This window comes from Podarcis pityusensis (genome assembly GCF_964106645.2).
Source record: "Podarcis pityusensis genome assembly, chromosome: 14".
Lineage (NCBI taxonomy): Eukaryota > Metazoa > Chordata > Lepidosauria > Squamata > Lacertidae > Podarcis > Podarcis pityusensis.
Genome location: NC_138039.1, coordinates 48420046 through 48651825, shown reverse-complemented (window position 1 = coordinate 48651825; position 231780 = coordinate 48420046). Strand labels below are relative to the sequence as shown.

Here is a 231780-nt window from a genome sequence, read left to right as displayed (position 1 = left end):
ATCAGAACTACCTAAACAGTATAGAAATTTATTTATATATGCAGCTACAGCTGCAAGAATGGAAAGAAGTAGATGTCCCGATGAAAGAAGAATAGATAATAAAACTAATGGATGCAGAAATGGCAAAGCTTACCAGAAGAATAAGAAACTAAAGAATAAGAATAAGACACAAAACTTTTTATAATGGAATGGAAATGGTTTATTGAATATTTACAAATAAACTGTAAATGGATTAAAACGTTGGCGGGATTATTGCAAAAACCTGCAGTTTCAAAAATATATGTGAGAACAGATGATTAAAAGAATGAGTTAAGATAATTTGGAGTATGCAGAAAATGTGAAAATAAATATAAGGAACCACAGAAAGAGCAGGAAGGAAGTCAAGGTTCGAAATGTTAGAATTATAGTTGAACTATTGTTGTAATATAAATTAAAATTATAAAAAAAATTAAAAAACCTAACTCTGTGCCAAGTCACAACAACCTTTTAAACAGACAAAAGGCACTGCCAGTTACGGTACTTCTTATTTTGCAAAGAGTGCAGAGCTGATCCCCAGGGCTGCTCTCCTGCAGATGACTAACAAGGTCCTCTGATCCACTTTCCACATTGGACAGCAAGTGGCTGATTCTGGCTACTCCTGATCAGAGTCAGGATAAACCCCTGGCCCAGTGTTATGATGCTAAATTACCCTGATGTTTTCTCCATCAAGCCTCCCCAAACCTGGTTCCCTCCAGATGTTGCAACGGGACTCCAACTGTTGCAATTTGGATGGTGACAAAAAAGGAAACTCAGAGAATTCATCAGAAAACTCCCTGGGAAAATTGCTGGCTCGCTTAACACAGCATGGGAGTTAGAAAGGTCAAATAACCAAGGAGCATCTTTAAAAACTAGGCATGTGGGGGGGGGGGCACAAATCTTCAGGATGCCTCCCCCCTTTCCCATGACTTTACCTTCTACCATCAGGCACGTTATGCAAAACATCTTCCGAACCAGAAAGACCACAAAAGGCTTTCAAGACCACAAAAGAAGGATCACTGCTTTATGGGCTGCTAACTGATCCAACTGGCTTTCAACTGACCCAGGGATCCTTTTAAACAACTCACCTGGCCTCCTAGGAAACAAAACATTCTGCAGGATTCCCCAGCGGGTTGTGAGGTCAGAGCCTGGCCAAGGACTGGAGCCAGTGGGCTCTGGGCTCCAGGAACGCTCTCTCTGCCAGGCCCATGGCACCACTGGGCAACTTCAGGAAGCTGCCAAGTGTCTGGCCCAGCCCTGCATTTACCCCCAGGCAGAAGGCTCAGACAGCTGGATCTAGGCTCTCCTTAAGAGTTTCCCCAAATCCTCCCAGTTTTGCATCCCTCTGGATAATCAAGAAAATAAGGCAGGCCAGGACTGTGGTCCAGTTTCTGGCACCTCCTTAAAACTCACCTGTTTGCCCAGATGTTGTTGGCTGGCTAGTGGTCCATCATTTAGTCATGGTGTATTAGATCTTTAAAAAAAATTTTTTTTTGGGGGGGGGGGGCTTCATTGTATTATGGAGCCACCTTCTCTCTCTGCCTGTGTGCTCACCCACATTCGCCACCTCCAGGCATCTTTTTAAAACATGTTTGTGCACCTAGAGGCCTTTCTTGGTGCTTTTTTTAATTATTACATGAAAACTCCATCTTTTCTCCGAGGAACTCAAAGTGGTGTACAAGATGCAATGCCTCTCTCCAAATTATCCTCACAATCACCCTGTGAGGTAGGCTAGGCTGAGAGCCTGAAACCTGGTCCAAGGTCACCCAGGGGGCTTGATAGCCAAGAGGGGACTTGAACCCTGGACACCTGGGTCCTAGTCTGGTCTGGACACCGCAGTGTATTAACAACTTGGATGGGTTTAAAGGCGGATCAGACAATGAAGGAGAAGGCAAACAGTGACTACTAGCCATGGTTGCAAAGTTTTGCCTTCACAATCGCAATCAGTAACGCTTTGGAAGAGGTCCAAATTATTCAGGAGTGTTACCTATGGCAGAACCAATCAACAGTGTGGGGAAATACAGTGGTACCTCAGGTTACAGAGGCTTCAGGTTACAGACTCCGCTAACCCAGAAATAGTGTTTCAGGTTAAGAACTTTGCTTCAGGATGAGAACAGAAATCGTGCTCCGGCGGTGCAGGGGCAGCAGGAGGCCCCATTAGCTAAAGTTGTCTTCAGGTTAAGAACAGTTTTGGGTTAAGTACGGACCTCCAGAACGAATTAAGTACTTAACCCGAGGTACCACTGTATTTCAAGCGAGAGGGCTTTATATTAAGGAACACTTTTATTTGTGGCCGGGGAGGGGGGACTTTTCTATCACTCTGTAAGTTGTCTTAAAACTTTTAGCTTGGGGGGGGGGAGGTTCCTTTCCTTGCGCAACAGCACCTTCCTGGAAGCAATGCTGGCTTAGAAGATGGAGAGTGGGAGGACCTGGCCCCCCGCCTACCTCACAGGGTCGTTGTGAGGAAAACGTAACGAAACAATACCAGCCATCCAAAACCTGCCCCAAAGCAGCTCATCTGAGAGAGGGAGGGCAGGACTGTAATGCGCGGACTGGGCAGTAGGCTCCCGCCTAGCGCTCGTGGAGCGCGGAGCCGTCTCCCTCAGCGGAGCCGCCCGCCTGCCCGCGCTGGCTCCACGCCGGGCTCCCCCTCAGGAAAGGGCGCGCAGGCTGGGCGGGCCGGCGCCGGTTCGGCCTTGTATGGGAAACGAGGCGCGGCCGGCGGGCCCGCGGGAGGAGCCCGGAGGGGAGGCGCCGCCCAGCTCCACTCGCGCCGGCTCCAAAGTTCCCTCAGGACTCGGCGGCGGCTGGCTGTGTGATGGCGCGGGCGCCCCGCCGGCCTCCCCAGCGCCGCGCTCGGGCCGGAGCGCCTTGAGCCCAGCCTGCCAGTGAGCGAGACAGGAGCCGGAGCCGGAGCCGGAGCGCAGCCGGCCAGCCAGCGAGCCATGGTGAGTGAGGCGTCCCGAGAGCGCCGGCGCCGGCCTCCGTGGGCCTCGGCCGCGGGGTACCAGGGGCGCTCGGCTCGTAGCGCACGCGGCCTCTTCGCGCCGGAGCCGGGCGGAGGACCCGAGCCTCCCCTGCCGCCTTCGCCGCCCGGTTTGGCGGCCAAAGCGGAAAGTCGCGGGCGGTGAAGTTCGCTTGGTTCTGCAAGAGCGGGGAAGCTCTGTTTGTAGCCAGGGCGGAGGGAAAGCCAGAGAAATATAGGCATCACACGCCCACCGAATATATTCTTGTGTCTTTTGCACTTTGCAATTAACCCCCCCAAAAAACAACAACAACAACAACAACAACAACAACAACAACAACAACAACAACAACGGGGCAGTTAGTTATTCAGGAAAAAGCCTCCTCGGATTTGCGCACATTTGTTTTGTTTCTCTCCCTCTTGGTTGGAGTGGATTCTGGCCCATGGAAGCTTTTGTGCCGCGGTGTAGTTTTGTGTCTGTAACGTCATTGGCGTATATCGTGCTGTTCTGAGCTCCGCGAGCCGGAGTGAAGGTTGGACAGGCCCTTCTCGCGAGGAGCTGACCGTGTAAAATCAGACGGGGGCGAAGGAGCTGCTGGCTACCCCTCGGCGGTGGTGCACTTGGGCCAAGCTAAGCAGGGTTCTGTATGTATGGTTTCAAACTGGACGGAGGATCGCATGTTGAGATGGCAGGGGGTTGGACTAGATGATGCTTGGGGTCCCTTCCAACTACAGTGGTGCCCCGCAAGACGAATGCCTCGCAAGACGGAAAACCCGCTAGACGAAAGGGTTTTCCGTTTTTGAGTTGCTTCGCAGGACGAATTTCCCTATGGGCTTGCTTCGCAAGACGAAAATGTCTTGCGAGTCTTGAGATTTTTTTCCCGCTTCCCCCCCCCTTTATCTAAGCCGCTAAGCCTTTAATAGCCTTTTAGCAGCTAATCCGCTAAGCCTTTAAGCCTTTAATAGCCGCTAAACCGCTAATAGCGCTAATCCGTTAAGCCGCTAATAGGGTTGCTTCGCAAGACGAAAAAACCGCTAGACGAAGACACTCGCGGAACGGATTAATTTCGTCTTGCGAGGCACCACTGTATACAGTTCTATGATTGTCTCTTGAGAATCAGTGTCCGCCTTAGGAAGCAGGCCCTTGGTCTTGTGCTCTGGCTTTCCAACACTCACATCAGTTCCTGGCAGCATGGCCTGGGGCTGGAGTTAGCGCTGCTGTGCTGGCTGGGCTGAGGCAAGTTTAGTCCAACAACACCTTTTCTTCCTTGTGACCTGATCCATCATATACCCTCCAAAATTTCTCCAGTGAAAATAGGGACATCCCATTCCATAATGATAATTTTACTATTTATATCCCACACATCTTATTGGGTTGCCCCAGCACTCTGGGAAGCTTCCAACATATATTAAAAACATAAAACAGTTAATATTTATTTTAAAAAACTTCCATATACAGGGCAGGATTGCCTTCAGATGGCTCACAGGTTGGATAACTCTTTACTCCAATATTTCTCCAATGAAAATAGGGACATCCTGAGAAAAAGCGAGACATTCTGGGATCAAATCAGAAACAGGAACGGCTTCTCTAATTCAGGGACGTTCCTGGAAAATAGGGACACTTGGAGGGTTTGCCATCAGATTTATTTTGTTGACTCTGGTCAGTCCCCCCTGCAGCCTGGTGCCCTGGTTTGTGAAGACTGGACTAGGAATTGCTGGAGCTACTTTTGTGCTTTTTTTTAAGGAGGAGGGGTGTCAGTGTGTGGGAGGGTGCTGGGGAACATCTGCTCTGAATTTCCATGGGGGGTGGTTAGCCTGGCATGAGAAGGAAGCAGAGAGAAGCTTTACCACCCAAATTACTCATGCTACAACTTATTCAGCAGATGTGTGGGGCTCTGCTGCCATCCTCCTTCAATGCCTTGCTGGATCCTTGCCAGAAAGGAGATCCTTGTTCACATGCTGTGCTTTCTCGGTTTGCTTCTGCTTCGTTACTGCCTACCATGAGGATTTTGGCCATATGTAAGTGTCTCAGAATGGGAGAGATGCGTAAGATCCAGTCTTACTATGGAAAGTTCTCCTGCACAAGTTCCATTGTGCTGCAACTCTGATTCATTTCAATGGGGCTTGTGCAGGAGAATTTCCTGCAGGATTGCGTCTAGTGTTTCTGAGGGGCGGTGATGGAGAAGTGCCCCTTGGATTTCTCACCTCTTGGCATCAAAATGTTTGGGGCAGGGCCATGAGCTCCGGAACATGCTCTCCTGGCTCTTGGCTTCCTCTTTGGTGTTCTCTTGCATTACTTCTCTCTATCCTCTGCTCAATACTTCTGGAAGGATGTCCCCAAATTTTCTTTGGTTTTTGCAGTCTGACTCTGTTCTGGGTGTTCTGCTGATTTGCAAGGCTTTTTAAACTGTTGGGTCTTCCCAGCGACTTCTGGGTTTCTGATGACCACCCACTAGTGGAATGGATACCTCTGCCTGCCTTTTCATTGTCCTTTAGAAATTGATGATGGTGCCTTTTTCAGAGCTGTCCTTTCTATTTCCTCTCCTTTCTCTGAGCCAGTGGTTTGCTTGCAGCTTCTCCTCCTTATAGCACAAGGTGGGTGGAAAGGAGGAAGGAAGCACAATTCACTAGTTGGATGGGTTACCTAGAGAGCTCTTTGTTTACCACATGAAAGCAAAAGTCAGAGAGCCTGGAGGTGGAGCTGGCAGGATTCCTGCATATGTAAGAAGGTGCTTGGTGTCCTCAAGGCTCAAATGAATGCCTTTCTTGAATGCTGGGCGTTGGCATAGTTACAAGGTTAGCTGGACTGTCTTGGCTTGAGGTGGAGGGTGCATGACGTGAAGGCATAGAAGCTGTTCTGTCCATATGCTCATTCAGGAATTTGGTCCCCCCTCCTACCCTTTGCTGGCATATGAGGAAAAGTAAACACCTACCTCACAAGACCCGTTGAGTCTTCTAGGAGATCAAGAAGCCACTAAAGCCTGTCTGCCTTTTCAAAGCTGAAGCAAACACTTGTGACCGACCCAACTGAGCAAGGAAGTCAAGTGGTTGCTTGACTTGGATTTTAAGGGGTGAAGCAGCATGTTACCCAAGAGGTGCAGCCGACAATACTTTGCAGTGGATTCTGGGGTGCGGCTCCTGTTTTACACAGTGCAGCTGGTCTGAAAAAGGCACCTGACAATGTCTTTGAGGCTTCAAACAATGTCTCTTAGGCAGGGGTCAGCAACCTTTTTCAGCCGTGGGCCGGTCCATCGTCGCTCAGACCATGTGGTGGGCCGGACTATGTTTTGGAAAAAAATATGAACAAATTCCTAGGCCACACAAATGCCCCAGAGATGCATTTTAAATAAAAGGACACATTCTACTCATGTAAAAACATGCTGATTCCTGGACCATCTGCTGGCCAGATTGAGAAGGCGATTGGGCCACATCCAGCCCCTGGGCCTTAGGTTGCCTGCCCCTGTTCTTAGGCATCACATTTCTTACTAAAGCCCATCCCTCAAGTACAGTGCGTGGCCCGATGCCAAGTTAAGCCCACTGTGCCAGCAGATCACTAGAGGCTTGATGACCATCTTGTCATTGCTGGCTTCTGTGAAACAGTCAGGCCTGCCACCTGGGCCTCATTTGTTGGGCAGTAGTGGTGAGGTGGCAGTGTGTTTTGGAACTTAGGGACTTCTGTGGCCTTATGTAGGGGCAAAGCTAGGCTTTATTTCACATGGGTCAAAGACCCAGTTTGGCACCATGTGCATTTGCACACACATGCACAGACACAGGCTGGGAGCTTCAATGGTGCCCTTCTGGAAGCCTCACCCGGGACAAAAACACTGGCTAGCCCTCCTCTCCCCACTCCCCTACCCCCGTAGCTAGGGCTCTGCCTTACACAAAGGGTTATGTTTCAGTTCCCTCACCTATGCAGTGTAGATAGGAGCACTGGACTGCCTTGTCAGATGGTTGTAAGGACAGCCAGAACAATATATTTGCCATTCTTTTACTGTACTTGGGCTTCCCCCCAACTCTTTAAAAACTGGGGATTAGACAGATCAATGGCGGTGGAGATCTCTCCTCTTCACAGGCTAAATAGAGGCAGATGCTGGGGGCAAATAACGGGGGGGGGGGGGAGAGAAGACTCCTGAGTTGGTGCCCTGCTCATGGGATTCCCAGAGGCACCTGGTAGGAAACCAGGATGCTGGGAAAAGATGGAACTTTCTGTGCTGCTCCAGCAGATTCCTCTAATTGACTATGGCTGCCTGTTTTATCTGTTGAAGAGACTGGAAGCTTTTCTCTTGTTTTCTTTGGCCAGCCATCACTGGTGACTTTTTCCTAACCTTGAGGCTTGACTTAGGAGTGCTTTTGGAGTCTGCTCTGACACCATAATGATGCCCCGCACTAGTGTTTCCCAAAGTGTGGTAGGCATACCTCCAGGGGTATGTGAAAGGATTTCAAAGGATATAGGGCAGACTTTTATTTTTATTTTTTAAAATACCGCGTGTATAGTATTTGCTCTAGTCTGGATAAAATATTATTATTAAAAATGCCCCCCAAATGTCTTTGCCTGGGAAGGGGTAAGACTAAACTCTCAAAAGGGGTATGCAATTATTATAAGTTTTGGGAACATTGCCCTGCATGAACCTTCTCTCCTCACAAGGTGACCCATTGGGAATGCTTTGCACCCATGCCCCACGTGTGCTGCTTCTTGAGCCTTCAAGGATGGTTTAGCCCCCACACAGAGGCCAGTCGCTTGCTTTGAGAGTAAACAGCTTCCAGGTGGTTAGATTGTCAGACAAGCTTAACTTTTAGGTGTCTGCAGGAGGGCTGGTTTGAAAATAGTACTGTAGGCTGATAACCTCTATCTTTTTTAAACACTTGAAGACAGAGAGAACATGGTATTCTGAAAAAAAGAGAGAAAATACAACACATCTATTGCGAAAACTTGTAGACCCTTTTCTGATCCCTCCTTGCTTATGAGTTGAGTTGAGTTGATCCACCTGATGAGTTGATCCATCTGATGAGTTGATCCATCAGATTTCTTTTGCTTATCGAAGACAGCCATCTTTAATCTAGTGTCCTCCAGATGTTTTTGACCATGATTCCCATCACCTCCAGCCCAGGTTGTATGATGGTTGATGGGAAAATAGCTGTACTAGCTGGTCCAAAACATCTGGAGGGCACAACATTGGCACAGTTGACTTGTGGAGGCTTGTATTGGATTACTGTTTTAAAGCATACAGTCCTGTAATGGTGGTGTCTAATAGCTGAGTCAGTAATTAACCCTTATCCACCATGGCATGTGGTTGCTTCCACACCTCCAGCTGTCACATGCCCCCACCTCTGACTTGGTGGTGCCATGGGCAGGTGATGCAAGAGGCCAGTGGGGGTTTACAGGCCTCTGTGAAGCCATAGCCTCTGAACATAAGAAAAAAAGATGAATCTGCTGGATCAGGCCAATGGTCCATCTAGTCCAGGATTCTGTTCTCACTGTGGGAAGCCTGCAAGCTGCACATGAGTGCAACCACACTCTGCCCGCTTGCAATTCCCAGCAGCTAGTCATAGTGGCTAGTAGCCATTGGTAGCCTTGTCCTCTACATTCAACTCGCGAACAATTCGACTTGCGATCACGGCAAACCTGGAAGTAAATACTGGGTTTGCTGCGGTTTGTGCATGCGCAGAAGCAGCTTCTGCCATCTGCACATGCGCAGAATGACGCTGCCGCCGAATGCGTACGAGCAGAACGGCACTTCTACCAGCAACTCGGATCAACTCATGAACGGACCTCTGGAACGGATTCTGTATGTGAGAATAATCCGCCTGTCTGGATGGAGGGCTCCTTAGTTTGAGCCATGAAGCACAAGATGCTACCAGACTGCCCTGGGTGAGATGCTTGTGCTCCATCCTCCACTTGGATCAGTGTCCATGGCTGCTTCTCAGTCCACCTCAAGTCCCAATAGAGCCTGGATCTCGCTGGGCACACTGGTTACTGGTGTTTGTGGGATTTTACCAGCCCCACTAAACAAGCTCCTCTGAAGTCAGTAAGAGGCAAAGCCATGTTCAGGACACACAGGTGTGATTGCTTTTAGTTGTTTTGGCCCTGGGGCTGTTGGCAGGCAGGCAGGGGGGTCAGGTGGAAGCCTTGAATGCATCTTATTTCAACCATAGGACTGATAGAGAAAAATGTTGTGCTGCAGGTTAAACTGGTAATCCAGGTTGACCCAAGACATTTTGACACTTGAGGTAGAAAATCTGAATCTCTCACGCTTTCTTTTTCCTTTCCCTTGCTCCTAAATTAAGATTAGTACTGTGGGTTAAACCACAGAATCTAGGACTTGCTGATCAGAAGGTCGGCGGTTCGAATCCCTGCGACGGGGTGAGCTCCCGTTGCTCGGTCCCAGCTCCTGCCAACCTAGCAGTTCGAAAGCACGTCAAAGTGCAAGTAGATAAATAGGTAGCGCTCCGGCGGGAAGGTAAATGACGTTTCCGTGCGCTTCTCTGGTTTGCCAGAAGTGGCTTAGTCCTGCTGGCCACATGACCTGGAAGCTGTACGCCGGCTCCCTCGGCCAATAATGCAAAATGAGCGCCGCAACCCCACAGTCAGTCACGACTGGACCTAATGGTCAGGGGTCCCTTTACCTTTACCTTAGGCTTTAATTAATAACGTTATTATATGGGGGTGGGTTATAGGTTTATTTATTTTTTGTTCTTACTCGTCATGTATGCATTTTTATGTCGTTGACACTCTGTGATCTGTGGATTAAGGGCAGTATATACCTTTAGTAAATACATTTAATAACTTCCACAAGGTGTGTGTCTCTGCTTTGCACCCTGCTGTTTGATGGAGATGAGCGCCGCAACCCTAGAGTCAGTCACGACTGGACCTAATGGTCAGGGGTCCCTTTACCTTTACCTTTTTACTGCAAAATTTGTTATTGTGATTATGTCACTCTCAACCATGGGTAGGCAAACTAAGGCCCGGGGGCCAGATCTGGCCCAATCGCCTGGTGACATCAAGGGGAGCTTTCTGTTGTAGTTGCATCAACAGGCTCCTCCCACTGGTGGTTAACCCTTGTTAGACTCACCCCTTCCTGAGGGGGTGGAGTCATGCTCTGTTGTTTTATCCAATGCCTAAGCCAATACCTCTCACATGCTGTAATCAATAAAGTTGTGGCCTCTTTTAGCCCATTAACCTAATATACTGTGTCCATGTGTGTTTCTTATCCCTAAGCAGGTGGCGGGTCGTTGAATCACAAAGCCTCTCCTCCTTATAGAGGGGAGGAGTTGTGAGCAGGAGCCGTTTCCCATGTTGGCAGGGGGCGTTCCGGCCCCTGCCCAGCTGGCCTGACTACCGTGCCACAACCCAGGTAGCCAACCAATCAGGTGGAGGCTTGGGGGCGGGGTTTAGTCGCTCAAATGCGGCCGCGGCAGCACTTCCCTTTCATTCTGCTGCTGGTTTTCGTCGGATCACCCACCCACCCTCCCTTTTGTTCATTGCTTGGATGGTCCAGGAATCAGCGTGTTTTTACATGAGTAGAATGTGTCCTTTTATTTAAAATGCATCTCTGGGTTATTTGTGGGGCATAGGAATTCATTCACGCCCCCTCCAAATATAGTCCGGCCCCCCACAAGGTCTGAGGGACAGTGGACCGGCCCCCTGCTGAAAAGGTTTGTTGACCCCTGGTTTAGAGCCTATGTTTTCATAATAGCATGTGAAAGTGCTGCAGAGTGTGGCTGACCCCTGAACCATCCCTTCATAGATAGCTCAATGATGGAGCCTGCTTTGCATGGAAAATGTTTCCCGGTTCAGGAGGCTCTGGCATCTCCAGTTAGGGCTGGGTAAGACTCTTGTCTGAAATAGTAGAGAGCCTGACAAATATCTGAACTTCTGAAGACATTTTTTATTATTCTGTACCTAGATATTATTAATAAAAATAGGCCAAAAACATAGAATCAGAAGAACCTTTATTATCACCAGCCACTAGTCATAGCAATAAAATAAAATACAGTGTACTGAAAATAGAGGTAAAAACCTAACTTTACAAAATACATTCTGGAGGTTTACATCAATAATCAAATAATAGGTCTTATTCTAATTTTCCCAGCTAAAATTTTTACAGTTTTTGCTGTCACCTGATTACCTTGATTTGCTAGAAGAAAGGACACAGTAGCAATGGTTGGGCGACCTGGTATGGATAGTAGTAGAGGGGTAATAACCTCACTCCTCAAATCTTTATAAAGAGTGGAAGCCAGAAGCATGTGTCAATACTGTCATCTCCTCATGGACATAACTGTTTTTCCAGCGGATTTTTTTTAAAATTGACTTTCAAGTGCAGCTGAGGACAGTATATTTAATCTTGTGTAAGTCAAAGCGCATCTGTATTTTGGAATTGTTAAATTTTGCAAATAGGGTGCCAATGTATCAAAATGACAAGGTGGAAAATAATCATACCATGGACAAAATTTCCTTATCGTGGAGAAATTATTCTGTCACTAAATTATTTGCTTTACTGAAGCCCAGTGTTAATAACTGTTGTGGTGATAAAGCAGAAAAGTAAAGCTTTAGGTTGACAATTTTAGTCCAAGTGCTCTCATGACAATCTTGTTATACTAAGGGTAGTAGACTGGTGAGGTTTAAATTTAGCTGAAGCCAATAATTAAATGTCCTGCACCAAATCTGTAATTCAGCGGAGGGGAGATTAGCCTCCAAGCGCAATGAAGCATTTGGAACACAGAATGGAACAGAAAAAAATTGCCTTAGGAACTTCGACTGAACAGCTTCTGTAGATCCAAGGTGAGCGCCTGTCCAAATCTGAGCCCTATCTAATAAAGCATAGTGGATAGCCACTGCTGACATAAATTGGCCAATGGTTTGACTTGTAGGCTTCTTATTCTGATTCTGTATTGGTGATAGTTGCCTTGAGGAATTATACTCCAGGGGGCCAGATGTATTCATCTCCCAGTCTGCCACTGTGAAAAACACCCCCAAAATGAGACAATTACCTCTATTGGTAATCTTTTCCCACAATCTGTCAAATCTTCCAAAGTAGTTTTGTATGGCTAAAGAAATCTTGAGCTGATGGGTCTGGTGTAACATGTGGTTGAAGCAGATCTGGTCTGTGTGCAGCATATGAGATTGTTGGCACTGGTCCCGTTTTGCACTTCTGAAAAGTGCACTGGCCCACTCTGGTCCTAAACCAACCTAAAACTGGAAACCGACGATTCTCTTTTGGGCTGCTGTGTCTTCTCTAAGTGTTTGTGCTCTCATTGCATCCTGCACAGTGGTGCCCCAACACAGCAGTCTGAGTACCTCAGCACCACTTTTAATTTGCTGATGCCACAGATCTGTCCGTGTTTTTTATCCACTGCAATAGATCTTCCACCGCAGAATAAAATGTGAAGTGCTTGCTTTTCTTTTCCAACACAGTGCCCTTTCAGGGTGAAACCACCTGGCAAGCTAGCAGTTACCTGTGGAGTGGGATGATGATGATAATAATAATAATAATAATAATAATAATAATAATAATAATAATACTCTGCCCATCCGGCTGGGACTCCCCAGTCACTCTGAGTGGCTTACAACATATATAAAAACATAGTAAAAATCAAACATTAAAAATTTCTCGATACAGATACCTACAGGTGTCTTCTAAAAGTTATATACAGTACCTTGGTTCCCGAACAAATCGGTTCCTGAACGTCACAAACCCGGAAGTAAGTGTTCCGGTTTGTGAACTTTTTTGGAAGCTGAACATCCATTTAAGCTGTCAACATTGTTTCTGGGGCCAATCAGCCAATCAGAAGCCGTGCCTTGGTTTGTGAACATTTTGGAATTCGAATAGACTTCCAAAACAGATTGAGTTCAGGAACCAAGGTACCATTGTAGTTCTTTATCTTCTTGACATCTGAAAGGAGGGTGTTCCACAGGGCGCCACCACCAAGAAGGATGCAAGGAGGTTCCCTGGCAGAGCTGTTAAAGGCAGGAAGTGGAAAAGGAATCCACACACGGGGCAGATCAAGACAATGTATGGAGCCTTCCAATGCCAAGGGTTCAGCTCCACATTGTGCTTAATGCATACTGTGCAGCTCTGGCTCTTGTTTTTCATTAATTAATTGCAGGCATATCTCCCTCCAAATTACTGTCAGGAACACAGCACAGAGGGAGGGAGGAGAGATTTACCCCCTTCCCTCCCTAGTCACCACCCCATGCTAAAAAAACACACAAAAAAGCTGACCAACTGTGCAGCTACAAGGCTTAGAGAGAGAAAAATCCTGTTGGAAACAATGGGAATATTTCTAAGCCTGTGGAGGGGAAGTATAAACCTCCCATTTCTCTGTGTACTGTGATCCCAATTCCTGCCCCCTGTGCATGCAATTAATTGAAGAAAAACAGGAGACAGTTAGCAAAATGTGTAGTTAGCCCCAGAGGTGTTGTAATATTAGCTTTACAGCAGTGACTTGCAAATTGTGTTTTCAGTAGCCCTGGGCTACCTTGGGAGCTAATTGGTGGATTTTGAACTAGACCAGTGATGGCCAAACTTGGCCCTCCAGCTATTTTGGGACTACAACTCCCATCATCCCTAGCTAACAGGACCAGAGGTCAGGGATGATGGGAACTGTAGTCCCAAAACAGCTGGAGGGCCAAGTTTGGCTATCACTGAACTAGACAATCAGAATGGTAACGGTGGACATGTTTCTGCTGTACTTGAACTCATGTTTGCAGATGTTCCTGAGTTCAGACCCCACCATCCCCAGTAAAAATAAGAAAAATTGATTGTAGACCTGGGAAAAGCCTAGAGAGCTTCTACGAGTCAGATGAACAGGACTGGGCTAGATGGATACTGGTGTTTCTTATGGCAGCTGTATTGGATGTCTTAAGAGCTCCTCATGTCAATTGGACTGATGCCTCTTGCAGCTTTGACTCTGATGGTGGTTTCTGGCTGGCCATTTGTGAACTAGGTATATGGAATGTTCCAGGCTCCACGTCCAAGATGTAGCTGTTCCGCAGCAGATGGATTGATCAGTGAAAGGTTCCCCAGAGCCAGAAATTGTGAAAACATCTCCTTTGCAATACTGATCCTACAGAACCGTTGCATTAAAAAAAGCAAACCTTGATATGTTTGTGTGAAATACATCTGTTTCATAAAGCTGCAGTTCTGTGCACATAAATGTGTAGCCTGGTCTCTTCTTTTTAAAACTCTTGCCACACTGATCCTATCTCCTGCACACTTCCTGGGGTCTCACTTTTCGTAGTACACAAGATAAAACAGGGTCCCAGGAGCTACTGCTGCTGTCTCTTCTGACCCAGCTCTGCATTTGAAGCTTACAGGAGGAATCTCTGGATTGCCAGCTGGAAAGCTCTATGGAGTTTGGAATTGGATCCTGGGACCTATTTCTGACAATCCATCAGCAGAGCTTTGGGTTCCATGCCCCCTATAGACATGCAGGACAGTTAGGTTGGATCTTGCAGTCTTTGTGGAGTTAACTTGGCTGGGGCTGTTTGGGTGGGTGGATTGCTCAGCACTGAGACTCCCTTTGCAAATGAAGCATGAATTACTGCTCAACAGTACATTGGAAGCTTCATGTAAATAAGCTTGCATAAGGGTCTTTTCTTTCTCTCCCCCCACCCCCCGATCATGGTGGGTGCCAAGCCACAGCCACAAATGCCTTTGCTGTGCTACAGTTATGAAACTGATGCCCTTAAATGCAAGTCTGTGAACTTTGCCCCTTTAATGCCTTGATGTCTGGATCAGGTGGGGTGTTGTATAAACATATTCAACTTTAGCTCATTTCCTTTTAGGTCAGAGGCCAAACTAGATGATGTAATTAGCAAAGTGTGGAGTGATTATTTAATGTATAAATTGCAGGCTCAGAGAACCCAACATGGATCAGAACTCTGGTGGGGTGGGGGATTTAACTATCTGTCCACACAGTGGTCCTGATCTGGATTGGGGGTCCCTGCGCCTGCTGTTTGCATGAAGAAGAAAGCTCCCCTTGGCACCAATGGGATTTTCCCTCCCTAGTTCAAATCACAGGTGCAGTGGAAAAAGGTTAATGTCCCTTACCTTCATGGAGCACAATCTATAACAGTCCCTTTGCATCTGTTTCCAAACTTGCAGCATTTACTATTGAGGTATCAAGCACTTGCAGCCCACTGCATTTAAGCAACAATTTTTTGAATACTTTCTGGTGGTGTAGTGGTTAGAAAGTTGAACTAGGACCTGGGAGACTAGGGTTCAAATCCCCACTCAGCCATGAAGCTCACTGGGTGATCTTGGGCCAGTCATTGTACCTCAGCCTTAACTACGTCACAGGATTGTTTGGGGGATTAAATTAGAGGGGGAGAATCATGTACGCCAGCTTGAGCCCTTTGGGAGAAAAAGATGGGATATAAATGCATTAAACAAATAAATAATGTTCAGATTCTAGTATAATATAGTGGTACCTCAAGTTCCAAATGCCTCTGGTTCCAAACGCTTCAGGTTACAAACTCTGCTAACCTGGAAGTGTTACCTAGAGTTGAGAACTTTGCCCCAGGATGAGAACGGAAATGGTGTGCCGGCAGTGCAGCGGCAGCGAGAGGCCCCATTAGCAAAAGCATGCCTCTAGTTAAGAACAGTTTCAGGTTAAGAACGGACCTCCGGAACGAATTAAGTTCGTAACTAGAGGTACCGCTGTAATCTCCTACAGTAACTTTTCTAGCAGAAACTCTTTGACATTCCAGGGTTGCAGCCTCTTCAGTGCAGTGTCCATGTAACACACATTTTAGAGCATGGGTAGGCAAACTAAGGCCTGGGGGCCAGATCTGGCCCAATTGCCTTCTAAATCCAGCCTGCGGACGGTCCAGGAATCAGTGTGTTTTTACATGAGTAGAATGTGTGCTTTTATTTAAAATGCATCTCTGGGTTATTTGTGGGGCATAGGAATTTGTTCATTCCCCCCCCCCCCAAAAAATATATATAGTCTGGCCCCCCACAATGTCTGAGGGACCGTGGACTGGCCCCCTGCTGAAAAGGTTTGTTGACCCCTGGTTTAGAGCCTATGTTTTCATAATAGCATGTGAAAGTGCTGCAGAGTGTGGCTCTTGGGAGAGCACTATGCCTGTGTGCATATGTACACATCGTAAAGGGTTTTCTCATCTCTCTGCCATCCATTTTGGTACCTATTAATGCTTCCTTTGTCAGGGTTACCTTTTCAGATGTTGTTTCTCTTGCCTTATTGATTTTGATGACAGGTGTGACATTTCAGCAACTCAGCTGTGGCAGCTCATGAAGGTTAGACTGCCTTTCTGGAAACAGAGGAATATTCTTTGTTTGTCAGCCACTGAATAGTTTAGGAAGGCAACAATTTAGGCTATGCTGGGGACACCATTCCCACCCTCGGAGAGCTGTGTTGTGGACATTGCAGTTACTGAGCAAACATGGACACTTCAGGCCTTGATGTCCACAGAAGTTCATCCCAAGAATGCAAGGGGAGAACGCTTCCTGCAGCCAATCATAAGCCGCGCTTTGATTTCTGAATGTTTTGGAAGTTGAATGGACATCCGGAATGGATTCTGTTTGACTTCCAAGGTATGACTGTACACCTGTTTGGAAGCCACTGCAACCCGATGTTTATTTTCCCAGAGACTCCAGAAAGTTCTTCCTGCAGCACATAGCTAAACTTTGGAACTCACTCCCACTGGATGCAGTGATGGCCAGCAACTTGGAGGGCTTTAAAAGAGGATTAGACATTCATGGAGGAGAAGACCATGAGTGACTACTAGCGATTATAGCTATGCTCTGCCCCCATAGTTGAAGGCCATAATGCATCTGAATACCTAGTTGCTGAAAGCCATGGGACGGGAGAGTGTTCTTGAGCTCTGGTCCTGCATGCTGGTTTCCCAGAGGCATCTGGTTGGCCAGTATGAGAAGGGGCTCTTCCCCTGCTATTCTTATTTGTCTGCAGTCCATCAATCAAAGTGGGACAACTTGTACTGCTTTTTTTAATCTGAGGCTTCATGTCAACTTTTAATTTAGATGATCCAAGAATGCAGGTGGCTGAACAGTTAAATGCTTCCTATTACATACCTGCTTGAATGTGGTGCTATGCTGGCCACAGTCTTAAAACCACAGAATTGTAAATGCAATAAGATGAGTTTGAATGTTGGTGGCTTTGTGGTTGTAGGCTTTGGTTAAAACCCTGAATGCAGAGCTTTGGTTTGCAGTCCCCAGAGACTTAGTCCCCAGAGACACATACCTATGGGGAAGATCACAACCGATAGGGGCACCACCACTCTCCTTCTTTCCATGGACTAATCCTTAACTTTATCCTCTCCTCCAATAAAGTCATCTTGTTAAAATAAAACTAGAGTATCTTTTTGCTGTAGAAATATCTTCAAGACCCTGTAAGCATTGATGTGTAAGTAAATGGAAAATAGGAAGGGCAGAGAAGGGGCACCTAATCCTTTTCCCTTTGGTATTCTATAGATATATTTGCTCCAATTGTCCTGGAAGTTACTTCACTTTCCTCTGCATACCATGGAGGTTTCAAATGCTGTGTAGAGGTGGGTATGAAGGAAGCAGCTGGAATGGTAATTGGTAGAAGAAAAGTAGGCAGTCTTTCCTCTCCACCCCCACTCTGTTCCTGGATTGCATCTACTGTATGTTCAATGGTAGTTTTCCTTAAGGGTGCCTAACTTTTCCCTTTGCCTTGCATAAGGTAATCTATGCACATAACTGTCTTGGAACCATGGTGGAAATATAGCCCAGTGCACACAGACGGAGATTTCTAGTGAGGGGTAAAAGGAGAAAAAAGTGATTTGTGTATGCAGCAATAACTGGAGTTTAACTAAAGAGTGTTGACAGATTGTATTATCCATTTGATGTGTCTTCATGGGAGAGAAGATTGCACCTCACCGATGCAGCTTGTTTCTCCCTCTGTCAGTATGAGGGCAGAGTGGGATGGTGGCTTCACTCAGTGGTATATTGCTGGTGGAACCGCCACTGCTCCTGGGTCCCTTTGCTACCAACGCCAGCTGGAGGGAGCCAAGAGTGGTGGTGGTTTCACCTGTGATATACTGCAGAGTGAAGCTGTCATTGCGGTCTGCCCCTCATCCCAGTCCTGGGTGATGTATCAATACATCATCCAGGTCTATTTAGTGTAAAAGGCAGCCTGCATGAATGTTGTTTTCTTGTTTTCTGTGGGAAGCTATGTGGCTACATTTCATAAAGCTGCAGTTCTGTGCACATAAATGTGTAGCCTGGTCTCTTCTTTTTAAAACTCTTGCCACACTGATCCTATCTCCTGCACACTCCCTGGGGTCTCACCTTTCGTAGTACACAAGATAAAACAGGGTCCCAGGAGCTACCGCTGCTGTCTCTTCTGATCCAGCTCTGCATTTGAAGCTTACAGGAGGAAAGAGATGTATGGCAGAATCCTAATAAATTAAAAAGCTGGTTGTTCCTATTGGGTAATCAGCAAGAATAAAAACCTCACTCCAAATAAGTACCGTATATAACTAATTAATCTCTTTAAGCCAGGGGATGAAACTTGGGCACAGGAGGACTAAATAATAATAATAAAAAATACTACTACAAAATTTTAGCTGTTTTCTACTCAGCCTTCACCAATACTTTATCAAGCCCCGACCAAGCCTTCACCTACGTCTTGAATGTGCAAGTTAGCAGGACCAGATACTGCAAAATTTTGCTAAGATGTACCACCTCAGGTTACAAGTAAGGAATAGCATATTTGAATACTTTCTCATATAAAAAGCATTTTGTATATAGAACACTTGCAAGTTAGGGACACAAATTATTCAGTTGCAGTGGAGCAATGGAGACAAATTTTTCCTACTGTGGGGATAGGCAATTTGTGGTAATATCACAAATTTTGTGGTCTGTTTTTTAGTATACCTAAAATCCTTTGCTTATTAGGGGCTATCCCACGTTTTCTTCAAAAAATTGCTTTGCACAGGTAGCTATCATAGAGTTATCTAAATTTTCAAATGTAGGGGGTCTGTGGCTTGACTTTTGAAAAATAGGGGGTCCTCAGTAAATAGCCAATTGGAAACCACTGCCCTAGAGATCTGATGTGGGAGCAGTGGACTTTGGTGGTCTCTTTGAGCACTTGAGCTATGTGTCTCCCTCTACGTTCAACGTGTGTGTGTGTGTGTGTGTGTGTGTGTGTGTGTGTGTAAATCAAGTCACATGTTTCACTAAGCCTCTAGTGACTTCCTTCCAAAGGGATCCTGACCTCAGAGAAGTCAGATGAGTACAACAATATTGATTGCATTTTAAAATGCTTGGCTATCATGGTATACAGTGGTACCTCTGGTTACATACGCTTCAGGTTACATACGCTTCAGGTTACAGACTCCGCTAATCCAGAAATAGTACCTTGGGTTAAGAACATTGCTTCAGGATGAGAATATAAATTTTGCTCTGGCAGCGTGGAAGCAGCAGGAGGCCCCATTAGCTAAAGTGGTGCTTCAGGTTAAGAACAGTTTCAGGTTGAGTACGGACCTCCGGAATGAATTTAAGTACTTAACCCGAGGTACCACTGTATGACAAAGCAGACTCTTCAGCCCTTCATCCTCACTTCCTGTCTACAAAGTTATATCTTGTTAGCACAGGGGTAAGGAACCTCTGGGCCTTCAGGTGCTGCTGAACGCAGCTCCCACTACCTGTGGCCAGTGACCATGCTTGCTGGGGCTGATGGGAGCTGTAGTTCAGCAACATCTGGAGGGCCAAAGGTTCTTCATCCCAATGTGAACAGTTTCTCTAACTCCATTAAACCAGGGACCTGAACTTCTTGGTCTGCTTGTATTATTTTTTGGCAGCCTCAGCAATTGAGAACGACTGTGAGGCATTGCTGCTCCACTTTGTTCCACCTCTGTCAAATTAGAGCCAGAGGCTTAATTTCTAGCAGATTCTGTTGTGTTGGCTCGTGGTGGAGAGCTTACCGTCGACCTACATTGATGTGTTTCTTTAACCTAGTTTTTGCAGACAGAATTGGCTGAATCAAAGGGGAAAAAAACCCAGTCCTTGTTCCTCCAGAAGTTAATTTGGAACTTAGATCAGCCACCTTCTTCCTCAGCTATGAGACGTTTTGGCACCCCAGGCATTGGCCTGAGAGGCCTCCTTGCAACTGGCTGCGAGCATCTCCACACAGGAAGCCAGAGGCGGCTCTCAGAGCCCTCTTGCACTCGTCAGCTGAATCACCTGGTTTGCTGAGCCCAACATCTATAAATTGTTTGCTGCTGTCACCCTTGTGACTAATCTGTCTGTCTGAGGCTGGTTGCCGTCTGGAGGCTGCAGCCTTGATTTATGGCTCTTACAAAGCAGGGCCTCAGTTTTGGCAAATGCTTTGTTGCACTTGGGTGGAGTTGCAGCCTCAGTAGTGCTAAAAGAGGCGGGGGAACTCTTTAGAAAATGAGTGGTATGTGCTAGCATGAGAGAGCAAGAGAGCTCTTTTTATTGAGTGACATCTGTTGTCATGTAAAAGATTCTGGTTGTTGAGCTGTACCAGGCTTGGGAATAAATTTACAAGCGCTACTAGCACACCTAACTTTTTATTTGCTTGCCTGTTCACAGGTCACAGTCCAGTGATTTAATAGCAGAAAACCTTACCTTTTTGGTGCAAACTTTTAAGTTTGGCCCTTATATTTTTATTTAACAGATGGTTGAGATGTTGCTACCTTAAATTTTATACAGTGGTACCTCGCAAGACGAATGCCTCGCAAGACAAAAAACTCGCTAGACGAAAGTGTTTTTTGTTTTTTGAGCTGCTTCGCAAGACGATTTTCCCTATGGGCTTGCTTCGCAAGACGGAAACGTCTTGCAAGTTTGTTTCCTTTTTCTTAACACCGTTAATACAGTTGCGACTTGACTTCGAGGAGCAACTCATAGAACGCGGTGTGGTAGCCTTTTTTGAGGTTTTTAAAGACTTTGGTGATTTTTGAAGCTTTTCCAAAACTTTCCCGACACCGTGCTTCGCAAGACGAAAAAAATCGCAAGACGACAAAACTCGCGGAACGAATTAATTTCGTCTTGCGAGGCACCACTGTATTGTTGTCTTAAATGTCGTATTTATACGTGTAACCTGCTCTGGGGTCTTAGGAAGAAGTATGGAGTATAAATCTGAGAGTAAACAGATCAGTCACTTGTGGCAGTGCAGCAGCCTGAAGAACAAGGAATTGGTGTTTTTTCCCCAGTTTACAAAAATGTCTGTAATTGTTCATCTTTTAAAAATATGTGACCAATGACTGGCTGTCTTCAAGCCTGGGCTACAAGAGCATAGGAAGCTTTTAGTGACTACCCCTGGGTCAGTAGTCTGTGCCACCCTTCCCCAGATGATGTCCTCCAATGATCAGGGATGATTGGAGTTGTAGTACAGCAACATCTGGAGGGCACCAGTTTGAAGAATGCTGCTGTTTGTTGCAGCTCTCCAGGATTTTGGACAACAGGGGGATATCAGTGGGGACTGAACCTGGGACCCTTTGTATGCAAAGAAGAAACTCCAGCATAGAACTGCAGCCTTTCCATCTCTGGATCTGCTCTCCTTGACCTGAGAGGGTTTGTGGGGGCTTATCTTGCAAGGTGACGGAAGAACCATAGCAAAAGGCAGAAGATCTGAGTAGAAAACCCATACAGTGGTACCTCGGGTTACAGACGCTTGAGGTTACAGAAGCTTCAGATTACAGACTCCGCTAACCCAGAAATAGTACCTCAGGTTAAGAAATTTGCTTCAGGATGAGAACAGAAATCGCACGGCAGTGCAGCAGCAGCAGCGGGAGGCCCCATTAGCTAAAGTGGTACCTTAGGTTAAGAACAGTTTCAGGTTAAGAACGGACCTCCAGAACGAATTAAGTTCTTAACCCAAAGTACCACTGTATTAGAAAGTGTCTTGCTCTGCTCTCCTGGCAGAGTGTGGAATCAAAGTAACATGGCTTCTGCTAATTGCCACTGAAAACCCTTAACTGGCTATGGAGATACTTATAAACAGGGACTTGCCTGCCAGGTTGATGCAGTAGCATAACCTGCTTTAGGGATGGTTGTCAGGTTTAGGCTGTTAGGCAGGAGTACAACAAAGCCAAAGCCAATGGCAAGGCAGCTGCCAGATTTCCTGAATCTAAACCTGCTACATTCTTAATTCTCTTTGTCAATTCCCCATGTTGAGTTAACTTGAGATGTTATGGTTTCATCTTTGTAAGGGATGTGTCATTGAGCCATATTGGTGTCAGGCAAGAGAAGACCAACTGCATTCTGGGTTATTTCTTGTTAGGGACTGCCAGGAGTCTTTGATGTGGTGCTTTGTTCCTTCCCTGAGTTGGATCCTGCTAATAAAACAACCATGAAAGTCAGCGCAGAGTGTAGACTTGGGAGGGGAAGGGAGAATAATCCAAATGAGCACATTCATAGCCCCTCCCTCATTTCCAAATGTAACCAAGCTTTAAGTATGTGTTATTGAAAATGACCACATTTCCACCTCCCCCTGTTTCCTCCTGTCTATTTTAGTTTGTAAGCGCTAGGGCAGCATAGAGCTTCCTAGGTTTTCTGGGTAACCCTGTAAGGTGTTGCATTATATACCAGCTTTCCCAAATGCTCTCCAAATGCTTTGGACTAAAATGCCCATCAGCCCAGTTAGTTCAGCCTGGCGCAGGGATCAGGGTTGACTGGAGTTGCAGCCAAAATATCTGGATGGCAGCAGGTTGGGGAAAGACAATATGGATATGCCCCAATGGAACTAATTTGTACATTATATAATGCGCTTTGTGGTTGATGTGGTGGAAGATGCACAAGCATTCACAATCCCTTCATGTGAGTATGGCAACCCTAAATGTGTGAAGTGACTCAGAGAGGCAGTGGCTCACTGGGAAACAGACGTTCATATGTTCCGCTTTTCTTTCCTCCATTTAATTCTAGAAAGGAACAATGTCCTGAATCCAGGGAATGTGAAAAATGGTCTGGTGTTGCCTCCCTTTCTAAAACTTGACCCATGGAAAGGGCCATAGGGCAGAGGTAGAGCAATTGCTTTGCATGCAGGAAGCCTCATGTTTAATCTCCACAAAGGGCTGGGGATGTCCCCTGCCACCAGCCATGTGATATTGGGACTGTAGTTCAAAATATCTGGAGGTCACCAGGTTGGCAATGGCTGATGGCTAGCTGTCCACAGCTGAGCTAGGATTTGACTGTGAAGCTATGCCTTCCTGCCCTAGCTGTTGTTTCCATTGGCTTGCCATCAATGGCCTTGGTTTTGCTTCTCTGCAAGAAAAACAGCATGCCTATGCTAGCTATTTTTTTTAAAAAAAAAAAGCCTCCGGGCTTCAAAGATAACTAGTGTTGTGGACAGAGCTAATTGTATTTATTCTTGGATTTCTTGACTTGTTCATTTTTACAAGGTACATATCTGAGTGCCCCAGACTTAACAGCTGCAGTCAGTGTGAGCCACTGCCACATTCTTTCTTCCCCTATTGCTGTTCCAGAGGCAGGAACTGACCTATAAATGTGTTTATCCTCTGTTGTCCCAGAGTATTTTTCCTAGGGTTGCATTCCATTAGTTTTGAAGCCAGTGAGGTGGGCAGATTTGAGGCTTCAGCATCTCTATGTAATGAGCCAATTCAATAGTATTGATCAAAGCAGTGGAGGGGAAATACTTAGTCTGGGCTGATGGGAATAGTCTGAAGACCAGAATGCATATTTCTCAAAACACACTCGAGGAATTTTGTCCTTCTCTTCCCTTTCGCTAAAACTAAGCTGAGGTTTTCCTGTTGGTTCATAGTTTTAGTCTCATGTGTTACGTATTTAGGTGTATTCTTGTTCAGCCAGGGTAACTTTGGGTCACTTTCTACTTCTTGGATAATCTACCTCACAGGGTTGTTGTGAAGAGAGAGGTCAGTGATTGCTGCCCTGAGTTGAGCTCCTTGGGAGGAAGGGTGCAGTAAAAATGAAATGTTGTATCTAATAGTATTTACTTTCCCATATTAAGCTGTAATTCATTTGCTTGTGAAATACATGTTCCCTTCCAACTCACTATTCTATATTTTTTTAAACGGCCCTAAATGGCCTTGGCCCAGAAGGAGTGTCTCCACCCCCATCATTCTGCCTGGACACTGAGGTCCAGCGCCGAGGGCCTTCTGGCAGTTCCCTCCTTGCGAGAAATGAAGCTACAGGGAACCAGGCAGAGGGCCTTCTTGGTAGTGGCGCCCGCCCTGTGGAACGCCCACCCATCAGATGTCAAAGAGAAAAATAACTACCTGAAATTTAGAAGACATCTGAAGGCAGCTCTGTTTAGGGAAGTTTTTAATGTGTGACATTTTAATGTATTTTTAATCTTTATTGGAAGCCACCCAGAGTGGTTAGGGAAACCCGGCCAGATGGGTGGAGTACAAATAATAAATTATTATTATTATTATTATTTGTCAAGGCTGCCTCAAGTCTCAGCTCACAAAAGACCAACGCCTATCTCTTCTTATATACAAAAGTGTTTATTGCAGTTCATTGTTTGCTTCACATCCGAGGCGCGCAGCCCTACGTCTGCTAGGCTTAGACCGCTGAAGTCCCCTCTGAATCCGTCCCTCCCCTGCACCAGTTTAAGAGGCTTGCGCTGCTCCACCTCTTTCTCTCTTTCCTTTTCCGCAGGGTCTTTCTGCCCGCTGGGGTTTCGCCCCTCCTGGATTCCTCTGACGCGGAATCAGACTGCTCTTGCCCCCTCCTGCGGGCTTTGGGACCTGGCCCCTCCTCCGGGCTCCCTGTACTTCCGCGCGCCTCTACATTTGAACTTGGCGCGCGCGCCCAACCTCTAACCTTCCTTTTAACAGCTACACTACTCCCTTCACTACTCCCCTCCCCTTCCGGGAGGGTGGCTTGCTCCGACCTCCCTCCTTTCTCTGCTGCCGGAGCCGCTTCCCCTGATACACTGAAACCTCCACCCCCTTCGCTGCACTCTGGCGGGGAGGCTGGTCCTGACGCCCAGCTGCCACTTTGGGATCCCCCGCTGGCCCCCTGCTCCTGACACGTCCCCCCTGGGGCTCCCCTGGCCTTGACCACCGGCGCCCCCTTCTGGGAATCCTCTGATTCGCTGGAAAGACTCATGGAATCTCTTGAGTCATTGTCATCCTCTTCCTCGCTGTCCTGGGATTCATCCCCATCGCTCTCCATCTCCTGCCTACCCTGTGCCTCTGTCCCTGAACCCCTGACATTATTATTATTATTATTATTATTATTATTATTATTATTATTTTATTTATTAAGAGCGGGAATTCCAAAACCAATTGTCATTCTTCATTTTTGCTTCTTTTCAATGCACACAGTACAGTCTCTCTTTTTCATACTGGACTGAATACTCTTGAGATCCGTATCATGATACAGTTTAAACATGACTTGTATGTTCCTTGTGGGTTTATTTCTCAGAAGAATGTTTGTGATTCAGTTTTTCCTCTAGATAAATGTTCTGGCTTCTGTTGCTTATTCACCCTCTTTGCATCTGGCTCTGCAGCAGACAGAAATGAATAGTATTTCAGATCCCTTTTAAATTTCAGGACTGAAATTCATCCTGAAAATATGTGGTTGAGTTGCAAGAGCTTATTTAATGTGCAAAAGCTGGGTGGGATCCTCCTCCTCCATGCAGATCAGTTCTTCAATTCATGTGTTTAAAAATGAGCCAATTCTTTGGGAACCTACCATGAAATAAAAATTACCACCCTAAAATATGCTGGTAATAGTAGTTGGATTTCTGTAGCCATTATGAAAGAAAATGGCTTAGTTCTGTGAGGAAGAGTTGGGGCATACTGAGCCTGGAGAAGAGGATTGATTGATTTTTAAAGTATGGATATTGTCCTAAGGAAGGGGCAAAACTAGGCTTTATTTCACTCAGGTCAAATACCTAGTTTGGCACCCTGCCATGCGCATTTGTGTACACACACACACACACACACACACACACACACACACACACAGAGTCTGGGAGCCTCAATGGCACCCTTTTGGAAGCTTCACCTGGAGCAAAAAACCTGGCTGGCACCCCCATAGCTATAGCTCTGCCTAAGGCAGGGTGGGATTCTCTTTTCCAGACCTTAAAAGTTCACATGTTTTACATCTGTCCCTTTTGCCAGTACCAAATGGATAATTTTTGTGTGTGGCATCACTGGGTTAGGTATGTATCACAGTAATAAATATAGACACTAATTGCAAGATCGTCTCTATGCTGTGGTCTACTAATGTAACTGAGTATTTACTGCTCTGGAGTCCAGATTGGCCAGTTCATGCTTCACTGCAGGATCCATGCTTAGCAAAGAGCCACAGTGATATTTTTTTATGTTGTTAAAAGCAGCAGAGAAGGATCCTGGGTTGGCTCGAAACTTACTGACTGGATGGGCAGCTGTTGAATCCTAATTCAACAGTGTGAATGAGGCTGTGTCCTGCACTAGAAGGAAACAGGCTAGTTTACTGGGGTTGAGGTGGGGAGGGGAGTGCAAGCAGTTGATTCTTCATCTCTGGAATTACAAAATGCAGCTTTTCCTCTGGTCTGTATCTTTGGGCGAAACACACAGAGATTCCCTGATAAGTGTAAAACAGGAATAAGGGGAAGCTAGGCAGTTTTCATATGATCAAATAAGGTTTTATATAAATGTAAAAAGGTAAAGGACCCCTGGACAGTTAATCCCAGTCAGAGGTGACTATGGGGTGTAGCGCTCATCTCGCTTTTCAGGCTGAGGGTGCCGGCGTTTGTCCACAGACAGCTTTCTGCATCATGTGGCCAGCATGACTAAACTGCTACTGGTTCACGGAAGACCTTGATGAGTGCAAGAGTGCACAGAAACACTGTTTACCTTCCCGCCGCAGCAGTACCTATTTGTCTACAGTGGTACCTCTGGCTACGAACTTAATTCATTCCGTTCTTAAGCTGAAACTGTTCTTATCCTGAGGCATGCTTTCACTAATGGGGCCTCCCCCTGCGCGCACGCCTCTGGCACGCAATTTCCGTTCGCATCCTGGGGCAAAGTTTGCAACCAGAAGCAGCTACTTCTGGGTTAGCGGAGCTCGTAACCAAAAGTGTTCGTAACCAGAGCTACCACTGTACTTGCATTGGTATGCTTTTGAACTGCTAGGTGGCAGAAGCTGGGACAGCAATGGGAGCTCACCTTGTCGCTCAGATTCGAACCGCTGACCTTCCGATTGGCAAGCCCAAGAGGCTCAGTGGTTTAGACTACAGCGCCACCCGCGTCCCATAGGAATCTGTATATAGCAAGGGGTAGGGAACCTTTTTGCCCCGTGGGCCAAATCATGATGACATCAGATGACTGACAGGTGGGCAGGCCCACATGCCTTCTTTGCCAGCACATTCCTCCAGCGCCAAACAGCTGATGACTGGAGGGTCTGCTTTCCTTCAGGGAGCATGCTGGCAAAGCAGCACCCAGTAGGATTGAGCCCCACCTATCAGCTAACAGCAACAACAGCCATGATAATAGAGTGCTGCCATATGTCTGGGAGTTCAACAGCTTTCAGTGTGTCCTTGTTTTTACTTTTTGAAATATGGCAACCCGAAATAATAATGGTGGTGATGATATTATAATTTATACCCCACCCATCTGGCTGGGTTGCCAACTGGAGATGTCAGCTGATTGACAGGTAGGCATCACTTGGGGGATAAAGGGTAGTATATCCAGGGTACATATCTAGTACAAGTCTTCAAAGGATCTGGTGCTGGAAATCCTTACAGTGGACTTTGCCAATCTGGTGCCTTCCAGATGTTTTTTACTCCAGTTTCCCATCAGCCCCAGCAGCCTTGTAAGGCAAATTGGCATTATTCTCATAATATAGACCTGTAGGTGAGGCTGTGGTATGAGACTTGCTTAACGTCACCTCAGTGCTTCCCCCCCACCCCTAAAAAAATGTTTAGGGGTACTTTCATTTTTCTACTCATACTGAAATACTGCCCCTCAATGAGGCCAAACTTAGATTCACAAAATATTTAGGGGTATGCATACCCCTGCGTACCCCCAGAAAAAAACAGTTTGTCACCCAATTAGTCGGTTGCAGAAGGAGAGGTTTGTGACTTTTATCCCCTTAAGAGATTCTCTCCTAGGGATGCATGCCTGGCACCTACATACAAATTTCTTCTTGGTTCACCGGGAAGCCTTAAGCAAGCGTTTGAGCTGGAGAGTTCTGTACCAGCATCCATTGCCAGGGATTTCTGAGCTGTGCGTCTCCCATTATGCATGGCATCCTCTGTGCCCCTTCATATTTCCTTTCCAAACCGCTGCTTGGGTTACTTATTCAGTCCAGCCAGCTCTGGGTGTAGCCTAACTATTGTGTTTGTTATGCAGGAACAGTTAAGTCACTTGGGAAGGCAATACCAAAGATGGTCCTCTGCCAAAACACCATTAGTAACTTCCTTCTTTTCATATGGTCTGAACCTTCTTCACCAATTCCTTCTGTTCCTTTAGAAGAAATGCTGAAGATGAATTTAATTAGTACCAGCAGGAAAGTTTCAACATTAGTAAAACTGATTCTGACGACCTCTGTGATCTGTGAAAAGCATACATTGTTTGGTTTTTTTTTAAAAAAAGTTGTGACACCAGGTGAAACTGAATAAAAAATAGGAAGCTGTTGTTTTGATGGGGCTACTTGAGGGGTCTCTCCTCAACACACACTTAACCAGAGTCCCAGAGAAGGGTTTGCATTATTATTATTATTATTGTTGTTGTTGTTGTTGTTGTTGTTATTAGTATTAGTAGTAAAATTACACAACTTTTAGGAGACATCTGAAGGCAGCCCTGTATTGGGAGGTTCTTAATGCTTGATGTTTTTAGTTATGCTGGAAGCTACCCAGAGTGGCTGGGGCAACCCAGCCAGATGGATGGGGTATAAATGATAAAATTATTGCTATTAGTAGTAGTAGTAGTAGGATCCTGCCTATCTGACCGGGATGCCCCGGCCACTCTGGGTAGCTTCCAACAAAATATAAAAACACAGTAAAACATGCATCAAACATAACTCATCTCTGCAGTAACCGGAAAGTTTTTTAAAAAACAATAATTGATTTACAATTTTGTTAGCCGACACTCATTTGTTTTGTTATTATTATTCTAATTGTTTTGTTTTACATTTATGTACATTATATATGATGTAAAAACTTAATAAAGCCTTTTTTTTTAAAAAAAGCAATAAACTTTTACACAAGTCTCCCTCCACATTTGTAAACGTGTTTTGCATGCTATATTATTATTATTATTATTATTATTATTATTATTATTCACTGTAGTTCTATTTTATGAAACCACATAATCCAAATGTGCAGAAATTATTCCAAATGTTAACAAATTGAACAAAAAGAGTGCTTGTGCCCTTTGTTAGAAAAGCCCTTGCTTGACTCCTCCTCTACACCTGCTCTTGCTATCCCAGGGAGGAAACAAACCAGAGGCTGGCTTCGTCTTACCTTTGAACCAGTGCTTGAGGTTTGTTTCCTGCAAACAAACTATGGATAAGCCAAGAACAAATATTTGCTTCAATCTGTACTTTGGAGAGAAGCAAACCTTGAGCTCCAGCTCATGCACAATGGTTTGGGCCTCCAACAGCCTCTGCACAGCCTCTGGTTTGGGACTGCAGCGGGCGTCAGCACACTAGTGCTTGTTCGTGTTAAACCATCGCTTATTTTTAACTGCTATGTCCAAGTCAGACCAATATGTTGTAAATAAAGTTTTCCCCTGGAACAACTTAAAATCAGTGCTGTGTGTAGTGGTTTGAGTGTTGGACCAGGACCGGGGGTCAGCTCCCCACTCAGGCATTCAGCTCGCTGGTTGTGACCTTGGGCCAGTCACTGCTTCTCAGCCTCAATCTTCCTCACAGGGTTGACGTGGAGATTAAATGAAGAGGGGGTGAATGATGTGTGCCACCTTGAGCTGTTTAGTGGGAAAGTGGGCTATAAATGCAATAAATAAAAAAGAAAGCGTATAGAAAATATAGTTTCCCTCAAGTACTAATCTATATTGTCCTTGAAGGGAGGCACTGAGGGACAGAGAACTAATGTGGTATGTTTCTCTATCGATGTTGGGGTGTGTGTGTGAAGAAGAGTGAGATATTGCTATGTTCACATTTGTGCCAGTGTTTTTTTTAAAAAAATAATAGCTTGACTTCCGATACTCAAAGAAACGGACAAGACTCACAAATATTTTTGCTGTTACTTAAAAAGCAACAAAAAGAACAGAAGCTTTTTCAGGCAGCAGAGCAACTCATCTGATTATGGAACTTTGCATAAAGTTCCATGTATGTTGATGGCGTTATATGTACCGGTATATTTTCAGGTGGATTTGCTGAATGCTGGGAAAATAAATTCAGCTGTAGTGGCCCTTTGCTCTCCTTTGCCAAATGCTTTAAAAGTACTTCCTTTTAAGCAGGTTTGCTGGATTTCCTTCTAGCAGGTGAAGTCATGGAATGAAAAAGTATCCCCAGAGCTTTGTTGCTATTGCTGTGAAAATGCAGGTGTGCAAACAAGGAAGAAAACAAAAGGCAAGCTGGCCTCTCTGTTTGCCAGAGCAGCAGGCAGGCTGCCTACACACCACTCACTGTGGGGTGCAGTCCCTGCAGCAACTGCAACAGGACATGGCAACAATGCCTTTCTGGTCAAATCCAGTGGTAGCATGTATGCCCTTTTAAGGGTCTCCTTGCACACTCTCATGGGTCAGTTGCATTGTGCTGGGAGGAAAAGGGAAGTTCTCTCTTGCTATATTTGGATATTGGACTTTTATGGGCATAGAGATGAGCCTGTCCCTCAGGAGCAGCGAGTCATGGCTGCACTTGGGGTAGATGCCAACCAGGAGGTCCAGCACCTCCATACTCCGGATGTTCTTACTGGGCCATGGCCCACCCAGCAGGCATAATTTGGACAGGTTACAGGATTTGGATTCTTTGGAGCCTGATGAGCAGTGTGAATATGCCATACTAATGCAGTACAGTCTTCATAGTCTTTGGAGAAGGCAGCATGGGAAACTGCCTTAGACAGAGCCACACCATTACTTGCATCTGACCCAGTATTGCTTCAGGCCATGGAAATACCAGGGAGCAAATGAAGAGGACTCCTATATGATAAGACTAGGAGTGGATTGGTAGGACCATGCACCACAGGGCAGCCTTCACCGACATGATGCCCTGCAGATGCTTTGGTCTACAACTGCCATCAGTCTCACCATCATACATCCATGAGGTCTGCGGCTGATGGGAATTGTAGTCCAAAACATGGAAGTCTGCATGGGATGGGGGTGGGGTTATCATGGTGCCTTCTTGTTTGTGCAGCTCCTTCCTGCCATTCAGTGTAGTGCTATGCGACATAGAAGAGGGCGTTGAATGAAGGCACATGCTCTAAAAACAAATAATTAATCCAGACTTGGTGCTGAAAGGGAAAAGAGAGAGAAAGAGAAGGCAATGTTTGGTTGGGCACGTTAGCTTGGAAGAAGATAATTGCATAGCTGGTTTTTCAGTCAGCACTATGGGTTTAAGGGATCCTGCAGAATTTTGCACACGACTCTGCATTTAACCACATCTGGGCTCTTCCCTGTTGTGTCACCTCTGAAAAAGTGACACTGCCAGCACTTAATGCCACCTGAACTCTCAAGTGGAGCCACTGGCTCAGCAATGACTCAGTGGACAGAGCCATAATTACTACATTGCCACCCTTTCTTTCTAAGTTACCACCCGGAGTGCTTCTTGGTCTTGCTCCAGGCCAAGGGCAAGACCCCCAAAGGAAAAGCTGCTGCTGTCATTCAGACAGGGAAGGAACTTGAGGTTCTAGCGTGTGTGTGTGTGTGTGTGTGTGTGTTGCTGAGCCTGTCTGAGGCCCTGACAAGATGCCCGAGTTTGTTTTCGCAGTTTACGTGCTGAACTCTTTCTCTTCTCTTGTGTTCAGAAATAAAAGTCTTCAAGTTGGCAGAAGCAGTGAAAACAAGAGGGTGTTTTTTTTAAGCACTGCTTTTGTGGGTCTGCCTTTTTTCTTTTCCTTTTTTCAAGAAGAGCAGGTGGAGTGGAGCATACTCCCTAAAAGCTGAAATTCTTAACGAGTTCCTTTTATGATGTAGAAACAAAGGCACAAGTCAACCCATAGCTTGGTATTGTCTACATTGACTGACAGCAAGATTTTCATACAGCTCTCCCTAGAGATGCTGAAGACTGTACCTGGAACCTTCTGCATATAAAGCAGGTGTTCTGCTATGGAACTGCAGCCCTTCCCCATGGAGGAAGAGCCTTGTCATCAAACTGTAGAATTGGAAGGGACCACAAGGGTCATCTAGTCCAACTCCCTGCAATGCAGGAATCTTTTTGCCCAACGCAGGGCTTGAACCGATGACCCTGAAATTAAGAGCCTTTTGCTCTCCCAACTGAGCTATCCCAGGTTGTTGCCTCCCACCACATGGGACCAATTCCCTGGACTGGGTGCAAACGATTTTAAAATGCATTGGATCCATGTCCAAACCCTGCCTTTCTCTGGAGATCCCTGGTGAAAGTGAGCAAACATTTTCATCCCAACCTACTTGACATGATAGTTGTGTGGAGACCTTCCCAGTGTGCCTTGTGCTCTGTTCATGTAACGGAAAGACGGGGGTGGGCTAGGAGAGCCTGCTTATGCTCTTCCTTGCACAACTATATTGCAAGGTAGGACAGTCAAGTCCCAGTGCTATCCAGCAATCACTGCCACTACCGCCTCTCAACACATACAGCTCCCAGGTAATTATTGTGTTGCTTGAGGAAATATTTTGAAAAGGCTCTTGCTGTGAGGAGTCACTCAGCAATGGGCAGTGCACCACCCCTCCACATCTGGTAGAGAATAGCTTTCGGGAAACAGTTGCCTATATTCCAAAGCATAGGCAAAATATTTATGGAATGTTTCCTACTGCAAATTAACTCTCCCCTCCCCGCAATGAATCACTTTTGTAAGAGTGATCTTAAGTGCTGATTATTTTTCCAGCTGACACAATATGAAGAGTGTCTGTTTATTTTGGCCTCTTTAGGGAATTTCTTTGGAATACAAAATCTCACAAGGGATTTGCTTGATATCCCACCCAGCAGACTTTTCTGGGACTCTGTGCTGTTTATCCTTGTTCTATGTGTGGTTTTTTCTTTGCCTCGGAATAGGATGGCTGGTTAGCAGCTGCGTATATGACGAATGCACCTAATGAGTGTGGAAATGCAACTTTTGGCAATTGCTTTTGAAAACCTCACCTGTAGATACCCTGTCCTGGCTACAGCTTTCTGCAGGCAAACATCACTCTGAGACTTGACCTTCATCCAGCGGTAGACCTACATTTGGGGGGCCCTGAAGCTTGAACTGTTATGGAGGCCCTTCACAACCAGCAATGAGGTCTGGATAACCACTATTCTCTTCTTCAATGGGGTTGTTCCATGAAAGATCACCACAAATTTTCTGTCAGTTTGCGTTTTTGGTATCCACTAAAGTACGTTTGTGAACTCACTGTTATTCCCCTAGTGCAGGGGTAGGCAACCTAAGGCCCGTTGGCCGGATGCGGCCCAATCGCCTTCTCAATCCGGCCCGCGGATGGTCCGGGAATCAGTGTGTTTTTACATGAGTAGAATGTGTGCTTTTATTTAAAATGCATCTCTGGGTTATTTGTGGGCATAGGAATTTGTTCAGTTTTTTCTTCAAAATATAGTCTGGCCCACCACATGGTCTGAGGGATGGTGGACCGGCCCATGGCTAAAAAAGGTTGCTGACCCCTGCCCTAGTTTCTTGACCTCTGTTAAAAGGAGGGGGCACGTGATTAAATTAGCCACAGCAGAACAGCCAACTTACCGCAACACTCCACCATTACAACATTTGTGCTACTGACTCTCAAGCCAGAAACCAGGACAGCCAGCGGGATCGCAGCGCAGCGGGATCCCGCTGGCTGTCCTGGCTTATGGGATAGCTGCATGCAGCCTCTCCTGCGCTCCCTTTAAAGAGACGCACACACGCTCCACGCGGCTCTTTAAAGGGAGCGCTGAGCAGAGCCTCCCGCCTGCATTCGCTCCATAAGACACACACACATTTCCCCTTACTTTTTAGGAGGGGAAAGGTGTGTCTTATAGAGTGAAAAATACGGTATACAACAATAAAATTTATCGGTTTGAGTCATGTGACTCAAATTGGGTCTAGACCCCAAAATTTTAAGCAATGTGAACTAAAGTTGCCTTTGGGGCCCCTCCAGGATTAGGAGCCCTGAAGCTTAAGCTTCATTAGTTTCATAGTAGATCCACCCCTGCCTCCATCTTGTTTGTGTCCTCAGTTGTTCCATTCAGTTCCTTGAGGGAGCCCTTCTTATCTTGTGACCTGTTTATCTAGGAATTTGCTCTGTCCTGTTAGGGGTCTCTGTAGGCCTTTGTGGCTGTTGTGTCATCATCTGTTGCATCAAATGCACTATATATTTAATGCAGGATCATACCACTTTAAACAACCATAGCTTCCCCCAAAGAATCCTGGGATGTGTAGTTTGTTTAGAGTGCTGAGAGTTGTTAGGAGACTCCTATTCCCTCTCAGAGAGCAGCAATTCCTAGAGTGGTTTATCGATAAGTCCCTCTTTCCAGGGGACTCTGGGAATCGTAACTCTGTGAGGGGAATAGGGGTCTCCTCCTAACAATGCTCAGTACCTTTAACAAACTGCAGTGCCCAGGATTCTTTGTGGGAAGCCATGACTGCTTAAAGTGGTATGATACCGCTTTAAACATAGTGCAGATGAGGCCTCCATCTCTGATGTCAAATTCTATTTAAAGAGCTGCTGGTGACTGTGAGGAGATGAGCCCCAGAAACACGGTGACTTCATTTTCTTTGAAGGTGAGCAAGCTCCTTGTGCCTGATGAGGATGCTATTCATCCTGAAGGGCTTCTTTTTGTCCTCAGGAGACCAGCTCAGACAAGGAGACTTGAATGGAACTTCTGCCCAACAAAAGGAAGTCACTCCATCAACTTCAAAGAGGATAAGATCAACTACTGAATACCACAACATCTTCAGATCACTTTCTTTTTGTTCTAAAGTTGTGTTTAGACAAAATATTTGTTTTCCTGACTTAAAAAGACTGCTATGGCTTGCCTTAGCAGGATCCAAACTCCCCTTTGTAGCATAAAATATTGGGGAGGAAAATGGGCACCAGCCATCTGAGGCCACCAGTACAGGATGTCAGCAATGTCTAGGTAACCCGGTGACCATTGTGTTGCCTAGACATTGCTGACGTTCTCTTTGCAGCACAGGGGTTTGTTTGGTTACAGCAGTACAGGATGGCTGCTTTTGGTTTGGCTTTGGTGGTAGTATGAGAAGATTTTGTTCAAACAACCAAAGGTGTTCTTGGTGTAGAAGAGATTTCATGTTGGCTCTTCTTATTCATCTGCCAATCAACTTTCCATCTACACAACTTATTTTTATTGGATATTCCTCTTCTGCAGCAATTCACAGAGCGTTATCTATCTCAAATGAAGCTTCATGCAAATAGAAAAAAAAAAAGGAGGTAGCCATGTTGGCCCATAAAAAAAACCCTAAAGCCACATTGTGTCACCACACCTTTATTAGGACCAACTAAAATGTCACCATCGTGAACAAGCTTTTGAGTTTTGCAGAGCAGAAGCCACTCCTTGGGATGGGGAGATGGTATTTTACATGCAGTGTGCAATCACTGAGAAGGTTCTACCCCGAATCACATAAGAACGTAAGAAAAGGCTGATGAATCAGGGCAAAGGCACATCTAGTCCAACATCCTGTTCTCACAGTGGCCAACCAGATGCCTCTGACCATGGAGGCAGAGCATAGCCACTGATAAGACTTATCCTCCATGAATTTATCCAGTCCTCTTTTCAAGCCATCCATAGCTTAACTAAGCATAGTGTGAATAATTCTGCCTGAGCCTTATAATGCCCCTGAGTTCTAATATTGTGAGAGGAGCAAAGCTTTTACTCTACCCACTTTCCTGCACCATGCACAATTTTATACACCTCTATCATGTCCAATACAAGGAAAGGTCTTCTTTGAATAACTGGGTCCAGTTGAATTGTTCAGGGCTTTGTATGTGTAGAATTGTGTGTAAAATTGGACTCAGTATCACATAGCCCAGCCTCATCCACTCTGGTGCCCTCCAGATGTTTTGAACTACAACAACCACAGAGAAGTAGTCCAAAATACGTGGAAGATACTAGGGGGGCCAACACCGAGACGTGTAGCCAGTGCAAACATTTGCCGCTAAAATATCTGGGTCCTGTAACTAGGAACTGAAGCCTGATTCTGCATGTCTTATGCACTGCTGAAATTTGCTCTGGGCTCTCTGCTCTGCTGCCACAGTTTAAGCTGTACTTTCCTCAGACAGCTGCAGATCCAGGAAGAATGTGTCTTAATTCCAGCATTATCTTCTAGTTTTAAACACGTTTCTTGCAGCAACTGAAAGCCAGAAGGAACTTTGGTGGATGCAAATTGGCTTCCGTTTATGGAAATATAGGCTTGAGAAGAAACAATACTGCAAAAGAAACAGAGGGGATCAAATATTCTCTGGAGCCAAAGTTCAGAGAAGCATGTCAAATGGGTTGGGTGGAGGAAGCAGGAATCAAGGGTGTGCACTGCGATTGTCAGCTCAATCTCTCTCTCTCTCTCTCTCTCTCTCTCTCTCTCCCTCTCCCTCCCTCCCTCCCTCCCTCTCTCTCTCTCTTGTTCTGGTTGCTTGGAGGCTTATGATCTGACCCACTTTACCCTCTGACCAAAATAATATTTGTGGGTCACAGATGGCTTCCTGTGAGGCAAAGACCTAGCTGAACTGTTTGTATCTCATTGCGGCAGTAATTATATCCTTCTGGTTTTGAGTCATAGCATGAGAGAGGGAAATTTTTAAACTGTAAAGAAGCAAAAGAACTCAGGGGAAATGTACAAATACAGCTGGTGCCTGCTGCCCTCTTTGCTACCAGCTCTCCATGACTGTGAAAACTGACGTAGGCTGAACTATAGATGAGAGACTGGATTTCATGTTGGATTTCAGCTTAGCTATGAATGCAGTTGTCAGCTGTAAGCAACTCCCTGCCCTTCTGATTTTCCTTCCTACTCCCAAATATACAGTATTGTGGGGACATTATACTTTATATCAGCCTTCTCCAACATGGCAACCTCTAGATGTTGCTGGACTCAAATTCCCATCGCCCCAGCCAGCATGTGGTCAGGGATGGTGGGAGTTGTCGCCTAAAAAATCTGGAGAGCAATAGGTTGGGGAAGACAGTTCTAAATGTCTGTGTTGACATAATCCTAACATTAGCACTTCTATTTTTTTTTTATAAGAGATTTATTAGGATTTTTTTTTTAATATTACAATACAAAATGAAAAAGAAAAAGGACTTCCGGAGGCGGCGCAAAACGGCAATGGCGGTCCTCTTTGCGCTGTGAAGAGGGGCTCCGCGGAAAAGGGTCATCCGCTGCGGCAGAGCGGAGACCCGTTAAGAAAACCCACAGGCAGAGTGAGCCTGTGGTCGTGGGACTCGGCGGGCACCAAGAGCGACCCTGGAAACGAAGAAGGAACCCCGTAAGGGGCTCCGGAACGTGAAAGGGGGAGCGGTGCTGTGAGTTCATCGCTCTTTCCGCGGAAGTGAAGCCGCGCGGCTGCTGCTGATGAGCGCCGACCTTTCTTCTTTGAACATCCGATTTTAAACAACATACTCGTGAGTAAGAACCACAAGATTTGGGGAACTAAATTATTGAATTCGGCTGAAAACGGGAGACGTCAAAAGGAAGTCCGTCTTCCGATGCTGCTTAAAGTTCAAAGCAAAGACCCCGATAAGCGGGAAGCGCTGAAAGGGGGATTTTAAAGGAAGTTGGTTTTTACTGTGCAAATTCTGAACTCGTTATTTAGAAGTAAAAAAGACTATTCTCGTGTAAATTGACTGGACTTGGACTGGGATTGTTCCTTTTCTTGGTGGATTACAAAAATCTTGAGAGACCAGTCTGCGGACTGTCAGGATACAAAAGAACTGTCAATTTGCGGAAACTGTATTTAAAGCTGAATGTGCTACATTTGAGCCTCACTGTGGGATACAAATAAGGAACTGTTGCTTGCACCATTATTGAGACTTTGTTTTTAACTTGGGTAAAGCTCTGCAAGTTTAAAAGGATATTGAAGGTGTTTCCCCCCTTTTTCCTCTTTTTTTTGGTCCACTGGGAATTCAATGGCGGAAAGTTTTTCCCTTTCTCTAACTACTGGGGAGCTCCCCCTATAGGACTGTGGAATATTTAGTCTCTGAGAACTGCATATTGTTTTGTTCATCTTCTGCCTGGATGTTTATATTCTGGACTGTTTTTCCCATGGGATTTACAAATTGACCTTGATACATAGACAGCTGTGGAATGAGTGGCGCAGGAAAAACAAGGGCTGCCAAATCAAGAGCAAAACAATCTGAACTGTTGCAAACAACTTTGACTGTGCAGCCACGTAGATCATCTGTCCCTACTGTTTTAAGCTTGCAAGAAGGAGAAGTTAAACAGCCAGCCCCAGGGGATATGGCTTCAGGAGGGCTTGACCCAGTCTCTAAAGAAATTTTGGAACAACTGGCAACTTTAAACAAAAAAGCTGATGAACAGGCGTCAAAATTTGACCAAGTGACAGCCACTATTAACAAATTGACTGAGCAAGTCTCTCAAAATACACAAGTAATTGGGAATATTCAAACAACAACTGCAGAGAATCGTAAACTGGCTGAAGAAGCAAATCAAAAAGCAGAACAAGCCAATAAGAAGGTCGAGGAAGTAAGAAGGGAAGTAAGGCCACTGTGCAGGCAAATCAACGAACAGCAGGCCTATCTGTCTATGGTGGAATTGAAAAATCGGGAAAGCAATCTCAGATTGAGAGCAATACCAGAACTTGAAAAAGAAGATTTGATTGGCTTTTTGACAGCAGAATTATCAAAGTTCTGGGGCATAGAAGAAGATAAGGACTTTAAAATTATCACCGCTTTTAGACTGGGAAGAGTGGTGAGGAAGGATAGATCTAGAGATTGCCTGGTCATTTTGAGATCTAGGCAAGAAAGAGATAATATACTAGGCCTACATTTTAAAAATTCACTGGTGATTCAAGGCAAAAAAGCAGAGATCTACAGAGATATACCGAAACAACTTTTGGATCTAAGAACTACATATAAAGATCTAGCAGGATTATTGAGAAACAACACAATTCCCTACAGGTGGGAGTTCCCCCAAGGACTATCTTTTAACTTCAAAGGGAAAAAAGTAAAAATCAGAACAGCAGAGGACCAAGAGAAGTTTTTGAACGACCACGGGGAGGACCTTTGGAAAGGAGTGGCAGGAGCCTGGCCACCACCTTCGCCGGAATCAACACCTGGGCCACCTCCGGGTCTGGACGAAAAGGAAGACGCATCTCTATAGGACTTACAAATTGATTCAGGATGTCTCTGCAGCTACTTAGTTGGAACATTCATGGCGCAAATTCCCCGGAGAAAAGAAGAAGGATCTTTCATATATTGAAAAAAGAACAATTGGACATTATTTGTTTGCAGGAAACACATGTGACTAGGCTCCATAGGAAAGTGTTAATCAACAAAAGACTAGGCCAAGAATTTATTTCATCAGACAAAGTTAAGAAAAGAGGTGTAGTGATTTATGCAAAGGAGAACCTGTCACCGAAATTTCTCTTTAAAGATGAGCAAGGAAGAATCTTGGCAATTGAAACACAAATACAAGGAGAAAATTTTTTGATAGTAGGAATCTATGCACCAAATGAGGGGAAATCAGAATTTTACAAGAAGCTGCATGAGACAATGCTGGACTATTTAGACTATACCAACATCATCATGATGGGAGATATGAATGGGGTGGTCTCCACCTACATGGACAAGTCACAAAGCCAAAATCTAACTAAAGATGGCAGACTACCTAAAACCTTTTTTGAACTAACTGACAGTATGGACTTGATTGACATTTGGAGGACAAAGAACCCCCTAGGTAAAGAAGGAACATTCTTTTCTGAGGCCCACCTGTCATGGACAAGAATCGACCAAATATGGACAACTAGAGGGCTGGCACCTAAGACTAAAAAAGTGGAAATCTGCCCAAAAACCTGCTCCGACCATAACGCTCTGAAAATGGAATTGAGACTTACTCCAGTCGGTTCCTTCAGATGGAAAATGAATGACACCCTGTTAAGAGATCAGGAGACTGTGAAGAAGGCCCAAAAAACTTTGAAAGACTACTTTGAAATAAATTTGAACACTTCGGTGGAAAAGAGAACAATCTGGGACACAAGTAAAGCGGTTATGAGAGGGTTTCTGATACAACAGAATACGATTAAGAAAAAACTCTGGAATGGAAAAAAGGATAAGATACTAGAGAAGATAAGAGACGGAGAGAAAAAATTGAGACTAAAACCAAAATCAAAAGAAGTTTTAAGAGAAATTAAATTCCATCAAGCACAATATGCGAAATTGATAAATCAAGAAGTTGAATGGAAAATCAAACAAATGAAACAAAGATCATTTGAATCGGCGAATAAATGTGGAAAGCTGCTAGCATGGCAGTTGAAAAAGAGACAAAAATTGAACTTTGTTACCAATCTGGAGGTGGAAGGGAGAAATATTCAGAAACCAGAAGAAATTAGAAAGTGTTTCCAGAGATATTTCAAAAAACTGTTCACGCAAGGGCCTCAGGAAGAGACTGAGATAGACCAATTTCTAAAAATTAATGGATTACAAAAACTATCTCAAGAGAAGAGAACAATCCTGAATTACAGAATAACACAACAGGAAATTGAGGGCGCCATTCAGAATATGCAACTAGGTAAATCTCCAGGCCCAGATGGACTTACCTCCAAGTATTATAAGATATTAAAAGACTTTCTGATTCAACCATTAATGGAGGTATGTAACCAGATCATGGAGGGGAAAAAGGCACCAGAATCGTGGAAAGAAGCTTTCATCACATTGATACCCAAACTGGAATCTGATAAGACCCAACTTAAGAACTACCGTCCCATCTCACTCCTTAATGTGGATTATAAAATTTTTGCTGACATTTTGGCAAACAGACTTAAAAAAGTGTTAAACGAAGTAATTCATAAAGACCAGGCAGGCTTTCTCCCAGGTAGACACTTGTTTGATAATACCAGGAATATTATTGACATTTTGGAATTATTGCAGACCAATATCAACACGAAAGCAGTTTTAATTTTTATAGACGCAGAGAAGGCCTTTGACAACATTTCTTGGAAGTTCATGAAGAAAAATTTGGAAGGGATGGGAGTGGGACGGGCGTTTCAAAATAGTATAGAAGCAATCTATTCAGAGCAAAAGGCCAAACTGATAGTGAACAATGTGGTGACAGAAGAGTTCAAAATTGAAAAAGGGACACGACAGGGGTGTCCTCTGTCCCCTCTGTTATTTATTTCAGTCCTGGAGGTGTTTCTGAATTTGATTAGGGAGGACCGGTTGGTGCAAGGAATACAGGTCGGAGTGAAACAATACAAACTGAAAGCTTTTGCAGATGACTTGGTTTTAACATTACAGGAGCCAGAATCTAGTACAAAAAGAGCTTTAGAACTAATTCATGAGTTTGGTTGGGTGGCGGGATTTAAGTTGAATAAGCAAAAAACCAAGGTTTTGGGGAAAAATCTGACACCTTCAGAAATAGATGGGTTTCAGAAGGAGACAGAGTTAAATGTGGTTAAAAAAGTGAAATACCTAGGGGTCAATTTGTCTACTAAAAATTTGAACTTATTTAAAGATAATTATGAAAAATGTTGGTCAGAAATCAAAAAGGACTTAGAAACCTGGTTAAGACTAAAACTTTCCTTGTTGGGACGAATTGCAGCTGTAAAGATGAATGTACTGCCAAAGATGTTGTTTCTGTTTCAAACCCTACAGATCGTGGACAGAGTGGAATGTTTTGGAAAGTGGCAGAAAGATATCTCGAAGTTTGTCTGGCAGGGCAAAAAGCCCAGGATAAAATTTAAAATATTAACTGATGCAAAAGAAAGAGGGGGATTTGCCCTGCCGGACTTAAGGTTATATTATGAAGCTGCATCTTTCTGCTGGATGAAAGATTGGTTTTTACTAGAAAACGCTGATGTCCTAGATCTGGAAGGGTTCAACAATGCTTTTGGATGGCATGCATACTTGTGGTACGACAAGGCAAAAGTTCACAAAATGTTTAAAAACCATATTGTCAGAAAAGCTTTATTTACTGTCTGGACTAAATACAAGGACTTGTTAGAAAACAAGACCCCGAGGTGGTTATCACCAATAGAGGCTAAGGCCCGAAAAAGACTTAATATGGAGGTTGGTTGGCCAAAATACTGGGAGATAATAGATAAAATTGGAGATAATTGGAGGCTGCAGAGCCTAGATAAATTAAAAAACAAGGTGCAAGACTGGTTACATTATGCTCAAATTCAAGAGGTCTTTAAAATGGATAAAAAAATAGGTTTCCAGGTGGAAAAATCGAAGTTAGAGACAGAATTACTTGAACCAAAGACCAAGGTTCTCTCAAGAATGTATAACTTGCTGCTCAAATGGAATACCCAGGATGAGACAGTTAAATCAGCCATGATAAAATGGGCGCAGGATATCGGGTATAACATCATGTTTGAAGACTGGGAAAGGTTATGGACCACGGTATGAAATTCACGGCATGTAATGCCCTGAAAGAAAATATTATGAAAATGATATATAGGTGGTACATGACCCCAGTCAAGCTTGCAAAGATATATCACCTGTCTGATAACAAATGTTGGAAATGTAAGGAGGCTGAAGGGACATTCTTTCACCTCTGGTGGACTTGCCCGAAAGTGAAGGCCTTCTGGGAAATGATTTACAATGAGCTAAAAAAAGTATTTAAGTATACCTTTCCCAAGAAACCAGAGGCCTTTCTTCTGGGCATTGTTGGCCAGAAAGTGTTAAAGAAGGATAGAACTTTCTTTATGTATGCAACTACAGCAGCAAGAATTCTTATCGCCAAACATTGGAAGACACAAGATTTACCCACGCTGGAAGAGTGGCAGATGCAATTGATGGACTATATGGAACTGGCTGAAATGACTGGCAGAATCCGAGATCTGGGAGAAGAAACAATGGAGGAGGACTGGAAAAAATTTAAGGACTATCTACAAAAACATCATAAGCTATATGAATGTTAAGAATTTGCATGGCTGGGAAAGTCTAGCTTCAGCAATAAAATTTGATGATTTGGGAAACTAAGTTATAACTACGAAAGGACCAAAATCTAAAGTAATTTTTATGCCTATTTTAGGATAAAAGTAATTTGATAATAAGTATTTTAAATTTAAAGTATAATTATTTGAAATTACAAAAAACGCATGAAACAAGGTAACAATTTGCTGATATCTTTATTGTAAAGAATGCAGGGTGAGGGAGATGTGGGGAAGTCCGGTTGGTTATGAAAAAATGTTCTGGAAAGATGAATTTTTTTTAATTTTTTTTTTCCTTTTTTTGTTCTGTTGCTTCTGTTATTTAGCTGACTATATATTTGTACCTGGAAAAAAGCAATAAAAAATATTATTTAAAAAAAAAAAACAAAATGAAAAAGAAAAAAAAATACAAAACAAAAATGATTAAAAACACTCAGATTTTCCATTGCTTATTTTTCTTTAGCTTGTTTCCCGGACCTCCCTTTTTTGTATTCCAGTTCAGTTTGTTGGTTCAGCAAATCCTTACCCTCTTTATTTATCCTATTCTTTGGTCTTAAAATAGTAACGTTAGATTTTTACCTCTTAACAACCTCTTTTTCATATTCCCTTAAAGCATTACAGCTAGAAACCACTTAATTTCTATCCAACATCGTTCTAACATTCATTAATTTTACAATATTTCTGTAGATAATCTTTGAACTTCTTCCAATCTTCTTCCACCGACTCTTCTCCCTGGTCTCGGATTCTGCCAGTCATTTCTACCAGTTCCATATAGTCCATCAGCTTCATCTGCCATTCTTCCAGAGTGGGTAGATCTTGTGTCTTCCAATACTTTGCAGTGAGTATTCTTGCTGCTGTTGTAGCATACATAAAAAAGGTTCTATCCTTCTTTGGCACCAATTGATCGACTATGCCCAGGAGAAAGGCCTCTGGTTTCTTCAAGAAGGTATATTTAAATACCTTTTTCAGTTCATTATATATCATTTCCCAGAAAGCCTTAATCCTTGGGCACGTCCACCAAAGGTGAAAGAATGTACCTTCAGCTTCTTTACATTTCCAACATTTATTATCGGGCAAATGATAAATTTTTGCAAGCTTGACTGGGGTCATGTACCACCTGTAAATCATTTTCATAATATTCTCTCTTAAGGCATTACATGCCGTAAACTTCATACCTGTGGTCCATAACTGTTCCCAGTCAGCCATCATTATGTTATGACCAACATCTTGTGCCCATTTAATCATAGCAGATTTCACCGTTTCATCCTGAGTATTCCATTTCAACAGCAAGTTATTCATCTTTGACAAAATCTTAGTTTTGGGTTCTAACTAACACTAGCACTTCTAATAGGTGTTTCTTGAAGTCCTTCAAGGATGGAAATCCTGCCGCATCCTTGAGGAGTGCATATAGGTGGTGCCTGACTTTTTAGTTTGTTGCTTTAGATCCTGCCCTCAAGGCATTTGGTAAGCCATTATCTTGGTATTGCCCCCTATGTCCATGGCCACATCTTAAGCAGTGGTTAAAGCTGTCCATTGTTAAGGTTACCAGTTTAGCTTCCAAGGTTTGAACTTCTCCTCCCTTCAGTTCTCCTGCTCCAAGTTAGCTAATGTGGTGCCCTTCAGTGATTGCTGGACTACAACTCCCATAATCCTTGATTGCTAGTGAAGTTGGAAGGAGATGAAATGCCCAAATTAGTCTGTCCCTTTGTGGTACCAGATGGGACATATTCGCCAATGGTGGAGGGTGCCATCAGTTGACCTTGGCAGTTTTCCACAGCATATGATTGGCCACTGTGAGAACAAGATGCTGGACTAGATGGGCCATTGGCTTGAATTAGGTTTTTATATTGAGACATGCCTTTTCCATCATAGTTTTTCACCCCTCCTTTTCACCCACTCTATTCTGAGGAAACTCCCATTAGACCATGAAGTTTCTAGCTCTCTCCATCTCCTGCTTAGGCTGCAGGTTGAGTTTGGAATTCAAATGGGAAAGACTATTACTGGCAGGATAGTGCAAGCTCCTTTGCTAAGTTCTTGTACTACCCAAAAGTGATTTCTAACACTAAGCATCCTGTTTATGTGTTCGTACAGTTAATAACAGCGTGAAGGTGCCTTTACCAATCCAGTGCCCTCCAGATGTTCTGGGCTCCATCTGAAGGGCATCAGGTTGACAAAGGCTGGCATGAGGTTTTTTAGGGACTTACAGCTGTAAACTTTTCCCGTTTTCTTTTAAAAAAATTAAGAATCTTCTTGTTTAGTCTTGCCCATGCAAAAGTCAGATTTCCCAGGCTTGAATTTGTCTGGGACACATCCTTTCCAAGCCAGCTCTTCTCATTTGACTTCTGTCTCTCAATGTTTATTGGGAAACAATCTTCCATGGAGTTATGTAATTCTTCTTCAGGTTAATTGCCTTTTATCATGGGGTGGTGGTGGTTCTGATCAGCATTTACCTACTCTGATAACTTTCCTGTTTCTATTCCAGGCAGTGTTTTGATTCCTGGTTTGTATTGTGGGGAGCGGGGAGTGTGTTGGTTCTTTCTTTAAGGATCAAAGGGCCTGGCAATGGTGTGCTTTATAAACTAGCTCTGAGTTTTGTGCTTCCCGAAAACAGCAGTTGCGCCTCTGTTTCTCTACAGGTAATAACACTGTTCTAAGAAGATCACCATTGGCTTCTCATGCGTTTCTGGGTTCAATTCAAGGTACAGTGGTACCTCGGGTTAAGAACTTAATTCGTTCTGGAGATCTGTTCTTAACCTGAAACTGCTCTTAACCTGAAGCACCACTTTAGCTAATGGGGCCTCCCGCTTCCACCCCGCCGCCGCCGCACGATTTCTGTTCTCATCCCGAAGCAAAGTTCTTAACCTGATGTAATATTTCTGGGTTAGTGGAGTCTGTAATCTGAAGCGTATGTGTCAGCGCTGCCTCAGGTCCTAGCTCACAGAGGACCAACGCCAGTTGCTCTTTATAAACAAAAGTCTTTATTGTGGTTCATTGTTGGTTTGACATCCGTGGCGCGCAGCGCTACGTCTGAGTCCTTAGACCGGCGAAGCTCCGTCTGACTCCTCCCCTCCCCTACACCAGTTCAAGACCCGAGCTTTGCTCCACCTCTTCCTCTCCTCCTTCTTCTCCTTTCTCCTCCGGGTCCTCCTGTCCTCTGGGGTTACCTCCTTCCTACTTTCTTCGGAGGCGGATTCTTCTGACTCCTCCCCACCCTTCCGGCGGGCTTTAGGACCTGGCTCCCAATCCGGGTTTTCTGCTGGCCCGCGCGCCTCCACATTTGAACTTGGCGCGCGCGCCCAGCCGCCTACTTTCCTCCTAACGGCTACACTGCTCCCCTCACTGCTTTCTCCTTCAGGGAGGCTGGCCGGACCTGCTCTTCCCTCCGCCCCCCCACTCTCTGACGGAGGCGTGGTCAGTCCAGCCTCACTCTCTCCTCCTGCAGGAGGCTCTTGTTTTAATCCTTGGGATTCTTCCCCCCCGCTACGCTCTGGTGGGGAAGCTACCCCTGATTTCCAGCTGCCGCTTGGAGACTCCCCACTGGCCCCCCTTGCCCTGCCTCTGGGGGCCCCCTTCTGGGAATCCTCTGATTCGCTGGAGAGACTCATGGAATCTCTCTGATCACTGGCATACCCTCCTGAGCTCCCCTCAGATTGTTCCCCTTCGCTCTCCATCTCCTCCTTCCCCTGTGGCTCAGCCCCTGAGCCCATGACAGTATGTAACCTGAAGCGTATGTAACCCGAGGTACCACTGTACTTGTTTTAACATTTAAACATCATACAGATCATTTGTCTACCTACCTCAGTCAGTGCTGACTTGCAACAACTCTGAAGGGTTCAGGTGGAGGACATTCCCAGCCCTACTTAGAGGTTCTGCTGGGAACTGAACCTGTGGCCTTTTGCATGCAAGACAGCTGCTATGCACACAGCTAGGGACATCTCCTGAAGCAAAGGTGAGGAAGCTGTGGGTGTTGCTGCACTCCAAGCCCCCCCCCCCGCATCCTTAACCATGGGCCATGCTGGCTGGGACTGATGCAAGTTAGGGTCTGAAAACACATGGAGGGCTGTAGGCTCCCTATGCAGGCTTTTTTTTTTGGACTTTAAACAACCTCCCATGCAAACCTGCACCAGATGCCCTTGGCTGGGGTGGGGGGTTTAGGGCAGTAGTGACTGAGGAGAGGGAGTTGAAGGAGGGCATGTCCCATTTGAGAAATGTCCTTCCCTAGTATGTAAAGAAGATAGCAGCCCATTTATTATGCAGGAGGCAAGTTGAAACCTTTCTGCTAGCTGATGCTTTTAGTGGTTTCTATCATTTTACAGCATGTTTTAATTCCTTGATTTATTACAACCGTGGGACCAGTGGCAAAATGCTGCTGCCTCAAGCCCTGCCCATATGTGAGCAGGGCTTGGAGAGCATAAACATCAGCCAGAAAATCCTGGAAGCCACAATGCAGCTCACATGCCCTCCTCCCACAGCCCCTTCTGGGTAACCTTCATTCCTCAGACTTGTGTGGTATTTGGATTTCAGTGACTGTTTGATGGGCTTGTATGAGCCTTCCTCCTCCTCCTCCTCCTCCTCCTCAGTGCAAAGACTCTGCATGTGTAACTTTTCTCCTCTTACCTTTTGGTCACAAATGTTGGAAGAACTTTTTTATGTGTTTATGGCAAAACCTTTATGGGAGACATATACATAATAAATCAAACATTAAATCCAGAAAACATAGTCTGCGCGTTTTACTGTTGTGCACATTATTCAGAGCCATATTTATTAAAACCTGACCTTCAGGACTGGGTACAATGATCAAAGGCAAGTGGGAAAGCCCCCCCCCCCCCCCGCTCTCAAAAAAAGGTCCCTGGGGATCAGAAGTTGAATATCACCATGATGAGTTAACACATGCAAGAATATGCAAGGACAAATCTTTAGATATCTCTTCCAGCCAACCTACATTGCTGCATTTATTAGGGGAGAGCTGTTTGACAAATCCTGTGATAACATTGTTGAGTAGAAAAGCCGTCTTTGCATTTCCAGAACTTGTGATTGAATAGTGGCAAGCATGTCAGGAGCAGAGCTCACACCTTTGGTACACATTTCCTAATGTACACTCCTGACTGGGAGCAGAACGCTGGGCTAGGCGTATCATTTATCTCATGTAGCAGGCTCTTTTTTATTATTCATTTCATAAAATTTATGTACTGCATGGTTGTAAAAAACAAAGTTCCCAAAACTCTTCTTGACTAAACCAGCACCTCCTGTTTTATGCTGGGAACTGCCTTAAGATCTACAGAGAAAGGGCTTTATACAAATTTAATAAATAATGATAAAATCAAATAATAATTTTCTTCCTGCAGGGGAGCAAGGGGCATTATCGGTATCACTGGCAGAGCCACAATGTCAAGCACAGCGGGGTGGATGACATGGTCCTTCTCTCCAAGATCTCAGAAGATTCCATTGTGGAGAACCTCAAGAAGAGATACATGGATGATTACATATTTGTATCCTTTATTGCAGGGCCTGGGGGACATTTATCAGCTCAAAGGTGGCATTTCCTCATAGGCATAATTCTGCGGTCATTTGTGCATGCTTGGATGTGACCAGAGATGGAAGTAGAGCAATGGATGTGATTCTTACCCTTTTGTGTACAGGAGGCTGTATTCTAGCCAGGCAAAAGTTAGGTTTCTATGGGCACGCCCCCTTTACCTCCACCCAGACAATTAAGAGGCTCTGTCACAGTTCAGGGACACATTCCAACCAGACAAAAACCATCAGGGAGGATGTCCAGTGGGGTATGTGGTCCCAGGTTCAATCCCCTTGAATTGTCTCTTCTTCTCTGCACATGGAAAGCTAGCACACCTGGGGCTGATTGGTAGTGACCCTACACAGCAGGATAGGGACTGTTTTTAGCAACAGTTTTCCCCATGCCAAGTAAAGTAGAATAAAGATGTCAAATGACCAGGACCAGTCTTCTCTCCCATCGTTGCCAGTCTGCCAAGGGAAACTGCAGCCGTTAGATTTTGTTCTGTCATGTTTTGCTGGGGTTGGGGAGAAAAATGTAGTTCTGTGCCTACTGCTGTGCCAGGTGTGGGGCACACGCTAGCCCTCGTTGGCTTGTAAACGTTAGCCGTGTGTTTGAGGATGACAGGTCTGCGGGCTCTGAAGGGGCCTTGAAATGAAGATGGAAGCAGCAGGGATGTTGTGGAGGAGAAAGTGAATGCTCATAAGAGCATCATCCCACCCCAGCCCATGCCTGCTGCCAAACCTGCTTTCGTGCTTGAAATATCAGGGACTTATGAAAGGATTCCATTGACGTGAGACACAATGGCTTGCTATTCTGCTCCCCGCTTTCACACTCTCAGGCATAATCTCTGCAGGCATAAAATCCAGTTTTGAGCTACTCAGCAGAACGTAGAGTTTCGGAAGAGGAGAGGCTATCCTTCTCTCTCTCTCTCTCTCCCTCCCCAATAGTTGAGTCCTTGCATTCCCCTTGTGCCTTTGAGGGCAGAGCTATATAAGTTACACATGTGATTTGGGTTAGAGCAAAGCAGCTGGGAGGGGGCTGCTATGGAGTGGGAAAGCAGGGGGAAGTGATTAACCCTTCACCACCCTTTCCTCACTCAGGTGCGTGTTGAACCTCACAAATGTGTGAAACCCCCCTTCTCCCTTTGAAGGTGATAAAGTACTATGTCTGCATCAATTGCCATAGAATACTGGCTGGTGGGAAAAGAGTTGACAACTTCCCACTTACTTCTTCTCCGCAGCCCAGCCATTGCACTCCTTCCCTTGAAGATGCTATGTCTCTATTGCTAGAGGATCCCCTTGCAGAGGATTACCATATTGGCCTGAATATAAGCCTCACTTTTTACCCAAATTCCAACCGTGAAAAGTTGAAGTGCGGCCTATATATGCGACCTTACGGTATGCAGCCAGGAGTGCAGCAAACTGGCAGCTGTCCCGTGCATAGTCCCCTGTCCTCTCCCCTAAGGCTGGGAAGGGAGAGAGCGAGGAAGGGGAAAGCTCCAACCCCACCCCCGATACAGCCAGAAGCAGCAAGGAATGGAGCAGCTTATATTCGGGGGGGGGGGTTCTGTTTTTTTTCTTCCTCCCTAATCAGTTTTAAAGGTGTGGCTTATATTCAGATGCGGCTTATATTCGGGCCAATACGGTAGTTCATATGCTGCTTTTCCACGCTGGACTGTGCTAGTAAAGCTCAGATATCAAAATAAATATCAAATAAATATCAAAATACAACACATGTGCTTTGTTACGCAGTTATATGTGTCACTTACAGTTCTCCCTTGTGAGAAGGTGTTCTTAAGGACTGTAATCTTGTTCTGGAGTCAAACAGGCTTGAGCAACCAGGCTGGAGTTTGTGTGTTGTCTCAAGCTGCTTTTCTCACAGGTGGCAAGCTTCAGTTCTGAGGAGAGATCCTTCAGTCTCTTAGTCTGAGTGGGTTCTGCCACCATGACTGTCCTGTCAGTTCAGATTGTTGCAGAATTCCAGCACCAGTCTGGCCTCCCCTCGTAAGCTTACTGGGCTTCTAACTTGCACAGGGATGACCCTTTTTCTGCTGCTCTCCTAGTCTGTAACAGGCGTCTTCTCCTCAAGGCTTGGCATCCCATAATCTCACTCAGGCCTAAAAAGCTTTGCAAGATCTGGTGCTATTCTCCTGATAGCTAAGAGCAACACTCACTGCTTTCTTTTTTCCACTTCCCAAATTCCAAAAAGGGAGGCCTTTTAGTTTTCATTTGGGCATTGGCTCCTGAATGGCTCAGCTGTCACCGCCATCAATCATAGGTATTTTTTTTTTTTACATATTGGAGAAGGTTATTGAATCATTCCATAAATTATTAACACTGAATCAACAAGTTGCTTCAATATATTTTATGTTCACACAAACAGTTCTGGATTTCCCATAGAGCTGTCCCCATAGAGTGGTGCCACAGTTCCATGGATATCCTCCAAATGTAGCAATTTCGCACAATATGGAAGTTATGTTTGTTTGCCTTAGTTGCTTTTTTTATTATTTGCAGCATGACATCATCTTGCAGTTATTATCCCAAGACAATGGGCTGCTGTGTGCACACTGAGTGCTGATTGTGCCTGTGTTGGGTGTGTGTCTGTGTGTTGAATAGCAAAGCGTTAAACGTTGCTATCACTCGTGCAGCACCAGTCATCCAAACACAATATGCATATCCTGATACTAATGTATAGGGCTGCAATGCTGAATTGCTTACATGAGTCAGTAGAAAAGCATATTGATCAACTAAGGAAGTCGACTTTGAGAGTTGGAGAAACTGCAGATGGCAAGTGTCATCCCGAAAGAGACACTTCATCTTCTGGCTTGCACAGGAGGAGATGCCTCTTCCAAAATGGCAGCTGTTGTGACATATCACATGGGCATCATCTTAAAAACAAAGGAAGTGTGTATTTTCTGCCTGAACTGTTCTGCTCCTATGCAAATTCGGGCATATTTTATTATTTCACTAATTGACTATAATTTCATCTAAAAGAACTGGAGGAAGGGGAAGCATTGTACACAGAAGGCCCCAGGATGAAACCCAAATAGCATCACCAACTGAAAGGGTAGGGAAGCAGCAGATGATGGAAGAGAATCTCCACAGCCCTGAGACCCCCCTTCCCCCCGAGAAATGCAGCTGGTCAGGGCAGAGGGTGGTGGGGACTGGAGGGATAAAGGGTTTGATCTGGTTTAGGGCAGCTTCCACATGTACTTCTCTAATGTTCCTGTATAATTAAACAATTAAGATTTATTTTTCTTGGTAACCACTCTACTGTACTATCTATGTTTTGAGCCTGCAAGCTGAAATGTATGCACATTCACACATGGGCTGCAATATAGAAAAGCAGAGGGTGGGCTAATTGGGTGAAGAGGGAGTTTGCATCATAAACTGATTTTTTTTTTAAGCATTGTGAACCTTGACTGATCCAAACACAGACATATATTGGATCAGTGCTGATCTCTGTGAACCCGTTCAAGCAGATGCCATATTTTGGAGAGAAAGAAATTGAAATGTATCAAGGAGCCGTAAGTAATGATTTCTCTCTTAGCTTATTTCATTCTCAAAAAACGTTTAAAGGTTTGCTGAGGCCAGTTGTCTCTTCCCTTTTTTCTCTTTAATTTTGTTTTTCTAATCAACAAAAACAGACAATTCACATGAAAAGAAAATGGATGTTAACAAAATAATATTAATACAAAAAATGACCTTTTGAGGATAAAGTCCCAAAGGGAAAAAAAAAAGGAGTAAATGAACAGGGTACAAATGTGGAAATTATTATTGGCTTCTGTGCACATCTGGGGGTGAAGCCAGACCGCTGCATTAGCAGCACTGAAGTGACCTCCTGGGGCATAAGCCTGGGCTGACCAGATGACAAGACCTCCCTCTTGGCCTCATTGAAGTAGTCCAAAGGAAAGCAGAGCAATACAGTGGTGCCTCGCAAGACGAAATTAAACCGTTCCGCGAGTCTCTTCGTCTTGCGGTTTTTTCATCTTGCGAAGCACGGCTATTAGCGGCTTAGCAGCCATTAACGGCTTAGCGGCTTTAAGAAAAAGGAAACAAACTCGCAAGAACTCGCAAGACGTTTCGTCTTGCGAAGCAAACCCATAGGGAAATTCGTCTTGCAGAACGACTCAAAAACCGGAAAACTCTTTCGTCTTGCGCGTTTTTCGTCTTGCGAGGCATTCGTCTTGCGGGGCACCACTGTATGTCTGGCTGCAGGAGTTGCCGGAAGGAGGCATACAAGACACCACCCAACCGTCTTAGGGCTGTGTTCTGGATTTGTGTAGGGTTTACTCCTTAGCCTTTCTTCTCCTGAAGATATCCCACAAGGTGGCAGAGGTTTTGGACCAGAGTTTTCCTTCTCTTAGATGGACTACCTTCCATCGAGCCCCATCTGCCCCTCACTCCCCCCTCTACAGCATGTGCAAAAGCCACCTTCTTGACCATTGGACCCACTACTGGCCTCGTCTGCTCAACCCACCTCAGTATCTCATTGCACCAAATTATCTGTTTCTAGAAGTTGGAAGCTGTCTGTCAGTTTCTGGATGCCCTTTGGGGGGGAAGGTGAATGCTGTACTGTTTAAATGACTGAGAAGTTATCTTTTTGTTGTTGATACGACCTTTCTTAGTAACAGTTTCATTTATTGCCTGGTGCTTCACATGTATTTCCCTCCCCGTAGGCTCAGTATGAAAATCCACCACATATCTATGCTCTAGCGGACAATATGTACCGAAACATGATAATTGACAGAGAGAACCAATGTGTCATCATCAGGTAAGGACTTGCTCTTTAACCTCATGATTTGCATTTATGCCCTGGTTTGGATAAGGGGCACTGGACACAGTCTAGAAGCCCATCTTGCTTCTATTGCAAATAACTGTTAATGCCATGCTTGAGCAGACTTGCTTCAAAGTGTTGTATCTGACTCAGTGTAGGCCCACTGAATTAAATGGATATAAGGCAGTCACAGTTAACTTAGTCATGTGTGAGAGGGCGAGTGTGAGTCCCTTTGTGTGTGACAGTGAGTGAGCACTGTGGCTGATGAATAAAGAACATGAGTTTGCCCCCCAGAAAGCATCTGGCTTTTTGTGTTCCAAGCCTCCAGGTCTGTTCCACGGTCCAGGGCCCACTTCTCCCTTCCCTTGAGCCTCTCTGGTTGTAGTGTCCATCCTGTTAAATACATCTTGCTCAAGTGTCCACCATTCATTCTCATGTGGCCTTTCCACGTACCCAGTTCCTTTACATCCAGCCTCACTTCTGGGTGACAGTGCTAATCTACAAATCTTTGTCAGGGCCCCTTTTCTATTAGCTGGCTGATCTCTGTCAAAGACCCTTTGGATTATTGGGAACAAGTCATTTTCATTTGTTTTTTGGAAGGCTAATGTGATGCAAGACGTACTGGCTGATATGTCATAAACTCCCAAGTACCTTCCTGGCCTTGAGCCACTAGTGGCCGACTCTGCATTTCAGAAATCTTTTTGTGCTGATTTCTGTATCGGGTGGATATGTTGCTGTGGCAATAAATGAAATGTGGTCATCTTCAGGGTCCTTTTCCCTGCCATGCTTGATTATGCCCCACACATCCTTGGCCTGGGAGCAACCAGCCGTCTTTTATTTCCCAATGTATCATCATTGTGGCTTTTTGAGTCTATTTCTGGAATCTGAAGCTTAAAAATAAATGTACTCTTTACTGCTTACAGGAATTCTCCTTGAGTGCGGCTAGGGGTAAAGAAAAGAAACAGTGACGTGGTTAGAAATGCAGCTTCTTGTTTTATGCTGTGCAACACACACGTGGCAGCGCTGTGGCCAAAGTGTTCTCCTCCATATCAACTTTATCACAGTCACCACTTAGGTCCCAGAATGACCGTGCTTGAAATAAAATTTTACCTCGAGTCATTGGATTGGTGGTTAGAAGCATGGTCCCTACAGCAGATGATATTACATTGCATATTAATTTGATAATATCTAAATTTATTATTATTAATAATACTAGCCCCTTCGTCATAACGTCCCATAACCTGACAGTACCAAACTATCGAAGGCTTTTCACCAAAGCCAGACTAAATGTCTTTCCTTCTGCAGTGTTGGATGGCAGGTTGAGAGGAGTTCCATACCAGGACAGACTTTGCTTGTGTGCTCAAGACATTGATTCCATAAAACATATTTTGTTGCATTGTGCAAAATATGAGCAAGCCAGGGCTGAACTGATACTACCCTTGCTGGTACCTTTCCTGGGAAAATCAGAGGCTCACTATATCAGGTTCCTATTGGAAGACCGGACAAATGCTAGAACATTAGCGGTGGCAAAGTTTTTATCGGTGGTTGCAAGAACAAATAATCCTTTTATTCTGAACAAAATGCTTGTCTAACCTGGAGGTAGGCTGTATGAATTGTGTATTGCTTTGTAATGATTTGTTGGGTCTCTGGACCGTAATAAAGATTGATGATGATGAAATTTATTATTATTAATAATACTAGCCCCTTCATCATAACGTCCCAGGGTAGGCTGCAACAATTAAAAGGCAAGCAGCTCATCCACAGGAGTTGAAGGGGGCAACTGCAGCTATTTATAAGATGCTACTGGGCACTCAGGACCCGGATGGAGGAGGACTGTGAACCATTTGGGAAGCAGATCCCATTGTCTGATTTATTGGTTCAGAATGGGTGTGTGGAATAAACCTCAATTAAAGTCCACCTCTGCAAAGATGAGAAAGGCAGGCTTAAAACTAATACACAAGTGGCACTGAAACCCTGTTAGACACAGTTACACAAATCTAGACCTCTCTCCACTTTGCTGGAGGGGCTGTCCAACCAAAGTCTTGTGGTGGCCATGTGGAAAAGTACAGAACTTGTGGGGCACCAACAGCAGCTGCCCAGTGCAGCATTAGGAACACAGAAAGCTGCCTTATATCTAGATCAGTATTGTCTATGATGATTAGCAGCAGCCCTCCAGTGTTTCAGGTAGGGACATTCTCTCAGCCCCACCTGGAGATGCCAAGGACTGAAACTGGGACATTCTAGCTTTTCTAGGAAGTAGCAGGCACCAGGCCCTTTGCCTTCTCAGCATTGTCTTGGGGGGCTGTTTTGCAAATCAAGAGCTCAAAGGTCTTCCTAGATCCAAAGGTCAGTTCATGTGATAACTGGCTCTACCTTTGTGGATAATGGAGGAGTTCTGAGCCTGGGGAACACAGGTAGTGAACCTGTGGCCCCCCCAGATGTTGTTTCTCCACCTCCCATCAGATCCAGCCAGTGTGGCCAATGGCCAGGGATGATGGCAGGTATAGTCCAGAAAAATCTGGAGTGCCATAGTTCCCCAGCTCTGTTGTAGAGAATAACAGAGGCCCAGACAATCAGGTGTGCTTGCCCTGTTAACCCCTGGAGCTGTGCAAGCCTCATTACAACAAAGAGGGTGTTGCACTTCATTGAATAACCCTTTAAAAATTAAACATCCAGTTGCTCAGATTTCATTATGGAAACGCTTAATTTTACCTAGAAATCAGGGTGCTTGATACTGCATGATTCCTTGGGTTCAGTTTTCAGCTTTATATTTCAGCATTTAAATGCATCCTCCTCCTTCAGGGATTTTGTAATCCATCTCTTTGTGTGTTTGTAGTTTATTTGTCATGGCATTATTTTTTCTAACTTATTCTGCTTTTGCTCTTCCAATGAATATGGTGTTGCATCTTCTAGAACTTATGCATGGTTTGCGTGAATGTAAACAGCAGACTCAGTGACGCGGGTGGCGCTGTGGATAAAACCTCAGTGCCTAGGACTTGCCGATCGCATGGTCGGCGGTTCGAATCCCCGCGGCGGGGTGAGCTCCCGTTGTTCGGTCCCAGCTCCTGCCCACCTAGTAGTTCGAAAGCACCCTTAAGTGCAAGTAGATAAATAGGTACCGCTTTATAGCGGGAAGGTAAACGGCGTTTCCGTGTGTTGCTCTGGTGCTGGTTCGCCAGAGCAGCTTCGTCACGCTGGCCACGTGACCCGGAAGTGTCTGCAGACAGCGCTGGCTCCCGGCCTCTAGAGTGAGATGAGCGCACAACCCTAGAGTCTGTCAAGACTGGCCCGCACGGGCAGGGGTACCTTTACCTTTACCTTTAAACAGCAGACTCAATACAATGGGGTGGGGTTTTTTTTTGCAGACCTCTCCACCCTATACAGTGGTACCTCGGGTTAAGAACTTAATTCGTTCCAGAGGTCCATACTTATCCTGAAACTGTTCTTAACCTGAAGCACCACTTTAGCTAATGGGGCCTCCTGCTGCTGCCGTGCCGCTGGAGCACGATTTCTGTTCTCATCCTGAAGCAAAGTTCTTAACCTGAAGCACTATTTCTGGGTTAGCGGAGTCTGTAACCTGAAGCGTATGTAGCCTGAAGTGTATGTAACCTGAGGTACCACTGTACATGTGTCTGATGGTGGCATTGGAACAGGGCACAGTGGGCTGAGCCTGTTCAATGCAGCCTCCACCAGCTAAACTCCTACTTTGTTCTGGCACCAAATCCTGCTTTGATTTTTCATTTAATTGTAATAGTACTAATGCATGGACTTCGTAATTTATTTAAGCATATAGTTGAGTCTGACTTCTCAGAGGCTGCTGAGCTGCCTGTGGCTGTTTCTCTTCTCCCTGCAAACCTCTCCAAATGGAATGCAGAGTAATAAGATTGAATTGCAGAGTTGGAAGGGACCCCAAGGATCACCTAGTCCAACCCCCTGCATTGCAGGAATCTCAACTAGGTCATAATATGACAAGTGAGTCCAATTCAGCTCAATGGGACTTGTGTCTGAGTAAACATGACTACTGCCAGTCAGCTTTTGTTTTAACTATTTCACACAAGAATTGTTGCCATCCTCAGTGGCCACCTTTCCCCCTTCCATACCACAGACTCTTTGAATTTGGCACTGCATGTAGGCATTATGCCACCTTTGATAGCTCAAATATCCCCTCCCCCTGCTCTCTTGGGATAGAGTCGTTTCTGTTAGAAGGCAGGTTTTAAATCTTCTTTGTTGAGAATATGGCCGTGTGTTCTTTGAGTCCCCAAATCCTTAATTCTGTAATCGGACTATTTATGCACTTCCTAACAAAAGCCATGTTTTTAAACATCTTGGAACTTCCTGTCAGCTGGTTGGTTGTTAAGTAACGTGTGTGAGCAGCTGTACTGGTCCCCCCAGAATGATAAAAGCAAGCCAAATGAGTATTTAGAAACAGGATTTACAGAATGCTTTTTGAATTTTCAAAATGGTTTCACAGACACTGGGAAGGCTTAGATGTAGCACTGAAGTTTAATCCTAAGGAAGCCTGCTTTGCAGCTTCTATAACTGCTGGGGTTTCAGTGTTGTATTTTTAGCTGTTCCTATTGTTCACATTGATTTATAGTTTCAATTGCTTTCAGTTGATTTTATGTGAGCTGTGCATTGTAATTTATGCATTATACTCCACCCTGGGATCTATTATGATGAAGGGCAGGCTTCAAATAATAGGCTTGTGGGCTCTCGCCTGCTCAGGAACAGCCACAAACAGAGGTTTAGAAGCATTACTTTCTGTTTTCAACTAACTGTGGCTTCAATACCTCAAGAGCACCTGCTCTGCATGCAGAAGGACCCCCGGATTCAATGACTGACCTCTCCAATGAAAAGGGCCAGGCAACAGAAGGACTGTTTCCCACCAATAATCTTTCTCACCACTGATGGGGCCCTTTCAGTCATAGTACATGCCTGATTATCATCTTCCAGAGCAACTACTGTATTCCCAACTTAAGAATGGAAAGCGTAATGTCGGTGGACAGCAAAAGAGGTTTAAGGCAAATCTTTAAAAATGTAATACAGTCATACCTCATGTTACATCCGCTTCATGTTACATTCTTTCAGGTTACGTCCCGCGGCGACCGGGAAGTACCGGAAAGGGTTACTTCCGGGTTTCGCTGCTCACACATGCGCAGAAGCGGCGAATCGCAACCCGCGTGTGTGCCGCTGCGCCGCTGCGGGTTGCGCTCTTTTCATGTTGCGAATGGGCCTCCAGAACGGATCCTGTTTGCAACCAGAGGTGCCACTGTATAAACACTGGCAACTGGGAAACACTGGCCTGCTAGCACTACAGTTGGAGAACACCCTTCACTAAAAGTGTCATGGACTTTGAAGAAGCACAAACTCAGGACGAAAGGGAGAAATGAGCTAAGAGGAAGGCACATTTGGCAAATCCTCACCAAGATCAACTCCTGCCCATAAACCTTTGTCCCCATTATGGAAGGATGTGCGGATCCAGAATTGCCCTCCATAGTCACATATGGACACACTGTTAAGATCATATTCATAGAAGACAATCTTAACTCGGCTATGAGTGATCACCAAAGAAGAAGGGGTGGCCTGGCTCATAGCTCCTGTTCTGAGCCACCTCAGCACACCATCTCTTAAAAATAATGTTTTTTACTTAGGCCAATCAGTTTTTAAGAGTGCTGGAGAAAGCTTTTGTATTGCTTGGGGCTTGGGGCAGTATGCAGTTGAATACCAGTTCCACAGGATCATGAGCAGGGGGAGAGATGTTGTGCCTATGCCCTGCTTGGGGGCTTCCCTTAATGGACATGGGCATCCTATGAGGACTAAGTAAGCCTTTGATCTGATCCAACAGCCAGGCTATTCTTCTGTGAATCAAAATGTATATTATTAACCTATTTATTATTTGTTTCTCCATTATAATTTTTTGAAAATGTCCACTGAAATGAGGTAGTGCAGAAAACAAAGGCTCTCTGTAAAACTTAGTCATCACTCTTGAGTGCTATACAGGATGCTTTTATTGCCCAAGTTTTTCTCTTTATGGTTTTTTTTTTAATGTTCGACACACATTGCAGTTTTTGGTAACTGTACATGGGAACACTTAATAGAGGCATCAAAATTCCCTGAAATGGATATGGGATGCATTATGTTTCTCTCTCTCTCTTGTGTTCTTTTACCCCCAACTTTTAGTGGCTTTGAGTCACTTATAACTGCTTTGTTTTTTAAATTTAAGATACATGTTTTTGCAGAATGCTTCTGGTGAGAGATCCCTAAAGGGGGATGAATTAGAAAGGAGAGTGCACATTTTTATATGCTTATTGGAAAAGCAATAGAAGAGAGAGGAACTGGTGCACAACCACTCTAGAAAAATCCTTTTGCTGGAATGACCACAGTTCCCTGGAGGGATTTCACTGATATTTAAGAAGGGCTCGGAAAGAGTCAGGCCAGCAGGAATAGGACTCGCTTCTGGTTATTGCAGTTCATAAATATTGTACTGATGTCTTGCTTAGTTTTACAGTTTTTATATTGAACAAATTTATCAGCCTCTTGATCAATACAACTAGAATAAAAAACATTGTGTGCAGATGTAAAGGAGATCAGATATAATGTGGGCTTACATGCTTCCTTGTTCCATCACGTGCAGAGATTAGAAGCCTCATTTTCTGGTTTCATGCAACCTGTTGTTTGTCTTTGCATCCAAATCTTGAAACTATGGGTTGCCTGCAAATCAGGATTATACATTCACTTTGAACTGTAGTTTTCAATCCAAGAAGGTGGGCGTACTATGCACAAGCCATAGTTCACCGGATGTGAATGAAATGACAAGTTAGAAGGGCTGCTGCAAAGGAAGAATGGAAGGGAAGAACGCATGAGGTTGAGGCTCGAGTCCGCTTGTACTTGTAATGCTAAGCCATGTATTTGGGGTCTCTGCCTTTGGATGGCTTCAAATATATCCTACTTCTATTCCCCCCCCCAGTGGTGAAAGTGGTGCTGGGAAGACTGTGGCAGCTAAGTACATCATGAGTTACATCTCCAAAATATCAGGAGGAGGTCCAAAAGTGCAGGTAAGTGGATACTGCTGGGAGAAGTATTTGTACCATTGACTTGGGGATGTATTTGTACCATTGATTGTCATCAGATGACATTTGTACTCCTGTGTAGCTTGTTCATAGGCTCAGTGGGTTAATCTGAGGCTGAAACAAGTTGAAACTTATTGAAAGGAGCCTTGGGTTAGTTAGGGGCATCTATTCTTGCTTGTTCATCTAATGGTATCATTAATCCCATCAGTATCTTAGTTCTACAGGGACTGGTGGGGGCTAAGTCCTTCAGTGCTTCCTGATGCTCTTTTGACATAGACCTGTTCAGCTGTGTCACTGTTGCCTCCCAGTCCTCACCCTCCACTCTGTAATGGATGAAGGCCCCTTCTCCATTGCTAACTTACTCCCACTTGCCTTCCCTTGGCTCCACCCATTCAAAGCTGCTGCTTCCTGCTTAACTCATGGAAGCCCTATCCCGCCAGTATGGTTGGCTCAACAGAGCCTCCATGTTTGGGGGCAGTATAGCTCTGTGTTGCAATGCTGAGAACAAGCAATGGGTTTTGAGGATGAGGTTTTTTAAAAAAATTATGTGTCCTTTTCAGTAGAGGGCTGTGCTGGAACAGCACCAGTGGACCGCTTCTACTGCCAATCAGTTTGACTTTACCTAAAACATTCAAATGCATTCATGTTTGCCCTTCAAAAAATTATTTGTTCTCATTTCTGCCTCTGTTCCCCCACGCTCCCACTAAAAGAAAGGAAATCCCAGTTTCCACCACTTCTGTTTGATCACAACCAGGCACCCCAGCATAGCGGGATGTGGCAGTCAATGGCAACTAATCATGATGGCTATATCACCTTCAGCATCAATGGCAGTATGCTTGAGAGGGAGAGTGCTATTGCTGGGCTTCCTAGGGGCATTGCATTGGGGACTGTAGGAAAAGAATGTTGGGGCTGGTCTGATCCAGCAGGGCTCTTCTTACTTACAACAGCTCTCCCCTCCCCTCCCTAATTCTTTCTACTTACTGTATCTTGCTCTCCACTTCCAGCGTAAAGAGGCAATGGGTGTGTATGTGACGTTTCTAGAACACTGAAATCTGGTGGCCAGCTACCCACCCTCTAGCCCTCCCATTCTCTATAATCCACACAGGCTCTCCTCTGTAGGAGGAATTGGACAGGGAGTCTCCTGAAATCCTGTTGTGTACCTGTACAGGTACAGCAGTGCCAGTTCTGGAGGCTCAGAGCCTTCTCCGTCCTGAATGCCATCTTAAGTCAGAAAAAGGAACAGCCTGAAAATCAACCGCTTTGACCCTTGCTGCGTGTGCACTTACTTTTCATCCAGAGGTGTAGAGGAGTTGCAGCAACTGAAGGGTAAGGCAGTGAGCTAGCTGTGGCATCTGGCTGACAGGTGTCCATGAGATCACCAGCGGATGGGTAAATGGGCTATTTTAAGAGAACTGGTAGCTGCTTCCTCCTACCAAGCAGCTGCTGTCATTGCCCCTCAGCTCCCTGCTGTTTATTTGCTTTACTGTACTCACGTTGATTATGCCCTTCCTGTTTTCTTTCCATGGGAAACAATGATAACTGTCTGCATGGTTTAGTCTCTGTTAGTAGTCAAAGAAACAGTGACTGGACGGAAATATGCACTGTGTTGTTTCTGGAATTGGTTTAATTGCGCACTATAAATAGCCTTTTCCGTTATTTTTGGGGAAAATTCTAGCATTTTCTGCAAAAGCCAAAATGAAAACTGTACTCTTGCCAGAAAACAGGTGATGAAATTGGTACATTTGTCTTTTGATTACTGGATTGGGTGCATGTATCTGTCTGTCTGTGAATATTAAAAGTCCACCTGCAACCTCGTTGGAGGCCCTGTGCACCCATTTGAGGCTGGTGTCTGAAGGTGGATTTAATACATGAATAAGGTGCCTGAGACGGTCAAGTCACTTGTCCCTCTGCCTCATAACTTTCTCCTCTAAGAATGATCTCTGGTCCAGGCAGAGGCCTCATTCCATCTCTGTTCCACAAGATCCTTCTAATGTTCAGGTGCTTGGGAGCAAACCAGGGGCTTATGCCCCCCATCAGTTTTTCTTATCTTCAAACCTCATTTTGACCAAGGGAGCAGGAATCGAACCTACAAGCACATTGGAGCTAAAACTACTGGGAGTGCCAGATCTAGACCATAGCTTTTGTTTACGCTGGATCCCCTCTGCCCAGAGTACGAGTCTAAAGAGCCCACTTGGATCCCTGGAAGTGGCCTCCTGAGACTGCATTGGGAGTGGGTCTCCTTTTTGCTTTCCCAGCTCCTGGTGAAATCAGGTCACTCCTTCACAGAATCGAGAGTAATTTGGGGGGGCACTGTAGCGTCCTATCCTCTTTCTCCCTGCACCCCACAAATACAACAGGATTCCCTAATAATTGGGGCAGGTGAGTATACATGGTTCTTTTGCCAAAACAATCCAGAAGAAGACTCTGCAGCTCCCTGTGGGAACCTGTTCCTTGAAGATCATAAGGATTGCCTTGCCGGGACACATGTAAAGGCCCAACTAGCCCAGCACTGTTTAATGAAAACTTTTGGAAGGTTATTTTTTTAACTAAGGTATTTTTTCTTATATGCAATTAACCCCATTTATTCTTTTGACTCTAGCATGTGAAGGACATAATTCTGCAGTCTAATCCCCTCTTGGAAGCCTTTGGGAATGCCAAAACAGTTCGGAACAACAACTCCAGTAGATTTGTAAGTCCTCCATGGAAACTTGCAAAAGGGCCACCGCAATGAGAAAGAGGACACATTGCTTTGGGGGTGGAAAAGGGGCATTCTCTCAGTACTTGGAATGAACTAATTTGGTTTAACTAGTTCAAAGAATTAATTAGAAAATCTCTTAATTGCATCTGAAAGCAGTTCCTATAATTTCCAGGCAAACTGAACATAAGTTCTTTTTGTGCTGGGACTTTGGGGCATTTTTAATTCATTTCCATTTTAATTTAAATTCCATTGTTTATCTTCTAAAACGTTGCCATGCTCTGCAGCTGGTGTGAAAGCCTGTTAGGAATGCCAGCCCAGTGAGAAATGCCAGCCCAGGCAAGCTGTTTGGAGAAGCACCTGCCCTCCCTCTGTTAAACTCATCGGCAGTAGGGTTTAACAGAGGGGTGGGGATATGCTTCACACAGCCTGCAGGAGGGAGAAGGGAAAAGTGCTTCTTGACCCCACTCCATTAAGCCTTGCTTCAGGCAGTGTTGGCTAGCTGATGGGAGGATGGGAGCTCGCATCCACCCCATGACATGGGTGTGTGTGTGGTTGGCAAGTGGAGCGAGCAGAGACAGAGTCCCTAGGGTAGGTGTTGCATTACACTCTGTGTGTGCACATTTTGATGTTTTCTTAGTCTTAAATATATATATTTTACTTTAGCAGAGCAGCCTGTGCAATTTTGTAGGCTTAAAAAAATGCGCAGGGTCACACAAATGAATTGTGAATTGAACTGCAAATTAATCTTTCATAATCCAAATTCATTTTTGGAGTGGGTGAACTGGAACTGGAGCAAATTCATTTGCAAAATGAACTTCCCAAGTACTTTTTCCTCCTTGTGTGAGTGGGAGGGATATTCAAAGAGAAGAAGGCCTGGAGATTCTGTGCAACCTTTTTTTGGAGGGGATTCCCTTCACTCTCTGTGATTCAGATCAGCTTGCTTTTCTAAACTGCTGACTCAGGACTGCTTTCTCTGTGCTTCACATCAACTAAGAAATGGAGTAACAGAATCCCCCCCCCCCATGTGTTGAGGATATTGGTAGAACAGTGTGCAAAGAACAAATTTGTGCTTCCTTTCCTGCACTCATGCCCAGGAGAGAGAGAGAGAGAGAGAGAGAGAGAGAGAGAGTTTGAAGGGGGAAGAGGTGCAAATGTTTGTGCCTTCTTTGTTCTGGAAGCATGAAGGAATATTTCTTCTTTGGGTTAGGACAGACAGAGTAGGGTTTCCCACCCTCTGCAATGTTGAAGGTGATATGATAAGTGTCATTGTACATTGTATGTACAGTGGTACCTCGCAAGACGAATGCCTCGCAAGACGAAAAACGCACAAGACGAAAGAGTTTTTCGTTTTTTGAGTTGCTTCGCAAGACGATTTCCCTATGGGCTTGCTTCGCAAGACGAAAAACGAAAACGTCTTGCAAGTTTGTTTCCTTTTTCTTAAAACCGTTAATACCCTATGGGAAACCGTGCTTCGCAAGACGAAAAATTCGCAAGACGAAAAAACTCGCAGAACGAATTAATTTCGTCTTGCGAGGCACCACTGTACACTCATTTCGCCCCCCCCCCCCACCTCATTCTTGTCTCTGGTCTAATAGGTTTTATTTGTTTTGTCAAGGAAGTTGCAGAAATAAAACAATTACATACTCAATAACATAACACAATAAAATCATGCAGCACAGTTAACTAAAAAGTTGCCCGGGCAGAAGGCCTTCTCCGTAGTGGTACCCGTCCAGTGGACTGCCCTCCCATCAGATGTCAAGGAGATATAACTCTGAGGTCTTCTAAATCTGAAGGCAGCCCTGTATAGGGAAGTTTTTATGTTTGATGTATGACTGTATTTTTATATTTTGTTGAAAGCTGCCAGCATGGTTGGGGCAACCCAGTCAGATAGGTGGGGTACAAAGATGATGATGATGATGATGATGATGATGATAACATACAGGCAAAATCTTTGCATTCAAAGGCCTGCTGAAAGAGGCAAGCCTTTAGCTTTTTAGCACCTTTAACCATCTTAAATGTTTAGGAAACCTGGAAACCTGTTTGACCACAGTCAGAAAAGCAGTTTCTTTGGGTTCCTCCAGTTAATGAAATAAGGCAGGAGACTACAAGGGAGAGAGACTTTTTGCTGGTGGCCCAAGTTTCTCCTTAGCTGACTGTACATTGGTTTTAAATCATTTTAGCTGTTGTGTCTTAGCCTGATCCTAGTTGCTTGTTTCCTACTACAGTATTGTGATATATTTTATTTTAGTTTCTGCGTGCTTATTGTGAATCGAGTTGTGTATTTATTGTTTATGTAAACCACACAGAGAACTTGGTTGGACGGGCGGCATACAGATGAAGTAAATAAATAAGGAGAGAGGGTCTCAAGGGTGTGGAAGAATAAAGGTTTAATGATGCATTTTGAGGGGAATATATATATTGGGGGACCTCAACTGTGCTGGGTAAGCAGATGAATCCGGTCTCTCCCTCTATCCCTGTTACTTGTGATTTCCCTGTCCACTGTCATGCCACCTTTAATCTAAAACAAAAAAACAAACAAACCCCAGTTCTAGTCCCCCCTCCATTCTAGCCCAAGACCTCACATGGAAAACTCTTGGGAGAATGCATACCATGCATAAAATTATTATCAGTGCTTTTTTTCTAGAAAAATAGGTGCCAGTACTCACCATGAAGTTGTTACAGTAAGTACCACACTTTTTAACAACAACAACAACAACAACAACAACAACAAGAAGTTGCCGATACTATGTACCCTTGAGTACTCCCTGAAAAAAACCCCTGCACTGATTGTTATTATTATGCAACTTAAACCTTGCCTGCAACCAGTTGGCAAGGCCTAGTGTCATTGAGGCTAATGTTTACTTCATCCATTTCCAGCAGTCTGCATCCTTTATGTCTTGCAGGGAAAATATTTTGAAATCCAGTTTAGTCCAGGTGGGGAACCAGATGGAGGCAAAATATCCAACTTCCTGCTGGAGAAGTCACGGGTGGTCATGAGGAATCCTGGGGAAAGGAGCTTCCACATTTTCTATCAGGTTAGCTACCTTTCGAGGAGGTCTGCGTTAGGCCTTTGGTTTTCTGTTGGAGTTTCTTTTGGGGGGCGGAGATGGGGTCCCTCTTTGGAATGTTGGGCACAATCCATGTCACAAGAATCTTCTTTTGAGTAAGCCCCTTTGTAATGAGCAGACCCTGTTTGTTTCCATATGTTAGGGGCCGGGAACCTTTCTTCAGTCTGAAAGCTGTTCAGCATCTCCTGGGGCAGTGATGTGGAGCCTCCAGCAGAAGTCCTAATTTGGCTGAAGAGGCCAGTTTTCCCCAAGCCACATCCACCTGCCCTACTGGTAAAAGTAGTCACAGGCAGATAAAGATACGGCTCCCAGCTGAAAGTGGGGTTTGCAGGTGCCCCTGACCAGCCCTGCCCACCTGTAAAAAATGGCCTGCAGGAGTTGGAGGATCCACTTCTCCATCTTCCTTCTAAGGGGCTACATGATTGTGGTGGGTGGGGCCAGAGATAAAGTGGGTGGAGCAATAGATGTGATTCTAACCTTTGTACAATCAGCTTCATTCCAGCCACACAAAGGTCAGAAGCTTCTCTACTGACTTGGGACTATTTTCTGCTCTTTGTCCTGCAGATGATTGAAGGTGCCTCCACTGAGCAGAAGTCCAGCCTCGGCATCACCAGCATGGACTATTACCACTACTTAAGCCTCTCAGGATCCTACAAAGTGGAGGATATTAATGACAAATCTGATTTCCAAGAAACTTTGGTAAATTCTTCACCATCTTACTACCTCTCCCCTCAATAACTTTTTGGTTTAAGTAAAAACAATAACATTTCTGCTTGTACAGCAACTACAATGCATGTGAGATTGAAAACTATTTTGCACATTTTTTCCATATAAAACCTTAGAGCCCCCAAACAGATTATGGGCTATTGACAAGCAGTAACTGAAGATCAAGGGGAGTGGGGGCACCAGCACCCTTGGGGAGTTGTGAAGGCTGGAGGAGCCCCATTCCTCAGCCACTGGAAACCCTTTTTCAGCCTCTTCAGCCAAGGATAGTAGCAATTTGCTTTTTTATTTAAAAAGCAGGGGAAAGAGGTGTGCATTCCTTTATTATGTGCAGTGGTCTGTTTGACTCTCACTGTTTCTTCATGTGAAGAAGGCACCAGAATCTCCCCTGTGGGTTGCCCATGGCAGGCAAAGATTGGTAATGGTAGAGAAACTGCAGTTTCATGGAAGGTAGTTTTTGGGGTCTTCCCATTGACTGGATACACACTGAGGAATTCCCCCTGAAGCACAGCCCCCAAATTATCTGACATATGGCACACAAAAGGAATATGCCACTGGCAGGAAATTGCAATATAAACCTGGTTTTAACTATAACAAAACAGACAAGCTTTTGCCAAGAGGCAGTAAAAAATATTGGCCTGTAAAGTTTACAGTTAGTGGGACTCTTGAGTAGGGGAGGCAGGACAGCGGCTTTATTATTCCAGTTTCAAGGGCGATCCAGAATTGACTCAGATGCAAGGAAAAGCACACAAGTGAGCTGTGGTTTACCTTTCTCCATTTTAGATATAATATGGGGAGGAGGGATGGGGGCATGGATTTTGGCTTGCTGTGAGATCCCTGAGCCCCAGATGATTTCCAGAGTTCATGGATCTTGCAAGAGGCAAATCCAGCAGATTCTGCTTTATAAGAGATGTATGAGTTGATGTTTGTACTGTGCTGTGCATGTACATTTTGACACTTGAGACATACAATTTTAGGACCCACCTTATTTCTGTGATTGTAAGTTGTTTCAAACTGTTTTTATTACTGTGTTTTAATGCTGTAGCTTGCCTTGGCATCTTAGAGTGATACTGCCCTTCATCTGCAGATTTCAGGGTAGTTTACAACATGAAAATACAGTATAAAAATACAAATACATGATAAAAACGAGAACAAAACAAAGCAATAGCCCTCCCTCAACCGCCCTCCCCCCTCCCCCAAACACATTTAAAGGGGGCATAGGATGCTAATTCTCATCCTAGGCTTTTCTAGCTGAATCCTGCTCCCCTTCCTACCCTATTCTCTGGACTGCCATTGCTCCTACAAATTTCTGTGCTGTTTGCAAAGCCTGCACTGTTTCCTCCTCCTGGTAGTCTACGTGGACTGATGTGCATTGTTGCACTATGACAACCTTTGCTAATAATAATAGTAATTGATAATACATTATGCTTTCTAGTGGCCAAGGTTATTTTGGCAAACAAAGCAGGTCTCTCCTCCAAGGGGCTTATAAGAGCCCAGGAGGCAGTGGCACCTGTAGAGGAGAGAAAGCAAAGACAGAAGGGTTCTTCCTTTGTCCTATCCCACTCTAGAAGAGAGGGCTGTTGGGAGCTCCTTACCAGGGGCCCTATTAAACTGAGGGTAGCAAATCGTCATTACATGTGAACTTGGGCTGTGTTTCAATTGGGATAGGAGACTGAGGATTTAACATGAAGGGTTTATGGGAAAGGTGAGTTCTGAGGAGGGATTTGAAGGCTAAAAGTGTGGTACCATTCCATTAGTTGCTATAGCATGGTTGTTAATGGAAGGCAGTTCAAATGTCACCTCTGTGAAGAGGTGCAAGCTCACCTCTCCATCAGCCTCTGCTAGGATAATGATACCAGGCTACCTCACAGGGCTGTTGCAAGGATTGCTGAAAGATAACATTTTAAATGCTATAAAAGTGATGCAGAAATACTACTAGAATTTTGCACAAAAGGCACTTGGTTATTATGGTGGGCTTTTAATTCATCCATTGCTTTTTTTAAAAAAAGAAAAACCTTAATTTTTGCAGCATGCCATGAATGTGATTGGGATCTTTGCTGAGGAGCAGGCTTTGGTGCTGCAGATCGTGGCTGGAGTCCTTCACCTGGGCAACATCAGCTTCAAAGAAGTCGGCAACTATGCAGCTGTGGAGAGCGAGGAGTGTAGGTGGTCCCTGTGGATTCCCAGAGCATTGAGATTTGAATGTGAGGCAGAGATGGCAAGGGGGGAAAGCTAGTTGGGTCAGGTGCTTTGATATAAGGGTCATGGTGGCACATCCCATTTCGCTGCTTGAGGCAAAGTGGGAAGTGCCGCCCTGCCTCTGCAGTGCCCCGTTGCCCCTGCCAAAGCATCCCTTACCTAGGTTGCATGGCACTGCTGAAAAGTAATGATGGCGACAGCTGGTTGCAGCAAGATCTCACGAGATTTTGCTGATACTGGGGCCACTTCTCCACCACCAATGGAAGCAGAGGTTCAGGCAGGGTCCCATGGGGGGGGGGTGCCGCCCAAAGTGGCTGCTTCACCCCACCTCATGGGTGGACTGGCCCTGGTAAGGATGGACCAAGGAGACATTATGGGCTTTTAATTTGGGGAAATAAATTAAGGTGTCTTTATTTAGGGATGATTTAGGGATTAATGAATGGGGGAATTGGATTGATATGGAAGAGGATCTGTTGGAAATTAATGGGGGTAAATGAATAGAAGGTGTGGTGCAAATTAACTGAAGGAATTACTCAGGGCAATTTGGATAGGAAATTAGTTCCGCTGCTGCCTGTGACACTAAATTTGCATCTGTACATATAAACTAGCATCTGCAAATCTGTGCCTGTTTTCCTTTTCCAGATCAGGTGTGTAGGCTGTGATCTAGAGGTGCCTCCATGTTCACAGGAGACTGATGAACACTTAGTGATTTTCCCATTCTCCTACCCTGACCCCCAAAGCATTGTGCCCAGAATAAGTGGAAAGCCTGATGCATGGGCTGCAAATACTGGAGAGTTTTCATATGCAAGCCCCAGTGATGGTCCTGGGGTTTGGATTTGAGGGCGTCCTTGGGCAAGGTGTTGCCAGTGGACTCCCTCCTTTGTGCCACATGACAGTTTGCTGACCTCTCCCTCTGGGCCCTATCCGTACCGTCTCCCAGAGGGAAAGGACTGCTTCTGGCCTTGCGTTGGCTTGCTCTCTTCGACAGGCCAGGTGAACTGCCAGGAACACTTCAGAATAAGGGATAGTAAAGCCAGGAGGCTGCAGGGGTTCAGCTGTGGGGCCCCAACAATGCTACTAGCTGATGCCTGCCCTGCCCAGTGAAACAGCTCCACTCTTGTGCAGCACCCTATCTTTTCCCATGCAGCTTGTGTAGGAAGATTCCCACCTCTTTTGTTAAACCATGTACGAAGGTTTTGCAAGAGGATTCTCCACCTTGCCTGATGAGCCACTGCCACCACCTCTATTGTTTCTTGGGAAACCTGATAAGAACAAGCTCACTAGTTCAGGAATGGAAGAGGAGCAGAGACCCTGCAAGACTGTAAAGCCTATTTTCTCAGCTCTCCAAAACTTTAGAGAATCGGTTGATAAGCATGTTTTACTACTACACTTCTGTGGGCTGCTTTGTTGGATGCAGCATCACTTATTTCGATTCTGCTTTGGGGTTGCCGTCAGCTTGGCTAACCTTGCCATCGCTGTAAATGTTCTATTTATGTGTTTGTTATTTCTTGCAGTCTTGGCGTTCCCGGCTTTCCTCCTGGGAATTAACCAGGGCCGACTCAAGGAGAAGCTGACCAGCAGGCAGATGGACAGCAAGTGGGGGGGCAAATCAGAATCCATCAACGTGACCCTCAATGTAGAGCAAGCCTGCTACACCAGGGATGCCTTAGCCAAAGCCCTTCATGCCAGAGTGTTTGATTACTTGGTGGATGTAGGTGTGACAATTCAAGTTTTTTTTTGGGGGGGGGGTTGTTGTTTTTGGTTTTGGTACCATACTCAGGTGGTTGACTTGAATCAAAAATGGTGGTCTTTATCATAAACATAGGCACCAACTCATTGGGGTGGCGGCGTCTTCCACCCCCTCAATAATTGTTGGCAGGGGGCTGAGCTCCCCCAATGTTGAGCGGGCATAGGAGGCCAAGTGTGGAGCATGTGCAACACAGCATCAGTGCCCAGCTCCTGAGCATCAGAGAGGAGCTGCCAGCAATTGAGGCTGTGATGTGCTGGGTTTTGGGCTCCTAGCCTCCTCCTGGTGCAAACGCATGCATGATGTAAGAGGAGCGCTGTCACAGAGCCGACAGGCAGAGCAGGTCATTCACAGGTCAGAGAGAAATGAGGCGAACTTGCAGTTAGTTTCTTTATTAAGGAAATAAAAAAATACAATGAGGCTCATAAAGGCAAAATCCTCTAATGAAGCAGTTGTGTGAACTGGCATGCAGCCCCTGCTTCGCTCTCTAGCCTTCTGAGTCAGGGCTCCTCCTTCTGTGGTCCAGAAGTCTCTCTCTCTGTGCCTGCCTGGCTTGTTGCTCGGCAACATGTAACATTTGTCGCATTCTAGGAGTAAGGGGCTGGAGAGCCGCTAACAGAAGCTGTCAGGATGGATCACCCTTCGATCACCTCTGTCAAAGTCTGCATCCAAACTGGAAGCCTCATCACCTTGCCCTGTGCTGGGCCACCTGCCTCTTCGGCCTCTTCATTATCCCTCAAGCTTCCTGCTTCTAGTACCTCCCGGTTTGTCCCCTCCTCTGAGGTGTGACAGGTACCCCCCACCAGGATCCCCCACCAGGATCTTATTCATCATCTTCTGTGCCTTCCTCGGGGGGGGGGGGAGTTCTTTTGGTGTGTGTCTTCTACCAGTCTTCCTCATCCAGCCAGTCCCTGGCACACACGTGTGATGTCGCACATTGGGCCCCCTCAGTCTTTGGCCCAAGTCAGTGCCTCTGATCCTTTGTTTTGCAACAAATCCTTTGTTGCAAAACTTCCCCAAATCTGAAAATACTGTTCAGGACTGCAGCCTGTTCCACATACTACTAGAAGTGGCTAACCTGGGGTCCTCCAGATGTTGTTGGACTCCAACTCCTTCCTGAAAATTAAAAAAATATTTTAACATTGGCAGCTCCTGTCAGCCCCAGCCAGCATGGCTGATGATCAGCAATGATAGGGCCACAGTCCATATTGAAAGCCATAGGTTAGCTGCTCATGATGAACACACACAGACACTTGAAAAACAATACAAAAAAAGTTTGCCTCATAGAATAATAGAATCATAGAGTTGGGAGGGACCCCGGGGTCATCTAGTCCAACCCCCTGCAATGCAGGAATCTTAGGTAAAGCATCCATGACAGATGGCCATCTAACCTCTGCTTATAAACCTCCAAGGAAGGAGAGTTCACAACCTCCCAAGGGAGATCATTCCACTGCCAAACAGCTCTTACTGTCAGAAAGTTTTTCCAAATGTTTAGTCTAAATCGCCTTTCTTGTAACTTGAAGCCATTGGTTCGAGTTCTCCCCTCCAGAGCAGGAGAAAACAAGCATGTTCCCTCTTCCACGTGACAGCCCTTGAGATATTTGAAGATGGTTAACATATCTCCTCTCAGTCTCCTCTTTTCCAGGCTAAACATACCCAGCTCCTTCAAGTGCTCCTCATAAGGCTTTGTTTCCAGAACTTGATCATCTTGGTTGCCCTCTTGTGCACACTTTCCAGCTTGTCAATATCCTTCTTAAACTGTGGTGCCCAGAACTGGACGCAGTATTCCAGGTGTGCATCTTATATTTGTGCATCTGTTTCTTCCTGCCTAAGTGCAGAACCTTACAATTGTCCCTATTGGAATTAATTTTGTTAGTTTGGGAAAACTCCAGTCTGTTAAAGTCATCTCCTCAATTCCTTCATCCATTTATAAAGACGTTGAACAGCAGGCCCAGGACAGAGCCCTGTGGCACCCCACCTACCACTTTTTCCCAGGATGACGATGAACCATTAATGATAACTCTTTGGGTTTGGTCAATCAACCAGCTACAAATTCACCTAGCTCAGCCCACATTTTGCCAGCTTCCTCGCAAAAATATCATGGGGGGCTTTGTCAAAAGCCTTACAGAAATAAAGGTACGCTATGTCCACAGCATCCCCCCGACCTGAAAAGCTTGTAATTCAGTCAGAAAAAGAAATCAGCTTCGTCTGACATGACTTGTTTTTGAGAAACCCATCTTAGTAATCACAGTGATCACAGGCCAACTTTTGAATTGTCTGTTCTAGGACTTTCTTGGTATCAGTGTCAAGCTCACCAGCTGGTAATTACCTGGGTCTTCCTTTCCCCCCTTTTTGAATATGGAGACATTTGCCTGTCTCCAGTATGTAGGGACCTCACCTGTTCTCCATGAATACTCAAAGATCATAGATAGGATCTGTGAGATTACATCCACAAGCTCCTTTAGTACCCTTGGATGCAGTTTGTCAGGCCCTGGAGATTGTAATTCATTTAAAGTAGCTAGGTGTTTCCTTACTACCTCTTTTCCTCTCTTGGGCTGCAGCTCCCTCCTTACATCATTTATTCTGTTATCACTAGGTTGGGCATCACTTTCCTTTAGGATGAAGACAGAGGCAAAGTAGGTGTTGCGTAGTTCTGCCTTCTCTCTGTCACCCAATAGCATTTGTCTGTCTTCTGCATGCAGAGAACCTCCCACTTGCTTGTTCTTCCTCTTTCTTCGGACATAGCCAAAGAAACATCATTATTATTATTATTATTATTATTATTATTATTAACCTCTCTTGCAAGCCTGAACTCATTCTGAAACAGAAGTGGGGAACATTTTTCAGTCCAAGGGCCACATTTCCTTTTGGGTAGCTTTCCAGATGCCACACGTTAGTGAGGGGAGTGGGCAGAGGCAACTAGGCAAAGCAGCAGATGTGATTTTTTTCTTTGTACACTTGACTACATTCCAGCCACATAAAAGCCAAAGGTTTACACAGGCAACACATGTACACACCTCCATCCAGGCAAGCGGCAGGCATCACCCCAAATCAAAGACACATTTCAGCCAAGGGAAAGGCCTTGGGGAGGATGGGTGAGTTGGGGTGTGGCTTGGGGAGAGTCCCAAGGGGAGGACAGAGAGCTGCATTCAGCTCTGAAGGCTGAACTGCTCTAGCCCTGTGCTAAAACCTTAAAGCTGGCATGAGGTGTGTGTGCAAAGCAGGAGAAGCTGAAAGAAAAACATTAAAAAGAGCAGAACTGCAGGAGATGATTATGCCAGCATCTGTCTTTTAAAGGGCCAAAATGTTCTGCTGAATCCCATGTGGAAGGATTTCTAATGAGCGTGGCTCACTGCTGCTATCATGTGGCTTTTCTGTAATGCGTGTTTTGAAGCTGGTAATTTTCTCCCTTCTGCCTCTGCTTCCCTGTCTATTTGTGGATCTCTATTCCTCTTCTTGTCTTGGGGAAGCTCCCTGAGTCAGAGAGTCTGCCCACTCATGTGTGTGTGTGTGTGCGGCGAGGCCCTCACTGTATGGCAGGTGCTACTTTGCATGCTGATGGATGATCCAGGTTCAGTCCTGGTACCTCCAGTTTCAAAAAGCTCCTCAGGTCACAAGTGACCACCTCCTGAGACCTAGGAGATTTATAACATATGAAAAATCCAAATTTGTTTATTTGGTACATTTACTGTTGTTGTTTAGTCGTGTCCGACTCTTCGTGACCCCCTGGACCAAAGCACGCCAGGCACTCCTATCTTCCACTGCTTCCCGCAGTTTGGTCAGACTCAATTTTGTAGCTTCGAGAACGCTGTCTAACCATCTTGTCCTTCGTCGTCCCCTTCTTCTTGTGCCCTCAATCTTTCCCAACATCAGGGTCTTTCCCAGGGAGTCTTCTCTTCTCATGAGGTGGCCAAAGTCTTGGAGCCTCAGCTTCAGGATCTGTCCTTCCAGTGAGCACTCAGGGCTGATTTCCTTAAGAATGGATAGGTTTGATCTTCTTGCAGTCCATGGGACTCTCAAGAGTCTCCTCCAGCACCATAATTCAAAAGCATAAATTCTTCGGCGATCAGCCTTCTTTATGGTCCAGCTTTCACTTCCATACATCACTACTGGGAAAATCATGGCTTTTACTATACGGACCTTTGTTGGCAAGGTACATTTATATCTGGCCTTTATTCTGAGCAGCTCAAGAAGTCATGCATCAATTCTCCCACTGACCCATGCATTTTATCTTCACAACAGCCCTGTTGGGTAAGTCAGACTCAGAGACAGTGACTGAGTTTGTTCCTGTGTGAGGATTTGAACCCAAGTCTGCTCAGTCCTAGTCTGATGTTCTTGTTGTCACTTGTTAATGCACATACAGAAGTACTTCCTTCCAATCTGGCCTGTAGTGGGTGGCCTTCCTATTGTATGGTGGTGTCAAAAATAACAATAATCCTAACACACCAAGAAGCAACACAATGACTGTAGGATTGCCTCTGTTTTCACTTTTTGCTTTACCAGATTGTTTCCTGGGCCTTTTTTTTATAGCAGCTTGGTTTACAAGCATCACTGGGTGATAATAGCCATCTCAGTGCCATGAAATCCTCATCTGCTGACCCATAGATGAAGTTGTTGTTCAAAGTTGAAGAACAGGCTAGGCTGCTTTTTTCCTCTTCCCTTTTTCTGGTTGCTTGGCAACCATTAATATACTGTGTCCAGGATGTGGGTTTCTGCAGTTGCTTTTCACGAATCTGTTCAATGAATTTATCTATTACTTGCTTTAATGCAAAAGGCTAAAATCATGTTCTAAAGAAAGGAGAGCCACATTTTTGCCACAGGGCAAAAGCATCACATCTCCCATATTCTGTAGTGGCTGCAGTGGCCATTTCAGGCAGCCATACGGCTCTAGCCCTGTGACCTTCCAGATGTTGTTGATTTCATCATCCTTGAATCATTGACCAGGCTGACTGGGATTAATGGGAACTGGAGTATATGGAGAGCCCTCGACTCTCCAGCCCTGGTCCACAGGGTCCTCCTTCCAACCACCTTCTTGTTCCATCATCCAGAGTAAGAGACAGCTGCTGCTTACCTGCAGTGCCTTTACTGTTTAGGCCAGAGAGGTAACTTTCTCTCTTTTCCTTCCTTGTTCCTTCTGGTGTTTAATTTATTAGAGAAAGAGAAAGACGGATTCCTACTCTCCAGTAACAGAGTTAACACAATGGTGATTGCTCCAAGCACATTCAAACTTGCTTAGATTTACATCTGCCCTCATCCACCTTTAGACAAATGTTCACCACAAAAGTGCTTAGACTAGAAAAAATTGCAGACACTTAGCTTTGCAAATAAGTGAATATTTTACTCACAACTCTCCATCCCCGTCAATAAAACAAAGAAGGAAAAAGTTCCACACAACTTTTAAAAAGATCATGCAATCTTTGGGTTAGCAAAGATGCTGGCTATAAAATATCATTTTAGATTCAGTTCATTTGTTGCATTTGTGAGCCAAGCCGTATGGCTCCTTCTTGCTTGTTTTAGGAAGCACAAAGAGAAAGATACAAGAAGGTAGAGAGCAGAGACATTGAAGAAATCTTTTTTAAAAATTAAATCTCTCTTTCTCATTCTGAGTTTTAGCCAGCCTGACTCCTCTCCCCCCCCCCCCCCCGCAACTGTTGGCTACTCGTGTATACTCATCCTTTCTTCCATTTCCCCTTTCTTCCATTTCTTATACATGCCCTTCTGAACTCTCAGCTCATCTGTAAGCTCCTTATGATGGCACACCAGTTTCCTTAGATTCCTCCCACTTTTCTTTCTTGTTGGAATTGTCTGCATTTGGACCTTCAATATTTTTCCTTTTAAAATCTCCCATCCTTGGATTCGGTTCTCTTTGAGTATTTCTGACCATGGGATCACACCCAGTAGCTCCTTAAGCTTTTTGAAATTGGCCTTCTTAGAGTCCAGAGTGCATGTCCACCATGCTCAGTTTTCCCTTGCCTCTATATCCTGAAACCCAGGAGAACATGATCACTTCCTCCCACATTTCCTAGTACCCCCACTATTGGTCAGTTCCTTCCTAATGGTGACGACCAGGTCCAAGATAGATGATCCCCTTCTGGGGATAGATGATCCCCTTCTGAGGATAGACGATTCCACCTTCTGGGAAATGAAATTGTCAGCTTGGCAACGGAGGAATTTGTCAGACCTTACATTCTTGCTAGTGTTTGAATCCCAGCAGATATCAGGGAAGTTGAAATCCCCCATGATTACTATATTTCTTCTTTTTCAGTGTTTGGTTATCTGCTCTAGTAAGGCATCATCCAAGTCTTTAGTCTGGCTTGGCGGTCTATAGCAGACACCCACAATGAGGTCACTGTTGTTTGTCTCTCCTACAATTTCCCCCCATATACTCTCAATCGCCTTTCCATGCTCCAGGTCATGGATTTCTTCACAAGTATATACATCCTTTACATATAATGCCACTCCTCCTCCCTTCCTGTTTGGTCTATTCCTTTTGAACAAGTTATACCCCTCAGTTCCTACATTTCAGTCATGAGTCTCATCCCACCAAGTTTCAGCAATGCCTAGCAGGTCATATTTGCCATCCTGTACTAAAAGCTCCAATTCTTCTTGCTTGTTTCCCATACTCTGTGCATTTGTGTGGAGACAACTGAAACCATGAGCTGTCCCCTCCAGCTGCTTCCTTCCTGTAGTTTTTTGCCCTTTAGCAGGTTTCTAAAGCACCACCTCAGTTTCCTGTGCATCAATGAAGCTATTATCTCCAGTGCCAGGTGCTCTTCTGTTATCTGTAATGTTGTCTCCCTTTCCTTCGAGATCTAGTTTAAAGCTCTCCTGATCAGGTTCTTGAGACTTTTAGCAAACACAGTCTTGCCAACCGCTGTGACATGCAGCCTATCTTTCGCTAGAAGTCAGAAGAGACCGTGATCCAAGAAGCCAAATCCTTCCTGATGACACCACCTGCGCAGTCAGTGGTTCATCTCAAGTATTTTCCTCTCCCTGGACCACGACCTTCAGCAGGAAGGAATGATGAAAAGACTACCTGTGCCCCAGTTATCTTCAGCTCCCTTCCCAGTGTCTCATAGTTCATTGCTATGTGTTGCAGGCTGTGTGGCAGTATTATTTGTACCCATATGAATCAGAAGGAAGGGGTAGTGGTCAGTGGTTACTCTGATAACTTGAGGCCAGGGCTTAGGTTAACCCTTTCATGCATGCAAGTGTAAGTCAGTATTACAACATATTTTTTTCTCTCCTGCTGTCCAGCAAAGAATAATCCTGATGCCAGAGAAAGGGAGGGAGGGGGCTGGGGCAGAGGTTTCTTTGTTTCTTCTGGTGAGACAACCAGCTGCATGCTGTTTGTGCTGCTGAGAGACTGGACAAGGGGAGATGCCCCAGAGAGTCCCCTTCTTGCCTTTCAGTGCAATATCACAGAAGAAGATGAAGCAGATGGGGTTCAGATACTAGCCTTCCCCAATCGGTTGCACGCCTGGGGTTTGGCACTGCAGCTGCCATCAACTCCAGCATGATATGGCTGTGGTGGTTGGGACAGGTGGAAGTTGTCATTCAAAACATCTGGAGGGGACCAGGCTGGGGAAGGCTGCGTTAAATGTTTTTTAATTTATGCAACTCATTCATTCATTCATTAAATTCTTAGTCCTTTTTTCATCAAATACTTAGTCCTTTACACAAGTCTGTATTTTTCTGTTTTTGTTTTATTAGTCAATTAATAAGGCTATGGAGAAGGATCACGAAGAATATAATATTGGTGTCTTGGACATCTACGGCTTTGAAATATTTCAGGTAATGACTTAAAGCATTATTTCAGTGGCAGCAAAAATACCCCTGTTTTTCTTCCTGGTTTGGGCAACCTGTGGTGCTCCAGATGTTGCTGGACTCCTAGCATCCAACATGGCCAGTGGCCAGAAGTTGATGTGAGTTGCAGTCCAGCAGCATCTGGAGAGCCATGGCTTCCCAGCCACTGTACTAAGGAGAAGGAAATTCACCTCCTTTGGCAATGTGGCTTTGCCATTTTCTACATGACAATGACGATAATATGGCACAAATTAAATTCTACTGCATACTGCCCTGAAATCCATTTTTGGATGAAAGGGGGGGGGGGGGGGAGGGAGAGAGAGAGAGAGAGAGAGAGAGAGAGAGAGAGAGAGAGATATTAAATTAAATCAGTTTTATCTCATTCTCGCTCCCAGAGTGACTTACAGGTGGAATTAATTAGAGGGCCCCTTGTTCTCAGCCTTACAATTTAAAGTCTGTGACACAAAAGGAAATAATTTGGAGGGAAGAGGAAAGAGGCAAACTCAGGCATTATTTCTCAGTTACAGAGTTCTGAAATGGGAAGAGTTCAGGAAGTGGAGCCAAAATTTGCTGGTTTTTAGCAGAGTGGAAAGAGTGGTCACACAGTCCCATTTCTCTCTCTCCTATAGTTTGGTGGAAAGGCTGTCACAATTTTTAAATTTAGTTTAATTTTCATAAAGTTGCAAAATTTATGCCCTGCACCCAGAGTACATGAATGGAAACCTTTGGGGATAAAGTTGGGACATACATATTACTTCCTATAATTGGAAACATATATAATGTAAAACAAAAATGCTTCGTATAATGCAGGGTTTGAATGAACTTGTGTAAGTTGTTCTAGGAACAATAACTGTCTTCTCTGCTGAGGTTTGCAGTACAAATGTAAAAACCAGCTGTTAAACTTACTGAAAATATATTGCAAAAATAATCAGGATTGACCTAATTGGTAAAAGGGGTGTTTTTATGAAGCTAATGTTTTGATTGCTTGTTTTCTCTCCCAGAAAAACGGGTTCGAACAGTTTTGCATCAATTTTGTTAATGAAAAGCTGCAGCAGATCTTCATTGAATTGACACTGAAGGCAGAGCAGGTAAAAAAAATACGAGTTTGTGTTGTTTTTTGTACAGATATCCACAAAACTGCCTTCCCCTTGTCAAATGTGGCCTGGCTTTTTGGGTGATGACTATTTAAAATTTGTCTGGCAAGTATATTTGAGAGAAAACAGATGTGGGTTTGCTAGTACAATTTTGGAAAGTAATGCAACCACAGTTGTAAGCAGATTTTATCATCTGACATGGTGACCCAAGAGTGAGTCTCAGCAGAGAGAACAACCATCCTGTCAGCTGACTGCCTCGTGGATGCTGACTTGCTGCCACAGATGGCTGGCTGACATTTGTGTTGGATAGGGCTGTCAAGTGAAAATGGGGGAATATCTGCTTTCTCAATTTCCTACCAACCTGTCTCTTTGAAAGAGAAGGGGAAGGGGTTTTCCCTGCTACCAGCCAGTCTGAAGAGCCGGTATATTTGTTGATTTGTTGGTTTGTTTTGTTTTGATTTATTATATTTCTATGCCACTTTTCATTCAAATGAATCCCAAAGTGGCGTACAAACAATAAATAAGAATAACATGATCGACAATAATAGAACATCACAAATACAACATAAATTATATAGAATAATTAACAAATAATCAGTGAAACAATTACAATTTGAAAAACACTATTAACAAAGCAACAACAAAAATAAGCTAAACATCACAATTAAAGCAAAAGTCATACTATATGAATAACAAATCAATACATTTATAATCTATAAAACAGTACTGTATTAACAATATTAACAAAATAGGAGTCAAAAAATAAACCAAGCACTGTTATGTTCTTGCACACACTCCCATGACTCATAATCTTTCAATCTATTTAGCTCATACTATTTCAATCTATTTAGCTTGGAATACACATGTGACCTGTGGCAGCAACTCCCTTCTGAAGGTTCCTTGGGCAGGAGCTGGGGCAGCACAGGTGAAACCAGCCACCCCCTGATGGCAAACAGAGTATTTTGCCCCCTAAGTGCTACAGGGAAGCAACAGAGCTCATTTATCCCTTCGAATATTTGGACTGTAATACTGAGTGGGGCAACTGAACTTAGACCTCAGAGTATGTGGTCAGCTTGGTTACTTGGAACAACTTTGTCAAGTAGTTTTCTAAAGTGGGGGTGACTAACCCAAGAGCCTTCATCACACACAGGAAATTTATCTCCCTTGCTCCTGGACCCCACCAATTTTGATGTTGGTGAAAAGAAACGTTTTTTAAAAGCAGACAGGAATGGAATGATTTTAAAAAAGCCACGTCCAGTGTCTAAATGGGGGGGGGGGGAGAGAAGTCACTCCCTCCCCGATCACCAGATTTATCAGTTGATGATAACCTCAGCTGGTCTGTATGTAAGTGCAAAGGTGGACTCACCCACTTTTGGCCACACACACTCCTGGCAAGCAGCCCCTGGATGGTTGGCCAAGGGTGAACGTGGCCTTTGAGCCAAAGAGAAAGGCTCGCCACCCCTGAATTAAAGGAACTTTGAGTAAGAACCCTATGAAATGTGTAATTTACCACCCTCCACATAAAATTAGTAATTGTTGAATCAGGGCTTAGACTCGTAGGCTGTTTCCAGCGTCAGTGGTGACTCAGCCTGGTTTTCCTTCCTCTGAATAGCACCCAGGATGTATGATTTATGGAAAGGTCTCTAGGACAAGCAAGCTCCAGCCCTTCGTATTTTAGAAATTAAGCTCTGTCATACAAACACACACCAGCATCTTCACCTTCCTTGTTTTGAAACACTTGGAGTGACAACTGCTTTGGTATCAAAATCCGCAACAACTAGGCAGGACCCCGGTGTCTTATCTCACACAGATCATAATTTTAATTACAGTAGGCCGAAAACATATGTGGGAGTTACTTCCCCCCTCCCAATGCAACCATCGCTACCTGTCTGAAGCCGGCACACTGAGCAGGCGAGATCTCAGGAGCCTTGCAGGGCCTTCCAGAGTCCTCGTGCAACCTTCACAGAGTCTGGAAAAGACTTAAAAACACTTTCTGCAGCTGAAAACCTGGCACTGAAAGAGCTTTTTAAGCCCTCTGGGCTCTGGGAAGGTTATATGAGGGCAGTCTCCCACCCTCTTTCCATTCATTCATTCATTCATCTGTTGATGATGCACGCAAAGCTGTGATCACGTAGGTTTGGGGCCTAGTCCTCAAAGCCACCACAGTGTCATGGGCTGGCCAAATCAGGACAATACAGATGAAGGGTTTGTCAAGGACCTGGGGGAGGGCTCGAATTTGTTGTGGAGGTCTTTGCTGGAATTGGGGCAGCCTGATAGTAAGGATCCAGTTGGGGACATTCCTTCAACCTGCTCTCTTGCCTTACTCAGTTCTGCAATGAGAGCTGAGCCCCACCTTTCTCTCCATCTCCGTCTCCATCTCCATCTCCACAGTTGTCAGAGCCCTTCTCTGGCACTTCCACAGTGCTTGCCTCACCACCTACCCAGGCGCCGTCAGACACTGAAAGGAGCCCTGCCTCTCCAGAGGGGGATGTTCTGCTGGTGCTGTCTGCCTCTCAAGGGGCAGAGACACTTCCCCCATCACCTAGATCCAGGAGGCGCCAGAGGAGGAGAGAACAGATGGCTCCGCCAACTAGGCTTACTGAGAGATTTCAGAAATGCTCGCTGTACTAAGCTGAGCCCACCCTGTTCCTATATATAGGATAGCAAGGGGGTGTATCCGTGTCAGATCAGCATCCAAAGCTTTGGGAGTTACTTTGCCTGACTTTGTTGTAGCTGAATCTACGATTAATTATGTGGCTTAAGACAGCAATTTGTTTATGTACCACAGAAATCTAAGCATTAAATCCTTTGGAGAGTATTCTTCAAGTCCTCATTCTTGATGAGTAGGAATCAGGACAGACAGCAGTTGCCACCGTTTGTAGATACTGGGCAGACCCAGGGCAAAAAGTCTAAGCCCAAAGGCTGTTCTTGAGTGTTGGGGTATCCAGAGTGGAACTGCCTGATGCCCCTTCCTATTTCATGCATCCTTTTGGCTCAGGTCCAAGAACTCACTCCTGATATATGTACATAACAACTCAGTTGGTCACGTGTGGCAAGTAAGATACTCCCCACCTGCCCCACACCAAACTCTGTAAAGATTGTGGCTTTACCTATTTGGCCACAAATGGAAGCATGACTGGGGAAACATGTTAATCATTTGTGTGCCCTTCTCACAGCAGATTAAAATGGTTCCACTTTTCCCTCCTGAAACAATTCCTCAAAGAAATTCCAGTGACTTTTGTGTTACACAAACACCACTCAACACTGTGGGAGGAACTCAGTCTCGAGCTAAAACAAATGGTCTGTCAGCACCTGCATTTCTGCTTGCTCAACAGAATGTCCTCCCCTTTCCTCCCTCTGTGGCTGCTCTGGGGTTTCCTACGACCTCCCAGAGTGGGTGGGAAGAAGAGGGGGAAGCCCCATTGCATTAGTGCAGAAGCCTTTGCACTGGCTTCTGCTAGTGGAAATCCTTAGCTCAATCTGGCCCTGTATATTCAAAACTGGGTGTTTCCCATAGGGGACAGCTTTATGACACCTGTCACTTTGGGAGTTTTGTAAATGAGATAGTTTCTACAGGTGCTGCTTCTACAGCACAAAAATGTGACAAGCTGCTGTCAGTGAAATCAATAAATTCTCTTACCTCTGTAGCTATCTCAGGAGCAGAAGCCCTAATGCAGTGTTTCCCAACCTTTTTCCAGCCGTGGCCCCCTTCCAACCTTGTTTCCTTCCTCTGGCCCCCCCATGGGCGTAGCCAAGGGGGGGCAGCTGCCCCCCAAATAAGTAAAAATCAATACAAATGTGAGGTTCTGCCCCCCCAAGCCTCCCCCCTAACAAATCTCCTGGCTATGCCCCCCCCTTCTTAGAAAGGTAGCTATTTAAATGTTTTGTTTGTAAAGAGAACAGGTTTTATTCATAATTTTTATAATTACATAATTTTTATAATTACATAAAATGATAGGAACATAATGAAATATTGTTGAAGCAGAAAAGCATAGAATCACCTTTCTAGTGCAACCCCCTGCAATGTAGGAAACTCAGCTAAACCATCCCTGACTTGTGGCCATCCAACCTCTGCTTAGAAACCTCCAAGGAGGGAGAGTCCACCACCTCCAGAGGGCGATCCATCTTCCATCAAAACTATCCAACTAAAGTCTCTGAAATTCCTTGAATAAGTCAGGGTTCCGTACTTTACCCAGCGGAGATGAAGCTCATAAAGCTTTGTATAATCGGCAAATGCCCAACTCTCAACTTCCGTTTGATAGTTTTGATGTTTTGCATTACTCCATAAAGTTTTCTATACTGTAATTGTTTCTGGCCATCGTGTTGCTTTCGATATTGCTAATGTCAAAAGCTGGCTGGACATTCGTTGCTTTAGATGCTACTTGCTATTGGATCTGTTTCACAGACGTTTTGATACTGGAGAGTTTTGTGTCCAAAATGTCCAAAATATGCACCTGAATCTCTGTATGTCTCTTTCTGAGCTCTTTTTTCTGTACTGCAGGAGGAATATGTGCAAGAAGGAATACGCTGGACACCCATAGATTACTTCAACAATAAAATTGTGTGTGACCTCATAGAAAATAAAGTGGTATGTGTCCTGAGGGCCTCCCAGGTCTCATGCAGAGAGAAGGGACACCTGTCTCTGTTGGGGATTGAACCTGGGACGTTATGCATGCAAAGCGGGTGCTCCCTCAGTCTACTGTGGCCTGTCTCTGCACATTCAGCAGCTTCTGGTTGGATAGCTCCCAGGGGGCCACAATGATAGTCCTATGACACATGGAGAAAACTGAAAAAAATCCATGCTAATTCCACTTTTGAGAACTAAACATGAATGGATGCTAGGAGGAGCAACCACACCTCCTGCAGAAAGCAGCCAACCCCACAGGCTTCACTGGTAGCTGATTGGCTTAGTCTCTGACCAGTTGAAAACAATCCTTTTCTTTAAAATTCTACAAAGAAAAATGGAAAGAGAGGCCCTAATTTATGGCACCTCAGGGTATCTGAACAAGCAGCAGCTTGTCTTAATTGTACCCAAATCTGCTTCTGTTTTGTGCAAGTTTCACAGGGGGGCATTCTGGTAAACATGGCTGGATCAAAGAAGGGCCAATAAGTGTGAATAAACAGAAGTTTTCTGAAGTGCAATGGCAGTGTGTGTGCTCATCACTGCCCTGAGCCTTTGATCTATAGGTGTTTGGGGAGGGTACTAAAAGCTGAGATGACATTTATTCATAGTATATATAGATATCCTTTCTGTCAAAAGGCACCCAGTGACCTTATTTGTTTAAAAATGACTAAAATCCAATTAAGCACCTTGAGTGCCTGGCCTAGAGATAGGGGCAAGAAGCCTCGAAGGTTTTACTGGAGAGAGGTTTGTACACCACCTGTTTCTTCTTGGTACACCAGAATCCTCCAGGCATCATGAGCATCCTGGATGATGTATGTGCCACGATGCACGCTGTGGGTGAAGGGGCCGACCAGACCCTGCTGCAAAAACTCCAGATGCAGATTGGGACTCACGAGCACTTCAACAGCTGGAACCAGGGATTCATCATACACCATTATGCTGGAAAGGTGACACTCAAAACGCCTTGGAGAAGGGGGGGGGGGGACTGATTCAATTTTTGACTGATCTGAGACTTGATTTGGCTAGCATATACCATGCAAGGCTGTGGGGAGCAGCCAGGGTGGGGGACTCCTTGGCATGGTGCTGTGTCAGTAAACAGGCTTCCACTGGCCCATTTTAAAGACTTGTTTACATTTTTATTGAGAGGTAACATTTGTTTTAACCCTGCATGGGGAAAGGTTCCTGGGTAAGAATGTGTAGGGTTTGGAGCAGGGAAACAGAACAGGAAAATATCCAGCCTCTCCCTGGATCTTCTGTGCTGTCAATCTCTCCCTTTCCAAAGCAAGCAGCATCAGCTGATTTTAAGAGAGAGCATGCATTTAGCCCCCTAATTTCTCCAGATTGTGCCTTAACAGATTGCATTATTTTCCAAAACTGCACTGGGAATTACAAGAACTATTTTCTGCATGTGAAGTGCATTTCACTGCCATATCTCTTGCAAATGGAATAAAAGCTCACTCCTTTCCCCAGGTGTCCTACGACATGGATGGATTCTGTGAGAGGAACCGGGATGTTCTTTTCATGGACCTGATTGAACTCATGCAAAGCAGTGAACAGTACGTAAGACATGTTTCCCCCCACTTAGGGTGGGCATTGCACATGTGTCCCAGATGTAACAGTTCGTATTTCTCCCCTCTCCCCCAATCTCTCCCCATTTGTGCTTTTGGGTACAGTTTCTGCTTGCCTGCTCTAAATTTAATAACATAACCCAGGCAGCAGCTCAGATACCAGCCTTCACCAACCTGGTCCCCTCCAGGTGCTCTGGGTTGTACTGCCCATGAGCCTCAGCATCATGACCATGCTTGCTGGTGCTGATGGAAGTTGTAGCAGAACACATATGGAGGGCCCCAGGTTAGCGAAGGCTGAGATAACCTTACACTGCACTCTTCTGGCTAGACAGGAGGAGAATTAATTGGTTCCATATAACAGTCCATGAATTCCAAAATAGGGAAAGTGACCACTTGGAACTAACTTTTGATGGTATAAGCCAGGGGTCAGCAAACTTTTTCAGCAGGGGGCCGGCCCACTGTCCCTCAGACCTTGTGGGGGGCCGGACTATATTTTGGGGGGAAAAGATGAACAAATTCCTGTGCCCCACAAATAACCCAGAGATGCATTTTAAATAAAAGCACACATTCTACTCATGTAAAAACATGCTGATTCCCGGACCGTCCGCAGGCGATTGGGCCGGATCTGGCCCCTGGGCCTTAGTTTGCCTACCCATGGTATAAGCAGTGCTTAATTTCTAACATTTAATAAAGATCTGGGCTTTTTCTTAAATATGAAAAATGCTGTTTGGAATAATGTCATCTTTAATCAGGATTCAGAAATACTCAATTTCTCTTCAATGAAAGAAGGTTCAATCTGGAACTTGAGGAACATCTGCAGCATCCCTTGGTTCCTGTCAGGGCATTACTCTGTTGGACATTAAAGCCATAATCAGAGGACTGCTTTTGTTTTTAAAATAATAATAGCACCTAATATAATATTATTAAGAGGAGTGAGACCTTGTCACCGAATATCACCTGTGTTGGAGATCTCCAGTGGTTGCCCCTTTGCTATTGGGCCAGGTTCATGGTGTTACTATTAGTATATAAAGCTCTTAACAACTTGGGACCAGTTTACCTGTGAGATCGCCTTACCCAATATGCCCCCTTCTGACCACTTTGATCTGCAGAACTGGCACTGTTGCAGGTGCCACATGGTATTTGTTCTGAGTTTGTAAGAAATTGGTCTTCTAGTATGGCAGCACCAACACTTAGGAACTCCCTCCCTGTGGAGCTGTTCTCCTTTCAGTGCCTACTAAAAACATTTTTGTTTAGACTAGTCTACCTAGACACGTAGAATGCTGGTGTATGTTTTAATCTGTTTTTATTTTATTTGTTTTGAATAGTTCCATTTTTCCCTGATAATTTTATTGTTTTATTCTTTTTGAAAACCACTTTGAAGTTTGTTTATTTTTATAATCAAGTGGTGTATAATTTTTATGAAACAAACAGGTCAGGAAGGCCCAACTGACTGATGGAGGAAATGATCATATATTCACCTGCTTCTCCATCAGCCTCTTGGTCTTTTGTATTATCACTATGTGCTGACCTGTGTCTTATTTTTCCTCTCCTAGGCCTTTTATAAAGGCTCTGTTTCCTGAGAATCTCCAAGCTGACAAGAAAGGCCGACCCACAACAGCTGGTAGCAAAATCAAGGTGTGCTCCAGTTTATTGAGAGTCCTGTCCTACAATTGCACACTTGGAAGTGTTATGTGGAAGTTGTGGATAGGTACTGGAAAGTTTCAGGGCATGGGCTCCATAGACACAGATTTGCCTATGCTCATTTATATGTGCAGATACCCATTTGAAAGTCAAATAAGGCAATTGAACTAATTTCCCATCCAAATAATAAATTTGTCTGTTAATTTGTCCCCCAAAAATGTTCCTCTCCAGTTCATTTTCTTCCACATAGATCCTTCTCCAAATCAATTCATTTCCCCTTCAGTTCTTTCCATTCACCCCTCCCAATCATCTCTAGATAAAGTCATCTTGAATTAATTCATTTCCCCCAATTAACATCCTGCCAAGTAACCCAGAATCCCCCACCCTCATTCAATTCCCCCATAGTTCATTATTTCCTCCAAAGCACTTGGGCACCTAGGAAAAGATTTTGAGCCCACTCCTATCAGCACTCCTGACACATGCATTGGATGGTGGAGGGGAAACCAGTCAGCATTGCCACCCGTCTTCATCTGTGTGGGAGGAGGGCTCTTACTGTGGCTTCCCCCTCAAACACCCTCTCCCTGCTGGTCCCTGACCCTCAGCCATGCCAGGCAAACTGTATACCAGTGTGAAGGGAGTCTTGGAACCTGTTGATTTTGGCGGGAAGATTGCTCAGGCAACAATAGTTCTTCTGAAGGGCAATTTCAGGAGAGACTGCTGTTACAAATAAGACATCTTTCTTTTCTCAGAGACCAGGGTCAGTAACATTATCGCTTACACTGCATTAGTTTTCTGGCTTCAGTAAATTCTCTTGGGATCCTGTTTCTAATATAGTGAAATTACCATCTAATTAAAAAATAAAAAGGAGCAAAATTATTATCAGTAGCAGTTCTAAGCAGCAGCTAGTATCTAAATAGGCTATTATTATTATTATTATTATTATTATTATTTGCAGAAACAAGCCAATGACCTTGTTGGCACCCTGATGAAATGCACGCCCCACTACATCCGTTGCATCAAGCCGAATGAAACAAAAAAGCCTCGAGACTGGGAGGAAAGCAGGTACAGAGGAGACTGTTCCCACTGCTAATGCATATTAGATTGTTCCCTGCATTATGCCCAAGATGGCGAAAGAGTCGCTTTCGTGGCATGTAGTATACTTGATGTGTGGCTTCATGAGCAAGAGTAGAATCATCTACAGATGTAGGTTGCCTGTTAATTGAGACCACCCATGGAGAAACAGCAGGCAGGCAAGACAAATGTAAATACGTTTTGTTCTGGCGCCTTCCCCCATGACTCGTTCCCTTTACACCTCACCTACCTCCTCCACTATCCCCCACTGCTGTGCCCACCCCTCTCCCCAAAGCTTGCCCCAAGCCCCTTCACTCACAGCTCAGCCCAAACCCTTTTAAAGGGGGAGGGAGATGCTTCAGACAGGTGCCTCCCCCTCCTCCTCGGTTAAGCAGCTCATCTGGGCTGCCTGCCACTTAAACTCCTTGCTCTCTGTCCTACCTGCCATTCTGTCATCTACATTTTTATGTATATAGGAAGAAATTATAAATACAGTGGTACCTCAGTTCTCGAATGTCTCCATTGATGAACATTTCGGAACCTGAATGCAGGAAACCCGGAAGTAAATGCTTCCATTTTCAAAAGAGCCTCGGAGGTTGAATGTCTTCCGCTGCGTGTTTTGCAATTTCCTCGACTGAATTTGCAGACAGCCCTTTGCACCTCCGTTTTTGAACGTTTCGGAACTCAAACGGTCTTCCGGAATGGATTACGTTCGAGAATCGTGGTACCACTGTACATTATTTTGAATGCACTTTTGCAGCCAAGTGTTAATGGTGGTTAGGGTGGGCAGGAGTAACATAAATGTTCTGGTCAGTCTAAAGGAGGGCTGTGCATTTCCGTGTAGGCAATACTGTCATAGGCCTCTGAATACCAGTTGCTGGAAACTGCAGGAGGGGAGAGTGCTCTTGTGCTCAACTCCTGCTCATGGGTTTCCCCCAAGCATCTGGTTGGCCACTGTAAGGTACAGATGCTGGATGGGCCATTGGCAGGATCCAGCTGGGCTCTTCTTATGGCCTTAGCCTTCTGAGTTGGGCCAGAAGCAACAGTGGATGGGATCAAAGGGGAAAGTGGGTGGAGCAGTAGATGTGACTCTTACCTTTGTAGACTAAACTCCAACCATACAGTAGTCAGGAGGAGTATGTGTGTGTGTAGATAGGTACATAAACATGTGCATGCGCACACACAAACAAACAGGGTATTCTATCCTCCTTCCATCCAGTCAGGCAAGCACTGAGGATTGTCACAGTTCAAGGACACATTCCAGGCAAGCAAAAGTCCTTGAGGCATTTCTGGAGCAGGGCTGATGTGAGGAGTAGCCTGGGGAAGGGGCATGACCTAGGGCCACTTAAAGAAGCACATTTGATCCACAAACATGTATCTTTAAATGGCATGCAAAGCAAAACTCAGAACACTTTTTCAGCAAGCTTGTCAAATCCTTATTTTTTCCAATTAATATTTAAGAAATTGGTTATCCTCAAACCTAATATATTTTTCCTAATTTTATTCCCATACTGTATTTTGCTATTTTTCCAGACTGCAGTGTTACCAACTTGGAGAATTCTTTTCAAAGCTGAACTTTTAAAAAAGCCGTCTAAGTACAAGATGCGTTGCCAGTTAGGGTGTGTAGCTTTTTTTCTAAAATCAAGACATTCCTTTTGCATTTTTCACTGCACAAAACCAGTGAAAAATGTAGTTGGGGTGATGTAGAAAGTGATTAAATCTCTAAAACCAATTCTAAATCTCCATGTTGCAACTGGCACTGCCCTCTAGTTCTTTCAAATTTTGAAAAATGCCTTCCATTACAGTTGTTCTGCCCCCATCCCATCCCATCATACAAGTTTTCTGTTCCTCCACCAGTTGGGAGTGGGGAGGGGAGAGAGGAGGAAAATCAAATTGTTCACTTTACTGTTATGTTTGGAGAATTGGAGTCCAGAATCTTGTTCCCCTTCCAAAGCCTTCTGATGGAGTAGCCATAAAAAGAGCTGATCAGCCAAAGTATATTTTCCTGTTTATAGATTCCCGCCTGCTGACATATGGAATAATGCAATTGGGGGGGGGGGGGCAAAGTTAGTCCTTGTTTCTTGCTGCTTCACCAATGCCAGTCAAGCTACAAAGAATTTTAAGTCTCAAGCTACAAAGAATTTTAAGTCTCAAGCTACAAATAATTTTAAGACTGTTAAAAAAGGTTTTGGGAAAAGGCAGTTCTGAAGAATTCGCTCTCTCAGAGCCAAAGCCTTTCAGGTCAGTGTCTGGGTATCAAGCTAATGAGAAGCATTATTGTAATTCTGGGGAAAACTGTTATTTTTAAAGCACACACACCATTTTCATATTTTTACGAGGTAGACTAGCAAAATTATAGGTCTGGCTTGGTTCAAAACTAAAGAACTTAATTGTTCTTACGATATCCTGAAACAAAAGTTTGCTTACTGCTGACCTGGGATGGAAAGTTCTTTATTTTTTGTTAATATTCAAATGTTCGTATTCTTGAAATGTGGAATTTGTTAACTTAAAATCAAGGAAATAATGCTGCCACACAAATTTGTTCTCCTATAAATGCTGTTCCTGAAGCTACTTAACATTAGAAGATATTGCTTTCCAAAAGTGGATTCAATATGACTCAGAGGGCTGTAGCCAGTGCTATTCACTGTGGAAGGATGTACAGATCCAGAATTGGCCTCCACAGTCACTTATGGACACACTGTTAAGACAATATTCATGGAAGACAATCTTACTCGGCTACGAGTGATCGCCAAAGAAGAAGAAGACGATGCATTGATTTCTATGGGTCTTCTCTGAGTAGGACTAGTGTTGAATGCAACTCCAATGACCAAGCTGCTTTGCATGGTCCAATTCTCCAGTGGGATCCCCAAGTGGTGCCAGGAGAGATCCCTGTCTGCAACCCTGGAGGACTGCTGCCAGTCAGTGTAGACAATACTGAGCTACATGGACCAGTGATCTGACTAACTCCGAAAACTGCCATGGATATAATTCCAACTGGCCGATTTGTGCCTTTCTTGCACATGCAAACATTGCAACATGTTATGTCACAAGAGTTTCCTTCAGCATAATCCTCCACTGTTGTAATCCAAAGTGTTGTTCGGGGGGTATGTGTCCCCTGCATCTTTTTCCCAGCGCAAACATAGCAACATAGCCAGATTTTATCTTGACAGCTGTGTATACTAACTCAGGCCAACATTAGTTGGATTCCCCCTGACTTAAATCATACCCACAGACACACATGGGGGGGGGGGTCCTCTTGCTATTTACACATTTTACTGAGTTTCTTCAGATTACTACATAATGAAAGAGGCAATGCTTTAACCCTCCTCCATTTCCCATATCCATGCATGTTACGTTCTCCTGGCTGCCAGGGCTGTTGGAAGTTGATGTCTGGCAATGTCTGGAGGTCACCGTGTTTATCTTTTATCATCTTTATTTTGGAGGACCAGATAACTGGGGTCAAGACTGAACAGGGAGTTTTGCAGTGCTTGTTAGGAACATCCAGAGACAAGAGCTATCTGGTGGCACTTGTTTTCAGTGTCTAGGAAAGATAAGAAGGTCCCAATATCTGTTTTGAACATTACAAACGAGTGCAGCAAGCTATCCACATGAGAAAAACCACCCCTAACCTGGGTAACGGCAGCCTTTCCTGTTACCCAGGCTAGGTGTGCTTTGCTGTCACTTGAAACTGCTGCTTCTTTCCCTTCAATCCGTGACTGTAAGGGCCGTGAGTTCTCCTTGTAGACCTTCTGTAGAGACACTTGAAAGCTGATTCCCACCTACCTCTTCAGCTAATCATGCTTCTTTTCTGACCCTTTCCCTGCAGGGTAAAGCACCAAGTGGAATATCTTGGGCTCAAAGAAAACATCCGAGTGCGGCGAGCGGGTTATGCCTATAGGCGAGTGTTCCAGAAATTCTTACAGAGGTACGGTATTCCTCTGTGTTGCTTTCTTTTCTTCAGGGAGATTTTGAAATGGGAGGGAAGATCATATTCCAAAAAAAAAATTCCCAAGTTTTCCTCTCCATTACTGCATAGAGTAGATAGGAGCCTAAAGAAGCCCAGGTGTGTTAAATTTGGGCTCTTGTTTGCTTGTCAACATATCTAAAAATAATGTTTCTCTTAAAGTGAAGGCAGACCTAAGATTTGAGGAGAAGCTGAAATGTTCTTGCACCAGATCCCCCATCTTACTCCTGCCCTTGTGTGTCAAGGCTGCCTGCCTTTTAAAAAGTATTATTATTACTAACATGGCACAAATACTTAAAAATGCACCACCTTATAAATAGAGAGTTGCAAAAGCTGCCCTGGCAACTGCTTTGTTGGTGACACTTCCCAGTCAATGTCTTCCTTCTGTGTTTGTCCTCTCCCACCCAGCGCCTCATTCAAACTGACCGTGCTTGAAACTTGCTACTGTATTTTGTGTTATGGTGGAATAAGGAAGCCTTCCCCAACCTGGTGCCCACTAGATAAAACTCATGGGAGCTGTAGTCTAAAACGTCTGGAGGACCCCAGGTTGGGTAAGGCTGGAATAAGGTATGTCATTTTTTCAAACGAGCCATACTGCTTTAAGGAACAACAGCTTTGTCTTCTCCACCTTTACTCTCTGTACTGTTTTCGCTGTGATGGAGTAGCAAAAATGACAGCTGCTGCCTGATGAAAGGAATCTTAGTTGATTAATCATACAAGTTTACATTAGTTAATCAGTTGATTGTTCAGGGACCTTCTGCATTGCGTTTTCGAGTTGTATGTCACTTTGCAGTGTGTTATATGAAAGTGTGGTTTATACATATTTAAATAAATATATGTAAATGTGTAATTTAAATTCACACTTTAGGGAAATTGTTCTAAAGAAAATAAAGCATATTTTCTTTTGATTTTAGATTATACAAACATTCATCCTAGATCATACACAGAGCATTCTCCTTCTCTCTCTCTCTCTCTCTCTCTCTCTCACACACACACACACACACTCCTTCACCTTCTAAGATGTCCCTCTGCCATCTGTAGTTTTTATCACTATAAAGAAATAAATTATAACCAGGAGCACCCTTTATCAAAGTGTTTTAAAGTCATCCAGGCATTGCAGCCCTAGCTGCTAAAACTCCTCCTGGGCTCTTCTTCCTTCCTCCCTCCCTTGCTCTGCTTTCTTGTAACAATGGCTTGCTTTTGCTTCTGTTTTGATTTTGTGTGTGCTGCAAATTCTTTCAAGCTGGAAATGCCCCACATTTCTGCTATGTCTAAGGGAGGATGGAAGCTGATGCGGTTTAATAAAGAAGCGTCAGGCAGTTGTTAGGGAGGGAGAGAGGAAGTGGGGAAAGGATCCCACACCAGAACTGCAAGATTGGCTCCCCTGAGTCAGCGGGCAATGCTCTTTGTGCACTGCCAGAGAGACAACTGAATGACAACATCTTGCTGTCTAAAGTGTTTGGTCAGCCCTTGTTTTGTTTTGATGATTACATGACCCTCCTGTCTTTGCTCACATATTAATTATGATTTCCAAGGTTGTTTTCCTGTTGTAACTGAGCCTTGTGGTGGTGTAGCGGAGAGGTCGGGGGAACACAAATCTTAGTCCAGCAGTGAAGCTCCCCGGTGACCTTCGGCTTCTCTCTCCTCTGTCTCTCTTTGCCTGACATGCACCACAAGGCTTAGGATACAATAAGGGAAACCCCAGGTAAACAACCTTGATCATACTGGTGGAATGGTTAGGGTACAAGACAGAAAATATGTTAGACTACACAGCTGTGATTATCCAAACTCTAAGTTGACTTTTATGTATTATCTTTCTTCAGCTAGATATGATACCTTGGGAAGAAATTTAAAAAGCTAGAAAATACCTTATACCAAGTCAGTCCAATGTTGTCTCTGATCAATTACAGTTCTCCATGGTTTTGGGGCCTGTTCCAACTCTTGACTCCAGTGGGATAGTTCTGAGTTAGAGGCCAGATTTTAATTTCTCGTGCTTCAATAGCTTCATTATCCCAGAATCCTTGGTGTAGAGCATTTCTGTAGCACCTGGGAGGGAGAGGCTGACCTCCATCTTGGAATTTCCAAGTTCTGTACTTCTTTGCTTTTTGTTTTTCCTCCCCTGACCCCCCCCCCCGACAACCCCCTCCCCCCTTTGTGTAAGATCTTGCCTGAGGAACAGTTCTGGAGAACTTGAAAACTTACCTCACTTTTATGACATTTTGGTCAGTCTCAAGTGTGGATTTTGGAACAACAATAATACTCTTCTATTCCTTGAACTGCATTAATCCATTCTTGAACAAACTGAAGTGTGGGTGGCTTTGGATGGTGCTTATATTAGAGCAGGAATTTCAGTTGGTGTATCCCAACAACTGATTTTTAATTTGTCCTGGAATTGCCCATAGATGAAATTTATCACTGAGTGGAATGGCAGAATCTCACCATCATCTGATGATGATGATGATGATTAAAATTTAAATACCACCCTTTATCTGAAGATCACAGGACAGTTTACAATATAAAAACAAACATAACATAGTAACACAAAAAAACAATAACTGCCCCCAACAGTTTAAAAGCCCATAGATGGTTTAATAAGCCAAAGGCCTGGGAGAAGCGGGATGTTTTTCCTGGCACCTAAAGATATGTAACAAAGGCGCCAGGCAAGCCTTTCTGGAGAGCACATTCCACAAGCAGGAAGCCACCACAGAAAAGACCCGTCCTCATGTTGCCACACCCCCCCCCCAGGCCTCTTGTGGATGAGGCACATGAAGAAGGATCTCAGGTGATGATTTCAGGGTCTGGGTCAGTTCATATAGGAAGAGGTGGACCTTGAGGTATTTTATTTGTGTTTGTCTTTTATTTTTAACCATGGGGCAACCCAGCCAGATAGGGTGTTAGTGATGATTATGATGATGGTGATGGTGATTATGCTTTTCTGCAGGTACGCCATCCTGACCAAAGCAACCTGGCCCTCCTGGAAAGGGGACGAAAAACAGGGGGTTCTCCACCTCCTCCATTCTGTCAATGTGGATCCTGACCAATATCAGCTTGGGAGAACAAAAATCTTCATCAAGGCACCAGAGTCTGTGAGTAGAAGGGCAAAGTCTTGACTCCAAAGAGTGAGACAACCGGCTAGAACTGAACTGTAGAATTGGGGAGGGGAAAAGGGGAGGTCACTTGTCAGTTCTGCAATGTGTTGTGTAGACCAAATGGATAGAATCTGCACTTGTTCCTGGACTGCAAGTCTTTATCAAGCCATCCTCTTCTCCTTTGTTTTCCATTTTGTGACACAGCAGTGCTGGGGGGAGGTTACCTGCTCTCCAGAAGAGGATTCACCAGAAGAAAGGAAAGCAGGTGGTGTTTCTCTCTACTGTGGCACTGGACTAGGCTGAGAGGTTTAAACCTCTTCTCCCAGGCTAGTGTCACAACGAGGAGAGAAATGTCTCACTCTTCTGATGATCTGCACAGGTCGGCTAAAAAATGGTGGGCAGGGGCTCAGCATGTCTACTTGTGTGTGGTATGTCTGTGCTTTGGTGGGTGGGTGGGAGTAAGTGTACAGTGCATCACCTGGTAACACAGGCAGCCTTTCCTAGATGTTGTTGGGACTCCAACTCCCATCAGCCCCTGCCAACATAGCCAGTGTCAAGGATGAAGGGAGTTGCAGTTCTGTTATAGCTGGAGGTCCCTTGCAGTTTCCTCTGCCCTGCCCTAAAGAATCCTAAGAATTGTAGTTCAGTGATGGGGACGATTCACCCCAGCCCTATAGAGCTAGATTTGATAGAGTTCCCTGGCAATAGGTAATGACTGTTAATTAAACCAGTTTAAATTGGTGGTGTAGACATCCATTGAAATATCTGATTCAGGTCAAGTGTAGATGTCTCATGAGCCATGTTCTTGCAACGTAACTGGGGTGAGTAAACTGTCCCTGTGGGGCTCTCTCCACACAGTTAGGAAGCCTGGAAGGAATGTACAGTTTCCAATCAGAAGTGGAGAGCCCACTGCTGAGACAGTTGGGTGCATATAGACACCATGCAGTCATTCACCTGAACGCGCATAGAATGGTGGTGAATCCCACTGCTGCTGTGATCTTGCTTCCTCTTGGGTGTGTGTTGAGAGGACTGGACTTCTGCTCCCCTGTGAACTGCAGCTACCTGACTCAGCAGTGTAGGCCTTCTTCTTGAGTGAAAGAGTGCATATTTTCTGGAGGTGGTTCCCAGTTTGCCACCAGGGTTTAAAGGCAACTGGGTTAAGTATGGATCAGACCTAGGCCTTCTGTAGTACTAATTGCATCTCTCTCTTGGGTGCACCAAGATAAAGTGTTTTTAAGAAGGAACAGTGAAGGAAATAGAAGATCATTCTTTATAAAACTTCTCTAATATGTTTTTGTTGAAAATCTCTTGCAAGTCATTAAGGTGTGTTTTTTTAAAAGAGGGATGCTGGTTTTTCTTTCTGGGCACAGGAAGTGTGTCTGATGCAAACTTTAATTACATCTGATGGGTTGCTCTGCTTTGATAGATGTGCTGCAATTAGTACAACTTTCTGGGAGTCAGCCATGCAAGTAAAGTTGCTATGAGCAGCTTGTTCTGCCAGCTCCCTTTTCCAGTTTTTTTTAAAAATAAGGCAGAGAGGCATGCTAATTATTTCAGGAGAGAAAGGTTGGCCACAGCATGCTGAAAACTGTAAGCTGTTTTCATATGTGTGAGGACACATGTAGAAACTCGACAACAGACTTTGCTACCATCACAGCAGACGAGAGTTGTAGTCCAAAATATCTGAAGGGCTCCAAGCTGGTGAAGGCTGCTGTTTTTGGAGGCAGAAGGATCAGACCCAGAGGGTGCAAATGACACAGGGGAGTTCCTCTACGCAAGCTGTTCCACAACTCCTGTTCACTTCCATGGAGCTTGTGGAGGAAAACATCCCAGTGGATTATGCTAATTAGTGGGAAGGCAATGGGCACCATCTCACTCCAGACACCAGAATAACTTGGTGGAGTTGTGGCCACCATCCTTTGCTTTGTCAGCTATGTTGTCATGTAAGCAGAAAGAATGGATAGTCACAGACTCTGGGATGTCAATCCTGGAAGATCTGCTTCCTTACCTTGCAGGCCTTTTCCCACCTGCCTTGGGAGGGTTGGGCCTGACTGACTCCAGCTACAAAAGCTGAGGCTGCTGAATAGAGAGTTTTTGTTGGGGTGCTTGCTCTTGTTGGCTTTTTGTATATTTATTATAGATCTCCTTGTGATTTATGTGGAAATGGTTCAGTTTGGTTGTACATTTTAAAATGTTTTATTTATTGTACCTTTTTTACCTTGTAGTTACGTATTTTTTCATGTTGTTAAGTAAGCCACCTTGAGAATGGCTTGAACTATGGAAAGGCAGCATACAAATAAAATTATCTATGCATGTGGATGCTGGGGTTGTCCCTTCCTGCTCTGCTGAGCTACTGCAGTCCTGGAGTGGCAGGATTGAACCCTGGTGGAATCTTGCCAGCTAGACAAGGAGGACTAGGGAGGCTGTCAATTTAAAAGTCCCACTGCACCTGCTCTGTGTGCAGGTTTGTGTTCAACCTCAGGAACCTCCACTTCAAGAGAGTCAGGTTCCAGGTGATGAGAAAGTCCTGTTCTCTGCCTGAGGCTCTGGAGAGCTGCCTGCTCACCAGAGCAGGATAGATGGGCCAGAAGTCTGACTTGGCATGAACCAGTTTCATATATCGCTCCCACCCCAGCAAAAAATCTGGCCAGACTGGAGGATCGTGCCGCACACCTTGGAAGCCAGAGGCTCTTGGCAACAACCCAGGGAGCTGAGGAGTGTGCAGGGTTAGGAGTGCATTTATGATGGGTTGCAGGACTCAGCCCTGTCCAGGGCACCCTGAAAGATGTCAGCATTGTATCTCTGCATTGCTTTCCTCTCTGTGAGCATCGCACTGTGTGCAGGAACTCTGTGCCAAGACTCCAGCAATCAGAACGTGAAGCAGATGCTGCTAAATCCCTTGTCGGCAGCCATCATGTGCTGCTGTCTACCTCCCGTCGTCTGCCTGAAAGCAGATGTGAAATTTGTGAGATAGGCCAGATCCCCTTTTGACTTTAAGATGAACTGTTCCTTGTTTCCAAAAATATCCTCCTTTCATCCGCTGCTGGTTGATTGGAGACATGCATGTCTTGAAGGTGAATCTCTGCATTGTCTGTCTGCAGGACTTCCTGAATCATTTCACATTTCCCACACCTGGGCTTTTCTTGCAGTGCTGGAATTTCTACTTTTAAAGCAGGGGAAACTGACCCACACTGACCTATTTGTGCCAGTGGCATATTTGTGGCACACTCCACATCTTTTTGGAGGTTCTGTCTGTTGATCCAAGTGGGTGGCACCCACTGAAAGTCAACTTCAGTATGCAATTTGTTAATGAGGCGTTTGCAATACCCAAATGCCTCATTAACAATAGCGGACGATTTTAATGCTAGGGTGGGAATTGACAATGAACAATTAAGTAGTGCTTTAAATTGGAATACCACCGATGATATCGCACATTCAGTGAAAATGATTCTCTAGAGACAAGGTTATAAACAGGGAAGGTATATGCTTGCTCAAGCTGTGTAATAATTTTAATTTACTAATTGTGAATGGCTCAATAGATGGGGATAGAAATGGGGAATTTACATACTTCCCCTTCAATGTAGTGTCACTGATTATAGTGTCTCTTGTGACACTGTAAATCTGATAGTGAACTTTAGAATTGGGACGCGCACAGAAAGCGATCACCAACCATTGTTGATGTCTATAAATTTAAACTTTGATTTAGAAATAACCAACCGTAACAACACAAAATTTTGTCAATATGAGCAAATGACCCAACTAAAATGGTCCCAGGAAATGAGTGTAGTAGTGGGGCAAAAACTCACAGCTGATTTTAGAAACCAGGTTCTCTCTATCAATTCTCATAGTGACATTCTGGAAGTATATAGTGAAATCTTCAAAACATTTGAAGAGCTTAACACTCCACCAAAAGTCGGGGCACTTAAAAACAGAACTGGTCCCTGGTTCAACGATGAATGTCTTCAACTTAAAAGAAAATGGCGCCAAATTTCAAAGATAACCATACCACACTAGAACCCCCTACAGGTGGTTAACCCTTGTAAGACTTACTGCATGGTGGGCAGGAGTCAGGTATAGTCATTTCAGGTCCAATGCCTAAAGCCAATACCACTCACATTCTGTAACCAATAAAGTTGTGGCCTTTTTTCGCCCATTAACCGAAAATACTGGTGTCCACGTGTTTTGTTCATCAAATGAGGGAGTGTGGGATGTTGACGCGCAAGACCTTTTACTTAGATTAGTTACCAGGATGAAAAATCTAAACTTGCCAGGGAAAGAACAAATAGGTTTTTCCAAAGGCTACTCTATTTTAGACCATTGTCTCACACATTTGGTTGAAAAATATAGACTTCAAAATCATTCCAAAATTTATGCAGCTTTCATAGATTTTTGTGGTGCCTTTGATTCAGTTGATTGTGTGATATTGTGGAGGAAGCTTGTAGAGTTAGGAGTTGATTAACACTTGCTGATCCTAATACAGAATTTATATGCTTTTAGCATCTGCCAAATCAAACTCAATGCCAAAGGTCCCCTCTCTTCCAACATCCCTAATATGAAAGGTGTAAAACACGGGTGTATTCTTGCCCCTTTTCTTTTTAATTTATTTTTTATCAGATCTCCCAGAGCACTTTAAAAAAACAGAATCACATGCTCCCCAAATAAATCAAAACCCAGTTGCACTGCTACTGTATGCGGGTGATACAGCCTTATTATCACTGACGAGGGTAGATCTGGAACGTCTTTTACTCTCCCTGATTCCCTATTGTGAAACCAATAAATTTTCAATAAAATATGAGAAGAGAACAATTCTGGGAAAATTAGAGAAATGGAAAATAAGAGGACAAGGAATCCAGCTAGTAAAGATCCACAGAGATCTCAGAATTTTATTCCAGATGGTTGGTCAAACCATCACACAAGTGCTATAAAACAGGCAAAGTGTACCTCCTCAGCAGTAGCTCGGTTTTCTTTTGAGAAAGGTAACCAATTTATATAGTTGCTATTCAGATTTATCAAGCTAAAGTGTCATCCCAGCTGCTTTTTGGGATCCCAGTATGGATACAAGCATGTAATAGTGATTTAGATAAGATACACTCAGGTTTCTTGAGATGTATCCTGGGGCTCCCAAGTTCAATCAAGTATGAGACGATGTGTGCAGAACTAGGTAAACACACGATGGAATACTGGGCGATTGGGCGTGGTCCAGCACTATAAAATACTGGTTGCGTTGCCATTTTCCTTGCCAACCTTCGAGTCTGCTTTCTGACTTACTTAAGGACTCTTATGAATCCAGTTGGTTCCAACTCTTACATAGCAAAATCAGATCTATTGGTACAGTGGTACCTTGGGTTTCCAGACAGCTTGGCTCCTGAACGCCGGAAACCCAGAAGTAAGTGTTCCGGTTTGTGAACGTTTTTCGGAAGCCGAACATCCGACACGGCTTCCGCTTGAGTGCAGGAAGCTTCTGCAGCCAATCAGAAGCTGCACCTTGGTTTCCAAACAGTTTCGGGAGTCAAACGGACTCCCGGAATGGATTAAGTTTGAGAACCAAGGTTCCCCTATATTGACACTGGATATTGGAACTCTTGTAAAATTCAAGTGAGCAATTATTTATCACAATATGCAAACCAGATTAAGGGACATTGAAAAACAAAATATTGAGTCAACTGTAAATAAAATTTGCTCCCTTAGGTTCTGTGGTTTAAATACAGATAACAGGGTCACTTATATGTCAAAATCAATAATTCCAGTCCAACACAGGGCCTTTATGTTAACCCGACTAAATGTTTTCCCCTCAGCTTTTGTCAATGGCAGATATTTAAACTTCTCCACAAATGATAAACATTGCAGTTGTTCTTTGAATGTGCCAGATACTGTAGAACATATTCTTTTCTACTGTCCATTATACAACCAGCTATGCAAACTCATGCTATCCCCATTTTTTGGTAGTCTTAACATCGCGACACAATAAAAATATCAGATTCTGTCTGTCTGACATTAACCTGGAAGTAACTGCAAGGGAGGCTGAGTTTTTGTCAATAGTATCTCTTAGAGTGATGAATGTCTCTATTTACCGGGAAGAAATCCCAGTGAAAATCCTTGTCAATATATATTTTACATGCTGTTTATTTGTATATATTTTAAAATTTTACATATGGATGTTTTATGACGGCCTATACTTGGAATGCCTTACAAAGGTTTGGCAAAGTAAGTAAGCAATTTGTTGCCCAACGCGGTGTGCCTGTTTGGCTTCTGCTTCTCATCCTTTCCTCTCTCACTTGCTGAGCTGGTGGGTTTTCTTTTTATTGCAGCTGTTTTTGCTGGAAGAGATGCGGGAGCGGAAGTACGATGGCTATGCCCGGGCCATCCAGAAGGCGTGGCGGAAATACGTGGCCAGGAAGAAATATGTACAGATGAGAGAAGAAGGTATGTCTCAGCTGCTAATAATGCAGTAACTCAGGACTTTGCCCCTGGCTGCTCCCACCTGTCAGTATTTTTAGCTAATGGTTGAAGTCAGCACTATGATTGACAAGCGAGTTGTTTGGACACTAGGCAGTAGGAATTCCTGGATTCCTGAAGTGATTCTCTTTCTGCCCCCCATTTTGTGCATATTCCTTGCTTCCTGCTCCTAGAAGTTATTTTCTGCAAGTAGTACTACAAAATAAGGGTGTATGTGTGTGTTACCCAATCGCCTCCCCAAATGGCAAATGCAGATTGTGAAAACTCTGCAAAGTGGCTTAGGCATGTCTGCTGCTGTGCAGGAACTGATATCCAGGCGCTCAGTAGGAATTTGCTGCATTGTTAACTTTCCAGAATAATGGTATATGTGTCTACTTAAGATGTAAGGCTCTTTGTGTTTAATGGAGCCTACTCCCAGGTTCAGGGTCTCAGCCTGTGCATTGGTTTAAGGTTGGCATTGTGAAAAACAGGGGTATTGTGCCTTTAACAGCTCTGTTTCCACAATCAGAACCTGTAGGACATAGCTTATTTCCCATAGTAAACATGAGGTTCTCTGAGGGCAAGGAGTAGAAAATCAGTAATCAATGTAATTTTATGTTATGCACTTCCCTTCTGCCCCCCCCTCTAGAAAAATGTAAATGGAATGGCATCTCCTTGTTTCTCAGAACTGTGAAACTCATCTTTATAATTGGGGCTGCAAAGTAACACGTCTTCCTCTCTCCCCATTTTAAAGCCTCTGACCTGCTGCTGAACAAGAAGGAGAGAAGGAAAAATAGCATCAATAGGAACTTTGTGGGTGACTACATAGGCATGGAGGACCGCCCAGAGCTGCGGCAATTTGTGGGAAAGCGGGAAAAGATCGATTTTGCTGACACTGTCACCAAATACGACAGGAGGTTTAAGGTAGGAATGGGTTGGGGCAAAAGAACTACACAGTGAATTCTGCCTGGGCTGGCCGGGTCTCTGCGCCATCTTACATTTTTCCCTGTGGGCATCAGAATATATTAGGCTGTCCGCTGGAAGCAAGTTCCATCTCACCCAGGTGTCTCCTTATTTATTTCCAGATGATGGAACTTGAGGCCTAAAGCTAAATCAATCCTTATTCCTCATCTTAAAAAATTCTATTTAAATCGTAGGGGCGTAAACACAGATCTGCTCTTATTTCCAGGGCATCAAGCGAGACCTCATCCTATCCCCAAAGTGTGTGTACCTGGTTGGGCGTGAAAAGGTGAAGCAAGGCCCAGAGAAAGGCCTGGTGAAAGAGGTGCTCAAGCGACGGATCGAGGTGGAAAGGATTCTCTCAGTTTCGCTAAGGTCAGTACCACCTCCTCTTTTTTTCACAGGAATAGGCCAGTGGGGAAAGGGAGAGAGGAGGGGAGCTAAGTTGGGTGGGAGGCAGGGTCAGTGGGCAGTCACAAGCTTTAAAGTCCCAGAGCAGGGCCTATGGAGCCCCTCAGGTGTTGCTGGCTTCCAGCTCCTATCAGGCCCAGCCAGCATGGCCAGTGGTCAGAGGTGATGGGTATTGCAGTCCAGCAATGCCTTGAGGAGGGCCACAGGTTCCTCCTGTTCTGCTTCATGACATTTATTAAATTTGCCCATTTCCTGGAGGTATCTGCTTGGCCAGTGTGGAAGGAAGCTGGATCCAGGGACTGGATCTGATCTGATTTAGCAAGGAGGTCCTTCCCACTGATATTAGCGATAATAGCTCAGTAGTATACCACTGAATACGAAATTCTGGAGATGGCAGTTTACCTTCCTGCCCAGCTTGTGGGCTTCCCTTTGTGGGCTTCCCTGGTTGTCTATTGTGGGAAACAGGATGCTGAACTAGAGAGAGAGAGATCTCTTTTGACCATCATCTAATAACTAATCTGCATTAAGTGATCCTGAGTCCCGGCTCTTGCTCAACAATTTGAGAAGTGCCTTGCAGGATCAGACTGAAGTCTCCCTCATCCAACATCCTTGTCCAGAATCTAGTCAAGAAACAAACCACTCAGTCACAGTTGGGGAACCTCAGTCTCTCCAGATCTTGCCAGATTACAGCTCCCATCCTCTCTGACCACTGGCCATGTTGACTGCTGGGAGTTGGGAGCCCAACAGCATTTGGAGGGGCTCCCACAGTCTCCCCTCCCCTGACTGGCTGGGGCTGATGGAAGTTGGCAGAGGCAGCAAACATGATGCTCCCCATTTCAAAAATTCCACTGTTCTAACGCTGATCCTGTAACTATCACAGTACTACTTCCTTTAAAAAAAATTTCCCCCCAAATTATTACAAATCAAACCAAATTACTTTAATTTAATACAGTTTCTTAAAATCAGGTTTCCCACTCTTGTTGCAATCATATGTCCAAGATTTCCCCCCATAGCGGCTTCATTTCTTATTTATATCCAGTTGACATCCTTCACTTGCCATTAAACCATTCTTCCAGCTGTCTGCTTTTTCACCTTACAAAACAGCGCCTCAGTTTCATCTTGTAAATATATAATCCATTTCACGTGTGTAGCTCTTTATGTACATTTTTGTTCCAGACCTGGAGTGCTGGAAGCGTTCAGTTCTTTTTTCGTTGTTCAGTTCTTCTCACTGTTATCAAGCTGACTTGTGAACCACAGCCATAAAAAAATCTCACAGAGTGAACTTTCCAGATATCCACCATTAGGTTCCCCTCTGGAGTTCTTTCTCGGCACAGGATACACAGCAAAATCTTTTCTAAGATTCATCCTCACTTCAACAACTATCTGGCTGTGGGCCATTCCTCCAACAACAGCCCCATCCAGTGGTATTCATAAATAAAATCCATTCAGCCTTGGTCAAGGGGGCACATAGCAAAACCTTGTTAAATTCCTTGCAGAGCATAAATCAGAAGGCCCCACCCTTTCGGAGTATCAAACAGAGTAGCAACTACAGTTGTACCTTGTAAGTCGGACAGAATCCGTTCGACTTCCAAAACATTCAGAAACCAAAGCGTGGCTTCTGATTGGCTGCAGGAAGCTCCTGCAGCCAATCAGAAGACGCAGAAACCTCGTTGGACTTTCGGCTTCCAAAAATAGTTCACAAACCGGAACAGTCACTTCTGGGTTTGCGGCGTTCAGGAGCCAAAACATTCGAGGACTAAGCTGTTCAAAAACCAAGGTACGACTGTACATATGTCTCTTTATTATAGGGGAGGACAAGAGAAAGAAAGACCATTACAAAACCATAAGAAAGCACAAAGCTCCTTGTCCTCCCCCTTTCCTTTCAGGCTTTGTAAAGATTCTCAAACTTCAGAAAATCATTCAAATACCTTCAGAAAACCAGTCCCGTTTTTTTGGCAGCTGATTGATTGCAGCCCATTAGCATATGATGCTTCAAGAGCCCCTCTTGATTGATGCCAATTACCCAGATTGAGGAGAAACCTTCCACAAATCATGCCAGTAATGGAGGCTCGTCCATGGCAGGGGCACACTCCCAGATCGCTCCCCTTCTGCCTTTCAAGTTGGCAGACACGGGGTGGCGCGACATTGCGGGATGCAGTGAACTCCCCAGGCCCCACTGAGGAACATCGGCCTCATATCTGTCCCTTGCCTGAATTTCTTTGCAACCCCCAGAGGGCTAAGAAGAACAACTGCCACTGACTTGTAGGCGTGGCCGGAAACCACTACTTCCTGTTCTTGAAATACAAATATATTCATATCCTTCTGGCTGACTGCTGATTCCCATTTAGATTGATCAGGCGCCTGTGTCTGATAGAATGAGCTGAACAGCAGGCGGAATGTAATTCATTCATTCACCTTCAGAACAGCTTGTGTGCTTCTCTCATTCAACCAAGATACAGAGCAGGCAACCTCTTTTCCTCTAGGAGAGGGAGCTGCTTCTACTTCTCCAGCAGAGGACACTGTCAGCTCATTTCTGTCCGAAAGGGGGTTAGAGGAGAGGCCAGTTTTGAATTTCTTGTGACCCTGGCTTTTATTTCTGCAGCATGATGCAAGATGACCTCTTCGTCATTCATGAGCAAGAATATGACAGTCTCCTTGAGTCAGTCTTCAAGACGGAGTTTCTCAGCCTTTTGTCGAAGCGCTACGAGGAGAAGACACAAAGGAGGCTACCTCTCAAGTTTAGCAATACGTGAGTGACAGGCTTAACAGCAGCACTTTGCTCCTGTCAGGCTGAATCACACGAGTGGCCACAGCTGTGCCTTTAGGGGCGTCAGCAAAGGCAGTTGGAAGTCTGGCCCTGAGACAACTCATGATAATCACAGAGCACATGGTCGTTATCATTTATTTATTAAATTTATATACCACCTTTCATCTGAGGATCACAGGGTGGTTTACAATATAAAAATACAAATATACATAATGTAAAAAGGTAAAGGACCCCTGACAGTTAAGTCCAGTTGCGAACGACTCTGGGGTTGCAGCGCTCATCTCGCTTTACTGGCCAAGGGAGCCAACGTTTGTCCGCAGACAGTTTTTCCGGGTCATGTGGCCAGCATGATTAAACCGCTTCTGGTGAACCAGAGCAGCACACGGAACGCCGTTTACCTTCCCGCCGGAGCGGTACCTATTTATCTGCTTGCACTTTGACGTGCTTTCGAACTGCTAGGTTGGCAGAAGCAGGGACGGAGCAACAGGAGCTCACCCCGTCGCGGGGATTCAAACTGCCGACCTTCTGATTGGCAAGTCCTAGGCTCTGTGGTTTAACCCACAGTGCCACCCGCATCCCGAGAAAGAGACCAACCCTGCAGTAAAGATGAACATCAGTGTGAGGAGGGTGTCAGCAGTTTCCTTACGGCATGCCTGAAATGACCTCCCCGGCTGGCCTTTGGGCCCAGTCATACAGCCCAGCCCTTTCACCAGGCTGTTGAGGGAGGCGGGGTGTAGTGAGCTCACTTCCATTTGGTAGGAAGCACCAGAGTATGGCTTTCAGTTGAGAATTCTGGTTTCTGAATGAGGTCAAGGCCCTGCTTGAGCCTGGGAGAAGGAGGGCCAACCCGTTTCTCACCTGGGCTGTGCCCTTGGGGTGGCGTCTCTTTCCAGGGCTCGTTTTTCCAAGGTAGGCCCCTTCCCTCCAGGCTACTGAAGTCCTCAGTTCTGTGGGAAGGAGAGACCACAGCCAGGTCCTTCTGGTTGCAGGAATCGCCCCTCTCCCCACGGTTTCATCCCAGTCCAGCCCCAGGCCTTTTCCAGAAGCATGAGAAGGGATAGCTTTTTCCACAACTGGGCTTGCAAGAAAATGGCAACCCCATTTATTTTCCTTTGTGGTGATGAGGAGGAGGGGGAACTTGCTCTGCTCTGTAAGAAGGAAGAGGGAGAAATAAATGCTCCGTAAGGAGGAAAAATAAATTCTGACGCAAAGCCCACCATCCGAGAATGTTTGCTTTTTTAGGCAAGTCATTTCCCAGCTTGTGTAGGAGTCTCAAAAAAAAAAAAGCAAGAAAAAAGGATAGTGAGTGCATTTTGCTGGTGTCATTTCCTGGCTGAGGCAGGGGGCTACGAATAGCTTTTTTGTAGCTCAGGGCTCGCTCTCTGTGTATCAGCTTGTTTGCTTTTTGTGCATGTCATTAAACGCATAATGCAAGGGTGGGCAAGTCTGCCGTCCGAAACACCCTGCAACCACATGACAGCAGCCCTGATGGGAGAGGCATATTCTTGTGCGGTGGGCATTCATTTCAGTGGAGCCTGACTTTAAATTTCACCTCCCACAGCAGCAGAGATTTTTCAGAATGTCAACAACTCTGCTCCTCAGAGATGAGACCAAACTTTAGGAAACAGACCCCACCTTTTGGGGTCAAGTGGGAATTCGTTTTCTGTGCCCCCAAATTATACGACGGTGGTGTCAGACCCTAGAGCCGCTTTCCTCAACCTGATGCCCCCCAAATATTTTGGACTACAACTGAAGCTGTGATGCTGAAGCTGATGGGCTGCAGTGGCTGCTCTCGCGCATGTGGGTGGTATCCTTAGAATCATAGAATCATAGAGTTGGAAGAGACCACAAGGGCCATCGAGTCCAACCCCCTGCCAAGCCTTCTCATGCACCTAACTGAGTTTTCCTGCCCACTTTGTTTCAGGCTTGAAGTGAAGCTAAAAAAGGAGAACTGGGGGCCCTGGAAGGCTGGTGGGTCCCGCCAGGTGCAGTTCAGCCAAGGCCAGGGAGACGTGGCCATTCTCAAGCCAAGTAATAAAGTGCTGCAGGTCAGCATCGGGCCTGGACTCCCAAAGAACTCCCGTACGTATGAAGTCCCCTGAGGTGGCAAGCAGGGAGGGGGAGGAGGGCCAGCAACCATGGCCACCTGGCCCCTGCTGCGCAGCTGCCTGAACAGGTGTTGCAACTTGCCTTGCAGGCCCCACCAGAAGGAATGTAACCCAAGGCAGGAGCTGTTCCAACAGGACCACACAGGGCCAGCACTACCCCATGAGGGCCGCACCGCCTCCCCCTGGTTTGTATTTTGAAGCAGATGTTGGCAAATGATGCTCTGGTTAAGGGAACAGACATGGCTAATCATGGAAGACTTCCGAACTCCTTGACTGGGGTGGAGGTGGGGAGGGCACCTTTGATGGTAGTCTTTTGCCCTCTTCTGGAGAGCTTCCCATTTTAGGAAGAGCTTCCCTTTTCCTGGCAGCTGTTTGGGCCCATCAGACTTACGTGGCAAATTGACTCCTTTGGAAATGAGGTTTGGCAGTCACACTTCTGTAGTGTGTGTGTGTGTGTGTGTGTGTGTGTGTGTGTGTGTGTAAAACACATCAGGCCAAGTTCAAGGTGGGACTAATTTGCTTGCGTGATTGCCTTACTCCCCATGTGCCCCCTCAACTGCTTCATGCCGATTAATACTTCTTCCACAGTTGTGAGAAATAAACTTTTTTAATGTGGCAGCTCCTACACTTTGAAGCTCCCTGCCTATAAGCATCACGCAGGCATCTTTGCCGCACTCTTTTCGGTGCCTGCTTGAAACACCTTTGGTTAAGCAAGTCTGTCCAGACATGTAGATATTAAGGCATTTTAATCAATTTTGATTGCTTTAGAAAGAATTAATTATCTTTAACTGTTCTTAATGATAATTTTAATATTGGTTGTATCATACTTAGAGGTTTTACTACAATTCAGTGGTATATAGATTTTGTAAAATAAAGTAAAAATAAAATAAGGGCATAAGACCCCTGCTGGATGAAGCCAATGGCCCGTCTAGTCCAGCATCCTGTGTTCACAGTGGCCAACCAGATGCCCATTATGGGATGCCCACAAGCAAGAGCCTAGTGCAAGAGCAGCCTCCCCATTTGTGCTTCCAAGCAACTCGTATTCAGAGGCATATCGCCTCATGACAGTAGAGGCAGAATATAGCCACTGTGTCTAGCAGCCATTGATAGCCTTGCCTTCCATGCATTTGCCTAATCAACTGCATCTTGTAGTAGCAAATTCCATCATTTAACAATGCGCTGTATCCATGGTTTCACTATGTGCCATATGAATAAGGACATTCTTTTGTATGTCCTGAATCTCCCAGCATTCAGCTTGATTGGATAACCCTGTTGGATTCTAGTGTTAGGAAAGAGGGAGACCAGCCACTTTTCCCATGCCACACGTAATTTTGCACATTTTTGTATGTCTCCCACTTATTCAGCTTTTTTTCATGTTTAAAAACCTCTACCAATTTGCAGCCTTTTTTCATCTTCCCTGTTTGATACCTCTTCAGTATGTTTTTCAGATGTAGCAATGATAACCAGGTGTAGTATTGACTTCTTCTTTTATGATCAGCTTCCTCAAGCCATTTCTGTTCTTATTTCTAAAGGAAAGGCAGGGTATATATATTTTTAACAAATGAAGTCCCAAAGTTTGCCACACTGGTGTTTCTTTTTTAAAGCAACTACCGTCGCCTATGAATGTTTGGTGAGGGTGTTATACACTAGCCATGAAAGCTAAGAGAGGCAAAATTTCAAAGCTAAAGGAAGGTAGAGCTGGAAAAGCGATTTAAAAAATGCAACCAGAATTACCAAGAGATTGGAATACAGTGAGTTGCCTTATCAAGAGTCGAATCCTTGATCTATCTTTCTCATTCTTGTTGACGCTTAACTGGCAGCCTCTGCTCCCAGGGTTTCAGGCCACAGTCCTTTCCCCCTCGTGCCTGGAGATGCTGCCTCAGGGATTAAACCTGGGCGCTTCTGCATGTCAAGGCTGTGCTGTGCTATGGAGCCACTTTCTTCTTACATAGGAAGAAGGGCTAAAACATTTAGGGACTGAGCTGCTGTTGCTTTGAAAGACAGCTGGGGGAGGAGAACACAATAGAGGATTATACAACAGTGCCTGGAGAGAATTTTTTCTCCCTTTCTCTTACATTGCTAGAACTCAAGGCCACCTGCTGAAGTTGGCAGTAGATGCAAAAGGCTTGCACCGTACATAGTTAACAAAAGGAGCTGCCTGCTGCGGCTGCAAAATGTGGTGTGATGGTCACTGGCTTACATGGCTTTAAAAGAGGATTAGGCATTGCAATGGAGGAAGAGGTCTGTCAGCAGTTATTGGCCATATTGGTTAAGTTTCCATGTTCAGAGGCGGCGGCAGCGTGACATTTAATACCAGTTAATGGGAGGAGCAGCAGCAGGAGTTGGCTTCCCAAAAACATCTGGTTGTCCACCACAGGAAGCAAGGTGTTGGGTGAGAGGGTTCTGTGCTGGCTTAAAGGGGCAAGGCTTGCTTTGGATGGCTTTATGAAGACTGGGCAGAATTTAACTGGGAGAATTTTCAAATGGGTAGCCCTTGTGCTAGTCTCTTGAAGCAAAAGCAACAAAGAGTCCTGTGGCACCTTAAAGACTAACAAAGAACCATCAGTAGATATGCCATAATCCACAAGTCTTGTGCCACAAGACTCTTTGTTGTAACTGGGACAGAAGTTATCCAGACTTAGAAAGGTATTCTGAGGGGGTTCCCTGTGAATGGAGGGTGTGGGCTCCCCCAGGCTCACGTCTTGAACTATTTCTAGGTCTTCATCAGAATGGGGTGATAAAAATCCCACAACACACACCCCACCCTCAAGGCCTCGCGAGCCAGCGAGCCAGCCAGAGAAGCCTGTACACCAGTATGGCGCAGCCCCCATTGCCTCAGGTCTTGGGTGGATCAGATCGAATTTCCCAGCAGCCAGACAGCTTGGACTTCCTCAAGGTCCCAGACCAAGGGGCAGCCGGGTAAGTGCACCGTCCAATACATTTCCAATACATTTAAGTGGCTAGCTTGCTTGTCTAAAGTCAGGCAGCAGATTGGCTGAAGGGTTGTTCCTGCGTTCATGAAGTAGGTCTTCTGTGCCTGGCAGTTTCTATGAACTGCAGTGGAGAATCTGGTGTCCTGCCAGTTCTGTGTTCTGTAGAGTGCTTCATAGAGGCATCTTTTGACAGGTGGGCCCTTGATAGAGGCCGGTCATGATCCAGAGAAGCACACGTGTCAGGCCTACTCCCCAGCTCTCTGTACCTGTTCGGGCAGCAACAGAAACCTGATCCATGCATTACTCCTATGTAGGGTATCCTTGAGGGTTTTTTTTAACAACAACTGTTTGTTGAGTCTAGTTGCCTATGTAGGAAGGCCAGCACACAGGTGCCTCTTCACATGTAGGGGCTCCATGACTAGAAAACCATGTGTTTCTTTAAAAAGTCTATGCCAGGGCAAAGCTAAAATGCAGGCCCCTGCCCTGGGTCTCTAGGTGGCCGTGCCTTACACACAGATAACACATCCATAGGGCTAGAATCTCTCTTTATATAGAGGTTTCAAGATGTATGAGAAATCTGGCTTAGAGTAGATAACTTCATCTCATTTCGCTGTAAAATGGAACATGGGAAGCTGCCTTTATAACAAGTCAGACCACTGGTGCGCCTGCACTGAGCATTATTACTTGGCAATGACTCTTGATGGTTTCAGAGAGGGGTCTTTGCCAGCCACACCTGGGAATGTGGGAGATTGAACCAGGGACCTTCTGCATGAATAGCATGTTCCCTATCACTGAGCTATGATTCACTCCTAAATATTAACATGCACAGGTTTCCTAGCAATGTTCCCTGCCATCCTTTTCCCCCCAAAGTGAACATGGGTCCTTTTCCCCGCAAAGCATGTGCTGTCAGGGAGCTACGACTCATTCTCTCGTACATGTGTATTTTTCTGTCTTTGATTTTTAAAAAAATCATTTGCAGGGAAATAATTTCAGTGTACAGAACTGTACAGTGTACAGTAGGTTGGAGATGAATGTGATTTGAGGTGGCGCAGGTCCCTGCAGCCATTCTTCCTGGCTCAGATGATCAATATGTCTCTTATCTGATTTACAGATGTGGAAGGCACAAGTACTGTTTTGAAACCATCTATTGGGAGAGCAGCAGGAGATGCAGTTTATGCTGTGGAGGGGTTAACTTTGTACAGTGGCCAGCAGTGCCACCTGCTGTTTATTCAGAATGACTGCATGCTTTCTGATGGCAATCCACTCATTATACCTTTAATTCATGGGTTCACATTTAATAAATTAGTAGATTGTATATTTTTATAAGAAGATGTGGAGTTCAAAGAGTCCTATTAGATGAGACCAAAAGTTCTTAGTCCAGAACAGGCATAGGCAAACTCAGCCCTCCAGATGTTTTGGGACTGTAACTCCCATCATCCATGGCCACTTGTCCTGTTACCTAGGGATGATGGTAGTTGTAGTCCCAAAACATCTGGAGGGCCAAGTTTGCCTATGCCCGGTCCAGAATCTTCTTCCTCACCCCTTGGGTGCCTCTTATTCTAAGTGCCCAGGTGTGGCAATGAATTGTGGCTGCCAAGCCTAATGACTTTCCTGTGCGTCTCTGCAGCGTTCGCAGGCAGACTACAAACCGGCCGCCACCTGCAGGGGGCAGACCCAAGCCACAGCCGAAACCAAAGCCTCAGGTACCCCAGTGCAGGGCGCTGTATGCCTACGATGCTCAGGACACAGATGAACTCAGCTTTAATGCCAATGATGTTATTGATATCATCAAAGAAGGTAAGACCTCTTTGTTTTTACATTTTCTATTACCACTGGTGAGAATACTGAAAATATGTTCCATCTTCCATCACAGGCATAGGCAAACTCGGCCCTCCAGATGTTTTCGGACTACAACTCCCATCATCCCTGACCACTGGTCCTGTTGGCTAGGGATGATGGGAGTTGTAGTCCCAAAACATCTGGAGGGCTGAGTTTGCCTATGACTGTTCTAGAAGGACCCTCCCCGCACCTCCGCTCCAGAGAAGCATCTGGAAGCTTTGTGCCTCTGCTTCTAGTTAAGCAGTTTGGTTAACCATTCAAACAGGGAAATGTGATTTAACCTTAACCATGGTTAGTTGTGGGGCTGTTTTATAGCCAACTTCATAAACCATGGTTTAAAGCAGACCTAGTATCCAGCCAGTTAATATTAAACTACAATCCTAGTTGGACTACATGGGAAATGGTTTAACTAAAATCTAAAGCTTTCAAACTCTTCTTTGGCTCTGTGGGAGAAGGGAAGAGACCAGGAAGACTCATTCACATGCATAGTGCAAGGGTGGGGAACCTTTGGCCCTCCAGATGTTGCTGAACTATAACTCCCATTATCCCTAACCATTGGTCATACTTGCTGAAGCTGGTGGGAGTTATAGTTTAGCAACACCTGTTTTATTTATCTGATAAGTTCATTCTCACAAAGGTTAATGGCAGCATTTGCTCCCACCCCTTTTAAACCAAGTCACTCCTGACATAGACGTTTCCACAGCGGCAAGTTTGGAGAAGTGTACGTTGGGACAACCCACAGATTTGCTTCTAAACTCACTCCCTTTCTTTTCCAGATCCCTCAGGCTGGTGGACAGGCAGGTTAAGAGGGAAAAAAGGACTCTTCCCAAACAATTATGTGACCAAAGTATAATCCTGCAGCCCCCTCAAGAGGCCCTTGCGACCGTAAAGGTGCTGCCGGTTGTGCTTTTCCAGCTGCTGTGGTCTCCTTGTAAAGCTACAGTTCTGTGCAGCATTGATAACAGACAGCAGTCGCTCCATCAGTGAAATTGAAAGGCAAAAGATGGAAGAGGGGGAGTCCCCATGTTTACTCTCCAAAAAGCCAAAGCCGATGTGTCAGCTGCCCGCAATACCAAACCAAGGAATTATTTATTTTATTGAATGCTTTTTTCTCATGAAGGAAGAAGAATGTGTTTAAATTCCATTCTTTTTTAAAAACGCCTGAAAATAGCAAGGTGCTCTGTGAGGACTTTGGAAGAGTTACATACACACTTTTTACAAGTGCCTTTAGTTGCTCTGGTGACTTTCTTCTAAATTATGTAACAAAATAATGGCATTATTATGCACATTTCCTCTGTTGATGACTTTGCGGAGGATCACAGTAATAAGTTATGCTGCTACCTGCCTTAGAATAGTAGGATTCTATTTCTTCTTGGACTCTTGTCATTCTCTTCCCCCAAGCATGTATTTTAAAAGGCCTCACAGCAAGCTTGACCAGGTTTACTTGGGAGCTACAATGATTCTGCAACGGCACTGCGACCAAAGAAAGGCAGCCTTGTATGCTGTAAATGGTTTGTGTTTATGTTGACTTGTTAATGTGGCTGGCCCATGTTGGTTTTTATTATTGATGCATCTGGTTGGGGGACGGGACCTTCCCAAGGAAGCTTTGTGCATTTAATGAATAGAACTTATGAAATATACATTTTAAAAAATCAAATAACAGGCAAACCTGTATGAATGTACACAGCAGTAACCCACTGTACTTAATGATAAAGGTAGCTCAGTTAGGATTTTGGGGCCAGGTACTTCTACCTATGCACTATTCTTTAAGGATAAAGTCAGTGTTACAAAACCTTGATTAAGCCCAGCTGCCTTTCCCATCAGCCACAAAAGCTGTTGCTTACCCAATGCATGTTAATTTATCCATTCTCTTCTCAACCATCATCAATAAAAACATAGGAACTACCACAGCAGTGTGGGGGGCTTTTATCGCAAGTAGGAATTATGCTCTGTTAGTGGGAAGTACTGTTTAACAGTACACATTGCAGCTGAAGCATAAACGGTGTTCCAAGAAAGGGACCGCAGCGTAGTGGCAGAGTAGCTGCTTTGTACACAGGGGGACCAAGACATATTCAAATCCCTGGAGGTCTCATCAAGGTGGTCGGTAGGATGTGGCGGGTTCCGCTTGCTCTGCATCTTATGGCTGCTGGCCCATCCTCCATGGCCAAGATCCTGCCAGACTCTGCACCAACCTTGCCTTGTCCTGAGGGGTCTGCAGATGGAGCCAGCTCCAGCCACCCTTCTCTCTGTACAGCATTAGGTCCTTCCACCATGACAGATGCCTTGAGAATAAAAACATTCATGCTGCTTTCATGCATATTTAGCTGCTTCTGCTCCAGAACAAATCTAAGCAACATCAGGAAGTTCTGTGTCATAGGACCTCTGCTCTGTCAAATGTAGTAGAAGAATGGAGCTCAGAAGCACGTAATCTCAAATCTAGCTGCAGCAAAGCACTGGAGCAGGAAGACAGAAGTGTTTTCAAGTGGCTTCCAGAAACGCTAAATTTTTAAAAGTAGCTGCTACCACCAGAAGTTCAACACACTCTGCCACAATACAAGATTTAAATGCTACAGTCAGAAATACTAAGGATGGTACCAACAAGCTTACAGAGAAAGAACAGCAACCCCCCGCTCCCCGCATGTCTATCCCCTTCCCACAGCACCCTACAATCAAGGCTCAGGCTGTATTCAGACACCAAGGGTGGGAGGACTAGGAGTGATTGGGCACCTTGTTCGTGAGGCTTTGTTAATCTCCAATTGTCCCATTTTACCTAAACCTGCACACACGGAACAATCCCCCCCCCCAACCAGGATTTCAGGCCATGGGTTTGACAAGATTGAAAATGATGGCTTAACCAGCCTCCGGCCTCAGCAGTAAGGCTGCTTAAACTTATTTGTAAATGGTAAAGCTAAGGCTTTGCCCAGAGCTTCTCATTTTCAAGAAGCAAAATATTTCAAATACTATCCTTTAGTAAGGTACAGTGGAATTCTTATTGATGCACAAACACAAAACCAGCCGTAACTTACAGGTATTTTAACACCGTCAGTTTTAGATCTCCTAAACTGTATAGAAGGCAAATTGTAACAAGGTGTGATTTATTCCAGATGTTTAAATTTGGTTACAAAAAATGCTGAAAATGACCAAAAACATTTTCTCTTGGCCTGTGAATGCCATTCTGGCTCAGTGCATCATTTTCATTTGGGGGGGGGGGCAGCAGAAGGTTGCTTCACCCTGAAGTCTTAATCAGTGTCTGGCCAAGAACAGCAAATCATTGTTGGCCAAGAAAACACACTGCAGTGAGGGGACCACTTCTGGCTCCTGTGCATAAGGAGATGCGCAACATTTTCAAGGCATTGAAATGCTGTGGAGCAGAAACAAGAAAGGAAGCTGCCTCCTGGCCCTCTTGGGCTTTCACTTACCCTGGTAAGCCCAAGCAGCACAGTGAGAAGGACTGCTAGAAAGAATGGATGGACTTGCAAGACTGCCAGACTAGCAAAGTAATGCAAAGTAATGGCCTTGGTAATGCCATTATGACTCCTGCTTTTTGTTTTTGTAAAAGGACATTTTTTTTTACAATATCTTTATTATGTACAAGAATATGGAATATTTGTAAGAGCAACTCTAAAGCATTCACCTTAAAAAGACCTCCAGAAGGCCACATCCAAAAACGGCATATTTTCTTCCATGTAATGATTGGGCAGTGCTCACATCAGCTGCCTGGCTTCACCCAGCAAAGGCGCTGCAAAGTCTTTAATGCTGCTGGAGTTCAGCTGAGGGATAGTGCTGATCCTCAGGAATTTGCTGCTAGAATATTTGTTCTTGACAGCCTGTCAGAGGTGTGAGGCGGGAGAAGGTTAGGTTGCAGAGAATATGTTTACCTTGCTGCAGGAATTAAGCTGCTGGTTTTGTTCCTGAGAAAGTCATCACTTACACTTGACTACTTGTAGGAGAATGTCAAATTCTCTCAACATCTATTGGTTTTACTTTTACTTTTGATGGCAAAGAAACCAAGATCTCCCAGCACCCTGCTGCTCTACTTTCTTTGGCCTAAGGGAAAAAGTTTGTGCTCATCTCATTCCAGCATCCCAAAACAGAGCAACCAGAAAGGCAGCCTTTGCAAACATGGTGCGCTCCAGGTGTGTTGGCTCGGGCTCATTGGACCTTTAGCCTAAAACATCTGGAGGCCAACAGCTTGGTGCAGTAAGATATTGGTGCAAGTGCTCCTTGCTTGTGTTATCGAAAAGAGGCAATCAGAAAAGGAAAGAACAGTAACATTCAGACTATATAGGCTCGAGTGTCAGATGTTTCAAGCTAAAAGGGGCTTCCAGCAAAGGAAGCACACCAATACCCAGGAGTAGGAGGTGTGTAAATTTTTGCCCTTGTTTTCTATGTTCATCTTGTGAGCATGCAGAACAGCTTTCCCAGAGAGCTGCTGCCAGTCAGTGTAGACAATAATGAACTAGGCGGGCTAATTTGGTCTAAATATATAAAGCAGCTCCTTGGGACTTCAGCTGTCCCCCCATGATCACTGATGGTGGGGTGGTAGAGGGGTTCTAACCCCCAATATTGAAGGCAAATAGAGCCAGGACCCAAATCTCAAAGCGTCTGAATTTGCCTTATTTTAAGAGAGTGGCAGTTTCCATTCCAGGCTCCCTCCCTCTTGCCCTGTTCTCTTTCCTGGGGTGAACACACCCACCCATGCCCCACAGTAGTTGCCTGTAACAGGAACATTAAGCCTAATAGCAGCCAAGGCTGCTAAAATAGGAGCAGATACTTACAAGGTGTTTTGTTAGATTCCTGTTGACTCTGACAACATTCTTGGCCATGTGCTCCATAACAGGGGTAAGACCCTCCTCTTCATATCCAGTATAATAGCACAGCTTGGGGTTCTACAAAGGAGAGGCGGCGGCGGCTGTCAAAGCCTGTCCCAAGAGCACTGTAAACCCCCACCTGCCAGGGCCACCCGTAGCAGCTAGGCAGGACCCAGCAAATCCTTTTGAGCTGTCAGTGGACCTCACAAGCAGACTTGCTCAAACATTTGTGAGTCAGTAACTTGTCTGTAGGTTTGCAGGACTGCTTTAAAAGCATCTTAGAGCAAATCGGTTTCTGACTAGGTTATGATGCCGGTAAGGCCTGAAAGCACCTGTGGCCAGCACCTTGCTCATGCTAAGAAGGTCCGGGTCAGTGCCTGGAGGAGGCAAGGAATGCCAGGTATTCTCTTCACAGACTCTCCGCAGGGGCCTCTAGTCCAGTTACTTGGGGGGAGAATGTGGACTCTGCCCCCTTCCATACCACTTTCACTCAACCAAGACTCACCCACTGGCCTTCTGAGAAGACCTTCCGAGACAAGCAAAGCGCTGCAGCTGCAACCTCTGAAGGATTATAATGCACCATATTGTAGTCCAAAAGGGTCAGCTCCATCAGGTACTTTGCTAGCAGGTACGATTCAGCAGATGCCTAGCAAAACAGGAAGAGCACTTGCATGAATGCAGCCGGCCTCTAGTTTTAATGCCTACCCAGAGAAGCTTGTGTATCTTTGATTTTACTGGAACTTGTAACTAGATCTAGAGCAACCCCCACAACCCTGATACTCTCCAGGGTTCTGGACTACAATTCCCATCAATTGTGGTCCAAAATATCTGGAGGACGCCAGGTTGGCAGGGTGGTGGCTTAAGTCAAAGGAGAGTTCTTAGCTCCCTTCCTAGCTGCTGTGCCCCTTTTCATGACTAGGTGCACTTGCCTTCTCTAAGAGCCCATGCTTCAGTCCAGGATCATCATAGGCACAAGTACAGTCAGCTCTTATTCATCCTGTGGTCCCTTTTCTTTCATCTAGCCTCTCCCTTAATAGCTGCTTTGTCTATGCTCATTTAGCCACTTGCCAGAGGCCTTGAACCCGTGTTCCTCCCCAGCCCCTTGCACATTTGTGTACTAAAAGGGCAGAAACAAAAAATGGCTTTCATGGGAGCAGAGGGCTTGCACAAATTAGTGCATTCACCTCTGGAATCTACACATAGCACCAGGAGACTCTTATTTGGCTTGCACATGCCCCCTACCCTCATTACCAAATACTGTAGTGCCCAAATCAAGTGATGCCATGGTTGGGTCCCAGACCTCCTTCCCGCTCACTCCAACACACAGGTGGACACTCCTTTCAGAAGAGGCTGGTCAGCACCCCCACCCCTCAACCATACTCAACATCCTATTACCAGACTACCCAAGCTCAAGGTACTGGCAGATGGACCTACATCAGAAACTTTGGCTATTCGTCTCAGGAAGTGGAGTGGTAGCGGTCTTCCTAAGGCAAAGTTAAGCTCCTTAAGGATCTTCTGCTCCGTTGCCCGGATCTGAGTCGGTGTGTATGCTCGGTCGGTCATGTAGACAAAATCCAAAATACTTGGTGGATAGATCTCTTCATATTTTGCAGCCAGAAGCATCGCAGTAACACCGACCAACTGGAGTTCCTTGCGGGAGACAGGCTGAGCCTAGTTTGACACACACAATACTGGTTGTATTACACAAATGTTGAGATATTGAGACCCTACCTTGCTCCTCACTTTTGCACAGGGACAGCTCTCAGGAACTGACAAAGAGGTTACTTAATAGGACCTTCTTTATAGTTCTCAATAGTTTGGGTTTCAAGTGTGATGGTGTTTTGGAATCAAGATAGACAGAGGCCACCCTGCCCTCTGCAAAAGCAGCTGCACCGTGGTCTCAGAGGGTGTTCTGCTACCTACAGCTTCCCAGAGATACAACTCCTAGGAGAACTTTGGAGAAGCAAACACCTCACGTTTTAAAATGGGGATGCTTCCAGAGTATGTCCACCACCTAGTTGAAGCTAAGTTGGTTTGAGTCTGATCAGTGCCTAGAGGGTCGTCATGCACACGCATGACACTTTGGGTCTCATGTAGGAAGTGGGGGGGGGGTATAAGCATAAGGAAACCAAAGTTTGGCTGACTGGAATGTAGTGAGTGCCAACAACAAATTCCCAGTATACCTTAATTCAAAGCATGGGAAAGATTCCAGTCACTGCTTTTACATCCCAGTGTGAGAGATTAAGCCCATGCTTAAACCTCCCTAGTTGACAGTGTCCACTGTTTCAATATCAATCTCCCACCCCCAGTGTGATGATGCCTTCCGTGCCCTGATAGGAGTTGTGGTCCGAAACATCTGGAAAACACCACACTGCAGAAGGCTACTCCACAGCTCAGTCTATGCAACTAGGAACCCCACATCCATCCACCAAGCCCCCACCCAGCAAAAGCGGCATCTCAGAGCTCAAAACAGGAGTTTCATGCACAGCTCCACCGTTCAAGCTTCATATGTGCTATAAATGCCAAGCTTACTTGCAAGAAGCGATCTATGATAGCCACACACATGTAGAGAGTGTCCTGCATAAGTTGGAACCTTGCATGGAGCTGGATCAGCCAGTCAACAAGAATGGCCCGCATCCGCCCACTGATCTCTGTGCCATCAAGATAGAAGGGAAAGACACGCTGCTGGACCTGTTGGAGAGGGTCAACTAGATCAGAGGCTTGTCCCATGTTTAGATAGCTGGCAAGGGGGGAGCAGCTAGAAGGGAGTCAGACCCAAAATGCATTTGTCAGGGTTCAGGTCCAAGGACTCCAGGGGCATGCCTGCTCATTTGTTAGCAGAATGGCAGCTCCAAGTAGGTGTGTGGTTCTAGGAAGAACTCGTGATGCAGTTGATTCATTAGTAAAAATTTACTAAGGCAAAAATAAGCTTGACAGTTCAATACCAGATCCCTGGAATGGCAATCTCTTTACAATCCAGTTGCAGCAAAATATAACAGTAAAAAACTTAAACATACTATATACACTAAGCAAGTAAAAAACAATTCAGAAAGAGAGTGAAAGAACAGCAGAGAGAGTGAAAGGAAGAATAACATGAGATCCTGTTGGACTGCATTCATAGGCAGACCTTGAAACACAACGAGCTCATTCCAGCTGCATGTCTGTTCCCTTGGAAATCTTCCAGACACTCTGGAAAATGCTAGAACATTTCTGTTAGCTTCTACAAGCTTCCATGAGTTCTGTACCTCAGAAAAGCCATCATAGCTGACAGGATTCCCCATCCAACAGCAGCAGCCCAAACACCACACACCAAGTGGGAAGGAGGATGTTTCGCTGCCAGGCATAAATACCTCCAGTTGCCTCAGGTACCGGTAAATATCCTTCACGTAGTCACTGCACATCTGGGGGTCCTCCCTGTCACCAGCATCAATATCTTCTATATTGCCCCGCAGCATCTCAGAAAAGGCTTGGCACAATTCCACTTCCATAGAGAATGAATTGGGATCCTAGTTTAAGAAGCAACCCCCCCCCCGACACACCCCAGTTGAAATTATTTTTAACTGGTACTTTGTTTGATTTTCTTGATATTTCACCCTGCCCCTTTTTGTATTAATATTGTTAACCACCTGGTGACCATTTGGTAGAAAGGCAGGATGCAAGTTTAATAAATAACGTCTAAGAAAAAGGGATAGCAGAAGTGAAGCCACAACACCAAATGGGAGATTTTGGAGGCCCACCAATGCTCTTGTAATAAGCTACAGAAAGAGAGGGTGGGAGAGGGTGTTCTGATCACTTCCTGCTCAAGGTTCCTTGCACGCTTGCACTCGCTCACCATTTGCCAAGCACCTGGCCTTTGCTTTCTTCCAAATAATTATCTGGAAAGGTAGGTTATACTTGCTCAAGGGCACACAGGTCAACATCAAGTCTCAAGAGGAGACTGAACCCACATGTGCCTTTCACCAAATGAGGATAGAAAAACTTGCATATCACTTGCAACAGCCACATTCCAAGAGAAGTGGTATAACTTGAATCTCACTTAGGAAGAATAAGCCTCCCCCATGCCCTCTTCATCCCCTGTCCTGCAAAGCAATGCTGGTGAAACCAAGGTACTTGAAACTTTAGGGATGAAGAAAGCAACTGGATCCATTCGCCTGTAGCACCAGACACCTGCCTGAAAAGGTCGAAGGATTAAACTAGGACCAAGCAGATTCCAGCAGCACCAGTAGAGCCGGCTAGTCCTCCTCCACTTTGGTCCAAACATGCTTGTAAAAAATAGTAATTATTAATTGGGTTGGGAGAGCCAAGTTAGATGAACTGTAGCAGCACAGTTGGCCGTGAGAACATGGGAAAATGTTTGGGTATCAGACACTGAATTTGTTGTACTGAAGACAATGAATTAATTAATTAACAGGCCTCTTTACTAAACATCTGTAAACTACACTGCAACTTGTGGAGGTAGGAAGCAGAAAAGGGGAGAACATTTAGAGAGGTAGCCAGTGCTGTGGTGGAAAGAGTCAGGAAGAGAAATTTTTTTGGCTTCTAAAAATCCCCAGGCAGCACCAGTCACTCCCCGCTAGACAAAACAAAATAAAAGCAGTACGCCACCAATATGTGGTCTTTGCCATGGGACCACATCCAATCAGTGCTATATCACCTGCACTGGCTCCCAGTTGAGTACAGGGTCAGGTTCACGGTGCTGGTTCTAACCTTTAAAGCCCTCTACGACCTGGGACCCTCATAACTATGGGACTGCCTCTCCTGGTACGCCCTGCGGAGGACCTTATGGTCCGCAAACAATAACATCTTGGAGGTCCCGGGCCTCAAGGAGATTAGACTGGCCTCGACCAGAGCCAGGGCCTTTTCGGCCCTGGCCCCAGTCTGGTAGAATGCTCTGTCGCAAGAGACCAGGGCCCTGCAGGACTTGACATCTTTCTGCAGGGCCTGCAAGACGGAACTGTTCCACCAGGCCTTTGGTTGAGGCTCAGTCTGACCCAGTGGCGGAGCTTCATGCTCTGGCACCGGGGGGCGGAGCAGGCGGGGGTGGGACTGGCACATGTCCCGGGGGTGTGGCAAAGGCAGAAATGCAAGAGGCAACGCCCCCCACAGCTAAAGGGCTAAAGTTACCTTGAATCCTTTGGGTCTTTGCGTCACCATCCTGTTGCTGATTTCTTGCAAAGGTCCCCGTGGACCATTCAACAGGCTGCGGGTCTTGCCATGATCTACTGTCATGTCTTTCTTCAGATGGTTTAGCATCTAGAAAGTGAGGACCAGGCATTACTTCTTCAATGGGCTGTGCCCACTCCCAGAACCCACTGATTAAGACTTAGCCACTATGTGGGCCAGCATACTAGATTCTAAAAAAGGCCCAGAACATTCTGCAAGGTCATCCACTCTCAAGACTCTGCAAGCTAAATTATATAGTTGTAGGCACTGCATGTCTTATTGCTTAAGCAACACTACCAAAATACTGTGAAGATTTCTGCAAGTTCAGCCATAGAAAAGGTGGGACATCAGACAGGATGACGAATAAGCCCACAGTTTACATGCCGGTTACACTCCAGGGGCCACACCTAAAGCCAAAATCACATATAGTCAAAACCCATTCAGTTCAATGGTGGGTGAGATTGCCAAAGTCATTTTTTCACAGTACCCCACCCCCTTTCCTCCTGTTTATATTATTACTGTATTTAAGTATCACACACACAAAACTGAAGTTAAACGTGTGTAAATTGTGGGATTACTGTACGCACACACATGGATTTTGATTGTCATTTCCCACACACTTCCAAGAATATATGTGTAGCCTTAGAGTTTTGATGCCAATAGGAATGAATTCTGTACCAGCTAGTAAAGCTTCTGTTTTATCCACTCCTGGGATGGAATAAGAGAATTGTACAGTTTGAAGGCGTCAAAGATCATCTATGGGCCAATAAATCATGGCATATGCCCCCTATGCTCAGTACCACACTTCTACAAGATAAAGAAGCTATTGCACTGCACTGAAAAGAACGTTAGCAGCATCTTCTTAACCACAACTCCCCCATCCTCTCACAAATCCCACAAAAACAAATTAAAGATGAACTTGCAGTACCTCCAAATCTGAGAGAGTTGTGTACAGCTATTAACCAAATGAAAAACAACAAAGCCAGAAGACCTAATGTAAACCTGCTGAAGTCTTCAAAGTGGGTGGAATCGAACTTACACAACTTCACAAGTTCATCGGAAAAATCTGGGAGAGAAAGGAGATCCCAGCAAACTTTAGGGATGCCAAAATTATCAATCTCTTTTAAAAAAGACAACAGAACAGATTGCAGAAACTATCGAGGTAACTTTTTATTAGCTGCAGCCAGCAAAATTCTTGCAAGGATCTTAGCAAACCGTCTCTTAACAATATCCAAGGCTACCCTTCCTAAATCCCAAAATGTTTTTAGACCTTCTAGGGGGACAGTGGACATGATTTTCACTGCTTGACAGCTTCAAGAAAAATGCAGAGAGCAAAACCAACCCCTGTATATGGCATTTATTGACCTTACTAAGGACTTTGACACTGTAAATCGTAATGTCCTGTGGACTGTCCTTCTGAAAATTGGATGCCCAGATAAATTTGTGAACATCGTTCTGCTCCTAGAATCATAGAGTTGGAAGAGACCACAAGGGCCATCGAGTCCAACCCCCTGCCAAGCAGGAAACACCATCAGAGCACTCCTGACATATTGTTGTCAAGCCTCTGCTTAAAGACCTCCAAAGAAGGAGACTCCACCACACTCCTTGGCAGCAAATTCCACTGTCAAACAGCTCTTACTGTCAGGAAGTTCTTCCTAATGTTTAGGTGGAATCTTCTTTCTTGTAGTTTGGATCCATTGCTCTGTGTCCGCTTCTCTGGAGCAGCAGAAAACAACCTTTCTGCATGACACTATGACAGCAACAATCTCAGATAACAATGGTTCTCAAAGTGAACCATTCATAGTGGGATCAGATGTTAAACAGGGTTGTGTTATCGCCCCAACTCTATTCATTATTTTCATTGCCATGATCCTACACTTAGTCAAAGGGAAACTCCCCACCAGAGTAGAAATCATATATCAAACAGATGGAAAGCTCTTTAATCTGAGTAGGCTGAAAGCAAAGAGTAAAGTTACCGTAACTTCCACCTTAGAGCTTCAGTATGATGACAATGTAGTGTGTGCACACTCAGAGGATGACCTCCAAGCCATCCTAAATATCTTCACAGAAGCTTACGAAAAGCTTGGCCTATGGCTCAACATCCAAAAAACCAAAGTGCTGCACCAACAAGTACAAAATAACCCCTCTGCAGCACCACAAATCCAACTCAGTGCTGTAACATTGGAAAGTGTTGATCACTTTTCCTACCTGGGCAGTTATCTTTCCACAAGGGCTGACACTGATGCCAAAATCCAGCATTGCCTGAGCTCTGTGAGTGCAGCTTTCTCCCAACTGAAGTGCAGAGTGTACGAGAACTGGGATATTTGCAGGGAAACCAAAATGCTTGTTTACAAAGCTATTGTACTACCAACTTTACTGTACACTTGTGAAACATGGACCACTTAAAAATGCCATCTCCAACTCCTTGAAAGATTTCATAAATGGTGTCTGAAAAATTTACACTTCACTTGGGAAAAGTGATGAACTAATGCCAGTGTACTGGAAGAAGCAAAGATCACCAGTGTTGAAGCAATGATTCTTCAACATCAACTTCTTTGGATTAGTCATGTTGTTCAGATGCCTGATTATTGCCTTCCAAAGCAACTACTCTATTCCGAACTTAGAAATGGAAAGCGTAATGCTGGTAGTCAACAAAAGAGCATTAAAGATTCTCTCAAGGCAAATCTTTAAAAATGCAGTATAAGCACAGGTGACTGATAAACACTGGCCTGAGAGCACTTCAGTTGGAGAACAGGCTTTATCAAAGGCGTCATGGACTAGAACTCTGGATGAAAGGGAGAAACAAGCTCAGAGGAAGGCAAACCCTCACTGTGATCAACTCCTGCCCAGAAACCTATTGCCCCCCCCCCCCCCCCCCGTGGAAAGATGTCTGGGTCCAGAATTGGCCTCCACAGTCACTTACGGTCTCACTGTTAAAACCGTGTTCATGGAAGACAATCTTACTTGGCTACAAAGGATCTCCAAAGAAGGAGAGGAGAGAGAGAAGAACAGTGGAAACCAAGTTTTACTCAGAGTAGACCCACTTAAATTTATGAGCATGACTATGCTGGGTCCTCTAATTTTAATGTCTCTGTTTTGAGAAAGACTTTGCAGCAGAGCACCACATTCACCCCCTTGGAATATTTATAAGCAGCCAGATATTACAGAAGGCCCCAGGGGTTTACAACGAAAATGCCACTAGCGGGCACAGAGAAAGTGGAGCCAGTCCTGGAGGGAAACTCGACCTTCTGCGAAAGTCTGTCAAATGGAAATTTCTCTACACCCAGCAACAATACGTGACCAGCGCCGGTCGCTCTTCAAGGGGCAGCGCGTTCCGCAGGCACAAAAACGACAGTCAGGCCAAGGGCTGCTTCTTGGCCCAGCAGGGGAGGCGGCCAGGGGCGGCACTCTGCACAAGCGCCGGAACCACCCCTCGCTCCGGCCTTTAAACCCCAACGAAGCTTTCCCCCTAGACCCCAGACCTGGCCGTGGGGGGGGGGGGGGCAACAAGAAGCCCCGCCCTCCGCGGCGGATCAATCTCGGAGCACCCAAGCGGACCAAGATACGCGTCACGGACCTCATGCACACGTGCAGTTGGAGCCGCGCACAAGGGGAGCACAAGCCCAAGAAGAAGGAAAGCCGGTTCGTCACACGTTGCCACTAAGCCAGTGGCGGGGAGTTTCACAGGCCACGACTCAACAGACCCCTTCGTAGCTGCGCCGCCATGGCCAGCGCCGCCGCCTCCTCGCGCTTTTTCAAGGCCGCCGCCGCCGCCTCGCCCTTCTGAGGGGATCCTAGCGGCGTCGCCATTGGCTCTTCGCGTCGAGCCCGCCTCGCACAATTGGCTGCCACTCTCTTGCGCCCGCCCCTTATGCTTGTGTTGCCAAGGCGACTGCGGCCTTCAGCTGCGGGCTCCGACGCCCGAGAAGGGCGAGAGGCGACACATTCTCTCAGGGGCCGCTAAAAGCGCGCAAGGCGACATGGGAGTTGTAGTCCTGCCTAGGAAGAGGGCAGCATCTTTAGCAGTTCTTGCAAGTCGTCGGTTCGAAACCTGCCGTTTCCTTTGCTTGGAAAATAAACAATGGCTGCTTACAAAGATCAGTAATGAGACAGCCCCCGTCTTCAGCTTTCGAGACGCAAAGACAAAACACAAAAGAAACGGGGACTGAGAGGGAGGAGGGGAAAAGTAAACCTGGGCATTTGCTACAAAGTTCTTCTAACGATCAGCTGGAATGGAAACGGTTTAAAGGAGAGAAGCCCACAGTTGCTGGTCTCTCAGATGAGTTGATGGAGAGGCCCTGCATCCCCATCTCAGGCCCTTTACAGTAACCTCATGCACATTGGAATGACCCACGAGAATTGCCCTGCTGGGTTCCTCTTTTACTCGCTTGCAAGTGATGCTTGGTCTGCCCCACTAGCGATATTTAAGAAAAATAGTTTTATGTGACCTGGTATTTGGGCCATGAATAATTATTTTAGGGTGTGGTGTGGTCCTATGGATAAAATTGCTGTTACTTTTTACATTCTATTTGATTCTGAGATTTTTCCGTTCTTCTGACATATGGCTATCTTCTTACTGCTGTTTGCTGGAAGAGCGGGGTACAAAATATTGAATGAATGTCCAGTCCAATGTGGGATTACTTTTAATGGGTTATGAAACAGATTCCTCTTATGAGATATGTCTACTAATGACTGAATTTATTTCTGGGTGCAGTTAGAATCTTCTCAAGTGCAGCTACCTGACAAAATGCAAACTGGTTTGTAAGGCCATCTGCTAGGAAAAGCTGTGCTTCTAACAGTTTCAAACCATCTGATATTCTAATAATTTAGAAAGTTGTGATACAGTAGAAACCCTCAACTACTCCCTTCATGCAGCCGTTCTGCTTTTATTCTTAAATAGCCCATGTAAAGATTGACATCTTTTGTCAGATTATTTGTTTAAACAGAAAGGAATTATATTCACAGAAGGCAAAAACAAAACACATTTTTATCACTCTTGTTATTTTTATTGCATACAAAAAATAATTTTGAGCAAGTTTTTAAAAAGGCATTCAATGTAGACTATTGAGTGTTATGTTCCAGCTCAGTGATTATACTTTGATATGTATGGTGATGGATCCAGGCTAGTTAACTCTGTGTTTTGATTCTTACTGCATGCCTAGCTGTAACTTTCAAAACACAACTGCTCCTGCACACCCACTTTTGACAATACTATGCCAGGAAATGCAACCAGCTTCTCTACTGCTCCTTTACCCACCCATGGGAGACAGGGGTGCCCAGGATATTGGTGCTGGCAGGTAAGGGAGCCTAGAAGACAAAGGCAAGGGTCCTTGAAGGACAATGTGCCAGACCTGCCTTCAGGCTTACACCCCAAAGACAAAACCTTCAGCTGATCTCCCTCAACCCCGCATTATGACCTCACAGGTTAGTAATGTCAGCCTTTCATCTTTTATGTCTACCATTTTAGTGTAAGGATTGCGACATCCCTCTAGGATGAAGAGCTGGTTGACACTGGAACAGACTTCTTCAAAAGGTGGTGCACTCTCCTTCATTGGAGACAGTGGAGTGAAGTAAAATTTATGGGAGTATCGGGCCTCCCTAAGCCAGTCAAGAGCTTCCCAGGCTTTGGGAAGGAGGTGCCAGGGAACATTTAAGGAACTAATTTAGTCCCCTAGTCCACTAACTGGACGTTATTAAAGAGCAGTTGGATGGCCATCTGTCAGGGATTCTTTAGCTGTAATTCCTGAATTGCAGGAAGTTGATGACCTTTGGGGTCCCTTTCAATTCTATGCGTCTGTGAGGAAAGCCTGGATATCACTGTCCCTTAGCAAAAAAACCCAACCCAAGTTATATGAATCTCTAGACCATGGGTAGGCAAACTAAGGCCCGGGGCCCAGATCCGGCCCAATTGCCTTCTAAATCCAGCCCGCGGATGGTCCAGGAATCAGTGTGTTTTTATATGAGTCGAATGTGTTCTTTGATTTAAAATGCATCTCTGGGTTATTTGTGGGGCATAGGAATTCGTTCATTTCCCCCCCAAAATATAGTCCGGCCCCCCACAAAGTCTGAGGGACAGTGGACCGGCCCCCTGCTGAAAAAGTTTGCTGACCCCTGCTCTAGACCTTCCAAAAAGGAATTATTCATGTCTTTCAAACAATGCAGGAATTGCATTCAGAAGTTTCAAAAAACGCCCACACCAAACCCAAAAGGTGTTCTTCATCACCTCAAGAATCCTTAATGTGCTCTCTCTCTGAATCCTAAATAGCTGCAGTGAATTTTGCTGGAATCATCTCTTCATTACATTGCATTGTGTTCCTTTTGTGATGCTACTATAGGCCTTGAAAAAAATTAGCTTTCTGTTGCCAGCTTCCTAACATACTGTACTAGAAAAAATCAGTCCTCATTAGAACTTGATTAAGAAAGCACAGTATGCCCACAGTAATTAACAGCTTGAAGATATCTTGATTGAGGCATAATGAATGTACACAATAGCACTCCCTTGTTCACCTCAATTGGAGAGTGATATTGAAACTATAACCAGGATTGGGGGTGGGGTGGGGGATGCTTTTGCTAGCCTTAGTCCAGTAGCATTTTCTCTTTTCCTGTACTTCTCTATTCTGTCCCCCACCAGTGGGCACAGACATGTGAGTCTCCAGGTTCAGAGGTAGCTTGCCATGCATCATTGGTGGGTAGGAAGTGCTGTTCAAGGATAATAAAGTTCAAAGCCCAGCCTTTTGGGCTAGTTTTATCCTAATTTGGACCGGGGCTTAATTTTGCAGCCAACATCACTGTATATAATAAAAGATTTATAACCTGTGTCTTTATGGATGTTATTGGACTCCAACTCCCCTCAGGCCCAGCCATCATGGCCTGCGGTCAGGCACAATGGGAATTATGTCATTCATCCCTTCTTGTACCTGGGGTGGCTGCCTGATCTTAGCGCAGTCGGTACAAAGCTAGCAACAGCATTAACAGTCTGATTCCTAACCCACCTCCCAAATTATGCAAATTGATCCTTAGAAACAACACAGGAGACAGGTGGATTCAGCTAACTTTATTAACTGTAAAACTAAATAAAAAAAAAAACAAAAAACACCACCCAGTTCCCATGACAGGGCAAGGGACCTTTCAAAGTTCTATGAAGTCATGGATATTTATTTGCCTTAGGAAGTTAAATTCAAAGTCTTGGTTTAATCTTTGTGGCTGTTACCCCAACCCCCAACCCCAATTTTTGTATTTTTTTATTTTTTATTACAAAACCAGCTTGTGCAGATCTTTAGATGAATTTAGCATTAAGACTGAGGAGCAAACAAACAAATAAAAACAGCCTGTCTTTCCCCCCTGTTTTCCTGCAAACTTATTTTATTCAATCTGCATGTATCTACAACCCAGCTAGTTGAAATCAAATATTTAGTGTTCATTAGAGCTGTTTCACAGCAGCAAAATATTACGTTAGAGAAATTCAAATTGCTAGACATAAGAAAATGGTACATACAATCGGACAGCAGTCTAAATGTTTTTAATATTGACATTCAAATATATCTGCATTGTGCTGAAGGTTTAAGAACATGAACATTTGATCTGAAAAGGATGATCCAATAATGGGTTATGCCATTTGAAATCAAAGGATCTGAAGGTTATGTTCCCAGTTATTTATTATGGATGGTGCAACTTGGAACGAACAGCGCCTGCAGAGCTCTCACAAGGCTCCCATTCACTTTCAGGAGGCTTGTGCAGGAGAAGTGCTTGGCGTCTCTCCCCAACACAAGTATACAGCAGCTTTTTCCCCTAATTAAGGAATGTCTTAAAAACACAATAATATCCTTTTTGATCTTTATACATTTAGAACTAAAATACATGATTAAATTAAGGACTCTGAGGTTAGTATTGAGTGAAATCATACTCTGAATAAGCCTGACTCTATGTAAAAAAAAACCAAAACAAAAAAACCACACAATTCTACTTTCTAAAGCAGATAATCTTGCCTGCAAGTTTGGAGAGGTCACTAAGCCCATAACATGTGCAAAGAAATGCAATACAAGGAACCATGCAAAATGTACAGGAAAATGTGTTAAGAGTAGGGAAAACTGTACGGTCTAAACAAACAAAAGAAAAGCTTTATAAATACACTGAACTGTAGGTTTAGCATTAGGTATACCATAGAGCAGACAAACAGCACTCTAGCAGGTTCAAATGCTTCCAACATCTGCACAGGTAAGTCATGCCATCTTTGGTTGACTGCAGTACCAGGAAGGATGAGCGTGAAGGAAGAGAGCAAAAGGTTTTAGGCAAAAGGGTGTCAACTTTCGCTTGGCAGCTGAGCCTCAATGTCCACTCTGCAAATGGGGCACTTCTTGTTTGTGATCAACCACTGATCTACACACACTTGATGGAAGAGATGCATACATGGAAGACGCCTATGAACAAGAAAAATGGAAGGAGTGAGGTCAGCACTTTACAGGCAAGAATGGCTACCTGAAAACATACATCATAAAAAAGGTCCTCCATTAAAAACAACAACCCTACTTTATTTTATATCACATTTTAACATACTGATTAGGAGATCTGACTGTCAGCAAGGTTGTGGCATTTCTTTCCAACATGATGGGCCTTGTGTCATAGGGCACCTACATTTTGTAAAAGGATCCTTAGTGCACCATCTAGTTTCTGAGTCTCTACTTGGCTTTGCAAGCTTCTCTCTGCAACCATGAAAGTCAGAACTTCCCCCCCCCCCAAAAGGTTTGCAATTCCCTGGGTATTATATGGTGATCTGAGGATGTACTAAAAGCACACGGCCACAATAACGCTAGCACCCCAAACACACTAAATTAGATGGTTCAAGATGCTGAACTGAAGCAGTACAGCAGAGCTTGTCCTAAGGTCTGTCAGTGCAGAAGAGTTGACACTGTCTGTGGCAAGGAAAGACTGTCACTGACAAAAGGGGACATAGGGGATTTTCTTCTTATCAATAGCAGAAGTATGCAGAAGTATGCAGTCTTGAAGATGGTCAAAGGCATGGGTGAGCCATGCCCACTCCTTCCTACTAAGCACTGCTCCAATCACATGCAGTGCACGCACCCTAGTTCTGACATAATCCTGGCAGCAGCAGTGCAGGCATGCATTGGCTTCCAAGCATGGTAAAAGCACAAAGGAAGTTGCCTTAAACCAAGTCAAACCACTGGTCCGTCTAGCTCAGTATTGCCTACACTGTCTGGCAGCAGCTGTCCAGGGTTTCAGGCAGGGGTCTCTCCCAGCTTTACCACCTGGGACCTTTTGCAAGGTGCTCTACCGCTGAGTTATGGCCTGTCCATATCATGTTTAAGAAGTGTTTAAACATTTATGATTCCAGGTGAAGCACTACAGCAAGGAAGAGCTTTTCAACAACACTCAATGTGAAGGTGGCTACATGAAACTCAGCCTTTTCTCAGTTTTGGGACTACTATTGTGTTAAATGTTATTTTTCTGTTTTAAGTATGTTTTGATGATATGTTCCTTCGTATTGAAACATTATAAATATTTCAGTTTTTTTCACTTCAGGCCCTATAAATGTCAAAAGGGCAATACACTACAGTCCTGTTAACTGATGACCTCTAAAAATCCTGTTAACAGGATTTTCTGATGACAGTTCATTATGGCACTGCCAATGTACTGATGACAACTAACTGGGACTGGAACAGACTGAATTCCCAAATGCATCTAGAAACCCTCAATTTTGAGAAACAACATTTCTAAAATGGTTTTTAGAACGCCAGGGATTTGGTCCTGGCTTGGGGTTTTGTTTTGTTTTTAGTTATTTACCTGACATCTTCACCTTCCTCTAATATAGATAAACAAATGGTACATTTTTCCTCTGTATCTTCCTCAGTTCCTTCCTCCCCATCTTGTTTGCAGTGCAGTTTCCTCTGTGAGAACCAATCAGTTGTTACCTTATTAGCAGAGATGACATTATTGGCAAACTGAGTAAGATCTGTTTTATGCACATTTATCAGTTCTGTTATGACTGCATTGGAAGTACACACATGAAGGTTTTAACAAAATGCAACAAGCAGGCTAAGCAACCCATCCATTTCTAGCCTCCCCACAATCATTTTAACAACATATTAAACTTCAGTGATTAAATTGGCATAGACATTTGCAACAACCTTAACAAGTTAAGAAAGCTAAAGAATCTAAAATTAAAGGGAAACCAGTCCTGGACAACATTACATTAGAAAACTAAACCAATAGTGATGATGAAGTATGGGGCTCCAATCCTAAAATATGCATTGGCGTATAATCCTGGAAAAATAGTGCAACAAGCTGGCCAAACTCATGTGGTGCAATAGGCAGGCCTGATAATTGGGCTGAAAAGCTCAGATTTCAGGTCAGCTGACGCTGGTGGCTTTAGGCAACTCTTATTCCCCAACTCAATTTCAGCACTATAATATAAACTAAAACTCCACTGATAGGATTGCTAGGATTGAAATTACTACAAATCACTTTTGCATGCTACACTATCAGCAGACTTGTATTACATGCCTGTTTTTGTGGCTCTACCTTTTGGGTGATCAAATGTCCCTACAAATACAAAGTGCACATCAGGGGAAAGGAGAGGTTGGACTCTCCTGACATGCCAGTTTGTATGTGCTGACATTTGATGGAACTTGTCCCTCTCACCTATTTATTAACAATTCTGAACTTTTAAAGATAAAACAATGTAAGGCTCCAGAACTGTGGATTGAGTAAGAACTGCGTTTTCAGCTCCTTAAGGAAAAGCATCCAGTAGCAGTCCTAGGCCAGCTGCACTTACAAAACATGTCATTTGTTACTTTCTATAAAAGAGCAATCTAGTCACGATCTGAGGAGTACATTCTTAAAGGGATGTGTGTTCTATTTTCTATTATTTACAGATAGGTAAGTAAGAATTTGTGGAACTAATATTTGCAAGTTTAGTTGTCCAAAATGTATTCCCACCCCTCCATATGGCCCTGAAACAGCCCCTAAGACATGCTCACCTTTTTGTATTTGTGTGGATATGTGCACCTTTCAATTGTCCCTTGCGAAGCTCCACGATTCACATTTCCTAAACGTTCTTCCAGATGAATTAATTCCTGGAATCAAGGAGGAACCGAGAGAATTCAATATCTTGGTCTTCTCACTTAATCATTTATTCATTCTTCAAATGGCAAAACAGTTGTCTCAACTACTTAATTTACATGCATGTTATTTGAAAAGTAGTATGTGAGCAGTTTTCTATTTCTGATCTCCACTAATACCACAGGGGTCCTGTCAATCATCAGCCCCTCTTGCTGCGAATGGCTTACCTGCTCTGATGTCATAAAGAGGCTCAGCATGAGGTGGTTTAGTGCTTAAGGGGGTTCTTGAGTCCCTATATGGATAGGGAACCTGTAACTCTCCAGATGTTGTTGGACTTCAGCTCCTCTCAGCCCCAGCCAGCATGGCCAATGGTCAGGTATGCTGGGAGTTGTAGTCCAGCAATATCTGTGGAGGGCACAGGTTCCCCATCATTGCCTTAAGACTCTGCAATCCAAGGTCTGCAAATAATCTTCATGAAACAGACCCCCTCAATCCCCTTGTCAGGGCTCCACAGGCTTTTGGAAGATACCTAGTTGGTTCAAATAATGTCAGCTCAGCTTGCTGGTGAGCAGTCAGCTTAACTCTTGTGCTTATGCACAGGATGGTTTGTTGCATGTTTAATAATGATGGTAGGATGATAATAAAATGCACTGAAAAGGCTGCACTTCCTGATTCTACAACAAGAAGAGCACCAAGGCTTTTGGCTGAAACACAGTAATCAGTTTTTGGCCCCAAGAACACAACTTAAATTGAAAGCACTTCCTGAACATGTTTCCAATGTACTAGAACAGTCTCCCCCAACCTGGCGCCCACAGGATGTTTTGGACTGCAACTCCCATCAGCCCCAGAATCATACAGCCGTGCTAGCGGGGGCTGATGGGAGTTGTAGCCCACAACATCCAGAGGGCACGAGGCTGGGAAAGACTGAACTAGAACATTAAGAGTTCATTAACTCTCTGCATCCGATGTCTTAATTTCTCTGATGTGCATAACAAACTTCAACTGCAAACGTGGCCCAGCTTCACTTAAGCAAGAGGATTGACAGTTTAACACCAACTGTCTTCCCCTTCAGCAAGCCACCTCTAGCAGTACCGCATCCTCTCAACATAAACATTTATTGCAGTACATAGTCCATTAACTGCCACCTACTGCTGCATAATAATAATAAAAAGTATTCTATGCTTTTTAAACACCAGCTTTGTTCCCAAGGCATAATTAAAAGGCCAGAGGTCATTAAAAAAATATAATCTAAAACCAGATTAGTTTACATTTAACTCTGCAATGTACCCCTCCCCCGTGTTCCCTCAAGCAAAAATCCTGCCACATAGCCAGGTTTATTCTATTACAAACCTCAAAATTGCCCCTGAAAGGGCCTCTGAATGAAGTTCCATCCAATCCCGATGAAATGTAACGAATGTGAGGGTAGCCCGCCATGTCAGGAACCTATTCAAATAGCAGAATGGAGTTAAATCTAATTGCAGAACAGTTTCGAGTATTTTACTGTCCATGTTGCAAAAATACAGAACCCTGCTGCTTTGATTCTCATCAGCAATTGACAGAATCCTGGAAGGTGGTGACCCTGCCATCCCTTCTCTTTTTGCAAGGGCTCCTAGAATCAAACTCTTTCAAAGAAGGAAACTATTCTGAACCTGGTCCAGAGGATGACTTGTTCTCACCCAACCAAGGCTTAAGGTGTGAGTATTTCAGAAACATTTTGGCAAATTATGTGCCTCAAACATAGTAGACATGAAATCTAACATGATGGTGGTTATTATAATGAAGCTTGAAAATTATCTAAGAACAAGTCAAGGTAGTTCCTTAGCTAGCCAGCTTCATGCATTGTTCGCATATAAGTCAAACAGGCATATACCTTATGGTCTTAAAAGGGTAGGGACTCCGTCCAACAATGATACAACACTTAGAATAAACTGCAGTTTGAATTGACTGTTGGTGCGTGCCTCCACATACGCAACCTCACCAGGTTATTTCAGAACCTACACACACACACACACACACACACACACACACACACCCCGTTAGAAATTCCAACACTTTTTTATGGAAAGGTGAGAACAAAAAACAAACCCCAAAGGGAACACAGCAAGTCCCTTCAACAGAGAAATCCCAATGCACACTGTAAAGTCAGTAAGAATGCAGCAAGCAACCCCACTTCCAAGAATGCTGGCCTAACATTTGTGGAGCAGTATTCACCAGCCTGGTACTTTCCGGATGTTTTGGGCATACTGGCTGGGCTGATAAAAGATATAGTCCAAAACATATTGAGCGGCAGCAGGCTGCTGATGGTGAAGGCTGCTTCTGCAACATTGCTGGCTCCAGAATATCATGTCCCCTAAAAGGCCACAGAGATCTCGAGTTAAAGTCATCCCACCAAGCAAAGCAAAAATGAAACAACAGACATTCCAGTATCCCTTCATGCCTAAAGAAAGGAAGTAGTCAAAAGAACTACAGGTTCAGAGTTTTCACCACAGCTAGATGCCTATCAGATGGATTCCACATTCTGCACTTCCTCACAAGTTCAAGCAAACCCCAGTTCCTCAGATCCTTTAATTCTTGAATTAAGATGCAATAGAGGTCACTGGATAGGAAAGTGGAGACTAAATCTTTAAAACAGTAAATGCTCAAATCAGGATGATTTTCTGTCCTTCCAATGACCTGGAACTAACCTTAGCAGATATGATGCCTTCCCACCTGGCTGACTAACTAGAGCACTTCTAGCCTACTCTTATGCATAGTAAAGAAAGCCATCAACTCACAAATCCAGAAATTTCCTGGAGACCAGCCATAACTGGTGCAACTCTACTTACACAGACCATCCTTCAGGACTTTGTAAGAAAGGCACAAATAAAAGCTTTAATTCCTTTGTCAACCATCATCTGATCGCACCTCTTTTGCTTTTCCAACAGAAATTTTCTAACGATTTCGTTTAGGTAAGACGTTTAGGTAAGTGGTAGTCTCTGACATTGACAAGCTGCACAGGGTCAAAGATAGTGATGCATAAGCCACTTGCACAGTTACGCTAAGTGCTGTACGACATTCACAACATTCTCTGTAAACCGGGATGAAGAACCTGTGGCCCTCTAGATGTTACTACATTACAACTCCCATCATCCCTGATCACTGGTCAAGCTAGCTGGGTTGAGGGATGTTGGGAGTCCAACAACATGGGGCCATAAGCTCCTGTTGTAAGAGAACCTGACAATCCAGGTGCTATCATTTTAACTAGCATTTCATCTAGCACATGAAGAAGAAAAGCCAGCGACATGTGTCATCTTGTGAACCAGAATTGCAGAACGTGGATTGTGGTACTACAAGCAAAATTTTCCTTTCTAATTCAGGAGCCTAAGCAGTCAAGTAATGCCATTGGAAAAAGTTATTCAGGTACAAAGCTAGGCAAGAACTGCCAGAATTCATCAAAAGTGGTCTCTTCCTTTTGCATAAGCTGTCTTTTTATTCTGGAGTCTGTGATCAATCTCAGATTCTGCCAAATTGCACATAAAAAGTGCGTGCAGACCAGCAGCAAATAACCACCCTTGCTTCCAATATGCCCTTCTTGTAATCTCAAACCCCAATATTTGTATTAAAATAGAGGGGGTGCTAGAATTCAAAACTACTTCCACCAACCACATCAAATGTGAAATTAAACAGTAGCAAAAGTAACTAGAAGATAATCCTCTTAGCACTTTCCAGTTAATCAAGGAGTACTGTAACTTAGCCTTGCAAAGTGAGTTATAAACTAAGCAACAGCAACAACAAAATCAGATGCAGAGTGTCAATGTACTACTGGCTAATTTAATTTGGGTTATATTCTGATTTCCAAGTGAGAAATGTGGGCGAATTAAACCCAATACAAGTCCCTGCCAGTTAGGGCAGAGAAGCAGAACAGATGCTGTGGGACTAGAACTCCTGCCATCCCATGCTGGCTGGGGTCGATAGGAGTTGGGAGTCCAACAACATATGGAGAACAACAGGTTTCCCAGCCCTGGGCTAGGAAGTCCATCTTTTTCTTTTTTCACAAAAAACTTTGTATATGTCAGTGTTCCCAAGAACAAAATTTCAAATGAAATGGAAGCAGGGACAACCTGCCATGGACGCTGTGACACAATCCTCACTCTTTTCAGAAGGGAGGAGCTGCGCCCAGTGGCTGTTGTGCAGCAGCGAATGTCAAATACTGGCAGTGGCTTCAGAGCTGTTCTCCTTACCATTAAAGGAAGAGCACCTATTTGCAAGTGGTGAAGTCGAGGAGGTGCGTGGTAGTGAGCCAAGTGAGGATGCAGCGGGCCTGGTGGGTAGGTAGCTGCAGTCACTCCTGCTTCGATTCCCAGCTCCCTATTGGGGGAAGGAGAGAGTTCACTTTTAGTCAGGCTAGCTCCTGTCTTCTAGGCAGTGAAGGCAGCAACACCTTCCTTATTCAGGGAATGAAATTATTTCACAGCAGCAATAACCTTGACTCATGCAGTTTTCTGGAGATACTGTACATAAACATTGGAACTAAGAGTTCTGTGTTGATTATCTGATATTTCTAGGCCCGGATCAAAATGCCTGTTTTCATTCAGGCTTGTTAGATGCTTTCTAAAGCAAAGCCTTCTCAAGGAGGCTTTCATAAAACGTAAAAGGAAACATACCAGCCTTTCCGTACTTGGTGCTGTTGGAAGCTGTTGTCCAAAACACGTGGAGGGGCTGAGAAAGGCTGCAATATGCAATATGCCTACTCATAAAATACGATTACTAATTTACTAAACAACCATCGTGTAATGCAATATAACCCCTGCACAGACAAAAATAATTAAACAAAAAGAAAATTAGTAGCACAAGACCGGTTCACACTTGTGAGGATAAAATGAGAAATCTCTCACAGTTGCTTGGAGAAAAAATAGGACACAGATGCAATAGATTAAAAACAAAGCCTATTTAAGGAGGAACTCAAAAACAACTCAAAGAAGCATTTGCAGCCTTTACAAAAAGAACTGATCTACAATAAACTAAGAATTTATTCTTGATCAGTTGTCTTTGCAAGTATGATGAACAGGGATGCTTTGCTATAACTTCTAAAACCAAAGGTTGCTATGACATGTTTTGCTGATGTAAATCAAGAGAAAGTAAGAGCTTACTAACCAGGCAGATCTCTCTGGTGCTTGACGTGGGTGGGAAGACATTGTCTGTGGTACATGAATGTGATGTCCATGGCCATAGTTGGGATGCATCCGGTGAGGATGTGGTGGTGGTCGTTCATGCGCTCTCCTGGGGTGGGGGGAAGCAGGAGTATTGAAACCTTAGGAATGCAAAGCTTTTCTCCTTTGTATATTACCTCACACTGCAGCCTAAGGGAGATAGGTTTCTCAGCTTCCATTTCTGAGCAGCCTGCTTCATTCACAACCTCCCCACCCTGTCTCAACCAAAGTTCAATCTGGTGAAGGCGAGATTCCTCACTGAGAAGTACATGGCTAGTGGGGGGGGGGGGGGAGATGCTTGTGGACAAATAGTCCATTGATGTTTGGTTGTTGTTTTTTTCTCTTTTAACAAGTTTTTAACTTTCTATAATTTTATTGTCTGGTTTTATGTTTATATTGCTGTAAACTGCTGAAATATATTTTATTATACAGTGATATATAATAGTATGAATGAATAAATAAATAAATGTGAGAAAGGCTGTATACAGTGGCACCTTGGGTTAAGTACTTAATTCGTTCCAGAGGTCTGTTCTTAACCTGAAACTGTTTTTAACCTGAAGCACCACTTTAGCTAATGGGGCCTCCCACTGCCGCTGTGCCGCCAGAGCACAATTTCTGTTCTCATCCTGAAGCAAAGTTCTTTTTTTTTTTTTTAAATCATATTTATTAAAGTTTCCAAAAATATAGAAATACAAAGAAAAAAGAAAAAGAAAAAAAGATATTTAAAAACCTTACTTTCATTACCTACTTTCTGGGACTCCCCCCCTCCCCCCCCGACTGTATTCCCCTTTCCTTAATTTGGTTCTACAAGCTCTCACTCCCAATTTGAAGCTTAATTTGTTTAACCCACTATCCAAATTGAATTGTACAAATCTTACCACCGTCCCACATCATTAACAAGAAAAGAAAAAAGATTTTCCCCAAGATCCACCCCAGTTCCTTCCACGAATTCCCTTTTTTTAAACACGTCCAATCAAAATAAAATGACATGTGTAAGTTATGTAAAGAAATAGAAAATAAGAGATATAGAAAAATTCAAAAGATGGTTACACAGCCTTTGGATTCCAAATCTCCCCCCCCCCCTTCCCCGGTTTGAATTCCCCATGTCCATCAGTCTATACATTATCAGCTTGGAAGTCTCAATTCATGACCAGATTTCTCCCCGATTCCATCTTGCCGGTTTTCTTTTAATTTATTAATTTTAATAATATTTAACTTCAAGTGTCCAATCTAACAAAGGCCTTTAATTTCCTTGATCTTTGCCACTCCTCCCGTTGTTCTTTCCGTGTCGTAATCAGTCCTTTGTTCTTCTTATTCCTCACTTTCTCAGGTTTCTTGTCCTGTTCAGCTGCTAAAACTTTCTAATTCAGAAATCTGGTATCTCTACAGAGGTTTGTTATTCAGGAACAAAAACTTACGTCCAGTCCCTTCCTTTCTTCAATAGAAAATTCTATTGTCTCCTTTAATGTAAATACCTCTGTAGACAAAATACTATTTCAGTTTTGCAGCTTTCCCAGAAGATAACAAGTCCTGTGCGAATCCCAGAGTATTTTTCCACTTACGACCGTTCTTGTAATGTCCCGAAACCCCTCTAGGGGGATTGTAATAACTTTGTATCCTCTAATCCAAAAGTCAAATTGTTGCTTATTTTCCAACAGTTTATATCCATATTATAGCAAATTGTAACAAAATTAACCAGCAAAGACCTCATAACAAAGTCCTCTTTATATTCTCCAGCTTTGACAGCTACTTTGACAGCTGTCAAAGTCTCCGTCTCTCTTCACCAGGCTCCGCGAATCGCCCCGGTTCCCAGGGGGGGGTTGCATTTTTCTTCTCACCCTCCACTCTTCTCCTCCAGCACAGTTCTTATAATTTCCCATCGTGAAATTAATGATTTTTATCAGGAGTATACTTCCCTTTGGACCTTGGTTACCCAGTCCTTGTTTTGGAATGCTTACAGTAGGGGGGGGGGGATTGACTTCCTTTTTAAATCGCCCCCGCTCGTGCCAAATCCGAAATTTTGAACCCGGTTTCCCAATTACTCACGGGTTGTTGTTAATAGTCCAAATTTTCAATGGAAGAAGTCAGCGCTCTCCGTCGAATGGCATGCGGCTGCGCTCGGCAGGGAAAGCAGAAGACTCAAAGCACCACGCCGCTCCCCGGCACCCGATCCGAAGCCTTTAAAAAGGCTCCTTCACGAGTCGGGAGGGCGCTAATGGTGCAAGCCGAGTCACCCATGTCCACGGACTCCGTGCCCGTGGTTTTTAAGGGTCCCCGCGTCGCCGGCGCGGTAGGACCCAGCCCCTGCCGAGCAGACTCCCTCCGGAGCTCGGATGGCGCCAACCCGGAAGTCCCTGAAGCAAAGTTCTTAACCCGAGGTACTATTTCTGGGTTAGTGGAGTCTGTAACCTGAAGCGTACCTAACCCGAGGTACCACTGTACATGCTTGACACAGGATATTTTAAGTACTATATAAAAATGGCATATTTCTAAAATGATTCACAGATGTATTGAAGTTCTAGACTTGAGGTGGCCTTTGCCTGTTTCCCATTTCCTAATATCTAAGCCTCAGTTACTCGAGCTTTTTAATGAATATCAAGTGAAAAAGCCCTATCTCAATTAGCATTCCTTTCTAAAATCCAGAAACTGGATGGAGTTGCTGTGATGTAATTATTCAAAATGACAGAGGCTGACATTTCAATTAATAGCAGTTCCATTAAAGCTAAACATTTGAGTGCAGATGATAGGTTCCTGTTCTTAATGAGATTTGCTCCCAAGTAGAAGTGAGTCAACTATTTACATCCATTCATGTCTTTAGCTTTCTGCTCAAATTAGAGCCCAGGGAGAAGGAGAAGGGTGGTGCAGCTTTTAGACCTTGCTGTCCTTACATCACAGCAAATACCAGTTAACCTCCCCCACTCCCCAATCCTTTCTTCTGAGTTTCCTAAGAGTCAGTGTAGTGTCCTGATTATAGCACTGGCCTAAGGTTGAGGAGACAATGGTCCAACTTGCCGCTCAGCCATAAATCTCACTAGATGACCCTGGGCCAATCAACCACTAGCTGCACAGTCTCTTTCACAGGTTGTCATGAGGAAAAAATGGGTGGGGAGAGAAGCAGGTCTACCAACCTGAGATCATAGGAAGAAAGATGGCATTAAAAGAAAAAGGTAACTAGTTTACTTTCAGCTGCTGTTCAGAGGCAGACTTATAGCTCCTTAGTTACCTCTTGGCAATTGCAACTAAGTGGGTGAACAGTCTTCCCCAACCTGGTGCCCCCCAGAAGCTTTGGACGACAGCGTGGGGAATCTTTGGCCTGCCAGATGTTGCTGAACTACAAATCCAATCAGCCCCAGCAAGCATAGCCAATGACCAAGGATGATGTGAGTTGCAGTTCAGTAAAATCTGGAGGGCTCAAGCTTTCCCTGATGTCAGCCCCTAACCAGCACAGCTGATGAGAGCTGCTGCAGTCCCAAGCATCTGGTGGGTGCCAGGCTGGGAACGCAGCAAAAAAAGATCAGGTGATCTGCCTGTATTCTAAAGGATTCAGAAAGAACCCTCATCGAAGCTGTTCTGGGTATAAGCTTTCCTATATCTGAAGAAGTGTGCATGCACACGAAAAGCTTATACCCAAAACAAACTTAGTTGGTCTCCAAGGTGCTACTGGACATTTTTTTTATTTATTTCCTCATTGAAGCTGACACTCTTCTATGCCACTATGCACCCCTTGGTGGCAGCAGCCACTGCCTGTTCCTCCTCCAGGCTAAAACCTGACTTACGTTGGATGCTGCATCATTCTTCTCCTTTGGACCTCCATCCTCTGGATCACCTCGTGAGGGTGCAGCCTTTGGGCTGGAGATGCCGTGGCAGGGATGTGATGGGAAATAGACTGGTGGGTGGCTGGGAGGGGCTGTGGGATTGGGGCAGCAGCGTTGGCCAACGGGTGTGGGGGCGGCGGAGGTGGGACAGGGTGGGAAGAGGCATGCGAGGATATGGAAGGGTGGAAGGGGTGGACGGGGTGAGGAATGACATAGTCCACTTGCGAAGTGGGTTGTGGCGGCTGAGGGGGGACAGGGGGAGGGGGGTTTCCATGGGAATGGGGACATGCAGCAGCTTGATGATGAAGCGGCCGAGTCAAAGAGGCATCTGAAAAGGGGTAGCAGAGAACAACAAACCCAGTTAGTTCATTACAACTGTCTGCTAAACTAAGATCATCTACTGCTCTTGACAGCACCCCCCCAACAAAAAAATCAGATGCCCATGGCAGACGCTTCGCTTTACCCTGCCACAAGGGAAGGCGGCACCACTCATAGAATAGAATCATAGAGTTGGAAGAGACCACAAGGGCCATCAAGTCCAACCCCCTGCCAAGCAGGAAACACCATCAGAGCACTCCTGACATATGGTTGTCAAGCCTCTGCTTAAAGACCTCCAAAGAAGGAGACTCCACCACACTCCTTGGCAGCAAATTCCACTGTCGAACAGCTCTTACTGTCAGGAAGTTCTTCCTAATGTTTAGGTGGAATCTTCTTTCTTGTAGTTTGGATCCATTGCTCTGTGTCCGCTTCTCTGGAGCAGCAGAAAACAAGCTTTCTCCCTCCTCTATGTGACATCCTTTTATATATTTGAACATGGCTATCATATCACCCCTTAACCTCCTCTTCTCCAGGCTAAACATGCCCAGCTCCCTTAGCCGTTCCTCATAAGGCATCGTTTCCAGGCCTCTGACCATTTTGGTTGCCCTCCTCTGGACACTCAAGTAGGGTGAGCATCCTGCCAACTGCACCACTTTGCAGAGATCCTGCCAGCTGCCAATATGAAGCAGGGCATCCTTGGGGGGCCTCCCCTGCCCAACACATACACAGACTGCAGTCATTCTTACATGACATATAATGCCGGCAGGATGCCAGAGAAGCCTGGGGTGGTGGCTGAGGCTGGGGCTGGGCAACCATGTTCGCACTGTATCCATCTATGGCAATGGGCTGGCTGGGCGTAGCACCCGCCTGGTGCCCGTATATGGCTGTTCGGGAAGAGGCTCCTGGACAGCAGGGGTCAAAGGCTGATGCTCCGTGGAAAGAGCTGCTTCCGTGGTTCCTTATGCCATTGTTGCTTAAGTCCACTGGGAGTGCCTGCTGCAAGGAGGAGAGCAAAACAAAAGATTATTTGAATATTGGAACTGTGATCAAAAGGCTGCTATAGGACAAGTCACACAAAAACACATATGCACAATGCTGTCCAATAGCAAAAGACTAAAAAAGCTTTTGTCTCTGAGTGGTATGATTAACGGTTGCTATTAGTAAATTTAACAAGAGGGCAGCAACTAGTTTTTCACCATGAAATTGGCATCTTCCTTGTAAACCTGCTAGTCAGCAGATATAAGGAAACCCATTTGATCTCCACAAAGAGAGGAACCCAAAGAGCTACTTTAGGATTCAGAAATAAGAAGTTCCTCCTTGGGTCCAACCAAGGGCTATATTGGCCAACATTCCAGTTCAAGTCAGGGCACACAAGTAGTGCTTGGGAAAAGCCATGACTGAGGCCTGCCAGCAGCAAGAGGCATGGGGGAAATCTGAGTTTCCCTAGCCAGATACCCTAACTCCAAACTCTCCCTAATCCCACTTTTATCTCCACCAGCCTTTGCCCTCCGGATGTTTTGGCGGTAACAGGTTGACTGCATACATTTACATTTAAAGCCTGGGGCCCAAATATCTGAGAGAATGTCTGCCCTCATATAGACCTTTCCTTGCCTTGAGACCTGCAGAGGATGCCCTGAGTAGCAGCCCTGAGGCAGCATGTAGTGCATTAGTATGTCAGAACATCAGAAAAGCCTGCCCACTAGCTCAGGCCAAAGGCCCAACTAGTCCAGCACCCAGTTCTCACAGTGGCCTCCCAGGTGCCTGCAAGAAGCACACAAGCACACAAGCAGAACATCAGCGCAGCATCACACTCTTCAATTGTGATTCCCAGCAACTGCTATTCAGAGGCATACTGCTTCTGACAGTTGAGGCTAGCGGCCTAGTACCCTAGAAAAAGCACTCTGCACAGCACATGGAGAAACTATTATCCGTAACTCTTCACCATCACCACAGTGAAGCATTCTCAACCAAACCTGCCTGCTCATGGTACGTGGTGCCAGAACTGCTACTTGATCCTGCAGGTGCCGGCACTGGGGGAGGCCTTTCAACAGGGCAGCTGGATTCGCTGAACGATGGTGAGAGAGGGACGCTTGCGTGGGGGTTGTGGTGATGGTGATGGTGGAAATGATGGCTGTGCTGTTGGAAACAGCTGGCGTGAGGGTGCCCCAGGATGTGGTGGTTCTGCGAGGAGCCGCCGCATGGAGAATGCTGGGGGCAGCATGATGGCAGCCTTGGCATTGCAGGAGGGCCAGATTCCAGTGTTGTACTTGAGGTATTTCCTCTTGAGTCATCTTAAATTGGGGGTGAAAGAAACATGTGAGCTCAGCTGGTAACACAGGTACAGTAAAAGCCAAACCTGAAAACTCTGCAGGGTGTACAACTGGATTAGTCATTTGCTTATTAAAGTGAGACCAGTGTGACCTGCAACAAAATGTTGCCGTGTGAAACGCTCCTGTTCATGGTACCAGTTCGTCATGCCCTGCTCCATGATACTCCCCTCCTCCACCCCTCTTGTTTTGCATGCAGAAGGTCCTAGATTCGAATTCTCAGCACCTGCAAGTAGCAGATGATGGGGAGGACCCAGAGAGCCAGTGCAAGAAGAGTAGCCAGTCTTTGGCTAGACTTAGGCCAAGGTTTCAAGCTCCCTGGTGTGGGATTCCTCTGCACAAGCTGCATTACAGGGCATTCTGAGGCACTCTGCACTGGGCACCAGAGAAAAATTTTAAGACTCACCAGCAGCCCCTACAAACTGGATGCCCTGGAATGTGCTTCAAACTTTCCTGGGGCTGCACACTGTGAGTTTAGGTACAAGTAGTCACTCAAATGTTTGCCATTACAACGTTTTCAGTAAGAAACCCCAGCATTTCCAGGAACACATGCTCCCCCACTAGGATTACAACACAGTCAAGCTGACCTCAAGAGCCTGTGGAGTCTACATTTGCTATCCCAGTACAACAAATTGACCCCAAACTGGGTAACCCTCGGATAAAAAAATTTCAATGCAGCTCCCTGTACTAGACTCTCATGTCGTCAATTAAAAAAATACACAGGAAGGAAACACTGGCCCCAGAAATTCTTTGCCTCTCCAGCAAAAGCATGCACTACCAAGCCAGCATTTTCACCTACTGCAGAACAGTAAAAAAAATAAAAATTAATACCTCCTGCCGGATTCCCTGCAGTCCCACTATTGGTGAGGACAACCAAAGGCTCTGGGGCCAAGGAGGACTGGCTGTTGGAGATGCTAGAAATTACGTCAGAGACCTGCTCTGAGGTCGTGACACTAGGGCCGCCATCGGACGTGGAATTTGCAGTCTGAGATTCCACTCTAGATGAAGTTGTTGGCACAACAGTGGGCTCTGTATAAAAATGACAAACAACATAAAGAAATTTAAGCACCTGCAGCCTGTTTAAGTGGGTTATGACTAAGAACTCATTTGACACACATCTTGGGCAAACACAAGACAGACAATGTGGGGTTACTATGTGGCTGGCTGTGCCCAAACAGTACCCTTTGGTGCATAGAACCAGTGTAACAGTGATATATTTACAGCACCAACCTCAATAGTTCCACAGTTATTCATATCAGGATCAGTTTCACATTGTTGTGTCAAATGTGCCCATGGGCTGAAAAAAGGCTGGCAACCCCTGATTTATTCTGATCGCATCTGTGTTGGGGGGCAGACCTGCAAAAGTTCAGGGTGCCAACAGTAACATCTGAGGATGCATGTATGCAAACAGAGGAGCGATCCAGAGAGAGTTTTTCATGTCTGAAACATCATGAAAGGCAGCCCTGAGCCTGGCCAGACCACAAAGTATCATGTCTGCACTCCCTTATGTGATGCAAGCAGCTTTTAACATGGCAATCCAAAAGTCAGGAGTTTCAACGGCCAGCTAACACACCTTGTTTCTTTTCAGAACATTAATCGGCTTCTCACTGATGGGAGGGTCAAGGCTCTGTCACTGCTGCAACCTACCGTCCTCATCCACTGTGAGGTCCACTACTTCTGCTGCATTCTGTCTCAGGGGCTGAATGACTGTGGAGATTCTACTACGGTTCCGCTGCTCCTGTGGCCGTGAAGCATGCGAGTTTGAACTGTGGCCCCAGTGGGATCGAGAATGCCCAAGTGACGATCGAGACCTGGAAGCATAAAGTACAAATGCCTGAAAACTCAAAACAAAGGTTCTCTTTTTTTACCATGACAGGTCTGGTAAGATGATCACTTCTCCAATCTGTACCACCAACAGCTTCAGATAATTCAATTCAAAACTGAGTTTTGTTTTAAGTGGTATTTTGTTTTCCAGATCAATTGTGGGCCACCTTCAGTAACATGTGCTCTATTTAGGGTCCAAGGTTCAATCCCTGGCATCCCCAGGTAGGTCTGGGGGCAGGGGCAGGCGGAGGAGACTCTTGTTTGAAGCCAAACTTAATGACTGGCTGGTGTACAGCCTTGGCTACCTGTTACACCTGAAGCAGAGGTCATGGTTTACTGCTCCACAACAAGTCACAAACCCTGGCTTGGACATAATGGGAAATCAGGACACCCTAGGTTGTTTATCCCACTCATGCCGGGGAACAGTGAAACCAGAGTGATTAGGCAATGTACACCTACATGCTACTTGTTCACATTAGAAAGTCTGGCTCCTCAAGAGAAATGTGTAACAAATTTGAAGTTTGAAATTAATTAAATAACAATAACAATAAAAAAAACTTACTAATAATAAAAAAGAAAGCCCGGCTTCTCATTACATGTGACCGCTTTAGTGTGGAGACAGTTCTTAGCTAGATAGCTCAGCCAGGGCCAGCTGACCCAGGATGCATGGTGAGACAACTGCCTCAGGTGGCAGGATCCACAGGGTCAGCAGAGCTGGCCTCCAAGGGGCACGCGGTTTACTGCCGCTGCAGCAATGGCTGAGGTGCACTCCTTGGAGGATGGATCTGCCTCCACTCCACAACCCACCCCCACGCCACAGCAGCCTCTTGGCCCTGGAGTGGTGTGTGTGTGTGGTCGCCATTTTGTGGTTCGCATCAGGTGCCAAAATGTCTGGCACGAGCCCTGTGGATCAACGGTCTGAATAGAAAGCTAAGGCAGCTTTCTATGTCCACAAGACTCTCAACGATAGTGGCACTAACTAGTCTGTGTCAACTAATATTGAGTTTGCATTCTCTTAAGAACATACCGTGCAACAGCACATGGGCTATCTTTGCAAAATTCTAGCCCCAAGTAGGTATAGGTTGGTCCACCACATACTGGCTAGTGGTCCATGATGACCTGTCACAATCCAGTCTCATTGTCCCAAGAATATGTAAACAGATTTTCTACTGCAGTGTGGCTTTGGAGAGTATTGAATTACAGAGTGGGAGAGATTCAAAAGGACAAGGCTTAGACTGGACCTAGCTTAACTGTTAAACTGCAGGTGTGAATGCACATTAAAATAAGAGTAAAAAATGGCACATATGCTACCTTTTACATCACTAATGTACAGATCTAATGAGCAAATGTAGTGTCATTATATGCAAGAGCCTCAAATCTAAATTCATACTTTTATTATGTTTATATATCCTTTGCTATATATGAATGCTTTTTTAACCTCATTACACAAAAACAGGAAGCCACTGTAACAAAACTGAATACTACATAGCCTATTCAGAAAAAGCATGATGTGAACCTCAGGTTTGCCAGAGCATCTTCACTACCCTTCATCCAATCAAAGATCAAATTATAGGTACCCATTTTAACAGTAATGTTAGACTGTTAAATTGAGTATTCATAACTGCATCCCTGATTGGATCAAGAGTTTTGCCAACACAGAATTAAAATTACAAAATCTGTATTAGGAAAATTAAGAAGCCAAAAGATCAGGAAACCAAAATAACTCTGACAAGGCATAGACTGCATGGCTTTAACAACAGTCAAAATACCTTCCCCCCCTCTCTCCTCACTATCTAGCCTGATGGTGTGTGCTAGAAAATTCCAAAGCGTACACACTATTTTGTGATATTTTGATTGGCCTAATAAAGGTATTGCCCTATTACATATTTGCAACTTTTCTTAGAGGCCAACATAAGCTACCTTTACTTTTTGAATTAAAATTAGAGCATTCTGCAAAAGATCCCAAGTACAGTGGTACCTCAGGTTACAGACTTCGCTATCCCAGAAACAGTACCTCGGGTTAAGAACTTCGCTTCAGGATGAGAACAGAAATCGTGTGGTGGCAGCAGGAGGCCGCATTAGCTAAAGTGGTACCTCAGGTTAAGAACAGTTTCAGGTTAAGAACGGACCTCCGGAACGAATTAAGTACTTAACCCGAGGTACCACTGTATACAGTCATGGGGAAAAGAAGACACCCTCTTTGAATTTTGGGGGGTTTTTAACATATGAGGACATAATAACATTCACTTGTTCTTTAGCAGGTTTTAAATTAGGTAAATACAATCTCAAATGAACAGCACATGACATATTACACCATGTCATGATTTATTTAACAGAAATGAAGCAAAAATGGAGAAGGCATGTGTGAAAAACTAAGTACAGTGGTACCTCGGGTTATATTCGCTTCAGGTTACATACGCTTCAGGTTACACACTCCGCTAACCCAAAAATAGTGCTTCAGGTTAAGAACTTTGCTTCAGGATAAGAACAGAAATCGTGCTCCAGCGGTACGGTGACAGCAGGAGGCCCCATTAGCTAAAGTGGTCTTCAGGTTAAAAACAGTTTCAGGTTAAGAACAGACCTCCGGAACGAATTAAGTACTTAACCCGAGGTACCACTGTACACCTTATGATTCAATAGCTTGTAGAACCACCTTTAGCAGCAATAACTTGAAGTAAACATTTTCTGTATGACTTTTAGTCTCTCACATCGTTGTGGAGGAATTTTGTCCCCCTTTTCTTTACATTATTGCTTCAGTTCATTGCGGTTTACTGGCACAGCACATTTAAGATCCCACCACAGCATTTCAATTAGGTTGAACTGGGCCATTGCAACACCATGATTCTTTTCTTTTTCAGCCATTCTGTTGTATTTTTGCTGGTGTGCTTGGGATCATTGTCTTGTTGCATGACCCAATTTTGCCCAAGCTTCAATTGTTGGGCAGATGGCCTCACATTTTACTCTAGAATACTTTGGTATACTGAGGAGTTCATGGTCGACTCAATGACTGCAAGGTTTCCAGGTACTGTGGCTGCAAAACAAGCCCAAATCATCACCCCTCCACCACCGTGCCTGACAGTTGGTATGAGGTGTTTGTGCTGACATGCTGTGTTGGGTTTTTGCCAAACATGGTGCTGTGCATTATGGTCAAACATCTCCACTCATCTGTCGAAAGGACACTGTTCCAGAAGTCTTGTGGTCTGTTCAGATGCAACTTTGCAAACCTAAGTCATGCTGTCATGTTCTTCTTAGAGAGAAGAGGCTTTCTCCTTGGCAATCCTTCCAAATAAACCATACTTGTTCAGTCTTTTTCTAATTGTACTGTCATGAACATTAACATGTAACATGCTAACTGAGGCCTGTAGAGCCTGAGATGTCTCTTTTGGGGTTTTTGCAATTTCTCTGAGCATTGCACGGTCTGCCCTTAGGGTGAATTTGCTGGGACGTCCACACCTGCGAAGATTGGCAACTGTCTTGAATGTTTTCCACTTTTGAATAACCCTTCTTACTGTAAAATGATGGACTTAAAATTGGTTGGAGATAGCCTTATAATGCTTCCCAGTTTCAGGGGCAGCAACAATTGCTTCTCTAAGAGCATTGTGTCATTTTTCCTCCTTGGCATTGTGTTAAAACATACCTGAATGCTCCAAACCAGCAAACTGCTAAATTTTCAGCTCTTATAGAAGTGGACACACTTGTAGATGATCAAATTAAGCAAGGGCATTTGCTTAGCAGCACCTGTCTGCTACTTAGTCCCTTAATTCCTAGGAAAGCAGTAAGGGTGTACTTAATTTTTCACACATGGCCACTCCATTTTGGCTTTGTTTTTGTTAAATACATCATGACGGTGTAATATGTAATGTGATGTTGTTCATCTGAGGTTGTATTTACCTAATTTTAAGACCTGCTAAGGAACAGGTGATTGTTATTATGTCCTGATATGCAAAACCACAGAATTCAAAGAGGGTGTACTTTCTTTTTTCCATGACTGTATATCAGTATTTTACAACAATGTCAATAAAGTAACCAGGTACACATTAAAGTTGCTGTTTCAGCATTTCCAAGTCTTTAGTTCATTCAATGCCTAGGTCAGAGCTTTCCAAACTTTTCATGTTTGTGACACACTTTTTAGACATGCGTCGTTTCGCGACACAGTAATTCAGTTTAACTAGCAAACCGAAGGTTAAACTAACCCCTTTCCGGCCCTGGGAGGAGCGTGGGGAGCGTTCACATGACACATACTGCAGCCGACACACTAATGTGTCGTGCAGGGTGGATTTGATTTAAATCAAATCGATTTAAATCACAATTTAAATCACTAGTCAGTAAGATTTGATTTAAATCATTTTTTCACAGAAAGACTCATTCTTGCTGGTATAATCTTAATATTGACAACCAGATGAAGCTTTCATTTTTGGAATAATAAATTATCTGAGTAGTTTTCATAGTTATATCAAAAATTACTGATTTGGTTAAACTATCAGGAATACATAGATAACTATGAAATTATGGTGAGGTTTAATAAGTTAACTGTTTATGGAAGACACAAGATCTACCCACTCTGGAAGAATGGCAGATGAAGGTGATGGACTACATGGAACTGGCGGAAATGACTGGCAGAATCCGAGACCAGGGAGAAGAGTCGGTGGAAGAAGATTGGAAGAAATTTAAAGACTATTTACAGAAATATTGCAAAATTAATGATTGTTAGAATGATATCAGAATGAAGTTAAGTGGCCTTAGCAGCAATGTTATAAAGGAGTATGTAAAAATGGATTGTTAACAGGTGAGAATCTAAAGTTATAATATATTAAGTTAAAGGATTAAGATAAAAACAAAGAGGGAAAGGACTTGCTGAATGGACTAACTGAACTGGAATACAAAAAAGGGAGGTGTGAGGAGGTCAGGGTAACAAGTAAATGAAAGACAAGACATGGAAAGATTGATTTGTTTTTAAGTGTTCTTATTTTTCTGTATTTTGTTTTTTTTTTCCTCTTCTTTTTTTCTTGTTTTTGTAACTTTTTCTGAAACATTAATAAATATTATTTAAAAAAAAATAAGTTAACTGTTTATATTTGGACAACTTTTCTGCTGCACTTTTATTGGAAGGAGAAAAATAATCACTTCCTTAATAACAATTTGAACAATTTATTTAACTGAAACAATAACATTATAGCACATGTATCCATGTTTGTTAACTGATGTGGTTAAACGGTTTAAAAAAAAAAAACTTAGACTGAGTTTTAGCACACATGAAAATCTTAAAACAAATCCTTATTTCCTGATGAATAGCCTTTGGACTATAATGTAACTTAAATAAAAAACTATCTTTAGAAAGATTTTTCCTCCAAAAGCATTTTATTTTAAAAATCTGATTTAAATCAAAAAAATCTGATTTAAATTTTTAAAAATCCGATTTAAATTAAAAATAAAATAGAAATCATTGATTTTTATCCACCCTGGTGTTGTGACACACAGTTTGGAAAGCTCTGGCCTAGGCTGACCATGGCCTCATGCAAGTTTCTTTTGATTTCTCTCTCCTATTTTAAAACTGATTCCAACTGACTGAACCAGTAGGAAATCGGACTCCTTGATGAATCCAGTGCTTGATGAATCCATGGACAAATGAGTGAGACTCATGCTGGGCATAAAACTGGGGTGAAAACTACAGTTAAAATAATCTTTAATAACAAACGTGATCCCATGATTTAGACAGGCAATAAGCTGGATATTATCAGCTGTGATCAGGAATCTCTGCATGCTGAGGGAAGGGGCTTAGGGTGGCAGAATAATTTTAGACTAGGAAGGGATTGGGTTTTGTTTTTTTTAATGTACGTATTGTTAGAACTAACGGCAAAGCTCCCATCAGTTCTACTGGGTGAGGGATCCATACATTTTGAGAGTCTGAAAAGGGAGGAGACAAGACTTTGCTTGGGTCTCTTCTCATTTGCTGAGGAGACTGAATTCAGAAGGTTTATTCATTTATCTTTGATCAAGGCATCACGGCATCTATTAGCAGAGTTTCATCCAGGATGACACTTTAAAGCACTGCTGCAAGATGAAAGACCAAAATAATTGACAGCTTGAGAACTATATGCATATCTCTCCCTAGTACAACTACAGATTATTCCTGCAGTTAGATGGAAAGAGGCTTTCATGTGCAGCACAAATAAAATAATAATATATGGTTTAATGAAGCAGGAGCAAGGAAGATGGTGAGGCCTAGAGTAAAATGAGAGAGAAAAGAAAAAAGGAACCATGTATTAAAAGTAAACTCACATTTGTTGACTTACTTTACATTCCTATACAATGGCAGGACCAACTTTTCATATGCCTGAGGCACAGGAAGGACTCACACTGGAAAGCTATGAAGTAATCCTATTAAATGAATTGTGTGGTAACTGGTTGTCTGTGTTGAGGCAGATATATTATGAGGTAGCTGTAAATATATTTGAGAGTAACCATAGAGCAAATAAATCGTGTTTTCAGCCTGAAGTCATGTACTGCCTTGTTTAGTAAAGCTCCGTTTTGAACCCAGGATGGCAGCTAGAGAAACTCAAGACCCGGAGACAGAGCAGCCGAAATTAACAAAATATTGAGGTAAATAACCGAAAGGACAAACTTCTGCTGCTTTGCCAGTAGAAAGCAATGTTCTAGTTTAAAGGTAGCCGACATAAGCAGCTGCTATAAACCATGTTAGGCCACTGGCCCTGCTTGCTCAGTGGGATTTAAACGGACTGGCTGCATCAGATAGGAGTCCTTTCCAGCCTTATCTAGAGATGCCAGGAATTAAACTTTGGGTCTTGCAAAGCAGCTGGTTCTCTGTGGAGAAACAGCCCTCCCTCCCAAATTCTTTTTTTTAAAAAATGTTTTTTATTATGTTTTTCACAAACAAAAATAAAACAATCTTTTATAGTCATCATTTTATGTCATCTTATTTACACTGCGTATATTCACGCCCTGACTTCCTTCCCTGCTTCAGTTTTCTTAATATATATCTTCTCTTGCAGATTCTTATTCACCTTCTATAAACATCACAGGATTTATGTTAACCCTGCTAGTTTTTAAACTTCTACAGTTAATTCTTATGTGTGCAACCCACTCTTCTTCAAACTTTGTCCCTTTTTGGTCTCGAATTTTATAAGTCATTTTAAATATAAGTCATAATTCTGTATACTCAAAAAAATTATCCTGCCATTCCATTACCGTTGGGATCTCCTGTAATTTCCACTTTTGAGCCTCCCAAATTCTATTTCTAAGGCAAAGCCTTGTTTTAACAGAATGCGTAACAGCATTCACACTACTGAACGTAAAGCGAAATCTGTACAGTATATAAATGGTCCTCACTTTCATATACAAGGTATACAAGGGCGGCTGGCTGTTTAACACTGCATTGACTCAAAATAGCAGTGACTCTGGGAGAAGGTACACGAGGGAATGAAAACTGGTCAAATCTGATTTGTCAAGTTATTGGACATTGCATCTCATCCCACTGAACAAGAGTGGGATGAGCACCGTCGACTCCATGCAAATCTTACTAGTTGGGAAGATACCCTGGTCGGAAAGAAAAGGGGTGTCTCAAAGAGGCAGTTAATGGCTGGGCGGGGTATAAATAATAAAATTATTATTATTATTATTATTATTATTATTATTATTATTATTAGGTAGATCTGTTAGAAGAAGTCAGTTGGGGGGAGTGGTCAGCCAGTAATCAAGATGGCTGCAAAACTCACGAGTTCCTGCCCTCAAGTATATAATTCCTCTTCAAAACAGCCAACTAACTGGGAAAACTTGAAAACTTTTACCCGAATTCAAGAAATATGCTGAGATAAAAACAAGGGGGTATAAATAACTTTCTCATGCCACGGGAACACCAAGAAGAAGCCAGGGCAATGAGCCAGCAAAGAGTGAACATGGCGCCCGAACCAGTTAAGACGGCAGAAGCTGCGGCAGAAAAGGGTGCAAATGCAGACCTGAGAGGGGACAACATGAAGAAAAGCTTTGAAAACTGCTTCACGAGAATATGGATATAAAATCAAAGAATTTTCAAAACAGACTTAAAGGGTTAATCTTAGCAGGGGCTTTGTAGAAGGGGCAGAAAGTGACAAGATAGTGGTTTAAATTGCAAATACCTGCCTTGGAACTATCCCTAGGGGATACAGTGGTGCCTCGCAAGACGAAATTAATCCGTTCCGCGAGTCTCTTCGTCTTGCGGTTTTTTCGTCTTGCGAAGCACGGCTATTAGCGGCTTAGTGGCTATTAGCGGCTTAGCGGCTTTAAGAAAAAGGAAACAAACTCGCAAGAACTCGCAAGACGCTTCGTCTTGCGAAGCAAGCCCATAGGGAAATTCGTCTTGCGGAACGACTCAAAAAACGCAAAACCCTTTCGTCTAGCGAGTTTTTCGTCTTGCGGGGCACCACTGCACTGAGTGAGCCCACAGAGCCCTATCAACTCGTTCATGTGTTTCAGCCCCTCCAAGAGACATTATTATATATAATATATTTACATAGATTTTAGGAAAAAAGATATGGAGAACGCTTAGGAATGTGGAAAATATAACTTCTGAAAATCAACCAATTATGGTTCTCCAGGATCTATCTCAGGACACCTTGAAAAAAGGTGAGAATTTCACCTAGTAACATCTAGATCAGGGGTAGTCAACCTTTTTATACCTACTGCCCACTAATGCATCTTTCTTGATGGTAAAAGTTCCTTACCGCCCACCAGTGCTCAATGGAAAGAGGAACCCCCTACCACCCACCTAGAATCCTGAAACACCCACTAGTGGACGGTAGGGACCAGGCTGACAACCCCCGATCTTGATTATCAGAAGTGGGAATCAGATTATCACTGAGCATTCACTTTCTGTCTAATATTCAACAGAGGAAATTAAGTTTTTTTGGCTGCAAACCTCTGGGAAGTAGCAGAGCTTTTGCAACTTCTGGAGTTGGAATGACTCTCTGAATTGCTAAGCTTTTTGCAACAAGAAGGCACTGACTCAGGAGAAGAGAACCCAGTGGAGTCTACCTATAGTAGATCTTGTAGCACAAAGATAGCACAAGGAAAAGCAGGCCAGACTTCTCTACTCTCAAGCAACTAGAAAATGAACAATTAAGACCCTTCTCTGAGGTGTTAAAAATAATTTATTCAAGATGAAGCCATACAATTGGCTAGACAAAGCAGTAATTATAGCACATGTACCCCTTGAAGTTAAGATCTAAGCTAATATTTAAAATGTACTCATCATGTGTACTTATGGTATGTTCTATACCCCAATGGTGCAGGAGTGCCCTCTAGTGTCTATAGAGGACACATACAGAGTTGTATTTTACTGTTTTAAGTTGAATGTTGAATTGTTTTTTAGTTGTGGGGAAGGGAGGGTGTATTTACAAATAAGAAAGCAAGATGGCATCAAATAAGAAGAGTGGAAGTATAACTATGATTACCTTGAATTTAAAAGAGATGGGAGATCCAATAAAACATGTTCAACTGGCAAAATATCTTTATAATAGGTAACCAAATATAGTTTGTTTACAGGAAATACATGTGGATCAGAAAAACACCTTATTTACCGTATTTTTCGCTCTATAAGACGCACCAGACCACAAGACGCACCTAGTTTTTGGAGGAGGAAAACAAGAAAAAAAATATTCTGAGTCTCAGAAGCCAGAACAGCAAGAGGGATCGCTGCGCAGTGAAAACAGCAATCCCTCTTGCTGTTCTGGCTTGTGGGATAGCTGCGCAGCCTGCATTCGCTCCATAAGACGCACACACATTTCCCCTTACTTTTTAGGAGGGAAAAAGTGAGTCTTATAGAGCAAAAAATACGGAAATTAATCTTGGGTAGGACGATTCATAGCAATAGGGTCAAATAAAAGAAGACGAGTTGTGATCTTAGTTCATTCTCAACTTAATTTTCAGGTCATTAAAGTACTAAGAGATCCAAATGGTAGATCTATTGTTATAGAAGGAACCCTCAGTGGGACATGTTAGGTAACTCTGAATTCAGTTTATGTGCTGAATACTGGCCAAATGCCATTTTTACAAAAACCTGTGTCACGCCTCAATGAATTTTTCTTCTTATGATTCAATAATTGGAGGAAGATTTAAATTGGAGTGCAAGTAGCCTTTCACATAAAGACCTAACTGATTCTGCATGGAAAAAGCAATGCAAAACAACAGTGGAGTTTAAAAAGGGCAAGGAACAACTGAAATTGTTGAGAACATTGTAAGAGTGGGGTCTATGGGATATATGGAGTGAGTGGAATCCAGTGGCTACAACTCACGTTTGTCTCCCCTGTTCATAGCTCACAATCTTTAGACTTTAGACTAACCTCTGCCCAGTGTCAGAATCTCAAATATAAAAGCTAGGTGCCAAATGGCTCCTTAAACCAAGGTTACAGTTGCCAAAACAGAATGTCTAGTTGCCATTTTAGGGCAACATGGCTCTAAAGTCTTAATTTTTCAAATGAAGGACTGACTGTGATTGATTGTTAAACATCTGGCTAGTTCAGATGACAACCCTGAGCTAGGTTAAGATTGAGGACAGTCCACATATATATAGACTTATTCCTACCTCTTTTTCTTAATGGTGACAAGGGCCATTGATATCATAATATTCTTCACAGCTGAGAGCAGGACAGTAAAGACAAGCTACAACAATTAACTATAATGTTGTTCATCGCTCCTTCTCAGGCTGCACAGAAAAAGCATTTTGGTTCCTGAAATCCATTCTGATTGTGCAGTTAAAATACAAATGATTGAATTATCCAGTCCAGATCCAATGATCCCCAGACATGCACCTCCAGATGGTGGAGATGTCAGGCACCATCCTGGGGCCCAGGCAACTTCACTTGGTCACAAGTAGCCAATTAGTGCAAAATGCGCCTGGCACCTGGCTAATTTCGAACTCTGCCTCCTTTTTAAAGGAAGTGCAGACAGCTCATATTGGTGAAATTAACATAACAGAACACACTCGAGTGAGCGCACACTTCCTATTAATTCTGTCAGAAAATGTGACCTGTATTTGGTCTTTTAGTCCTGTCCTTGTAACCAATCAAATGGTAAAAGAAAAACTTAATGCATCATTGGAACAAAAACTAAGAAAAATAATAGAAGGATTGCTGTGAGAAACAATAAAGGCAGTGTTTAGAGGAGTATGTTTCAAGAAAAATCAGGACTGAATAAAATCTACAGGACACAAAAGATGCAATTGGAACAGGAAGTCTCTTCCCTAGAACAAAAGCATAGGACAAGAACTTCAAAACAAGTTTACTAACTATTGCAAATTAAGCAAAAATAACTAGAAGCAACAGAAATAGATAAAACAATGGTACAATTATTGTATTTAAAGCAAAAATATTATTACTATTTTTGCTGCCAAGTTGCAAAAAGAGAAACAAAGCAATAACTACAGGTATAAAAATAAAGGCAGGAGAAAGGGTTTATAGTACAAAATTAATATGTGCAGAGTTTTTCTCCTTTCTGTACACCTCCACCTCTCTCTAGAAGAAATTAAGAAATTTTTAGACACTACAGCAGGGGTAGGCAACCTAAGGCCCGTGGGCCAGATCCGGCCCAATTGCCTTCTCAATCCGGGCCGCAGACAGTCCAGGAATCAGCGTGTTTTTACATGAGTAGAATGTATCCTTTTATTTAAAATGCATATCTGGCTATTTGTGGGGCACAGGAATTCGTTCTTTTTTATTTCTTAGAAAATATAGTCCAGCCCCCCACATTAGCTGAGGGACGGTGGACTGGCCAACGGCTGAAAAAGGTTGCTGACCCCTGCACTATAGCGATACCTATAACTAAAGGAGGAGGACAGTAAATGTATGGGAAAAGAGGAGATAAAGGAAGTAATTAACAATGATATTGTAATGATATTTTAGCTGATAACAGACTTCCTGCAACCTGGAGACATTCAAAAATAGTAGTTATTCCCAAGCCTCGCAGGGACCATCCAATTTTGAGTCACACAGACCAATCTCTTTATTCAATGTTGACCAATCTCTGGCCAACCTTTCTTGACAATTATAAATACCCAGACTCCTAAGAAGAGGGGAGAGGAGAGGAGGCTGAGGGAACCCTCCACAAGGGAGGGTGTTTGAAAAAGGGTGGGGGGCTGCCAGCTCTGCGGGCAAGGGGTGCCATAACTGGGCTCCTGAGCCCCACAGGGGTGTCGCAGAAAGAATGTATTTGGTCAAGGGAGCAATGGACTCAAAAAGGTTGAAAACCTGTGCTGTATGTAATTAAATGCATACATCTGAAGAGAAGGGTTCTCTTGCTCTAAATTTAGAATCAGCATCCAACTGTTGCAGAGGCAGAAGGACAGGGACTAGAGAATATCTGTACCATCAGATGGTGAAAAGGAAAGAGCACAACTAGGCAGAAGATTTAACACACGACAAAAATGGCAATGATCTGGCCCATACCAGGGGCTGCCTATAGCTAACTTGGAAGTTCCAACTACGATAGGGTGAGAGAAATCAATACAATGAAGTTTAAGCAGTGTTAGAAATTGGGATAGAAAAGCTAGGGCCAAACGGCTTCTGGAATCTGGGTTATAGGCACAAAATCAGAATGGCTAGTTGCCATTTTCCCCCAGTGCAGCAGCACATTCCATTTATTTTTGCGAAATAGGTCTATGACATCAAAATTCTTGGAAGAACAGGTCCAACAGCATAATCATAGCCATTTCTACACAGAAACAGATCCTACTGAATGAATTCAAAAGGGTTTACACCAAGGCAAATGGGAATGAGATTCTACATGTGAAGAATTCTTCTGAATTCCTGGCAAACTGAGATCAACATTTGCAATCACCTAGAAAACTTTCCTTATCCATCAATTTTCATTAGACAAATCTCTATTTCACAATATGGAATTCTGTACAGAACAATTCACCCCATGAGAAAAATGCATGCATTTAGAATGCATTTTACATTAAGTCTTTAACAAAATGTTACATGGGGGAAAATATAATAATTATTTCTTTTTTAAAAAAACAGATATTCTACTAACACTATAGGTTTTCTGTTTTAAAAACCAAATTTCGGCAAAAAACTAATTCAGGCGTGTTTAATAACATGAAATAAATGACAGTTTAGAAGAAATTTTTAATACAACTATGTGAACGTCATAGCTTTCTGGCAAGAACAACACAAGGGCGGGGGAATCCCATAATGAAGGCTCTGCTAATTCCAACTGCAAACAGTCTATCCACCAATTTCCCTAGAGGAAATTGGTTCCTGAAACCAATTTCCAACCAACAAAGACAGCCTGCCAGGGGAAGTTCACCTGGAACCTTCACCTTTAGGTGCCAGGCAAAAAATGGTTCCTCTTTAACCAGGCCTTAGGCTGATTGACATCCAATGCCCTTTTAAAATGTGTTGGGTTGTTTCTATTTTTAATTTGTTTGAGTATTAGCATACTTGAGCATTGCTGTCTATGGCTTCTTTAAAGTGCTGAATACAGAAAACAAAAGTGTGGTTTTTAAAAAGGCGGGTGCATATGTAGCCCGGAGAAAACATGTTGGAGTTGTAGCCAGGGGTTGAAGTCAGGCCAATTAAGAAAGGTGATTGTTTTAAACTTTTATCTTTTTATTTAAAATAAACAAAAATTATCCAGGAGCAGCAAAAATGTAATGTGTTTTTTAAATCAACTGTGATGTCTTAGCATTCTAAGATCAGCAGTTAATAATGTTTTATATAAATTGGTATAAATTAGGGAGAAATGAACATGTGAAAAAGCCCTAACTTACAATGAACACAGGAATTCTGAAGCTCATCATCAGTAATAATATTTCCCCCATTGAAAACATAAGCTCTCTTTCTCATTACGTCATATATAATACACAGCTCTTAATACAAAAAGAAACATAAAAGGGAGCTTATGTAGTAACTTGGTTATATTTTGAAGTTCGAATTAAGTGCATTGTAAAAAATATTCTCCTTCTAATCATTTCAACAAAAAATATAGCACCCAAAGTAGAAAGCCACAGTTATACATCTCTGAATTATTTCAAAAGCAAAATACCAAGCCTATGGAAGTACACATATACCTTGGGCAGGAATTTTTTTAAAGGTGAACATACTGTGTGTGCTATTACTTAATCTAAAACAGAAGGACTCAATGTTTATACCAAATTATATAAAGAAACTAACGTGTAGTAATTTTGTCTCTTGATCACACTCCACATTTATCAACATGATTTGCCCTGAAAAGAAATAACTGACTAACTCTCCAGACATTCATTAGACCTCATACTGTTTTGAAGAGACTTCAAACATTAAACTCTAACCTGCCTGCTACTATGTGGGAAGGGCAGGGAGCCATCTAAGTTATGTTTATCCTGGATGGCTCCCACATCCCTTTGCATTTGAAAAAAGCTTTATAACCAAGACTTTTGAGTACTCTGACTTGTTGCCACTGTCCTGTGTCCTCCACTGATAACAGCACCAGCTTACCTGTGTGGGGAGAAGGTGACAGTCCTAAGTCACCTTCCAGTCCCTCCCAGCAGCAACAAAGTCAGATCACTAATGTGTTGATTAGAATGCTCTTTTCAAATGCAAAGGGCTGTGAGATCCCTAGTTGTGTTTCTGTTGTGCTATTGGCTGGGAGGCATTTTTCCTCCTGTGCTCTCAGTGGTCAGTTGCACCATTTGAATGGTTCAGCAGCCGAATACTAGAACTATGCATCAGGACGTGATCTCATTCAGGGAATTCTTAGTTGCAAAATGCACTCCGCACCCGCTTATTATGAACCCTGACTTTAAGGAACAGCTGTTCAATAAAGTCCAACCCTTATTCACAAAGTTATTATCATATTCCAAAAGAAAAGAACATTGGCCTTACCGGTAACTTTCTCCAACTGTTACAATCTCTACTTCACTGTCTGTTGAGGTAACATTGATTTCTTCATTGGCAGTGACTTGGGGGGTGGAGGATGCTTCGATCACCACCACATCTTCATCAATACTCCCTGAAAGGCAGAACGCAAAGGAAACAGAAGACTGAAATAAGTTGCATTAGATTTGAATTCCACAAGGTATTAACTATATATGGTGCAAAATGGAGGCAATCAGTAAGTGTTGCAGAAGATGTAACTTACAAAAAGTAATAATACACCTCTTCTGCGCCAGTTACATTTAGTTTTAGTAAGACTGCAGCCACTTTCAGTGGTGCCTGGAAGCAGCTTTGGCCCAAAATAGACCAGGAGCTATTTGATTGGTCAGGAGCAGATTAGAGCTACCAAATTGTTGTTGTCAGATCAGAGTAACTCAGCATTGTTTAATTTATATCCCGCTTTTCTGTGAAGTTCAAGGAAAGACACATGGGAGATTGGAGCACAACCTCTCATCCAGGCACCAACTGACTCAGTGTCAGCAAAATGCTTGCCTCACGTGCCTTCATACACAGGGAATCTGCAGCCCTTCAGATGATGCTGGACTTTCTCACTGGATCCAGACATAAGAAGATAAGATGATCCCTGCTTGACCAAGCCAAAGGCACATCTAGTACAGCTTCCTGTACTCACAGTAGCCAACCAGATGAGCCAAATGAGCAAGAGCAGGAGCACAACAGCATCTTGTTGACCTGCAATTTCCAGCAAGTGGTATTTAGAGGCATTATGCCTCTGACAGTGAAGGCAAAGCTGGTAGCATGGTCAGCGGTCATTAACATCATGGTCAATGGTCAGGAGTTGGAAGTCTAGAAATATCTGAATGGCTGCACATTCCCTGCCATACAGTTTCAATGGAAAGCAGATAATTGAGAATGAATTTGTAACCTCGGAAACTGTATTTTATTTTCAAAGCTGTGACTAAGCATGCCCTGAAAAACATTTCTAATTCCTAAGCATGCCCCAACACAGTAGGCTTTTACAGACTTTCCTGGATTGTGTCGTATTTCAGTTTAAACTCAAGAGTCACTGAACACGTAAAATAAAGCTTTGTCTTACAAGTGAAGTCAGGTCCTACGACTGTCTAATTTCTGCATGTACAAAGAGAGAAGCCATACAGTGCAAATGAATGGTCAGCAATACACACAACACATAGTTAAGATATGGAATTTGCTATCTCAAGATGTAGCAACATAGATAGCTTTAAAGGGGATCAGACAATTTCAGTGGCTGCTAGTCATGAGAATTGTGTATTACCTCCAGGATCAGACACACCATACCAATATCTGTCACAAAGAAACATTGGGCTTCCCATTAGGCCATTTGGTTGGGTCCCAGAGGAAACAATATGCCAGCCTATGCCTCTGAACTGATCAAGCAGAGAACTCTTCTTATGCTGAGGCATCCAAAAGATGAAACGCTATAGTAAGGTGCCTTTTACTACCCTCACATAGACTGAGTGCAAGTGCGTAGCAGTCATGACAAAAAAGTACCATTTCTAAATGCCTGCCCTCTAGAACAACAATCATGGAACCAACCGGAGGGGCAGCAGGAACTCTGGATTTAATCTTAAGCAATGTAGAGGTGTTAGATACAAATGTTATTGAACTGACTGGAAACTGTGGCTATAGTGCTATCCAATTCAATATATATGTAAATGGAACAATTTCCAAACAAAAACAAAACAATCACATTTGACTTCAAAAGAGGTAACTGCTTTTCAGCTTCCTTTTCAGCAAACTCAAGAGGATCAAAACTCTCCAAAAAAGATTGGGAGTTGTTTAGAATCACAACATGAGAAGCTCAGCTGGAACATACACCAGATAAAGAAAGGTGTACACACACACACACACACACACACACACACGTGTGTGTGTGTGTGTGTGTGTAAATATAAGATATAGAGGAAAAACAGAGGTGGAATTGAGAAAGAAACAGTTTATTAAGTATAGAAACGGACCTGCGTTGAGGGGGAAGGAAGTCAAATACAAATGAATAAGAACTGAAATAGGGATGTATGTGCATTATTTGTTGTGTGTGTGTAGTTGTATCTTTTTGTAAGTTTGTCTTGTGAGTGACATCTGTGTTGGTGTTGGTATAATAACCTAAGAAAAGCATTTTAAAAATTAAAAAAGAAAGAAAAGAAAAACAGATAAAGAAAGGCACCACCAAAGCCTAGAGGATGCTAGTGTCCTTAACAAGCAAAGAAACTATTAGAGACATGAGGGCTTCCTTTAGAAAATGGAAGTCTTGTCCAAACGAGGCGAACAAAAAGGAACACAAACTTTGGAAAAATAAATGCAAGCAGACAATATAGGATGCTGAAAAAGAATTTGAGGATCACACTGCTAAAAACATTAAGACCAGCAACAACAACAAAATTTTAAATAGTTGCAGGGAACCAGGGAGGAAGGTGGACACTTTCAACGCCAATGGAGTCAAAAGTCTGATCTAGCAGTCTCTCTTTGTGCTCTTAAGCCAAGACTGGCTGAAAAGCCTATACTGTACAGAAATCACTCCCATGAAAGAGTTTGGTCATTTGTGGTCCCTTGTGGATGGGTTACCACTGTGAGTTTTGAAAGAGGGAACACCAGCCATGAGTGGGAGAGTTAATGTCTGCATCCCAATTGCTGATTCATACAGTTTTCATGTCTCTGTTTCATAGTAACAACTTCTTGCATCTTAAAGACTAACAGATCTACTGTTAAAATGAAGTTTTAATGTAACGGACCAGGAGGTGGAAGGGCTATTCAGAACATGCAACTAGGTAAATCTCCAGGACCAGATGGTTTGACTTCAAGATATTACAGATCTTTGAAAGAATGGTTAATACAACCACTGAAGGAAGTCTGTAATGAAATATTGGAAGGGAAAAAGGCACCAGTGTTGTGGAAGGAAGCTTACATTACACTTATACCGAAAACAGAGACTGAAAAGACACAGCTCAAGAACTACCGCCCCATATCGTTGCTAAATGTGGATTATAAAATTTTTGCAGATATTTTGGCTAAAAGATTAAAAAAAGTGTTAGTAGAAGAAATTAATAAAGACCAAGCGGGCTTTCTCCCGGGCAGACATTTGTCTGACAATATGAGGAATATAATTAATATTCCAGAAAAACTTCAAGTGAATATTAATACTAAGGCTGTCTTGATATTTGTGGACGCGGAGAAAGCCTTTGACAATATCTCCTGGAGCTTTATGAAGAAGAATCTACAGGGGATGGGGGTAGGTCAAGGTTTTGAAAATGGTATAGGTGCAATTTATTCAGAACAAAAGGCAAAATTAATTGTGAATAATGTAGTGACAGAAGAGTTTAAGATTGAGAAAGGGACACGACAAGGTTGCCCAATTTCTCCACTGCTTTTTATTTCGGTCCTTGAGGTTTTGTTAAACATGATAAGAAAGGACCAAGAGGTTAAAGGTATACAAGTGGGAGCTAAACAGTATAAACTGAAAGCATTTGCTGATGACTTAGTACTGACCTTACAGGAGCCAGAATCCAGTACAAAAAGGGTATTGGAACTGATTCAAGAATTTGGACAAGTAGCAGGTTTTAAGTTGAATAAGACAAAAACTAAGGTTTTAGAGAAAAATTTAACTGTGAATGTAAATATTATTTAAAAAAATAAAATAAAATGAAGTTTTAATGGACTAGAGTCCATTTCATCAGGTGCATCAAGAGTTATCCTCAGTGGACAGCTATATACAGGAGCAGAGATATATATATACACGTACGCAATGCTTTTTTGATTAGAAAAAAATGTGCTGGTACTCATCATGAGTTGTTACAGTAAGTGCCACATTTTTAACCTTGGGGTGGGGAGGCACTGGTACTGTATACCCTTGGGTATCCCCAGGGGGAAAAGCACTGCACATACCTGCCAAATGAAAGTAAACCTTTGTGCATCTGATGAAGTAGACTCTATTCCACAAAAGTTTAGGTACAATACAAAGAGATCTAAGATACTATGAATTCTTTGGTGTGTGCATTGAATTCATATCCTATTATTCAGATTTTACAGAAAACCTCCATGGGATCTTCCTGCTGATATGAAAAAGCATATTTACAATGATTGTCCACCCAAAGATGAGAAATATCAAAAACAAATGGGCTCACTAGATACATGCATCAACTTTTGTTCTAGTCACGTGGAGCTGTTTCACATCTTTGTCGGCAAGAGGCAAAGAGAGACACCTAAACGAAGGCAACAGGAGTGTGCAGGTAGAACACAACAACTCATGGAGCAACGTCTTATGGAAGGGGCAGAACCTCTACCCCATCAACTCAGGAGTCTTTTGCAGGCAGTGTTCACACACTTTCAAAACCACAGGTGAACTGGTACTGTTACAGGTGCCACACAATATTCGTTCTGAACTTGTAAGTATTTTACTTTTTCTTATAAACTACTTAGAAGTTATGTTACAATCAAATGGTATATAAATTTTGTTAAATAAAATTTAACAAAAAAATTTAAAATTTATTGTTAAATAAAAATAATAAATAAATAGCAACAAGAAACATACTTTAAAATTAAAATGATGGTTTTGATTAATACTCCTATTCATAAAGATGTGAGTGGTACACCAGTTTCGAGACAGAGCCACTGAAAAGTTGAAATAAGGGGACCTCAGAACACTGATGAAGTAGGGAACAAATATTGCTGAAATGGCCAATGTATATGCTAGTATGGGCCAGCCTACTTCAACAAAGTTAGGTAAAAGGCAAAGGTAAAAGACCCCTGGATGGTTAAGTCCAGCTGAATTTGACTAAGGGGTACGGCACTCATCTCTGCTTTCAGGCCGAGGGGGCCAGTGTTTGTCCAGACACCTTCTCTGAGTTATGTGGCCAACATAACTAAACCACTTATGGTGTATAGAACACCATGACAAGTGCCAGATCGCACAGAAAGACCATCTATTTCCCGCTGCAGCGGTACCTATTTATTTACTTGCACTGGTATGCTTTAGAACTGCTAGGTCGGCAGGAGCTGGGACAGGAGCTCACCCTGTTGTGTGGATTCGAACCGCCGACTTTACAATCGGCAAGCCCAAGAGGCTCAGTGGTCTAGACCACAGCGCCACATGCGTCCCTAAACAAAGTTAATGGAAAATTGGTGTATTACATCCATACATCATGGGCTCATTTTACTCTCATTCATGGAATGTCTCTACAGACTATAGTACAGCAAAGGCTAGTAGAAAGTGGGCAGTCACAAGAGTAACCTATGCTGAATTTTTAGAAACAATACTGCATGGGCTTAGCAAGTTGTGTGAACCAGGCCATTGTGGTTCTGATTATACTGGAGATCAGGGATGGACACAGGAGATTATGTTCTTTTGGCTACTTGCAACCCTGTGACATTCTGTCTATGCTGACTATGTGACACTTCTAGGGTTATCAGAAGTTTGAAACAAGACGGTTAGAAGTGTGTCTCTTTGCCTGTGCTTCTGCATGGCCAGATATAATCCAGGATCTCTCATACCTAATTCATGGTACATGCAAGAGATGTTCTACAAGAGGTACATAACTGTTTGAAGACCCTATAGATTAAGGGAAATGAACCGGACCCAGGCCAACGCTCACCCTTCTGAGATGGGTTTGTGTGTGTGTGTGTGTGTGTGTAGTGGGAGGTTGACTGCTGTAGTAATGGGACTTGTTGGCAGGCCACTTTGGGCAACTAAAAATTTGGCACACCAACTCGCACTCCCTTCTCATAGAAGCCTTTGGCTGAAATTCTCTCCCAAGACTGAGTCACTTTGCCCAGCCGTGGAAAAAGAACTCAAGAATCTGGGCTGTAGCCTCCTCTCCAATCATCTCCAAAATCCCAGCACCCCAATAAATGGATGGCTGGATCCCACATAGAAACATATGAACCACCTTCTACTGAATCAGAGTTCTGGTCCATCTGGCCAACATTGCCTCCCTGACCAGCAGTGGCTCTCCAAAGTCTCTTGCCCCACAGCCCTGAGAGCCTTTAGCTGAAATCCCTGCAGCCTGAACTGAGAATCCTCCACTCACAAAGTGCATGTGCACTATGTCTTAGCTATGGGCCCTCCAGCTAAGCGACCAGAGCTGCAGATAAACTATTTGAAAAACTCTATGAAGAGGAGCAGCAGAACACAGTTATTTGACAGCAAGGTGGTTTTACCTGAAGGAACAGCAGTACTGTTTGGGTGGTTATCGCCAGTTGACACAAAGATATCTTCCTCTCCTTCAGTGGATGAGCTGGAAGAGGAATCACTACTGATGTCATTCTCACTAGAACTGCTGGAGCTGGGCAGCAGAGCATACTTCCGCCGAGCCAATACCTCCCTTTTCTTCCGCTGCATTAAAATCCGCTCTTTTTGGTTTTGCGTCCGCTGGGAGGAGCTGGTTTTCACAAACCGCTTCCTATAAGGGAGCCTCCTCAGAGTACTGCTGCTATGGAAACAGGGCCTTTTCATCAAGAGCCCTGGAACAGACTCTGTCTCTGTCCGGGGCCACTTTTGGGGCCGAGTACCATGAGTTCTGCTTGAAGCATTCAACACCGGCCGAGCATGCCTCACGGGGGCCGCCTCCTTGTCCTCCTCCTCAGACGTTACCGTGTCAGAGTCTCCAAAATGCAAACTAGATGAAGGTGAAGAGACACAGTCACTAAAAGATGAGTCATTGTCTTCGCTTTGCGTATCGAGGCGCTGCCTTAACCCTAAAACCCGGGGGTTCTCTTTTCCGCCACAGTTCTGAGCATAGGAAGGACCAGCCTGCTGGTTTTTACGCTTCTTGCGCATGACTATGGTTTCTTGCTCCGGGCGATTTCCGTTGAGGTCCTTCTGCTTCTGAGAGTCACCACAAAGGTGAGAGAATTCATCCCCAACTTTGTTGGCAATCATCTCAACTTCTTCAGGGAAGCTTTTGGCTGCCTCAATGGGCTGAGGAGGGTTCAAAAGGATCCCTTTCAGGCTCTCCTGGCTCTTTGGTGCACCAGAAGAAACGTCACTCTTCATATCCGCTTCGAGGGTATAGACTGTATTACATTTAGGAGTCCATTGAGACATGGGAAAACGGCAGGGAGGGCCTGGCAGAAATAAAAACAGAAATATTAGAATAATGAACAATGCAAACACCAACTGTCAGAAGAACTTCCCAATAACTAAATAATTCATTTCTTCCCCTCCGTAAGTTGCAGGAAAGTCTGTGGAAATCCAGTGTTTGGCATCTACCCTCACAGGAAGTCATGCTGTGTTTTAAAACTCTATATTTCACAAGCTTTTGAAACTAACCGGGCGCCAGCAGCGCCCCCTAGCAACCAAGTGGAGATTTCTGGTCGCAGGAAATGCAACTTGAAATCTCCACCACTCACAAAAGCTGAAAAGCTGTTAGCAGTTATTGAGCTTCTGGCATTCCCTTGTTACTCCTCCTCAAGCCTTTTGCATAAGTAAACAAGTAAGCTCCTCTTTCACCATCCCAGAAACAATGCCATTTGGAAGGCTGTAGCAGCTACTTTTTCAGCCCCACCCAGCCCCACCTCGCCTCCAGAGCAGCCTGTTTTTAAGCCTTTGCCTGTTTTTAATACAGGTTTCAGCTTTGCTTTAGGTTTCTGATGAATAGGAGAGGGATGGATTGGTACTACCGGAGTGATACTGCTCAAAAGTAACAAATTAGGTTGCAATCCCATTTGCCTGTGTGGGTTAAAACACAGAGCCTAGAACTTGCCAAAGGTCGGCGGTTTGAATCCCCGCGACGGGGTGAGCTCCTGTTGCTCGGTCCCTGCTCCTGCCCACCTAGCAGTTCGAAAGCACGTCAAAGTGCAAGTAGATAAATAGGTACCACTCCAGCGGGTAGGTAAATGGCATTTTTGTGCACTGCTCTGGTTTGCCAGAAGCGGCTTAGTCATGCTGGCCACATGACCCAGAAGCTGTACGCCGGCTCCCTCAGCCAATAAAGCGAGATGAGCGCCGCAACCCCAGAGTCGGCCACGACTGGACCTAGTGGTCAGGGGTCCCTTTACCTTTAAGCCCTTTTGAATTCAGTAGGAACTATTTCTGTGTAGAAATGGTTAGGATTGTGTCTCTCTTTCAAGAATTTTGATATAATAGAATAGACAGTTTCTTGCTTTTTAGTATTTTTCTTATTCACTGTTTGTTAGTGGCTTGGCAAAGGGGGCTTTATGGTGGGGAGTAGATATGTAAATCTCATTGATTTCAATGGGAGCATTTCAGCCTGATTCAGTACATGTTTTCAGTACATATTTTCTCTGAAGTAATTTCCTGTTTATTAAATAGAATTTACTCTCAAGAAATCCTGTGATAAGGATTACAGCCCTAAGCATGTCCTTGACTCTTGCCCACTGAAAACAGCACAACCAAAAAGTACTTAACTTTAGCTGGATGGTGCCCAGGAACTAGAATGTTCTCTTATCCTATATAGTATCATAGTTCATTTAGCATTTACCGGTAATTGCTGTGTTATTGTAAATGAGATCACCACATTCTGTGAGAATGAGCATTAGTACACCTGTTCTGTTGGAAAAACTGAAATACCTTGCAGCTAGTTGTTTTCTTTCTCAAGAAAATGGTGTGGAAGATGTAGTTTTGATTTTTAAATACTGTAATTAATTTCCAGGTCCGTAATTTTCTATGCCATTGTAATCTTTGGTTTCTCGATGCATAATTCTGGGCATGAACGAAGCCCAAAAAAGATGCTTGCATTTCTCTTTATTTTAAAATGATTTTTTTAAGTACATAAAAAAAAATCTGTAAAAAAAATTGTATCAACATTCTACACAATGCGTCTCAATAGATATATCATTGGTTTACCTGCACAATTTCATTTTGTGACATTTCCTGAAGGCTCCAAGATGTAATAAATATTATAAGAGGACAATTGGGTGTGGTGGCCTTTTTAAAATCCCATGTCATTTTCCAAACAAGGAGCTTCTGAATGAAGCACTGGAAATCACTATTTCATTGTGAAATGTCTCAAAGAATATGAAATGACGACAGCTGATCCTGAGCACCCTAAGATGTAGTGTGAAGCTTTTTAGTATAAATAGTTCATATTTTAAGATGCATTGTTTATACTGGGATAGCCTTAGACTATACTTATCATCTTCCTACCTGTTTGCCTTGCCAGTGTAAAAATAACAAAATAAACATATGAATGTGGGTTGCAGGAAAGGCTTTCATGTATTCGATATAATACCAGTTTTCATATTTATTTTATAAAATCTCAAGTATAAAACTGGACTTCTCTAATCCCAGCTTTCATTGCAGTTTGAAGAAATCTAGCTAGTCATAGAATCATAGTTGGAAGGGACACAAAGGGTCATGTAGTCCAAACCCCTTGCAATGTCAGACACGTGTGTGTGTGTGTGTGTGTGTGTGTGTGTGAAGCTGGTACAATTGAATGACTGCAATTTATGAAGAACTGCAATGTGGTGGGGGTTATTTCTTTAACCCAGTAGTGTAGCTCCAGTGGTTCAAGGAAGAGGTGTGGGTGTAACTTAACAGCCTTTGAGTGTGTTCAGAAAGCAGTACAAAAATCAAACTGAACAAAAAATGGCAACTAGCCGTTGTGTTTTTGCACCTGCAACCTAGGTTTCCAGGAGCCATGTGGCGAATAGCTTTTCTAACCCAGTTTCTAATACTGCCTGCAACAACCCACAAATTGCCGTGTCTCAAATAAAATGAAGCAGAAGTAGAAGACATACCCAGGGAGATGACTGGATCAGAAAAGGTTTAACAAGAATTTAAGTTACCTCGTTGGAAGATATTAATGATTAGAAAGGCAAAATAATAAAATCCAAGCTATATTAAAATGTTATTTGTTAGAAAAGCAGCAGTATTCCCTTTCACATAGTTCTAAAATCTTACAGACAAGGACTAGCGTCTGATGAGCTTTAAAGGATACCAGGACTACTTTCTCAACCGAGTGCAGATAATCTGTGGAACTTCCTGCAACCACAGGAAACAATAACCCACAGAGTGCAACTAAGTTGTGCATTTTTTGAGAGAGAATTTGGACTTGCTTGTTTGAAAACAAAATATATGCAGGGAGAGGGATGAAGATTTAAGAGAGCTGCGGTTTGCTATCAAGTGCTCACCTCCCTCTCACCCTCAGTTTTGAAAAACACAGATGCACACTTCACTGCTTTGCCATTTAATAGCATTTGTACACACATTTCCAAGTTTTAGAAATAATCATGTGACCTGGAAGCTTGCTATTTATTTTTATCTATTTTGAATGCTCAGAATCTTGAGAATTCTGACTTAACCATTCTATATTGTCATCAAAAGGGAACCAGCTAAGGTCAAGAAGCTATGCAGGGTCTGTCTAGGATGCTGTGCTTTAAACACCCTTGCTCTCAAGATAACAAATGCTTCTGCTGTTGCTCATCACTTTTCCAATTAGTAGTTGATAGTTTAATAGCCTCTCAGAACCTGGGCAACAGCAGAGAGAACTGGAGAGCAAGAAGTAGCAAATTTGCACGTTGCAACTGCTGTGAAAACTGGGAGGGCTAGCAAACTCTAATTCACTAAGCAATTAGGTTCTGAATATGTTAACAAGTTACCTTCATTTCTTATGCCCTTGTTGGGATTTTGTCAGCTTGAATAAAAGTTTCCCTGCAACCAAAAACACCCCACTCCTGTGATACATATTCTCTTCTTGCAGCTATACAACAAGGAAGCCTTTGCCAACCTGGTGCTCTCCTGGGCTTCATAGGGTTCTACTGGTTAGGCCTGATGGCAGTGTTAGAAACTGGGATAGGACTACTAAGAGCCATGTGGCTCCTGGGACCTAGGTTGTGGGCGCCAAAACAAAATGTCTAGGTTTGTGTGTTGCTGCCCTGTTACCAGTCCAGGCAGCCTCACAGCAAAATATAGATTTATTTTTTTTTAATGCTGCCAGGTGAATCGGGGTCTGCAGGGTATCTTTTGCTGCCGCTCTACCCCACCAAACACCTGATTCACCCGGCAGCGCGGCAGCAAAAAAAAAGGTCACATCTTTTGCTGCAGGGCAAATCAAGTGCTGGACGGGATAGTAAAAGACGCAGCCAAGCAGGTGGAGATGCTATGTACCAAGGGTATCTCCTGGACATCTCCATCCAGTTGAAAAGGCTGATTGCCAGTCGCAAAATGCGCCTGGCGCCTGACTAATTTCGGACCCTGCCTGGTAGGGAGTTGCAGTTCAAAATATCTGAAGGGCACCAGGTTGCAGAAGGCTGTCATGAGGGATCTGGTGTATTTGTCTTGGCTGTAAAAAAAAAAAGAGGGGGTGAAAGTACAGATGTAGCTCCATGTACATGTCCTTTCACATAAATGGCTCAATAAAGCTATGCGAACAGCTTCTTTATGGCCAGGCATTTTCACATTCGAAAACTAAAGAGGGAGTGCAGAGAACTGTGTATTAACTAACAACACAATTGAAACTGGCCTCCAAGCAAACACAGTTCTAGGAGGCCCATGTTTAGAAGCATGCTTATCAACAGGACAATGCTCCATGTTCCCCTAACATGCAGAAAACTGGCAGGGATGGCTGTGGTTATTGCACTGCTTGACACAACCAGGAAAACTGCATGATGCTGGCTGTTTACAGACAAGCAAGGAAGGAGGAGCATTTTGAGAAAGAGCAGCACTAAAGGAACTAGGGAAATGCTGAGGCAGAGGCATAGCTGGAGGGTGGGTGGGTGGGACTGGGCGGCACTTACCACACCCGAGCCCGTGTCTCTCCTGGGAGTGACATGGTGGCTTGGGCGCCTGCAGGCTCTGCATGTGGCACTGCTGTGCTCAGGGACAAACTCCTACATAGGGGGACTTCTTCCTTTCTTTGTCAACGAATAGTAGGATAATCACGATCAACCTTGGTGTTGCTATGTTTTATTTTGTACATTTCTACTTTACCTTGTCAACAGATTATTTCTAAGGTGGCTCACAAAATTGCAATACTTAAAAAAATACAAATATTAAATACATCATCACCATAAATGTTTTAGCAGCAGGGATGTAAAAATTACTTATTATTGCATAATTTATAATTTATTATCCATCTTTCCACAAAGGAGGTAAAGGCATCATTGTATATGGCTCTCCCACTCCACATTTTACCCTCACAACAACCCTGTGAGGTAGCCTTGATCTGGTGAGATGAAAGACGGTGACTGGCCAGGTCAAAATCACCCAGTAAGCATCATGACTGAATGGGGATTCAAACACTGATATTTCAAGTCCTAGTCTACCACCCCAAGCACTGTAAAAAGGTAAAGGGGCTCCTGACCATTAGGTCCAGTCGCGGATGACTCTGGGGTTGCGGTGCTCATCTCGCTTTATTGGCCGAGGGAGCCAGGGTACAGCTTCCAGGTCATGTGGCCAGCATGACTAAGCTGCTTCTGGTGAACTACAGCAGCACCATTTACCTTCCTGCCGGAGCGGTACCTATTTATCTACTTGCACTTTGACATGCTTTCGAACTGCTAGGTTGGCAGGAGACCACTGTACTAGATATCAAAGCAACACAACGAGTAGGCAGAACTAAGAACACTACAATTGTGGGCAGATGTGCAAGTAGCACTATTATTACCTGGCACTAGCGAATTCTGAGGACCTAAACCTCAGAAGCATTGAAAAACAGTCACCACACCCTTGACCACAGTAGGTAGGGATTTCCAAAGGGTCACCCCTGACCAAAGGGAGGAAGGTTCATGTGGGACTAGGTGGCCCTCAAGACATTCTGGTCCTGAGCTGTGGGGCTTTTGTAAGTTAATGCCAACAGTCTTGACTTGATCCCAAAACCATTGAAGGAGCCAGTGAACCTTTTCCAATACCCCCACCCCAATCTTCTAAACATCAGGAGCTGACTGAGCATGGCACTCCAGAGAACATCCTACATCATGTATGACAACTCTCCTAAGCAGACATAGAAACATACTCCACTCTGCAGCCAAGGCTCAGATTCTCTTCTCTCTATCATACCCCCTCCTATCAGCAGGGGTGGGAGACCTATTTCAGCCCCAAGGCCACATTCTCTCATGCATAACCTTCTGGAAGGCTGCTGCATATGAATGGTGGGCAGGGCACAAAAGCGGGTGTGGGCAGAACAATGGACATGGCTCTTCCCTTTATACCAGGGATGGGCAACTGATGGTCCTGCTTGCTGATCTACAACTCCCATTATCCCTGGCTGGGCTGATGGGAGTTGGGAGTCCAACCACATATGGCTCCCAATCTCCTCTGCTTTATTCATTATGCTATATTCCAGGCAAGCAAAAGTCAGAGGTTTCTACACCTACCCTCATTTCTCCATCCAGATAAGCAAGAGGTGTCATTACAGTTCAAAGACACATTTCAGCCAGGCAAAAGCACTCAAAGACACAGAGCAAGGGCCGGTGAGAGGTATGGTCTGGGTAGGCCACTCAATTTAAAGTACTGGTATGAAAATCTTAGAGGACCAAATTGTATGAGGAAACCTACCTGAGCCCCAAGATCAGCTTTGGAGTTTAAGATCTGACTGGCAGATAATAGGGAAAGGGCCTTTACTGGGGGCAGTACAGATGCATAACTCCCTCCCTAGTGATATCTGTCAAACCCCTCTCTTGCCCACTTATTGTAAAGACCTTTCTGTTCAACAATGTATGACCCACCCCTTCCCAAACTGGGCAGCAGAGGTCCAGAGACTCATTCAATGATGTGAGGTGGCTGAGGCCCAGGAGAGTCTTGGATGCCAAACCATGCACATTGGCAGTGATACTGGGTGGTATCTGAGCTTTACTCAGAATAGACCCAATAAAATTAATGAACATGAAGTCAGTGCCATTAATTTCAGGTCTACTTTGAATAAAATGCTTTGGATGCCAAAGAAGAGTAAAAACACTGTGAAGTTAAATAACTAACACTGGAGACTACAAGAGGTATTGCATAAGCCATACTTGTAAGCCAGTTGTTAGCAAGGGTTCTTTATAGGCCTTTCCATGGGCAATGCCTCCATAGAGATTCATTCCACAGAACAGCTGCAACCTCTAGAGCAGTACCATCCCCTAGTAGGACATGGGATTACCTGGGGGGCAGTAAGAGGCAAGGGGGTGTCAGGGGAGTGCTGGAGGTAACTGAGGCCAAATCTGTCATCTCTCTATTTTACTTCAGAGTTAACTCTATTCAAGTGCAATGTAAGGTGTTGCACGCTGTACCAATTTCCAAACCTGTCTGAGCTAGAAGAGAAAAGTGGGATGTTGTTGACAGACAATGGAGTGCGCCTCTGGGGGTGAAGTCAAACTGCTGTAAGCACTGAAGTGACCTCTCTGGGATGCAAGCCTGGGCAGTATGTATGCAGGTCCTGGGCTGCCCAAACAACAAGACCCCCCCCCTTGGCCTCACTGATGTGGTTCAAAGGAAAGCAGAGCAATATGTTTACAAGCTTTTTGTCACCATTTGGATATGCTGTGTAAGATATGTCTAAGTGATTTGGGGGATCTTCCTTTGATAGAAATTCCGTATTAGAAATCCATTTTCAGATATATTGAAGAAGTTGCAGTAGTGGAGAAAGAACTACCTGAGCTACAAAATGACTGAGCTGAAGCCAAAGTTTAAGAAATCATACAAGTTTTGGTTACAAAAGGAAATTTCTGATTGCTCTCTACGCTATAGACAGAGGTTAAACTCCTTGCTGAATTTCCAACATGAACCTTGATGGAACACAGTTTAGTGCTGTTGTCCAACTTCTCCCCAAGCAAAGAAATGGACTTCCAGATTACTAAATGTAGTGATTTAAGAAGACTCCTTGTATGTGACTTTAGACCAGAGAGTGGGACACTGGTCTAACTTCATCAAGCCCATCCATTGCATTCAGAATTTATGGAACAGTGAAAGAGTTACTAAATGTGATAGCTAAGAAATGACTCTCAGACTTTGAAAAGCTGGTAGCACTGGATCAAGATGATAAATTTTGTTGAATTAATTAAACTAGTTCTAACTGGATTTTGAATAAATGTGCAATTAATTGTTACTGCGTTGAATTTTATTGTGTTTTCATCTTCCTTAGGGGTCATGCACACTGCTATTCTGAATAATGCTGTTTATATGGTAGGGAACACTGAGTTTATGGAACCAAGAGGGTGGTGGCTCCAAAACCACTGATCTATAAAGTTGCAAGGACATGTGTGGGAAAGTCTCCTGCAATCAGCCTTGGCCAATGGCCATTCAATTCCAAGCCTTCAAGTATTACAGCTGTGCTGTGGAATGAACCCACAGAAAAGCAGTGTAAAATACGTTAGGAAGGCCCCGCATATTCATGCCACTGTGTGACGGGGACTACCTCTGAAAATTGATTATGAACACGGATTTTCCATTTTTAAAAAAGCTTATTTTAAAGGGCACCAATAACCAGAAATGAAAGGAAAATTTTACCGTGAATTTCTATTCCCAGAGGCTCCTGAAGGACAGCCCTTCCATCTGGGATAACTCTTCTCTCTCACTGGTAGGCCAGTGAGAGGGAAGAGTCATCCCAGATGGAAGGGCTGTCCTTCAGGAGCCTCTGGGGAACATAGCTTTCTACTGGTATGGAAGAAATCAGCATACAACAAAAGTTAAAGATAAGGAAGAATTGGCAGCATCTACCAGGGTTTCCATTTGAACTCAGACTTTTATAGTTTGTATTGCAACAATTCAGAGTATTGGCCTAGAGCAGGGATGGGGAATACGTGATCCTCCACATGTTGCTGAACTATAACTCACATTATCCCTGACCAATGGTCACATACCGGCTGGGACTGATGGGAGTTTGGAGTCAAGCATGTGGAGTGGCACAGGTTGCTCACATTACTGGTGCTAACGTCACAGATGAGGTTGATGCTCCCACTTCCTACACCCTCAATGGGCATATTGAAGAGGAAGGGAAGTGGACTAATTGTTACTGACTAGCACCACAGTAATTGGTGCTTCTATTGTGCTATACAGTAGCTTGTTGCTGGGTAAGAGACATTATGATCAGGGTGGTGGAGATGCACAATTGCTGCAAACTCTGTAGTGGGCAAGTCACAATCCCTGTGCTTGGGACTTCTGGCAGCATTCCTATGATTGCATGGCTGGCTAAGTTCAGGATATTGAATGCAGGACACAACAATATCAGAGGCTCCATGTTACCCATCTTGGCTGCTCATTCAGACATAAAAACAGTTTTAATGGTTTGCTATCCCCCTACACTTCCTATTGCCTTCTTTCTGTTTCAGGTTGGTGTGTTGGCTGCTATCCAACTGATGCTTTTATTAGTATTCATGGATAATCTGTTTTGCTCTGCTGTGTTATGTTTATATTATACTGCTGTTTTTAGAAGACTTGCCATGTCAACTCTGGTAGAAATGTGGCATGCACAATTTTGATTTTTTTTTCTTCAATTTAAGGACAGCCCAATTTTCTGATCTTACTGATACCCCAGTTGTTTTCCCCCTACTGCCATTCTAATAGTAGCAGTATTCAGAGTGGTATATTAACAAGTACTTTCATTAATGTACTGAAGACCAAGCACCACAGCAATCCTCATCAGTTCACATTGGAGAGAGCTGCTCATATATCACCAGGATTAGTTAGTAGCACTGCAACAATAAATTCTGATTGATAGATAGATACCACCAAATGGCACCTTAAACCTGGGTTATGGTTGCCACAATGGAATGGCTAGGTGCCATTTTTGTTCATTTGTTTTTGTTTTGCAGTGGACTTCATTATCATCATCATCATTCCTTTCATTTCTATACCACTTTATATTTTAAAGAACAAATCTCATCAAAACATCAAATAAAACAATCCAGAATAGAACAAAGTGAAGCTTCATTGACATATTTCAGATCCTTCTCTAAGTGACTTTTTGCTTTCCCCAGCCACCATCCAGAGATTTCCACCTGGTTGCAATTGGACCTGTGCCAGTCGCAAAACATACCTGGTACCTGGCTAAGTTTGAACACTCCTATACAAACTATACCAGCCTTCCCCAAATGTTTTGGGCTACAGGGGAAAAGGTGGGATATAAAAAAATATATTACAACAACAGCTTCACTCAGCCCCAACAAAATCCAGATGAGCCAAAGCATCTAGATAGTGGAAGGCTGGTCTATAGTCCTATATCTCCTGCTATGGACCCCTTAGGATCCTGGGGTGGTAGCGGGGGGGGGGGGGGAGAGAAGATCGCCACCAGCCGTTCCAGTTAGCATCAGGGGATCTCTTACTATCATGTGCAAGATACAACTAGACTATCATGTCACCCGGGGAGGGGGGAGCTTACCACTTGGGAGATTCATTCACATGAATGACACCCCACTCAACTCTGTAAAGAGAGACACGATACATTAAGTCCTTGTTAACATGATTTCCTCACCACTGTGACCCACCATTTCAGGACAGACCAGTTGGCATATAGCCAAAGTGTGTTTAACTAACAGCAGATCCACAACCAGACACTAGTTCTCTCATTCCACTCTATGCATATACGGCATATGTTGTGTATATAAACACAATGCTAGCTCTTGTAATTTTGCCCTTCATAATCTTCTCACCACCTTCACTCCCCCAATCGCATGTAAAAATTGAACCTCAATTTACATTAAATTTACCTCAACCTGCCTGGTAAACAGATTTCACAGTACAGTTAACAAGTGATTCCACAAAATATATACCCTGGGAGGACAACAAAGCTTGCCAAGGTTCAGAGTTGCCACTTACTCCAACTTGCTACATGGCCTTTGACAATGTACAAAGATACCACCAGATATTTTATTTTGAGAGGGGAGGAGTTAAGATTGAAATGTTCTCATCCTCTTCCTGTCCTACTACATTTAGATTTCTGATTCCTGCCCTGTTCCCATGCTGAAGTTGAGGCTTTCCATGTAGTCCAGGCACTGACCCACCCCAGACCAGCTCAGATTCAGCAGGGTAGGTCCATTGCCATTTGTTCAAATCAAATTTCAAGCATTAATAGAAGGGCTACACATTTATAAAATAAGGACTCCACTTCACAAGAGTACTTCACTCCTCTCCAACCTGCAGACAAATTGTGAACAACATTTGGTTTGTTAATTTAGTACAGTATACCAACCATAGCACAAAAAACCTTAAAACAAATTGCGGAGCAATCTTCAACCACTGCAAATATGGTCTTCCATCTTAGTCCTACTAGAACCCCATACAACCTCCCCAAGTCACAAATCCTGTTCTCCTTTTCTTCAGGCTCTCTTCACATCAGGGCCATATACTTAAGCTTTTACTGTCCATTCATCTGAAGTCCAATGCCACATCCCTATTCTGTTTCAGGATCCATACTCCATTCACAAGCAAACACTTAAGTAGGGGGAGAGTGTCCACTCTGAGCATGAGACAGAAATAAAAGGGGCTGTGTTGAAAGTGTGTTAAGAGATAATGAGTCCACATTAAGGCACCTTGGGCATATTTTCTCTAGGGATAGCATACAGCAAGTGATCACCCTAAGTCTTGCCCTTGGGTCATTCCATATCAAGTGATGCATTTTTTCCCCTCATGTCATCCAATTTTTGTCATATTTTGTACACTTGTTGAATGATCAAAACTAAGTTTTTGTGTGTTTTTTTAAATCTCATCCTGTTTTTGAATTATGAGGGTTTGAAATTTCAAAAGATGGCAATTTTGGCCTTGTGGGACTACACAAAAACCTTTAAAATTTCTTCAAAACTTCATGGGCTTATCACATTAAAGCCCATGAAGTTTTGAAGAAATTTTAAAAGTTTTTGTGTATGTCGCATGATAGGCTTACTTTAAATTTTAAAGTTAAGTTACAAAATTGAAAATTTTAAAAATTGTATTTAATATTTCTAAGAGCTACCTGCACATTTTCTTATTGGTATCTCAATGGGATCACACTAAAAGAATGTTTTGTACATACATGTCTGCCGTATGGGGTTCTATTTAGGCTAAATGTGTCTTCTTGGAGTAAAATATAACAGAATAAACAAGATTTCAAACGATAATATAATATAACTATAATATAATGCCTACTTCAGGCATTTCTTTAGAAAGTTATTCAGTTAAAAGGTATCTGAAAACTAATCAAGTTTTTCTTTTAAAAATGCGTTCCAAAGCGGAGTGATAGCTTGTTGTTGCATGATAGAATTAACACTTTAAAAGAATTATTCTAAGTGCTTCATTTCATGAACGTTACAACAAAATACATGGAGGGGATATATCCAATGTAAATGCTGTATCGAAACTTTTGAATAAATGTTTTTTATTAAATAAAAAATAAATGCTTCTGATCAAGCAGAAATGTCAAATGAAGAGAGGCATTTATCCTGCTAAACACACTCATTCGTTTGAATGAATGAAAGACTAACAGCCATATGTAGTGATCCCATACACACTCAGAAACAAGCACTTCCAACAGGTATTTTCACAAGTAAACCTGCACAGAATTGAGCTGCATGCATGTTTTGTTTGCTTCAGCCACTTTCAAGCAGATTCCCTCTTGCCACCTTTTTATGCCATCATATTCTGTTACCTTTGCAACTCATCTCCCCACTCCAACCACATTCTAGATGTAAGTTTCTAAAAGCAGAGGACTGCCTTTTGTTTGGGTTCCCGTATAAAGGTGCCATGTGCACCGATGGTGCTGTATTATCAATCAATCAATCAATCATCACACGTCATTATCGAAATGACATAAAAGACAACAATCCAGGACACATTTCTAAAGCTCTATTTCGTTTCTTCACCCTCCACTTCAAGCTTCCACCCCCTTAAGGGGCTGGAAGGGGAGGGGCTGCTGTGGCCCTTACAAATCCCCCTCTTTCCACGCCCCTCCAACACATGCAGTAAAAGAGTCTAAATTTAGATTATTAACTTCTCAATGCAGGCACTTGCAGTTTTTTTACTCATATCGCCGGCGTTCACCAGACCCTCGAGGGTGCTAGACCAGGGCATAGTGATCACCACTAATTCCATTTCTTTATCCCAGATCGCACAGGCCCAGCGCGGGGAGGAGGAAAGCGAGGCGCAAGAGGCCGGCCAAGCCCGAGCTGCCCCTATTTTGCCTTCCCTCCTACCCCACAAGCTCTCACGCTGCGTGGAGCTGCCACCCTTCCGTCTCCCCCAACCCAACCCAAACTGTACGCCTCTCGGGACAGAGATCTGCCGGGAAGGCGGGCGGCGCTGCACCAGTCGGGGCCCTCAGCCCACCGCCGCCTATTCCTCTGCGGTCTCGCACCTTCCCTTCCGCCGTGAAGCGGGAGGAAGCGAGCGGCGGAGGCGGCGGGCAGCCCCGGCCCAGGGGAGCCCCACACGCAGGGCGGCCTCTCGCCCTCCTCCCACTCCCGGGGCCCACGGAAGCCTCCAGCGCGTACCTGAGGGCGCTGAGGGGGGCGAGGGCGAAGCGGCCTAGCCCGGCCCAGCTGGCGCCGGACCCTCCTCACGGCTCCGCTCGGCGCGACGTCCTTCCTCTCGCCCGGTCCCCTCCTTCCCTCCCCGGTTCGGGGCCGAGGGCGCAGCCCCGAGCGGGGGCAGTTGCCTTTGCTGCGCGGCCCCCGCCCCCCGGTCCTGCTTCTCCTGCCGCCGCCGCCACCTCCCTCGTCTCCTTCTTCTGCTTCTTCTTCTCCTCTGCCAGCCGCTCCCTCCCTCTCCCTTTCCCCCTCTCTCTCCCTCCGCGGACGCAAAAGCGCGACACTCGGCGACGCTTTACGGCCAAGCCGCCAAGCGCCACCGGGCAGCTGCCTAAAGAGGGTGCGGGGCTCTCCTCGCAGCGCGCACTTCGGGAGTGCGATGGGCGACTCCACGTGCGGGTGCAGGGCGGGGAAAGACAGGGAGGGGTGGTTGGTGGGGGGGGTTTGTTTAGTTTTAAATAAGCCTAGTTAAAGGATGGTGGTCTTGTTTATTTTAATGAGTTAAAACAAAAGGGAACCCTGACAAGATCCTTATTTCATCAGACTACCTGCGCCCACAGGCGGAAGGCCACGCTCTCCTCGAGCAAACATCGAAGCCGCGGAATGAATGCACACCTTGGTTTTTGCGTGCGCGTTTTTAAAACGACTGAATAAACGCAAAACGTATTTGCCACCCCTTTCTACGCCCCGCACATGGAGTCCAGCCGAGGCATATTAGCGAGCCGGAAGTGTTTGTAGGGAAAGCCGTTAAGATTGCAGCCGCTTTGTCATCACCAGAGAGACTCACTAACGTCCCTCCCCATCCCCCCCCCCGCTGCCGCTCCTATCACCGCTGTTCCTCACTATGGGCGGCGCGCCACCTACTGGCCGGAGGACTACGCAGCGCCTTGCTGCAGAGGATCAGCCTTCAGGAAGGGATCCTGTTTGCGCCTCGTTGCTGCTGCAGGACTGCGAAATGGGTGGCGATGGGCCATTGTAGCGTCACTCTGGCCGCCCCCCACGCTTCTCAGAGCCGGCTTCCCAGCAGCGAGCTGCCTTGCGTCCATGAATGGGTCTTGCTGGTAGCCCCCCGACCAAAGCAGCCTCGGCTTTCCTCCAGATGCGGGGCGGAGTAATGCTACCTAACCCACCTCGCGGGGTTGTTGTGACGCTCCCAAACGATCCAAGAATTGTAGAGTTGGAAGGGGCCACCAGGGTCATCTAGTCCAACCCCCTGCAATGCAGGAACCTTCTGCGCAGGCTGAGGAAGCCATTTGCAGACCCAACATGAACCCCTGAAATAAGTCGAGTCGACAGGTTCTGACAGCTGGATGCTAGAAGGAAACCCGTGGGTGTGTTCAGTGGGACTCCCAAGTCAACAAAGCGTCCGCCACAATGGAAATGTTCTTTTCTAAGACGCCTCAAAACCCTCCGGGGATTTGGATCGAGAGGGCTGCAGCCCTGCGCTGCCTCTGGGGGGCAAAGAAAAATGAAAGTATCCCCAAGTTTCAAAACTAAGGAATTAAAATAATCGAAAGTGGGCCCGTAGAGGGGAAAAGAGGGACGTGTAGAAACTACTTATTTCTATTTTAAATTTTAACTATTAATTTCGGAACTAGCGAACTTAATAACCTGCACTTCCATTATCCCCACGTACCAAAGCTTTCCCCCCGACTGCGTAGCCTTTTCGCACAAGGCTCCATGGAGTTGGGCGCAGCTAAGCCTGCAGAGAGGAGGCAGAAATCCGCGTCGGTTTGCGCCACTTCAACTGCCCCCTTTCCCCCGAAGAATCCTGGGCGTTGTAGTTCGTTGCATGTCCGGGGAACCGAGTTCTTCCAACCCCCGCACAGAACAAACCATGACAACAGCTCATCCAACTGTGCATACTGAGAAAAATGCGCAGCCTTCCTTAACAACCCTAATTCCCACCCCACGTCTGCTCTGAAGCACTAGTGAATTTAGAGGGGGTTACTCTCAGGAACTGGAGTTAGGATTTCCACTTTAGGGTTTTTTGTTTTTTTAAAAAATGCTTTCTTGGTAGTTGTTTTTTAAACAAAAACAAACCCATAACAAAACAGAAAACCAGATCAAACAGTATATAACAATCAACAAAAAAATCCAAAATTAACACTCCTCGCATACCAAAAAGAAAGACACAAAATTAAGTTCATCCTTTACTAATTCTAATGTGACTTCTGGTCCCCCCATTGTGGTTCCTAAGTTCCCTTTCAATGCACACTTAATTTTGTCTCTCCTAGATTCTCTATCACTCATATTCTTTGACAATCTCTTGTTTTTAAGGATTTCCACTTCAGGAGTAAACAAAAGGGGGTTGTTTTTGGCAATGTAGTTCACATTTCTTTGGAAGATTGTTAAAACATATGTAGTATTTGTGTGTGCATTTGTGTGTACACACACACACTTATATTTATTACAGTGCCTAACAAAACAGAGATTTTCAATTCTTACAGCAAAAGGTTTTGGCTGCTGCCTCCTTCAGGTGCTCTGAAATGAACCCAAGGGTTCTTTAGCCAAGGTGGCAGTTCAAGGAATATTTGCAAGTGCACCCTTTGCTGTAGCTTAGCAGTGCTGAGCTGGGGCGGTTTTCCTCGTAGGGCCATCAGTAAGGGAAGGTGCAAGGAGCCATCTCCCAGAGTGACCCATCTCACCTGTAGCACCCCAGTTATGGAACACCACACCCTTCAAGTGTCCCTATTTCCCAGGGACAGTCCTGGAATTTCAGAAGCCATCCCGGTTTCTGATTTGATCCCAAAATGTCCCACTTTTCTTAAGATATCCCTATTTTCATCGGAGAAATGTTGAAGGGTATGGAGTCATGCGACCCCTGAGCCAAGGAAGTAACTATACAACTTTAAGAAGACATCTGAATGCAGCCCTGTATAGGGAAGTTTTTACATGTTTAATGTTTTGTTATGTCTATATAGATGTTGGAAGCCGCCCAGAATGATGGCATAAATGTTGTTGTTGTTGTTGTTGTCGTTATTATGGTTGTTGAATAAGACATCCCTATTTTCATTGGAGAAATATTGGAGCGTATTGAACACACACCTCCCCTCCTTAGAAATTCAGTTGACACAAACTTTGCTTTGTTTTAGGTCCCAACTGAAAAAGTGTCTTTTTGCCTGTCCACAGAATGCAGTGATTTGACAGTTAAACTGATTTTAATATTAATTGTTGTCATTGTTTTCCCTTTGTGCAATTCCACCCTAAGGTCTACAAACCAAACCAGGTTGTTGAAAAGTTGTTTAGATTTACTAAACTGAAGGGAGAGTAGAGAAGAGGGGGAAGGTAAAAACTCCATCGTGCTTTAGCTAGCTCCAGCTAACAATTGTCTTAGCTATGCAAGATAGCTCTGCGGGCAGGCAGTGGGTTTCCTGTCTGGCCTCCTACTTAGCTGAAGCAAAAGAAGCTCAGCTCGGCAGGCCGGTAGTGGTTTTCCTGTCTGCTTCAGTTGTGGTGAGCTAGCTTCTCACCTCAGCTGTGCAAAATGCAAACATTTATAAAGCGAAGCAAACAATATGCAAAGGTGGGGGAGGAGGGCTTAGCTAGCCCAATAAGGTAATAAAGTGTATCTCTGCCTGTTGATTGGGGAGCAACTGAGGGCAAGCTTGCAGCTTCAGTATAAGAATGCTTGGAAGACAATAGGCGGCGGCCAGTCTTTGGAAGCTATTCCACTGGCTAACTCTGCACAGATTTTGCAATAAACCTTTTTCTCTGTGGAACCCACCCTGGTGTATGTTTGACTCCTTCATGCTAACAGCAAGGGCACGAGGTGACTGGATCCGGACCCCTTAGGATCAGATATCCTAACATATCTGGTGCGTTGGCCGGGAACCCACCTCTCCTGCTGTTTGAGCTTGAAGGCCAGGCTCGACTGGACGAACAGCTTGGATTGGCGTAGACGGCTCCAGCGCGCACCCGCCAGTTGCGGGAGGAACCAATCACTCCGTTCCTGAGTGGAGACGTCCGGTCGTGGGAGAAAAAGGATCGGCCGAGGGAGGACACAGGGTGTGTCTCAGGACATAGAGGTAAGCTCTTGGGGAAAGAGAAGAGCTGGAGATCTGATCAATCTCACCTGGAGTGTGGCAATAAAGTGCCCCCAGGAAGGGTTGGCCGGGACAGTGGGGTCCCGCTGCCAGTGTGTGGAAAGGAAAAGGGTAAAGGGGGGGGGTCCCTCTGCCAGTCTGTGGAAAGGAAAAGGGTGGTGGGTGTGAAGGTGGACTGTGTGTTGTATGACCAAATACTCCAGTGAAAGGATGAATGTGTGAGAGGTCGGGGCTTAGCGTCTCCGTGGCCAAGCGTGTCTAGGGCTGTGTGGTTCTTGGCAGCGCGAGCTCGTCCAAGCCACAGTCTGTAGCGTGTGAAGTGGGCAAGGTGCTGATTTTGGCTAGGAGCGGAGTATTCTGGTAAACATGGGTTCAGGAAGCAGTAAATGTACCCCTTTGGAATGCTTCCTGAACAACTGGAAATTGGCCACCAAGGATGATGACTGGGGGTTCAAGTTGAAGAAGGAGAGGCTTAGGCCCCTTTGTGAAGTGGACTGGCCGACGCAGGGCACTGGCTGGCCGTCCGAGGGCAGTTTTGATGGACGGTTGATCAATCCCTTGTGGCAGAGAATAATTGAAATCCATCCAGACCAAATTCCCTATATTTCCACGTGGAAAACCAATGTGGATAAAAACCCCCCTTGGCTGCAGGCTTGCCGAACTGCTCCACCACGGGCAAGGATCTGTGCCGTCCGGCAGCAGAAATTACCTCTTGTGGTCCAAGACACAGAGGAAGATGAGTTAATTATGAGGCCACCTCCTTATAGACCCCCAACACCGGCACCAGCACCACAGAATGATCCACCCCTGCAGAATAATCCCCAGGATAACCCCCCCAACCCAGTTGGTGGCAGCCCTATCAACCCAACCCCTGAGGATAAAAACCCCACCAAATCAGAGACAGATGAGGAGGATGAAAGTGATGATGATGAGGGGGATGAGGAAACACTGTTAAAGATGTTGGAAGAGAAGGTACAGAAGGGGGAGAAGTGGAGTAAGAAGTAAGACAAATGGATAAAGGACTATGTAGACCCCTATAAAGACCAAGTGGATGTTAGTCCCCACCTCTTAGAAGTGGCACGTTGTGAGGATGGGCGCTGGAAGAAGAAACAAAAGAGGTGGCTGGAGGCAGCACGTAGAGCTGCCACCCACCATGAGAGAGAGAGAGGGAAGAAAGATCAGGCTACAGCCTTGATGCCCCTCCGGGTAGTTTATGACCCCCCGGGACCGCCAGGGGAGAATGGGGCAGCAGCACCACGCACCTACACAATCCAACATGTGCCTTTTTCAACTGCTGATATTTGCAATTGGCGCAATCAAAACCCCTCCTTTGAGGAGAACCCAGCCAAAATCATCAAACTTTTTGAAGGGATCTTTAAAACTTATGACCCTACCTATGATGATGTTCAATATCTTTTGGACTCTCTGTTAACAACGGAAGAAGTCCGGAGGGTCCATAGTGAGGCAAGGGCGCATCTGAGGCAGTTACAATTAAATGATAACCAAATGAATGATGCCTACCCCCGAGCCACTCCTAATTGGGACTATCAGGATCAGAATGCTCGGACCGCCCTGGCAACATACAGGAACCATGTACTGGCGGGAATGAGGAGGGCAGCTAGGAAGCCCACTAATTTGGCTAAGGTGGCTGAGGTAGTCCAGAAATCAGATGAGTCGCCAGGGGTTTATTTGGAGCACCTGAAGGAAGCCTACCGGCAGTTTACCCCTCTGGACCCGGACGATCCTGCCAATGCTCCGGTCGTTAAGGGAGGCCTGGCCCACCAAAACTGAGCGGTCATCTGAGGTTGCTAGGTGTCTGCTCCGGGAAATCATTCCCCGCTATGGCTTGCCCCGCTCCATAGGGTCAGACAATGGTCCATCTTTTGTGCACAAAGTTTTGCAGGAGATAGCTAAGCTCTTGCAGATAAATTGGAAGTTACATAGTGCATACCGACCCCAGAGTTCTGGAAAAGTAGAGAGGATGAACAGGACTTTGAAAAATCAACTGTCCAAATTGACACAAGAGACAGGGTCCAATTGGGTAGCGATATTGCCCCTCGCCCTGCTCCGGGTTCGAAGTCTCCCATCCAAGCGAACCCATCTCTCTCCCTTTGAACTGATGTTTGGGAGACCTGTTCCCTATGTACGCATGATTTCCCCCACCCCGGTCCAGGATGTTGAAACAGATCATTATGTGCAGTCACTCTCCCGCACTCTTCTTTCTCTCAACAGGTGGACCCAGGCTCGTACCCCGTGTGTGCTGGTCGAGCCCCTACACCGTTTCGAGCCAGGCAATGATGTGTGGGTGAAAGACTGGGCCCAAACTCCGCTACAGCCTTGCTGGAAGGGTCCCTACACTGTGCTTCTCTCTACACCCACTGCTGTCAAGGTTGCTGGCATCGCCCCTTGGGTCCACCATACTCGTGTGAAGGCGGCATCATCAGACTGGACTGTGTCTCCTAACCCGCAAGATCCTCTTCGGCTGACCATCTCCAGGCGCCCGACGGACGACTGCCCTGCTGCTGTCACTCCAGGAAGCTGATAGCTCTACGCACGGCTGAAGAGAGAGGATGGGAGGGGTACCCAATGCCAGTACCCCCAACGTTCCTGATAGCCAAGCCCTTCCCCACGCCCCTATCATGCCTGATATGTGGTGGGAGGAGCCCTGGACTCCCGGGGCTTGGTGGGCTTGGGTTCTGTGTATGCCCCTGATTTTCTTGATGCTTTTGTATTTCTGCTGGCACGAACGCCCCCGGATGGATGGGGAGGATATTCACTATGGTTGCAGGCCCCTTGGTGCTTTTATTGCTCCTTTGCTTCTGTATTCCCTGCTTGATGCAATGCATGCAGAATATGATGGAGAAAATGATGTCTCGCATGATGGGCCCCCGTGTGATAGCTTACCTGAGGGAGTATCGCCCTGTCCCTGTTGATGCACCTGACGGTGATCAAGAAGAAGAGGAGGGAGTGAAGGGAGAGTAGAGAAGAGAAGAGGGGGAAGGTAAAAACTCCATCGTGCTTTAGCTAGCTCCAGCTAACAATTGTCTTAGCTATGCAAGATAGCTCTGCGGGCAGGCAGTGGGTTTCCTGTCTGGCCTCCTACTTAGCTGAAGCAAAAGAAGCTCAGCTCGGCAGGCCGGTAGTGGTTTTCCTGTCTGCTTCAGTTGTGGTGAGCTAGCTTCTCACCTCAGCTGTGCAAAATGCAAACATTTATAAAGCGAAGCAAACAATATGCAAAGGTGGGGGAGGAGGGCTTAGCTAGCCCAATAAGGTAATAAAGTGTATCTCTGCCTGTTGATTGGGGAGCAACTGAGGGCAAGCTTGCAGCTTCAGTATAAGAATGCTTGGAAGACAATAGGCGGCGGCCAGTCTTTGGAAGCTATTCCACTGGCTAACTCTGCGCAGATTTTGCAATAAACCTTTTTCTCTGTGGAACCCACCCTGGTGTATGTTTGACTCCTTCATGCTAACAGCAAGGGCACGAGGTGACTGGATCCGGACCCCTTAGGATCAGATATCCTAACAAAACAAGTATTAATTCACTTACACAATGCAGAATGTATTAGTACATCATCATATAGCATCATAACACTGATTATATTTTAATTGCAAACCTTGTCACCATTATGGTTTATAGAAATAATTATCACCTATGAAAATTACAATGGCTCAGCCAATCTGCTATCATGCAAGCAGGGGATTTTTCATAAAGAAAACACTATACAGTGGTACCTCAGGTTAAGTACTTAATTCGTTCCAGAGGTCCGTACTTAACCTGAAACTGTTCTTAACCTGAAGCACCATTTTAGCTAATGGGGCCTCCTGCTGCTGCCGCCGCATCGCCGGAGCACAATTTCTGTTCTCATCCTGAAGCAAAGTTCTTAACCTGAAGCACTATTTCTGGGTTAGCTGAAGCGTATGTAACCTGAAGCGTATGTAACCCGAGGTACCACTGTATACATATCAACAATTGGCCCTTTTTAAATCCTCCTATAATAATAAGGTGCAGTATATTCCTAATCAAAATCGCCTCTCTTTCATGTTGTCTTGATTACAATCGATATAAAAAATGCAAGCTTCATGATCAGAACCCCCCGAACGAAGTCCGCCCAAAAATTTATAATTTGGTAAAAAATGCAAGCTTCATCAAAATTATCTTCAAAGCGAAAAGAATATTGTTAACAAATAATTGGGATTAAATTACTTGGTTTTCAAATGTGGATTAAGGCCTACTAGTGGGTCATGGCCTGTTCTAAGGTGAGTCATAACAGCAGTTCTACCACCATACAAACATATGATAAAAAATTAAGAAATGGGTCCCCACTTTAAAGTTGTATATCAGCTGGAGATCAAATACAAATAATTGCCATTAAAAACATATCTGGATAGGAATTATTTGGATACCTATTAAAATCTACATGATAATGTAGAAGAATAAATAATATATACTTTCTGGTGTGTGGTTTTTATAATAGTGAGGTTTTCATTTATTTTTGCTTTTAAAAAAAGGAGTTAAAATGTATATGGCTCACTTAGGATTTAAGCTGTGCAAGGCTTTATCGTGTATGCTTAAGTACATTCTCACTAAATTTGAAAGTGGTGTCATAGTGCTTTAAAAATGCGGTGAGACTGTGGCCTTGCTCCACACCTTATTTGAGTGCTTTAGTTTGGCAGGAATGTGGCCTTAGTCTGTGATAATGTCTCTTCCTTGCCTTGAAGGATGAGGAGAAATAAGGGAGTGATACAGAGATCCTACCCCCAGGGCTGAAAAAGATCCCCCAGGCAGAGGATCTCAGGGTTCTTGTAGATCCCACAATCCTGAAGTCTGCCCATGCTTGGTGTAATGAGTGCGTGCCTGCTTGTATCTATGGATTCACACATTACATACCTGCATATATTATTTGTTCTACCATTTGTGTTCTGCTTCTAGCCAAAAAAGGCTTCCAGCTTACACACAGTTTGATCAATTTAAACAATAGATTGATCATCCTTACCTCCAGGGTTTATAATCCTACAAGCCTACTGAAATCATGCACTGTACTCTTTTCGGCACCTGCTGAAAACAATATTCTTTAGACAAGCCTACCCGGATGCTTAGAAAGTTGAGGTAATTTAAATCTGCTTTAGTATTTTATTTTTTGTATGTTTTAAAGTATGGTTGTGAATTTTTCTCATTTTTATTGCTCTCTCTTTTCATCAGCCGCATTGAGGTTTGTTTTTGCAATCAAGCAGTGTATAAATTTTATGAAATAAATGAGCAATAAATGATAAAAGTCAGGGCACAAAAGGGGGGAAGCACAAAGAAGGATAAAAACAAAAGCAAACTCAAGTCTTAAAGTTATGTAGTAATAGTTCTTATAATACGCTGCTGAAATGGAAGCAGCCTGATAGAATCAGCCGAGGTGGGAGACCTGGGCGGCACTCATGATGCAGAACTACAACTCCCAGCACTCCATGCGGCCTGGGTCTAATGGGAACATTTTTGAACGCTCAAACGCCCCCCCCCACCTCCACAAGCCCCGCTTCCTTTCTCTCTCTTCCAATAAAGTTCAAGCTCCTGCCTTCCGGCAATCCAACTAGCCAATCCGCATGCTTGGAAGACGAAAAAGAGGCGGAGCCGAGGGCCCCTCGCGGCGTGCGAGAGAAAAGGCGCAGCGGAAGACAAGGCTCCCTCCAGTTACACGCATGCGCTCAGACTCGTGCACGGCCCGCCCGCCCCGCATGTCCGCCCGCTACGCAGCCTCGGCGTCTCTTGCATCCGGGTCCTTCCTGAGCGCGACTCGCCAATAGGCGAGGAGGCGAGAGGCTTGCGCGCGCGCGCTGGAGGGCCGGCCTGGCTGGTTCCGAGGCTGAGGGGGAAGGGCGCTGCATTGTGCGAGCTGCAGAAGCGGCAGCAAAATGGCCGCTGCGCCGTCTGGGGCCGCCGCCGCCGCCTTCGCCTCCCCCGCCGCCTCGGCTACCGCTGCCTCGTCTTCCTCCTCCTCTTCTTCGGCCAGCGGCGCCCCGGGCCCCAACCAGACGCCGACGGAAAGCAAGAAAATCACGGAGCTGCGGGTTATCGACCTCAAGTCCGAGCTGAAGCGCCGCAACCTGGACGTGGCCGGCGTCAAGACCGTCCTCATCGCTCGCCTCAAGCAGGTGAGGAGGAGGAGGAGGAGGAGCGGGGTAGGCCGCGGACCCCGCAGCCAAGCGCCGGCCTGGCCTCGGGAGGGAGCGAGGAGGAGGGCGCGGGGCCTTCGTGAGCGCCCGGCTCACCTTGCCTCCGCGGCCTCTCCCTCTCTCCGCCGCTCGGCGTCCTTCCTCTTAACCGCCTTCCAACGGAGAAGCGCGGCGGGCGGAAGGCTTTCCTGCGCCCCGTGAAGGCTTTTCTTCTTCCTTTGCCCCCGCAATTTGCAGGCTGGTAGCGCATTTCTCGCTCCGGAGACGCCGTGGGGTTTGATAGGGCTTAAAAAACAGAAAACTATTTCGAGAGAACTCTTTGTAGGCGGTTCTGTGGCAATGGCTGCTCTGTATCCTGCCCTGAGGTCTGCTATAGGGCAGCCGATACAAAATGTGCTTAATAAAACAAATGGGCGAGATTGAAAGTGAGGGAAGGAGGCGGGAAACCCTCAGCAGTCAGCGAAGGAGGGCATGTGTGGAGTTGAGCTTGTGCTCAGCTAAGTCACGATGCATCTTCGTTTTTATTCTTTCCTCCAAGGAGCTCCGGGTGGTCTGCATAGTGGTTGTCTCTCTCTCACACACCCCTCCAAAAAAAAAATTTGCTCCGCACAGCAACCCTGTGAGGTGAATCAGACCAGCAGTTAATGGCTGGCTCAAGCTCTTCCAGTGAACTTCATGGCTAAGTGAGGATTTGAACCCAGTGGCGTAGCGTGGGGGGTGCAGGGGGGACCGGGCGCAACATCTGGGGGTTAGGGTTAGGGGGCGCAAATCCACGGGTTAGGGGGCGCAAATTACTTGCCTTGCCCCAGGTGCTGACAACCCACGCTACGCCACTGTTTGAACCTGGCTAGTCTGACTGCTCAAACCATTATTCCATCTTGTCTCCTGATAACAATTGCATATGGCTGTGCATTTATCATTCAGTAAATGTTTAGGCATTGTGAAGTTGTCTTGGATCTCGGCTTTAGAGGCGGGGGTTGTTCATACTACACTTATTTTGAAAGTTCTGCATTGGCTGCCTTATCACTTCTGGGTTTAGCTTAAGGTGTTCGTGGTGTTTAACTTTTAAAACTTGAAAAGATATGGGGCGCAAATTCATGAAGCAGCATCTTTTGCCATACCAACCTACCCATATCTTAAGATCTTCTGAAGAGGCCTGCTCCAAGTTTCTGCTTTTATACTATGCTTCTGCAAATGAGATTCACAAACGAGAGTGATGTTTTCTCTGGTGGTATCCCAGATTTGTAATGCTCTTCCTATGGTGCCAACGTTACAGGTTTTTAGACACCATGTGAAAACATTTCTGTATGCTTGGGCATTTTAGATTAGATTAGATTTTTTAAAAATCATGTCCAGGTTTGTTTTGGGCTATTTTGTTTTGTTTTATTGAATATTATTAGGTTTCCTTTTAGTTTTAAAATGAATTTTTATATTGAATGAAATTTATTTACTCTTTCTACACCACTATGGAATCTTTTAATGAAGGGTTGCTAAATATTTTAAAGAAAGTAAAATCTTGTTTGTTAGGTTTTCAAAGGCCTATTGTAGTTTAATGTTTGTACAGCACTTATAAATGTTGGGGGCTTCCTAAATAACCAGATTATATCTGGAACCCTTGGCATATTTAAGAAAATCACAGGTTTGTACTGAGATCCATGACAGTTATCCTGCTATAAGTTGTTTCTGGTACCTGCAGGCATACATAGTGAAAGTTCTGTTAATCACCAATTGCTGTTAATGTGTTTGTGACAGACTTTTAATTTGCAATCTGTTGAATCCTGTACTGCTGCACCCCCATTTCTTCATGGTTGTTACCGTATTTGCAGATGTCATAATTCCTGAGTCTCCGTTCTTTTGCCCAAGGCACAGAACAAGGGCAGCTCCATAGGTTGTTAGATTTGTTGATTTATTTAAGAACACTTTTAACCCATTCTTCATTGATAGGCAAACTCAGAGTGGTGTACAGTAAAACAAATTAAAATTGCAGATAAACAGCTTAGACTAATCACAGGGTAGGTAACTCTCCTACTTAACAAAACCTGTGTAAACAAATAATACTTTAAGCTGGCAATGAAAATGAATTGGTGCCAGCCATAACCATGGATTCCACAACCATGGCACCACTACAGAAAAGGTCCTTGTATGCTGTCTGTATGGCATAATCAACATGTGACAGAAGTGAGCTGAAACTCAGTGGCTTGCCCCTCACCTTTGAACACAGATCATATATTGCTTTCAAGATGAACATGAATAAACTGTGATTAAAATGCCAGATTAAATGTGTTGGGTATGGCCAGGAGATTTAGTCCCCCTCCCCCCTGCTCCTCCCATGCATTTATTGTTTTCTGCCCAGGACTACAATTGTTTCAAGTACATACTAGATTGGTTTAACTTTGTGGGCACAGGTGTCTAATGATGCATATGTTGTTTGTATGTCATCATTTAGTATGGAGGACTGCTGCATGACGTGTGCAGCTATCCTGTACCTGTGGAATTGCTGGACTGTACCTGGGTCTCATATCCATGCATAACAGACTCTCAGAACAATTATATTAGGTAGTCGGTCTGCTCAGTCTTGTTCATGTCCATTCAGAAGTCTCACTTCTAAGCAGTGATGTGGGTGGAACATTTTCTCAAAGGAGTAATTTCCAGAGCTTTATTTTTCCACGGTAAAAAAATACTTAATAAGTTCTTTGGTAGCAATGAATGGTTGCCATTTGCAAATAAATTTTAGGCAACCTTGGCAATTCCAAAGTTTTTAGTTTGAGTACAAAATGCAAGTAAAATATCCAAATACTACCGGGGGGTGGGTGGGGGAGGCTATGACCATCGTTCTTGATGATTGGCCATGCAGACTGGGGCTTTAAGGGGAAACATGCTGTGCTTGTATTATTTAATTATCATAATTATTGTCATTCTGTGCTACTTTTCCTCTCATAGGAGGAAGTGCAGTATAGGGTAGTTTACAGCATAATAAAATTTGATCTTAAGAAATCATGTTAGATATTAAAGCTACATAACTAAACAAAAAAACCTAACTCATCCCAGGGACATTTAAATTTCTTGTGATGATGCTGGTATGATCCTGTTTGATTAAAATTTCTGTGGCAGTCAATCAGTGAGGTCTCTCAATTATCCCTCTATATATTTTCACTGGAATGAAATCCAAGGATACTTTGCAGGAGAAACTGGAGAAGGAGAGAAACTTGCACATGGTTAGGCAGCTTAAGTCACATTGAACTCAGTGACAAAGGTGTATCTAGGGTCCTTTGCGCCCTTGCCAAGGAGTGATATCTGCACCCCCCCAAAAAAAAATAACTTCACCCATGTTTGATCTCACCACTTATTGAACATACATTTAACCTATAATTATCACTGACTGGGGAAGGGACACCAAGGGTCATTTAGTCCAACCCCCTGCAATGCAGGATTTCTTATTTTTGTGTATCATTACCATTCAACTCCCATTTTATAATTTTCTCCTTTGTATGCCTGTTGGAGGGGTGTGAGGAGATGATGAATATTTCCACCCATACTGTCTGAAATTGTGATATTCAAAAGTAAGGACAGCAGGGTTGAGGTTTTATGACCTTAGTTTAAAAAAATCAGCATTATGATATTCTTTAAGATATGTGATGACAATAATTATACACAATATTCCAGGAGCATCTACAGAATAGACTTGTATAAGGCCATTACGATATTTCCATTTTTTCCCAATCCATTTCCTAATGGTCACCCATTTTACTGCTGCCACAAACGGGATCAACTTCTTGAGCTTTCCACTATAAACCTAAGATCTCATTCTTGGTCAGTCACCGCAAGCTCAGACCTCAGTAGCATATATGTAATGTTAGAATATTTTGCCCCAGCATGCATCACTTTACATTTGTTAACACTGGACCAGATTAAACCATTCACCCAGTTTGAAGAGATCCTTTTGGAGTGCCTTTTAGTTTAAACTACCCCAAACAACTTGGTGTCATCTCCAAGAAGGGTTAGAAAGATGTTCTGTCTCATCCTGCAGACTTAGGTTCAAAAAGCAGGCGACAACACATCCGGTAAATCTCACTGTCACAAATGGGCAGGACCGGAACAAAGAATTAGACCAGAATGGGTTTCTTACCTATTTCAAAATAGAAGCACTTACACTGCTCCCTCCATACCAGATACACAAAATCACACTTCAGAATGAGTAGGTACACAGGAAGGATGCCCCCCCCCCGCAAAAAGCCTCCTTTTTGTCATAATTTCCAGTTTGCTCTCCCCACCCCCATGCTCAACCTGCATTCCTAGAAAAAAAAGATGTAGCAGAATCCAAATAAAGGGATCAAACCTTTGTTTTTCCAGGCAAGCCAGCAAAAATAATACTATGAGAAGAAATGAAAGGCAAAGTGAGAAAAGCGGCATTGATTTACTGCAAGGTGGATTTGATTTAAATCAAATCGATTTAAATTATGATTTAAAACTAGTCAGTAAGGCTTGATTTAAATCACTGGTCAGTAAAACTAGATTTAAATCATTTTTTTACAGAGAGACTCATTCTTGTTGGTATAATCTTAATATTTACAAGCATATGAAGGTTCAATTTTTAGAGTAGTTTTTAGAGTTATATCAAAAATTACTGATTTGGTTATACTATTAGAAATACATAGACAGATAATTATGAAATTATGGTGCGGTTTAGTAAGTTACCTGTTTATATTTGGACAACTTTTCTGCTGTACTTTATTGGAAGGAGAAAAATGATCATTTACTTAATAACCATTAAAACATTTTTTTAAACTAAAACAAGAACATTATAGCATATGTATCCATGTTTGTTAACTGATGTGGTTAAACCTTAGACTGAGTTTCAGGAAACATGAAAAACTTAGTTTTAGCACACATGGAAGACTACATTTAGAAATATTTTTCCTGCAAAAGCATTTTATTTTAAAAATCCAATTTAAATAAAAAAAAGATTTAATTTTTTTAAAAAAATGATTTTTAAATTATTATTTTTTTAAAAAGCATTGATTTTTATCCACCCAGCTTTACAGCTAGATAGGGCTGGGCCACGTCAGCTTTTCAACGTTGCAATGTATCACCAGCCAAACATCATGATATGGCAATACATCACAGTGTTGAGATGAAGGGGATGCAACACCCCCCCCCCAAGTTAGGAGAGGGGAGGAATGAGCGCCATCTTCCTGCTTTGCGTTGCTCGCTAGCCTCCCCAGCACCACAATCCCTTCCCCTAGGATAGCTGCTTTCCCAAGGAGCCAAATTCTCCTTTGGGTTCCGCTGTGCTCCTGCCTGATTTCAAGCATCCTTCACCGCACACCCAGTCCTATGTGTTCCATCACCCATCCACCCCCCAGATTTCAAACATCCTTCACCACACTCCTGATTCTCCATGCCCCACAGAGGCCTAGGAAGAGGAGGCCCCCAGCCTTAGTGGCCCAATGGAGACTGGCCAAACGTGAGGCCAGTACCTTACCTTGGGCATTGCTGGGCCTGCATGGCAGAAAGGCTCCCCTTCACCAGGCACTTGGCTTCCAGGCAGGCATTGCACTCAGCAGGCACAAGAAAGGCCAGAGCAGTGCTGGCCTGCATGCCCGGCTTCCTACTTGTCTGTCCGTTCCCAACAGCAGGGGCTGGTGGACTGGCTGGCTAGGTAGGCTCCCTCACCCAGGTGTTTGCTTACTTCGAGGCTGCCTCTGTTGCTGGCAATCATCACCCACTGGCTAGCCCCAGAGGCACCATTCGCCTGCGGAGCTTGTAGCGAGGGCTGCTACAACATACAGCTACACAAGCTTTTGGGAGGCAGAGAGATGAGAGGTCATCAGAGGGAAGAAAAGAGGGACTGAGGCTGGTGTTGCCCACGACAACCCTGACCACCATTCAAGGCACCCAAGGGGTGCCCTCTCATTATTATAAAGTGTTATTAGGATCTTCCTCAAGCACCTCACCAGAACTATGCAATATGAATTACACTTTGTCCTTTGCAAAATGCCCTTAACTTGAGGTTTATTGTATCAGTGCAAAAACTAAATTGTACTTCATGTTTGTATAACCCAGTCCTGTGTTTCATTTTGTTAGGCTATTGAAGAAGAAGGAGGGGACCCAGATAATATTGAAATAGCTGTCTCAGCTGATACTCCAAACAAGAAACCAACCAAAGGAAAAGGTCAGAACTTCTGTGAAAGTAAACTTTATGAAAATGGTGGTGTTAGTTAAAGAATCTGCTATTGAATTTTAAAACACTTTTCTGCAAGTAGAAGGTATCCTGGTATTTATTGAGATACTAATTAACTGGTATCCTTATCTTGATCACACCAGTTTGTTTGAAGCCTTCGACTACCCTGCCCTTTGTTCCTTTATAGTACAAATGTCTAATTTGCTAATCTCCAGATGTTACCAGACTACAACTCCAGTTTTTGCCATCCTAGTCGTAATTGGGGCTTCTGGGAGTTCAAGTCCAGCAACATATGGTAGCCACTCTTGCTTTCTTGGCTCAGTCAACATTTAAAATTTATGCCTTGTTTTTCTTAACTTAAAAAGCACAGCTATCAGAATAGTTAGTGGTTCAACTGAAAATTTTGACTGAAATTATTCTTCTAAATGCATTTGATTCGTCATCATAAGTTTATTGTTCTAGCCAAAGGCCATGACAAACTTGTAAAATCATACAGAACATAAATCTATAATATAAGAGAGAAAATATACCAGAGGCACAAACAAGCTTAAATCTAATTTAATTTCAGATTACACCTCTGAATCACCAAAACAACTTATAGCAATTTTATCTAAAACACATTTTTCCTGGACTTTTTAGCTGCCAGTGTGTAAGGGCCCCTCCATTATTGTCATTCAAAAGAAACTCAACCATTTCTGCCAGAGTGTAACTGCTTGCTTGTGAGAACAAAAGTTTCCAAAAGTGATCTCCTGGATCTCTATATAAAGAGCAGTCTAACAGATAATGAGTGATGTCTTCCACCACAAAGTATTTCTGCATACAGGACCTTGTTATGGTAATGGCCATCCAAGGTTGCAGTTGGCATCACTTGGAAACACAGCTCAATAAAGGCATTTGGTCAGCTAACTAGCTCTGAAATGCTTTGTTGTCAGGAGTGGGTACGAAGGAAGAATTATGGTGTTCCTAATTAGTTTCAAGTCCTTTCTGGACTCTAGCCAGAAGAGCCAATCTCTTAATTGACACCAGTGTTCGAAATTAACCAGTCGCTAGTCTTTTTCTTTATTTTTTATCTTTGACTGAATTTGCTCTGTGGACTGCTAGGAAGCTCCATTACAAAAAAAAAACCGGCCGCCAAGCCAGTCAGCCTTCCTCCAGGTCCTAGAGAAGGCTGCTGCATGCTTATAGCAGGCGGCACAGAGGAGAACAAGTGCTGCTCCTTGTTGCAAAAGGAAGCATCTTTTACCTCAATAAGCCAATGCCTGCTCCCACAAGCCAAAGACCACAAGGGTCTCTCTACCCAAGAGAAGAAAGTCACCCACTAATGTTTCCCATTTTTTTTATGTCAGAAGACAACCCTCCCGATACCACAAATTGCAAAAAGAACCAAATATTTTTTTTACAAAAAAATAAACAGAAAGTGCTGTTGCATTGGGGGCGGGGAAATGGTGACTAACCATTCTGTTTTTGTGCCCATAACCCAGGTTCTAGGAGACATTTGGTGAATAGTTTTTGCATCTCAGTTTCTAACACTGATTGACAGTTATTCAAGGTCAATGTAGAGCTCAGTTCTGGAAAATAATAATAGTCTAAAACATCTTGACAGAGTTATCACCCAATTCCGTATAGCACAGGAAAACACTCAATTGGTATAGTAGTGATTCTTTTAATATATTTTAACTAGATGCAGTCTGCTCTTGCCTCACAGGTTGACCACTTGTATTCTATACATGGATATTGTGTACATTTCCCAAAACTTTAATGGAGTTGAAACAGACCCACAAATTTCAATGCCATAGGGCATTTGAGTAAGCACTGCTACCAAATAACTTTAGGGCAGGTTCCCTCCCTTATTGTAATAGAACATTTATCAATGCCCCTCTGGTTTTCTAGGCTTGGACTTTCCATTTGACACTTCCAAGAGCCAGTTTCACTAAAGAGTACACCCAAGTATCTAAATGAGGCAGTTTGTTCTATAGCTTGCTTCTCTAAACACCATTAATATCAAGGTCTGTCTTTGCCAAAATCATAATCCTGGTCTTATAGCAATTCATAGATAGGCTTTCCTGTTTACAGTATTTAGTGAGCACCTCCAGGAGAGTTTTGAGTTCCAGTCAGGAAAGTGAGAGGAGCACTAAATCATCTACTTACATCAAGATTGAGATCATTCTGTTCCTAATCACCAGAAAGTTAAAAGGCCTGGGAGCCAGTATGCTCATGACATTTTAAAGGCATCAGTCATACTACCATTTAAACCTACTGTGACCCTCATTTTTGTGTTTCTGCATAGTTCTTGAATCAATAGCAGAAGTCTATAGTCGATGTTGGCAATTTGAAATTTCTTGCACAGTCTATTGCAATTAATATAATTGAATGTAGCAGACAGATCAATAAAGGTTGCATAGATTATTCTTAACGTTCTTAGTATATTTCTTTATAATATGGTTCCAAGTAAAACATTGATCAATGGTACTGTGTCCTCTGAACCCTGCTTATTCTTCATGAATAAAGTTACTTTGCAGCCAGTTTGATAACAACCTAATTGGCTGGGCCCACCCATGCATAAGTGCATGTAAGTGGAGAACACCCTGGAGAGTCCTCATGGCTCCTGAAGAGACCTTTGCCAGAGCCCAAAGAGGACTCCCTCTTCAGGCTCTGGGAAAGGTCTCTTCAGGAGTCATGAGGACTTTGGAGCCAGAGCCCAAAGAAGAAGTCCTCTTTGGGCTCCATGGTTTCCTTGCTAGTCCAGAGGGGCAGCAGGGCTTTGTTGAGACTGCTCCGCCTCCCACCTAACAGCTGATGTGCAGGGTACTACAGCAGCAGCTGCTTCCCTACACATCAGCAGAGCAGCTCAAGAAAGTCCCACTGGCCCTCCAGCTCGTGAGGACACCCTCTCCAGAGCCCGAAGAGGACATTGGGGAGTTGCCTGTATTTAAAGAGTGAAAAAAATTGTTCCCTTATTTCCAGGAAGTTGTACCATAAATTGTGCAAAATTTCAGCTTTTCCCATCACAAGTTCTATAACAATGAAAGTTTAAATATAATTTAACATAAAGAGCATGCTGTCATACAAGTAGCTTATGTTGTGCAGTAAAGATAAAACTTTGCTCAGTAAATTTACTGAAGATTTTGTTTTGTACTATTTGAGGGGGAAACCAAAAAGTTTTTTTAAAAAAGAACTTTCAGTTGAAAAATTACAGGCCAAGCTATGAATTTGTGGAAGCACAGCTGCTGAAAAATAAATCACCCATTGCTAAATCAAATTGAGTGATGTGATTCTCTGCTCAACTGAGCTAAATAAAGATATTCAAACACTGTTTTTTGCCCAAATTGAGTGCTTTTCAAGGTGGGCATCTTGAGTTCCAAGGAATAGTGTTCAACAAAGTGGCTTTTCTGGAAAAATCTGAAACTGCCACGTTTCCTTAATATTGTGCCGGCATTCATTGTTACTAATTTACTTGTGAAGTAAAAAAAATTCCATAGAAAAATTAAGCATTGGGATTTTTTTCACTTTTGGAAACATTTGTTCCAATCATCATTAGTAGTATGGGTGTTCTAACCCCACAGGAACAGTGACTACTGGGGCATGGGAATACTACCTGTTCTTAGTTTTTAGTGGTGTACATTAAATTTACAAACACCTTAGAATATTTGGCTGTGGTAGTTGTTTGGTTAGTAAAAAAATTGAAAGCATTAAGTTGGTTGAGATGCATTTATATTAAAGGGTCATTCCATATCATGTCATCCAATTTTCTTAATATATTGTACACTTGTTGAATGACCAAAACTAAGTTTAAATCTAAAATGTTTATTTTTTTATATCATCCCATTTTTTTAGTTATGAAGGTTTGAAGTTTTTTTTTAAAAAAATGGCAATTTTGGCCTTGCCAGACTACACAAAAACATTAAAAGCTCAGCCAACAATTAAGACATTTCAAAACTCAAAATACCAACCTATTCAGAACTGCATGGGCTTTACTATGATATGTCATATGATGGGCTTACTTTAAATTTTAAAGTACTTCATTTCATGGACATTACAACAAAACATATCAAACAAAATTATGACACCTCTGTAACTCTTTAACTGGTGCTAAAAATTGGATCACTTGATATGGAATGACCCAATGTCAATTTATTATTATTACATTTATATTCCACCTTCCATCCCAGAAACTCAGTGTCAGTACAGTGGTACCTCGGGTTACATATGCTTCAGGTTACACACTCCGCTAACCTAGAAATAGTGCTTCAGGTTAAGAACTTTGCTTCAGGATAAGAACAGAAATCGGGCTCCAGCAGCGCGGCGGCAGCAGGAGGCCCCGTTAGCTAAAGTGGTGCTTCAGGTTAAGAACAGTTTCAGGTTAAGTACGGACCTCCGGAACGAATTAAGTACTTAACCCGAGCTACCACTGTACATGGTTCCTCCGCTCTCTGTATAATCCTCTAGATTAGGCTGAGAGTTGGTGACTGGCCCAGGGTGAGATTCATGGCCAAGTGGGCATTTAGACCCTGGTCTCCCAGGTCCTAGTCCAACTAACCGCTGCACCATGCTGGCTCTCAGACAGATAAGGATATGTTGTTGTTGATGATGATAAAATGGTATTATTGTTAAACCCCGTCCATCTGGCTGGGCTTCCCCAGCCACTCTGAGTGGCACTCACATGGCACTCAAATATATCTATTGAGGGACATGAATGCTCTACTCATGTGGAAGCCTTAATCTCTAGTAGAATTTACAGATTAATTTGTCTGATGTTGACATCACATCTTAACCTGGGGCAGCAAATGTACCCCTCAGCTGTTGTGAACTCTTAACTCCTTGAACACAAATGTGTTACTTTATGATACCTGTTTGGAATATTTATTTGGCTAACAAGGAGAGTTGTATAGATACGCAAGTGACAATGTGATATGAGAATATGAGTTCAAGCCACGTGTTTCTTACAAGAAGGGGGTATTCTGTGAATCCTGTGGATCAGGGCCAAGTAGCAATGCGTGATTCTAGGGCCAGTAATGCAGCCGCACTACGCAGTAGAATAACACATGAAGGGGATGTTAATGATGAATTTCCATAACTGAGAGGCAGAGATGCTCACCAATTCAAATATTTTACTTGATAGCAGGCAATTGCAGAAGACTATCAATCTAGATTGTCACAGTATAGATTTAGATTAAGTTGATTAAGTTCTGTCTGCACCAAAAGCTCTCCCCCAAAATTTAATGTGAATAAGGCTTCCTACAACATTCAATGTGTTGTTGCTATGGTTTGTTTCTACTTGGGGTAAGGGGCTAGGTGATTGGTTGTATGTTTTTTGGTTAGATTGTTTTTCTGGAGTGCCTTATTCGTTGAGGGCTTTCCTGAGTCTTGTGGTGAGAGAGACACTTGAAACGGAGCAGATACAAGCTTGTCACTGGCATATCATGTCTTTTAGGTAAAAAGCAGGAAACTGATGAATTAAGTGGTGATACTTCAGTGGAAGATGATTCCATGGTCAAGGTAATTCTGCTATGAAAAATAAAACTGGGGATCCAGTCCTAAGTTTTGCCAATTCATTCTCATTTCTAAACAATTTTGACTGTAAACCATCTTTGATACTGAATTTGCAGTTTATTGTTATTCAGACTAAGTTAGAAGCTCTTGGTTCCCTTTGATTTCAGTGGGAGTTAAGTCATCACTAACACATCCCATTGAGCTCAGCTTCCTTCATCTGCATACAGTTCTATGAGACCTTGCATACCAACTGTAATAAAGTATTGTTGGGCAAGTTATCTGTCAAGGAAGCATGAACGCTTTGTAATTTGATGAAGAGACCTTATGTTTAGTTAGAATCCTAGGTTTTAAGGCTACTGAATTCAAGATACAAGAAATTTCCTTCTGATATATTAAGTTTAAGTGTTGCTCCTATTGAAAGGAGAGTGAACTGGAAGCTCAAGATGCAAGTGACCAGGATGGAAATGATGAATTGAAAGAGTCGGAAGAATCCGCAGAAAACGGAGAGGAATCCTTGAATTCTAAAGCGGTGCCTCGTGTAGACAAGAAGAAAACTCATTCAAAGCAGACAGAGAAGGACTTGGAAACCCAGGTATACTGCAATATAAGCAAATTATTAGGATGGCGTCTACAACTTTCCTTTCAAAATTTGTCCCATTAAGATTCCATAAATTCACCTGCTTCCTTGCCCATGGTGATTGCCTGTCTCGTCTTGGGTCAGTGCCACTTCTTCCACAGCAACATCCACTTCATTGCTGTTGCTGTTTCATACAAAAGTCAGGCCAAGGGAAAGAAATTGCACCGCCTTTCCTCCATGAACAAAGTGGAGAGGGAAAAGGGGTACAAATTCCCTCAGGAAGGAGCAATGATGGATGCAACAGAAATAAGTGCTTTGTTTCCATTTGTGTGTGTGCTAATCTGTTGCCTCCTCTCATCCTCTGTGCAATGTGAATGTTTAAACCAGTGGAGCTCTTATGCACCAGCCTGAACCTCCTCTGCAGCTATGCTGGCCTGGTCCAAAACTGGGAATATAATTCTAGCTTGCAAAGCAGAGCCTTTGGAAGACAAGTATGAAGCACAGTCTGGCAGCTGGTCTGTGATTGCTAGTTTTATTTTCAGTGAATTGGCAGATTCACAGGAGGTAAACATGTGCTGGGAGGATTGCATCCAAGGATAGGTGGGTAAATTGGTTTAATCCTTGCCCTGCTTCTCCCTTCTACCATGCAGTCCTAATTATCCCCACCTTAATCCCAAACGCACTCTTCAGAGAGAGAAAACAAAGGCAACATAAATGGAGAAAGTGCCATTTTAGAAACCCAAGCTTAAGTGAGCAGCAAGATGTAATTTCTCCTCTCCTCCAGTTCAATTGTGATATTGGAAAGAGGTGTCATCTGAATTACTCATGGTTGCTTCAGGTTCTGTGCGGCAAAACACACTTTGTTTCTATTTATCTGTCTTTCAAGGCCCCTTCTGTGTGATGCCATCACTCTCATTGGACATGAGAAGAGCTGGCATTTATGAAGTTGGTGGGATCAAGATGTCAGTGTGAATCTTTCCCCAACCTGTTCCCACTTACTTGGGAGTAAGTGCCATGGAACTCTGAGACTTACATATGACTAAGCCTGCTTAGAATCAAGCTGTTAAGAACACTTTCCTTAGCTAAATATAGTAAGGGAGAACAGTAGTAAAATAAAATAATTCCATTGATCTGCTCATGCAAGAAGATAAAAGTCCTGAATAGGATTTACTGCCATGGGAAACAATTAATTGTCCAAATTTTGATAAAGCTACAGAACTTGTAGTTCTTTGTGCTGAACAATCATAACAACCAGCACATATTTGATTAGACACAACCTCTCTGTTTGTCATCTTCCCTAAATCTTCTTTTGGCAGGAATGTTTGTTTGCAAGTGATGCTGGGATTGAGTACATTGCTAGAAAATGATTGGCCATCAATTCCAGACTCAGTTGATGCTAAGATCTAATTTCCCTTTGCTTCTTGCCTCTTGCTGCAACTGTGTAGTGTAAAAAGTGGATTAACTGCCAGCAAGAGTGTTTACCATTTGTGACAGTTTTTCTGGGGGAATGGAGCTCCTTGCTTCCCCATATGTCTCCAGAGATTGGAGTGGGGAAGAGAAGCCTTTCTGTCCTGTTGCAAGGTATTGTGGTGCTCTCTGGTTCATGGAAGAACCTTATTAAGGCGAAACCTTCGCATGGCACTGTTGACAGTAGCTCAATTTATGGACAGTTTGTGACTTGTCAAATAATATTGTTCAGTAACTTTAATATATTTGGAAATGGAGACTGCCCTTTGTAAGCTCAAGATAGGACTTGGTGTGGCTTTCATGGGTCTGAAATTTTGGTTGCCCAGCCACAACTGTGCAGCAGATGAAACAAAGAGAACTCAATGAGCTTTGTTCGGCTGGTCAGCATTCTGTTAGACAGGTCTGCTCCACTGCAGGAAATTATGGCAAGGTAGAGAAACTTGCTTAAGCAGAGGGTTGCAACATTACCAGCTGTCCCTTCTTGTTACTGCTCACCTCCCCAGTGGGAGTGAACCACACCCAAGGCAACTTGTAAAAAGCAGTTGTCATTCAAAGTGCAAGTTCTTGGTTAGTGCTTTTGCTTGCTTCTGAAGTAAGCCAACTTACTTAGGCTGTCTTTGTTTATTTCCTCATGTTAGGCCAGCAATATTCGAGATACAGAAGATGAAAGCTTTTCCGCTAGTCATGTAAGTTTCTAAATTGCCTTCTTAAACCTGATTAGAAAGCTGATTATATTTGAATTCAGCTAGAAGGGATCTATAGGGACCACCTCTAAAGTGTCAGGTTTAGTTGCATTGTAGAAAGACTTTGTATACCTTAATCTATGTCATCTAATTCCACAAAACTACTGAAATAAATACCATGTGTTGTGGACTATTGATGAGATTATGGCTTGCACCTTACTGTCTCAAACCAGACTACTTAACTGTTCCCAGAATATTCCAGGATATCCCTGGGTCTGGTGTAGCACATTGTGCAAACTAGTGCCTATGCCCCCCCCCCCATTTTATTTTATTTTTAAAATATTGCCCTGCATTGGCTTTGCTCAACAGTCACCACTGCCGGACATGGATTCTTCCTTCTTGTGTAGTGAAAGAGCAGCCTTCACTAGAGTTAGTTACTTGCTCCGAACCAACTTTTAATGACATCTGCAGGAAGGTGAACTTGCCTTGAAACAAGGGTTTGGGGTGCTATTTAAGGGGCACCACAAGGGAGGGAGATGAACCATTAGCAAGTTTGACTGCACTAGTTCTATTGAAATGTGTGGGAGCAGGATAATTTCATAAATGAGAAGGATGTCTCCTGGGTTGCTGTACCTCAGTCACCAAAATCTTGTGGAGTTGTGTGGTCTTGGATTACATACATAAGACATTTAAAAGGCTTCCACTGGAAATTTTAGGACTTCCTGAATATAGTCAAAAGGGAAATGGCAGTTCCTTCCCTAGATCTCATAGTATGTTTTTGGAGTTTCCATATTGTAGACAAATCATTCTTTGAAATAGTGGAAGCTGCAAACCATCCACTAGTACTAGCTTAGAATGTAAAGCTTAATAGATTTCAGCTGGGCAGATATCTGTTAATTGAGTCTTTGCCTTATTAGAACAGGCACCTCAATTTGTTCCTCTAGATTGCCATTAGTTTACTGGCTCTGTTTAAAATGTATCCTAATCTAGAATGCTTATTCGATTTTTTTTTTATTTTACAGGATGGAGAGGAAGAGAATGAGAGAGGTATGTTAGAAGTTCAGTAGAGTTTTGTGTGTTCTAATATGCTTCAAGTTGCCTTTTGTAAATGGCAGTTGTATTAGTTGGTTCTCTATCAGGCATTTCAGCTATATCTGTGCCTTTGCAATGAAGAGTGGTTGGATCCATGCTCTCTGTTGGCTTTTCTGCTTTTAAATTGCGCATGTGTCTATCAGTTACTTCAGTGGATGTTGTTACATGCATATGACCACAACATGCCTTTAATGGAACAAAGATCCCAGACTCCGTGGATCTGAATCTTTTTTTCTATTTTTTGGGGAGTGGGGGGTACGGTAAGTCTTTATGTCTATACATTCTCTTGCACTGCAGTAACAGATAGGTGCCAGTTGAATATTACGTATTCTGCAGTTTGCAAGCCATTTGAACTACAGGCCACATTCTGCTTCCACACATTGGCAATTGCCGCATCACGCTTTACAGCCTCACATGAAATTTTGGAACAAGTAACAATGGAATCATCTAATCAGCATTGCCTTTAAAAGCTACAGAAACCCACCCTGGCTTCACATTCTTGCCAAAGAAGACTTCTAGAGAGCATGCTAAGGACCTTGCATGTTGTCGACTAAAGGACATGGAATCATTGTGACTCAAGCATAACAGTGGAAATCTTGAAAGGGCACTTGTGGGTGTCAGCCACAGACTTGGTGTTTGGAAGGGATCCGAAGGCAGAAGCTTTTGTGGAACGTAAGAATGCTGATGGAAACACTATTAACAGAACTGAGAGTATTGACCCCATGGACACAGGATGAAGACTCCGCATCCTTTCTGAACTTTGGCCTAAGTTGGTGCATGAACAAGAACAGCCGACATCTGCGACTTCACCATGGTTGACAGCAAGAGTTGGAACGCAGAGGACAGTGGTTATGCAGCTATGAAGGATTCGTCTATTGAACTATGAGCCATTAGAAGGATATTGGAAGACAAAAAGACTTGTCAGTGGAAGTGTAGATATACTGACAAGCAGTCACTATTTGGTCATGAAGAAAAACTTCTTTGCACATTAATGCCAACATTGGAAGCCAGATACTTGTATTGAAGAACAGGTATCTGCTGGATGGAACCTTTGTCTAACTTCTGTTCTATTTTGGTATTTATGTCTAGAGAATTTGTTTGCCATGAAGAATGAGTGATCCTGGGTAAAGGATTGGTTTATATGTTAATGCCCCTTATGCTTTCCTTCCCCCCCTAACCTTCCATCAGTTCTAATAACTGGCTTTGTATTTTCTAGGTCCTCTCTTCTAGCTTATACATATGCAAATGTTTAAACTTCTTGTTTTGCCATATTTATTCCTGTTAAATCCTCTTAGATAAAGCAGGTTCTGGTGATGGTACACAAGAAGTATCTAAGCCTCTTCCTTCAGAAGAGAGCCTAGCTGAGGCTGATCACTCTGCTCAGGAAGAGATGGAAGCTAACGTGTCTGTGAAAGAAGCTGAGGATGATAACATATCGGTTACAGTCCAGGCCGAAGATGCCATCACTCTGGATTTTGATGGGGATGACCTTCTAGAAACAGGTAAAAATCTGAAAATTACAGATTCAGAAGCAAATAAGCCAAAAGACGGACAAGATGCCAGTGCACCGAACCTGGAGAAGGAAAGCAAGGATTATGAGATGACAGAGAACCATAAAGATGGTAAGAAGGATGACTGCGTGAAGGGGGATCCTGTCAAGAAGGAAGCCCGAGAAAGCTCGAAGAAAGCAGAATCTGGAGACAAAGACAAGGATACTTCGAAGAAAGGTCTCTCGTCTACTGGGGCCTCAGGTCAAGCAAAGAGGTTTGTCTTTCTATGTCAGTTCTTTAAGATACTGCCAGCATTCGATAAGATCACTCTGCATTAAGGGGGTAGCAGCAAGAAACTTATAATTAGTATCTTATGCTCCTGCCTATAAAATGTTTTGACGGCCATAAGTTACCTGTGTGTTCCTTAAAAAAAAAAATCGGGATCTTCGTATATGCTTTGTCCTGCTGGCTGCATTGGCGAATTGACAGCATTTTATTTTTTATTTTTTCAAATAGTCAAGTTTTATGTATCCTTGTGATGATGGTAATGAACAACTCTCAGTTCTGAGAAACACCAGTATGAAGTCAAGTCCCAGTCCTGAAAGGTGGAGAAGATTACCATATCCACTGAATAAAATTGTCAGAAAATCTAGATCTTCGGGCATCTTGGGGAAAATCAGTGCAAGAAAACCATGATGAGGGAAAATCACTTTTCCTCAAATAACAGTCCAGCCCTCCTTTTTTTGTTTTTGTTTCCTTTTTTTGAAATGACTTGCTTAATAATGTAAGATTCTGGACAAGCAAATTCTGCATGTTCAATTTTATTTGATTTGTTCCTCCTTTTAGCTCTACTAAGGAATCTAAAGAAAGCAAGGCTTCTTCAAAGGATGAAAAAGGTAATGTGTCCTTTGTGATATGTTGCTATCTTGGATCTGGTAGCAAGGCCATGAGACTAGAAAGCTTCAGGGATGTTTCTGCCTGTCCCGGAGGGGGTGATGCTTATGCCCTCCTCCCCTTCAGGTTTTTTCCTTTCCGCTATACAGCCTGGCTTCAATTAGCTGATTTGAAAGGGTTTTTGTTTTTTTTTACACAGCAGGCTACTTCTAAGTGGGGTGGTATGACTCTAGTTACTTGAGATGACCAGGTGTCAATCTTGTTCCACTGCTACTTTTTATGCTATTGAGTGAGTGGGGAAACGTTGTAGAAGCAAAAGTGTTCCTTCCATTACTACTAACTTGTGCCTGTGTCTTAACAAACGTTTTCCCAAACATCTTTGTGGAGTAGGAGGATCCTACTGAATATATCCTTAGTTGTATTCCAAATATTGTTTGTTACTTGAAAAATGTGTCATGCATCCAGTTGATGATTACATTGCTCTGTTGTATTCTCATCCTAGAAAGAATCTATAGATTGTTCATGCTAGGTAGTAAAGTTAATTGTAAATGAAATTTTAAATAGAAGACATCTTCATTTGAGACAATGGTCTCCTTACAAGATGGCATCTGAAATGAGGTGAGAAATCCTAGGCTTGGGCGTTTGACTGGTCAGGTACAGTCAGCAAATAAGTTAACTTCTTTAAATTCAGTGGATTACTATAACTTAACAGTTTTTGGTAAGGTTTTTGTAACTGAACAATTTCACTGGGCAGTGTCTTTAGTTTTCCCCCTGGAATACTTAGGGCAGCCTATCATTATACTTTTTAAAAATGAATTTCAAATAAGTAAAACAAAATAACAGCACAATTTTAATAAAAGATCAGTTGTGCTAAGAGAGCCAATTCTTCAAGCATGAGCTTCATTATGAAGGAGATGCTGCCTGGTTTCTGGAGTAAGCAGGATTGAGACATGGCCATCCTTGGCGGGGGAATTTGCCGCTAACTGCTTATATTCCTCTTTGGAGGAGCCTGCAGTTACTGCAGCCGGTCCATAGAAGCAGCTTTGCACTGCTGCTGTGTTTGCCCCTGACTACTGCAAGGCTTGGCTGCAAACTGCCTTTTCTGCCTCCCTTGCTAACAAATGGCACCATCATGAAATAAATGCAACATATTAGCAATCTGAGTTGCATGGAATATTTGACAAGTCTGCTGACTATCCTGCAAGCCTAATAGATCAGGGGTCAGCAACCCTTTTCAGCCGTGGACCGGTCCACCGTCCCTCAGACCATGTGGTGGGCCGGACTATATTTTTTGGGGGGGAAATGAATGAATTCCTATGCCCCACAAATAACCCAGAGATGCACTTTAAATAAAAGGACACATTCTACACATGTAAAAACATGCTGATTCTCGGACTGCCCACGGGCCGGATTGAGAAGGTGCTTGGACCACATCCAGCCCCCAGGCCTTAGGTTGCCTACCCCTGTAATAGATCCTTGCTTGAAATATGTCCTCGGCCAACATAACTTGATGCAAGAATGCTAACTAATGGGTATTTAAAACAACAATACCATGAAGTTTGTAAGGTGTAATTTTTAAAAAATGGAGGCACATACCTGTCATTGTCTTCTCAAAGGTATCTTAGAATAGTCTGCTTGTTGGGACCATAGAATAGTAGAGTGTTGGCTAATCTGAGCTGTGGCAGTTCTCTAGGAGCTCATGAGAAAAGGGTCTTTCTCGGCACCTGCTATCTGAGTGGTTTCTGGATGTGCTTGCTTTAGAAAATCTTTAAAAGCGCATCATAAGTGTCTTTGCTGCTGTAAAATTGGTGGCACAGATTGCATACCCCCCAAATCTCCCCTCTTGCTCTCTGATCTTGGTCTTTGCGCACCGTTTGCTTATTAAAAGAAAATTGTGGGTAGAAGTCATCTTCCAAAACTGCACTTTACCACTTGGATGCTAGTTTTTAATATTGATACTGAAATGTTCTGTGAAATTTGTTTTAGGAAGTGCAAGCAGTGGGAGCAGCAGCAGCTCTACTAAGAACTTATGGGTTAGTGGCTTGTCTTCTAACACAAAAGCCGCTGACTTGAAAAATCTCTTCGGCAAATATGGGAAGGTATGGTTCCGTTTAACAGTATCAGTTAATGAATATGACGTTGACTGAGGTTGCAAACAGTGTTCACACACTTGGGAGTGGTATGGCTTTAAACACAAACAAACAAATAATAATTTCACTTAAAATAGCCTAGATTTGAATGTATTACTTAAAGTCTGCACATCTCAGAACTGAATCTTGACTGTTGAGCTAAAACCTATTTTTCTATATAAAAGAACAAGCCAGAAGCAAAAAAATACAGTGGTGCCCCGCAAGACGAATGCCTCGCAAGACGAAAAACTCGCTAGATGAAAGGGTTTTGCGGTTTTTGAGCTGCTTCGCTAGACGAATTTTCCTATGGGCTTGCTTCGCAAGACGAAAACGTCTTGCACTTTTTTTTAAAAGCCGCTTGAAGAGGCGCAGTTGCGACGGACCGTGCTTCGCAAGACGAAAAACATCGCAAGACGAAAAAACTCGCGGAACGAATTATTTTCGTCTTGCGAGGCACCAGTGTAAAGACTTTAAGATTAGACTTCATACAATAACCTATTATGTGCAAAGTATGAGTACTTGGACATTCAGCCAAAGAGTGTGGAGACCTAATTTTCCATCTTCTGGAGAGAAGTGCTATTTTGTCCAGCTACCAGTCTTTTCTTCTGGAATGTATTTGGCACTTACTCTTTAAGAAACTGATCTTACGTAGTGTCCTTGCATGTGAACAGGAAGCCGGGCCAAAATACTTTAACTTAAAATTGTTCCCCTACACAGTGTAGTAGGCACCAAAGGCTTGTGGGCTATATAACCAGAGGCCTTGAGAGCATAAGAGCCCTTCTGGTCCAACATCCTGTTTTCACAGGGTGTAGCGGATTCACCCCACTAACTGCCCCCAATTCAATACAGCAGGCCCACTGCACAGTACGCGAACAGATTTCTTCCATTTACCACAGGCTATCTTGTGGGGGCCTTGTGTGAGGGGGACTTTGTTTCAGGGAGTCTCAGGCAGGAGTTGATCAAACAAGGAAAGTTCTATTTACAAAAAGAGATTGGTGAAACAAAGTTGGGTTAGGAAGAAGTTACCGTATTTTTCGCCCTATAGGACGCACCGTCCCATAAGGCGCACCTAGTTTTTTGGGGGGGAAATAAAGGGAAAAAATTATTTCCCCCCCAGGCGCGGGGCTGGGGAAGCTCGAGCTTCCCCCGACCCCAGCCCCCAAACAGGCAGCTCTCTGCAAGCCGTGAGAGCGCTCCCGCTGCTTGCGGAGAGGTCCGCGAAGCCTGGATGCGCTGAGCTCAGCGGAAAAAAATTATTCCCCCCCGACCCCTCTCGCTCTCTAGGCTTCAGCGAAAGCCTGCATTCGCCCCATAGGACGCACACACATTTCCCCTTCATTTTTGGAGGGGAAAAAGTGCGTCCTATAGGGCGAAAAATATGGTAACTTTTACTTAAACTAAATATAAAGATGTCACAGGCTTAAACACAGTAGTATATGCACATCTTTTCTTAAACTTCAGTTGCTAAAATCAGTCGTAGCACTTCAGGTAGATGTTCCAGTTTCTAGAATAGGTGGTGAAATGCTTAACTCAGTTTCTCTTGTTCCTTTACTTGGTTATGACAGGTCTTTTAGTTAAATACTTTGGACACGGCACAGCTTCCTTCACGGCTTAATGCTCTGTTTCGTGATCTGTTTCGTCATTTCCCCCCTCTCTTAGCAATCCCACTTTTGAGGTATAAGAGACCTTGGGATCCCCTCTTAGCTGGCTTGGGAGTCTTCTTTTCCTAGAAGAGCTCTCCTCGCCTGGCGGGAAGGAAACGCAGGGGGTCTGTAGTCCCACAGCTTCTCCCTCCCCTGACTCAGACTCAGCCCTCCAGGCAACTCCTGTCTCTTCACACGGTCCTCCTCTCTTCAGTACGAGGCTCCTTCCTCTAGCTACAGATATTCTCTGCAGAGCAGATGCTAAACTCACATTTGAACCCACTCTCTTGGACAAACCCATTCCTAATCCTTTTCTCCCATCTCAAACCAAACTAAACCATGTCTCGCTCCAGCTCTTTCCCTTCTCTATCCCCATCTCAAGGCTTCCTCAGAAGCTGCTCCTTTTATGTGCCCCCCCATTCTGCTCCTCCCCCTTCTACAGCCAGCTGACTTTGTAGCCAATCAGAAAGAGGCTCCAACCCTCTGGTGGAACTCTGAGGGACCTCCCATCACATAGGGGCCAACCAAAAGCCTATATGGGAAGCCTGCAAGCAGAATCTGAGTGCAACTGTGTTCGCCTCAGTTATGCTTGCCAGCAACTGATGTAGTGGATTGCATCCAGTTAAATTCTGCTCAGAGTAGACCTATTGAAATGGACACACCCAAGTTAGTCATGCCCATTAATTTCATTTAGTCTACTTGGCGTATGACTAACATTGGATACAACTTGCTGCCTCCAATATGCTCTCGGGGAGTAGAAAGTCTCTAGTTGCAGGTGGATCTTTAATTTTGTTAAAGTAACAGGTAAGTGTGCATGCTTGTCTTGTTCAGAAAATACAGAAATTACAGTGGTACCTCAGGTTACATACGCTTCAGGTTACAGACTCCGCTAACCCAGAAATAGTGCTTCAGGTTAAGAACTTTGCTTCCGGATGAGAACAGAAATCTTGCTCCGGCGGCGCGGCAGCAGCAGGAGGTCCCATTAGCTAAAGTGGTGCTTCAGGTTAAGAACGGACCTCCAGAACGAATTAAGTACTTAACCCGCGGTACCACTGTAGTTTGGAGTCCATCACTGTCTGGAGGCCCAGCAGTTCCCCATCCTGACTTTAATACTACCTCAGGGAATGTTACTAGCTAAGAAGCATATTTTCTTCCCTTCCTTTTAAAAAACTGTTTGCCCCATGTTCTTCCATGTACACTCACCTTCAATTGAAGAGACTGGCAGGCCGGGTTAGCAAAAACTGAGTTCCAAGCCTGGCTCCTAATGGTTGAAAGTAAAGCAGATGCCACACTAAGTGGTGGCAGCAATTGATGCTAAAGTAAATTTTGAGAGCCAGCAACGCCAGAAACTGTTGAAGTTTCAGGGAAGGAGACAGAGAGATGCCTGTGCTCTTTTCTTCTCTACCCACTTTCCAGTAAGGGGCATAAACTACTATTCATGCCCAGCCATTTCAGGTTATGACAGTCAAAAATAGCAGGCTATCATAACACTAGATACAGGAGGAAGAGGATATGGGTTTGTATGTTGGAACAAAGATCGTACATCTTGATGTAAACAAGAGCAGCAGTTAAGCAAAGGGATGAAAATAGTGACCTCTTTAATTTAGTAATGCAAGAGGATCTCACACTTGTCAAAGTTTATCTCACCATTTATCTAGAAGACAATTTCTAAACTGCCAAGTCATCTAAAATATAATGGCATTGTACAATATTATAATTAATACGTAAGATCAGTATTTACAGTGCAAATAGCCAATTCTGCGTTCAATTAATCTCTAAAAATGCTTGGCAAAACCGACAGTTTCAGCAGACAACAGACTATCACAATCCTCAGGTTTCAGTAGAAAGTGTTCTAAAGTCCTGGAGCCACTTTGCTTTATTTTTTATTTTTTTTAAGTATTGGTTCACAAAAAATAAACAAGTGATAACTGTGAGACAGTCGGTAGGGCTTCTCCAGATGATGGTAGTGTATAAGGGACAATTTGGTCCTTCAAGTAACCTGGTCCTAGGGTTTTTAGGACTTTACACACAAACAGTGGTATAGGCATAGGAATTGTGCACATGTGCACAGTGCTGAACCCAGAAGTGACCCGAAAAGTCACTCAGCACGTCACAGAAAGGGTGGGGTGGGCTTATACATGCATGGGTGCTGGGAATGGAACCTCTGTGCAAAATGCTTGCCTACTGTACTTTGAATGTAGCGCCATAATATACTGGAAGCCAGTGCAGAGCTTTCACCACTGGTGTAATGCAGCTGATGCAGAGCTAGTGTAACCAGAAGCCACACCCAACATTCTGCACTTGCTGCAATTTCTGAGCCAGCCTCAAGCGTAGCCCCACATAGGGCATAATACAATAGAGGTTACCAAAGCCCACATCACTGTGACCTTAGTATCCATGTCTGGGAATGGTCATAACTCAATCTGAGGAAAAGCACTTGGCCACTGAGGATGTGGTTTTTGCCATATAAACTGCCTAAAATGGACTCGTAAGAAAGGTACATTTTAGCAGGGCTGTTCCCCTACCAGCATCATGCCCAAGCTTGCATGTATCATTCATGCATTCTGACCACTTTCTTGGTGCAACAGTAATGTTCACTTGTTTTTCTTTGCAAGAAGACATCATCACACACACACCCCGACTAAAAAGCTGCTTTTCTCCTGGCCAGCAAACCTGATGTTGAGGCATACAAATTGCCAGGTCTAATGTGGCATCAGATCATAATGACATAACTTGTCTGTGAATTTTTCTCTGGCTGTCCCAGTGCATGAGATGTATGCAACCTAGTTGCTTACTGATATTTAGGTATTGCCTCAGGATGTAGAGTAGCAAATGATGAAGATCTCAGTTTAAAACCATGACTTGTTTCCATTTCTTTTCCTTACAGGTCCTTGCTGCAAAAGTGGTCACCAGTGCCCGGAGCCCAGGAGCCAAGTGCTATGGCATTGTGACCATGTCATCGAGCACAGAAGTGGCAAGGTGTATAAGCCATCTTCACCGTACAGAGCTGCATGGGCAACAAATTTCCGTTGAGAAAGTAGGTGTGACGTGCGCTCTCTTAACAGACAGGGGCAATATCTGTGGAGGGGAAGATGCATCTCTTCAAGAAACTGGGAGGGAAGAACTTATTCCTTCAGAAGAGGGATGCCACCTCCTTGACTGCTCATTGGACCTTGCTGACCTGTTCCAACCTTGAGGAAATGGGCTGGGTTTAAAGTAGATGCTGTTGGAAGTGAACTCAATCTGAAACTAAGCCAGGCTGCACATTTCATATCTAGACCAACAAACAGTTGGTCTGATTTGGGAAGGGAAATGCTTTAGCAGTTAGGCCGGCATCCTACTGAATTATAACAGTGTTAAATAATTTGGAGCAAGTTCTTATGTGACTCTCCTCCTACAATGTATGTATGGGATGGGCTTCCAAAAATCAAAAAGTTGGAGCTGGAGCTGTATTGGAATTTGTTATCCATGGTTTCTCCAGGGTGCTGTCCTGTGATCTTCTGTTTCCTCCTCCGCCTCATACTCTTGAGTAGCAGTTGGCTGGATATATAACAGAAAGCGATGACTGGTGGCAAAAAGAAATGCATCCCGTTTAAAGTTTATTTTAGTCCGTTGAGAAGTGGCTCTATGCTACACGTCCTGGTTGGCAGTCAATGTGTAATGTACTTACTTTTAAAAAATAAATTGCAGGTAAAAGGTGATCCTTCCAAGAAAGAACTGAAGAAAGACAATGATGAGAAATCTGGCTCTGGTAGAAATCCTGGAGAAAAGAAGATGACTTCAAGCGACAAAGCCAGCAAGTAAGAGCCTGATCCTGCAACTTTTGTGTAACCAGAATTTGTTTGGAAAAAACATGAGCCCAAGTGCTGCTTCCTAGCATGGCTATGTGTTCCCTCTTTTTAAAACAAAAATAAAAAAATGGTTCATTAGCAAAAGCTGGATTCGGCAACCTATATAAAGTATGCAGACTGAGGAGATATGCACAATACTGCTCTTGCTAGACAAGACAAGGGGCAAGGAGCTGTGTAGCATGCTAAATACTCACTCCCACCTACTAAAAAACTTCCTTAGTCACCTCTCTGGTTTGAGATTTCAACCTTTTCTGCCCATGTGCATTCAAGCGTATTTGATAGCCATCTATCAATAATCCATCAGAACCAGAAACTTGCTTTTTCTTCAAATTATAGTTATACAGGCAACCCTGATTTTCTCAAGGGTTGTGTTGTTGGTCCACACGCACATTAGCGGCACACATAATCCTGCCCCGTTCCACTTCCATTCTGCCCTCTTCCAGGTCCAAAAGGACCCACACGTCAGTCACCGCCTGTATATAAAACATGCAGTAACAAAGTTATTGTGAATTTTACTTTGCTCACTAACTCAGTAGATAACTCATAAATTCAATCCATTTAACTTTGTAACTTTAATGGCTATCCAAAGTCCTTCCCACTACTAAACAAAAAAATAGTTTCTCAGAAAGTGAATTCTATACCACCCCTGTTTGTTACCTTTTTTAGGACCCTCTCCAAAAAGGAGGATAAGAAATCTGACAAATCTGAGAAGAAAGAAAGCAAGGATGGGAAGAAACCTGAAGGCAAAGAAGAGAAGAGTGACTATGGATCCAGTTGTCCTGCTCAAGACCCTATGAAAACGGCAGAAGAAAAAAAGCGAATAAGTATGCATTGCAGCTACTCTCCTTACAAACAAATCTCGACCATGTACTTGGGTCCCTACTATATTATGCTATTGCTTTTTATGCTAATGCTTTGAAAAGGATTAGGCTGTATAGTCATACATTTTTCAGGCAGTGAGCTGGCATTTTAACAGGTATCACCTAGAGTTTCTCTTAATGTTAACAAATCTGCTTTGAATATTTTAGAGTGGAGTAGTGTTAGGCTCACTTGACACAAAATGGTGGTGAGGGGCAGCGCCAGTCAGAAAATGGTGGCATATGAAGGCAGAATTTGGCAGTCAGTTGAAAATTACTGATGTCACTTTCTAATCTTACATGCCTTTGGAAATTGCTAAATTCTTTGTCGCAGTGTTTTCCTTGTAGCAAGGAGTTCTATGGTTCAGCTTTCCTCAAGTTAAGAACAGACATTTGCACTGGAGGTATTGTGATTTAGCCTCCCCCCTTTCAGCAGAATTTGCTGATCCAGAAGTTCTAAATGGGGAAGCCCTTTTCTTTTCCACTCTCACATGCTCTCCAAAGTGTTTTTACCCATCTCCTGTAAATTCTTCTCCCATTGCCCCCTTTCTCTTATACTTTATCCACATGCATACTGTAGTGCCAGCTTCTTTCATCCCTCCTCCTTGATTTTTTACTTTCACTTCTTCCTTCTATAGCAGCTTCCCTATCACACCCTCTTCCATTCTTATTCCCAGTTTGTTTGCTATTATTTAATAGCAAACTTTTCTCTCACTTTCTAATTTCCTTCAACACTTCCTCTGGCTCTTTCTTCCCTCTTCTCCCTGCTCCTCTCCCCACCCTGCACTCCAAACACTTCTGTCTCTTGGCCACTTTACTCAGCATGCAAAGAGTTGCTGGTACTGTCCTTGTTCCAGCCAAAAAGCTGTGGCAGGACTGGGAGGCAGGAGAGGCAAAGAAAGAGGTGTTGGGCAGGCTGTGGCCCTTAGGGCCAACCTAAAGATATTCCAAGGCCCACTATTTAAGAACCATGGATCTAGAACAATTAGCATGGCTTCTTGTAAAATCCAAATCCAAATTAGTTGGCCTTTACATCAGAAAAATTACCTTTAAAATCTTTTTTTACATGTTCCTGGAACATATACAGACTTAGCAAAATGGCTTTTGTGTTTTTTCTTATGTGAATAATTAAGCATGTAATTTATCTTCCAAAGGTGTAAAAAGTCCAAGTCATATGGTAGTCCTAGACCAAACAAAAGGAGACCAAGTTCACACCAGGACAATAAGAAGGGGACGGTTTGAAAAAGTAAGTATTGCTCAAAACATTAGTCTGTTTAGGCCCTAATTCGGTTTTTGTGAGAGTTGGTTTTAGCTGAGACAGAGGAGTGATGGGGTGCTGTGTCACAAAGGAGACTAGCTAACCACAATTTGACTTCTTTCTGAAGCCTAGGCAACTATAAGGCAGCTCTCACAGCAGAGTTTGGAAGTTCACTTACAAACAGTGAATTTTTGCAAAAGTCTTGATTAAATGCTGCAGTCAAGATTGCTATGCAAGCATCACTCCTACCTCCTATGCAATTGGCTCTTCTGGAGAAAGATTTGATGGCGGTCTGGAGTAGGAGGCACTTCCCACTTCCTCTTAGAGCCAGTCTTTCTCTTGCTGCCTCTGTAAGCAAACTTCCGTTTCACCTAAGACCCTGTTATAAACTGTTCTTAGTGGGAGTTTGTTCTTTATTTTACAGAGAAAGGGAGCTCTTGGGCATTGGGACCCTTCATAGTCTCCACAAGAAGCCAGATGACTCTTGGCATGCTGTAAACATGTAAAAGTGTCTCTAATTCTCATATTTATATAAAAAAAACTTGTCTCCAGCCACCTATGTTAAGGAACAAAGAGCGTTTTCTTCAAGACAAAATGAAGTTCAGAGACTACCGGGGCAGAAAGGACATACTGCCTTTTGAGAAGATGAAGGAGCAGAGAATGAGGGAGCACATTGTTCGGCTAGAGCGAATTCGCCGTGCTGTAGAGTTACGAAGGTAGGAGGGATGCTCGACACTTTGTCGCCATCAAGCTTCTCAGGTGCTTGGGGAAGACACCACCTTGAGGCCAAAACTAGACTCTGGCAGTTGGACTCCTGTTTCCAGGCATCTCATTGGCACTGAGAGAGGCAGGGATGATCCGCAGGATGGAAGTGGTGAATGGGAGGAGGGGTGCTTAACCTTTTTGTCCTCCCAAGTTCTAGACAGGAGAGTTCATGGCAAGCATGTAGTCCTATGTAGCTCCACCCTAATATGATGGTTGCTAGTGGAAGAGGAGAAGAACAAAAGGTGACACCAGTGAAATGCAAGATGCTTCAGAAATCATTGCTCACAATGATGTGGGAGAGAAGAGAGAAATTGCAAAGTTTTCTGCACAAGTGCAGTTACCCCCACCCCAAATTGCACACTCTGGAAGAACCCCATGCCCCGTTATAACAAACCCCAGAGCATCCCTCAGAGCAGGTTGATGTTACTGCCATTGTCTGTAGAGAGTTCTCCGCCCATCTTGCTCGCCAAAGCACAAGAATCTGGCAAGTGTATTCTGCAGTAACTTTTTCAGCGTTGCCGTAACCATCAGTTGTGTGACTAACGAAGGAAGTCAAGTCCCAAAGGAACACCTTGTTCACTTGTTGGCCTTGGGCCTAAAAAGGCTGCCTGCAGCTGCCCCACCTTTGAAGCTCCCGCTTTTTGCAGGCGAAGAGAAATTGCCGAGCGAGAGAGAAGAGAGAGGGAGCGCGTCAGACTCCTCCGTGAGCGTGAAGAGCGTGAGCGTTTGCAGAGGGAGAGGGAGAGGCTGGAAATTGAGCGGCAGAAGCTGGAGAGGGAACGGATGGAACGAGAGCGCTTGGAGAGGGAGCGTATCCGTATTGAGCAGGTGGGTTTCCCTCTCTTTTATTTTCTGTTGCTTGCAGTCTCTAGCTTCTTTGAAGGGTGTTAGCACTAGTTCCCTAGTTAACAGAGACTCCCGCCAGGTGCTTTCTCTGTCACATAGAGCCCAGGAACTTGTCTGCTTCTTTACATAGTTGAACTTTCTGGGATACGTTTTGGTGCTAAGGTCCAGTTTCTGCCATTGCAACAAAATACGCAAATTGAGCCAAGTCTGCCTAGTCTTAATTAGCACAACTTGGTCCATCAGTAATGGCATGATGGGAGGAACCGATGGGGACCATGAAGAAGGATATGAGTGCAGCTGAATACTTTTTAGTATTGGATTGTTAGGTTATGTGGTTTCTGAGGAGGGCTGGTAACATCAGCATTGCACTTTGTGTTGAAACCCTTTCAAAACACCAGGCACATCCACTTCGCTGCTCCTTTGGATCACTTTGAGCTCTTGTATAGTTGTCGGTGCTAATTCTGCTACTTTCCCAATTGTAGCTGAAGCTCTATGGCAGGGATGGGGCACTGGTGGTTCTCCAGATGCTGCTGTACTACAACTCCCATCAGCCTCTGCCAGTATGGCCAATGGTCAGGGATGATGGGAGTTGCAGTCCAACCTCTGGAGGGTCACAGATGTTCCCCATCTGTGTCCTCTGGCCTTCCCAATGGGTGAACTTCTTCCAGTGCTCTTTAGAGATTCTTTCTCTTCTCCTGGCTAGGAGCGTCGCAAGGAAGCAGAGCGGATTGCTCGCGAAAGAGAAGAGCTTCGGCGCCAGCAGCAGCAGCTTCGTTATGAGCAGGAGAAGAGGAATTCCCTGAAACGTCCTCGGGATGTTGATCACAGGTAGTGCTTTTTTCCTTTTCAGGCTGGATGCCTGCTCCTCTGTCCCATCGGCCCTGACAAAGCACAAAACAAATAAATGTGTGTGGCAGCTTGGAGTCCTAACAGCAGTGTGTCTCTTCCCCACCCCATTAGGAGAGAGGAGCCCTACTGGAATGAAAGCAAAAAGATTTCCTTGGACACAGATGCACGTTTCAGCCATGGGTCTGATTACAGCCGGCAGCAGAACCGCTTTAGTGATTTTGACCACCGAGACAGAGGGCGATACCCAGAGGGTTCCGCAGTGCAGACTTCCTTTGACAGGTATGCTTGGGGATGATGGTCGCAAAAGTACATTCTGATGTTGTCATGATTCAGTAATGGAAGGGTGGCCTCAAGTGGAGCAGACTTCCTCAGGAAGTTGTGGACTCTCCTTCAATGGAGGTTTCTAAGCAGAGATTGGATAGCCATCTGCCATGGATGCTTTAGTTGAGATTCCTACATTGCACTGGGTTAGAGTAGATGAGCCTTCTATATCTATGATTCTAAGTGCCCCACAATCATTTTCATCCTGGGATACAGTTTCCACCATTCAAATGTGTGTTCCCTTAGTTAGAGAGGACAAGGTATTCTGATTCTTGAAGTGTGATCTCAGAAATAAGTTATTATTACAGCTGGGAAGTTGCTGTTTGTTACACTAGTGCCGGGGTCGGCAACCTAAGGCCCATGGGCCACAAGTGGCCCATGGGGGTCATTTAACTGGCCCATGTACTCCCTCCGCCCGCTCGGTCGGCTCCCATGCATGGCGCAGAGCGGAGCAGGGACCGCCTTCCGCAACAATGGCCAGTTTCCCATTGGCTGCAGGAAGCTCCTGCAGCCAGTGGCAAGCTGCGCACGCCTCCTCCGCACCAGAAGGAGCGCCGGAAATAGCGTTTGCACATGCACACACACACTGACCCACCGCAGCGTCTGCGGGACCGTGAACTGGCCCAAGCCACAAAAACTTTGCCAACCCCTGCACTAGTGTGTTCTTGGGTAATGGGAAGTGTAGTCCAACAATATCTATAGCAGAGATGGGGAATCTGGTGCCTTCCAGCATTGCTGGATACCAGTTCCCATCAGCCCCAGCTAGCCTGGCCAGTGGTCAAAGAGGATGGCAGTTGTGCTCCAACGGCATATGAAGGGCACCAGATTCCACATCCCTGATCTTGGGTAAGAAATAGAAATCAACATGCTCTGAATAAAACATAGTGACTGCCTTGGAATCTTTCCCCTGTATTTCTGCTGTCTTTTGTTTTCAAAACTGTTTTTGTGGGTCTTTCAACCGTAATAAAGAATATGTGTGTGATCTTGGGGGCACCATATTGGCTACCCGTGCTAGGCTCTGATTTTCAAGATGATAAGTTTGCAGTGTGATCTGAAGCATGTTTACTCAGGTGGCAGTGGGATTTACTCTGGGACAGAGGAGAGGATCGGGTAGATTTCTGCATGGATTGGCGAAAGTGACTCTCAACTGTTAAACAATAGTAGCAACACAAAAGCTCCCCCCTTCTTAATTACCTTAGTTCTGCTAGTATCAATTCTGTGATACTGAAAATAAATTTCTGGGCTGAGCATGTTCTTACATTGCTCCTAAATACTAGCTCTTAAACACCCCCCTCCCGAGCCCTGGTTGGTGGATTTCCGCTTGCAGGCTCAACTTTGTGCTTTACTAGAAGCCCTAGAAGTCTGCCCACCCTCAGGCTACTCCGGTTACTTGCAGCTGTATCCCTAATATCCTCATAATGATAAATCAAGCAGCAAAGCACCTTGGGGTATGGCGGGCAGATGCTGTGCCAGAGAACCAGTTTAGGGAGTGACCCTTAATCTGAAAAACTCTTGCCTTTCTGAACAGGCGGGAACGATTTGTCAACCAAAGTGATGGGAAAAAAGCTCGGCCAACCACCAGAAGGGAGGAGCCTGGGTTTGAAAGATACCCAAAAAGCTTCAGTGAATCCAGAAGAAATGAGCCCCCTCAGCCCCGAAACGAACTCCGTGACAGTGACCGGCGGGAAGTGAGAGGAGACCGCGATGAGAGGAGGACTGTGATAATCCAGGACAGACCTGAGATCCCTCATGGCCGTCACCCACGAGAGGCTGGGACCAACTCATCCCGGCAGAGTTCTTGGAAGGGTGAAGGAGGCATCAACCCTGACAAGCGAGATGCCAGGTGATTCTTCAGCCTGGGTTAATAGCTGGGATGTGCAGGTTCATTCCTGCCCAAAACTTGGGGTGGGGATATGTATACGTGGCTGTGATTCACCAAGACAGAACAGGTATGGCTCTGTTGCCCTTTCTTCAACTGGAAATTCTTCAGAGTGTGGGATGTGCTGGGTAGAGAGGGAAGATCTTGCTACTTTGCCCTGGCCCATTTGCAGCCTGTCACTTGTGCATCAGCCTGGCTGTGTAAGAATCGGAGTGCTTTTCCTCAATATGTTGGGTCTGTGCCTGTTCTATAAGAGGCCTTCAGGCTCATTATATTTTGATCCTTGATATGCTCCAACGCATTAATACTTAATTTCTAACCTAGATTTCTTTTAACACACTTCTTTGGGTGCCATTCTTGGCAGTGAACAGCATGACTTGCATGTGCCTAAACTGAGCAAATGCCATGTTAAATGACTGGGATTCCATGTCATCTTCTATTTTGCATACTGGTGAGCAAATGGACAATATAGGCCCTTCAAGTCACAGTTAGAAAGAACCCTCTTGAGTGAGGTGATGCTTGCCTGGTCTGCAGATTTCCTTGCCAAGCAGGGGCGATTTTCTAAACCTAGTTGGGACAGGCCAAGAGTTACTTTCCTTCCCCAGTCAGCAGGAGGCAAACTAGATTGCTTTATATTTTTGGCACATTTAGACTGCAGCCAGTCAGCTAATGGAAACACATATGGGGTTGGCTGGAAGTGCACAGATAGTAGGAGAGAATTGTTTGCACTTCCACAATTTGAGGAAGGCAACTTCAGCCCTTTATTCTAAGGTGTTAAGAGCAATGAGTAAAATGGAGCCCCCCCAACTCAAGGTGTGAATTATTACTTACTGTACCGTGTTGACTCTTTCCTTCCGCAGAGAGAGGCCAGAAAGATCAGGCCGAGAAGTCTCTGGACATTCTGGGAGTCGTAGCAGCACATCTGGCTACGGAAGCCGGGAAGCAGAGCGCAGTGTGATGGAGCGTGGAAGTGGGGGGCAGGTAAATGGAAGGGGGCCTTTGCTCACTTGGTGGAACGTGGCAGGGGGTCATAATTAACATGCATATTCTGATTAGGAATGTGGTGATTGGTCTTTGTTGAATTTTCTGTAAGGTCACTTGCGCAGAGGGAAAGGCAAGGTAGTTTTCGTCTGCTAATTTGGGGTCTAGTTTCACTTCATTTGTATACCACCTTCTGGCCAAAATATTTGACCCTTTAGGCAACTGATACTATATTGCTACTACATTCTTTAAAAACCCATCGAAATAATGAAAATGATGAATCACTAAGAGAAGCAGAAAACTGTTCACTTAGTAGCATGACAAAAACAGAAGTATCAAAGCAAAGCAGTGAAGTAGCCAAGTGGGTTGATGATACCAAATGGTTCGAGATAGCTGAAATAAAAAGGGATTGTGAGGCGTTCGGAAAGGCTCTCTCTAAACTGGCTGAATGGACAGTAAAATGGTTAGCATAATTCAGCATAATCAAGTGTAAATTGACAGGCGGCGGGGGGGGGGAATCTTAACTCTGAATTAATGGAGACTCTTTAGGAATGAATCCCTGGGATTGTAGTGGATAGCTTGAAAATGTCAACACTGTGGCAGCTGGAAAAATTGGATTTCCTGCTAGGAGTCATTAGGGAAAGAATTACAAATAGAACTGCCAATATCATACTGCTGTCATGCAAATCTGGTGTGAGCACATATGGAGTACTGTGTACTGTTCTGATCGCCTCACTTCAGAAAGGATATTGTAGAGTTGCAAAAGTTTCAGAAAAGAGCAACCAAAATGATCGTGAGGATGGAGCAACTCCTTTATGAGTAAAGGTTACAACAAGACAAGTTAACTGTTGTAGTGATGGACACCAATTTGGATGGCTTTTAAAAAGAGACGTAGACAAATTATTTTTGTGTTCTGCCTCCCCTGTCAAAAGCATTATGATTCTAAATGCCAGTTGCTGAGAATCGTAAGTGGGGAGAGCACTGCTGCACTGAGGTTCTGCTTGCTTATAGGCCGCTATGAGAACAGGTGGCTGGACTAGATGGGCTTTGGGTCTAATCTAGCAAGGCTCTTCTTATGTTCTGTGCTCCTGGTGAGTGAATGGCAACTGGGCCTGGCAGACTTCGTAGGGAAGGACATTGAGAGGATGGATCACCAGTGAGGGAGCCCTGCTTGACGCAGCCATAAGGACAGCCTCTAAAAGCTGTTCTGACTCAGAGTCTCCTGGGGTGGCCCCCACAAATGGGGAAGTCATTTTATGGAAAAGGCTTTTCCAACTTGCTGTGCCCCCAGATTCTTTAGGGCTGAAAAGTCAAGAAGCAGCATTGCAAAGTTTGTCTGGCAACCAGTACAGAACGCACTGTTTCTAACAGCCAAGCTGCTGCCTTTTGATAGGCTGGTGCATTGGGGTGGTCACTGAGCCCAAGCTGGTGACTGCTGTATGATCGTATGATTGGTCGAATGCATTTATATCCTACCTGCTTCTCCAAGGAGCTCAAGGTGGTGTACATGGTTTGCCCCCACTTCAATTAATCCCCACACAATAATCATGTGAGGTAGGTTAAGGTTGAGAGGCAGGTCACCCAGGGAGCTTCATAGCCAAGTGGGGATTTTAACCCTGGTCTCCAAGGTCCAGGTCTGACATTCTAACTACTACACCACACTAGCTCTCATTTTTGTGTGAGTAAAACCTTGTCTTGGCGGGCTGATGTTGTCTGCTCTGTGCTTCCTGCCTTCACTTGATTTTGGGAAGAGTGATTATTGTACAGTAGAGTCAGAGCAGATGGAGGGGAATGCTTCACCTTTTCCCTGGAGAGCCACCTTAGGCATCACACTCTGAGGAGAAATCCTCAGCATTAGCGGTTGCTTAACATGGAAGGATGGGTGTCCAGTTGAACAGAAGCCCTCTTTTCCCATCTCCCCACCCACCATAGTCCCTTTTTTTCTTCAGAGAAAAATCAAGAACAGAAATGTGTATTCCTCCTAATGGGCTGTGCAAAGTGCTTTGCATGCTAGCCTCTCGTTATATCCAAATTTGAGGTTTTCTTAGTGCAACATCCAAGACACAATGCATGCAAACTCAGAATATCGGTGCAAAAAGTGTACCTATGTGGGTGTTGTCCTTTATAGTCCAAGGGCTGAACTTGAGACAAATTGAAAGCCCCTGATGTAGAACATGATTTGCAGAACATTTCCTGCTTTTGTTGGCACTGCTCCTCTGAAGTTCTTCCGAAAGAGCTGCGAACCTTCCCAGGATGCACATCTAGAGAACGCTGTACTGGAGCCAAGTGTGTGCAGCTGTTCTTCCTTTGGGTCCGTTTAGGAAACACAAGTCAAAAGGTGGTGGCGCTAGCAGAGTAACCTCCCGTGTCCCTTTCTAGCATTATAATGAAGATCGCCACGTGGTTGAGCGGCATAGCCGTGACGCTGGACCAAGGAAAGAATGGCACGGGCCCAGTTCACAGGGCAGCAGCTATCACGACACAAGGCGGATGGGAGATGGCCGAGCAGGAGGTGGCATGATGTCTCCCCACTCAAGGTACCTGTGACGCTTCTTGCTTCCCCACACCCTAAAATATCACACTTCTGAGGTTGCTTCTAAAACTCAGCTTTACATATAGGGCTGAAAAAGGTCATATTCAGATTCAAGGAGCACCCACCTGATTGGTGTGCTGGGGTGCCCAAGTTTCCATTAGGACGGTGTATGCCACCCCCTCCCCATAACTGATTCGGAGCCCACTTTGAATTGGCCCTGAGCTCTGGATTTCAGTCTAAAAAAGAAAGCTTCAGGAACCCCAGCAACTTGCATTGAGACACCAAAATCACCATTTTCTTTACATGGGTGTGAGGAATTTGGAGACATGGTAGCCCCTATAAGAGGGGTTTAACTCTGCCACATTTCAGGCAGGTGGTTTCCTTTTTTACTCTGGATCACCCCGGATCTCTGAGGCAATGCAGGATTGGGTACTCTGCCCCCACTGCTGGCACAAATCTGAGTTGCCCTGATTGAGGATGGGATTCAGTGCAGACTTTGGAACTCTGTTCCTAGAGAAGTTGGACTGGCTCCCTCCTTGTCCTTCTGTCAGCAGGTGAATACATTTTTATTCCAGCAGATCTTTAGGAACTGGCTGTTGAAGGAATGGTTGGTGCTGTGGAGTTTTTAATGTTGTTATCATCTGTATTTTTAGTAGTTTTTATATAGGATTTTTTCTATTTGTGTTCAATTACTGTTAAATGAATATCTTGCCAATGTTTTTAGCTTTTTATCTTTAAGCCACTTGAGTCCCAATCTAGGAAAAAGATGGGATAGAAATAAATGTAATAACAATAATTCCTACGACTCAGTGGAAGCTTGGCAGTACAGTTGAGTAAGCTTTGCAGAGAGTTTCATGACCGCATAGAATATTGTCTGAATCTAGTTGGGCTTTGGAAACACATGAAACTTAACTACTCATATTGTTAGTTTGTAACCATGATGTGCTCTGGATAAGGAGAAATCCCCTTGGGCCTGAGCAGATAAAGCTTGACCCGTGAGGAAATTGGACAGAGGCCCTGGGCCTGGGACCGTCTCCCACGTGTGTGAGGCAGACATAGACATTTCCTGGGCAGCATCTGTATAGGTCACAGTATAAGATCCAGGAGTTCGGTTGGGCACCTTTTTAAAGCTCTCTGCACCTGAACATGATTACGCTGAATGTTGTCCAGCATGGGTTGCTAGCTCCCTGATGCACACTAAGGAGTGTTCTGTCCCCAGTCTCAAAAAAAGTAGCTGCTGTTCTCTCAGTAGCCTGCCAGTCTCAGCGCATGGTTGAGTGGGAGCTCTCCAATGTGTCAGCCTTTACACCTGTAACAAGATCAGGTTGTGAGAACTTTGCCTTGCTCAGCACTCTGGATAGTGAGATGTTAATTCCTCTGAAACTTCTTTTTAAATCTGCTTCTTTTTCAACTTTTATTCCAGTAATTCTTCGCCCATTAATAGAGTTGTACAGATTACGGGCAATTCCATGCAGAGGGGAAGTGGTTCAGGATTTAAACCATTTAAGAGTGGACCACCACGAAGATTCTAAGCCTGCTGACCTGCTTGCCCCCCCCCCCTTGGTTTCAAGATAACTTATTGGAAATCTTTTATGAACGAAGAAGCCTTGGCTAAGAGAACTTGTCTTTTTTTAATTTTACCATAATTACTTTTTCCTCTTTGTTGGAGGCATTTTAAATAAGTTAGGCTGTTTGGATTTTGGATAGTTCATTGTACTTTTTTGATGAGCATTTCCCCCTGTAACACTAGGAGCTCTGAAATTAATTGGAACCAAACATGTGAACCGCTGTACAAAGAGATGATTTGTTTTGCACCCAGTAGTTTAATTTACAATTTAGCTCTGTGATGTCAGGCTTGAAAATTAGGTACTTACCACAAAACACACAGATAACCCAATTGTACATTAGAATGGGTAGAGAATAAGGGTTGGGTTGGTTGTTTGATTTCTGGGTATTATGTAACCTATTTTTGGAGAGTTGTTAAACTGAGTGGATCTGTATCCTGGCCACTGTATCCTTTTGAAATAAAGCTTCATAATCTGTATTGCCACTTGTACAGTTTGGTTTGTTTGTCTGGGAAGCTGAATCAGCTGCTCCTATGCAGTAAATCATTCCAGGAGTAACTCTTTTCTCTGTTCCTGTCACTGAGGTAAGATCACAGTAAAAACAGAAACATTTAATTAAGCAATGTTGTAATGACATCTGAAAACTTTGTGTGAAAAGTGCAGAATAAGAGTCTTCCTCTTACTTGGCCCCTGCCCCGTTTCCCTTCCAGCAGCCCCACTCATGGCCTGCAGTAATGGAAATGGCCAGACCCAGATGACATTGCTAAAAAAATTAAGACTCCATTTGCAGCAGAGCATAGTGCCCTTAAGATTTGGCTGTGTTCTGCTCTTGGCCTTCAGCAGCCAAGCTGGGGAAGTGGCTGTTCACATATGTCCTCTTGAAATCTGCCTCATTCTTAAGGTACATCCCATTTTATCTGAAATATTTACTTGGGTGATATACAGAAAAGTACCCATAGTCTACATTTTTCAGTATTCAGTGCTGCAATGTCCATTGTCAAGGAAAGCTAGATTCTCTACCCTGTGTAAATTATGCATATTGGCACTTTTGTCCAATTTTACATTTGTTTTTACTCTTTTGCATAAAAGCACAATGATTCTGGAGGAAGGGAACAAGGAACGCAACAAAGCACCATTGCTAACTTCTGGTCTAGAGTGTTCAGGCATTTATTCAATTCTAACATTTTATATACTGCCCATAACAAGAGCTCTTTGGGCAGCTTAGAATTTT

General features: G+C 44.1%; 4 protein-coding genes and 1 long non-coding RNA gene across 15 annotated transcripts; 3 read left to right on the top strand and 2 right to left on the bottom strand.

Moving 5' to 3' along the window:
• The first annotated feature begins 2802 nt into the window (after positions 1-2802).
• MYO1E (myosin IE) lies at positions 2803-115111 on the top strand. Its single transcript, XM_080980686.1, has 28 exons — positions 2803-2963; positions 48446-48589; positions 52049-52138; positions 53291-53385; positions 60356-60443; positions 63058-63147; positions 66060-66191; positions 66789-66923; positions 68977-69109; positions 70661-70857; positions 78607-78687; positions 79701-79787; positions 84295-84381; positions 85197-85364; positions 85888-85973; positions 87539-87620; positions 88582-88688; positions 92524-92622; positions 95603-95747; positions 102059-102173; positions 102940-103109; positions 103375-103520; positions 106159-106305; positions 108248-108405; positions 108521-108616; positions 111149-111350; positions 112992-113161; positions 113980-115111. Exons 1-28 carry the CDS (start codon positions 2961-2963, stop codon positions 114054-114056), a joined length of 3330 nt encoding a protein of 1109 aa, XP_080836812.1. The 5' UTR covers positions 2803-2960; the 3' UTR covers positions 114057-115111.
• Positions 115112-115113: 2 nt separating this feature from the next.
• CCNB2 (cyclin B2) lies at positions 115114-126997 on the bottom strand. Of its 7 annotated transcripts, none has more exons than XR_013979378.1 (9): positions 125386-126038; positions 123139-123267; positions 121365-121520; positions 120547-120705; positions 119449-119685; positions 118520-118660; positions 117982-118092; positions 116838-117030; positions 115114-115656 (listed from the first exon to the last, which is right to left on the bottom strand). XR_013979378.1 is itself a non-coding variant. In XM_080980817.1 (9 exons), the coding sequence occupies exons 3-9, from the start codon at positions 123265-123267 to the stop codon at positions 116908-116910; spliced, it is 1056 nt and encodes a 351-aa protein (XP_080836943.1). In that variant the 5' UTR covers positions 124180-124243; positions 126755-126997; the 3' UTR covers positions 116814-116907. The 7 variants fall into 7 exon arrangements, 3 of the variants coding, with proteins under 3 accessions (XP_080836943.1, XP_080836942.1, XP_080836944.1); XR_013979379.1 differs by having other exon boundaries at positions 115114-115590; XR_013979380.1 differs by having other exon boundaries at positions 115114-115585.
• A 3219-nt stretch (positions 126998-130216) lies between these two features.
• Positions 130217-184918, bottom strand: RNF111 (ring finger protein 111). 5 transcript variants are annotated; one of them, XM_080980693.1, is made up of 14 exons: positions 184630-184915; positions 168780-169685; positions 162582-162708; positions 147550-147713; positions 146734-146931; positions 145553-145866; positions 144322-144571; positions 143219-143585; positions 139387-139512; positions 138474-138600; positions 135604-135696; positions 134172-134267; positions 132976-133079; positions 130217-131594 (listed from the first exon to the last, which is right to left on the bottom strand). In XM_080980693.1, the coding sequence occupies exons 1-14, from the start codon at positions 184673-184675 to the stop codon at positions 131477-131479; spliced, it is 3036 nt and encodes a 1011-aa protein (XP_080836819.1). In that variant the 5' UTR covers positions 184676-184915; the 3' UTR covers positions 130217-131476. The 5 variants fall into 5 exon arrangements, with proteins under 5 accessions (XP_080836819.1, XP_080836823.1, XP_080836820.1 ...); XM_080980697.1 differs by having other exon boundaries at positions 132976-133103; positions 184630-184861; XM_080980694.1 differs by lacking the exon at positions 184630-184915 and adding an exon at positions 182958-183251 and having other exon boundaries at positions 132976-133103.
• Positions 154044-155778, top strand: LOC308462887. Its single transcript, XR_013979415.1, has 2 exons — positions 154044-154326; positions 155395-155778. It is a non-coding gene; the product is annotated as an uncharacterized lncRNA (long non-coding RNA).
• Positions 184919-192886: 7968 nt separating the features above from the next.
• On the top strand, positions 192887-231028 carry SLTM (SAFB like transcription modulator). The gene is made up of 21 exons (XM_080980689.1): positions 192887-193177; positions 199283-199370; positions 204811-204875; positions 205291-205461; positions 207552-207599; positions 208619-208643; positions 209984-210452; positions 211025-211074; positions 213059-213171; positions 217732-217881; positions 218535-218644; positions 219362-219519; positions 220707-220798; positions 221363-221526; positions 222223-222403; positions 223125-223249; positions 223382-223549; positions 225120-225434; positions 226331-226451; positions 228831-228988; positions 230408-231028. Exons 1-21 carry the CDS (start codon positions 192938-192940, stop codon positions 230514-230516), a joined length of 3120 nt encoding a protein of 1039 aa, XP_080836815.1. The 5' UTR covers positions 192887-192937; the 3' UTR covers positions 230517-231028.
• The last annotated feature ends 752 nt before the right edge of the window (positions 231029-231780 follow it).

What these genes read in the sequence shown, in the direction of transcription:
- MYO1E (XM_080980686.1), top strand. An exon ending in TCATCAAGGCACCAGAGTCT is followed by an intron (nt 95,748 to 102,058) that starts GTGAGTAGAAGG and finishes TTTTTATTGCAG; the next exon opens with CTGTTTTTGCTGGAAGAGAT. An exon ending in TATTGATATCATCAAAGAAG is followed by an intron (nt 113,162 to 113,979) that starts GTAAGACCTCTT and finishes TTTCTTTTCCAG; the next exon opens with ATCCCTCAGGCTGGTGGACA.
- CCNB2 (XM_080980816.1), bottom strand. Translation starts at nt 125,436, where the DNA reads ATGCTGGATTTTGGCATCAGTGTCAGCCCTTGTGGAAAGATAACTGCC. An exon ending in TCTTCTCAGAAGGCCAGTGG is followed by an intron (nt 118,093 to 118,519) that starts GTGAGTCTTGGT and finishes TCTCCTTTGTAG; the next exon opens with AACCCCAAGCTGTGCTATTA. An exon ending in GGAATCTAACAAAACACCTT is followed by an intron (nt 117,031 to 117,981) that starts GTAAGTATCTGC and finishes CACCTCTGACAG; the next exon opens with GCTGTCAAGAACAAATATTC.
- RNF111 (XM_080980697.1), bottom strand. Translation starts at nt 184,675, where the DNA reads ATGGAGCCTTGTGCGAAAAGGCTACGCAGTCGGGGGGAAAGCTTTG. An exon ending in TGCAGGGAATCCGGCAGGAG is followed by an intron (nt 145,867 to 146,733) that starts GTATTAATTTTT and finishes CCCCAATTTAAG; the next exon opens with ATGACTCAAGAGGAAATACC. An exon ending in CTTTCAGGGGCAATTTTGAG is followed by an intron (nt 134,268 to 135,603) that starts GTTTGTAATAGA and finishes CCTTGATTCCAG; the next exon opens with GAATTAATTCATCTGGAAGA.
- SLTM (XM_080980689.1), top strand. Translation starts at nt 192,938, where the DNA reads ATGGCCGCTGCGCCGTCTGGGGCCGCCGCCGCCGCCTTCGCCTCCCCC. An exon ending in TCATCGCTCGCCTCAAGCAG is followed by an intron (nt 193,178 to 199,282) that starts GTGAGGAGGAGG and finishes TCATTTTGTTAG; the next exon opens with GCTATTGAAGAAGAAGGAGG. An exon ending in AGAAGAAAAAAAGCGAATAA is followed by an intron (nt 219,520 to 220,706) that starts GTATGCATTGCA and finishes TATCTTCCAAAG; the next exon opens with GTGTAAAAAGTCCAAGTCAT.